The 288,358-nt window shown below is 32.7% G+C and overlaps 5 protein-coding genes and 2 non-coding genes across 19 annotated transcripts; 5 read left to right on the plus strand and 2 right to left on the minus strand.

Annotated features, from left to right (window-relative positions):
* Positions 1 to 790: 790 nt before the first annotated feature.
* On the minus strand, positions 791 to 2,304 carry LOC126776437 (short coiled-coil protein B). Its single transcript, XM_050498956.1, has 2 exons — positions 1,951 to 2,304; positions 791 to 1,627 (listed from the first exon to the last, which is right to left on the minus strand). The coding sequence occupies exons 1-2, from the start codon at positions 2,210 to 2,212 to the stop codon at positions 1,485 to 1,487; spliced, it is 405 nt and encodes a 134-aa protein (XP_050354913.1). The 5' UTR covers positions 2,213 to 2,304; the 3' UTR covers positions 791 to 1,484.
* Positions 2,305 to 2,685: 381 nt separating this feature from the next.
* Positions 2,686 to 5,129, plus strand: LOC126776389 (39S ribosomal protein L19, mitochondrial). Its single transcript, XM_050498882.1, has 6 exons — positions 2,686 to 2,885; positions 3,134 to 3,367; positions 3,529 to 3,671; positions 3,813 to 3,992; positions 4,691 to 4,845; positions 4,951 to 5,129. The coding sequence occupies exons 1-6, from the start codon at positions 2,816 to 2,818 to the stop codon at positions 5,081 to 5,083; spliced, it is 915 nt and encodes a 304-aa protein (XP_050354839.1). The 5' UTR covers positions 2,686 to 2,815; the 3' UTR covers positions 5,084 to 5,129.
* Positions 5,130 to 5,851: 722 nt separating this feature from the next.
* LOC126776305 (klarsicht protein) lies at positions 5,852 to 228,639 on the plus strand. Of its 4 annotated transcripts, XM_050498712.1 has the most exons (25): positions 5,852 to 6,086; positions 61,367 to 61,399; positions 98,533 to 98,887; positions 99,564 to 99,690; positions 100,079 to 100,217; positions 101,531 to 101,734; positions 102,149 to 102,247; positions 103,753 to 103,855; positions 104,376 to 104,506; positions 197,626 to 197,796; positions 199,220 to 199,375; positions 199,644 to 199,818; positions 200,257 to 200,855; positions 200,991 to 201,134; positions 201,506 to 201,730; positions 202,407 to 202,642; positions 203,177 to 203,531; positions 203,620 to 204,423; positions 206,234 to 206,330; positions 223,083 to 223,261; positions 223,617 to 223,768; positions 224,286 to 224,490; positions 224,853 to 225,014; positions 225,385 to 225,482; positions 225,735 to 228,639. In XM_050498712.1, exons 3-25 carry the CDS (start codon positions 98,878 to 98,880, stop codon positions 225,973 to 225,975), a joined length of 4,812 nt encoding a protein of 1,603 aa, XP_050354669.1. In that variant the 5' UTR covers positions 5,852 to 6,086; positions 61,367 to 61,399; positions 98,533 to 98,877; the 3' UTR covers positions 225,976 to 228,639. The 4 variants fall into 4 exon arrangements, with proteins under 4 accessions (XP_050354669.1, XP_050354671.1, XP_050354668.1 ...); XM_050498714.1 differs by lacking the exons at positions 5,852 to 6,086; positions 61,367 to 61,399 and adding an exon at positions 32,541 to 32,556; XM_050498711.1 differs by lacking the exons at positions 5,852 to 6,086; positions 61,367 to 61,399 and adding an exon at positions 44,508 to 44,925.
* Positions 184,240 to 184,378, plus strand: LOC126776632 (U4 spliceosomal RNA). Its single transcript, XR_007669964.1, has one exon. It is a non-coding gene; the product is annotated as a U4 spliceosomal RNA (small nuclear RNA).
* On the plus strand, positions 185,026 to 185,164 carry LOC126776633 (U4 spliceosomal RNA). Its single transcript, XR_007669965.1, has one exon. It is a non-coding gene; the product is annotated as a U4 spliceosomal RNA (small nuclear RNA).
* A 5,680-nt stretch (positions 228,640 to 234,319) lies between the features above and the next one.
* On the plus strand, positions 234,320 to 242,899 carry LOC126776370 (serine-arginine protein 55). Of its 9 annotated transcripts, none has more exons than XM_050498838.1 (11): positions 234,320 to 234,468; positions 235,177 to 235,313; positions 236,126 to 236,196; positions 236,904 to 236,999; positions 237,875 to 237,959; positions 239,807 to 239,880; positions 240,235 to 240,408; positions 240,773 to 240,868; positions 241,122 to 241,157; positions 241,363 to 241,542; positions 242,134 to 242,899. In XM_050498838.1, exons 2-11 carry the CDS (start codon positions 235,188 to 235,190, stop codon positions 242,345 to 242,347), a joined length of 1,152 nt encoding a protein of 383 aa, XP_050354795.1. In that variant the 5' UTR covers positions 234,320 to 234,468; positions 235,177 to 235,187; the 3' UTR covers positions 242,348 to 242,899. The 9 variants fall into 9 exon arrangements, with proteins under 9 accessions (XP_050354795.1, XP_050354802.1, XP_050354798.1 ...); XM_050498841.1 differs by lacking the exon at positions 234,320 to 234,468 and adding an exon at positions 234,710 to 234,852 and having other exon boundaries at positions 237,890 to 237,959; positions 240,776 to 240,868; XM_050498839.1 differs by lacking the exon at positions 234,320 to 234,468 and adding an exon at positions 234,711 to 234,852 and having other exon boundaries at positions 240,776 to 240,868.
* Positions 242,900 to 244,675: 1,776 nt separating this feature from the next.
* LOC126776324 (neurogenic locus protein delta) lies at positions 244,676 to 275,651 on the minus strand. 2 transcript variants are annotated; one of them, XM_050498764.1, is made up of 7 exons: positions 275,349 to 275,651; positions 267,623 to 267,922; positions 257,486 to 257,546; positions 252,619 to 252,876; positions 248,839 to 248,899; positions 247,298 to 248,671; positions 244,676 to 247,137 (listed from the first exon to the last, which is right to left on the minus strand). In XM_050498764.1, the coding sequence occupies exons 1-7, from the start codon at positions 275,394 to 275,396 to the stop codon at positions 247,044 to 247,046; spliced, it is 2,196 nt and encodes a 731-aa protein (XP_050354721.1). In that variant the 5' UTR covers positions 275,397 to 275,651; the 3' UTR covers positions 244,676 to 247,043. The 2 variants fall into 2 exon arrangements, with proteins under 2 accessions (XP_050354721.1, XP_050354722.1); XM_050498765.1 differs by lacking the exons at positions 257,486 to 257,546; positions 267,623 to 267,922; positions 275,349 to 275,651 and adding an exon at positions 253,060 to 253,240.
* Positions 275,652 to 288,358: the final 12,707 nt, after the last annotated feature.

Genomic DNA, 288,358 nt, shown 5'->3' on the forward strand with positions numbered 1-288,358 from the left:
ATTTAAAATGTTTATAGGTTTATACATATATTATATTAACTAACTATGAGCAAATCACTATTGAGTATTGGCAAGGATAAAAATACACGTAATAATAAATAATTCAGTTACAATCGTCATTGTGGTATACATTTCAGTTTGTCAATGGTTTTTACTTGGGTGCCTCAACAACACCTCTACAAAATGAATTACAAAGTATAATTTAAAAATTAAATGCGCGTATTTATTTTCTTTACTCCAATAATGATGCTGTTAAATTGCATTTAAAAAAAAATTACAGTATTGAAGAGAGTAAAATATTATATTCACTAAAATGAGTGATTGCTTCGTCTGGTTTGACAACAGTCTTGCAATAAATGTAAGAAACAGTTAACGCCCATTAAATAAAATTGCGTGAATTACATATATAAAGAAATGAATCACTACAAAATATCTAAAATCGACAGAGGAACATCTATACTGCGTTATACTATATTTTATCTTCTCCAAAAATGATCCCAGTAAATTCCATTAAAAAAAATATATATCTGTATTGAAGACTAAAATATTAAATTCACTAGAATGAGTGAATGTTTTGTCTAGCTTGACAACAAACTTGCAATAAATGTAAAAAAAAGGCTAAACGCCATTAAATAAAATTGCATGAATTATGTATATAAAGAAATGATTTGCAATACAAAATATCTAAAATCGACAAAGGAACATCTATACTGCATTATACTGAGATCAGAAAAATAAAACAGTACATGTTATTGTTAATAAATATATTTAAAAGCTATTAGATTAAACAATGATAGAATTATACATGATTTTTGAGATTTTATTTTAAAAGAGAGCCTTTATATTAAAACAATTTGTGAGTGGAATGTATATTAAAGTGTATCATCATAATATAGAAGAATGTTAATTGGTCTTTAACATTTTTAAGTTATAAATATATCTATCTAATTGATCTATATGATTTTAATACATTGATAAAGGTTTTTTACACTAAAGCATGGTCATATATGTGTTAAAAAAAACTAAAAAATAAATACATAGTGAATATAAATATATTGATACTTAAACAATTATCCTATTTTATACAAATATTCAATTTATTATAGCACTGCTTTTAAAAACAAAGCCTTTTTCAGCACCACACACACAGTAGCTTTTTAATATTGGCAGCATTGTCAAGCTGGTAAGTGCCAAATTTACAAACTAGGTGAGTAACATTGGCCGAGATGAAAAAGGAAAATGTTAGCTTACAGATTCTAAAATTCACTGGTAACTCATTTATTTCTATGTTGAAATGTTCTTTTAGACAATTTTTTTTTATTTATTGGTTTTAGTATCAATTAAAAAAAAGATTGTTAATAAATTATCAAATTAATAATTACTGATCTCAATAACTTTTAAAGTTATTTCATTTAATTCTGTAAGCATTTTCCTTCTCAGTCTTTCTATATACCAAGGCAAATAATTAGTGCCAGATAAATAATTTACTTTTTATGCACATTTGGTGTAGTAGACTGAAATACTGACGATGCTGACATTAAATTTTCTATGTATTGGCCTAAAACCTGGTTTTCTGAACGTAATTTCAAATTTTCTTCTTTCACTGAGTCAACTCTCTGTGACAAATCTGTAAACAATATATAATGGTTTGAATAATATACCAAGGTTATATATTATATCTATTTTTTTAATTCTTCAAAAGATTAGTTCAGAAATCATGCTACACATATGTATTGTTTTAAAACAACCTTTAATTAAAATATTTTTTTTGAAAATAACATATTCATTGCTTACTATTGCAGACACTGAGTGTCAATTAGTGAGGATTACTGTTTTCGAGGACTATTTATTACAATATAAATAGAAATATTAATGGGAAAAAGCAAAAACATTATAGTATTGTTAATGCTTAATGACCGTGACGATGTAAAAAATAAATCAAACAATTACCATCCAATGTATTTTGAAGTTCTAAGACTTGCGATATCAGCCGTGCCTTTTCTTCTTGTTCATCAATTCCAGAGTCTGGTTCAAAACTACCAGGGCCATTTAATCCAGGGCTCGAAGATCCGGTGTAGGAGCTAGGTAGAGAGTCCATAGACCTACCGTGATCCAAGCGATTATTATCGACATCATCCGATATTATTACTTGTGGGTCATCATCAGCTAAAGGGATATTGTCATCATTACACTTTTGCATTAGAGAGGACATTTCTGTGGTTGTTACAGGGCACAACGAGCATAAATTAAGGTCACAGTAATAATCGATAAATGTTTAGATTATTACTTTGACAAGACAAGAAGTAAGAAACTACTTATGTCTTTGACAGATGTCATTGCTTTTTTAGGTTCAGTTTAGTATTCAAATATTTGATTTAAAAATTAAAATATATAAGACTTTTTGGTCGTATATTAGATATCGTGTTGGCAAAATACTAGGCAATTAATGGTAGAAATATTTCATGTTTCCACTCTCTTTGTTTTTACCTTTAGCCCTGTTATATATATTTAATAAAAACAATGATTCTAAAAATTATATATTTTTTTTTTGACTTGTAAAATATCATTAATTAAAAATTGCCATTTTCTATCCAAAGCCAATTCCAGTGTACCAATGATATTATACAGTCATATAGAAAGACAAGTACAAAATAACCTACCTATTTATTTATACCCAACTTCAATTCATTTTGAAATGTCAAAAACATCTTGTCTTAAATCAAAAATGTTTATTTAAGCATTTTATTTTATTGTAACGTGCTAAAAACTATTTTTACTTATCGATACCGTTAAAATTTACACTAAAATAAGCGAAATGTCGCTAGTTATACGGAAGTCGACTATAGTCGATATACTTTGTGCGGCAAAATGGATCGCCAGAAGAGGTTAGCTGTGTTTATAACTCAATTATTAAATGCAAATAGAGTTCTAATTATTTATTTTTACGATTCCCTGTTTTACATGGATAAGATATAACATTTATTTGATTCAGAAAAGAAGTTAAAAAGTAAAAATAAATTATCCAATACTAGTACTTAAGGAATGAATTATATTTGTTTTTATATTGTAATCTGTATATCTTTTAATATAATTGTAGCAATAAATGCCTATAGTCACGGTTCTTCAATTACAGATTGTCGAGTTTTATCATCAGTGCCAGAAAAGGCAGAAATTGTTGAAGAAGTAAAAGAAAGAGTGCCAGGACGCAAGCTCCGTACTCATAATCCTCTACTTGAATACAGACATGTTTATCCAGAATTTCTTCCGGATCCTAATCCGAAATGGAGAAACAGCCTTCGTGAAAAAATGGAACGAGCAGATATGTTAAAGAGAAGAAGTCAGATTGATATACCAGAATTTTATGTTGGTAAGTATGCCACTCGATTATTGTACACTTGCAATTAAAATCAATATTGTAGTGTTTCTATTTAAATCAGTCATATAAAACTTTGAATATTAAATCAATACGTGTGTTCTATTCTGATACCAGCAAATTAAATTTATTTATATATATAATTAAATTACCAGGTTCAATATTGGCTGTGACTATATCAGATCCACATGCTCAGGGTAAAACAAATCGCTTTGTGGGCATATGCATTGATCGTAAAGGCAGTGGTCTCAGAGCTGAATTTATATTGAGAAATATTATTGATCATCAGGGGATTGAGGTAAGCTAAACTATTTAACTATAGTTTTAATTTTCTTTTTTTTAATTTGCAGATTTATTAGTAGCTGTTTTTTTATATATTATAAATAGGTTATCTTCTGTAATTTAAAAAATATTAAAAGGTTTTAATGTTATATTTTAGGTTAGATATGAGTTGTATGATCCAACTATTCAATCAATACAAGTACTTAGATTGGAGAAACGGCTTGATGATAAATTGTATTATTTGAGAGATGCTTTGCCCGAGTATTGCACATTTCCATTAGATATGGACCCAGAGATTCTTCCTGAAGGTACACCTGTGCCTCTTAACCCTGTCCAGGTGAATAGTTAATAATGTTAAGTAATTTTAAGTTTTTTAATGTGAAAATTAAATATATTTTAAGCATGAGGAAATAAAATTAATACTGTTGTATGTACAGTTTAATGTAGTCTTTTATACTACAATTTTACTTATGGATAAAATTCACTTATTATTTTTCAGTTGAAAAATAAACTATATATTTTTTAACCTTTCAAATAACATTAATTTGATTTCCTTTGCATAATAAATATCTACTATAAAAATTATGATATTTTTTTAATGTTCATATTAATAATATGAAGATTACAACTTAATCATATCATCATATTCAGCCCACATTAATCCACTGCTGGACATAGGCCTCCTCACAGGCGCGCCAGTTCTCCCAGTCTTGTGCTAGTCGCATCCATTGAGCACCCGCCATCTTCCTAAAATCGTCTGACCATCGGGCGGGTGGTCTGCCCACTGGCCTTTTTGCTTCTCTAGGCCACCACTCCGTGACGACTTTAGTCCACCTTCTGTCTTCTCGTCTGGCCAAGTGTCCAGCCCATCTCCACTTTAACCTCGTGATACGCTTCCCAATATCTTCGACTTTCGTCTTTCGTCGGATTTCTGCGTTTGGTACACGATCAACGAGGGAGATGCCTAGCATAGCACGCTCCATCACCCTTAACTTAATCATATATTTATTTAAAACTTACTTACTGTTTATATAGGTAAAATTAAAACCAAAACCTTGGCTTGAGCGTTGGGAAAGACAAGAATTAAAAGGAGTCTCAAATATTGAAGAGCACTTGAAAGAAAAAGACAGAGTTCGAAGAGAACTGAGAAAGGAACCGTGGGAGAAATATGATTTGATGAAACAGTACAGGTATTATATAATTATTAGTTTTTTTTCCAGTATGGAACACACCTTTTGTATACGCAAAAAGATGTTTGTGCTGGCTGCTAATAATAAAAATGTGTTTTGTTATAGGAAAACAATTCCAGCAGAAGATCAGTCTGAAATTTGGAACGAAGTCTATAACCAGTTGCAACAAATGAAAGTCTCTCGTAAAAAGATGTCAAGAAAACGTCCACTTGCCACGCCCAAAACTCAACTTGCATAACTTACTTGAAATAAATTTATTAAATTAGTCTATACATAGTAATACTTTATTTTATTTACCCAAGTGTGATAAGTTTCATTCTAATTTGATATCAACTGTATTGTAACATTCTTTAATAATGTACTATTGATTATCATCATTTATAAATGATAAAGTTAAATAGAGGTATACAAGCAATACAGTAACAGCCTGTTAATGTCCCACTGCTGGGCTAAGGCCTCATCCCCCGTTTTGAGGAGAAGGTTTAGAGCTTATTCCACCACGCTGCTCCAATGCGGGTTGGTAGAATACACATGTGACAATTTCAATGAAATTAGACACATGCAGGTTTCCTCACGATGTTTTCCTTCACCGTCAAGCACGAGATGAATTATAAACACAAATTAAGCACATGAAAAGTCAGTGGTGCTTGCCCGGGTTTGAACCCACGATCATCACAAGAAATACAAAAGTTTTATATTACATTACATCCATAGATTCTTTGAATATAAAAAAAATTCAGAGTATTGTCGATAGATGGCAGTAGGATTTAACTTACAATATATGTTAGCTTAGAATTAACAGATGATAAAGTAAAATGTATACAGATACTAAAACGTTCTTATAACTGTTTATACGAAACGACTTATCGTGACCATATTATTAATGAAATTGCTAACTAGGAAACAATTTACTAACCGTTTTGATGCATACCTATTTTTTTTATAAAGCATTATATTGTATAAAGCATTATTTCTTTCTTTACTCTTATACAGAAAAAATATCGTTGTATATAAAGTGACCCTAAAAGTGCAATCTATTCGTGCGGTACGGGCGGTTCACGAAATAATTTGATTTCATTTAATTTAAATAAATGTTAACTTAATATAGTGTATTTGTAAGAGACTATACTCGTATAAACGTAATTGATAGTGTATGTTTTGTTAAGTTCCTAATGTTTATAGTTTACTGTATAAGTTTTCGTGGTGGAATTTGTATTGCATTGCACTACACCTGTCGCCGGGTAAGTACTTGTTTTATTGCAATTCTGAATAAATATTAAGCTCAAGCTAACTTTATATATACTTCTGCTATAGTAGTAATACTGTTCTTTTTCATTCTTTATGTAATGTTTGTTTTATCATCTATCTTTTGTAGTTTACACAACAAATGGGTTGCATATAATAAATTGCAAGTGCATTTTGTCCAACCTTGATTTATTGATTTGCGTGTATACAAATGAGTATTTACTATGAATCGGTTTCTGTTTGCCTTCTTTGTTTGTTCAATGTCTTAATTTCCAATTGATGAATATATGATAAAGTATTTCTATGTAAACTGCAGATCTTCCTTAAATTTAGTAATGAAAGAAGTTGTTGTGTTCTTGAATTGAAAGCGTATTATTATCTACTTATTTAGAAGCAATGATAAAAATATTAACTTGTAGTAATAAGTTCCTCTTTATCTTGGTCTTATTTACAATAACAAACAAAAAATGATAAGTTAGTTATATAAAGTTATTTATTTAACATTGCATTATATGAAGGCTTGAATTGATACAATATGATGGTGTCACAATTTTTATGCACCTCAAGATTAAATTTCAGGAATAAATTGTTGTTTTCTAACATAGTTTAAAAACTTTTTTTAGATTCTAGAGTTTTGAATATTCAAACCTATTTTGTTAGAGGTCATTGGGTTGTAGGGTTAATTTTAGGACACGACATCCATAGAATTTAAATGAAATGTCTGGTAAGGTTGGTTATTATATTTAATTGTTTTTATTGTTAAATGTGCCTTTGTTTGTATTATTAATCAGAGCAAGGATAGCAGTTTTTTTTTTTATAAAAATGAATCACAAATGTTTGATTAGTTAACAGCTATTTTTAATACACATATAAGATTTATTTTGAGAGATTTGCAATTTTTTTAATACTTCGGCTGCACAACAATTATACTCTGAGACAAAATGTTTCTGTAAATAACAAAAAATAATTTGTTCATTTCGTTCATCGACATTCTCTGAAGTCTGTATATAACATTGTTTTTATATTAGTATTAACTGTAATTGAATAATTAGAATATTATGCTCCTTACCTAGTCATATATAAATACATAGGTAATTATATTTTAGAATGATTCAGAAATATTAACTAGAATTCTTAAAATGTTTTGTGGTCGTCAAGAGTAGAATTAATTTTTATATATATTAGTATCAAGAAAATGTGCTATAGTCACAAATTGCCCCGTAACTTTCAACTATGATAACCCATGATCCGGGATTAGTTTCTTCTAATTGTGCTATGTAAATAAAAAAAACAAGGAAAATATTATGAGGATAATGAACGTGGGTAGCGTGTCATATAAAATGCTTTAAAATTATTATATGCTGTGACATTAAAACGACCATTTCTTAAATGATTTAATTATGTTTCAAATTTTGATGTAAGACATTTATTAAAAGACTAAGACTTTACTGAATGACTTTGTTGTCTATCAAAATGAGGTTAGAAATGTCATCCGTTAGTTTAGGGTCTTAGTTTGTGTCTTTTAGCTAACCTATGCTTAACGCAGTAAGTTAACCGAAATAGAATCACGTGTAGAAAGGTTGTTGGCCGATAATCTTCCTAGCGCCAATAACCAACAACATTACGATGTTTTAATTCCCTCGTGGAACAACACTTGCATGCCATTATACTAATTTGCATAACAACCCACCATTCTATATCAATGAAATTGAGTCGGATTTTTTGTAATTGATACGAACACTTGTCTTGAAACAAGTTTTTAATTAGTTATAGGCAATGTGATTCACGAATTGAATTGACTAGTAACAAACCCTCTTTCCTTCAAGAAGCCGAGATGGCCCAGTGGTAAGAACGCGTGAATCTTAACCGATGATCGTAGGTTCAAACCCGGGCAAGCACCACTGAATTTTTATGTGCTTAATTTGTGATTGTCATCTCGTGCTTGACGGTGAAGGAAAACATCGTGAGGAAACCTGCATGTGTCTAATTTAACTGAAATTTTGCCACATGTGTATTACACCAACCCGCATTGGAGCAGCATGGTGGAATAAGCTATAAACCTTCTCCTTAAAAAGGGAGAGGAGGCCTTAGCCCAGCAGTGGGACATAGTCTGTTACTGTACTGTTATTGTAAACCCTCTTTTTGATAAGCGTAAGTTTCATGATTAAGCAAATCCTACCTTATGGGTTACGATGAATTTATAATTTTCGCGATGAGCCATAAAAGTTAAAGAAAAAACGTCTGCAAATTAAATTAATCTAATTTGTTGCGAAAAAATACATGTGTATTATTACTTTAAAATTAAATTATTAATGTTATTGTTATTTTAAAACAAAGCTAAGAAAAAAAACGAATATATCGTCGTAAAATGTTTATCTTATGTGCTCAACCTATCAGCGCGTGCTTTATCTAGCTTTCGAAACCGGATGACAATAAAACAAGCGCGAGATTGAGTGATGTTAGTAAAATATAAAGTTTCTTTGGCGTCAGTTAAAGTTAACGAGAAGTAATAGCTGTTCTTTCAATAACCAATTTTAAATATACATTAATATAAAAATATTACAACACTCTTCGAGAAACGTATTCGCGTTACCATAATTTTTAAATTTCTGCCTATATTTTATTTTTAAATGCATACATTTATAAAAATTAAGATGATGAAGATGACTATAAAAACTAAATTGACAACCTGTGAATGTTACAAACATTAAAAAAATATGGAGCTTTATCCTCATATCCTTTATATGTTTAAGTGTTACATTTCTCATAATGATATATGCAGGGGTTTTAACATATGTAAGGGTACCGCTGGTTTTTTAGTGGGTATTCCGATGTTCGGGGCGCACTCGGCGCCTTGGACACCGGCGAGTCCCACATACCCTCCCACTGTTCCCGTGGGGGAAACGCGTAATGCGTTTTTCCAGCGTTAAAAAAAGGGGTTTTAACATATAATGAGGAGATTAATATTTAAAAAATAGGCGTTGCTACCCTAGACTTGAAATCTAGCGATATTTGCTCTGGATCAACGTGTCTCAATGATGCATTTCGGCTCATTATTAATAAGTACGAAAATATGTCATTCAGTAATGACTCACACCGCAGTAGAATTCTGGTGGTATATTTTTTATGTGTAAGTAAAAATAAGCTACCAAAGCCATATTATGATTAAACTATAAGAGTCGATACTATATACATACGTTATTACTATTATTAATATTGATATTAGCTCTTGAATAGATGTGTTATATTTAGCACATTTCATAAGGATTACGAAATTACAACTCGAATATAAAATACGGAAGCTTGTATATGAAGTCACTCCTCGATCCTCTGTTAATTCTGTTATCGATTGATCTAAAAATAAGAAACCGAAGACGTTTCTTCAAGTATTTTATTTATAGAAAAACTTTGTATATATTACGTTCAGATGTTGTAGAATATTTTATTTTACTGTTAATCTATTAGATGCTGTGTTCATTTTTTCTAATATCTAAAAGTATTACTCTTAGTACTAAAATCGACAAAGTTCAGTTTCGTCTTAAATTATATGTCGTATATATAAAATAAGCTTTTAGCCGAGAGTATTAAAACGAATTTCTTTTACTGTTGTTGATTCTAAAACCTCAATCAGTGATAAGAAAATGGTTTAATATTCAGTTGCAAAATTTGACCCGCACATACATAAAATATAGTAAAAAAGGTCTATGACTTGTTATTATGGCTGTTATACAAACATTGCCTAAATTTTACTATCTTAAACCACATTTTATATCTCTATTATCACATTTAGATAACTATGCAAAGTGTAAACATAGTTGGGCCTGATATCATTATAGTTATGATGTATGTGCAAAGAACCGTACCGTTTATGAAGGATTGTCACGTAACGTAAACTCATATATTATTTGAGTCCTGGTATTTTTTTATGAACACAATTCAAACATTTATGCTTTGAAGCATTCTTTCATTGATATGAAAGTATTTTACATCAGACCAATCTAAGGTAATAGTAACTTCTTATTTAACAAAGAAACTAATACGCTTTCATTAAGAAAACCTTTTGAAGCTTAAAAAAGGTTTTAAAAAAATATAAATGCTTAATGAAATTGTCGCAATTTTGTTTGATTTTTTATTTGAAATACGTAAAATCCGATCTGTTAGTCCAATTATTTTATGCTATTTTATTATTATAGGTATTTATCATAGAGTATAAATACACAATAGGCACTTATGCCTTTATACTGTGTAAGAACGAAATATTAGTGCATGAAATTAGATTTAAGTTTTTATAATATCTTATCGTTTCTCGAAGGGTAAGTTCCTATCATTTCGTTACGGAAAGACATAAAATCAGCATCAACGGTTATTTATTACTGCTAACAGTAACGGTCCCGTCGCTAATTGCTACACGTCGAGTGTTATAATAAGCAATATAATAGGTAAAATAATGTATGAACGCTATATAAGTTTGATAGACCGTATATGTATGTAACGTAAAATTAATAGTCATCGCTGTTGCAACCAAAACAAAGAAATAAGCAAGTAATTATGATAAAGAATGCGTGTTAAACAAAAGGTTCATCTCTGTTCAATCAATAAAACGTTGACTCATGTTAGCTGTAAAGGGCTATTGCTGTAATTGCTGCACGCAATGTCGTGTGGGGTCTTAGACTCCGCTTCGTCTTCATTGCCTGTGATGTCTTCATACTTATTGCTTCCCATTGATCGATGTTAATCTATTGACGTTATGTGAAATATATAGTTTTGCTTCTGTTATGAAATATTGATGAATTCTCTATTCTTGTCTACATTTATCAAAGTACGAAATGATTTATTTATATTTTTGTTTGCTTTTAGTTTGTTTATATGGTACTCTAACTTCTATGGGTACCACGTAATATTTGAGTATAACAGGCATTTTTTTTATGTTGTGTGTTTCATTTTTTTTTAAATATAGAATAGGAAGGCGGACGAGCATATGGGCCACCTAATGGTAAGTGGTCACTAACGGCCATAGACATTGGCATTGTAAGAAATGTTAACCATCTCTTACATCACCAATGCGCCACGAACCTTGGAAACTAAGATGTTGTGTCCCTTGTGCCTGTAATTACACTAGCTCACTCACCCTTCAAACCGGAACACAACAATACCAAGTACTGCTGTTTTGCGGTAGAATATCTGATGAGTGGGTGGTACCTATCCAGACGAGCTTGCACAAAGCTCTACAACCATTAATATAAAAAATATTATACATATAATAATAATAATAATAAATACCTTTATTACATACTACATATATATTTCGTTACGTATATCAATACTAATATATAGGGATGTAAGGGAGCACAACTGTATCTAGTTGTTTCCAGCCAACCTCACCTGCACGTGGTGCATCCTGCCGATTAACAAACGAGGCTCTGGCGACCGACTAATGGCGGTATAACCATTCCATTAAGGCGTAGCTAAATACTGCAGACTGGTGACGGGCAGCAGTGTCATCTGTACGACGAGCTACGCTCTGCGATCACCAACCCGACTGCCCAGCGTGGTGATTACGGGCAAAACCTTTTATGACACACACCTATACGCAACGGCCCCTAGTTCCCGGTCGCTCCGCTGTTCCTGGCCAAGGCGGCGGTCATGGTAAGGGTGGGGCAGGGGGTGCTAAGAATCCACGGGTTACGGTAGGCCGCCAACACCGACTGACCCTGGCTACGTATAACGGATGCACGCTACGGCTCGACGAACAACTGGCACAGCTCGAAGAAGAGCTGAGGAACATAAGGTGGCATATTTTGGGGTTATGTGATATCCGAAGAAAGGGAGAGGATACCATAGCCTTAGAATCAGGTCATCTTATGTACTTCAGAGAGGGAGACCAACCATCCCAAGGTGGCGTCGGGTTCTTGATCCACAAGGCTCTCTCTGACAACATCTTAGAAATCTCCAGTGTGTCGGCAAGGGTAGCGTATCTTGTGATCAGACTCACCAAAAGGTATAGCCTCAAGGTATACGTATATATATAAGGTATAGCCAAGTATACGCACCGACTTCGACACACTCGGATGGTGAAGTGGAAGAAATGTACGAAGACATTTCTAAGGCATTGCACACCACCCAAAAGGCTCACTTCAATGTTGTCATGGGGGACTTCAACGCTAAAGTGGGAGTACATACTAGCAACGAATCGGTAGTAGGACAACACGGATTTGGAAGCAGGAATCATAGGGGGCAAATGCTTGTCAACTTTCTGGAGAAAGAGGGTCTGTTCTAGATGAACTCTTTCTTTAAGAAACAGCCTCAACGGAAGTGGACATGGCGAAGCCCAGACGCTATGATTAGAAACGAGATTGACTTTATTATGACGGACAAGTTTTTGACGTACTCTGTGATCACAAGGTTCAATACCGGAAGTGATCACCGAATTGTACGAGGCACTCTAAATATTGACTACAAGCTCGAGCGCGCCCGTCTAAGGAGGTCTACACTCCGACCAAAAGAAGGACGAAATCCTATCCATCGCAAAACACCGCCAAGAGGACCAAACTTTCGGGAGAGTCTCTAGAGCTAATGCGAAAATGACGTGTAAACCCTACAGTCACTTCGTCAGATCTTAATAAAAAAATATCAAAGCTGGTAAGACGCGACCTCCGAAACTCCAATACAGCGTCTATAAAAGAAGAGATTGAGCAAAATCGGGGGCGAAAGTCTTTGTTCAAAAACTAGGCCATCTGACGAAGCTGACCACTTCAAAGGGAAAAGTCGTCGCCTCTAAGCTCGAGATTCTTAAGGAAGTTCAGGACCTACCCCTTCACAGAAGAGTTGCCAGAAGTAAGCCAAGACGAAATTGTTATGGCTTTGGGGCAGCTTAAAAATGGAAAAGCCCCCGGGGAAGATGGAATTACGACAGAGCTACTAAAGGCAGCTGGAAAACCTTTACTAGCACAGCACCAACGAATATTTAATTCTGTCCTATTCTCGGGAAGAACTCCAAAGGCATGGAGCAAGAGTGTTGTCGTAATGTTCTTCAAAAAGGGAGACAAAACCTTTTTGAAGAACTACAGACCTATTTCCCTCTTGAGCCATGTCTATAAGCTGTTTTCTAGGGTCATCACGAATCGTCTCGCACGTAGACTTGATGAGTTTCAGCCCCCGGAACAGGCCGGATTTCGAAGAGGGTACGGAACCATAGACCACATTTACAGTGCGGCAGATTATACAGAAGACCGAAGAGTATAATCAGCCCCTGTGCTTAGCATTTGTGGACTATGAGAAGGCTTTTGACTCTATTGAGACCTGGTCTGTTCTGGAGTCCTTACAACGGTGCCAAATCGATTGGCGATACATCCAAGTGCTGAAAGGCCTGCATGACGCTGCTGTTATGACCGTCAAAGTACAGAATCAGCAGTCTGACCCTATCCTCTTGCATCGAGGAGTGAGACAAGGGGATGTCATTTCATCGAAATTGTTCACTAATGCATTAGAGGATATGTTCAAGAAGCTGCACTGGGAAGGGCGGGGCATAAACATAAACATACCTTTCGCACTTGAGATTTGCAGACGATATCGTCATCGTGGCAGAAACCGTGCAGGACATGTAATATATGCTGAGCAGCCTGGCTGATTCTTCTTCTCGAATTGGTCTCCGGATGAACTTGGAAAAAACCAAGATAATGTTCAACGAACACGTCAGTCCGGAACCAATAGTTCTTAACGGAGTTCCTCTCGAAGTTGTACAGGAGTATGTGTACCTTGGGCAAACTTTGCAGTTGGGTCGAAACAACTTCGAGGGGGAAGCACGAAGAAGAGTACAGCTGGGCTGGGCAGCGTATAGAAAACTCGGTCAAGTCTTTTCGTCACTAATACCGCAATGCTTGAAGACAAAAGTCTTCAACGAGTGCGTCTTACCGGTTATGACCTACGGAGCCGAGACGTGGACACTGACAGTGCGTTTGGTCCACCATTTTAAGGTCGCTCAGCGAGCTATGGAGAGGGCTATGCTCGGAGTTTCTCTGAAGGATCGAATCCCAAATGTGGTGATCCGACAGAGAACCAAGGTTATCGACATAGCCCAAAGGATTAGCTGAAGTGGCAGTGGGCTGGACACATATGTCGCAGAGCCGACGACCGTTGGAGTAGACGCGTTCTGGAGTGGAGACCACGCCTTGGCAAACGTAGCGTAGGACGCCCTCCAGCTAGGTGGAGTGACGATATACGCAAGGTGACGAAGTGGTTGGAGATTAAGAGCTGAAAATCGAGCTCAGTGGCGTGCCATTGGAGAGACCTATGTCCACCAGTGGACGCGAAAAGGGTGATGATGATGATGATGATGGTCAATACTAAAGTTCCTAAAGATTAATGTTCGTGTTCAATGTAAGAAACAACTTTTAAACGACACATCATTACATTATATATCCTATATATATATATATATATATATATATATTAGATATGTAAGAAGCAAATTTTCAATGGCGCGTTAAATTAATTTACTATAAGATACAAATATGATTAAACTGTACAACGCCCTTTAATAACACTTTCGCAATGAAAATTTCGCAATAATTCTATACAAGAACGTCCCACCATTTGAAATTGAACTTTATCCAAGGGCACGGGAATATGCTGAGCGTGTACAAATTGTTTGTTTGTATATTTGTAATATTGATGTTTATATATACTTGCAACCGCCTTGTTTGTTTACTATTGTTTGAATTGAAAGTTACTTGCTTTGTAAATATTTACATTCAGCATTATATATGTGTTGTAATTTGGATTTGCTTTAAAGCATCAAATTGATAGAACATTATCTGATTTTTTTTACTAATTAATAACCTCGAAAATGATATTACAAAAATCATTATAATTGAAATGATATGTAATTAAATAGAGATATTCATTATATTATAAAACCGTTTTCGTAGTTTTAATAACATTAAGCTTTTGTATGACGTGCCATATTATTTACAAAACTCATGCGTGTCGCGGGTCGCTTGTCGTCGCATGTTTATGTGTTGTTAAATATCGTGACATTAGGGTTCGATTTTTACAGAGGGGTAAAATGTTCCCTAAAGGTGTTTAGGGCGCTATTATTCGACCGTACTTACTCTATGCTTATATAAAGACATCCCACTGCGGATAAAATTACGGTCTTTTTTGTTTTAGTATTTATATTTTTCTTAAATAGTTTTATTTTATTTCGTTTTTATGAAAATGGTATGATTTTATTAAAAATAAGAATATAAACGCGTCAGTGGTCTAAATTTAAAGTTTAGTAGGTTTGGTAGTCTTTACAGTTAGGCATTACAAAAAAGGTCTCCTCATTTATTTGTATAGACAGAAATAGGTTATGAGAGCTTATTTATGGTTACGAATTCATTAGAAACGTTGTAAATAGTAGATAATTTTGGTTGAAACCGCTATTTCTAGGTCTACATATTCTACGTAACATATTTGGAAATAAATAATTTTAATTAGGATAATTTAAAATTTTAAATATAGAAAAAAAATGTTTTATGTAGAACTCAAAATTTAACAAACAATATACTATAACTCGTAATGTTGGTGTTTTTCAACCATTTCGTTCGCAATGTTTCGTTTTGATGTCATCGTAATCTGACATATCTCTCGTTTTTCCGGCTTTCTAGAGAACTCCTTTAAAGGGTCTGCAGGCTATTTCTATGCAAATCATAAGAATCAAGAATGCCAATCTGATCTTCACTTATATGGTATTTTTAAGATTATCATTATAATGTAAAAAATGAATTGAGTGAATTAATATGCACATATTTAGGTATATGTTATAATATAATAATAATTGCGGCCACAGCGGCCAATCTCAGGAGACATTAGCCAATTGTTCAAGACATATTATAGTGCACAAGTGTGTGCTCACACACAGGTGGACTCTCTATTCCCTATCCAACTAGTAACCCGGTAGTAGCCCAGCGATCGGATATTTCCATGCTGTTACTGTAAATTACTTTTTCTAAGACTTGGATTGAGACTGACTACGACTGAAAATAGGAAACCCAAAATGTTTAATTTAAAAAGTAAATGTTTTTTTTTTCCATCACATGAATACTATATATTAGGTCACTCGAAGGTTAAATGTATGTAAATAATGTATAAGCATTCAATGAAATTGATTTAATTGTCGGTATTTGTGTTGTTAAATTAAAGATATTTAAATAATATTTTAAAATTCTGTATACTTATTTTGTTCTGTTTTTTAACAACCTAATGCTTCATTATGTTAATAGGAGTATAAACGTAGCGTATAAAAGTATTCACAATAGATGTTTAGTAGGTAATGACCGTGGCTAGTTTTTATATAGTGTTGAGGTTGAGTTTTGCTTACTATACAAAATCCCTTCACAATTGCTTTTACGAATGCAGAGATTTCTCAATTTTCCAATTAGTCAAGGTGACGTGCGAATCAATTGATACTTCCCATGACGAAACCGAAGACGAAATTCAATATTTGTCCAATTTAGAAACACCGTCAAAATACTGAAGCAGTGAACTATAACTTATAAGTAGATGTTTATACGTATAATAAATATTTAAAGAGATCGTGTCTGCATGTTTAGAACTATTTACAAGAAAGAAAAAAGTAATACGATTTTTAAAATGATATATATAATTTAAATAATAAATCAATAATTTCCTCATTGGTCTAGTTCTTCATTTATAAAGTTCAACTTATTAACTTATTCCTCCTTCCGAGTTCATCCGGTCGTGTCGGTTTGCCGTCCCATCCGACTTACGGACTGATTAGTGAGGGAATAGAGAGTGCGCCCGTTTTTGCGCAAGCGTTTGTACATTATAATATAACCTGCTATGTCTGATGTGTCTTCAAGATTAGCCGTTAGATTGGTTCGGTGAAGAAGATATCATTATTATTAGTGTATTAAGTAATAATAACCAAAAAATATTAGCATAGATTTACAGCGTTTTTAAATATAAAATAATGTTATTTAAATATTATCCTTGTCAGTAAATAGTTGTTAGGTGAAAATCGATCTGTACTTTCATATTTATTATTCAAGTGAACACTGTCACTAATAGGCAACTTGGGTATCAAAAATCAATTATGGTATAATTTTTGAAATATCTAGTTAAGAAAAAAAAGATTAATTTTATTTTATATTTTCTTTTATTATACTGCAATACTTTTTTTCACGTTAAAAACATTGATATAGTTGTAAAATTAAAACAGTTCAATATAGATATAATTATGTCATGCTTAAGCTATTAGGTAATTTCGTATCGTGGACGACACCGCAGGCGACCTCTAGTTTCGTGATTAAGTGGGTTTTTACTTGGAACTTTACAATCGTTTGACGTGCCTCCGCGGGAGCCTCATAAATTTGGTATTTGAAATGTTTATTTTGTAAAATTACGTGACTGTATTCAGATTCAATGTATCACAATTGCGCGATTTCATTTCTAATGTTGCATTGTTTGTAATAAATCAATCGCATTATGCGTGATTATTCAACTACATATAATTAACATGTATCAAAATGTGATATCCTTAACTTTGCTAAATTATAAAAAAAAATGTGAAGGAACGTTTGTGCACCAAAAGCTGTTAATTCTTTATTATATTGAAAAGTGTGATCAATTACAAACTTTGAAAAAAAATCCAATTGAATTACTTTCGCCGATTATACTCTAGGTCAGGATATTTTCTTTTCCGACCGTAATGCTTCTACTTTTAATAAATATTTTTTATCGATATTGTAAGCTTTGCTTTAAAACCCAATTTCAAAGTAGGATCTAACTAACGTTATATGGGCAATGATTTATTAATAAATAACATTTAGTAACAGCCTAATATTTCATAACTGAGTAAATTAGGAGTCGAACTGCGACTTGACAGCAGAAAGTGCGAAATTGTCACAACATGATAGAGAAAGTGGATCGTATTCAATTTATACCTTATTCAAATATCACTAATGATGAACAAGACTGGCCTTCTGTCAATTTATAGGACAAGCTTAGTGAATAGTCTTCCATTCAATATTAATAAACTCTTGATTGTCTTCTTGTGTTTGCGACAGTTTTAGATGCAGTTATTTCTGATTTCAGAGTATCGTTTGGAAATTGAATGCATTTATCGTTTATTTTGGTTTGATTCAGTGAACATTAAATATATTCTAGATGTCTATTTGGAAAATATGTGAAAATATTGGTACTGTTCTTGGGGCTGATTTTTAAAGCTAATGTAGCAGAGACTCAATATTTTTTATGGGTATAACGTTATATTTGATCTCATTTTAAAAAAATAATTGTTTTTTTTTATCATCTCCGAAAGTTGTAGAATTCTCTTTTTAATATAACGTATCTTTACTACTAGCTTTAGTACTATGCACGTTAATTCGTTATCTTAACAAAAACCCCATTAATTTAGGGGTCGAGCGCCCCTTCGAAATAAAGAATCATGAATTATGATAATAAAATTGACCATTTGGACAATTATTCTATTAAATAAATAATTTTCCTATGACACCTATTTACTTTACGTGGTAAAATGTTGGTTGGCTTTTTAACTTTGATGGTTGATCTATAAAAAACCAAAAACGAAAAACTCGTCATCTTGCTTGAATTCTATTGAAAGTTTGTTCAAACGGTTTAAATCATAGCCCATTTAGCAGATGATCGACTAAAATAAATATATGTGATTGACTCGTATGAACGCGGCTTAAGATTATTTTACATAATATCATTATTTATATGTCCATTCGTATGTAACACTTGATTACTTAAGAAATTAGACGTAAAATAAATTGAAGACAGTTGTGTCGGTAAAAACAATGTGCCTCAAAGTAATATAACGCGTTACATTTGTAATTATCTTGTTCGTAGTCACGAATTCTGTATTAGATGGGCACCACGGATCAGAAACTTTTTGGTTTATTATCATCATGAATCACTATGACACGAAGAGCATCACTAGACTTTTTCATCATACCGGGTAACCGGTTTTTGTTAAAAATGGAGACCTGATAAGTACATTTTATTCTTTTTTGATGTGAGTCTCGGCAGCCAGGACTCCAATCAACCAGGACTGCTTGATTGCATAGGAGATATTACAGTGCAGAAGTCACCTCACTCTCATAGTTTGATAGGACGGCAATCTGACACGACCGGAGAAAGTTCAAGTACAGGAATGAGAACACTAGGAACTTCAAAATTTCAGGCTTACCACTGTCAAACTTTTGATAGAAGATCTTTTTGGACCGACCTGAGATTTGTAGCAAAAACTTCTGGACTTCTAAAATATAAATTGTATATTTTAGTACTTGCTGCTATCGGATATTTTTAAGATAAGGCGCTGTCAACTTTTTCTTGTTTTTCCTCATATCAATGGACCCGTTGGTAGCCACATTAAGAGCTGATGATGATCAGTTCGATTCAAAAAGAGTCGACTTAAAAGTGCTTGCAAAAAATTATGATTTCACATAGAACTTTTAATACAAAAATTGAAAATTGAATGTTCCTAAGATAAATGTTTTTTTTTTTTTAAATTATGTACCAAAAAATGATTACTTACAATTTTATTATTTTTAATTTTATTTACAATTCTTAAATTTTTAAAATGGAGGAGTTTTACAACTCCCATTAGAAGGCAATTAACAATTCTTGAGAAAAAAAAAAAATAAATATCATAAGCTTAATCTCAAAGTTAGGAAAAACCGTATATGTTTTATACCGTTATAATTCATCTCGTGCTTAACGGTGAAGGAAAACATCGTGAGGAAACCTGCATGTGTCTAATTTCATTGAAATTCTGCCACATGTGTATTCTACCAACCCGCATTGGAGCAGCGTGGTGGAATAAGCTCCAAACCTACTCCTCAAAAGGGAGAGGAGGCCTTAGCCCAGCAGTGGGACATTAACAGGCTGTTACTGTACTGTAGGAAAAACCGTATATGTTTTTAAATTAATTGATTCGAAAAGTGATACTAATTTCATGAACAGATAAATTGTGTTTGTTTGCTTATCTCGATGATAATATTATTTCTATTTCATATGAGTATGACCAAAACGGGGAATAATTACGTGAAAGTTCTATACGTAAAAATTCTTGTTAGTTTTGGGTTGGTCGCAGACATTATGTGGTTAAATGTTTAAGATAAAATTTATTATATCAAAGTAGATGTAGTTCACAAACACAGTAAAAATGATTGGCACTTAGTGGTCTGGTTATGGGTTTTTTTTTTTTTTTATAGAATAGGAAGGCGGACGACGACTTAGACATTGGCATTGTAAGAAATGTCAACCATCGCTTACATATCCAATGCGCCACCAACCTTGGGAACTAAGATTTTATGTCCCTTGTGCCTGTAATTACACTGGCTCACTCACCCTTCAAACCGGAACACAACAATATCAAGTATTGCTGTTTTGCGGTAGAATATCTGATGTTCTATACTTTTTATACTTTTTATTGATCATGATTATATATGACACTATATATAATAAATACAATAATACGTACAAAGATTGTAGATACGACGTATGGAGCAACTAGTTATTTACACAGTTGTTTATAGTATTGTTGAATTTCAAATCTGAATAATATTTACGTTTATTTTAAGTTGGCCCTCTTTTGTATGGCGAAACAATCGTTAGACAAACGATAGAAAATCGTCCAGCTGTGTACACATGCAAAATATTTGTGTGAGAATATTTATAAGACGTGTATTGGAACATAATGTGGTTTTGATAAGTAGAACTAGAGTAATGTGCTTTTGAATTGATTCGAAAGATAATTAAGACATTAAATTTTATTTACTAATATATAACTATATGTCGGAGCTTATTGTGTATTACTATATATATAAAGTGAATGATTTTTTTCAAAAATATTATTAAGTGATAGAATTATGTTGTTTAAAGTAACATTTACCTCTATTCGACAAGTTCTAGTAATTGCTGATGTTTGCCCAATCTTGAGGTGTTATGTATCGTATTTATATGTAAATTTATAATTAAGCAATTAATTAAAACAAATAGTAACATTGTCAACATTTTCTTTTTATTTATTGGTATAATTAATGCGCATTAAATTATATTTTATATGATTAACCGATTAAATAAACGTTAAATTACTTAGAGATGTATATAATTAAATGGCATAATTAATTAGCTTCAAAACAATAGTACAAAAGTTTTTGTAATTTTTAAATTAATAAGACTATTTGAAATCATGAAAAAAAAATTATGTTTTTGTTGAGTAATTATAATATTTATACAACAATGGTATATTATGATATAAAACTATTATGTAAAAGCGTTAGTATATATATTTTTTTAGCAGTTGAGTACCAAATCCAGTATTTTTCCTAGTTTTGTTCAAACCTAGTATAGAATAAGACTGCTAACTTATTTTATTCGTAGCTAGTTTAACAATCTATAATATATAAGCGAAATACCACTCATCACGAGATCTCCTAAACCATGCGCCCGATTGACTTGAACTTTGTCACTGTTACTCCTTCCCCGACGTAGACGTTCACTAAGAACAGATTTTTCGCAAATCCTATCCAAAATATATTTTTCTTCTTATCTACCCGTGTGAAGCCTATTAGCTAGTTCATATATAAGACTAATAATGACTGGCGGCTTCGCTCGCAGAAAGTTATAAGTGTAAAGGTGAAAATTAAAGGTTGTCAGCGTGAAGTCAAAAATCTTTATTCAATATAGAAGCGTTACACTTACTTATTGATTGTCATAAATCTACCACCGGTTCGGAAATAAAAACCTCAGACCTGAGAAGAACCATTTGTTTAAGCTTGAAGCGTATACAAAAAGTTCAAAGTATCAGCCATACTTAAATATTGTCATTGTCATAGTCTCGGATAATTAAAAGTTGAGGAAGCGCCTTTAAAATAAAAAAATCGCAAATCCGCTTTAATGGGCAGAGGCCTATTATTGAACGAAGTATAAGAATAAGCTTAGAGTCAGAGTATTACCTTTTCTACATATCTTGTGGTATTGTAACGTATTGATAATTATTAATATTTCGCCAAACGCTCCTATCAAGAATCAAAAATAGCACAAAAGTAAACAAATTAGAATCAATAGGAAAATGCTGCTAACTCTTTCTCATGTATAGGGATAAAAAGGGATAATAAGTATTTAACTTCTGCCAAATTCAAAATCGTGTATAACAAATCAGCTGAAATATTACAAGTATTTATGTATATGTAAATGAAAATTGTTAACTTATAAAGAAAGAAGACATAGACTTTTAAGATTTTATCGTGATAATAACTATAGATCCCTATGAAATAAAATAAAAACTTCACGATTTATTTAAATTAAAGAGATAATCACTAAGACTGGCTTTCCCCTTTTAACCTTAACAATCGTGTTTCTAGGATAACATGTTCAGTTTTGCGAAGACTGTTTGGTGTTGAAAGTGGGATTACCTCGTAATTACTATCTACTCGTACATGTAAACTGGTTAAGTTTTAAGTTATTAACAGTATTTCTCACGGATAATATTTCTTTAGTTAGTTCTGTATATTTTTATTTTTTACTAGCTATCCCTTTCTAACAACAACAATAATTACATTGAGGTAAAACGAACAAATATGCATTTTTATTTAATAATAAGAATAACATTTAATTATTATACATATATTCACATTTATATTCTATTCAAGTAAATAAAATATAAGTTGTTGAGAACGAATTTGAATACAGTAAAGTACTTGAGACTATGACAATCTTTACTGTTCGCTAAAGTAAAATTTGAAATCATAATATTATGTTAAACAATATTTATGATCGCTTTCAGATTCAATTAGATCTGTTACAATAATACCTCTCTGAAACATGACTAGGCAGGTACGCTACCTTATTTGTTATAATATTATAATAATAATATTTCTTTGATATATTACAAAATCGTAAGCTTTTAGTGTTAGTAAAGCCTTAGAATCAGTCGAAGTAATGAATAATGTATCTAGTTCACCATTTATCTCGATTCTCATGCTAATTATCCGTATTTACTTGCTTTTAACTGTATCTCCGGTACGTTATACTGAATTAAGTGTATAAAGTAAGAAAAGTTTTACTTTAAATGTATCTTTATCGTAATGGTGTCAATATAACATTATTATAACAACACAAAGACATAACTGTAAGTGAATATTCAATTCGTATAAAAAACCAACTAAGGGACTTCATAAATGAGCATGCTAGAAATAAATTAAAAGTTACCGTTTGCAATCAAGACGATGATGGATATTTCATTACGCCTTAATTTAAAGAAATAGGAGCGAATTCTTGGATGAAATTATTTTTGATGTGTTAAGTTTATTTGAATATTTAAAACAAGAAGCATGCTATACGTAATGAAAACGGGTATTTTTAATTAAAATAATTAGGTTTACTGTAATAGCAAACTTTGCCAGTACTAGTTTAACAAGGTCAATATTGCTGAGGGAGGTGCATGTCGAATCCATGATCAAATGCCGCCTCTAATGATTAAGGAGAGGTACTAAGCTTGCGACTTTGGATAGTGAAAAGTTCCTAACGAAATATAAAAACAATAAATAACAATATATATACTTCTTTAATAATATATCTCTAGTATTATATATTGTTAAATATTAGCTATCTTGAAAATTTACCGTGTTAATAATGGTAATAGTTATGTGATTTTAAATAAATTATACGTTCGAATTATAACACGTTATTATTGTAAGCGATGTTATTATATTGTCGTATAATAAAAATCCTGAATTGTCATAAAATATATAAAGTTCATTTGATTGGTTTATGTTAAAATAGCAATCCCAATAACATGAAATACATATTTAGTAATCCCGACTTCTACAATAAGGTAACAGGCATTGAAACAAGATTATTTAAAGAAAGATCTTAGGACGTGCAAAACTGCATTTGTACGTCCTAAGAGATAGTTCCTGAGCCGACTGCTAACTTAATATGCAATCAGTATACCGGCCTTTACCCATGCAATGATAATATACAATTCTACATGCTGTGGGTATTATTTCGCCTTTAGCTATCGGTCAGTGAGGAATGTGATGCAAATCCCACGGAACGGTTATAATGCATTAAATGTAACCTATTATCAATAGCGAGGTACCAATTTGACTTTTCCACGGCACACTTCTATATTTGCGACTTCCTTTTAGGTCTGTGGGTTGAAAGAAATTATTGTCGTTGATACTTTTACATTTATTTATTATATAATCCTTTTAAACAATAATAATTTAACATAATAGTATATAAATAATGTAAAGTATTATATTTGAAGGAAACAAGTGAATGTCCAAAAGGCGAATCTATGTGTGTATCGAATGCTATATAACAAGATTTATGTTCGTATGGTGAATTACAATTAGGTTTCAATAATTGCTATTGAACTCGGCCTATTATAGCTGTGAATTCGAGCGCGTTAAGCATGCCCTTACCGGCGTATCTAGCGTTTCATGTATCGAATAGCCTTTAATATCACGTGATTTCTATTGGTCATTTATTATGTGTAAAGTACTACTCAGTATATAGCAGATTAAATTTTTGTATATTTTTTTATATGTGTATTACTGTTTAGTTGATAATAATACAATAAAATTATTGTTGCGGAAATGTTATTACTAAAGTGAAACAGAACGCAAATTTTGTAATTATTTATTTTATTGCCTAAATTGTAAAAACCAGTAACCTAATAGTATTCATAAAATGGTGTCCGTTTTAGAATTAACATTTTCTTGGTTTTATTACGTCTGTGTTCTCCCTCCGTTGGTCTGTCTGGCCGACATAACCTCAGTTTATATTACGCCTGTTCAGATAAAAAGTTGAGTTAGGTTCAGTCATCTTGATCGTCGCTACAGCGTGCAGTTATATTTATTAGTGTGCTGTACACCGGTAAAAGCTATACATTCTTGTTAGATCGTGCCAATGGTAATAGTCAATTATACAGCTAAAATGTCAGGTTAGGTAACTGTTATGTATTCGACTGTAATTAGAGTAGTTCCCAGGGATATCGGTCGGCTTGGCACGAACTTAATGGTGAATTTATTTTTAGTATTCATAAACGTAACAGTCAATGTTCCAAAGCTGGGTTAAAACCTTATTTTTTATTAAGTTTTGGAATTTTATATACACGTGGCAGAATATTATTTATCACAGGCAGACTTCTTAACGATATTTTTGATAAATTATAAACACAAAATACGCATATTTAAACACAGTGTTGCTTGCCCGGACTTATGATCTTAGGCTAAGATTGAATTGTTCGCCACGCTGTGCTATTTTGAGGTTTAATCATATATTATTATTATTAAGCTTAAGACAATTTTTTAAGATATTTGTAACGTAAAAATGTTTTTTTGATCTATTATTTCGATTTGCTTTAAGGTGATTTGTGTAACTAATATTAAAGTTTACGGTTGTCATATCAGTTATCTTTATGATAATCTAAGAAAAATGAAACCCGATTTGGAATGAAATTTGTATCCATTACATAACACTTACGCAATATGGGACCTTTTACAAATGAAGAAAGGTATTATGGAGACTAATAAGGCAATTGTGGGACGAACTAGTTTTATAGAGCAGCACAGATTATGTTTTATTTGTAAACAAAAAAGAAACTACTACTGCTACTATATTTCATAGTACGAAGAGGTAAATACAGACAGATACCATAATTTTTAAAAGTATATTTTGACTCAGAAAATACACATAACAATATTTTAGGTTAAATATAGTATAAATAATTAAATATTCGTTTAATTTTGTTATGAAATGTAAGAAACGGTCGCGTCACGTCGCTGGAGTCCTAGAGTCGCTAGAGTTTATCTTAACAGTTTGAGAAAAGATACATAGTAATTTTAATGTTATACTTATAAAATCGTTTCTCCTGACTGGATATCCTCAGAGTCAAAAATATTGAGTCTAGAAAGCTTAAATTTGGAACATTTGTTAATTTTATACCGTAAGCAACCGTTAAGAAGGGATTTTTATAAATTTCTACTTTAATTGTGAAATTCAATTTCGAGTAACTTGGTATGAAGACGGGACAGGCAGCTAGTAGATTAGTTTTATACTTTAATGCAAAATTATAATTAAGTATTAATATAATCTGATTTATGGTGAATTATATTTCAATCGTAGAAAAGGCAGTTTGATATATAATATTTAATATAGCAAGCTTAACAAAAAAAAAGTTCTCATTTAATTGATTTAAATAATTACGCCAGTCCTGGTCTACCAATTACGTGGGTATCGAATGTGGGTGACTGATTTGTGATCAGTTAATGTTTCTAACAGTAATATAACTGGAATTTGATTGGCATTACATTAAATAAGCTGTAACTTTTAATGAAATTTGTTGTCGTTCATTTACGCTAAGTTTGACAGTTTTTGAGACATCTCATAATACGTGTAAAAGCTTTTGTATAATCAACTTACATTTATCTTTCGAGTACCAAAATCTGATGTTTTATACTAATATAAACATTATATAATGTCAATTTCAAATAAGTCAATAAATGAAAAAGAAATTTGGTAAACTGATGATTTTATGAAAACCGAGCAAGTACCATTAAATTTTCATTTGTTTAATTTGTGTTCTTGTTTCAAATCGTGCTCGGCATTGAAGTAAAGTATCGTGAGGAAACCCGCATCGAGCAGCGTAAGGAAATAACCTTCATAACCTCCAAAGCACCGAATTAAATATACAAATCGAATACATATAAAACATACGAAAAACAAGCAAATATATGTAGAATAAAAACACACCTATTAACATAAAATAAAATAAACTAAACACTATTTTGTTATTATAACTAAGTACGTTTTTTAATAAATTCTGCAAGTTTTCTATGACTTTTCTAATATGTATTTTCTTAGTTGTAGCTTGATTACCGATAATATCCGAATGACATCTGGTAATATGTTATATATATATTATCCGATATTGTTTGTGGCGAATTGTGATAAGGGCAATCGATGACAATTTATATTTCATCAAAACATTTCTACTAACTGTATCGGTGGTATCTATGGCGTGTGCAACTTCAAGTTAAATTAATAAAACATCTAAAAGGATCTCCTGAAATATAACAGAGCTCTGGCAACATGCCAGAGCGGTTCGGTCATCTCTTTTATTAGAGTATGGGACTAGTGTAAGAGGAAGGAAAGCAAATTAATCTAATAACTAACGCGCTGATTATGGCGAGTCATGATCTTACGAAATATGTAACTGATTCAAATTGGAAATTGGTGATAATATAATTTAATTAGAAGCCGAGATGGCCTAGTAATTAGAACGCGTGAAGCTTAACCGATGATCGTGGGCTCGAACCCGGGCAAGCACCACTGAATTTTCATGTGCTTAATTTGTGTTTATAATTCATCTCGTGCTTAACGGTGAAGGAAAACCTCGTGAGGAAACCTATTAAACTAAACTATGCTACATGTGTATTCTACCAACCCCGCATTGGAGCAGCGTGGTGGAATAAGCTCTAAACATTCTCCTCAAAAGGGAGAGGAGGCCTTAGCCCAGCAATGGGACATTAACAGGCTGTTACTATAATTTAATTATAATTTGTAAGTATAACTGTTTGATTTAATGGCTCATAGTCGTTACTTTGTTTATATGTCCTTTTTATATAATTTTTTTATATTATACTCAGGGATCCTACTTTTCTCTGTGATATCAAGTCTTATAATTTTATAATGGCTTAAAAATAAATATTTTTAATATCTATAGATATTTTATTTTTGCATATTTGAATGCATAATATAAGAAACCACATTAATTTATTTATCTTTATTTGCTTAATAACATTTAAGTAAAATTACCAAATTTTTTACGATTCTAAAGTGACTCAACAATGAGCTTTCATGCGGATCAACTGTTTCCAATATTATCGAAAGTATCAATGTCATTTTATGCTTTATGGTCAAAACTTTTGTGTTATTTATTCAATATTATTGACCTTTTTTATATATTATATCTATAAGTTAAAGCATGTCTATATATGTATATTATGTTTTAATAACAGTTCCATCTGTAAAATATTTTTGAAATAATGAGACATTTGTTTTAATATTTTATTAATATCATATATATATGTTATTCATTGGCAAAAAATAAATTGAATATATTTTATTCTATTTTACAGTAATCCAATATTACGCAACGCATAGAGATTACAGTGGAAAAGGTGGTATGAAAACAGACGTTAACTTAACCACAAATCTTGTAATAGTATTAGAAGTATTATGGAAGCCCATAAATCATTCAGTTGCCACGAGGACAATACCAGTGGCCTTGTATAACTATACCGAGACAGTTCATTGACCCCACTCGTTCCAAATAAAGACGAAATACCAAGCTCTAAGTAAATACGAAAATAGGATAAACAAGACTCTACTATTTTATTCATACACGGAGTTTCTAATACTCGCGTACGCGTTTGGAATATATAGCTTAATTTGCGAACATTTACTTATCTATTAATAAAGAAGTAAACATTTTGTTAACTTAGGTGTAATTTATCTATATTTATATAAAAATGAAAAGTTTGTACGGTTGCATGCGCTTATTTTAAGAACTACCAGTCCGATGTGCATAGTTATTTTTGCTTCAGATATATGCCGTGTTTTGAAGAAAATGTAGGCTATATCTGCACGCTACAACCTACCTACCTACCAAGAACGACGATATGAATATTGCGAAAACAGCAGTGCTAAAATAACTTCATAACTTACTTGTGACACATTGAAAACGAGTTGCAGTGATACACTGTTTTAAAGCGACCTTTAAATGATTATACTCAGTGTCGCATATCTATTTATTTCACGTGGAATTCGTGTTATGCGGTGAGTTCCGAGTTTGTTGTTACAGAATCGACACATTACTGGTATTTTAGTAAATGAAACAGACATACATATTCCCAATATATGGAAAGACCCCACGGATCACTGAGCACAGTTAGTACTAGCATTTTTCTTAATTACATTTTAAGTATTAGCACTTACTCCGTAATATAGCTAACATACAAATTACAATTTAATAGAAAATTTTATTTATTTTTATAAGTGACAAAAACCACCTGCGTATAAGTAGAACGATGTGTTACAAATTAAAAAAAAAAAAATTCTCACCGACACTTATTACCTGCCTCTTATATTTATCTAATGGGCTAATCCAATTGAATGCAACACAAGGCTTATCGTTCATACAAACAGTAGTATGTCTAATGAATATGAATGGGAAACGTTTCAAGCCGTAGGTGCCCGATTATGATGTAACAGTAAGACACTCGGGGGATTATGGGACAAAGAATAGTCTATACAAAGTAGACATAGCAATGCCTCCCATGGAGAACAAGTAGTTATTTTTATAAAGACATTATAAACATGCTGTTATTAAACTGTTTGGATGTTTATTTAATTTAACATTGATTTATTACTACATATGATTACATGATGATACATATATTTTTTAAGAATATGTTTTTTTAATTTTATTCTCTAAAATGGGCTCTTGCTCGGCAAATCACGCAGTAGAGTTTATAAAATGTTTGCATTAAGTAATTGAAACAAATAAAATTCTTTAAATATAAATGTAAAATGTTACAAAAGGAGATAAATGTTACAAAAGACTGTTTTTTGCTTAAATAGAGGAGATATTTGGGTTGATGACTTGAAGTTGAATAAAGCGGTGTGGAGGTGTACAAGAGTCCATATAAATTAATTAAAATAAATATAACATTTTAAGATTTTCAAATGAAAAATTTGCAAATAAATTGTGATTTAAATTTATTTACATTTTGGAATGTTCTATTTTCGTTAATATGAAATATTGAGGTCTATTTATTACTTCATCGGAATATGAAGTCCAGTGTCGGATAACTTGAGATGTTTTGCGTGGGTGGATAAACATGCAGCCGGCTGCAACAGTTTCTATAGGTATTAGTATACTATTCTCATAATGCCTTTTCCGTTACGTCGGCTTGAGATGACTATGCATTATTATCTTAATTAGTAAAACAATATTTTGAAATGTATCATATAATTAGTTCAATTTTCATGATTGTGAAACTATTGAAATTAATATTCATTTTGAAAGTACTTACTTATTGTTAGTCAAAATTAAAACTACCACCGGTTTTGAAAATAAATTACTTGTCCTGAAAAGAAACGAAAAAAGAAACTACATCTTGTGATTAAATTATCATTTACTAGGGAAATATTGACAAAAGTATTTTTTACCTCGTATGAAAATGCAGATGAGTTGAAGAAAGTTGATAAGTATATTTGCCGTAATCTTTGTAAATAGCAAATATTATTAAACTTGTTCTACACGTGTTGGTAAATTATTTAATGTGTATACACAGACGGACATATTAGAAAAGGTTATCTTAACATAGATTAATAATTAATGAAGTATATATAATAAGCCACAAAAAAAACATCAAATTGTACGTACGGTGTAATACGTTCTGCGCGTGAGCATAAAATGCGCATTAGTTATGATTCAAAGAGCAAATAGGAACTGCAAATGAGCTATTATGTCTCCAGTACAGACAGAAGTTACAAGGTTGAAAATTTTACATTCATTCTTCGAATCACATTTTTTAACTGTTGTGTTCACTCACTATACCTTCGACAATGTCTGGTTGAGAATTGTTATGTAATCGTATACAAAAAATGAGTATTATTTGGTTTTGTTTTTTAGGATTTAATTATCGGATTTAATTAATTTTTTTAACTCGCCTGTCCCTACCTACCTAGTTACGATCATGTACAAGAATATATCATAAGTACATATAATATAATACATAAATATATTTTTTTAAATTACGAGTGTGTGGCTACATAAAGTATTTTTTAATGTTTTTGTATAATTTTAATCTAAGATAGATTAAAACTTGATTTATTAAGCTTATTAAAAGTTTTTTTTTAATGAATGAGCAACATAATATTAATTTAAGAGTCTTACGTATGCGTCTATCAGTCAATGTAAGTACTTAGGATTTTATAGTTTGATAAAACGCCGTACCGTCGATGTTAACTCGACCATTAGACGTTTTCTCGTTTCAATTTGTTCTGTTCAATCACTTATTAGTTCTGTAGTTTATAAATCAAAACAGAGACAAGAGAAATCAATCATTTAAGTGAAAGTACACACATGTTTAGTTAAATACAAAGTGTTAAAATTTGACTTCATTATTTTCTAAAGTGTTATATCTGTTTTTTATTGATTAGATTACGTTTAATCTTTCCATACATTTAATTTGTATTATATGGGCGATGGAGTGAAGTGAGTTACTATTAACGATTGAGTTTTAATCTATTTAATTAAAGTATTCGTCTTATTTCTTATCAATGCAAAGCTTAACCTGTGTAGAGAATTAAATTAAATCTATGGGAGATCAAGTATATCTGCGAAGTAAATACGTATTCTAATAAATAATAAGATACACTGCTCTTTTGGAGAGTAATGACTAGTCATGTATGTTTTGGAATTCTTTCTTGTTTATGTAGGAAAGATATATTAAAATCACGTTTAAATCGATAAACCATGAACTGTATAGTCTAATTAAACTCGAAAAAATGCACAGTTTCTAGACTAAGCTATCTCTCTTCTTATATACATAATTTCAAAGAAATATCTTTTAGCATTAAGAATAATGAAAAATATTATCAAATATTACACGTTTCATTTTATAAAGCCACAACACAAGTACAAAGTTTATTCACTAATTGTTATTAACTATAATAAGGATTAGTAACATGAAGTGGCAATAGGCTGGTCACATATGTCGCAGAATCGACAACCGTTGGAGTAGACGTGTTCTGGAGTGGAGACCACGCCTTGGCAAATTTAACGTAGGACGTTAAGCTAAGTGGAATGACGGTAGCGGTTGGAAATTGAGAGCTGAAGATCGAGCTCAGTTGCGTGCCAATGGAGAGGCTTATGTCCAGCAGTGGACAACATAATTTTGTATATAGTAATTACTCAGAAAATGTTGTTATCATTAAGTTTTGCACTTATAATGCGTAATTCATGAATAGACGTATAAAATTTTTACAACAGACGATATTTTATAAAAAATAGACCCTGAACTATCCAATGGTGGGTATTGAAAGTAATGACGTTCTTGTTTCAATCAAAATGGCATTATGTACTTCTTACTCAACAACTAATGCAATATACTTGTACCTAGTTTATAAAACAGTACCTGATAACATCACAACTAGTAATGCCTCACAATACAAAACCTATTACAGCGATAAGATTGTCCAAGAAAGTGTGGCGAATAATCAAAATTCACTCTCCCGTTGACTGTCAACCCACGCTTATTGTTCGCTTCTTTAACAGTTGAAACTATTTGTTATACAAAACTGTTTTAGTAATATAAATTGTTGAGTAAGATTTTGTGACAAATGTATTAGGTAAGGAGATGTAAACAAACTTGTGGTGTTATCTGTTTTACTCTGAATATTGTGTTGTAATAATTTTTATGTGAATCACATTTGCATTATTTAGTGATTAATTTCTTGATTACTTTTTATGTTTATAAATTATAATGATTAACTAAATGAGCTGTTTATCCAAAAAACTAACAACTAAAAATACAATATTTTTTTACGAGCGTTATATGTAGGTTATATATAACTAATAGCTTTTACCAATTTTCGGTAATGTGCGGAGTCTAGTAAACGCTACATTTATTTACTGGCATCATTTCATTAGTGACCACAATTTAATGTATTTTATCATGTCCTAATATGCCTTCTTTAAAAAAATAACTGGTCCATGTCTTTTTTTATTTATTATTACAAAATTATTGAAATTAGTTATCTACATACACAACTTTCTATATTTGTTTTTTTTTTGTGTTAATGGCATTCGGACGACCAAATGAGTCACCTGATGGTAAGTGGTCAATACCGCCCATAGACATTGGCGAAGTAAGAAATAATAATAAAAAGAATATCTGATGAGTGGGTGGTACCAAACCAGACGGGCCTGCACAAAGCCATGGTGTTAAAAAAAAGGTTATCTGGTGGTAACCAGGTATAATAATAATTATTATTATTGCGTATACTAAATTTAATAAATTAAAACATAGATATATAAACTTTTTTACGACTTTCATGGGAATTATTAAGTAGCTGGCATCTCAGCACGCACAGGCCATCACGTGATGCAGCAAGCGTGTAAAGCAATAGAAGTTACGCATACTTGCAAGATTTTAATTTCGACCTGTTCTTTGGTCGCGGTTGAAGCGCAACGATCTATCTAAATAATCAAAGATTTTAACATTTTTACAATAATTAATTTATATTGTTATATTATGTAATAGTTTCAAGAATGAAATTTATTTTATAGTGTAGGTATAATATCGTTTATCGAAGTATTACGACATTACGTATTTTTCAATGGGAAATGTCAAGACTTCAAGATATTATAATCTGTACTGCCGTTAGTGTTGCGACATTAATGTAGAATGATCGATTTATCTATTAATTGTATCCGTTACCATTAAGAGGATTGTTATATTTCCTTGATTTAGATTAAGACAACTTATACATAACGAAATAATTACGAACTTTTTACTCTGAAATTCCTCTACAGAGATGAAGTTAAAAAGTATAAGCAACATAAATACATAATTATTACAGCGATCACTATTTATTCTTGAATAACTTTTTACAGTCGCATGTGCCAAAATGCAGCTTGCTTGAATAAAATGTGATGAGTAAAAAAAAAAGCATTTGAGATGTCCTTCATATTTTCTGGTACTTATTGGCATTTTGTAAAACGTTTCTTGTAAATAATTTTAAAAACAATTTGACATTTAAGGCTACTTTATTTAGGCATCACTTATTTGGTCAAAAAGTCGTAGGTACCTACACTTGTTGCATTGCTAAAATGTATATGTGTTTATAGACTTTATTTTTTTGTCAAAATGAAATTTACATCTCCAGACATTTTTCGTGTAGCTTTGCAATATATGTAAAGCAATATTTATTGGCGGTTGTAGTGATATTTATTTACATTATTATATACATATGATTCATTGTTGTGTTTTACGTAGTACGCTCTTTTTTCGCATTAATTAAAAGAACGCAAGAACGTATTACAAGTAAAGAAATAATTAATGTGTAGTGTACATTGTTATAAGTTTCCCATTATATTGAAAAAACATTGTTTAATATAGTACATTGCCATTTAAAAATGTATTTTAATATTTATTAATAGTGCACTATAAAATCATAATCTTCATGATTTTTTTTAACCATCACATGTTATGTTCAAAGTAATGTGGAAAATATGTTTAAATAGAAAGCTTTAAATGATGTACTCACACTTATCAACTATAATGTCATATTTACTTGTTTAAAACGTCACTTTCTCAATATGAATGTAGGTACCAAAATAGTAAACAGTTTGAGCGACTGCAAATCGAAAGTTATGATCGATCGGTCATTTCAATAAAAATACATATCTTTGTGATCTTTTGGTTTCTTAACCCAAATAAATGAAATGTGCTTAATATTCTAATATTGTCTTATATTGTCTAATATTGTATGTTTTTAATTGAGATTGTATTACTTTCTTTTGTTGTAAAAAAGGCGTTGAAAAAACTCTCTTGAAACTTCTATTTCTGTTCCGTAAAGAGACAGCAAGTCGTTAACAAGATCCTGTAATTATCGCTCATCTTCGTATTTTAAGTTTCCCTTTTCCTTTGAATCTTGGACTAAAACAGACCAATATATTCAAAGAGAAAACATTAACACAAAAGAGTACATAATATTCTTAATTATTTCATGCTAAATCACTAGTAGTAACTTTACTAATAATAATTAGAAAGAATAAAAAGAAAATGTCTAATAAGACATTCTATTACAATATCCTATTTTAGTATATAGGTTGAGTTAAAGGAAGCGAGCGTCTAGATGATCGCGCTGTTTTTATCGCCGTGGAGGGATAGTGGTTGCTATTTTTTCCTACACTTTTATTCGTTTGACATGTTAAAGAACTCAGTTTGGACACGGAAGCCGAATACTAATTGGTAGCTATAAATCGGAGGAAGTTACCGCATATTCTATTTAAAAATTTATCTTGAAAAGTTTATATCTCAAATGATACATTGGGTTGGGTTAACATTTATTATTTTATTAGTAATCATAATGTTGTGCTTGTTAATTGTTATAACATTAATTTTTGCAATAGCAAAGAAGACCTATGTGGGTCCGTCCATATTTTTATCACTGCACAATATGCACCGATACTATTCTGGGCTACGAATCAGTGTAAGATGACAATAAACAAATATATGAACAATAAATTAATTGAATTTCACAGTTTGATCCACAGAAAGGAAAGGCAAACATAATTTATTACAAGAAATGCGAACGTCAATCAATCGAGCGAAAAAGGAATTGACAGACATTAGCTTCGGCTCATATTACATCAAAGAAATATTTTGTTTTAAACACATTATGCAAGAAAATACAAGTTAACGGCGATCACATTTTATTCAGTCGATGATTTATGTACAAGAATTGTAACGGTTTCGGCGTGAGAACTTAATATTAGAAGGAATTCTTCATTTAAATTGCATTTTAACGATATTTTAAAGCCATAATATATTTTCTGTTGTTTATTAATTGAGCATATCGTTAATGCCAATTCTTGCTTTCTATAACTTTTGTCATCTGTGGTTATATTCATAAAATTTTACTATTAAATTTTTTTAACGTTACTTCTAATGAATGTCCCAAAACAAAGAACAGTTATTTATAGTTTTATATGTGTAGTTCTTCTTTCAATGTTTGATATATTATATAACTAAGTGGAAACCTTAAGGTCTATTGAATTTAAAAGCGGTCAATTATTGATGTGGGCGTCAATGTTGAGAATAAACAGCGACCAATTTATTTTTACGCCCACTTTATACATTCATGTTATATATTCGACGGTCTACTTTTTATAATTTCTAACCATTTACAGCAATAATATATTATTTGCCCAGTCTAAAAATACATAAGCGTAAAATAATATATAGAAGGTTATCCTAATTGGTTATTAAAATTTTAAATCACAGTGAATCATATCCGAAATAGTCACAACGACTATTAAAAAACTAAAAACAAAAACAATACACAACTAAAAATAAAAACAATACATTTGAATAAATATAAAAATATGTAAGTTGTTTTTCTAGTCGTAACGTTTCTATTTGGAAAGCGTGTAAAATGGAATTGCATCTGCCAGAGGGCTTCCTAACGTAACAGTTTTTACTTTTTACAACTCTTGAATGCGTGCTGATGCTTAGGTACCTGTAGATTGTGCTATGTGCCTTTGTAAATTCTTAAAAATAAATGAACGACGTGGACAGCGGCATTAAATAAAATCAATTTAACAAATGATCTATTTCTATATTTTAAGAACGGTAATGACGGCGTCTTGGATTTTAATTAGAGAACATTGACTTAAGTAATCGTAATTTATGTTTTTAAGTAATTTCGTGGTTTCATTCATATTGTTATTAAGTAAAGAAGACTCTTAAAGAAGACTCTTAAAGAAGACTATGTAAGGGTAAATGTTTTTTTAGTTGAAATAAATCCTAAAACCGAAGAGAAAATTTGTAAAATTTCTCTTTAATAGGATAATACTTGTCAGCTGTCAAATCACGGTATGAAAAATTTATACTATTCTTTTTTTTTATTACGATATATATTGATTTTGGTATTTTTTCATACTATTATCACATTGCAATTATTTCGTGGTACAATGTGGAAATCAAAATTCAGAATCCCAGAAAATGTTCTAAAATGTTTTATTGTAAAATAAAAAATATGTTAAGCAAAATTTGTCTGTTATAGGGTATTATAAACTAATGGCTTGAGATGATAAATTGGAAATTCAGCGATCGCCTTTATGTCAAATCCAAATTGACATAAATACATTGTAAACAACAATTGTTCAATAAAAAAGGTTAATATCACCGTTTCTTTTCACATCTTAAGTGTTTCTTTCGAAAACGCTAGTAGATTTTGACATTCAATACGTTAGTGTAATGCTTCTACATGTTGAATAAAGATTTTGACTGTGACATTATGTGTGAGTGATAATATTTTATAAAGAACTTTTATTTTGCAGTCCCAGTGATATCAGATTATGTTTACATGACATTCATTCACATTCAAATTGTGCAACGAGTGATGAATGAATAACATAAGTATCGAAATTTGAGACAAGAGTTTTTAAACGAATTACATAATATCACCACATGCCACAGAAACAATGTATCAACTTTCTAATCCATGGTTGGAATGTATTCTTTATCGCAAGGACAATTGGTAAGAGTAATAGAACTTCTTTTGTACATTCGAGTATTGATTTAGTGGACTTTCGTTTTTGCACGGCTTGATTAATTATACTTCACCCTAAAATGGTTCTAGAATGAAAATGAGATATGCTTAACAAGTTTGTGTTTGAACGAAACAAAACGGAACTTTAAGTGAGATTATGTAGTGTCATTTGTTTTATATAATGTTCTGCTTTGTTTTCGTTTTATCAGTCAATAAGTATACATATATAAGCAGAAATGAAGGAAATGCGATTTTTTATATAATATTACAACGCTAAAATCTAAATTACGTACGAATTATTAAACGGTTCCAAAATTCAAAGACATCGGTAATATGTTATAAATTTTTTTAATAAAACAAAAGCTACATCGTTTTAATTTTTTAGTAGTTTGTTAAAAAATAATCTTAATAGAATTTGTCTTTAAAATAAAGGTTAGGTAAATTAAATAATTATTAAGATAGGTCTTATACAATACAATATATATGTGGTATTTTCTCATGATTTATATAAAATATCGAATCGATAACTATGTTCTCATTTATCTATGCCATACTTCAAGGCGGTTAGCATAAACACGATTCACTAACTGATACTGGTCTCCGATTGTGTCTTAAGGATTAGCATAACATGATATTAATATACAAACACAAGCACGCGGCTTCCATGTTAAATACATTCAGGAATATTACAAATTTCATACTTATTTTTTTAATGAATATTATTAGTTTTCATCCTGTAGTTGCAGCTTGGTCTCAGTGGGTACCACCCACTCATTAATCTTCCGCCAAATGGCAATTCTGTATTGCTGTGTTCCGGTTTGAAGAGTAAGATTGCAAGTGTAATCACAGGCACACGGGATATAAAAGATCCACACACGATTAGAACATCAGTTTATATTTCTTAGAGCTCCATGTCTATCAACGAAGATGTTTAAGACCAGATGGTCAAGTTGTGGCCAGGCTATCCTTCATAAAAAAATGTGAACTGTTTGCAATAGTTATTGTATAAAATATAAGTTCATACCCTTAATTTATCGAAGTCAATTAAAGATATTTATTTTAAATTTGTCAACGATCAATTCAGTTTTAATAAAATAAGCCCCAAAATTTGTACTGAATGGTAGGTAAACAAGTGTTTTATATTTGTCTAAAGTAAACATCGCAGTTTTACTTTTGTGAGCCGGCGCATTGTATAAATTTTCTCGTCTTATTACATATATAAGCGTAGTAAAGAGTAAGATCATATAAGTTAAACGGTGGTAATATACACTTTTAATTAATTCAGAATTGCTATCAATCAACAGCCAATCGTTGTCCACTGCTGAACATAGGCCTCTCCCAAGGTGCGCCAAAGCTCCCTGTCCTCCGCCTTCCGCATCCAGTTGGTGCCCGCCACCTTCTTAAGGTCGTCGGTCCAATTGAATGAATTGAATTGAAAGAATTGAAAAAAAAAGAATTGCTATGGTATTAAGTAAATATGTTTGCCCCTGATCCTCTTTTCCGCAAAATTTTAGACCTACCCTCGAAGGCAAAGTGTGAATAGCTTGAATATAAAAAATAGTTTTTGTTTTGTTTCTCATGCAAAAACATTTTTGCTCTAATCTTTATAATCTGATCAGACAAAATAGTTTCTTATGGCATAGAAAATGATCTTAAGATTTGATTTGTAATAAACTTCCTAAAGTTGACCTACATAATGGCGATAAACATCTGTTCCCATAGTTTTGTCATGTGATAAACAATGAGCAACATTCGATGCGGTTTACGAAACATCATCTTGATTGCGAGACTATTGTAACAAGGTAGTTGCGTTGTCTTTTCGGTGTCGTAAAATTATTATACATTATAAATTAGTTTATAATATTTAACAAACTTTGTAATAACATGACAAACATTCAAAAATACGCGACTTACCGCTGACATATCGCCTTGAGGTCTATATGTACATATATTGTCTGTTACCATTTCTTAATTACTCTTTAGAAAAACATATTGTGAGGTGCGAGAAATGCAAAAATGTAACATTAAAGTTTTAAGACAGTCAATTTATGATCGCACTATAGTATATTCAGTGACATATGTTTTGGCAACATACGATCAAAGAAAAAATATTTATGGCTCGCATAAAAGTTAGTGCACCTGCTATGTAATCGGTTCATGCAGTACCTAAAATTAAATACATGAATAGAAATGAATGTCAAATTTTATGAAGTTTCCTTTTTTCTGAATGTTGTTCAACAAGCTGATTGTATGTTTTTAAAGTCTTATGGAATTTAGTAAAAATGTGCATGTAATTTATGTGAGTTATCCGATTAATGTATTGTTAAAAACATTCATTAAATTCTCTTAATTGAATACTTCTGCATAATAACAGTGCTAAAGGTGACGTGATGCAGCTGTAGTCTCAATATTTTGTCAGTCTAGTTTGAGGTAATTTAGTAAATTCTCTACAACTGTGCTCTACTGTTGAGTCAGCTGTTAATTTTAACCATATATGGTAAGTTTTAATAACCTTAAACTTAATTATTTTATATATTCATAGCATGTCAAAATGCGTTTTTTACAACAAGGTGCAAGCTAGAAATACTCGCAAGCGGCTAATAAAGTTTCTGATGGAATTATTTATTACCGACGTCTGTTGCAGATGCCGCATCTCCTGCAATTAATAGCATCTGCCTATTTAAATTTGCTATATTCGGAACTATTCTAAATGCATTTACTTAGTACCGTTACAAAATTAAAAAAATATACTATACTATCTACTGTAACTTACTGTAAATAATTATTTAATATTTGTTATTTTTTAAAGCAATTAAAAGCCGAGATGATACAGCCTAAATAATAATTGTATTTTGACTGTATCACCATTAAGATTTCATGTATGTAAATCATGTTCGGCGGTGATGGTATATCGCTGTTATTCAAGTACGTATTTAATAATATCAAAATATGAGACATGATATAACTTTCATTACAACAGCGTGATAGGTTAGTTTCGAATTTACTTAAACATTTTAGATGAAATGATAGTATTAAATTTTATCCGTCCAATATTTATTGGGCCTCATAAAATTCGATGTACGGAACCGTTTATTGCCTTCACATGAGTAGTTTAACGGTGTCGAACATCACGATACAGCTATTTGTTGCCGTTCAAGCAGCTATTGTTTTGATAATATGCTGTTGTATGCGCCGTGTATGGTAAGGATTTTTTCAGGTGATGTATTTTAAGAACCCATCGGTTTTACCAATCACACGCGAGATGATGTTTGATATGTTTTTGTATTTTGTTTCGTTTTATAGAGAATAGGGTTATGTATTTTGAAGATTTTAATATATATTAACTAATGCTATAAATGCAAACGTGAGTTTGTTATTTTCTGTTTGTTACGCTTTTACACCTTAACCACTCAATACATCATTATAAAGCAATCCCTCGCATCTACACGTAGACGAAGCCGCGGACGAAAACTAGTTTTCAGTATATTTATAAATACTCATTTTGAGCGCATGTTTTTTTACTGTATGTATAAACACATATAATATTCTACGTATATAAGTAGAGGCCAAGTTATCGTTGTCTTGCATAGCGCAGTGAGATTCAGAGTGATATTTTTTTTTGTAATGTATGCGTAATGCGTTCCCTTGGTTTTGCCGCCTTAAGGCATTGTATGAAGTCGGGATAGTTACAGGATAATTGTAAGGAATATCGTTACTATGCGGTCACTAACCATGTTCAAAAGCTATTCAAGAAATATATTTATAGTTTTGCCGTCAATGTTTTTTTCTTAATAAGTATTTATTTTACAAAGTGATTATAAAGTCTCTTTCCGTTTCTTTTCGGTGTAATCTATATTTCGAAACGGTGACAGTTATAATTACTTCGCTTTAATATGTTTTTACAATCGTTTTAACTAATAAAACATAACATTATGCAAATAAAAGTATAGAATTTATAAATTAAAACTTTGTTAGTTGTAGTTATAAGGATTGAAGATTATTTTATAAGGATTGAAGGTTTTTAAGGATTATTTTATAAGGAAGAAGTCAACATTCAACACTACGGTCCGTACTCGGTAGTACGTACTATTTTTACAAGCTTTTACTTTTAACTAGCGATATTTGTTAAGTACTTTATTTCGATTAAATCTTGCCGGCTGAATTAAAATCACTTCCGCTTTTACTAACGAGTTAAAATTTGTCATGTAGGTTCAATTTCGATGATAATGCATTTTTATGTTCAGAATGACCAGCATAGACACCAAACTTTTTATATAAAACCTTTTTTCAAAAAGTTTATTTTACTAATTATTTTATTTTAGCTGTTCATATTAGAACAAGATATTATGTTGACTACTCATACTATAGTATATAATAATATCTATATAAAGAAAATGTACATTCACCAATAACAAAATAATACTAATAAACATAAGATATAAATGAAATTAGTTCAGAGGAAATTAACAAATAGAAGCATATAATAGTAAAGTATTATACAAATAACATTTTAATATTAATCACAATTAGTTGAATTGTATTTGATTACAAACGATTATTAATTTTCTCTTACACAGCAAGTCATTTTCGGTAATTGTCCAAATTATCATGAGTACATATTCATCTCTCGTAATCATCTTTATTATAAATTCAATAAATCGATTAAGGAATGCAGACGGTCCTGGGTCGATAATACTTGTGATCAAAATTAATTTCAATGTTAAAACATTTCAGTGATAAGCGTTTTGAATATATTAAAACTAGATTTAAAAAAATGTCGACTTAAATTACTGGTTATTCATAATTTAATGTAGATCAATATTCTAATAAATTGCTACGGTACATACATTCTCTTGTATATAAAATTTCACACAAGACTTTTATTGCTCATTACAGTATAGAAATATGGGCATTCTACCTTAACGATTCTCATGACTTAGAATCCAGTTTCCACAGCAATGGGGTCTATTATATGCAAACCCCTTAATTATACTTGTTCTAAGACCGCAACCAGGCTATGGTTGATGTAAATGAAAATCATCTAGTGCTTGGTTTACATTACGGTTCTCCTTGTGTGCGTACTTGCAAACTAACTAGAAATCTTAATAGATGTCGCGAGGTTTTAATGGCTTGATGAGTGTTTGCAAAGACAAATTAAAAAGTGTATTTACTCTGCGATTATTTATTTATAAATAATTGTATTATAAGCAATTTTGAGAAAATTTAAAGCACAAAAAAGAATAATTTAAATTTTAGAAACATTTCAGATATCTAATTTCGCGTTGGTTGTATACGATTTTACATTCTTGCGTCTAATGGAAATTGAATTATTATATAGTGTCAAAGTATATTATTGATTGTAAAAATAAAGCGCACTTTAAAATTCAAAACGGATATAAAAGTTTTGTAAATGATATTAGTTTGCAAGGCTTTCGGTAAAACATTTTTGCATATATTTTCATATATTAAAGAATGTTAGAACATAGTTTCCCATAAACAATGTCAGTTTATGCTCAGCTAGTCACCTGGAACGTTGCATCCCTCCTACCAGGTCTGAGTTAATTTATATGCAGAAGAACTGGTCTTGGAATCGCATCATTACTTTCGATTATATTTTATTAATCTTGATTGGTTATTTTTAGACCAGCAATACGTTTTTATTGTTTCCAATTAATTTCAAAATTTAAGATTACATTCTCAGTTATCCGATTGGAAATACTCGTTATCCAACTATAGACTTAAAAAATATAATACATGAATGGTAAAAATATAACATTTTTTTTAAACAAGCATTATATAATTAAATTCTTTCTCTATGGTTCGTTCATCGTTGAGGAGTTCCTTCCTATGGAGCTAATCCTGATAGAACCAGGTCGTGCTAATCATAGAAATGCATTGTCATCGGAATTCAACCAACATGACAACCGTTCAGTCGTTGGACTAAAAGGAATTGTTCTTATTGAGAATTGCTTGACTTAAACAATTAATAACAACAACAAGAACCAAATAAGAGAATGTAAAAATATAGCTGATACTTATATCATATAACACGTTAGATTGCGTTATCTAAGTTAGTCAGCCTAAAGTTAACGTTTTCACGTGTAGAACTTTAAAAAAAATCTACTAATCAACGTACTATGTCATTGAACCAGCTTACTATTGTATTAATATATCTAGTTTAATGTACCGCCTGCACTCCTCACTTCTCTTCCTAAAACTTTGTCAGTTAACTATAACAATATTCTGACCGGCCAACTTATATTGCGCGTATTGTTCAATGTTGTACGATTTTGTGTTACAAATATATTGATTCAATTTGTTCTAAATTAGCTTTTACTGTTATCGAGTATGACAAATATTCGCCTTAAATTCAGGGTTTCAAAATAATGTATTTGATGCCTATTCTATTATGTATTAATACTTTAAAAAATATTAACCGTGATAATTTTATAATGTTATTGTTATTGGTTATAAAACTATCAAAATATGATTAAGTAATTCATTACTTGTTGGTTTATCTTTTTATTCAAAACTTGATTAATAATATACATAACAATAAATTATACATAACTTAGAAAAGTCTAAATTTTAAATTTAATTATTTATAATTATACAGTGATCGTGGTATTGTATAAGAAGAATGCGCCAAGTGTACTTTAAGTAAAAATAAATATTTCGTCGTTAATAACAATGTGGTTAATTTTGTTATTATGCTATCAGCTGCGGTCAATATCAACAGGATCCATCAATCGATTCGATTAAACCTGCGTAATCATTGCGTACATGCATGATTGCCATTTCTTGAAAGCCTTGCCCAGGTGACTTGTCCATGTATGTAACTGTGAGCTTATTCGCAATTTAGTAATCCTACCGATTTAAATGCACATTCACTTCAGTTGAGTCGTGTTAGAGCGCGGTAGTTTTTAAGTTGTAAGTATAAAAGTTTGAAGTCCACGCCGTTCAGTTAGATGCGTCACATAATCGCGCTCTGTGGCGCCTCAGTTTGCTCGCGCTGCCCGCGCAGCTCACTCGTGAGTTCTACTTCGCGCTGTTATATTTTGTAAATCTCCTATTCGAAACGAATTTGGAACGTTTACGACCGGTAATGTCGGTTTAACAGTCGTTTTTAAACGGCCAGTGCCTTATAGACCGTCCATATTTCGCATTGCGAATCCTAAGGTGACATTACTTCGCACTGTTAAGTTGTTGTCTTAACAGTATCTGAGGAAACGTGTGTTCAGCTCTTCCTGTGCTGTGGAATTTGCAGGTTCAGTGTTCATTAAGTGTTGTGGAATGTGAGCTATGGTTTAGTGCATGTGCTTATTTTTCTGCTAAGTTTAACTGATCACACAACAAGATTGTTTCGGTGATCCATATCTGTTCAGTGGAATACCAATTTTATTATTTCGTGTTACGTGACCCTGGATTTGATATATGGTAAGTAGTTTTATTTTCAAAATTTATAACAAACATTAATATATCAATAGATTAGATTTTTAATGTTTATTATTGTGTATTATTTATTATTGCCATTATAATTAAGTTACTTTTAAAACTTTTTAGTATTTTAATTTGAATATACTAATAACGAAAGCTTTTAAATATTTTAAAACTCGAATGAGTAAATAAAGGTTATCGCGTAGGTATCGTTTGGGCGATTCAATGACAACAAGCGTGACCTAAAACTGCATGAGCGCCAAAATCGTGACAAATGTATGCACCTTTGTGTTTTAACTACTTTTTTGTTTAAATCACATGGTAATGACATTAAATTAAAATACGAAAGAATGTGGTGGTTGTATATCTGTTAAAGCGTCACACTTATTTATTATTATAAGAAACAAGTCGTAAAAGCTTTTGCTAATTTAATTTGATTAATTATCGCTTACAAGAATGATTCGACAGTTTCAATATGCACAAGACTGGGTCAAAGCATTTATTAATTGCGAATCGACGCTTGCAAGTGGGACCGGCATTGTGTGCGAAATGTTCAAAACTGGAACTCGAGATTTCCGTTCACTTTTAAATCTATACTACTGCTTATCTCCGCTTTGAAGGTTATACTAAAACTTTGTTTGTTTGGGTATGAAAAAATAATTATTAAAAAAATAAATCAATAACAATTTGAAATAAGAGTACGGTACAAGTACACGTACCACACGTGTATCTCGTAGGTATAATACTAATGTTTAGTTTTTCTCACTATCTTTATTTTCTGATAAGAAATTTCCAAAAAAATAAGGTAGTAAATGATGAATTAAAAAAAGTAAATGATGAATTTTATTTGCAGACAGTGCATTATGTTTTGTTTGTTATAAGAATAAAAACCGAAGCTCAATTCGGTACTTTTTCTGTTCATTGCAATCTTTGTTGTTTCATTCAGTTAGTACGTTACAAAGTTTTAAGATTTTTTTTTAGGAAATTTCTTATCAGATTTATCAAACAACGTCGTGTCATGTTCTTATAGTTTAATTTAAGATATACAATATGAAAATATTAAAAAAAAGGTAATATGTAACTAATAAAATAGATTATTGCGCGGAATGCAGTGTAGAAATTTGATATTCATCTAAATATATATTTTTATTACATTTGATCAGATTGTTTGGTAATCTAAAACTAGGTAACATTTATCATAGTAATCTCATTAAGTTTATTGACAGGCTTTAAAAGTTGTAATACTAGTTGGTGCACACTACGTCAGATATATTGAAGGTGTGATTTGTAATTTCTTGTCCAATACACATTTACGATTCATATATGTCTTAATAAATGTCGACGAGCCAGTCGGCGTGGTTGGTGGATGCTTGCCTTACATGCCGAAGGTTGTGGGTTCGATTCCCACCCAGGACAGATATTTGTGTGCATGAACACGTCTGTTTGTCCTGAGTCGGTGTAATTATCTATATAAGTATGTATTTACAAAAAAATAATAGTACATGTAGTATATCAGTTGTCTGGTTTCCATAGTACAAGCTCTGTACAAGTTTAATTTGGGATCGGATGGCCGTGTGTGAAAAATGTCCCAGGATAATATTATTATTAAATGTTACTATGTATGAAACAGCTTTAAAATAAATAATATTATTATTACATAGCTATTATGCTAATACGGAAAATATTGTTCGTCTGTGTGCATATGCGTCTGCTGCAATCACAAGATGAGTTTTATTAAAATAATATAAACTTTAACTGTAGCTTTAATATAAAGAATACTTTTATCACTTAGTTCATAGGTATTAAATTATAAGTACATGTGACAGTGTGCACTAGTGTCAACATTAGAACAATTAATTAAAAATATTAGTGAATTGCTAAGAATTAATAATAAGACAAAAATAGTTTCGTAAATAAACAAAAGGGGGTTTATGTTACCCATTTAAAGCGACTTCAACAAAGAGCTTTCAGTAAGTACAGAATAAATTTCTCGGTCTCCCGCGCTTTGCGTCGGCTATTTGTATCCGCACCTTGACCTCTGTCACGATGTTCGCAAAGTATTGTGATCTCTAGTATTAGATTTGCTACAACTTTCCTCCTTGTCTGAACAGAAATGGAAATGATATTATTGAGAACACTCTTACTTGTCAGTTTCGAGTTTACAAACCTAATGGCTTTCATGTTTTATCTGATTTTAAATATTATTTGACGAGCTCGAATGAAGACGTAAAATTTCATTATATGTAAATATGTTGCAATTTTTTAAATTAATAATCATGACATTTGTCACTGTTAAACACTCCAAATAAGCCCTTTATGCCGAGATTATCGCCGTTCGAATGAATGACTAAATATATTTGTTTCATCTACATTTTATATAGATGTTTAAATAATATTAGGTTATGTACTATAGCAGAGAGTTAACATTATTACCCTTTCAACGCGCCTGCCACTAAATCACACTTGTAAGTTGTTTAATGTTCGTTGCGCTTAATAAATTTAATATCTAGAATTGTAATTGTTGTCTAAAGCGAGAATTTTCTCTCTAGATGATATAGTTTATGGAAAGTGAAGGAGACAGCCCTTAAATTACATAAATCGAGCTGTAAATAATAGCCTTCATTTGAGAGCATAATAAATAATGACAATAAAAAAATCAACAATATATATATTTATAATGGAATGCTTTAAAAATTATATAGTTTTGTAGTGGATCTAGAAAAATAAACAAAACAACAATATTCTCTCTAATCTCAACGGTAAAAGACCGCCTAGCGATGTGAGATGTTGATGAGATGAGATGTGCGAATCTGACTGCTTGCACTAATGTGATGTAGTAAACACACTACATAAGTTAGTCGAGGTGTATATTCCTCGACTAACTTATGTATTATGTGGCTTAACTTAACGAAACTCTTAACGAAAAAAATAATATCATCATATATCCAAAGTCAATAAATAGGTTTTTAGCTTAGCCCCTGACTTCTGAATGAAAAAATCGCTTCCATATATTTAAACTGAAAAAATATAATCTTTAATAAAGAAACAAATTAAATTTTTAATAAGCTATCTTCCCATGATAAGCTGCGTGCCTACAGTTTTATAATGAAAAAATATTTTTTCCCATGACATTATTTAGCTTAAATATTCAGGTTAACCGTAACAGTTAAGTTTTACTACCTATTGAATATTCTACCTTCCCTATTTTCGCTGGTTTTTAATGACTTGATTATAAAATATAAACAGTAAATATTTGACGAGCCGGTTGGCGTGGTTGGTAGAACACTTGCCTTTCACGCCGAAGGTTGTGGGTTCGATTCCCACCCAGGACAGACATTTGTGTGCATACATGTCTGTTTGTCCTGAGTCTGGGTGTAATTATCTATATAAGTATGTATTTACAAAAAGAAAAGTAGTATATGTAGTATATCAGTTGTTTGGTTTCCATAGCACAAGCTTTGTACAAGCTTAATTTGGGATCAGATGGCCGTGTGTGAAAAATGTCCCCGGATATTATTATTATTATTAAATCTCAGTCTAAGTCACAATTTCATAGTAAACATTACCTAATCTTACGGCGCCGATAATCAACTTAAGTTACGGATTAATTAAATTAACTTCGAAGAGCGTAGTCTAGTTACTGAATTTGTCGTAACATTTCTTAGAGCGAGACGAAAGATTTCCATATTAATTACTTTATTAAAACGACTTGCGTAATGCAGGATGCCGCGTGTAACAAAACCGACTTCCACTTCCCTGAGCGTCTCTTGTTTAAAATTTTGCTCATAACAACCTTGAATGTTATGTCTACAAGTTTATCTTCGTTTCATATCTGTGATTACTTTAATTTATGCGAATAATAAAAATAATTCTAATTACATATCTTATTACTCGTACTCTATTTATTTTTTTAAATTGTTTAACATTTTTTACGGTCATTTATTTTTATTACTAACGCCATCCGCTTGTCTTAAACTTGAAGTGTTTTAAATCAGTCAGTTTTTTGGTTTTAAATATTATGCATTTGCGTATTTCTATTCGAAAATATCTCTGTCAGGTACATTTAGGTTGTTAAAATCAGCGTCATATACGATGCTGCCTTGCGTCGGCCGAAAGTTCAATAGTCTGAGTCCCTTTTCCGGTATGCGCGTGCGCCCTCCGTGACGGACACACTGCAGTATTCGTCACGATATCCTTTCATCAAAATTGCAATATTGTATCCACGTGAGGTATTTTTTTTGTTTATTACCATATTTTTTATATAAGGACGAAGTATTTTTATAAAATATATATAAATACGAATAGTTTTTAGTGTATGTACTTTTTATTTTTATGATTAGTTTTGCGTCACTTCTACTTTGTCTTCTACAATTGGTTCAATGAAGATTTTTGTTTTAGACAAAACTTAAGATTAATAGAAAGACAATATTTATTCGAAATAATAGATTAGAAGATTAATTACCTGTTTTTAACATTTTTTTTTAATATTCAAAATTTTTGGTAAATATGGTTATTTGTTTTCTTGTTCTTATCGATATACATACATATTTAATTTATTTTTGTTCTTTAAGCTAAAAAGATCTCCTTTAAGTAAAAATTTGCTTCACGGACGTCTTGTCTGCCCTTGGTGTATCTTTATATGATTTTGATTGTTTTTATTTTCACGCAGCATAACAATCAAAGTGTAAGAATTACTAATAATGCTGTAGTATTTTTTTAATTTGTTTAAAAACTTTATTGACCACCACAATATGCAGTTGGAACAAAAGGCGGACTTAGACGAAGGAATTCTCTGCCAGTCAACTTTTAGGCTAAACAGAAATCCTATTATATATTATAAATAAGAAGTATTACTTTATTTAATAAAAAAATTAATACTTGAACTTTGGACTGGATTTTAGTGAGAAATGATATTTGATAATAAAACAGCGAAACCTTTTTTGTCTACCAATATTGTCATATATTATGATAAAAAAATACTGAAATAAGACATTATTACAATACATGTTATATATTTAAAGGTCTTATCAGATGATGCTTTAATTTTTAAAATCTTGTACAGTTGTTGAAACAGCTGACCTTGCCAAAGACAAAAAAAACGAAGTCTAATCATAAATAAGCCAAAAATAAATAAAAACGTGGTCTTTTTTTTGGAACTTTAAAAACGTAATTCCAACAACTTGTAGTAAATTTTTATATCAAAGATTATTATTTTTTTATGTGACCAACAGTACGTGACTAAATCAGATATTAAGTAAAATATATCTCGAATACACCATATGATATTAATATAATTATGAACAAATTTAATTAAATATGAACCATACTTGATATATTAAGAAGTATGTATGAGAGTTACCATATAAGTAGTGCAGCGGACGTCCGCCCATCGCAATAACTATAAACTGATTCATCAGTACGCATGATTATCATATTGATGTATCCGGTTTTTCATTTCATTCTTAAACTTAGAAAAAATCACGTTTGCCTATGGTTTTTGACTCAAGTATCAAAAGCTGCAATGACCTAGTGGCTTACGAAAACACCGTTAAAACCGTTACTGCTCAGAAAATGAATTCTTCATGAGGATTATGTAATTGTTAAAATATATGAAATCGTTAAAGTATATATTAATTTTATTTCAATAATTCATGATCATTTATAAAGAAAACTTGTTGATCCCATCAAATATTTGTTTGTATTTTGAGGTATAAAAAATCATTGAAGTTCAGGAAAGTTCACCAAAGTACTATTTACTGTACTTATCTAAACTGATTTCCACCAACCCGCATTGGAGCAGCCTTCTCCTCAAAAAAAGGAGAGGAGGTCTTAAACCAGCAGTGGGACATTCACAGGCTGTTACTGATGTCCTTCCTTGGGATTCAAGCTTTCTTCATATTATAAAAGCGTAACAAACAGAGAGAAAGAGTTACATTCTTATTTATAATATCAGTTTAGATACAGTAACAGCCTGTTAATGTCCCACTGCTGGGCTAAGGCCTCCTCTCCCTTTCTTGAGGAGAAGGTTTTGGAGCTTATGCCACCACGCTGCTCCAATGCGGCTTGGTGGAATACACATGTGACAGAATTTCAGTGAAATTAGACACGTGCAAGTTTCCTCATAATGTTTTGCTTCAACGTCAATCACGAGATGAATTATAACACAAATTATACACATGAAAATTCAGTGGTGCTTGCCCGGGTTTGAAGCCACGATCATCGGTTAAAGTTTACGCGTTCTTACCACTGGGCCCTCTTACATGCGGGAGAGGCCGCGGGTAAAAACTATTATAAAATATAAAAGAAAGAACACATTTTTAAATAAGATCTAAATTAAACTGTAAATGAAATAGCGTAAATTTTTTTGCGCACAATTTGCATCACACGTCAACTAATGTATTTAAAAACATATATATTGTTTGTGTTAGGAAGCAGATTAATGTACCACCAAATATTAAATGATCATGTTTGCTTATAGACCAGTGCTGGAAGAAATAAATCATTTCTTACACAGCATCTTCTAATGCACCGCCAACAATTCAAGATGTTTTATTCCTTGTGCCTGTAGTTACAATGTCACCCTTCAAACTGGAACCCATCGATACAATAAATTCACTGTATTGAAGTACCTAGACAGGCCGCCCGTCAGAGCGTCTCGGTAGCATGCGCAAGCGATCCCGTGGCGCTCGTCGTTATGAACGAAAGGGTACCGCTGGTTTTTTAGTGGGTATTCCGTTGTTCGGGGCGCACTCGGTGCCTCAGATATCGGCGAGCCCCACATACCCCCCCCCCACTGTTCCCGCGGGGGAAATGCGTAATGCGTTTTACCAACGTAAAAAAAAGCCTGCAAATGATATATCTTGTGGACTTGGTGGTCGTTTTCAAACGATAAGTGAAGTCTATTTCAATTTATGTATTAACCTTTGACTATGTATTATACCTTGCATAGGTATTATTTTAACGTTCAATGCTTTAACCCAGTGGCTTTTGATCGCCTATTATATGTTCACCGATTATTTCAAGATAATGATTGCGCAGGTCACTGTAGATAGGCCGACCACTTTCATTCGTGACTTACGGTTGCTCAGGTAAGTATTGTTAGGCGACGTAATTTCCTTAAGAGGTAATTACTTACCGCTTCCTAGTAATTACTTGTAAGTATAGACTTGGAGAGATTTATTTAAAACTAGGATATGATCTTGTGTTTTATGAGGATTTCTTTAAATATCTTTGTTTTATTGATTCAATGAATTATTTATAAACGCTTTAGAAAAATCAAAATCAAATTAATTACAGGTCTTTTTATCTGAATGAATAAATGAGATTCACCATTTACGACTTCTTAAATTTCTCTTACCCAACAGCAATTATTAGAAGTGTGCGTAATTGGCGCCTATTATTAAATTAACCATTCATTTTATTTAAAAGAAATTATTAACTGTCATCCACTTCTGTTTTTTAAGATTTATAACAATGGTTATTCCTAGTTAGGAAACGAAACGTTGCGTAATAAATGTTTCATGGGATGAATATAATAACATAGTTTGAAACGGATGTCGATGCCTTTGGCGGTAAACTTCTCAATTTAGATGGATTTACTTTATAATAACGATAATTTTTTAGACGTATTATTAATTTTAATGTATTTATGTTGCTTTAGTTGTTTCAAATGATTTATGATGTATGTTTTTTTTAATATCTCGAATCAAAGGCAGTGTGCGGCTTTGTAATCCGATAAATGGGTATCAGATTCTCACCGTAGACCGAGCATAGGACCGCGTTGTGTTTTATACGGATATAGTTAATGAATATGAGTAACTTTAATAATTATATCTTTTTATGTAAAATTAGTTTTCGTCCGTGGCTTCGTCTGCGTGTGAGCGGAGGGGACAGTTAATAAGTATTCGGTGAAAATATCATAATTTGATAACAAAATTTGATGATTCAGTTATTCTAAAACAAACTATATTGTATATTATTTTAAATGTATACGTGTTTTTAAATAGGCTATTAAATGAATTATATCATGTCTCATTTATTTGAGCGTGTTGCTAAAAACTAAACCACACTAAACCATCAATAACACTTGAAACATTTTCACCTCAATATGACATATTCACTTTTCAAACTCCAAGTCAACATTATTACGTTCCACAAACGTGTCATCAAACCACTTCGATTCTAGTGGCATTTACCAGTTAATCTCGAAATGTGTGAAACATCTAATTGTGGACTGTTATTGTGTGAAAGATGCATTAGATGGAGTGTTTGTTTTCCTTGTATTAAGTAAGACTAATGGCGAGTGTGAAAGTATTTATTTGAATTTCTAGTTTTCTTATTTATCTGATTATTATTAACTCACCCGTTGTTTAATTTTATTATTGTTACAAAGCATTATCAAATCATTTTAATTAATATGAGAAGGTCTACCTTGCGTTAATGCGCTGTTACATCATTTGTTTTAATTACCGAAGATCAAAAATATGTAAACGTTCTATTTGATTCAATCGTTTGTAGAATTGGATTTTGTTCTCATTCGCGTTAATTAATCTTCTTAATTTCTTGTCTTACCTTTATATTTTGGTTTTTTATTTGTGGGCTGGTTCTTCAGTTAACGAGCCTCTGAATATTTGTCGATTTTTTAATTTTTGCAGAGGACTTTTTTAGCGAATAATCAATTACAAGTGTTTTCGTGCCTTTGATTTATCTTTTTCATTTTATATTTCCACATTGGGACGAGGGATGTATTTGCTGGAAGAAGTGTTATAATTAGGATGACAATATCACTTTTAAGTTTATATTTAAAATGCAATTGTTACGTTTGTCAACTAAATATCTATAAAAAATTCACCGCTACGTAAAAAAATGTTTAGTATTAAAAGTGAATTAGTTTCAAAGATATCATGTTGTATGCATTTTACTGAAGTGAATTGTATAACGGCACCAGCATTGTCAAAATATGAATCACAATGACATTAAATTCAATTCCCACAGCCGTTACAGTTAATCATACAATGTGCGAAACATTTTATTGGAGATTTTATTGTACTCAAAGTTTAAGAAAAAAATCATCTTGAAAATATTCTGTATTCGAATAGGCTTTTACGAGCATTTTTATGATTTTAAAGGTAATTTTAATTTAAACCTACCAACTCGGAATTTAGTTGCTAACCGTACTCAGTACTAACTCATAATTTCAACATACATATACAATTAAATCTTTATACAGTAACAGCCTGTAAATGTCCCACTGGTATGCTAAGGCCTCCTCTCCCTTTTTGAGAAGAAGATTTAGAGCTTATTCCACCATGCTGCTCCAATGCGGGTTGGTAGAATACACAAGTGACATAATTTCATTGAAATCAGACACATGCAGGTTTGCTCACGATGTTTTCCTTCACCGCTTATGAGAGAATTATAATCACAAATTAAGCACATGAAAATTCGGTGGTGCTTGCTCGGGTTCGAACCCACGATCATCGGTTAAGATTTACGCGTTCTAACCACTAGGCCATCTCGAATCTTTATATCTTATATGAAAATTAAACGAATACTAACTTCAAGCTTTTTAATAATCTATTTAGTTTTGTCCACAATAATAATAATTCATAATATTTATTAACGCGATATCTAAATTTAATTCTGGTAAATGTTAAATGATTTGCCGGTTTTTTAATAGTCAAATACAGGAAGGATGTATTGATTTTATGAAATACTTAATATTATACAATCTTAAATGTTAATTACACTTACATCCGAAAATTGTTATATATTTGATTACTTCATTTATTACTGATAAAATACGTTACGAACACAACGTTCTCTGTGTGGTCTCAGTTCGGCTATAATCATTATTGATACCGTGTATTATAAATTTCCATGTTTCCAATTTTACAATTTTTTATTGATAAAACTAAAGCTCGTCAATAGTAAGCAAATAAAAACAAAAAAAAAAATAGAATAACAAATGTAAAATGGTACTGCACAGTTTTGTTCGGTTAAATAAAATCTATTATAATGGGACCTACTTATAAACACGTTTATAAATATTTCATTAACATAGCTTTAATTGTAATATCATGTTCTATTAAGGTGTCAACGTGGCATTGAAACAAGTTCTACATCTAACAGCAATTATTATTTTAATTTTAAAACCAGTCAAACCTCTTATTTGTTATACTTAGACTCAGTACTACTTACAGTAACAGTAACAGCCTGTTAATGTCCCACTGCTGGGCTAAGGCCTCCTCTCCCTTTTGAGGAGAAGGTTGCGGAGCTTATTCCACCACGCTGCTCCAATGCGGGTTGGTAGAATACACATGTGGCAGAATTTCAATGAAATTAGACACATGCAGGTTTCCTCACGATGTTTTCCTTCACCGTTAAGCACGAGATGAATTATAATCACAAATTAAGCACATGAAAATACAGTGGTGCTTGCCCGGGTTTGAACCCACGATCATCGGATAAGATTCACGCGTTCTAACCACTGAGCCATCTCGGCAGTACTACTTAACATAAGATATAATATGATATTAAGTTTCTTGCCGGTTCTTCGCGGTCGATACACTTCGAACCGTAATGACGATTCAAACGTGCTTTTATGAACCTTGAATGAAGTTTATATACATTTTTTCCTGTTGTTATGTAAAAGATATGACATAAAGCAATACTTACCTCATATTACCGTGTTTATAAATCGCTATGGCTTATAAATTCGGTAATATGAGTTAAAATACTGTGTGCGTGTGTATGAACCATGTGTACGAAAAGTTGCTACATTATCAATTCGATATCGTTATAAAGAGAGATATAGAACGCTAGTTTTATTTTTTTACATATAATCTCACACCTCTAGAGCGATTATTTTTTATATTTTGTAATATTTAAACTTTTCGAGCCAAGTGGCTAGATCCGAGCAAGCGGCACTGAGTTTTCATGAGCTTGATTTTTGTTTTTAATTCATCTTGCGCTTGGCGATATAGAAAATCGCCGTGAGGAAATCTTCATGTGTAGAACGAAATTATGCCATATGTTTATCCAATCCATATTGGAACAGCGTGGTAGTTGGTAAGAGTCCAAAAAAACTCCCGGGGGCAGGCTGAACATGAACAGGCTGCTACTTTACTTTTTTAACTTTTAAATGTTTTATACTAGTAAATTTTGGTCAGCGATTGATTGTTTTTTATTCGAATGATGTAATTGTTATAAAAAGTCTCATTTATATTTCGATTAATCGAGTATCGTGTGTATATCCTGTGAAAAAAAATCTTACATCGAATAACCGAACTCAAGCTTCCAAGAAATTTTAATATCATAACCATAAAATATAAGATTTCATTGGTTGCGTTGCGAAACAGACAGACTATTGAATTAATCTCCTTGTTTTATTATGCGAATTGCTACAGTGATCATTATTATGGATCAAGTGTAACAAACCGGTTTTATCACGCCTGGGAAAGCATGGGAATTTATTAGTGGATAAGGGAAACTTAATGATTTCGATATTTCTTATCATTTATGGTGTCTTTTTATTACATTAAGTTTTTAGTTATATAATCGACTTAATGTTTTATTGAGTTTTATTGTGTTAATGTTTTATTTAATATGTTATTGAGTTAATTTTATTTGTGTGATTATGACAACAAATATAATAAGTATACTAGATCATAATGTCACCGGCACCGAATATTTATACAAGATGAATTAGTTCGACCACACTGATTTAGTTGAACCCAATCAGTTTGATCGAACTGGTCTACCACCAGTTCGATCAAACTGATTGACTTTGTGCAAGCTCGTCCATACGTATATATCCGTACCTCGAAGGTACCACACACTCATCAGATATTCTACCGCAAAACAGCAGTACTTGATATTGTTTTGTTTCGGTTTGAAGGGTGAGTGAGCCAGTGTAACTACAGACACAAGGGACATACATAGTTCCCAAGGTTGGTAGCGCATTGACAATGTAAGCAATGGGTAACATTTCTTACAATGACAATGTCTATGGGCGTTGGTGACCACTTACTATCAGGTGGCCTATTCTATACATATATAAATAAACTGCTCCAAAATATAAATTGGATGATTAGACCCAAACATACCAGAGAGATAAAGTAAAATTGTGTATAATAGAAATTATTGTAAACTGTACTCATGTAACTAAATTTTCGAAATCGAAACGGTTCATATCAAACAGTTGTATTGAATTAATATTTAACAGACACGATAAATAAATTGTTTACGGATTTTGTAGATAAACTAATTTATTACATTGAAACAGGTAGAATTATTTAATGGGATGTTCGTCTGGGTAATAACAACACAATGTTCTCTAGATATGCCGTCAAGCAGCGCTGCTTTGTGTTTTTGATTTCCGGTGTGAAGGATGAGAGCGCCAATGTAATCATGGGCATAAGGGACGCTTGGGAGGGCATTCACAATGAACGCAATGACCTTGACATTAGCAATGTTGGGTAGAGTTCATATTCAAGTGTTGAAATCCTGCTGTAACCAAAGACTTGTGTTTTGTATACTCTTTTATATATTTCGCACAATTATTGTCAACCCTGTGAATTTATAATTTCATTAAGATACTACATTAATTGGAATGTTAGATAACGTGAATAGCAAGGAAATTCGAAATCGTCTTAATTCGGTATAAAATCACGAAGCAATTTAAGGTAAATTGGAATTTTAACTTTGCCAATCAATATTTTAATAAGTAAGAACAATATTCAATACAAGATTATAGAACTGAAAACAATATAGATTTACGAATTTTTACATGGAATATTCAACATTTTATGTAATTATAATACTAATGACATTTCATTGGTGAAGAAGAGTAAGTACTGTATTTATCGCCGTTCTTTTCTGTAGAATATATATTACTTACTGGTTTTAGCTTAACATGACGATTTAAAAGAGCTTATGCCTACTTCAATAATTGTATATTTTTATTGTATTGTAATGTCACATTATTCCTTAGGCCAAATTATAATAATAATAACTTTTGTAATAATTCTGCGAATCAAAATAAATATGTTGAAAATTAAATAAGTCAATTCTTCAGTCAGTCTGCAATTTATAAATGCATAAATATAAAATATCACATTAAGATAGAGATTTATTATGATCCGTTATAGCAAGTACTTGATCACGGGCTTGTTAGTTTATCTAGACTAGATCAGTGCTGGGTTAAGTGAAAAATAATGGTTTTACGAGCTTCGGGCTCGTGATCTTAAGTCACTGATAAGATTATGTTCAAGTGGTTATTTGCAATTTGGGAACGGGAGTGAAAGGGTATTATATGTATTAAAATAATGAACCGGATGAATTGTTCGTTTTCAATTTATTGTATTAATATATGATATCTATAATTTGAAATTGTAGTAATTTCAAAATATTCTACGTTTTTTATATATGTATTGAGTGTTTTATGATCTAAGATTTAGGTATATGTTTAAGCTATTACTAGCTATAGCGAGCGCTTTGCTGGACGTTAATAAATTTAAAAAATAATATGGTCTTGTAAGTATTATGTAAATATATCTCCATACACTAACTCCTTTTGTCATACAGCATAATATGTGAAAAATTAAATTGATATTATTTATTCAGTTTTGTAGTTTGCGGCCATAAATAAGTTTCTTTCCTGTCTTCCTTTTTATTTGAGCACAATACTTTAGATGTATATATACTAAGATTTAACATATATTGATTACTTAATTATTACCAAAAGTAAATAAATTTAAATATTGTTCCATTTCTTATCTTGCACTTATTGTAACTGAGTGTCGAAAAGTCTTTACTTATGAATTCGTTTCGCTCTTAAACAACTTAACATTAAACTCATTCGACATTCTTAAAGTCAAATATTAATAAAAAATATTTTTATACGAACTTTGTTTTTGAAACTGACTTTAACATGAGTAAGGTTTTCTAGTAAAAAAATGTACTTAAACCAATTCGCTGTCCAGTATATTAAATAATAGCGATAGTAGTAATAATAGTTGCTATTAAAAAGTTTTTATGTATTAAAATTTAATTATCTTATATCGCCACATCATCGTTTGTTCAATTCTGTCTTATTCCAACAAAGTATAATTGAAATGTTATAAATTAGCTATTAACTTTTTGCTTTATAACGCGCATGTATACGTTTTATTGATATATTACTGACATACGTTATTAGTCTATATCTAGACGGTATACGGGTCGCCAATCTATGTGAAAGTCGCATTCGATTGAGAGCTTTAGTTGTAAATAATAGAAGTTCGAAATTGGAGAGGAAAATCAGAATATTAGATATAAACCAAACATCTAAATATGTATTAACATAATTGAGGGATATTTATTTAGTTAAATAACAACGGGAACAATCAAACTCCAGGCAGAAACATCGAAAAGGTCGACACTTATATCATTATTATAAGCTTACCGCCTAAGTACATAATGTGGTATGCAATAAATATTAAGTTTTTAAATACTAAATTTGTGTTCATAATTTAAGGTATTTTCCTTCATATTCATAATTCAAAGGGCCCTTTGAGAAGAAGGGTTGGCATTGCAGTGGGACATGTACAGGCTGCTACTTTACTTTACTTTTATTTTCCTAAGGGGACCTAACAAACCTGCGCACCTGTATGAGGTTTAATTTTGATATATGTAAATATCTCAAATATGTGCTGTTACTCGGCCGCGTTTCGTTTATCAAACTTCACACTAACCTTTAGTTTTGTTGACTTGAATGCAGCTTTCATAATCGGTTAAAGAAGATAACCGGGCAGACTTTACTAAACAGTAAACTCCTTTTCCGTGACATGAAAGAAAAATCGCTGTAGAGTGAGAGAGAGAACTCTCTCTCTCTCTCTCAATCTCTAGACTGGTGTGAATATTAAAAATGGCTTTATAATTGAAATGATAAAGTCGTGAAACTCGTAGTTAAGGTGTAGAGAGGAATTGAACAGACTATTAATTATGTAATACTATGCATAATGTAACTTCGAGAAGGAAATCGATCGAAGAATTCGCTTGGGATGGGCAGCATTTGGCAACCTTCGTCAAGTCCTCAAGTCGTCTATACCGCAATGTTTGAAGACGAAAGTCTTCAACCAATGCGTCTTACCTGCCATGACATACGGTGCCGAAACGTGGACACTAACTGCGGGACTAGTCCACAAATTCAAAGTCGCTCAGCGTGCTATGGAGCGAGCTATGCTCGGAGTATCTTTGAAGGATAAGATCAGAAATGAGATTATCCGGAAAAGAACCGGAGTCACCGACATAGCTTGCAAAATTAGCAGGCTGAAGTGGCAGTGGGCTGGTCACGTATGTCGTAGGACCGATGGCCGTTGGAGCAGACGAGTCCTAGAGTGGAGACCGCGAATCGGCAAGCGCAGCATAGGGCGCCCTCCAGCCAGGCGGACTGACGACCTTAAGAAGGTGGCGGGCACCAACTGGATGCGGAAGGCGGAGGACAGGGAGCTTTGGCGCACCTTGGGAGAGGCCTATGTTCAGCAGTGGACAACGATTGGCTGTTGATTGATGCATAATGTAGTACTAAAGTTGGGTGTGAATTAGTGAAGCCAATGCAGTGATGGCAAGCTTGTTTTCGATCACATATGGCCAATATGGCCTGTGTGTAACGTATGTGACGAGAAAGGTTCTAAGTTTTTTCTTATTAACGTACGGGCAACGTTTTCACGTATCGTTTATCGTTAGCCGATAAGCAAGTGTGAAATTATATATTTATTTTGTAGGAACTTATTCGAAACTCGTCGAGGAATTCGAAAGTGATATGTCAAAAGCCGACGTAATTATGTAGATTTCATTCTTTGATGTATGTATCCTTGAGTAAAATTATCATAATTGTTGTGTTGGATTACTATATATTTTTTTTATTGTAATAGCCTAACATGATTTGATATTGAATGAGTACACATTTGATTCACTGTGCGTATACCTATATATTTCAATGTGTTTTTTTTTTACTTCTGGTTATGTCATATATAAAATATCGGTATGAATTGATCCAGTTCTGCGTATTTCCCTCGTCGAAAGATCGGATATTTGTGTTTTTTTTTATTCAACGTAACAAGGTGTCTATATAAATGATTGACAAATTCTCAGGTGCTTAGTATTGAAAAAAAAATTCAATCTTAGTTAAAGCGACGTTAAGTATCATGTTTAATTAAGATGTCGCTTTGGGCGTCATGTCTCGAAACACGAATATTGGAGTTGGCCACCATGTCCATAATTGTATCTTAAAAAATTGAATTTGGATTTATTTGTGATTTGATTGTGTTTTAAATTATGTTTTATTTATTCACATATAAAACCACATAAAAACAAATGCGTTGCGTTATTAAATTGAGTACATTTTTGAATGACAATTATCAATTCTTTACTAATAACATATTTTTATTTATTTCAGGTAACCTTCTTTACATGACGCCTCTACTGTAATGTAAGCTATTTCTTTATAAGGCAATAAATAATAAATAAGTGAATGATAAATGATGTTCCTCATCATGTTCTAACGTAAACAAGGAAATCATTAGATAACAGTGTTCTTGTAATACCTGAAATTCCAAAGATTTCGTAATCACACACGTGGTATTTAAACAAGATAGCGAACTGTCACCGGGTTGGCGAATACCTCCTACATGTATATATGTACATATAAATGTGAATTTATTACTTCAAACCATCGCGCTAGTGTCATATTAGAAAATACACTATCTGCTTTCTTCTAAAGGTTCCGAAATGTTGTGAAATAAAAGATATCCCAATCGACTAAATCTTGAACGCTTAATACAAAATTGATAAGTAAAAAGACAAATATGCGAATAAACAGATTAATAATAAATTAATTTCAAATGTTTTCATCGTATTCCAGTACGTTTCCATCTCATGTAATATTTTCCTGATTTATATTCCGGTAGTACGATGTCGCTATGGTGTCAGGTTTTCATTTGATTCGAATCATGCTTTATGCGATGATGAAGAAAGTGCAGAAATGTTTGCTTTCACTAAAGATGAAAATTTACTCGTTACGATAATTACAAGTTTTCTTTGTGAGACACGGACGGACGTCTCGTCGTGAGATCCCGATAGACATTAAATCATATTATAATATGTTTATTTAATGTTTCCGTTAATAAAAAATATATGCCATTTATTTTATAGGAAGCCAATTTGATATCAAGTATAAATGTTGTTTTAAAGTATGGCATATAGACATTGAATTAGTTAGTATAATATTTATGATTCATTTAAATATAAATCATCGTTAATGTATATTAGTATTAAAAGACTATTAAACTTAAGTTACACGGCGTGTCTCTTTGATTTTGAAGCAAGTTTTAGTAGATCTTATAATTTAGAGCAGTATACTTAAATAGTAATAACGTCTTAACGTGATAATAGAGAACTTACCTTAGAAAACCTCCAAAAATTGCCTCTGTTGCTAAAGTATAAAAAAGTAAAGGAACGTTTTGTGCTAAATGTTATTATATAATACGTAAGTTCGTACACGATAAAACCTAGATATGTATGAATAAGACAATCGCTTTCAGACTAGTTCTGTTTAATATTTAAAATTGTAAACAATAAGAATTGACCCGGAAGTATGCGGCTTCTAAATTGAATAAAGAAGTTTTAATTTGAAATAATGAAGGACTTAGGGATATTACATCATTATAAATTTAATTTAACGTTATCTCGAAAATGAAATCGCAAGTAAAAGGTAATTACGTAATATTAAAATTTTACTAAGCCACTTTAATGTAACGGTTTGACAAAACAGCTTCTCCAGTTAAGCAAGCGCATTTGCATTAGAATATAATCTGCTTATATATAGGATACAGTTACTAAAAATTAAACACATAAGCAATTTTTTTACAATAATTCATTCTAACGTGAATCCGACTAAGTTCGCTATGTTTACATAACGTGTGAAATTTAATTAAAACGTAATAGATAGCGATCTTTGTATCATTATGAGTATATGCTATGTTTGGATGTAACCGACTGCGATGGAGCTAAGTTGAGTGCATTTACGCATCTTAATTTGATTATTATCTTATTTATACACTATTGATTTTTCCTTCACCTCACGATTAAGTTTTCCTTCACCGCAGAGTACGGTATTTTATACCGATAGAATTTTTGAACGTCTAGTACTGTACAGTTCATGTGCTTAATTTGTGATTATAATTCATCTCGTGCTTTACGGTGAAGGAAAACATCGTGAGGAAACCTGCATGTGTCTAATTTCACTGAAGTTCTGCCACATGTGAATTCTACCAACCCGCATTGGAGCAGCGTGGTGGAATAAGCTCCAAACCTTCTCCTCAAAAAGAGGAGAGGAGGCCTTTAGCCCAGCAGTGGGACATTCACAGGCTGTTACGGTTACACTATTGATTAGTGATGACGTCATCATTATATAAGGCGAGTGATACCTTTGATTTTGACGAGCCGGTTGGCGTGGTTGGTAGATCCTTGCCTTTTCACGCCGAAGGTTGTGGGTTCGATTCCCACCCAGGACAGACATTTTTGTGCATGAACATGTCTGTTTGTCCTGAGTCTGGGTGTAATTATCTATATAAGTGTGTATTTACAAAAGAAATGTAGTATATGTAGTATATCAGTTGTCTGGTTTCCATAGCACAAGCTTTGTACAAGCTTAATTTGGGATCAGATGGCCGTGTGTGAAAAATGTCCCCGGATATTATTATTATTATTATACCTGATACAGATTTTTTTGTGATCTTTAAATGTTTTATTATTATATCTTATATATATTTGTACAGTCGTGTTTTATTAACTTATATTGTATTAATTTAAAATGGCAACAGTTAAACTATTTTTTATTTTGTAAGAAGCTATGGTTGTAGATTTATTACTAATTTATTTTTAAATTGTAATTAATCTGAGTAATTTATTATAAATAATTAAATAATCTAGTTTCTTGTACGTGTGGTCGCATTCGTAAGCTAATCTAACATAAGTATCGTCTAACATGATTTATTATGGCGAAAGTGAATCCGGTTCTAAATAATTTTCGCGAGGGTATTGTTCACAGCATGGGATCGTTCATACAACAGATACAATGTTTTCACCTGTCGCTGTACACAATTAACGACCCAGTTACATCCGCATAAAGAGTGTTTTCCCGTTAGCTTTATTATATAAAATTGAAATGGTAATCCTGATCTAGATTTTACTTTCGGTCTCGTATTTTGAATAGGAAGTAAGCATTGAAAGGGTCTAATCGATCTACTTTCGATTTCATTGAAGTTTAATAAGCCGTGTCACATCTATAGCGGTGATATACTAAACTGGAACTGTTATGCTAATATCGTAATGTATATAATATACTTGAATTTATTAGACGTAATGTAATCATAGTTTGATTTAATATTAGAAATTTTTCTTTTTTTTTTAATAATACGCGGACGGCAAATGGGTCATTTGATGGTAAATGGCCACTACCCATAGAGATTGACATTGTTAAAAATATTAACCATTCTTTACATCGCCAATGCGCCACCAATCTTGGAAACTATGATTGATGTGTCTCGCGTTATTACACTGGCTCACTCACTCCTTCAAACCGAAACAAAAGAATATTTAAATACTGCTGTTTTGCGGTAGATTATCTGATGAGTGGGTGGTACCTACCCAAACGAGCCTGCATAAAGCCCTTCCATTAAGTAGGCATTATTCTACACATACTAACCAGTATGTGTAGAATGCACTTCTTGAAAACATTAAAAAAACCTTTTCTTAAGTATTAGTAACTTTTTTTAAAGAATACCAGCTGTCCTATATTTTCTAAATGAATTATTACTATTGGCATGGTCAGTAACCGTTTATGAATATAATAGGATTAAATTAGTTTTGTAAACAAAAAAATGGAGCGCCTTCAAGTGTAACAACTAATTAGATTTCCAATTCTGAAACTTTAATTAAAGTTTTATTTATTAGGTCAGTAACTTTAAGCAGGTACTTTTTTCAGGTGTTGACGATGATTATGCAAAATGTGTTACTCGATTCAATGAAAAACGAAGGAAATTGGAAGTTGTATTATCTCATCTTTTCATACTATATTCAAGGACTATTGTTTTTTTTTCTATAGTATTCTATTTTTTGCTGTTAGTCAAAAAGTTTGGCCACTAATTATTAGTTTTTTTAATTTTATTTATTCTCACCAGAGTTCAGATCTGTTATTCTAATGACTAAAAGTTTTTGTCACTTGTCAGGTTGCTAAGGCGGTGTCGGCGTATGTCGTTGAAATAAATTGGCTTCTTACAAATACATATGCACACGTAAGTGTTTCCTCGACACATTTTCCGAAACGATGAGCACGAATGATAACGAAGTGTCAACAAAGATCCTGTAATCGATACGAGTGATTCATGTGGTATCGTTATAAACAAAGTTTATGTATATGCTTAGACTATAATCAAAACAGTTCGTAATTTTCCCATTATTGTCAGGGGCCTTAACTCTTCTCAAGGAGAAACTTATTCCAGCACGCAAATCACTAAGGGTTTTGGGGATATGAATGTCTTAGAAAATCTTTCATCATCATCACTTTCATCATCATCAAAAACCCGTGTGTGTCAACATGATGATGAAAGTATTGTGTGTTTTACTGCACAAGACACGTTTTAAATATATATTAATTAATTCATTGTCGACCAAGAAAGTAGTTGCGTTACTGTCACCGTACATTTGCAAGCGGCTGCCCATGAGTGTCGGCGGCATCTCTATTTCTTAGGCGCCCATCGGCGTCTTCGACTCGAGACCATAGATTTCAACGTGAGCAACTTATAATTAAAAAAGTCAGTAGTGCTCAACCTCACGGATGTTGTAGACGCCGCTTGGCGTCCTCGACATTGAATGAATTAAGCACATGAAAATGCAGTAATGCTTGCTCTAACTCAATTCTTCGAGTAACTCGGCATTTATTCGGCATCTTCTTATTTCATTATTACACTTTTTTTCCAAATTTAGCTCAATAGTTATATAGCTTAATTATTTAGTATAATCTTACCCTACCATACAATTAAAACGTTTAGAAACTTGAACATTATTGCCAAACTTTCAAGTCAATAAAAACAAACATCGTATTAAAATTAAAGGGATCCATCCGTCACGATTGAAATGTGCGATAAAATACTGAACGGTAGATGTTGCCCATTTACCGTATGAAAGTGAAATTAGCGAGTCAGTCGAATTCGGCTGACCACGCCTCGCCCGCTAATTATTCTGTTGCAAACTTTTTGAGTAGATTACACATTTCCCATGACTTATTTGGCTTGTATATAACTCTAATGATAAATATGTTTAAATTTACCTTATTTTTGAATGAATGAATTATAATATTATTATCGAAAAACTAGAAGTCTTACAATAATATTCGGAATATAAAATGCTAATGATAATACTTTTTTTTTAATATTTATAACGTGTTTCATAAATAAAAAACCATTATGATCAGCATTTAATGCATACATACATTATTTTATTATAAAACAGTAATATTCATGCAAGTAGTATTAATAAAGCTTGGAATGAAATACTTAAAAAAAGTGTACAATAATTATTATCTTGTAAGTAAAACAAAATTAGTAGACTCTTTCTCATTATCTAGATATTTAATGTAATATCAGACCATTGTTTTTTTTCATTACTCATGTATAAGATCCAACTGTGTTTGGTTACGTATTTAATATTTTAAATATTAAAAAAACTGATAACTTAAAATAATATTATATATTATCTTACTAAAATTGTGAATGTTAAAGCATGTATACTTGTTGTAACAACGTAAGACTACATAAATAGCTAAACAAATTCAAATACGATTTTGTATAAAGGCATATTATACTTAGTAAATAATTACAAGATAATTACAGTACAGTACAGTAACAGCCTGTTAATGTCCCACTGCTGGGCTAAGGGCTCCTCTCCATTTTGAGGAGAAGGTTTGGAGCTTATTCCACAACGCGGCTCCAATGCGGGTTGGTGGAATACACATGTGGCAGAATTTCAGTGAAATTAGACACATGAAGGTTTCCTCACGATGTTTTCCTTCACCGTCAAGCACGAGATGAATTATAAACACAAATTAAGCACATGAATATTTAGTGGTGCTTGCCCGGGTTGGAACCCACGATCGGTTAAGATTTACGCGTTCTTACCACTAGGCCATCTCGGCTTCAAGATACAAGATAATTAACATATTTTTAATAATTCTTTGATTAATTTTAAAATAATCATTAGTTATTTACAATATGTACCTAATCACGTACATAGAAAATGTACTCTGTTTTGATGTAGTCGATGTACACGGTCCATAACATCCGGTTATTTTCTGTAATCGCCTTGAGGTTCTACGCATTATTGTAAGCTATGAAGTCGTCGTTAAATATATCATTTGTGGGACCGCCTTTTAACTAATGCTGCTACTCAATACTTTTTATATGTATTATGCAAATATTCATCTATTATATTTTGTTTTTATAATCATTTAAAAATAGTATTTAATAATGTTATAACTAATTATATAATTAACATTTATTTGTATTCTTAATTTTAAAAATTTATATACTTATTCGTTACTGATTATTTAAAATCTATTTATAGCGTAGAATTAAAAATGTATGATCGTGGTTAATACCAGGATAACATATAATGATGCTGATTTAAACAGTTTGAATAATAAATTAGTTGTATACTAGACTTGTGAGTATCGGCTTAAAATTGTGGTCGTTTGTTACCTACATAATGTTTGATATGACTATTTTCATCTGATCGAAAATTTACCGTTAAGTAAATAATTCAACACGAGGTGATCGTGATTATGAAAATTATCTAAGTGATCGAGATGGTTCGGTACTTTGGAAAGTGTTGGGAACTTTCATTATATAGTTAAAAAATGAATTGTATACATTCCTCTGACCCGAAATCTACTTTCTACCAATATAGATAAGAATTAAGGCAATCCAACTAGCAAGTACAATCGAATAGAATTATTAAGATTGGCGGAAGTGGGACAGAGAAGCGAGGTATTCGGAAAGCAATTTAAATTTACAGATGCCTGTACTCCATTCAATGGGGCTATTATTTTACTATATGAAATATTTTTTTCATTTTAAGAGAATTCTGTTTTCAAAATAAATCGAGTAACATGTTCTTACTGCGATACACTATACAATGTAGAATTATGTAATAGTAAAACCCGTCATACGTTGTGCTTGTCTGTGTATGTATACTAATTGTCATGGCAATCGGTTGAACGTTCCAAATTTTTTGTACTAGAACGTCAACTAGCGGTGATTGATGTAAAGTAAATAATATAAAAGCCTTGTGTCAATTTTCGTAAATGGTCAAATGATGTCGAAGTTCATTAAACTCAAACAAATATATATCATCATATAGATGTAGAAAAGTGCATAAAATTTTGCATTTTTAAATTGAATGCGCTCTTTGCGTCATCTGCTTTTATTCCTTGTATTTAAAAAATTATACACGTAATACGATAAGAGTTGAAATGAATATTAATTTTTATTAAAAAACTTAATTCACATAAATTATAAAATAATAATAGGAAGGACCACAGAACCACAATTCATTTGTAACAGCTACCATATTGATCTTACCTACCTCTTTGGACAGAAACATTGAAAGACCTCAGTTACAACATTTCAATTCAAACAAGATTCCTAACTAGTATTTGAAAGCAAACATTCAATACAGTTACAATGTTTAATTATAAAGTTTTGGTTTGAACACCGTTGAACTAAGGCGCTAACCTACATTTCTTATCAACTACAGGCAGTGTTGCAAAAATTGTTCATTATTCTCAAACACCCCACTACCGTGCTCTAAAAAAAACTACTAAAGAGCGTGCCTAAAGCTAGCAATTACAGATTTAAGCTGTGCGTCCTTTACACGTCCCTATAAATACGAGTTAAATTAAAAAAATGTAAAATTTGAAGGACATTTTTTCTATAGTTTTTTTTTAATGTTTTGATCAAATATAACCCTTGAGAATATAATGTAGTTATATGTACATACAATACCGCATTATAGAAGCGTGATTAAATAAGATCTAAACTTTCTTCTCAATAAGAGAAGAGTACTTAGCCCAGCAGCGAGATATTTACAGACTAACTATTTACTTTTACTCCGAGAAATGTTGCAAATTACATTATTACATTGTTTTCAAAATTTCAGCACTCGTGATAGATATAATCATAATTAGTATTATATTTTAATTATATTAGCGATTTTATTAAAACTGGACTCGTTCTAAACATCCGTATCTATGTCGACATAAATGTTTTTGTAATGTCTTAGTTTGGCCTTAGTCGTTTTTTCACGTCCCAGTTTTTAAATAAACTTTTTATAAAGATGTATAAAGACTTTGGAAACGATTTAAATACGAAAAGTAGAAATTTGTTTGATTGTTATATAATAAGACAATTGTTTGATTTTAAAGCTTTCAAAACATTTGGTTCAGGTCGTAAACGTACGTTTTATTCTTGCAATAAAAAAAAACCAAACGTTCTCACGACACTGCGGTTATTCAATTGAGGTATAAATTTAACTTCAATTCAATCGGTCACGGTTGTTTGTGTGTTTTTGCGAGTCTGACGTTACATTTTGTAGAGTTCGTTTAATAGGCGACAATAACAATTTGATATATATTAAAAGAAGTACAAATTATAGTCCATTTCAATCACAGTAGGAGATAAATAAATAACTGACATTGAATTGACATGATACTCGTATCATTGATCGAGATCTTGACTGAACTATGGTATTTATAACGTTTGGACTCTACTACCACTTACCATCAGGTGGAGTAGAGTCATTTGCCCTCCCGGCGAATATAAAAAAAAAAAAATTATTTACATTATGTATTTGTGAAAAAAATGCCGTTTTGAATGAATGGTAAAGTTGTAATCGAAAGTTTAGGAGTAAAATTAAAATGAATAACTAGTTCAGTGGAATAGTGTTCTATTTTAAACAATGATACGAATATGAAACAACGACTGCTTATAGTCCAGTCCACGATATAACAGAGCTAATTGATGATAAATAAAATTTGAAAGATGAAGTAGCAAAGCATTGTTTAACTAATCATCCCCTCACGTACATTTATAGGTTAAATCATAAGTGTTATAACATAAAACGGAGGCTCACTTACTATCACTACTTGTATATAACTATTGCATTACTTTAAGTAATTCTAGTTCTAACTTGTGTACAACGTTTCTATGTATATATAACGTTATAAGCAATTTTTCTGTCGTTAAACTTCTGTTACATGTACAGAGTTGATATCAATAATTATAATGGTGTCTAATAAAACTCATAAAGCCGAGAAGTGTTAATGAGCTACTACACAAAACTGATGTACAAAAGCTATAAATATTTCATCTCAATAATATTTATAAATGCTTCGTACGATAAGGGCACCATCAATCTGAGTAATCCAGCACACCTTACCGTTTATATTGTAGGAAGTATAAAACGTTATTCTATTCTTGTTTCCATTTGATAGTTCAGAGAATGGTTTCGAGAGATTTATTCCTTGACATGTTTTATAGTAGCTGAGCTGTTAACACGCAGGAAAGTTTTATTAATGTTTACTGTTAACGTGTCATTTAACATATATATGAGCTTTTATTTAGTTTCAAGGAAACAAAATAATTGTGTGTAGAAGTAATTAAGTGGAAAATGTTTTTGTATTTTGGTTTATTTCATGAATGAATTTAAAACGTGAAGCTTCATTCATGATCAAGTTAAGGAAAATGCATATTTCGGATACAATTAGTCTCGTGGATATACCTGCAGTGACAAAATCAACATCAAGATTATTACTGTTCTATTTTTGTATTTTTTGACGATAACAATTGTTTCCTGACAAATAAATCTTATATCATTTAACTTAGACTTATACCTTATCTTACAAATAAAATAACCAGCCGTGTAACAATTTTCATATAATTGTCAAATTTAAACATTACTTACTATGGCTTGACACATAATAATAAATTAAATGAATAACTATTACTCAATACTACCTCAAGTATTTCACACAACACTAGTGCCTATTTCACATAACTTCTTCTACACATACAAGTTGTGTTTACGTCAATTGCATGATAAGTAAAGGCAACATTACTAAATATTTATTTTAAAGTAGAAGTACTGGTGGTACCTACTGGTGGTAGGGCTTTGTGCAAGCCCGTCTGGGTAGGTACCACCCACTCATCAGATATTCTACCGCAAAACAGCAATACTTGATATTGTTGTGTTCCGGTTTGAAGGGTGAGTGAGCCAGTGTAATTACAGGCACAAGGGACATAAAATCTTAGTTCCCAAGGTTGGTGGCGCATTGGCTATGTAAGCGATGGTTGACATTTCTTACAATGCCAATGTCTAAGGGCGTTTGGTGACCACTTACCATCAGGTGGCCCATATGCTCGTCCACCTTCCTATTCTATAAAAAAAAAAAGAAGTCACGCTATAGTGTTTTTCGAATACGTTTTACGATACTCGTCATTAAAACTTAGTTTTATGATCCTGTGGCGCCTTAGGATCATTTTTATGTACCACAATTCGTTTTTATCTATATTGTTTATTTCAGCGCATAAATGTATTATCAAATGTTTAAGAAACCAATTTTGAACATTTTTTTAAATATTTAATTACGGATTCAAGTAAGTCAATTACATGATTAAATCAATTAAATTAAAACTTTGATGCCATAAATTTTATTGGCAACTTGAAAGTAATGAATATTTAACAACATACGTCGCCTGTTGCTAAGTTTATATAATAGTAGGCTCACTATAAATTGCGAGCGGTACCGTTTTTGTTTATTGCTGGTTTGTATTAACTAACCTGTCTGTGCGTTAGGAATTTGTTTATAGAAACAGACTAGGCATGTACATTATATTGATATATATTGGACAGTAACGGCCTCGTTGAACTAGTGGCTTGTAAAGCTCTAGATACCGATCAAGTTCAAACCCCAAGTTTAATAAAAAGCAATTGTTCATTAATTGTTTGTTTGTTTGTTAATAAATTTTAGTTCAGTTGTGAATTTTTTAAATGGCAGTGCTTAATAGTTTATATTTCTTATACTGCTAATGTGTATGGGTAAATTGGATATCTGTTCTTGTTGGTAGACCATTTCGTCCGTCTTTCTGCTACAAATAACAAAAATCTCTTACATATAAAGGCATGTAAAATGTATTTCTCTCTTTACAAATTCCTGTTTTTCTCTCTAACTCAACGCTAAATTTTTGCTAGGAGTATTTACGATAAAACTCAAGAGGTCAGAATCGAACCTGCGACTTTCACAATACTGTGCGACTATTATACCGTTAAGTTATAATAGCTTTTACATACATATAACTTTTACTTTTACTTTTTTTGGATCGGAATACGAGATGCATCAACTTTAAAATTGTCGGTTTTTCAAGAAATTGAACACTCCATTAAAACATGTAATATAAAATTTAAAGTTTCTTATTTTTTATTAACGATATAAACGGAGATCGAATGTTTTGCGAACTGTATCAATATCATAATTGATACAGTTTCCTCTTGTTCCCACAGTCGTGACTTGCAAAATATTATTCGTTACGTCAAAGTGCAAAGCGTGACTTCAGGTGTTCGAAATATGATTGATCGTTTGGGCCTGTCACTTAACATTTCCAAAAACTATTTGAATATTGTTTTGCATTGGCTTTTATCGTCATATATATATATATATATATGACGATAAATATTCACCATATTGCTCTATTGAGAGCCTCTATTTCACCTGACATTTGCAGCATTTATCTTTGCCGAAAATTATAAATACATACAAATTAATATCGATGAAATCGATGAAAGAGAAAAGACTACTAATAAGATATTATATATTATATATATATATATATAAAAATAATGAACGTTTGCCTTATCATTGTACAAAACATATCTGTCGCGATTTAATAGCATTTAGTGTTGAATTACCTATTGTAAGTTTTACTTTATATAAAGATAAAAATGCGATGCAATATACGCTATTTTACTTTTATAATGTCTTTAAGAAGGAAATCAGCGGTCTAGTGTTAGGGTTTTGCAGGAAAACATATAACCCGTTAAAAATGAAAAAGCAAGCCTTTTCAATGCAGATAGTTGGAGCTTAATACATATATTTTTTGTTAATTCTGTCTCAAAACTGCAAAAGGAATCACTTAGTGGTCACAAGTATATCGTTTGTTTGCGTTCGCCTTGCGATATTGTCACCAATAGACACCAGAATAGTGGCGATATACGAATTTCATATCCATTTATATAATGCAAATATTTATCTAGCATTCAAAATTGTTTTAACAGTAATATGTAATTTTTAGCAATGATTGAGAGATGTAATGTGTACAGTATAGTAACATCGTCTAAATGTTTCACGTCTGGGCAAAGGCCTTCCTCCTCTTGAGGGAGTTTAGCTTTTTGGAGCATTATTTATTCCGAAACATGTAGTTTTCACAAACTAAGCACATGGAACCTCAGTGGTTCATTTGTTCTAGCTATGCCCGAGGCATTTCGGCTCTAACGGAAACATAACATTATGCAATTGTACCCATATAAATACTTTCTTACAACACAAATATTACTTTAATATAATATTTTATTAGTGTTAATTATAAACGTGAAAGTTACTATGTATATCTATTTCTTTTTTAGCTTGGTGCAACAGCGTATATATTTTTTTAATTCTGTTAAACCTATTTTTGTAATTCTCTAATAATTTTATCAATTATTTCTTTAAAATGGAAAACGTAGAATAATTAAGTCGGAACTGTCGCTAGAAAACAGACCTAAACGCAGTTTGTTTATCTATGCTAATATTATAGGGGAAAGTTTTGCAAGTTTGTTTAAAACCGGTGATGCAGACATGTGATTGTAAATAAGATATATGTCATATGTATGAATGCTTGTTTATAAGGAATTACTTATCAATTTACCTACATTACAATTGTTATTCATTTTGAGAATATTGATTTGATAAAAATCAGTTTTCAAATTATTTGTATTAAGGTATTAGTTAGTAATAAAATTCGATTCGGTTTTAGCATCGTACTTCAGTAGTAGCATCGTACTTTAATTCATAGCTGACAAGTGCATCTATGCACTCCTGCGCAGTCAGTGCAGCGAAAACTAGCCAATCTTTTGAGGACTGTTAAATTCAATTATAAACAATTTATAAGAATGCAACTGAACTATTAATAATTAACACATATAATACAAAAATCAAGCTCATAAAAGCATGGCCGCAAAAGTCTTTTGAGGAAGCAGAAGTGTGTGGTTGAGGAGTTTAACTTCGTAGGATAAGAGGAAGTGGTTCTAGTTCAGCTTCCAAGATTTATTAACCTAAACAAACATTACAAGTTAAATAAAAACTTGTAAAAAAGAAACGAATAAATAGAATATTTTTGTAATATAGTACATTTCAATGGAATTATAATTTAATTAATTCTGCAAGTCTCATTATAATTTTATAAATATCGTATTGTTTACGTTAACTTCCTTTGGCAATATGTTAATATACATGTAAAGAGAAATGTGGAACAAATTATATCATTATCACATTATACATTGTTATATAGTGTTGGTTTTTTAACTTTTCTCATCAGCAGAAATAAACGAGTAGTTGTAATAAAAATGATTGTAAATTAAAATCTTAAACTGAGTCTATGACCATTGTTGCAGGTAGTGTACTTGCGATTACCTTGAACGCGATTAATTTCGATTTCACTAACGAAATTGTTTGATCGATACGCAGCTTTCTTTAAGCTATCAATAACCGGTTTTATCTAATGCATGTTTTTTGTTTACATATGAAATATCCTATGTTATTAATTTTATAATTAAATAGAATTCAAATATTGTAATTCGTAATTAATTATGAAAGTTTAATCGAACAATTTATGCTTTAGCGAAACGGTTTGAGCAAACAATAAAATTGAAGTCGGGAAAATAACTAAATATACTCGTAAAATGGTTATCTACGTCTTTTGTTTTGATTAAAATGTCGAAGAAATAATCGACTTCAGAATTAATATAAATACGATCTGCTATTAGCGGTATTGCTTCGCAGCCTCGGGCCTGGGTTTGATTTACTGTAAGTAATATAACTTAGATATTTAGTTAATTAATCTATGTGAACTTCGTTTCAGCCCTCAATACCTCAACGGTACAGCTTGCTTAATGGTCTGAGAGCCGTAAGTTTGATTATATCTTCTTGGGTTATTATTAGAATCCTAATTGAACTTAGTTAGAGATTCAAAATATATTTTTAATAAACATTTTTTTAACATTAAAATTAAAAAAAACACAACTACACCGATGAATGATTGAACGTATTCATAGTCAGTATCACTCGGCATGTGAAGGGTGCCCCATACACTCAAATCTGTTCATGCATTTAAAAATTATGATGGAATAAAGAAACTAACATACAATGCATACAGTACTGAAAACATTACAAAGGAATATAAAAAGGAATTGTGAGCTCGCTGTTCTTTTGAAGTTATTATTATACAATTAGTGAGTTTATGGATGACACTATACCTTGAGAATCAACTGGTCACTTTTTTATTACATTGAAAATTGTAAGCATTCCGTAGGGTTTGTTCTGGGGGAGATTTTTATTTTTTATCCAAACCGGTGCTTTTTAGCGGTAGCCTTTACTTTTAATATCAATAAGTAGTGTAATGTTTTTATATTTATTAAATAAATTAGAATTTATATATATAAGAGCTTGGGTATTTAAATTTAGGTATTTAAAATAAATTACTTTTCCACGTAGATAGTACATATCCGTGATGTTTGTATTATGTTTACGAGGCGTGCCATGATCTAATACGCCCTCAATACGCTCTTGTGCATAAACTGTAAAATCGAGACGATGGCGATTGTTTCTACTTTATAATATGATACGGTCATTGTTTCTATCCCCTTATATAGATTTTAATCGTTGTATCGCTTTACTTATACTTACACTAGAGAGCTGCTCCGGCTCTAGGAAAAAATACTGATTATCAGTGACATTATTTTAATAGAAACATAATGACAGTATCGAACCAAGCGTTTATTTATTTATGTGTCACTTCAAATATATCATTGCTAATATTTTATAGAGATTAGAATATTTTTTCTGTACGTTTGTTTATAATTATAAATTATATGATAAATTCAAAAAATACTAAACTGATTTTAAAAATTTCAAAAATACTAAACTGATCTTTCACCTGCAGTAAGCTTCATTATGAGCGAGTCATATAGGCTGAATATTATTTTCAAAAAAATTGGAGATCTCTACGAAAATTGCAATAATGTTATCCAATGTATCAAAAATTTACAACTATGGCGGGGCGGGCGTTATATAATCTCAAACAACTGTTACTGTTTATTATTTAGTTTTTTTTAAATCTTAAAGTAGTAACTGTCACTCTAAAAAACATCAATATTTGCTAAACATTTCAGTATATGCGTCCTTTTGTGAAGGCATTTAAGACCATAAGATTCAGCAGTACATTAATTAAATGTATTTGTCTGTTATGGCTCAGCTAGTGATTAGTATTAAGATAACACAGTACTTTTTAAAAATTGACTCCTCGTTAAAGTAATCTTAATAAAAAGTGAGGTTATCTAAGTTAAAACTGTAAAAAAATAGCGTAGAAATAAATAGAAAAAAGCGAAACTTTTATATTATTCAAAAAATACGAGGTACTTACTCAGTATGTTCACTTAAAAACAATACTGTTTTGAAATTCAACTGCTAATAAATACGAAAGTTATATTAAAGTATAGTTTAAGTATGCAAAGGGCAAAACGTTCTCATAATCTTTCAATTTTACTACAATTGCTCAGAATTCAAATTATTTATTGTGCTACGAAAGCGTAGTTCGTTTATCTTTCAATGCACATTAATCTTACGTTTCTAAAATATTAGAATAAATTTATTTTCAACGATTACATACAGACATTATTCGTTAAAATACGTCTTTGTATATTTTCTTTCGATAATTAAGTACTGTAAGTTTATATATTATAATGAGCACGAAGTACCGTTTAATTATACCTTTCATTATATCACGCATACAACACAAAAATCTGTTGTCTTGAGAGTAAGTGTACTTCAGTGGTGTTGTTAGATTATTAAACTCTAAAAAGCACCTATAAAATCATAATCATAGTACAAACTTTTGCCTAACATCACCTATATGTTTGTTTAGATCAAATCTTGCAACTGTATTGAAAATCAATTAACCGATATCGTTTAACATTTGACATTTTTAGTGCTGGCGACAATATTATCTAAAATACTAAATTTTATTTTTTAACTCGAGATGGCTGAATAGTTACAACAATGAATCAAAATATCATGAATAAACTTGATGTGTCGTTAGATTTACTAGATGTGTACTGTATCTCTAATTGGTGTAGCGCGGTGGAGTAAGCCTCAAACAATCTCCACAAAAAGAGATAAGATCTTAAGCCGGTACTGGGACATTTTCAGGCTGTGACATTTGTACTAAATTGAATTAGCCTTAGTACAGCGATCAATTTAGAATGTTTTGAAAAAGGTTTGTTGAGCATTGAGACTTCTCATAGAGATATAAAAGTTCTCTAGCATAATTTGAGAGAATGTGAACTTTAGTGACGGCGGTTACAGTCATCATCGTAAACAGCGAGGTGACAGGTCGACTGCGAAGTCGCCGCGATGGCAGCTGCAACGATTGCAATGAAAGTGCAACCGCTTATGTTAAAAGGTTATTTGGTCAAGCTATTGATGCATTTGCTAGGAAACGCTACGCAATAGGGGATTGTATTGTGGTTCTGTTTATTAGCAACTCGGGTAAATGGCATAGGTGTGTTTCGAAGTTAGAATACCGCAATTTTGTTTCAGTCGTTGTTTGTATCACGGCGAATGCTCTGAGGAATTATTTTCTCTAATTCCTGTTTCCCCCTTCCTTCATAAGTCGACGCGTACTGGCTCTCGATGACACCACCTAACTGTGACATCAATTTTCGATGTCACCGCCTAACTGTGACTGTGAATTCCTTACCAGTTCACGTGTTCCCTTCCTCTCACAACCCGGGTTCCTTCCAACAGGCAGGCAAGGCAGGGGCGGCTAATGCCGAACATTCTTCCCGACTGTACTGGCTGTCGTCGCGTTTGGACTCTACTACCACTTACCATCAGGTGGAGTAGAGTCATTTTCCCTCCCGGCTAATATAAAAAAGTCACTTTATGATGATTATATACTCGTTGTCTATCGTGATTCATTGTATTCAACCTCGGTAGGTGATGAGCCGTGACAAATGCTTCGAGAAATTTTTATTTATATACTATAATTATGGATGGATATATGCAATAGAGAACCTTAATAAAACTTTATTTCATTTCATTTATTAGTATTGACACTAATTGGAATTTATAGATATTTTAGTACCGAATAACACTGTTAGTTGCGTAGAGAGAACTTTTGAAAGCGGCTGATTTGAATGTTTGATAAATGTTTACATTAATTGTTTATTATTAGTATAATTAATGTATTTTTTGTAGTTGGCTGTAAATGTATCAATGCTAGTTTAAGACCTCCTCATTTGAGGCTTTAAGCTTATTCCACCACGTTGCTACAATGCGGTTTGGTAGATATATGGCATGTGTGTGAAACATGCATGTCTTATAATTTCCTGCGCCGACGCACGAGACGAAATAAACAGTCTAAACTTATCAAAACTCAATTTGTGCTCGACGGATTTGAAACAGCAATCTTCGGTTAAGATTCATGTGTTCTAACCATTTCACTATCTTTGTTTTGTATAAAAAATATTGTTAACAATAATTTATTAGCATTCTTAAACGGCACTTAAATATAATCGAATGGTTTGAATAAGTCTTTCGTCGTACATTGAGACCTATTTCACGTGGCGTCGTTGCTAACAGAGCGGGTTCAGCACGTTTTGTTACAAGAGCCGTTAATATATGCTAATGTTAGTTAACGCATGTTACATTTACAAGGTTTCCCAAAATATATCTGACTTGTTTGAATAAATTTGAAAAGTCAGTGGTGCGATTCACTGTTTTAGTAATGCTTGCATGTTTTCTTTTATTTTAGCCTATTGTGCGTGTTAGAAATTGTATTAACTTTTATTATTTAAGTAATTTTATCTACTTTTACCTTTTACTGTACTGAATGTAGCGTTTGTGTTGGCAGCATATGTACAAGGCGTAGACTGAAAAGCAGCCTAGCTGAGACTACGACCTTTTCACCAAATTATGATATTTTTAACTCTTTTTTTATGGTTTTGTACCTTAATTTTTTTGTCTTTGTTTCTTTTTGGTGAATAAAGTTATTTATTATTATTATTATTTATTTTTAATTAGTAGTTTCTTTCAGCCTGCATAATATAACTTGCTGTATTCCTCGAATAAAGCATGAAAGTTACATCGCAATTTATATATTCGTTTCCTAAATTAACGGTTGCAAATATGCAAACTCCTAGTAAGTAGGAAAGAAGTTTACTTTAAGGTTAAAGGTCTAATATTATAAATGCGAAAGTGAGTTTGATTATTTCTTTGTTTGTTACGCTTTTATGTCTAAACTATTCATTTTTCCATTATTAAATTTTGCATGTACTTTATCAGGGGTATAGAAAACGACACGGTAGCTATTATCTCCCCCCTCAAACGCCAGCAAAGCCGCTTGCGGAAACTATTTCATTATAATTAGTATATCTAACGATACAGTTTTTTACCTTTTTATTTCTTTATAATGGCACCCGAGATGAGACGCCACCTAAGGCGTGTGGTCACTCCGCTGTCAACCATTAGATCTATCATATAATTTTCTTGTAACCGTAATTACACTGGTAATAAAAAAGCAATATAATGTATTTATATTATATATAAAAATAATTTAAGTATAACATTGTGTGTTTTTATGGTTTTTATAGACGTTTTTGTAACTCGCTAAGTTGTTGGTATTTCAACCAAGGAAGAAATAAAGACAAATAAATGACTTTGACATTAAATTAATGTGATATCATTAATCGAGACACAAATATAGTAGTTTGAAGTTGTCGGTGAAGTTGTAAGCGAAACTTTAGAAGTAAAAGAAATAGAATAATGATATTTTTTAGAACTGTTTGTAGTGCATAATATAGAAAAGCTATAATGAATAAATACTGGTGGTAGGGCTTTGTGCAAGCCCGTCTGGATAGGTACCACCCACTCATCAGATATTCTACCGCAAAACAGCAGTACCTGTTATTGTTGTGTTCCGGTATAACAAGGGACATAACATCTTAGTTCCCGAGGTTGGTGGCGCATTGGCGATGTAAGCGATGGTTAACATTTATTACAATGTCTATGGACGTTGGTGACCACTTACCATCAGGTGGCCCATATGGAGCGTCCGCCAACCTATACTATAAAAAAAAAAGAAATCGCATGAAATATATAAATCTAAGGTTTGTTTCTCTTTTCTCTCAATAGAGTATATATAAAAAAATACATATGTATTAGATATAAGAAGTGGATATAACATATTTCAACATTTTATCATCTTATAATATCACGATAAATGCATTGCGATTCTTAATCTACTCAAAGGTTTTTTTACAGTCTTTGCGAATAATGCAGATATTTATTTTAAAATTAAAGTCTTAATGATGTGGTAAGCGATTAAAGTAACTTGACAATGACGTGACCTTCGCATTGCAGATTGATGTCGGAACGTGCATTATACGTATAACGTCCGATTGTGTTTAATTGATTTCTCGGAACTTTATTATGGTTTTGTTAAGGGGAAAGAAACGTCAGAATAACTAAAATGCCTTATGCGTAAAGGTATTTCTCACATTTATGGTTTACCAATAAATAAACGAATTAAAAAATGTATACAAATATTTAATCTCAAGTATTAACATATATATATCTACTAAAAGCCTAAAACTATTTTCATAGTTTACAATTTAAAAAATAACGGAACTAAAGACTTTCAAACTTCTAGAGGTAGTTCTAAAATTTCTTCTTTGCTGAGTTTCATACTTCCAAAATGAGTAGTTTGTTTCAGCGATAACGTCTTAGTCAAAATGTACACATGGAGAAAATATACCTATAGTTAAAACGTACGAATGTTTTTAAAGATGAAGTATATTTTTTTCTGAATTCATGAAAGTTTTACATTATATTTAATGCGATTGCGATGTAGAAATGATAAACGATAACATTATCATGATACAGTTATGCATACGTACATTATTAGATATGTTATGTTAATCTATACCTAGAGAAAACCGTTTATCCATTTTAGTTTCGGAGATATGTACAAAATAATTATGCGACAAATATATGTAATCACTTCCAAAAGAATAAGAAAATAATGTAAATAAAGATATGAAATGTTTAAATAGGTAAAGAATGTATATGAAGAAGTCGTTCTGTAATCAGGTATTCTTTTAAGGATTGCTCACAACACTTGCGCATATATTATAAATATATATATTTTAAAAATAAGTCGCCTAAATTTTAGTTCTATCTGAAGATGAAGCGGGTAACTATTTGAAATATATACAAAAAAAACTTAATAAATTCCCGATGTTTAAATTACGTTCGCTTACTTATTTTATATTTTTACAAGTCAATATGAAATATTTCACTTTTAACTAGATCATGTAATATAATCATTATGAAATATAATAATTCAACAGAAAAAACATCGAAATCATGCTTACGTCTTAATTTTCCCATAGAAAGTAAATATTTTTAAACATATACTCGATCTGTCTTTTTTTCTTTATCTGGGAAGTTCATTTATTAATACTAGAAAGTTATACAGGAAACATTTGTTACTCCAATAGCCAAAAGCTTTTTAATTATATTATTGACTTTGAAATATATCTTTACGGTTTTTGTTAAATAACGTTTTAATTTTAATTGTGTTTGACATCTCTCTTCCAACCGATTATTTTTATTTATAGCTCTAAACGATTGTAATAAATTATATATCGTTTTTTTTGTAAGCTATATGCGATTTTAGTAGTTTGCTTAGATTTTGAAATTTGGCATTTTATTAAGGTGTGTGATACAGTTTCAATTAAAAAAAAATTATAACTATTTTAATACGTTACGAACATTTAAATATTTAACATAATATCTATTTTTAAACTAATTGAAGTTCGACTTATACTTACTCTGACGTTACTCTCTAGTTATAACTGACGATTATTTCTATATTCTTAACTTTAAATAATTACTTTGTTTAAAAATATATTTCTCGGGACAGGTCTCCAAATTAAATTAATTAAAAATAATGCTGCGTTCGATGTAGAGTTAAATATTTATTTTATAATAAAATTGCCATTAAAAAAAACCTAGAGGTTAGTACAAGCTGTACAAGTGACAAGGTTTTCAATGCGAAAGACCTTGAGAATAGAACGCTACCTTATGAGGTAATACTGAGATGCAACCTCCGACGGATTAGGTAATCAATGTAACTGATAATGTCGACGATATCATCGTATTTTTTCAATTCCGTACAAGATTCTAAACGTTTATTTTAAATTATTATATCCTTGACTAGAATTCAAAAACTATTAGAAATACAAGCACAAGTCCAACTACATAAGAACTTTTAAAAACATCCTGTTGGAGGTATTTCTTTTTTATGAAAAAGACCATTTTAATTTTGGAACCTCATAAAATATTAATTAAAATAATTTTTCAAATAAAAAAAAAAACGTTTACAATGCTACTAGGTTATAATTATAACCGCTACAGAATTGTAAAAAATAATTCGTTTGACTAAAGAAACGTAGTACATATTATATTATTTAGGTTAGTGTCGACTCACCTTACAAAATCATTGTCAATTGTATTCATCTTTTTCCGTGAGAAAACTGTAAGTTGCAAATACGGAATTAGATCAATCGTACAGTGATATCTTCATTGTATAGAACATGTTCACAAGCATATTGCATTCAACAATGACGTAGCGGATCATTTACATGCTTTCTAATCATACACTAATGAACTTGATAAAGGTGAAAAGATAAAAGTTGTTTGTATTTTATTTTAATGAATTGGAATCTAAATTATAATAACTCATCGGTTTGAGAAATTTTACATGCTTTTAGTGTGTCATTTCAAAATATAATTGTTCGATAATAATATTCACATTTAAGTAGATTGTTTATAATATTTAAATAGAATAATCAGTGGCTTAGTAGCTATTGGTAAAATCGTGTGATATGCTTGTTTAAAAAAAAGCGTCATTATTATACCGTATCAGACAAAGAAAGACCCTAGTTTTTTGAACTGGCCATGTAAAATAAATGTTGCTATTTTAATGAATGAATCTGGACGTGATTTATCCATTTCCGAGATATGTTATCGTAAATAATATAAATCGCCTACTTAGTAAAACGAAAAAAAAATATTGCTGAGACCGCGATGTCAACGTTTGCATTTATCTCGAGGTATTGGACCTCGAGATAAATGCAAACGTTTTAATTATGTTAACGTTATAATAAATGCTTGAATCAATTGCTGAAGAAAAACATATTATTATGAACATACAATAAGTTTACAAATATATAGTTATATGTTTAATATGTATTAGAGTTTAAAGCAACAGTAACAGTAACAGCCTTTTAATGTCTCACTGCTGGGCTAAGGCCTCCTCTCCATTTTGAGGAGAAGGTTTGGAGCTTATTCCACCACGCTGCTCCAATGCGGGTTGGTAGAATACACATGTGGCAGAATTTCAATGAAATTAGACACATGCAGATTTCCTCACGATGTTTTCCTTCACCGTCAAGCACGAGATGAATTATAAACACAAATTAAGCACATGAATATTCAGTGGTGCTTGCCCGGGTTTGAACCTACGATCATCGGTTAAGATTCACGCGTTCTTACCATTGAGCCATCTCGGCTTTAAAGCAAGCCATTGAAAATTTTTGTGTCTCCATGGCAACTTTAAATATATCCTCGTAATGTGTTACGTTAAGCATTATATTATGTATATTGTAACCGCTTCCAAAATGAGGTTCTTACTTAGGTTCACAACCTGTTCAAAATTTGAATTCTCATTAGAATTCATAGCTACGTTCGTAACGGTTCGATAAGTTGGCAAAGAGTAGTGCGAAACAACGGCCAAAAGGTTTTATAGTGTTCTATAGAAATAGAATAAAGCCTGTAAAAATTAATGCATCTTGTTAGTTGTACTTTATATGAATAATCTCCAACACTTTTCAAAGAGAGGTCGTGGGACAGGGGGACAGTTAAAAGGCTTACTTACTATTGTAAAGATAGCAATGATGTAGGCAATTTTCCATGAATTTAGTTATCGCTATTCGCTCTAAATACTTCTTTAAATACAAGTCGCACGTACGACACCTTTTCTTACCGTTTGTTGACTGTGCCAGCGGTATCCGATGTCCTTTATGGGCCGTCCTCATCCGAAGATGCTCACACGCATTGTAACTAAACCTGTTGCAATTCGACACCCACGTCGTTTCAACACTATGTCAACTTAATGTTAGGCGGTACAACTGTCTAACTGTATCTCATTGACTTTTCGTATATTTTGTGGTGTGGAATAAACAGTTAAAATAGTTTTGACACACATCGTGTATAAAGTATAACATATTTTCACTACTTAAATAATTACATAAAGCTATATATCTTTCAGTGTTATATAGCCCATTTGTTGAAAGAAATAAATAGACCACATAATAACTCACGAGAGAATAGTAATATTTAACCTACTCATTTGCGTTGCGGATGTTCTTAGTCAAATTTTAAACTAAGTGTTTCGTATAGGCATACTTTAAGCGTACCAACGCGTAGAAACGATAACTTAAATCTTATAAATTATGCGTTGGACAGTCGTGAATCATGATACCGCGTGGCGGTTATGAAACGACTGCGGTCAGCGGTGATTCATGTGCTAGCCTAGACTTAGTTACCTACTGCGTTCTTACAGCTTTCTCAGCTGCATGTTTACTTAAGAAAGCGACACATGTCGTTTGTTGAACCACTTTTAACATTTTAAACAAACAAAATGATATCAACTTCAAGGAAAAATACGTTTTATTACCTATACTTCAACGCACAGTAAAAACTACTCAGTCTAGAAACATGGTTTGTTTTATAAAGTAGGCATTCGCAAAGGATTGTTCAAAATTTACACTTAGGATGGATGTTAGTTGATGTTTGTTTGGTTGAATTTTACTGCACAAAGTCGGGGCTTGCAGCTAATATGGTATATAAATGTAATGTGCTTCCAATTCTCTATGTATAGTTTTGTTCGCTATTATTAAATTATTTATATATGGGTACTAGTGCGAGTATTATTTTTTGCATGGCAGATGTATCATTACAGAGCAAGCCTGCAAATACCAAACAGGCATTATCAGCGATGAATTGTTGTCTTGAATACTAACTAATGTACATCCGTACGCGTATCGAATATATATGAATGGTTGATGTCCGCTTGTCCCCACTTTTTACTCATCTTTTTGTTTGAATAAGAATACCATTCATTGGCTTTGAAATTGTTGTGCTTTTATAGATTGATTTATTTATTTGTAGTTCAGTTACGTAATTGTCTAGAAAATTTGTTACTGATTTGACAAGATCGTCAATCAATATTTAATCTCATAATTATCTGTTTTTTATTTTATTACCCTTTTCACCAATTTACATAAAACTTTTAAAGGCCGATATTTTTTAATCGAATAACTTTCTCGCGTAAATGTTGTCCGCTAACAAGACTAAAATTAGTCGGAGTTGCGAAAATTATGGAATAATTTATGACTGTAGTGTGTTTACACACAAATACATGCGTGTTTGTACGTTTGTTTGTATGTGCACGAGTACTTTACTGTACAGAAGACAAAGTCCGGGTAATTCTGATTTGCATAAAAAAGTGATTCTGAGCCCCAAACTAATTTCGGATTCGTTAGTCGTCGTCGCGTGTTACAAAGCAATTGACACGCGAATCCTTGCCGAATCGCTCAAATACCGAAGTACTTTGAACTGTACAGATTGGAGCGATGGGTTTTACAATATAATTTATTGTACCGATTACGCTAGAATCAAATTTAAAATGTAATACACATTTCCACGAAGTTTCTATTAATTTACGTATTGTAGTTTTCGTTCGTAATGTGTATCTTTATTTTAACATGCCTTTCAATTACAAGAATAGTAATGGTTATTTTAGTATACGGCAAACAAATAAGGAAATCTTATAGTGATTTTAACTATAGAATGTTAAAAATATGATACAAAATTTTTTGGTCAGTAGCGACTATTATTACATTTATTAGACATTTTATTTATTTACTTTTTATTAAAATAGTGTCTCAAACGAAAAACACGCAGTTTCACAGTGAGACAGTAATAAAATGTAACCGCAGTTTTTTTATCCAATTTAATTTAATGTAATTATAATGCGTTCTATACACCACCATAAAAGTAGTTTATTGGTGTAATAAAATGTAATGTATCTACGAAACTGCTTATTATTTCGTGTCAATGTTTATTTTTGTATGAACTTGCGTGTTGCAACCCTCGAAAATGTTTGAAGATTGATAAAAAAATGGGGTTTACAGTTTTTCCTGTCTTTATTTGTTGTTGACTTTGTTATGCATTCGCTCGAAAAAGGAAGTAATAGAAATTAAAAAAAATAACAATATTTATAGATGTATCGTATATCATGTATTAGTATCGAAATATATTATAACTAGCTTAGTTGAAAATTGAAATTTAGACAATATTATAAATTTTATATAGTATCCAAAAAGTGTTTCGGAAACTTACAGAAAAACGTTGCATTTTAATTAAATGTTGTAATTGCGCTGTTCTTAAATATTTCTTGAGACTGAAAATTCTATGTATTAATTAGATCTTTTAGTCGGATATTGAAACAAAAACCCAAAAATGATTTTCGAAATATATAACTTATTACAGGAAAAGCTTTACTACAAGTAATATATATGTTAAGATAGATAGACAAACATACCTAGCATTTTATAATTATAAGATATTGTTATATTAATGATGAATGAGTCTTAATAGGAACCTATTGTATTATATTTAGATACTAAAATTTATTTGAACAAACGTTTTCGAAGTTTCACATTCGTACTTCTAAACAAATCTCAATAAGACAACAGTAGCACTCCTTTCATCACATTAATAAAACAAGGTGTGGTACTCTCAATATTCCACCCTAACACAATGATATAAAATCCAAATTCGTTAAAAGACGATATAAACAACCTTAAAACACTTTTTCTTCAATAGAGTGGATAGTTTACTCTCTATGCCGAGCCCTTCAAAGTGTTTAATAGACAAATATTACTCTACTACTCTCGCTTTTATTATGACATGTAGAGAAAAGTGAAACCAAAGAGGTTTGTGAACTTGGCCTTTCTTTTCCATGTTTATTGATGGTCAATAGTGTAATTTAGAATAATTGGTTAACGTGTTGTTTCTCGTCTCTTAATTGAGTTACGGTAAAAATAATTTACCTGTATACTGCCTCGTTGGTCTAGTGGCTTGATGTAAGGCCGCAGACCCGGAGGTCCTGGGTTCAATTTCCAGGTTGGGCCAATAAAAAGTTAGTGGGTTTTTCTGTCAGAAAATTCTCAGTAGCAGTAGAGTCTGGAAATTGGAAGTGTGTACACTCCCGTGCCTCGGAAAGCACGTAAAGCCGTTGGTCCTAAGCCTGAACTCTTTCCGGTCGTGTCGGATTGCCGTCCCATTGGATTATAAGAGTGCACTTGTGTTTGCGCACACACTTGTGCACTATAATATCTTCTGCGTAGTTGGCTTGGTTAATCTCTCCGCCATCCATCCGCCAAACATTGCTGTTTTGCTGTGTTCCGGTCTAAAGTGTATGTTAGTGAGTATTCTGAGTATGATTTTGCCTGTGACTATAAGCGAAGTTGAACATTTACCATCACGGGGCCTAATACTCGTATGTTTTCCTAAAATAGATTTAAAAAAAAATCGTTCAATCAAATTAAAACACCATCAATTAAATTACATTACAGTTGAGTTATTTTTCGTAGAATTCATTTATATCTTTATAACTTCTGAATTTCCTAAAAATATAATGGCATTTATTTTTATTTATAAAAACATGCGGCATAGTATTGCCTATCGTAATGGTAAGGGTGACTCTTTGGCTCACAGATAACTACCGGCTACCCGCTCTTGAGTCACATTCGATGTTCTTAATTCTAATCGAAAACTATTTTTTCGATTAGAATTGATGCGAGAAGCGCATTTACCAGGAGTACGATAACTAGTGCCAGTTTATAAAATACTGTCGTCAATTTATTAATTGGTCGTATTCTTTTAATTGGTTAATAGGTACCTGCATATGAAAGTAAGTTTATAACATTTTCACGTAATCCGATATTTATATCCCCATTCACGTACGTAAGTCCCCTTACAACTTACAAGCTCTTTTAATAACATTTCTGTTAACTTTCTACGCGATAATTCGTTGATTGTTATTGCCTAAGTTTTCTTTTTAAATCTTTACATTATGAATTGCGAGATACCTGAATTGTCGCTGCAAGCGATCTTTATAGGAATTTCTCAAAGAAAATATATGGCGGCTTTCTTCGCTATCTGCGACAGTTATCTCTAGCAGGCCGATACAAATGGAACATAATGAGATTTTATCAGAACATAAGAAATCGTCCATGACAAATTGAGACAAGCATTGTTTTATCTACAACATGCGGTTCCGTTATGTCATACATGGCGAAAGTGAACGGAAACATTTTGGAATTGTTGACATTCGGAGATATATTATTTCTCGTTCATCAACAGTAATAATACCCGAGTTACATTGGTAATAACTTTAGTAATTGATATATTAAAACGGGTTTACATCGTATACACAGTGCACTATTATTTCGTATTTATTAAATTCTTTTTAATTTTATTTATTAATGTAACTCAACAGACGTGTTGTTCGAACCTTTGTTTTATCTCGTCTATTTATTTGATTTAAGTTCGCATATCTACTTGAAATTTTATAAAAATCTTAATACATGAAAGTAACTGTTTATTTTATTCTACGCTAATCAATGCTCATGGCTTCGAGGCATACGAAACTTATAAAATAAACTTTGTTTATAACTCAACCACATTATAACTTTTTAACTTTAAAGGAGACTCGCTCAATATTTTTTGATCCCAGATTACGCTGTCGGTTACATAGACAAAAAAAAACTTACGTCGAATTAAGGTCAGTCATTCCTGAGTATTTTTTGATATAAAAAACTTTCGTTTTGTCGGTTTCGATTCGTTTTGCTTTACAAGTGTTGTTTTGTGATCTTGTGATGGTAGGGTGTATTAAAATATTTTACCTATGATAAAGTGATGATTATGAGCTACTGATAACGTGACGGCATGCTCTATATTAATGTTTAAACTTGTTTTGCAATCCACAACAACGATTCTACAAATCTTCTACATTAGGAGTTGATTGAATTTCGTGTTATTCTATTGTAGGGGAACGATAAATCTATATATATATAAAAAGAAACGATAAAAATATGAAACAAAAACTTTTGAGAACATCTGTATAAACGATGCCGCATAGCTGCGTGGTCCTCTGATCTCGTAATTACACCATTGTAACGTGCACCCCTCTAATAGGCGTGGAAGAATATAACCAACCTGTTCTACTTGGAACAATGTTTAAGCTTTGTGGTCCACAGAATCGTCTTCAATGTAAAGAAAATAAACTTTATAACTTGAATTTAAAAAAGGAATAGGATTTCGCTTATGGTATTCATAATAATAATATCATATAGACTAATGAATAAAATATATTATTAATATATTTTCATCATATTTGTTTCTTGAAAAAGGTTTGTTCATCATAGGATACAATACATGTCATTGTATACTAAGTAAAAAGGTAACTGAATGCAATGATAATACAGTAATGCCCATCCTGTTGGGTAGAGGCAATTCTTCTTGTCTACGAAAAAGTAAATTGTCTTATCAAAAAATATGCTGGTTTGCCCCCTGATGAGCAAGTGCCTTCTCTGTTCTTTGGTGAATAGTTGGAGGTTATTATACCACACTTCTCGAGGGCATCGTTGGTAAAAACATATCCTACTATAGACATATTTTATTACACCGCGCGCGCCGAGCGAGATTAAGACGTATTAAATTATGAACACAAATTAAGCAAACGAAAAACAAAGTAGTGCTTGTCCGGATTTAAACCAGTGATCCTCGGTTAAAATCCACGGTCTATCAAGTGGGTTATCTCAGTTTTTCAAAACATATATAAACATTATTTAGTATCTTAAATTCTATAAATAACAATCATAATTCGAAATAAAACAAAGGTGTGCCTAATGGTATCTCTAATCGTATCGATGTCGTTACTAGGAATCGCCGTCAGTTCGTTGCGTTGGGGGTCCACTTTACTTTTTTGTTTATTTTGGTCTTATACCATTACCGGAATTGATAATCGAAAAAGTCTTGGTTTGTTTGTATGAAGATTGTGTTTTTTTAACTGTATAAATGTTTGTATCTTGTTAAAAAAGGTTTTATTTTGAAATGATATTTATAAATGTAACTATATCGCGACTCAAATGAATGTATTTTCACATCCTAAGTATCGCTTTTTTTGTGAGTAATGATCTTGATTAGAAATAATTTCTCGTAAATTAGTTTTAAACATTTCACATTCACTTAGCGGAAGTATCGTGGGAGAACTTCCTAAAATAATATCCTCTTTATACGTAACGAGCGTTTCATCATTAATCAATGTCATTTCAGAACATGAAAGTGACGTACGGACGTACACGTCAACGTTATCTAATAACAGAAAATAATTAAATTATATCAAAGGTTGTGTTAACGAATTTTTATTGTATCATTTTACTAACAGCTGATGTAAATATTTATAAATTATATTTAATCGCTTCATTCGAAGATACAATTAATCAGGTAGTCATATTAGCCCTACAGGCACTGTCCGCTCTTCTAATGTATTTTCAAATGAAGCGACTCAAATAATAATGATCAAACTTTGCTTCGAGAAGTTCATTTGATCGTATAAAATTATATAAAAATTGGTCCTGCGGTCGTAAGAACGTAACAGCTGTTTTTCTACTGTATCAATTATCAATGATCAATGTCTAGTGTTGTCAGACATCGTCAATCTCTGTAATTATATAACATGCATTGTTCGAGATCATTCGCCTTCATAACTATTCTTGTAACTCCCTAACTAAGTTCATATTTTATATGCGAAGAATTCTAATTATTTACATCTTTATTACGAGTATGGACATAACATTGTAATTCATTAAACAAAACTCCTACCTCGTTAAGATAATTGAAAGTTTTATGATTAACAAAAGGCTCTCATACATTTAATTTTGCAAACTTCTATTTAATTTACTTCCAGTAGCGAATCTTCACATTGAATTTCACGTGGGAATAACAACTACGCGAAAATGATTGATGTCTAAACTGAAGCTTCAAATAAAACACGATTAACTTTCGCAGTTTTTGTATTTATCGCTGTTTGGTTTCTATCTAATTATGTATTTAAAGTAACGAATTGAAAAAATTAAAATTTTACTAAGCGAAAGTTTGTTTATCTAATTATCTTCATCGTTTCTTAAATTATTTATTTTTGTCGTATAAAATAGTTTTATTAAACGTTGAGTATCATTATTAACGATACCGAATTGACTTTCGTTATTAATTAATAAATATTCGACGTGTTTCGGGAAGACATGGTTCCCATCTCGATGAAACGAAAGCTTCGAAATCACTTAACCTAGTCTATATGTTTGGTAGTTGATATAATTAATGTAATTTCTTATTAAGCGTTATCAGTTTAGTTCTACTTTTCCATTTACATTTATCAATCATCTAAGTTTCCTCTTTACGAAATATCATAGAGAAGTCAATCCTTATAACAAATTCGTGACATTGTTGCCTAATACGGAACTTTACCATGATTTTAATATCATTTGCATTTACGAGTAGCAAATTGTTTAATTTCTTACGTTCAGTCGCACGTTTGGTTTGTATCGGATTGTTCGTCTCTCGGCGTTCACGTACAACCATTATCTTAACCATAAATTTAAGCTCCAATGAATTTACCGTTAGAAAGAGAAGACAGATTAAATTGTCGTACAATATCTGGCGAGGGTCCATTTTATACATTTTAACCGATCTCAGGATTATTAGAAAGTAAACGCTTGCTTAAACGAAGTACATGCTTTCCATACAGATCACATTGTCATGACCGATGTAAATCGAAGTGGACTACGATCGTTGAAGTAATCTGTGCCTATAAAGTGGGTCAGTTTAATGCTAAATTACCTCGGAGAGATTTACGAGGAATGTGGTTAGCCCAAGGAAATTGATGGTGCACCTGACAACTATTGATAAGATAGACAAATTGCTTTATACTTTGCTAATAGCGTGTAATACACTCAAGTACGTCTTGCTACACACACATAAACCGAGAGTACTTTACGTAGTACGTAAATAAATTATTATTATTTATATAAATATATTGAAGATTTATTATAATTAACTAACTTACCTTTAAATTTTTACATTAATATTTGTAAACATAAAATATGAAGAAACCGCTTCGTGAAGTTATTATTATTATAACACGAACTTACAATACTTATTATTTATATAAAATATTCTTTTTAATGTAAAAATATGAAAAATAATATATTGCCCTAATCTACAAGCCTAACATTTAATACTAAAATGTGACGTTAATTTTCGACTTAACATAAAATAACCCGCATAATTTGCCTGATGAATAAATGATTATATATACCAACGCAGATCTATATCATTATCACCCGTCATTATCAGTTATGAATAACATAATAAACGAAGCTCTACCTGCCCTATGCTACTGTATATTTAAAATCATAAATCTAATTGGTATTTTAAAATTCTTATATAAAATGTAAGTTATATTGTAAAGCCGAGATGGCCCAGTGGTAAGAACGCGTGAATCTTAACCGATGATCGTGGGTTCAAACCGGGCTGGCACCACTGAATTTTCATGTGCTTAATTTGTGATTATAATTCATCTCGTGCTTGACGGTGAAGAAAAACATCGTGAGGAAACCTGTATGTGTCGAATTTTGCTACATGTGTATTCCACCAACCCGTTTTGGAGCAGCGTGGAATAAGCTCCAGAACCTTCTCCTCAAAAAGGGAGAGCCTGTGAATGTCCCACTGCTGGGCAGGCCTTAGCTGTTACTTACTTACTAATATTGTTTGTGTGGTTATCAATTCTTATAAAGTAATTGACAATTTTCATGTTTAAAATATTAACTAATTGATATGTCTAATGTATTGTGTAAAGCTTTTGTGTGATTAGCTAATCCGCGCGTTTTCTCCGACGTTAAAACGTTTCTGCTCTGCTACCGTGAGCCGTAGCGTGATGTCTTAAATAGCCTTTAACCTTTTTAAAAATATTTTTTTATAGAGTGATAGTTTCAGACCTTAAACGCATTAAAAAAATTACTATTTAAATGTAAGTTTGATATAAAGTTTGATTTGTAAAATGACTGATTGAACTCCCAGTACTGCGTGTGGTCGAAATTAGCCAATTGTTATACTATGAAATTTGTCTAATTTCTTTGTGCATATCTAATACCTACCTTTTCGAATGATGAAAATTTATATATAATTGATATAATCAAATTTTTTGTTTATTAATGAAACATTTTTTTACCGAATGCAATGAAATATTTTTTTTTAAGTATTTTCTTATTAGTATTTCTCGTAAGAAGAAGTTTGTCTGTGAAGACTATCTAGATTGTGTTCGTCATGCCTGACACCTCGTGTTTATTATGTGCAGTGAATAAACGCGATAGGCCTCTCGCGTTTTAATAAGTACACAGTTCTAAGTAAAAATATCTTATATTCTGATTTCGAGCCTTCAAATATTTTCCGGGAACGTGACTGGGTTTATAAAATCTGTTTAATGATTTGAGTTTTATCTGTGATGTTATTTAACAGCAAAGCATTTTTCAGAGATATTTTTTTTTAAGATAACTTATGTTTTGTTGGTTTAAAAAGTATTAATATTATATTAAAGTGCAGCATAAGTTTAAGTGTATTACGCATAAGAATTCATGGAATGAGGGCGATATCAAAAATCAATTTTTTTATAAAAAAGATGCATGTATATACAAAGCACATAATTATATAAATTATTTAAAAATAGTATAATAATTTAATTTCTTACAACACAATTATGTTTTTTTTGCCTTTTCAATCTTATTAAGTTGTTTCGCGCGTTACGTATTTATTAAGCTAGAAAACGCAAAAAGATTTTTACTAATTGGATTGATATCCTTAAATATTAAAGATTAATATATATTAAACATTAAGGCTAACGTATTGTGGTAGGTTATATAGTTGTAAACCTACTGATATTATAAACGCGAATGTTTGTGTGGATGGGTATTCGTTACTCTTTCACGCAAGATCTACTTAACGGATTTGGAAGAGAGATAGCTTATATCCTGATATAACACACATGCAACCTGTTAGGTTGCCTACTCCTTTATATGCCCCTAGTACATATATTAAGAATTGTTTATTTATTTTTGTGTTCTACGATAAATATATTATGTATAACTTCAACAATTAAGTTTTATTTTTGTAAATATTCATAATGATGACAAAATATAATGTCCCTCTTAAAACAATTCTTTTGTTCGTATCACGAAGGGAAGCAGGTGCGGTCTGATAGGACCATAATAACAGACGTTACGAGATAGTGGAAATGAGATAAAACAAGTAAATGGATGCTGAATTACGTAACAAGTGTAATAATAATGTATTATTAGTTGAGGTATTAAATCTTGGTGTACACACGAGTTACCGCAGTAATAAGCCTTAATAATAATAAAAATAATATAGAAAAATAAAATTAAATATTGTAATTGTGGTACATTTTTTTAATACAACATTTTTATTAATATTAATCATACATAACGAAGAATACATGTGTTTAATCCCAACAAACATTAAACAAATAATACTGGCATTATTACATAATATTATTACATATATTATACAAATAATTATGGCGTTTTAAAAATAGTTCTGTCATTTTTCGTTAATTTTTATTATCATTACTGTAGGTATGATTAATTATTATTATTTTTTTAAATAAATTTTATATGTACTTTTTAAAATAAATGATATATAATAAAGTTAAATGGCTAATATTTTTATTCAAATGTATTTGTGAAGAATTATGATCCTCTAAATTACGTGAACTGTTATGTATTATATGTAAAAACGTGATCTGCATATTTAATGTCTAATAATTGTAATATTTTTCATTTCTTCAAGTTTTTACAATAGAATGCCCGATAACGTGTGAGTTTTAATTTAAATGAAAAAATAATTAAAAATAGGTTATAAAACCGTGTAGTTATAAAAGCTACTTGTGTAACATAAGTTATGAAAATACTTCCTAATTGGTAATTGTTGAAACTTTAAGTAACGTCACTAACGAGCCTCACTCGATTAAGTACGTATAGCTTATTATTAACAAGTCTTAAAGGCGCACGCTAATTAGGGTAATGTGTAGCACAATATTCAATAAAAAAAGAAATTACATGAAAAAAATAATCTAGTAACCAAATGTTATATAAGAGTTATGTTACGTCAATGAAAGTATTATGAAAATTGTTTAAAACGGTTTTTTGAGAATAAAACGTGAGGTGTCGTGGGACTCCGGTTTTGAACGAAGCTCCTTTCGCTATATATTATATATTTTTATCAAGCAAAATGAAATAAATTAACATCATTTGATAGTTACTTTAAAAAAAAAAAAAATTTAAAATGAAATAAAATAACATATGTAATACAATTTTAAATTATTTAATTAAATATAATTACGTAGATTTATGCTTGTAATCAGACATACTAAATATAGCAAAAGTGTCGTGATGGTCGGTGTATGGTCGAACTCACACTCTTATTTTCGGTCTGGCATTCGCCAAATATCTATAGGGCTATTCTGTAAGAACACACTCTAAACAAATCGCCGAAAACTGTCGTGAAATGTCAGAAAGTGATATGCGTCATTGACCACAGTGATTACAACATTTAAAGAATACACGCATCGAAATAGTTTATCAAACATAAGTCGGTTGTCTACATTTCACGGGTGAGTAACGAATGATTGAATTCTTACAAACTAGTATATTTAATACAGGACGTGATAAGGAACTTCGTTCTAAAGTTATCTTTTTTTTTAATTCGTTTAAGTAATTTTATTTAGTGGTTGATCAATATCGAAATTTGAAAGTTATAAATATATCTTTTACAAGATAAATGTAAAATATGCAGCGATTTCGCGGATTAAACGGTAGTGGACACTATGGTTAAATATTTTATACATTAATATATTAACAAATTATTCATTTATTAAAATCCAGGGCTTTAATTTTAAGGATACAAAAAGTTATTGACCCTGCTTATCGGATAGCTTAAAAGCTAACGCGTCAAAACCTTTAGAAATTTGATTACCGTTTTATCATAACGAAATATCTTGAAAGGAATAGTTTTTATATTTTGTATTTTAAACGTAAACCGATACATATAAATACTGTAATAAAAATAGCTACAGTAACTTGCGACCTTTGCTCGCCATATACCGTGTATCGATGATTTTATTATTTCCATCGTGTGTGTAATGCGTAATGAGTCGTGACACATTCGTCGAGGCTCCACGACGTTATCGGTGTACTTTACCTTAGCAGCAGTTAGATTACCACAAGTACCTAGCAGTTAGATTTTCACAAGTAATGTCATAATTTGTTTGAATGTGTCCGTTTGTCTATCTAACTGAGGCAGAGCCTCGTTGACCTAGAAAGCTGAAACTTTACTTGTTCTACACCACATACATTTATGGGAAAGAAATCGAGGCCGCATTTCTCCGCCGGAAGGGTCGTTATTGCCTATTGTAACCGATATAAACTTCTATCACATATATTTATGCTTATAACTTTGTTATGTTTGTTGGACTTAACTATCTATAATTTCTTATCACCAATCTATTTCAAAAAGAGCCGAGATGGCCCAGCGGTAAGAACGCGTGAATCTTAACCGATGATCGTGGGTTCAAACCCGGGCAAGCACCACTGAATTTTCACGTGCTTAAGTTGTGATTATAATTCATCTCGTGCTGTACGGTGAAGGAAAAAATCGTGAGGAAACCTGCATGTGTCTAATTTCACTGAAATTCTGCCACATGTGTATTCCACCAACCCGCGTTGGAGCAGCGTGGTGGAATAAGCTCCAAACTTTCTCCTCAAAAAGAGGAGAGGAGGCCTTTAGCCCAGCAGTGGGACATTCACAGGCTGTTACAGTACAATCTATTTCAAGAGTTGACAGTTAAAGTTCAAAATATTTAGTAAAATTTCAGTTAAATTGCAATGAATAAATCTTAATTGCTTTAAGCTTAGATAACAACAGATGCCTTAGTAAACCAATTTAAAGTACTACTTAATTCTTTAATGCATAATTTATAAAAGAAACGCTTAGATTATACGCAATGCTTGCTCTAAATTATTCTGTTAACCGTGTAACACTATTAAATTTTAATATTATCTTTGCGCAACCTTAATTTATTAAAAAAAATGACTAAGATGGATGATAACTGTTCTTTATTAAGGACAAAAAAAAGTTCTTAAGCTAAATATTTACTTTTTTTTTTAGGTGATTGATTTTGTTAAAATACGCTATTGCTTGTTACGATATTCGTTTACGTTAACTTTAATAACCACTAAACGGTCCCTCGCACAGTTCGTGTTTCAACTATTTGTCTTATAAATCAGCAAATTGGTGTGAAACTGTATAGAAAATTGCGCCCGGTTGCTTTCCATTCCATTCCCTATTGCCCTTTGTCACGTTCGGTGAAAACAATTGATTTTTGTTGGTGAAAGTACCTTTGCGTGTATTTAGATCTGTGATTGGAGCAATTGATTTTAGTTATTTGCATGTTTGATCCTTACCTTATCGTAAGATACGTGTGGAACAATTTATTTAATTTACGTGTAGCTTAAATCAATGATTTAATGATGATATTATACAACATTTGTAGTTATATAACATTATATTGAATAGAAGAATTATAATTGAATACATTCTTGTTTAAATTAATATCTCTAGCGACTAACGAAGGTCCTCGTGTGCGTGACGCATCGTTATTTAAAACTCGTTGCTCGTTATGGTGGAAGACCGTGGTACTACTTACCGCTAAGGCAAAACAAAGTGTCCTTTACCCATAATTTTAATTGCTATTACTGAGTGAAATAAATCAGAAAATTTTATTTACATTTTAAACGTTTATTCGATAAAATTTGTCATTTATACATATTATGATAGTTGTTACCCTTGAAGATAAACAATTTTTTTTCTTACAGGACCGACTCAACGAAACGCAGCATGCAAACACAGGAGGCAAAGTAAAGGGCAAGAACGCAACATGTGACCACCGACCTATGCACCAAAACAGACAACATAATCTTCAAATTCATGAGTCTTATCTAAAGATTACATGATTAAGAAAACTATTTATTCTACTTTAACTTTAACATAACGAATCTAGTCGCAGTAGTTCTTTTAAAACGAAGCAATTTACATTATTAAGAGCATAAAATATCAAGACTTAGTACAAAGACGAGACAGTACAAAAGACTTACGGGAAAACTAATGTTGATTTGAAATTAAATCGATTGTTTAGAAAGTTCCCGTGGAAACAAGTCAAAATGTCTACAAGTGAGTATTGGAAAATTTACTTTATTCGTTGCCTCTTTCCTTCTTACTCTGTGTGTATCACATTTTCAATCAGCCCACTTAATCAGGAAGTAAAATACGCAAGTATGTAAGCACGCATTGGATGCCCGGATTAGAATTCCAAGACCCCTAGGCACTTTGATATCTGAGGACACCCCCATTCGAAGCAATTACGATAAACTTATATAATTTTTGGCTTGCCGGGCCCATAGGCTAGACTAGGTATTTGCTTTCCGAAATACGGCAGCACAGAATGGAAGTTAAACCGAGGAGCAATCGAAGTGTAAACACGTGGTATTACTATTATAATTCGGTTAAGGACCGACCTCGTCATTTCCATAACCTTAAGGTCGATACGGAAAAAGTTTATACATAATTCGAAGGTCAAAGTATTTATATGACAATACGATATATAATTTTTGTTGTTATTTAATAAAATTTTTATAAATTTTGTTGGTTTATGAAAGTTCCGAAGACACTTTTATTAACATATTATCAACTGTTCATTATTTCTATAATGACGTCGTGTCGTTCATATAATATGCGTCCGCATTACTTACGTAATAATCTGTCAATTATTTTATAAACGAGAGTATTGTCATTATTGTATTTAATGTTAAAATAAAAAAAGTTAACCAATAAAAAATATGTATTTCAGGTTGCGAGAATTCAGCAAGAATTTTGAAGAGCAGCTTTTCGTTGTCTTCACTACGATCTGCGCCTGCGCCACCGAACGGCACCGGCGATCACCTCGAGCGGCCCTACCATAGCCTCACTAAAAAGAGGTTAGTTCGTCTTAGAAATAATGATTCGGACGATATTTAAAAAAGTTATGCCACGGTACGCAATTGATACGTCACAGCTTGATGGAAGATTTATTAAGGTTTTTTAGAGAAAGTGTCAATGATTTTAACATCACAAACGCATAGACCGTTATAAATTTACACTATATAGTTATATAAATTGTTTTAAAAAAATAGATTGACTAAGTTGTTGCACAACTTCACATTATTACATTATTCGATAAAAATATTTCTAATTAATTTTCCCTAACCGCATGAGATTGTGGAACTCATTCTTCGTTGAATCTAGTAATGATCCTTCTTTGTTCAATGTATTATGATTTAAAAAATAAACTAAATTAAAATCGTTTCTATTGTTAAATCGTTACAGGAAAGAGCCATGTCGGGAAGCGTGGCGACGCAGCTGGGGCTCCGCGGCGAGTGGAGGCAGCGCCGGGGACGACCTCTGGCCTCTGCTGCAGCACCATTACGAGTACATCATGGACAACCAGATCATAGACTCTTGCAAGGTTAGAACTGTTGGTGGTTACTAAATATTGAAATATTCTAGAAATAAACGAAGTTTACTCGGTTGAATAGATGGATACGCTTCATAAACTACTATTAAACGCCCAGAAAACATTGTCCTGCCTTTGTATATACATACATATTATGTGTACCAATTGTATTGGCGATCGTTTATGTTTGTGTACTGCAGCGCCATCTAGCCGCGAAATATAACAAAGCTAATTTAATGGTATAAAAACCTTATCCATGAAAAAATATTTTAACTGTATCGACTTGTTCTGTGAATTATGAATTCTTGTGAATCTTATATCAGGGAATTAAAAAGTTATAATGATTGAAAGATATCCGGGCTTTGTAGAGAATTGGCTTAGGTATATTTAATTTTTACTAATTAAAACTCTTGTGGTCTGCTGCATCTTGCTGTACTCCGTTAATGGCTCGTTGGAACTCTCTCAGAGCGAAAAAAAGTGATCTTGCACTCTGCAATCCTCGTTAGTGCGTAAGGCGGCTCGAGTTCCGCTCGGCTGCCATTCTCCTCAGGGCCCTATGAAACTTAACACGCAAGGCTCCCACCCCGCGCATCCACGGCTACGAGGGCACGTCCTACATTTTGAAGAAGGGACGACATCTTTGTCGTCCAGGCCAAGCGGGATTGGTTCTTTTCTGGTCTCGCTCTGCCGTTATTTAGACTATAATGGCCTCATAGAAAGAAGCTGCGAGCCGCCACGCCTTAGGTCTTAGTTAAGCCTTAGTTAGGCCTTTATATCAAAACTAGTATACAAAACTACTGCGGCTTCGCCAAATTTCTTTTCTGTGTAACTGACAAAAAAAGCCGAGTCAAACCCGGGCAAGCACCACTGAATTTTCATGTGCTTAATTTGTGATTATAATTTTTCTCGTGCTTTACGGTGAAGGAAAACATCGTGAGGAAACCGGCATGTGTCTAATTTCACTGAAATTCTGGCACATGTGTATTCCACCAACCCGCACTGGAGCAGCGTGGTGGAATAAGCTCTAAACCTTCTCCTCAAAATGGGACATTCACAGACTGTTACGGTTACGGTGTAACTGACTACATGTATGAAAAATTTCATGATCATCAGTAGAGTATTAAAGACGTAAAGCCGTAACATTTAGCAAAGAAAAAAATCCCTTTCGCGTTAAATTATAATATAAGTTACGATGCCAAGATGGTTTAAACAAGTAAGCATGTCATTTCTGAATATAGTAAAAAATCTTGGACTATGCTTACGATTATTTTACGCCCAAAGTCAAATGCAAACAATAATTAAAATAATGTATTATTTTTTTTCAGGAGGCAAACGGCGAGCTGTTATCCAACAATTCGTCAGTATTGCAAAACGGGCCGCGACTTCTCAACCCCACCTCCGGCTTCAACAGACAGTGGTCTATGAGCCAACTAATATCTGAATTCACCGAACTCTGCCAGTGGTTGACACACGTACAAGAAGAGATATATTCTAGTCCAGAAAACCTATCGAGCAGGAAATTGAGAATGGTAAGCAAATCGTAATGTTGTTTTTTTTTTTATTTCAGCAGCAACTTTTAACGAGTCTACTTGTTTATTAATCTGTTGAAAACTATATATAGAAGTATTTGTAACGCAAAGAGGTTTTTGTTAAGATTTCATATTATTTAGGTACGAATGTATTGATAATATTTTGTACCTATCGGTAAATAATAATGCCGCTATAATAATTTATAAATGAATTTAATCGCGAAATTCGATTATTAGAAGGTGATCATATAAAATATTTGCTGAAATTGTTTTTTTGAACGATACAAAAAAATATATATCCGAAATGCAGTTTCACATAATTAATTATAAATTTAACAATTAATTATAAATTTAACAACTATATATATACACTATTATTTAGAATTAATAAGTATTTTTTTATGACAATTCTAGAGTCGTATGTCGGAGCTTGTGTCGGTGGAGCCTCGACGTGCCAAGTTCATAGAACAAGCCTCCGCTATCCTCGAACGTATACCGGAGGCTGCAGCTGACGTAAGTATCATGTAATAATTACTAAGTTTACTTAAGTTTTTGTATGACAGACGAACGAATAGACCACCTAATGTTAAATTATCATTTTCGTTCAAGTTTCGTTGCGTTCAACTCCTTAGTTATTTTAAATTATTTATGTTTTATATTTTTATTAATTATTAAGGCTTGTACCAAAAACTTTTAAATTATTATGTTTGTATACATCGAAAAGATTAAATATTAGTATTCACATTTCTATCAGAACAAACTGTCTTCTTCACTTCAATTTTTTATCCCACATTACTACTACTATTATGAATGTATTTACTAAACAATTATGTAACTTAACAAAATACCATATAAAATTTTACATTTTCAACTTTAATATTGAAGAACTTGCAGGGATTTTAGTCGTGAAAGACAGGCAGAGTTACTTTTGTATTTATAATATTAGAATAGTTTAATAATAAAATAAACTGGGATGGACGTTCACTGCGACCTTAGTCCAAGGGATTACATCGAGGCTATTATAAAAACAGCTTCACGGAAACTCGGTGTTCTGAACAAGGTGCGGCGTTTTTTCACGCCACAACAACTGTGCCTGTTATACAAAACACAGGTACGGTCTTGCGTTGAATATTGCTCGCACCTTTGGGATGGCTTCGCTAAGTACCTACTGGAGGCCTTGGACCGGTTGCAGCGACGTGCAGTACGCATTATTAACGACGTAAAGGTCACAAACACCCTTGAACCCTTACAATTACGTCGCGAGATAGCAGCACTGAGCGCTTTCTATCGACTGTATCACGGCGAGTGCTCTGAGGAATTATTCTCTCTAATTCCTGCTTCCCCCTTCCTTCTTAAGTCCACGCGAGCTGGTTCTCGATGTCACCGCCTAACTGTGACATCAATTCCATCGCGCACAAAGAAATTTGGCAACTCCTTTCTTTGTCGCACTACCAAAAAATGGAATTCCTTACCAGCTCACGTGTTCCCCTCCTCTTACAACCCGGGTTCCTTCAAACGAGGCGTGAAGAGGCATCTTGCGGGCCGGCAAGGCGGGGACGGCTAGTACAGAACATTCTTCCCGACTGTACTGGCCGTCGTCGCGTTTGGACTCTACTACCACTTACCATCAGGTGGAGTAGAGTCAACAATATATAACATATATATAAAAAAAAAAACTGGGTGCGAACCGTGAGGTTCACACGACTAACTTCTCAGAGAATTAAAAACTATTAAATACATTTTGAACCGATTTAAAAAAATCTTTTTAGTTTTTTTTCTATTTTTACTAAAAACCACATGGACCGATTTTGCTGAAAACTTTTTTCGTTCTTAATTTTGTAATTACGCGTCGACTGAGCCCAATCCCATGTCAATACGTTTTTTTGGTCGCGAGATAATCGAGGCGAAAGATAATTCCAAATGTACATGCGAACATTGCAATTTGATTTTGTGTGTTATTATACTTTTGTATAAAAATGTTAATGTATAGTTAATAGGTATTTATATATATTTAACAGGTAACGTGGCGTGTCGAGCATTTAAACGTAAAGTGGGAAAGTCTACGCTTGCTGCTCAATCCGGAGAAACAGAATGTTGACGGAGACTGTTCTGACACCGTTGGTTAGTGTGCTAGATATATTTTATGACCTTTTTTGCATAAATCCATCTGCTTGACGTTAACTCTATCAGTTTATTTTTTTTGAAAGGTTGGTTTAATCTCACCTTACTCTACTGTTCATATTTCTATATACATATAGGAATACGTCCCATCTGATGTAAAGTAGTCACCGCCCATAGATATCGTTTTTGGAAGAAATATATGATAAAGAACCATTTATTAAAAAATTACTTACTCTTAAAACGGAAACGCAACAATACTATGTATTGTCGCTTGAGAGGTACCACTAAGTAAACGATTGAAGAATGACAAACGAGGAAGGAGTGAGGAACGAGATACGTGGACTTAGATGGGCTGGCTCTATTTTACTGAGCCATAATTTCAAAATCATATTAAGAACTATTGTATTTTTTTTTTATTTGTTCACATTTTCATTATTTACATCGTCACCTCCATAAGTTATACGGAAGGTGTCGCAATGTATCAGTGTGTGAGTACGGTACTGACGCGCGCGCTCCGCAGACTCGGCGCACGAGCTGCGCTGCCTGCGGCGCTGGCTGCACGGCATGGAGGGCCGCCTGCCGCCGCCCGCGCTGGGCGCCGCGCGCGCCGCGCCCTACCCCGAGCTGCTGCGCAAGCTGCGCGAGCACCAGGTACCGCCGCCTCTATATCAGTGACAGTAACAGCCTGTTAATGTCCCACTGCTGGGCTAAGGCCTCCTCTCCCTTTTGAGGAGAAGGTTTGGAGCTTATTCCATTACCCTTCTCCAATGCGGGTCGGTAGAATACACATGTGGCAGAATTTCAATGAAATTAGACACATGCAGGTTTCCTTACGATGTTTTCCTTCACCGTACAGCACGAGATGAATTATAATCACAACTTAAGCACGTGAAAATTCAGTGGTGGTTGCCCGGGTTTGAACCCACGATTGTCGGTTAAGGTTCACGTGTTCTAACCACTAGGCCATCTCGACTCTCACTAGGCCATCTCGATTCTCTATATGCACTATAATATTTTAATCTTCTTTAAAAATACATCTTCAACTTTTTGTTGTCGAGCTCACAGATTTTATTCATTTTAATCATGTGCAATGTTGCCAGTTTCAAAGACAAAACTCGATAATTATTATTTAGCGCTATAAAATCTGAACGATTTTTTTCCTGTGGATCCGTTTTATGTATTCAACTGGAAACAGAAATGCTTCATTATTATTTATTAGTTGGATACATCTGGCATCGCATAAATTCATGCGGTCAATGTAAAGCTACCACGGGGTCCAACTAGAGATTTTACTGAGAAGAACGAGCAAAATACTGTAAACAAATATATATTACATTCAGCCTGAAATGCAACAAGCGCTAAGTCGACCCTTTTTTTTCAAAAATTCAACAAACAGACGCTGACCAATTTCGACCACGGCGACTAGTCTCAAAAGAGACTATCTAATAGCTTCGTGATATTCATTTTCATAATCCAGTGAACGGCAAATCTCACTCAGATTAAAAAGAGTTTAAACACAGGATAAAGGTCTTTACCAGCTTTCTAAAATAAAACTGTCAATTTCCAGAGCTTAATAAATTTAATATTACTCGGGGTTAGATTAGACTAACGAGACAATTATAATAAAAGTAAAAACAAGCTTTTCTTTCTGACTCCGTCAATCAGATATTTAATACTATAGTAAGATCCCGCATGCACATTACTTATTAAGTTTTCTGTATTTTTATAGTTTAGCTAGGCGGACGAGCATGTGAGCCACCTGATGGTAAGCGGTCACCAACGCCCAAACCAAACCAATATTGGCATTGTAAGAAATGTTAACCATCGCTTACATAGCCAATGCGACACCAAACTTGGGAACTAAGATGTTATGTCCCTTGTGCCTGTAATTACGCTGGCTCACTCACCCTTCAAATCGGAACACAACAATACTAAGTACTGCTGTTTTGCGGTAGAATATCTGATGAGTGGGTGGTACCTACCCAGACGAGCTTGCATTAAGCTCTACCACCAGAAGCGAAAATAGAAAATGAAATATATATATATCTATCTTTTAATTATATAATTTCAGTTGATAAGTTGTTACCAATATTCTCTTTTTCTCTCTGATGTCAAGAAATAAATGAATATTTTTTTTAATTTATTTAAAGAAATATTTGGCTTTGTTTGTTTGTCTTGGATAATATAATATATATATGTTGCAAGAAAATATCCAACAATTCACTTAATTGTGTTTCTTTAAGGTTTCATTTAGTTTAAACATATAGTACCATAACTTTGAATTCGATAAAACGATAAATAAAAACTTTAATCAAGGCAATATTTAACCATTGTTGTGGCAAAATTAACGCATTATAATCACACAGTTTAAGTCTTTAGTCTCGTTTGTGTCTTAACCTCTACGTATTTTTATTATTATATAAGGCATCCGACTTTTAGATAGTCTTTATCGTAGATATTAAGGTAACCCTACAGACCCTTTTCACTTTAAACCATAAATTCAAGACACGATTCCGGACGCACAGCATATTCTTAAATTTATTGCTTATAAAAATATGTACCTTACATAATAATAACGAATTTATGACGTAATGTAACGTGGTAAATTAAATAGTATGAAAACTTAGCGGGTTATTTTTTCCGACATACGATGTCCCGTGAACGGGACAGGCCGAGCTCATTATAAACATTCATTATAAACGTAAGCTAAAATATTTGCTTACCAAGTAAAATCGTAGTTCTAACTTCGGGCACGTTTGGGGGGACGGATAGCCATTTTGGCTGTGGTATATAGGCTAATCTTTCTGGAGGGACGTAGTCTCATTCTGTGAATCCATCATGATTCAGAAGGCGAGAATCGGAAATTGACCAATCCTGCTCGGTATTGTTTCGGCCCTACCACAGAACCGACGGGCCCCGAATGATTAAGTTAAGGCAGCCCAGGTTACGGCAGCCGGAATAACCTCGTGCTGGTATAGACGAGTGAGATTACTTACGCTTCTCCGGAGAGTTCTATCGAGCCATGAGCGGAGTACGGCACGGAAAGGGTTGCGGATGCATACATGAAAAAAAAAACGCAACCTTTCCCATCCGTGTCACAGTAACAGTCTGTGAATGTCCCATTGCTGGGCTAAGGTCTTCTCTTCTTTTTTGAGGAAAAGGTTTGGAGCTTATTTCACCACGTTGCTGCAATGCGGGTTGGTGGAATACACATGTGGCAAAATTTCAGTCAAATTAGACACATGCAAATTTCCTCACGATGTTTTCCTTCACCGTCAAGCACGAGATGAATTATAAACAAAAAATAAGTACCGTGTCGACGACGGTAAGCTCAGGGGTTAAGAATCCCACATATCCCAGTTCTCTCACAGGGTCCGGTTACCTTTTAAAGATAGTCCCTGCAAAAAAAACAATCCTTTGTAGCGGTTAGTTAGTTTTGTTTTGATAGGTGCGTTAGTCAGAGTAAAGAACCCGACCGCGGTACCATATAATGTAGCTTTGGATTAAATTTACATACTTAAGTTTTCTGTGTAAATAAATAAAAAAGGTCGTTTGTTACGAACGAGTGCGTTTGTTTTTTTGTTATAAAAGTCGACTATGACGTGAAAAAAACTAGTTTTGTGTTTTTTCTTTTTGATAAAAAAATATGTTAAATTTAATTTCCGCCCAGAGAAGCAGATGGTTTGCAAGTTGTGTATAGTGATTTTAGGGTTCTGTATAAATGATGACTTGCAATTGAAAATGTTTGAATGAAAGGATTATTTTGTTATCGAAGGGTTTCGGAGATATCATTGCTGCCAGGCATTAAGATTGATTGATACGTAAGAATGTGTTTATCACTATCATTTTAAGATAGTACCACTTGTTTATTGTTAAAATTTCTAAAGATATCTTTCTTCTTCATCTGTTCTGATATCTAAAAGCAATCATCAGATATTCTACCGCAAAACAGCAGTACTTGATATTGTTGTGTTCCGGTTCCGGTCAGGCACAGTTGACATAACATCTTAGTTCCCAAGGTTGGTGGCGCATTTACGATGTAAGCGATGGTTGACATTTCTTACAATGCCAATGTCTATGGATGTTGGTGACCACTCACCATCAGGTGGCCCATGGCGATGTAAGCGATGGTTGACATTTCTTACAATGCCAATGTCTATGGGTGTTGGTGACCACTTACCATCAGGTGGCCCATGTGCTCGTCCGCCTTCCAATTCTATAAATAAATAAAAATAAATATATTTTTGTAAAATTGTGTTCTTCTAAAGATATATTAATAGTATCTCAAATATTTTTACATCGTTGTTAAAATATACCATAAAAACAATTAATTTATTTATATAGATATATCTTTCATATATTTTTTTACTTAAATCAACCAGTTGTTGTAACATCTTTTTTTTACACAATAAAAAGTGGCATTACTAAATCTAAATGAATGTATTTAAAAAGAAAGTTGCGGTTTTAAGGAAAATAAAATAAATAAAACAAACTAAAATATATAAATTCAAAGAATACGCACTTTCAACTTTGTCGTGAAATGAACGAAATCAATTTTTGTAATAAAGTGATATTACATATTAATAAACTATCTCAATGCTGCTTAGATTTTCTATAGATTCGTCATTTATCTATTAGCAATAGTGTCTTTAGCAATAGTTAGTATTTATTAATTGATTTAAAAATAATGGGATAAATAATTCTGAATCTGCACTAAGTCCCGCAAGGATCAACTTTGGGTCCATTTCTATTTTTGATATACATAAACGATGCATCTTTATATTTTTTAAATTATATTGTTAAAAGATAAAACTGACTAAATAATGGCTCACTGACATAAAAATAGGTTATCAATAGAACATCACAACTTATTTGTATATTAATTTACCGTTACCCTCCTAAGAAGGGGACCTCATTAGGATAAGTTTTTTTTTAATGCTGATAAAGGTTGCAGTTTTGAATGAGTTTTTATAAATATAACAGCTTACCTATAAATACATGTATATTGCTCCTCAAGTTCTAATTTTCTAAAATCCCTTAGCCTTAGGCACTTGCCTACGTAATAAAGATAACTTCTTCCAGATTTCACCGTCATAGCCTTAGTTACTTCGAGTTAAATCGTGTATTTACTTTTTTATAATAAGCTAAATAAATCATTTCGAATGACGGTTCTTGATGGAAAATTATACGTCTATCTTAATAAAAAGATAAAGCCAACTGCTTATCTGAAATTGACGACTGCTAGTATATGTATCTCATACTGTCTGCTAACGGTATATGTGAGCGTCAGAACAATGTGCATACACCCTAATGAACGTTATAAACAATGATGTAGAGATGCCCTTAATTAGCATCGACTCCGAAGTGAGAGTGCTTTGTTTCTACAAGCTTATCGCGGAATCGCTCTCCTTTGTCCGATTAAATTATTATATTCGCACGTGAATGTTGGAATTACCTTTTCTCGTTGAAGTTTAATTTAATTAAATGAAATGCTTTGTTCTTTTAACTACACTTTACTTAACATGATGATACTGTTAGCTTTATTTTTATTTTTATCCGATTTCTAAAAGCGGGACGGCTATCGACTGTGATCCGATTTTGATGATAATGCTTTTACTGAATAGGTTGTATCTTCAACTGGCTCTGTGCAAGCCTATCTGGGTAGGTACACCCATATATCACTTATCCTACGGTTAAACAGCAATACTTATTCTTGATGTGCTTCGGTTTGAGCCAGTGTAACTACAGGCACAAGAGACTCAACATAATCTTAGTTTCCAAGGTTGGTGGCATTGACAATGTAAAGAATGGTTAATATTTGTTACAGCACAAAAATCTATGGTGACCACTTAAAAACAGGTGGCCCAATTGCAAAAAAAAAAAAATATGTTCACATTATTAGAAAAAAATCGAGTCTAATCATACTTTAGAGTAGAATAAAAGTAGTAACTAATATAACTGCTACTTGTAAACCGATTTGAATTACTGATAATACGTACGTAAGGGTGGAAATAAGGGTAGAAAGCTGGTGGATACGTCACTTATTTCATGTGTATTGTTCGATCATTACAAGTTTCTGTTATTTTTATGTATAAACAATATGTTAAATTATACCGGAAATCTTAGTATGGACTAGATACCATCCAATGTATTCGAGACAAGACCGAACACGGACATGCCGGGGGCACTGCTTAAACAACGTAATGATAATCCAATCAAATTTAATTCAAATTAATTGTCTATTGGCACAATCCTATAATTTATCAACTGGTACTAGTAGGTTTGAATTCGTTAATGATATGAAAGTTTAATTCGATAATTGCGGCTTATAAGTAAAAAAAAATATTTTATCACAAGGCTCTGCACAAGAACTAAAAAATAATAAAAGTATTTCGAAAAAACAAAAAAAAAGCGTTCACGTAATCAAAAATAGAAACTAAACAATTCAATAAGTTATTCTCGTTCAAACGTTCTCCGACTCATTAACTGTTTTCATCATCACTCGATATGACTGAAATCGGCTGATAGTTAGTATGATTGACTAATGGGAAGTGTCTGTTCCGCAAACTTTCTAGTCGATTGGTCGTGCCTCGTGCGGGACGTCAGAATAGACCCCCTCCACTCAATCTGTGTGACATGCCCATCTATTATCTAGACCGTCGGGATCGTTTCCTTAATAATGCCTTAATGCGGTAATATAGGCGTAAGAAAGTGAAACCGTGAAGTCTATAGCAAACTATAGCTTACGATTAGTATATTGCATCAATTTTATGCGTAGTTATCCATACGTATAACAATGTAAAGAGCATGAATCTTCGTATCGAAAAATTAATGTGAATACTATGCTACACATTAAATATGGATACAATAAAATAAAGAGCTGTATGTGCTATCCTAAAGAAGGTTCGGAAATACAATTTTAGATGTGTAGACAATATTATAAATTATATATATTGTATATAGTATTATGCTAGCCTAACTAGCGGCTTCGCCAGCGTGAAATTAAGTTTGTGATGAAAATTCCTGAAAATTGCAATTTATGTATATAATGCCTATTTGAATTATACATATATAATTATTAGTTATATGGCTGAGATGGTCCAGTGGTAAGACCGCGTGAATCTTAACGGATGATCGTGGGTTCAAACCCGGACAAGTGCCATTGAATTTTCATGTGCTTTATTTGTGATTATAATTCATATCGTGCTTGACTGTGAAGGAAAACATCGTGAGGAAACCTGCATGTGTCTAATTTCACTGAATTTCTACCATATGTGTATTCTACAAACCAGCATTGGAGCAGCGTGGTGGAATGAGCTCCAAAACCTTCTCCTCAAAAAGGGAGAGGAGGCCTTAGCCCAGTAGTGGGTCAATCACAGGCTGTTACTAAATTATTAGTTAGATGTGGTAGTCTAAAATGAAAATATTTTGTTTTGGTTTTGGTAACTAGTAAATAGCCACATTAACTTAAAAAGAGGCAGTTAGCCCAAAATCATAGGCAGACATCGATTTTATTTATTTGTATATATTTAAAAACAGATTCAAGGTAGATGCTCACGGCCCACTGGATCGTCTGGCTTCTGGTGCAAATAATAAAATGTTGTAGTGTAAATTATGCATTTCGTTTGTAAATCTAAATTAGCTAAACCCAATTGCTGCAATCTTAACTTCGTGACAAACATAGTTTTCATGCTGGGTCATGCCTTGTGCACTCTACTTTATGCAATTCTCAACTCGTTATTGGCGAGTAGGGTTACCATACAATTTATGTGCCGATGTTAAAAAAAAAACAATATTTACTCCTGATGCAATATTTTAACGTATGCTAGGAGTTAATAAACCTGTACTGACGTTTGACTGACAAATGACATTTGGTGGTCCAATTAGAAAACAATATCAAGTTACAATTACTAATACAAGTTTTTGGAAAATTCTTAATTAATAACAATTATAAGTTATCAATTATAAGTTAATTATAAGTTATCGGGTATGATTATTAAGGTGAGTTAACTATACCATTGTTTTGGTTAAAATTGTTTTTTAAATCTTTATTGAGAGGCAGTATTCAGTCAAATTAATCTCACTTTTGGTGTTATTTTGTCGCATTTTATAGAAATTTGTCATTGCTCGGTTTTATCAAGATCAAATTACCTATTTAACTAATTATATATGTTGTATGCAATTTTGAGCAGAAAAATTTTTTTCTCCTCAAAATTGCATAATTGTTCTTTTCGAAAACTGTCTCTTATGGTTATTATGTTTACTAGGCGAAATAGTTATTGCTTAGAGGGTATTATTTACTATTAACGATTATGCGACTTCTTCTTTCTAATGTCAAATCAATAATGTCAGAAAGAGCGAAATCAGTGACCATAAGAGAATAGCATGTGCTAGTTTTACATTGTTGTATACATTAAATTCACACTTCATTATAGCAAATAGCATTCGTCATTTGTTTTGTATTATCTTCAAAATTAGGTAAATACATTATTCTAAAGTTAATGGTAACTCTACTTACGGGAGGCTTACAAACGACCCGTAAATCATACTGACGTGCGTTATGGAGATTGCGCACGGTGAAATACTGTAATAAACCTTTGTTAACTAGACGTCAAAACTATATAATTTTCCTCGTCGTCTTAGGTCTCCACAGCTTACTGTTAAACTATTTGTGATATACAAATACGAAACGAGTTCGGTCCTTAAAAAGAAATGCCGATAAAAGTAAAAATACCTTTCATAAAAAGTCGTTTAAGTTGAATATTTATACATATATTAAACTTGTAACAGTTCCGTGTTCATGAAATATTTAACACATACATATATTTTTTATAAATGTTTTTTACTTGATTTAAACTTTTTTTTATATAGAATAGGAAGGCGAGCATATGGGCCACCTGATGGTAAGTGGTCACCAACGCCCATAGACATTGGCATTGTAAGAAATGTTAACCATCGCTTACATCACCAATGCATCACCAACCTTGGGACCTAAGATCTTATGTCCCTTGTGCCTGTAAATACACTGGCTCACTCACCCTTCAAACCGGAACACAACAATACCAAGTACTGCTGTTTTGCGGTAGAATATCTGATGAGTGGGTGGTACCTACCCAGACGAACCTTTCATCTTCTGTGAATATCCTACTACATGGAATACTTTTTTGAATCATAATAAATTATTATGTCCATTCCATGTATGCGTGTACGTGTATTCATACATACGTTTTCAGTACCGTTTCATTTTGGTAATTTTAAGTTTTTTTTAGTACATTTATGTATCTGAAAATTAAGCATATTAAAACTATATTAATCTAAGTTTTGTTCACTGATTATAGATATATATATTTTGCTTAATATTACGATGTATCTTATTGTCGTTGTCTATTATGATATTTTTTAATATGAATCATGTATGTGTACTCTAGCGTATTGTACTAATATAAATAAATCATATGCTATTCTGCATGTCCATACCCAACGACTTACCAGTTTCACGGGCACGTTAATCGTATCGCATAAATAAGAATAGCATGCCAATTTATAACAGACCATAACACTATTCGACATTAGCACATTCGGTGGTCTCGTTTCAATAACAATCGTATCAGCATCTATTCTATTCAAGCAGTTACATTGCAATAAATCAAGATTTATACCGGCTCGATTATGTCAAAACGAATGCCTATATCGATTTGGAATCAACGCTTTCCTGTAATTAAAGCATTAATATTAGGCGCGGTTAGCCTTAAGAAAACAAACAACCTACTTGGTAGTCGAGTGATTAATGATATTATCGATGTGTAAGATCTGCCTGTAGTAGCCAGCTTTCGCTCCCGCGGGCTATCGAAGATTTGTACAATAATTATTAACATGAGCGCATGCATGTAATTATTGTTTATTGTAATTGCAATTTGCTTACAAACAACTAATTATATTATAAAACGTATAAGAACGAAGAACACGTTTGCTGATCGTTATCAGTCAATTTATCATATCGCTATGTTATTAAATAGTCGAATATATTGTCATTCCAAATATATAAGGAAGTTTTTTTACAGTTCATAAATTATGAGGCTTTAATATTGAATACTCACGAAAAAATCGTTAAATTTTCAGCAAAATATTAATTTATAAAGTGATTTAAGTATTCTAAAACATGCTAATCGATTACTTTATATGAAACATGATATCAGTTTAAAAGTAAATTGACTATAATGATCTTCGCATTGGTGCCGCCGAGTTCCGCAAGGCACCGTTCAGTCAGATGTAGGTGAGTGGCAGTCAATAATTCTCTCGTGTTGTCGACGTGCGATACTATCTTGCCCTCTGGTTGCCACGATATGAAATGCAGCTGCACGCTCGCGTTTGTTACAATTAGAGTGCTTAATACATTATTACTCTTCTATCGTCTTTAATGCGAAAATAATTTGATTATCTCCTGATAGGTTATTCATTTTTAAAAGGATATCTATTCATGATGTATATACCCTTGTTAATTTGTTGCAAAGATTTTCAAAATAATACAATATATACGAGGAAAGCTCTTAAAAGTCCGTAGAGTGGAAGGGAGGGGGTAGGCATAAGGATACTTACTTCGTGCCATAGCAATTGAGAACACATTGTAATGATATATACTAACTTTTAAACCTATGACGTCATTCATATACGAGTAATAATTCAACAAACGAGTCGATATGGAAGAAAATTGTAATGATGGAGAAAATTGAATCGATATTCAATTCACTATGATAATGTTTCGACTATGCAATGAAAATCCTCCCCAATCACAATCAATGAAGTTGTTGCCTTTTATGGAACTTACTGCCCTGATAATAAGTTTACTAGTGGCATGGTATATTTAAACAAGGTAAAGAATCGAATGGAGACACACTCAGCTCTGGACGACTGATAAATGCAAGACATCGTGCAAGTGCAGAGAGTGCTCAAGCCGCATAAAAATTATAAGTCTCAATATTTTTCGAGCTATGTGATGACGACATCTATTTTGGAGCGGATTGTAACTGTGGCAAGATATAGGCTTACTTTGAGCCTGAGTCAAAATAACAGTCTATATAATAACACAAAAAGGATACATTACGCTCAAGCAAAATTAAGGTGTCAGAATCTGCCAAAAAGGTGGATATAATTTTGTGTAAAAAGAAATAATTAAAAACTCCGCCATTCTGCGGACTTTCTGAATTCGTACAGTTTAGTATTTGCTTTACATTAACGCCTTTATATTACTTTTATTTAAATATGTTTTTTAATCTTGTATTAATATGTCTTAATTCATGTTGTATTTTAATTAATATATACAAATAATAGTATACATATATAGCATTTGGCATTCATATAATATGCATATATTATTAGGCTATAACGAAGAAATATTAGGTTGTAGCTGCTATGTAAAGCTGACAATGAGTCGCTATCGTATTTGTCTACACCGCATAACTGAAGTCTCTGTATTTTGTAAATAATTACATTTTTAATTTGCCCCGAGCTACAAAAATTATCTTTTCGCAAATTTAGAAAGCACCGTGAAAGCGGTTCTGGTACTGGTATGCACTATTCGATAACGTAATATGGCAAAATTCGCCAACAATACTCGCTTGCGTTGCCGAGGGCGATGCTATAAAGTCGGGCGTAGAACTGACGATGGAATTTATTGTGGCAAATGTGCAGACCACCACGAATGGTACAGTTGTTCAAGTTACACATGATGAAAACGATATGTCTGCGGATTCATTGCACGAGATTCTTCAAATCGAATTACTCTCTTCCTTGTGTCTGTGGGAAGATTTTGAAATGGCTGAATATTTTAATAGTGGCTTATTTTTAATAGGCTTTCATTTAACTTCATCAATTTAAACAAGTTTAATTAAATCAATTTCACCGAAACGATTGGTCTGAAATTTTATACATATCGATGCTTGTGACATACAAACTGGTGTACTAAAATGTACTTGTTTTTAGTTTTGTATAGCAACTTATTTTCTTCTAACCCCCTAACTAAGCTTTGAGACTTTTGCGTGAAATGTCGTTTAAGTACTGTTTTATTTTAAATAAATGCACGGCCAGTCTGTTGTCATTTATTATTCAATTTCCTCCAGTTAATGTATTCGGTTTCTACTTATCGAAGTATTATATCCGAATACATGTTTGTTAGAAACGAACCCCACTCTGCGCTTCAATTATCGCCGCAGCGGTCGTATCTTCATCCCATCTCGGCAGCGGGTGAAGGGTCACCTTGCCTATACGCTACCCGTCACACGTTGCCCTTTGCAGTTTACTTGCGAACACTCGCTTTTCGCTTACAATTTAAACTTTCACTTAATAACAATATTTGCCTAGGAGCTATACTTCACTCAAATCTAATTTCTCTTTTGATGCTTTTCAATCTGATAATTACTTCTCGCTGCTGAATTTGAACCAATCAAGTTTTACTTTGTATCAACTCGGTGTTTAAACTTCATATAGCCAATTATGCATTGATTTAGGACAACTTGTTCATCATATATCTTGTTTAGAAATGACGTTTGAAGAAATTGCTTCTTTAAACGGCGTGCGTCGGTATAATTACTGTTTTTGTCAGTCACTTTAATATGTATAATAGCTGTTTATTCATATTTATTTTTTATAAAAATGTATCAAAACAGATAGATAAAAAATTGTTATAAGACATTGTTTTCAATTTCAATATTTTATTTTCTCTTTAAATTATAGGAAATGAAAGCTCAATTAAACTTTAACTCGCTGTCTATCATATCGTAAACATGCTGATAGTATCACACGACCGCATATCCTTATTAATTAACATTTTACGTAATATCGTAAATTGCAACACAAAGCATTATTTTAAGATATTTTAACCAATCTTAGTAAAGAAAATAATGAAAATAGAATTCACAGTGCATTCGTCAATGCAACATAAGCCAATACATTTAAACGAAACAGAACATTCAGTTAAGTTAAAGCCAGTAGCAATTTATCTCAACGATCAAACTCTAATTAAGAATTCACCTCTTGTAGTTCCGACTGCGGTTAATTTATTGAGACCATTGAAAAAGATGTCGTTCGTTTAAGTTAATACAGCTTATAATTTGAATAAGACTTTTACACCTCTCCTTTTTAAAGTAAATTGTTATAGATTTCTATAATTCCCTCAGTTTTTAAATCATAAACACGGTTCATTTCGATTTTATTTCATTAGATGCAGTATTATATTTCGTTTTATGTTTGAACATTTTCACATTAATATTAAATTCAAAGACATACTTATATAAATGGAGGGAAATGTTAACTTATTGTAATAATCCGATAAGAATTTAAACGTATTAACGTATTTTGCTGAAAGGGTGTTCGATGCGAGTGTTATCGTATAGAATATCGATTTCTCCAACGAATTGTTTATTCAGTGGCCCCTTCCTAACCTAATAAAATAACGTTTGTACATTACCATGACAACGATAATAATATCGAGAAAAAAAAAATCGATTTTACTGCCATTATGTATGTGATTCGACACGGTAAATGCAGGTCATGTGATAAATATCTCTATTCAGATTTAGTAGGCCATAACATAGCACTAGTAAATGGCTGAAACAATTGAATAGTGAATTACCATATAAATGTCACGTTCTGATTATTATTGCAGTCATAATTAATTTAATCATATATTTTATTTGTGGTATAGATTAAAGTTATGGGTATTTTTGCATAAAACATTTCTCTCGTCCATTTGTTAGTAAATACCATATGATATCGGTTTTAATATTTCAAACACGTATTTAGTCCTCTTATCTCTTGTTCGCATTATCACTATTGGTCATAAATCGAACGTGGCTTTCGTGTTGCTATCGTGATCTGTATTAGTAAGAGAATAATTCAAAGCACAGGCCTCGGTCGTTACGTAATAACCGCACGCGCTCCCGGAAAGTTCGCGTAATAACAGGGCAAGCTTTAATTGACGTATAATTGCAAGTGTGGACGCGGACCAGTCTTGATGGCTTGTAGCGGCCGACAAAAATTATAAAATGTATAATATAATCGTCAATGATTAACCTAGATAAAACTAGCTATTAGAGATTATTTTATATTATTATATGTTGTATATATTTACATTGTCACGTCGTGTTTAAATTTAACACTTTCAGATTTTCTTTTGTCTGCTTTTGTATGGTTCGGATGTGCTTCCTAAAGGTGGTTACCGAATTTTGAGATGAAATAAGATAAAGCAGCTACACTTCTCTCAGCACCAGTGGCAGTTCCATTCTGAAATTTATTTAAAAAACGAATCTTGATCACTTTCAAAATTCAATTAATTTCAAATTTCAAAAAATGTTTAGGTGCGCCAAAAATCGTGGTAAGTCAAAGCGAAGTTGTGCCATATTTCAGCTCGAAGTTCATATCACCTTTCAGAAGTTTATCTAATTTTATAATAATAAATAGCTTATTACGAACGAGAAAATAGCTCCTTCAAAACTGTACTTACTCATTTAATTTTCTCCTGATTTTATCTATCCGGACATTTGATTTAATAAAATCTAGATTCTAGCAGCGCCCTAAATTGTTTTGACTGCCTCTTTACAATCTCGTTTCGCAGTCGACCATTACAATCAAACGATTATTTCTCTTAGTTACTTGTTTTGCTACTGAGAGTTTTCGTTTTCCTTGAGAGAATAACAGCTTATTGTAAATTGCTATAATTTGCACGCACTGCTCTTGAACTGTGTGGGTTTTATTTTTGTTTCTTGCAAACAAGGAAATATTTCGTATTACGTATATAGTTTGTTGTAGCTTAGCTTCGGAACGAATAGCTCTTTGTTTATTTTTCTGTATTTATATTAATTGTTATTGGTGATCTTAGGCGTTACTAGAATTTATTGTTTACTAATATGGATTAAATTGTTGATAAGATGTGTGTAAACTAAAGAAAATTGTTATCATTATTTTCCTTCAAAGGAACGTAAAACACATAAATTACACGAACGTAAACAATTAAATGGACGATTTAATTGTTTATTAAACATACTTAAATTACTGTTTAAAAGATATTTATACATATATCTTTATAAAATCTTGGATTGAAATATTCAAGTTTTTATAAATGATAAGTCTAGTATTGGTAAATAATATGCTTAAGGTTTTGTTGTTATTGCAATAAATGGATAAGACGTATTTAATCTAATTTCTGGGTTGTTACTTTCTATCCTATCGTATTCAAATCCATAGTATTTTTTTAAATTGCCAATAACAATATCCCTTCGCGTCTATTTACAAGGTTAAACCCTTTATAATCTAAGCATCCGTTGTGTAAGTCATTGTGTGAGCATCCTGTTCCTCCTTCATTAATTTACATTTACGACTTATTACTTGTCGATTGACGACAATAGGTTCCGGTATTAATTTTACCGACCCTTGGGACCTTTAGGATTATGCGCGAATTGCGTTTAATAATAAAATTATAATAAAAGGAAAGTTGTAGCCTCTAAAACGTTTAATGGGCAATTACCTCCTCTCCTATTTATAAGAATTATATAGGAGGACGTAATCATCATCAAGTATCACTCAAAGGCTTTTGTCTGGATTTGAACATATGACCGTTTAAGATTTACGAGTCCTATCCACTGGGCTTATATTGCTTATAAATTTGTATTCAATATTAAATAAATTTCTAAAACGTAATTAAATGCTAGGCTTTTATTATTTTGACCTGGATTCGATTGACCGACTGTTATTCTGTAGGCAATTTTCCGTTACAATCATTACACCGTGATGGAATCACGCATATGTCACCCGGTTCTACATCGTTGCTTTCGAGCTGTACCGTTATAATAAAAGCTTTGAAACTAATAATATCTAGTCATAGTGTGTACTGGGTCTTACGATTACTCCTTAATAGCTGGTAGGTAATCATAAGCGTATAATAGAATTAAATAGCTTATTATTTAAGATACCTGATAAATTATCTTAAATGATAAGAGCAATTATTTCAAAGTCATAAACGAGTCTGCGACACAAACAGCGCCATTTATGATTTGATGGTTTTTGGATCGGTTCCCCATGTAACTATTTTATATTTTTTCGAACCTTATTTTTGTTCTTGTAAATCTTTTTGCTGTCTTTGTGAGTATATTATTTACAGACCTCTCGGAAGAAATATTTATAATCTAATATTTCATTTGTTTCCAATAGTTATCTAGAAAATACTATCTTATTATACCTGAATATTAAAAACTAGATTAGATTGAAAAATCGATTCTGGAAATGTTTTTCGAATAATAAAGAAGTGGAACGAATGAAATGCCTATAAGCTATTTGTTTTTGTTTTTTTTAAATGCACATTACAATGTCTGAAACTAGAAACCAGCCAGATAGTATTGTATTGTTCAACAGCCGTAAAAGTACTATTTACTCTAAGAGAAGCTATTCAATACCATATTTGTCGATTCGAAATCTATGCAAAATGGTGTTTATAGAAAATTTGCATTGACTCGACTTATCACATTTAGACGATTTGTGGTATAGACCGGGTCTATTTGAAAGGCTATTTGCTTTCTTCACAATACCCATTGGTCTGATCTTTACTGCTTTTATCGTCATCTTGTCTACTTATCATCGGATACGAGGCACGTTGATCTTAATTTACTAAACTATCAATGTAAATGATCTTAATGCTTCGTTCTAATGATTTGATGACAGTATAGAAATACGCGTATAGCTAATAAGTTTGTTTTGTAGTTTTTTCCTTTCATATAAGTATTATTTGTCATTTTTAAATAATTCTACTTAAATCTAAGCAGGTTAATAAATAATAAGGTTAAAATTTTATAGGAATGAAATGATTCAAGTCTTAAAAGTCGTTTAAATATTGTTTTATTTGCAATATGTTTTGTATGTATTGACTATTATTACTTTTCGTTTATAATTACGTCGTTTTATCGGTTGATTTAATATTAGCTTTTAACTAATATAAATTATTTAGCTGTTCCCTGGAACTCCACTCGCATGACGATTTACTGTTATCGTAGATCCTTAATTTAATTTATTAATATACCTATGTCCTTATCCAGATCTCAAGTTGTCTCTATATAAAATTTTATTACAAACGGTTGTGCGTTTAAGTCGTGACTCTGTCACTCAGTTACCTCACAAACTGACTGACAGTTACTATCTCATGAAGAAGTAATACTTGTAAACTTGTAACTCAATCAGAATAACGATTGATAGTTGGTATACTACAATATCGTCACGAATCTGAACAACGTGACGCGTCTACGTTAAATATGTAATCGTTAAATTGATTTATTTTCAAACAAGGAAACTAAATGTTTCGGATATGAAAATTTGACTAATATTAATTGAATTGCTAATATTTAAGACAAGATATGATTGCTGAATATATGTAGATGAGTGTTTAGTTTCAATTGATGTAGAACGAAAAACAGATACACTTGTGACGTATTTATACAAACGTATGTATTATTGTATCAAGATGATTTTTGGGCGTAGCATTATCTTGAACTAATTGGTATTATGTGTTCGTTGTGATTATTACAATTTAGTTAATATATTATATCTGAATCGTTGCTGAACGTATATATACTTGCATTTATATTTTCTACATCAAATGTAAACTGAGCGTCTAGTATTTATAAATACAATATTTATTTAAATAAGTGTAGTGTTCAACGAAACGATCGGCCAATTCAAACTAATTTTAACAACGTTAAGATATCAATTACAGCTAGTTTGTAACTATGGACTATAAACTACTGTATATATGTATACATAACTTATGTCTAAAATGGGTGAGGTCTTATAAATAAGATAACTGGAGAAACGTTTTAATTCCAGTATTTAAACTTAATTTGTTTAACAGCACACTAATAGTATCATATTGGTGCTTAAATAAGATAGCGAGGAAAATGTAGGGCTCTCTTACACAATATTGTTGTTTCCTCGTTATTAATGATACCTTAATTCGGCACGGTTGTTATAAACGCATGGGTAATGCTTTATGCAAGTATTCCGCGTTCAGTGATAGTTTAATGATTTGCCACGCCTTTGCTTTCCACCTGCTTGGAGTTCCTGATGCGGTGTTCTCTCTCGGTCTCTATTAATAATATTTGGTTTCATTTATTCGTATATTCAGTTGTATTTTGCAATATTTATATGATAATTCTCAATATTAAAATAAGCAGTTATTTTCAACATAAACAATTGTACTATTGTGAATATTGTGACATTCGATGAGGAATTTACAAGCTGTAAGCGAAGTTTCGCACATACTCGATGGTTTGGTACATTGTAATAACATGAATAACAAACCATTTGGTTCACAAAGCAATAATGACAAAAACTAACGTTTATTATTGTCCTTCATGGTGTCGTTATCTATTTCTACCTTATATATTATATTAGCATTAACCGCGGCGGTGTTGCCAGTGAAAAAAATAATATAAAATCACATTTATTTTATTTTTTGTACTAAAAAGAAAGATTATGGAATGAATCGATTGGATGAAGTAGAAAATTATGGAGCAAGATCTTCCCTTAAACAATATTGAGAATATTGCAAACAAAGTTGAAAAGTCGGCAGAAAAAATCGATATGACAATTAGCAGTAAGCTCAAATCGTGTTTTAAATTTGTTTACTCAACTTTTTAGCTACACACAAGCGAAGGATATAAAATCTGCAATGTCTTTTTGAGTTACCAATAATAAAATATAAAGATTTGAAATTTGAAGGTAGATGCGGTATGAATGAATTTTGAGATGTTTTGACTATGTTGGGCGCGCTGCACTTAGTCATTTCTTTTAACACGCCAAAACAAAATATACACTGTTTTTGGTACGGACAATGGGGTAAATTACACTAATTACTTGTTTAATTTTCCGCGTGTATGGCCTCAACGGGTACTGCTGGTCAATAATTAAATTATAAATGCACTAAAATCACACTTGTTTATTTGGATTAAGTTGTTGTGGACTTCGTGTTTTTATAACATTAATGCAGACACTGTTAAGTCGATTTAAGCAGAACAAATACAATTTTTTTTGAAGCGCACATTCATTTTTAGAAGAATAGGCTTAGTGTTAACTAGCCAATTGTTAGGAAGTACTTGTATAGAATGTTTGTATGAAGCTAAGCACATTCTAAGAAGCAATTTACAAGGTAAAAGAGATACGCAATTTGCTAGCTAGTACACAAAGCTTCGTATATAACCTCCGTGAACCTCACGACCGTGGAACTGCCAACCGTTGCGTTTGCCAACCGAAAACGTGACGTTCGAATACATGAACTTGTTAAATATATTTCGATAATTTTCTTAGCTTGAAACAAAATATTCAATGCAGTTTTAAGAAAAACAAATGTTGGACTTAATTGTTATTAATTTAATGGTAGCTATTGTATTATAAATTAATTTATCTTAATGTATTTTATATTGTCATATTGCATAACGCGACAATTCTGTAGTTTGATTTGCAATTCTATTTGTGATTTCGACAGGAGAAACTAACTAAACACGGAATTAAACCCGTCTCGGGGTTCAATAAATAACATATAAGATAATAATTCATATCGACCGAGGTGTTGCGTGATGGATGACTATTCCACGCCTCGGCTTTGAGTCCGACATGGCAGGAATATCATGTAAATAATCTTATCATGGCTATTTTTTGGATATATTATATGCATGTATAATTTTTATTTTAATGTTTACCTTAGCGTGGGTATCGTAACATACGTTTGTGTTACTTAAGTTTACTAATAAGTTTATAGTAAAATATAGTTACAAAAAGCCGAGATGGCCCTGTGGTAAGAACGCGTGAATCTTAACCGATGATCGTGGGTTCAAACCCGGGCAAGCACCACTGAATTTTCATGTGCTTAATTTGTGATTATAATTCATCTCGTGCTTTACGGTGAAGGAAAACATCGTGAGGAAACCTGCATGTGTCTAATTTCACTGAAGTTCTGCCACATGTGAATTCTACCAACCCGCATTGGAGCAGCGTGGTGGAATAAGCTCCAAACCTTCTCCTCAAAAAGAGGAGAGGAGGCCTTTAGCCCAGCAGTGGGACATTCACAGGCTGTTACGGTTACGGTATAGTTACTTTAAACAGCACTATCATTTACTGTGATCAATCGTAAACAAAGCCAGATAGTGTAAATGTGTTGTTGTATAATACAGTATGCTAGGGACAAAGGAATACATACATATAAATATATTGCAAACATATTTCTTATATATAATAAGTGCCGTATAAAGCGTTTTGGTAATATGTCATATAGCAATAAATAGAACATGTGACACAATATGAGATTACCTTTGCCATATATTAATACTACTGTTAATAATCCATACTATTATTATATATGCGAAAGTAACTTTTTTGTCTATTACTCTTTCAAGGCTAAACTACTAAACTAATTTTGGTAAAATTTGGTATGAAGCAAGCTTAACCCCTAAGACAAACATAAGCTGCTTTTTTTAATCTAACGCCCGCCGCTCTCCCCGTATATAGTATTTAATATGATAAAAAGTAATTAAGTTCGAATAAAATCAAAACTCACAGCAGAACACGATCGTGAAATGTTAGAAAGTAACATGCGACATTTGTTGTAATTATTATAATATTAAAACCGATCGATTGATGCGTGTCAACGTAAGTCGGTTTTCAATATTTCACGAGTGAGATACAAAGTGAGTGCTTATAGAATTGCACTGCTGTAATCGGAAGTATGTAATAAAGTTAAGTGAAGAAAAAAATCTAGTAAGTCGGGATGGCCTAGTGGCTAGAACGCGTGAATCTTAACCGATGATCGTGGGTTCAAACCGGGCAAGCACCACTGAATTATCATGTGCTTAATTTGTATTTGTGCTTATAATTCATCTCGTGCTTGACGGTGAAGAAAAATATCATGAGGAAACCTGCATGGGTCTAATTTCATTGAAATTATGCCACATGTGTATTCTACCAACCCGCATTGGAGCAGCGTGGTGGAATAAGCTCCAAACCTTCTCCTCAAAAGGGAGAGGAGGCATTCGCCCAGCAGTGGGACGCTAACAGGCTGTTACTGTACTGCGCTGTAGAAAAAAAATCTTATCGACCATCTAGTGTGCCGTACTTGTAATCTGTTTAAACAAATAAAATTGAGCGATATTATCTCGTAAATTAGAAAATAATGACTTTCATTCTTTGTTGCAGGTACGTTATGTAACATGACCCACTATTATGAAATTGGGGTAAGTTTTATTTATAGTTTTGATGTTTTTACTTGACTCCAGAAGAGTACTAGTCAATTGCGCTGACAATCGTGTTTCGAACACTTATCTAACGAAGGTATTATCCAAAATAGATTTATTACGGAGTCAAGCCATCGGGCTTTAACTTTTAAAATAATGTTTGAGTTTATTTTGCGTGTCGGTTTTGGTACAAGAACATTACATTACAATATTTTCATTCTAACTGGAGTTAAATATAGTATTTTCATATTAAATTTTCTATTATTTAAATTTTTATCTTTGACCTAAAAATTTATTTTATTATATAATACTAAGCCGTGAACCAATCGTTTCGACTAAAGTTGTTATGGGTAAAATTATAATTAAAGAACAATGAGCATATTGTGACCGGTCGTTATTGTTGTATGGTCTTTATTCCTCTCGATATTTATAAGATAAGATAACACTATTTTACTGTAATAACGTCATTGTTGCGACATAAGTTGTTTTGTTGCATAATTCAGATTAAGACCTTTATCGTTTGTCACAATCTCATCTGGATTTTTGTAATCTTTTTAGTTGTCATGTTCCGAGAACTGTTGGAGATTTTCCATGAATCGAATTTATATTAGAACAATAGTACAATGGATAATCGTTTTGTACCTTTTGTATAACTTTATTATATTGCATTTTTGTAACAATGTTCAACTTTAGTAGTATTTTTTTTATTAGTTGTCTTGTTTTAAAATATAAAATAAACAGGTAATTAATAACAGTCACAACTTGATTACAAAAACATTATATATATATACATATTTATAACAATGTAGATAATTTTAATAGAATCTGCGATAATCATTGAACAAACAAGGGACGTAAAGATATACTTATAACGACGAGTTTCCGACTCCGCAGAGTCATTACATACGTCCAGAGCAAAGGTTTTCGTTTTTTTATTACAATTTCGATGATAATTTTAAACACATTGTGTCAAAAAAACACAAATATATGTACGGCTTGTACTGAATACACAAAAATATAAAAATTAAATATATTATTTTTATATAATTTTGATTATACGATTTATATAAATTGCATCAATGTTATCAAAGTCAAATACTTTGCAATCAATTTGATCATGTAACATTACCAAACATGTTTGCAAGAAGTTACTTGAATAAAGTACATTTAAATTTTTATTTCTGATAGCAATTATTTTACTAACTTATTTTTTTGTACCTAAATAGTTTTTGCTAATACAGATAAATAACACGTATGGCGCACAGATTAGTATGCACCAGATGCTATTACATGCATGAATACTTTATGCATATGTTTGTGCATTAAGCATAGATAATTTAATATATTGTACATATGCCATCACTCTTATGCACGCATGCAACGTTTAGCACCTTGAAATATTGGAAATATCAACAAAAAACTGTGAACGTTTTGTAAACGTATATTTAAATTTTACTTCCGAATGGAATTGCTTTTAAGAGAGAAAGTAGCATTGTAAATTTTAGGTATGTATTATTACTTAACGCTAAATATCCTGTTAATACACCGCGGACGTCGAACAGAAGCTATCGGGGTTACTAAGCTTCATGTAAACGGAAACTCGAACGATCCACACACAAAGTCACAAATCCTGCATTAACGGTTGCACCTGTGTTTATCCGCGAGGTTTACCGCCGGACGTATAATGTAATTAGGGTTCTAATACAAGAAATCTTTACGTTTTGCCTCCATACGGAAGTTTTGACATTTGATTTTAAAACTCATTCCGTTACATTATATACATAAGATAAAACAAATCATTGAATTATTTGTTAACATTATGAACGATTTTCTATGTATCCTTAAATAGTTATTATTGCAATCAAAAATCGGCTAGTTGAGCATTGTTTTTTTTTAACTTGTGAAATGTGTTTCAAAATGTTGTTCTGTGTTAGGGTGAATGCGTTCTTTGTAATCGCTATAGCCCTATCGCCTGCACCACCATACTCTAACGTCACGAGTGATCGACGACGCGTCGTTCCGTGACGCCCCGTGACACCGCATTGATCCGATCCGTCCAAATGCACACGTTTTGTCTTCCGACAACATCCAGGAACCGTTACATTATGTGCAAGTGTCTTCTTATCTGCTTTGAATGTTCAAATCAAATGTGACTGTCATTTTCATTTACATAACGCTCGTGCTGAATAAAAAGCCATTAGCAAAAAATATATATTTGTGAATGTGTTTTCAACTTAGTGAAAGCATTACCTAATATACATATTACCTTTTTCGAACTTTTTAAGGTTACTCCTAATGCTGAAACTACAAATATATGTATATAATATATTTTGCTTTGTAGTCTATATTATACCAGTAAGTAACAATAATAATTTTAATAACCATTTCGAAACCTCTGAAGTAAAGATTATTGATGTTTATCCACGAAATGCAGTTTTAATTAAGTTATCTATTAATATGGTAAGATAATCTTTTCTATATCGTGTTCTTGCATCAGAACACCCACGTTATGCACGGTTCGTTGAATCCACGAGGAATTACGCGACACCGCCTCGAGGAGAATGGATTTCCTATGGTGTCTTGCATTGTGATCGACCTTAAGTAAATCTATTGAAGTTTAAAACGGAAATTGTAGAAAGAGAAAATTACTTTAAGCTTCCCAAATCAAACTAAAGCTATTGTTACGAAGGGAAGCTATTAATACACATGCAGATATAATTCTGAAACCTTAGTGTCGCCTTAATATTTTATTTATGATATTCATATTGTTAAAACACTCCTCACTGTTACGTATAATTATGTAAAGCGAACTAATCTAGTAGTAAAGTAACTTAATTGCGTTCGTCGCCCCCATCTAAAAACGTCGACAGGATGTTGTTTCCCAAGTAATGAGTTGCCGAACACGAAAATATTTTGTATGATTAATATTCTTCTATCATAGGTAATAGTGCACCGTCATTATAGCACGTGGGTGAACATGAAGGCGGTGCTGCGTTGCATGATGCGTCTCATGTAAATAAACCCCGCGGTTTCGGCGTATTCGTTTATCTATGATAAAATTAGTTAAATTATTAGGTTTGTATTCAAACGTCGAATGTACGTAGCGTCTCACACTGATAAAAATACGATTTCATTGGCAGCTGGCACTAGGAGTCAATGCTTTTGGCGTTGATGTAATTTTTATTTTGAATAAATTATTTTTTACGTATTGGCAAATATCCAGAAATACTTGTGAATTAGGTAAGATAGGTTAAAATATTCGTAAAGAATGAATGAAAATCGTTATGAGAATGGTAACAAATATAGGCAGAAATAAACATACAAACATTACAAATGGTTTAACCTACATCAGTATACTGCTCCAGCCGAAACTTTACAGCAGCAGTTATAACTGTACAATCCAACCAATCTGCTAACGATAATAAAGCTTTAACGCCAAGTGCAAATACGCCAAGAATCTTCTACGGTTTCTTGGTTTATCTCTTATATATTCCACCAATGGGTTTAACAATTGATACCACATATTCCGTAAAAGCAATCTCCAATACCGTTGGCACATCAACCGTCAAGCAAGACGGAAGTGCGCCTACGCAACGCGATCAAAACCGGGAAGCGAAGAGTAATTGTAACTCGATATAAATGAAGAGATAAAACCGATTGCACTGTTTAAGGAAGGATAGTTATTTTGCGTTACTATAATGGGCTTGATACAAATAATCGAAATGTGATCGACGGGCCACTCGGATGTTTCTGCATTGTCTTGAAGCTATCACATCCACTACAGCTTTTTTGTCGTTTGTCATTTGTTTTAATGCAACAAAACCTATCGTGGTTTATAAACCCTTTGACGTTTCCCACATTGCTCGAATTCAGAAACTATCAACGGCATACTGTGATCTTACACCCTACGATATAGTTTTTTTATCAATTTTGAATCCATTTACTTATTATTATTTTTTTTATATATATAAGTTGGCGCTTGCCTAGAAGATGCCTATTCACTCTTGACTTAAAGGTACCTATATTGTACCCTACTGGTGGTAGGGCTTTGTGCAAGCTCGTCCGGGTAGGTACCACCCACTCATTAGATATTCTACCGCAAAACAGCAGTACTTGGTATTGTTGTGTTCCGGTTTGAAGGGTGAGTGAGCCAGTGTAATTACAGGCACAAGGGACATAAAATCATAGTTCCCAAGGTTGGTGGCGCATTGGATATGTAAGCGATGGTTGACATTTCTTACAATGCCAATGTCTAAGGGCGTTGGTGACCACTTACCATCAGGTGGTCCATATGCTCGTCCGCCCTCCTATTCTATAAAAAAAAAAAAAAAGGTGGTGGGGAAAACGGAGGTCGGGAGCTTATTCCAGATCTTATTATTGTATTTTGCCGGCGATATTTTATTCTCAGTGCTTAGGTGTGATTTATTCCCATTATCATTAAATATATATATATACATTGGTATAAATTTAGACTAGAGAATTACTTATTATATAGAGCCTATAACTATTACTAAGCTATATAATATTATGGCATTTAGGTATTGTATGATTATTTGATTACTCTTCCCGAACAAACAAAACGTTTTTTTTTTTTTTATATAATATTAATCCTTTTCATTATCTTTTAACGAGTTTATAATATAGATACTTATTTAAATTATTTCCATTTTGCCGTTTCTTAACTTTATACTCGTATGTATGAAGTAAATTATAATTGTAAATCCTGAGTTATATTCAAATTATAAACGGTAAATACAAACTAGTATCTCACTAATTAACGAACTTAATTAATTTAATAATTACGAAGGTAATTGAAATGGCTTGTTATATAGAATACGAGTTCACATCTAGCGTTAGTCGTTTATCTTTCAGATTTTCGTCCGTTAAAGAAAATATCGCGTGTTGCTGTTTTTCAGATTAAATTTTATGACGTGAAGCATTATGGTTTATTGGGACTGAATTCCTTTTATTTAACAGGAGAATGAGACTAGCAAAGATCATTGTGAGTTGCTGCTTGCTTACTAATTTTTTTTTTTTTTTTATATTCGCCGGGAGGGCAAATGACTCTACTCCACCTGTTGGTAAGTGGTAGTAGAGTCCAAACGCGACGACGGCCAGTACAGACGGGAAAAACGTTCTGCACTAGCCGCCTTCGCCTTGCCGGCCCGCAAGATGCCTCTTCTTAATTGGCGAATATTAAACATGCTTCTCCACAATCGACATCAAATCTTTAAAGGAATAGTAATGTAAGTAATAGTTCAACGCGTTGTACGAAGGGACAAGTGAAAGTTCGTCCATCTTTCCTAAATAAGTTCAACACTTCGTGACTCTCGATCCAGATACGTCTCAAGCATCAATCTTTTCAACGAAGTGTTTTGCTCTCATTGTTGGAAAGTACATGACTTTGAATGTCGTGTAAGTATTATGTTGGGTTATTTTCTTAACGCAAAACTACATTGCGTTGTGTGTACCATTCGACTATTGTTCCGAGATGTTACGGAGAGATACATCTGACCTTTGTTTCAATGAAGGCATATAATTTCATATTGTTTTGTAATGCTCATTAAATATGAATAGTAAAACAAAGATTATCAGATTTTCTTTTTTAAATCGAAAGATGCTGTTATATTAAACGAAAAACAATGCACCGAAGACGAAACTGTAGGGTGATTTCAATCATCATTATAATGGTTACAGCTGAAAGACGTCCACTGCAGGACGAAGGCTTCCTCCGAGTACATTCATTTTCACGCTTCGTTTTTATAGACAAAACATAATTACTATGTGAGTTTAGATAAAAACGTCTTAAATGAGTATGTGATGATTTTATATATGTAACTGATGAGTTTCTACCGATGCATTTCGGTAGAATTCCAATTGGAAGCCGGTGGTAATTTCACGTTAAATTACTACGAAATACAGATAATTAATTATAAACATCATTATTCAGGAAGGAACATTAATTACGGTACAAATGGTATTAAAACTGAACATATATATTGATATGTTAAAAGTTCGTCTTTACTTAGTTTTAATAGTCCATATTACATAATCTTTACACTGGAAAATCAATATCATGGTATTTATCAAATTATGTTAGAAGCTTAAGAAGAAGTACATAATAAGAAAATACACAATTAACACAATACATATTATCTTCAAGGAAATATGTAATGTAAAATTACAAGAAATTCTGTATGGATGAAAACATTTCAAGTTGTACTTATCCAATCAACTGTTAATATGGATTAAGTTTTATATGAAAGAGACCTTCGCATTGACGTTCAATTTACATTCCGCTGCAATTTCTTTAATTATATTAGACGAATGACTTTTACTTAATTTTTTATTTCTTTGAAAAATATTAAACAATCTTTAACAATTTTCTAATGTGTATTACCAACACGCATAAAAGCAAAATTATCTTTGTCTTTGATTATTTTGTTACTTCCTATATTCACGTTATAGAGAAAGTTGACTGACATCCACGAACCAATTACGAGTATGTTTTTCTTTGTTTCTTTGTCATTTCCTCGAGCGACATGAATCTTACGTAATGTTTTGTTTTCACTATCGTTAAAACTATTATTCATCTTACATTTAAAATATCTATACTTAACACGACCTTGTTTAAAACTTTCCGATTTTCGACTTTTTAGCGATATGTTTGTGGATTGTTGTTATACATAAAATGTTTAACTGTGATGGTACTTAAAGAACAACCAATAGTATTCCTAAAGCTATACTAAAAACGATTTCAAAATTTAATGTTACCCATATTAAATTGTGAAATCTATTGTCAATGAAAATTATATTCGATTGCTAAAACCTTTTTCGGAAGAGACAACGACATTATTTCTTACGACACAAATTTATTTCGAAACTTGCAAATTGATATTTACTTTTGATTTATTCTCTTCAAACTTTTTAGAATTAAAAAACTTTTCAATTTATTTAATATATAATTATAATTTATTTATTTTTATGAAGCGGGCAAGATTAAGCGTTTAAAAGAGCTAATAAATAATTGATGAAATGACTACTTACTCATTATATTATACGGTTATTGTGCCACTTGTCAGTATCCTAAAAGTTAATGAGTTTAACTTTGTTTGATTATATACTAATTTTATATAAGTGATAATATGATTATTTACAAACGAATAAAATAATATATACCGTTAATATAATTATCGATTGTATGAAATAAGTCTATTGTATTAAAATTATTTTATTAAATCATTTTTATACAAATTTATTATGCAAACTGACCTACATTAAAAAAATATTAACAATATGATGTTGTCGAAAAGTAGGTACCGGAACGTCATATTTGATACGCGATTTGATCGATCTCAGATCTTTTAAGATAGTACCTGAAATGAGGTCGGTGAAGTACGGTGGGCCACTTAGCAACCTTTCGTTTAATTGTAAATCTTTTGGTGTTGTATTAAGTCGTGATAAAATTATTCCGATCACTGTACATTACGTATAACAACATTATTTCGAAGTGCGAAACGTTTAATAGGTGTATAGTTATACAGAATTGGAAACGTAGATTGATGTTGATTGACAAATACAGTATAGATCGAGAAACACCATGATTTCGTAATATATAATTATTTTTTAATTTTTACATATGGTAAGATTTTACGCAGGCTTAAGGTATCGCCCAGTCACCAGTTATTCTATTGCCAAAAAACGATACTGCTGTAACTCATTTCATCGTCTGCGTTCGTAAATAAATTTAAAAGAATTCTAGAAATTTTATAACTTCCTGATAAAACGCGTAGACCTTTCTACATAGACACATTCATTAGTCATTATTTTTCAAATTAACTTCGGATCATATCCGATGTAACGGTAAGTGAGCCATTGTAATTACATCGTAACAAGCTTAGAAGCATAATTATAATGTAAAGAATGACAGCTTATAATGCTAAATTGTAAGGCCAGAGTTCACCACTAACCATCAAGTGTCCCATCTACCCGTCTGCTTACTATTATCTACTACTATTCATAAAAAAATATACATAAATTTGAAATAGAATGTCAATAATGTGCATAACCGTTCGCGTCGTTGTGTTTTTGTGGCGCAGTGTGACCTTCAATTAATAGCAATATCAAGTAACAAGAATAGAAGTCTAAATAAGTGATTCAAACATTCAACTTGAACAGAAAAAGTCCTGCTAAATACACAAAAAAATACTAACGTTCCGTTTCACTCTGACTAATGCTCGGAAACTATTCACGTCGCTGTAAATTTTATCCTGCGATAAGACGACCACAATGTGTGAATAGTTGCCATCTCTTTCAGACGTTGCGTATTTTCGATTGGTGAGGGAGATGGAAAGGTAGGGCGTCCGCGTGGCCGTTGATGTTCGGTTCGAAACGAAACGGAACAGTTTGCAAGTCGCCGGCTCCATGCATGGCCGACTAACGCAGACAGTCTGTTGCGCTCAATTTTTGAATTTATTTTAACTTTTTAAACTATTTTAATATCAAGTCCTAATCGAACAGTGCCTTATTAATGGATGTGTTTTATGTGCATGGAGTAATTAACTTTAAAAACTGAATGTTAATGAAGATACAAGTGTGTGATTTTCGTAGCATCTTTCGTTGTGTCCTTTTGGGTATATATTGTTGCAATTAACTGCAAGTCTTCTTACTTATTCTTATGCTTTGTTGAGTGAATTATGTTGGTGTACGCTTTGCACCGTATATTGGCACGAGCCCTTAATAATAATAGTGCACAAAACCAGTTTGCGAGTGCGGTCATTCGTTTGTGGTTATCCTGAGAATATATGCGGGCGGCTTTCTTATAAGTTAAATCAAAAGAATCTGTATAAACTTCAAATACAATTTCCATTTTTTATATGATTCAATTTATTTATAAATTTGATAAGTGTCTTTGTTATCATATTAATCTTTGCAAGTGTATGACAATCTTTGTTTATCGACATATTTGACTTTGGTCGTCATTTCTTCTAATATTTTTTTTATTTTTAAATCTGTCAATCTCACTAGTAGCTCGACTGATTCACCTTGACCGTTTCTGCTATTAATGCAGTCAGCAACTTTCAGTTGCGAGGTTAATCGAATCCTTCTTGCACCTCGAGTTGTTTTAAACACAATTATTGTAATTTAATTATAGTTATATATAGCTTTATTACTAACTATTACCATTTTATTTGCTGCTACAATAAAACAAACCGTCTGATATATTTAATGCAGTCTTACATCAATATATTCTACTTTTTATATCGGCAGCATTTATATGTTCGCTTCTGTATTAAGAGCGTAACTTGGCGCCACTTAAGTGACAATGCCACTTCTTTTAATTGACTTAGAACCGTTTTATTTGTACTTCAACGCCATACATAGTTACATAAAACGCGATAGTCGTCCATCCTCTTCGCTGATCACTTTAAAAACGTTTCGACGAGAATTCGCTCATGTTTTCTCGCCACTTGTTGCACGCTTGGTTTCATTTTATAAACGTGACTTCATTGCTCACTTTTTATACTTGATATTAGCACGAATTCTCTTATCTAACATAAACTTGCAATTGTGTTTTGAATTGCCCAATTCTAATATGGCGATTGGAATATTTTTTTATGTTACATCGATTTAATTCCTCTTTCAAAACAACACGATACTTCTAATAATCAATGAAATAAAAACGACTAAATGTACCGTACCAGTCACAGATGCAATATAATAAAATATTTAATGTGAAACATTTAAAAGTGGGCGTTTTCGTGTAATACAGGGTCATTTTTCCTTGAACTTGGTTTGAAAATAATATTTCCTAAACCAGTCATTTTAGCGAGTCATTTAATAATTCAACTAAGCGAATAGCAAAAACTTTAGGTTTCTCAAACGCATATACTACACTTTTTGTCATAATTTAATTTAATATTTCTTATATTTACAAGTAACTATTATAGTTAATGTTGGAATTTATATTACAAATATTATAAATTCCAACCGTCTAGTTACCCGCATATCTCGTCCTTTTTTAAAACCGGACCAATAAAAATATAAAAAGGGAATGTCCTATTGCTTCAAAGCGTCTCAGTGAAATTGGATTCTAATAAGTTTTTTTTTCTATAATTTCTTTGCATGTTTTATATGCTCGTTTAACTTTAAATAATATATCAAAAGGACGCAAATGAAAGTTAATATTCAAAAGGTCAACGATCGAAGATAATTTAGTGATATTGAAGTGCTCTTAAACGTTAGAATAAAAAAAGTACAAAACAAACAACGACATATATTTTTATAAATTGGATATTGATTTGTGTATAAATAAACTAATAGTCGGAATTGAAGCAAGCCACAAGTTCTTACGTTACGGAATTATCAACATATTTCTACGTTATATGAGATGATACAAATAACTAGGTAAGTAATAAAATATGAATATATATTTATTTCCTTAATTTCATTGCATGTTTTATGTATTACTAAATTCCGGCCGGGGCATACTCTCGCGTGAGGGGCAGGTGTTAGATACCCTATGTCCTTTTCTCTATCCCTGACAACTATGTATACAAAAAAAAAAAGATCAGTCGAGTAGTTTAGACGTGAAAGCGTAACAATAAAGCAAACAAAAAAACAAATTCACTTTCTCATAAATTAAATTAGTAAGGATTATTATTATGCAATAGATATTAGTTATAGTTTATTATATATTTTTATCATTATACATTGATCGTTTTGTTCCGTTAAGTTTTAATTTTAAACGTATAGTCTGTAGTTATCTTTTATATCGTTAACATTTTATGATGTTCTCACACAAGTAGTTGCTCGGTAACTATGTCAAAATTCAAAACAATATTACTTTACCAACTGCCGCTTACTTCACTGACGATAATTGACCATTACAAATTAACGAGATGAATCAGCGGCACAGTTAAAAGCTGTTATTAAAAAAAAAAAGATCACAACAGCTATTGTAATATATATGGTGTATAAGACGTTTTGAATAAAAGTAACACGTGACCTAAACTAAGATTTTTACCCTTCAAATGCCTATATCATAAAGAATGTTTATTATTATTATAGACCAATTAATTTTCTAGTCGATTATTTAGGTCAACTAGCCTATTACGATTTACGAGAATGAATTTTGTTAGAAAAAATATTTGTGATTATTATTGCGTTCAATTATTAAAACGGATTTAATTGAGATTCACTGTTAATTATATAAGAAATTGTATTATGTAATAAGTATATTATAAAAGGACTTCATATATCTTTATATAATTTTCTTTAAAAGCATACATAATTTGTGATAGCGATAGTGCAAAATAGCATCCAGACGCATATTTAGATGCGCATGCGCAGGTTTCAGCGAGTCCGGATGTAGTTACGATCTCTATACGCTCTAATTATGACGCTCACTTCACATTTACTAGTGCTGAAAATACCTTTAATTTTATTTAAATTTGTATAAAGTATTTGAACATTGTTTTTTCACTAAATAAAATGATTTTATTTTTTGTAATTATTATTAGTAAATCATCAATAGATCTAAAATTATGTATAATCATGTACCGGTGAATTTTATTAAGAGAAAATAGAACTAGTTATGTAATTTAACAAGTAACGACATATGGTTTTAATTTTATTTATACTCATACCAAATTTGAGTTTTGTTAATATTTCAATAATTCTAGAATTATCTATTAACATTTGATTCCACGATAAAGTATGTGATCATTTTTTAGCGGTTTCTTTACGCCTACAGTATGTATCGAACACAAAAAAAAAAACAATGTTTTACTCGAGCAATACTTTCGATGTTTATGTATTTTCGCCAAACATACTATATCTATTACACATTTTTCTGATATTTTTTCGTAGTGGTTATATGTATTAAGAACAATCTAGAAATCCAAGTAAAGTGTAACGTCGATAAATAACAAATTTTTGTTAAACTTTCATTCAATCAACCATTCTATTGTAAGTGAATTGAAGGTATTTTGTCCCTTTGCTCACTAGTCACGTTCTAACTAGCCAACCATGCAAAAGGTCGTATCGTATTTTTTTTCTATTTATAAAGAAAATTTTCAATAAAATTCGATTTGTCGGTTTGCAAACTAAAAAGCGTATAACAATGGCCCCCGAAAGTAGAATCGGGCGAAATGTAATCTAAGATTACCGTTAACGTTGCAGTCGCTTGATATCCGGACTAGGTCATTTTTTGTTGTAAATGTATTCGCCTCGGATCATTTTGAATTTCTTTATACTTTCAGCAAATTATTTATCTGATATAATGGTCATCGGAGTCATTATGATATTGTTATCCGAAAATTATGAAGATATTTAATAACATCGCTTAAAAATTATTACGTAACTCGTTCTGTTTTTGAATTCAAATAAAATTGATTGGCCAATTCACGGATTAATCTTGTTTATGTACTTTTGAATTATAAAATTTGATGACGTTATATATATATAAAATCGAACATTATAATTAGTGCTTCATTTTATTATGAATTATGGCTTTGAGTTGTCATAATCTGACACTGAGGATATTGCTTTTTACATATTTCTTAGTCGAGTAGATTTTAGAATATTTTTCTAATTTTATATAAATCTATCGGTTCGATATTACAGGCCCATGGTTTAGAAACATGAGTTTTCAAACCCTTCGCCGAAGTCGATCAGACTTGTCAACTATTTTTATCTTGTCCGTCTCGTAGTTACATAAATATATCCTATCGATGCCACGGTTAATATGAGACCAGTGACAACTTAATAGTTTCCTCTTTTTACTGAACTACTCCGGCCATGTTTCCTGCTAGAGCAAATTGATTTTCTAATTTGAGCGTTGAATATAAATTTATAATTGCCACTCATTTGTTTTGTCTTACACTAATAATACTATATATTCGTTTTATTTTATCGTATAAGCAATCGTAATAGAAAATTTGATCTTAACATCGTCGTCCGGTTGACTAATCAGTTCGCCATCATGTATCATCAAAGTTATCATATTTGCTTATCTAGTTAGATGATTGTATATAATCTGTCGCTGAGAGCGATATACAATGGTATGCCTCTTGATTTAATAAAGCAATATGCTGGAGAAACCGCGGTAAAGTGTTAGGGGGCAACGTTGCTCAGTCATTATTTTGTTAACGATTTGAGTGAAACTTGGAAATTTCAATAAAATTACCGGTTATGGATCCATGGTATGGTCTTGTAACCGATCGTAATACAACACTGTGTGTGTGGGAAAAGAATGTAACTTGCAGTATTGTTTTTCTTTTTCGAAAAATATGTTCTTGTAACTTTGAGGCTATTACGATTTATGAGAAAGATGCTACAGACAATTAAGATTGCTTTCAATAGTATGTGCAAGTTTTAAGAAATGTCTTAAGAATAATTTAAATAATATGCTGTAATGTATTTTAATACTAATTTTTTTTTAATTTTATTTATATTTGTTTTATATTAGAAGAGTAGTAGTAGTAGTGAATATAACTCAACAATATTGACAAACGAGTACGAGTTACGAGTACTTACGAGTTCTGCTGTGACACACACGTGACACTTCCACTTCATGCTTTAATGTCAATTATTGTTCAACAATATACACAATTAGGGACGGCTGAGTACGGGAAAATGCAATATAAAATGCATTTTACACCATATTATTTTGTCCTATTGATATCAAAACTGTTGGTATCTCTCCTCGGTAAGACGTAATTTTACGTCACAAGATTAATTTGTAAACTCATGACATCACTATGACTGCCTCGTTGCTCTATTGTAAGAATCCTACATATCCCGGTCCCTCTAATGGATCGGTACCTTTCTCAAGGTATTCATTGCGTAAAAAAAAGTTATATAAAGCTGCAGATCGCGATTCAAGACAGGTTTAATTTTTAAGATTGGACCAATTTGTTTTCGTGTCAGTTTGCCGATTATGATGTTAAAAGAATTTTGAGTACTCTTGCGATCGCGCGCACACTTCCCACTTGTGCCCTATATACTTATCGGTTGACTTGTGTCGCTTGAAAATGGTTGCCGTTACTGAAACAATCAAGAGGACATCATTATTCAGTGTTGAGTATTTCTGAAGGGTTTGCAAATATTTAGTGAAACATTTGGATCAATTTAATTATAAATAAATATCCGCCGCACGCAATAGCAACGCAAAACCTATGTATTATATTGATGGTATTCTTCATTGCTCTGACAACACACGCAATTTCTCTCGATAACTCCAGAAGATTTGCGAAACATAATGTGTACCTGCGCGAGCCTGCAGCTATTTGCGTGACTAACAACGGTCTTTTTGAAATATTGAAATACATGGTGGTCGGTTACATTAGATAGCCATGATATAATGTTAAATTTATTTATTATATAAAATCTATAACATGAAGGGATTTCGTAGGAATAATTATTAAAGTCAGGGTAATACATTTGTCGTAGTCTTGTGTCGAATCATAAGCAAAATATATCTTACTTAATATGTCCTGTCGTGGGTCAAGACACTCATAGTTTCAATCTCTCGATCCACGCAAATCACGTTGCGTTACATTTAAATAGGTTTGATTAATACTTAACAATATGTTGATTTCCAAAGCTAATAACGTATCTAAAAACATTCGCGTCGCTTAAAATCATAACGCAATGCACTTACAGCGTTAAGATTTGAAAGTGAGATGTAGGCTTAACGATCATCATTGTGGCGCAAGTGAGAGTAATTATACGAAGGAACTAGCGTGAATTACAGCTATCTATAAATCAATGGAAACCATAAATAAATCAGAGTCCTTGTTAAACGTAAGTCTCCGTAGACCATTAAAATAACCGTGTGATTCCTAAACTCATAACGTCGACAATATTATTTTCGTTTTATAAATTGTTTTTATCGTGACTTTATCGTATAATCCTTAGATTTACTTGCTTTGTTGACTCTCTTATCTATGATTTTGGTTGTTTATTTTCCATATTACGTCGTATTACATAAGTACGTTTTTTGCTCATTCGATTTTATATGTACGATAAGTAAATGTTAGAACTTTAAATGCCACCTGAACATATGAAATACCGTTAAACATGATTATTCCTTTGTTTTCAGTAACCTTTATTTAATTTAAGCCTCACATCTAATTAGCTTTTATCCGATATCATTTCAATGGGTAAGTCTCTCAGAGCGATCCATTCAACCGCATGTAATTAGACACTTAGTGTTCTTCATTCTCAATGCATCGTTATTGTGCGGTCTGACTTGTGTAGGTTGTATTTGAGTTATAATAAATACCGTTAATCCGATTGTCTCGCGTGACAGTCGATGCTAGTCAGTATTTAATGATAATAGTTATATGGTCATAGACTTTGTACTAAATTGTTCCATTTTCAAAAGCCTAGATCTGATTGTATCTGTAGCAAGCATGATCGATTTGTTATTGAATTAAATATTTCGAAAATAGCTTGACTATAAGTATTATCTAAAATTGAGATATAGCCAATAGTATTATTTATTATTTTGAAACGTTAATTAAAAGCCACCGCTGTTAGAGGAATGTGGTTTTTACCTAATTAACTCGGTACAGACAAGGTGAGAATAATATCAACTAAAATTATAATTTCGTAAACTTTTACAATTATTTTGCCTTATTTCTATGAATGGAAGTTATTAAGGTCAAGCTGTCAGGTGGGTATATTAATAATTTACGTTTCACAATAGTCAAGTCAAACAAAACATAGTTAGTTGATATGAAGCAAGAGAAGACGAAAGACGCCGACAACCGAATGACGCCTTCTATTCAACCACAAGTAAAAGCGATATTTAGTAATCCGATCTCATGACGCCCTGTTATCTAATGAGTATTTTGTAATTCTAACTAATAATAGGCTTGTTTATCTTTATGATGAACTCCAGTTGTATCTACCTTAAATATAAAGTTCCATCTTTGAATACAGTTAATAAGAGCTATTCTGCAAGAACAAACTCGAATCTCACAGCACGGCCGTGATTGGTCAGAAAGTGACATGCGACTTTGACGATAATAATTATTACATTTAAAGAATATTCTCATCAAAATAGCGGATCATCGTATGTTGGTTTGTATTATTTCACGTGTGAGATACGTAGTGACTTTTCAGAACAGTAACGTTACTGTAATTTTAGGAACTTGACTCTTTAAGTGTCTATTGTAAATTTAATTCAATTATTATCAGAGGCACTCGATTGTAAGTTAGATAACGATTATTTTAATACTAGTTTTCGCCTGCGGTATCGCCCACGTGTGTGGAGTGGAAGGTAGTTTCCTATATCCTTTTCTGTACATCTGATGCATAACTTGCATGAGAGTTGATATGATTTGATGATGATGAATTGAGTTGAGAAGTGAAGCGTAACAAACAAATAAACTTACTTTCGCATTTATAAGATAAGTAAGGATAGCTCTTTGATATATTCTCTGAACTTATAAAATATCTCCTCATTTTTTGATCCTTTAATATTAAATACCTTATCATAGACAATAATAATAAGATTCACTAAGATAGATTAGTTGATGTCACTAGTAAAATGTAAAAGTTTTTTAGTTGCAATATATGATGTCATTCAGCTGTTTTGATTATCAAACTTAATATTTTTATCGCTCAGATGATAAAAGTCGCTAATCAAAATTGAGTTGTTATACGTATGTTCGTTTTCGATAACATTTGCGTGTCTCGTGACATGTAAGCAATATATACTTTCTTCGTTATTTACCTTTGGCGTTTTATTTATTTCTTTTTGACATCTTTTTTTCTTATATTGTCTATTAACTGCCGGTTTCGTTTACATAAAATAATAAATAAAAATATGTTACAATTTAAAAATAACTCACTCGTTTACCTTTTTAGATCTGTTTGTTTTTTCTCCTCGATACTTCTTCGTTTCTGTGCCTCATGTCTCACGGAGGCGTGAGAATGATGATAAGTCGGTAACGAGATAGCCTGCAGCCATTGTTTACTTACTTGATGCCGGTATACAGATTATACGGATAAACTTTTTTCAACTATGACATTATTATACTGACTTATATAAAAGTATAGTTTTTTTATATTTTTAAATCAATATATTCTTTTATAAGCTTCATCTATCATAATTTATCTTTTAGGATGCATTGAAATGTAAAGATACCATCGTATGGAGTGTAAATAGATTCTGCTGAGAATAAACCGACAAAAAAACTCGGTTTTATTTAATGTGGAATTAAAAATTAAACTTTGTCATACTTTTATATATATTTTTTATATTCTTCATACCTACAATGTCAGTTTATGTTCGTACGATTTATTATTATATTATTATGTGTGATAATGCTCAATTTCCAATTTCACAAATCTCTGTCTTCCTAAACCGAATGTACATTTTATTACCAGCATTAACATAAAATTTAACTCGTAACGCATAAAGGAGAGACCACATAGCCCTAGAAACAAAGTAACCCAAACAACTGAAACGGCATCTGTAAACAGAAGGCGGCGGAAGCGGGCGGGACACGTGTTCGATTCCCAGCGTCCCCTTCCCTTTGCTCATTAACTTGTAAACTAAATACGGAACGGACTTTATTCTGGAGCGGTTCGTGATTAAATTGATTTGTTTATGAACGTGACTTGTAATATTAAGATTTAGAGTTTGTCAAATAAATTAACAATTTTAAATTTGGAATTATCTCATAAAATTATTTTCAAAATAAAATTTCACAATATATTCAGACTACTTTGTAGACAGCGATGACGTCGAGGAATGCAAACATTGGCGAACACTACATATGAGTATTTGTTCAAATAATGTGTATTCATTGTAATCACTTCATATTTATTTATAGTTTTTTTTTCATATGAACATTAAATACATAGTACCGACTTTTCATTTTCCATAATTTCGTTTGATATTTAATCTTTAATGAGCATTAAATATTCACATTTTGTAACTTCTTTCATTTTCAAAATTAACCTTTGATGTTGAGGAAATATCCAGTTAATGATATATTTCCCTTTTATATGTTTTTTAATAAGGACAGTCCTCTGCGTAGGATATTCCTATCTGTGGTTATGAATAATAATAATTGCGTCACTATTACAAGTTCCATCCTCGTATCGTCTGTTAAATACTTAATACATTTATTGATTCATATTTTATTGGTGACACTAATAGTCGAATTCTGGTTGCCTACCAGAAGTTGCCATGTTCCGGTATGAAAAGTAGAGTACCGGTAAAGTTCGTGTAAATTATAGGCAGTAGAGTTATGACGGAAGCTATCCTATGGCTAGCATAGCTAGCTAGCAAAATGTCTCCCCAATCATATTAATTATATAAACGAAAGCGAAAGTGTAAGGATGATTTAATATTTTTTAACCTTTACGCAAAAACTAATAAACGAATTGAGATGAAATTTGAAATAGATATAACTTATATCCTGACTTAACACACGCTACCTAACATCGTAGCCGCGGGCGAAAGTTAGTAAGTCTATAGAACAATGTATATTGTCCCATTGACTTGTATCTCGCTTTCTTATTATCGTTAAAAATAAATGTTAAGCAAATATAACAGTTTTTAAATAGCAACCAAGTTGCCACCCAAGTCATTTATTATATATATATAAATGATAAGACTTTTCCAACTAAATAAGTAATTTAAGCGACAACTTGTTTGTCGATATAAGAACCGACACAGTGATAGCACTTTTACTTACACATTAATTTATGTATTCAAATTCTAATATGTTTTATAGCATTGATGTAGTTTTTGTTAAATTATTATCTACAATTATATTATAGATGGGTAAATATATTATTTAATTTAGACAATTCACGTAAAAACACTGGGTTTTTACGTCAATCCCAAAACAATTTTTAATAACTAAAGTGGATTCCTTTGTACAATTCAGCAATTGTAAATACTGAAATGTGTCGTCGTTTGAAAGAAAGCGACCACGCATAAATTACTAATTCTTATGAATGAACAAAAGTCACGCAACGTGCTTGTTTCCTTCAAAATATATTTTATCAGAAATAATAAATATGAACGAAGTATATGTAAAAAAGTATATTTATCGTTCAAGCCAAAATATACGTTTAAGATACGGTCCAACGGTTCGAAAATACTACGAAATTAATAATACATTTAGGTAATAATTAATTTTTACATTACAAATATATATACTTGAATTGACTAACAACCGTAAAATTTAAAGGCTATTAAATAATATTTGAAAGTAACCTTTAGTGTTTATTTGTGAGCAAAAATGGCGTTAATTCGAAAACCAAGGTCATATAATTGGTTCCGCTGTCTCTCGTCTCAATAACATTTGTTAGGATGACGCTGTTTAGTTTGATTAAAAATTTGCGAAATGGTTTATTGTATAATTAATTATAACATTAATAACCTATTTATTTTTGTACATATTGATATTATTTAGTTGTATGTTAATGTCTCATGAAAGCCGAGATGGTCTAGTGGTTAGAACGCGTGAATCTTAACCGATGATCGTGGGTTCAAACCCGGGCAAGTACCAGCGAGTTTTCATGTGCTTAATTTGGGATTTTAATTCATCTCGTGCATGACGGTAAAGGAAAACATCGTGAGGAAAAACCTGCATGTGACTAATTTCATTGAAATTATGTCACATGTGTATTTTACCAATCCGCATTAGAGCAGCGTGGTGGAATAAGCTCTAAACCTTCTCCTCAAAAAGGGAGAGGAGGCCTTAACCCAGCAGTGGGATATTAATAGGATGCTACTACTGTACTGTTTGTCATTACTATTTTAAAACAATTCATTAATTCTTTTTTTCTTTCATTTATTGAAGAAAGTTATACGTATAAATTATACACTACGAATATAAGGGGCGTCTACTAATCCGGCAAACTGTTCTAGTTTTATATATGTAATTAAATGTACTCGTCATGTGTGTGAAACAGACATGTCTTATGCAGATGTGATACGACCGCGGGTCACACTATACAACTAGTTTATATATAATCCTTATATTATCTTAATTTAATGAATGTATTAAAATTCTTTATTATGATAATAATAATTATAAATTAGCAAACTATTTGTGATTTTACTATTATTTAAGTAAGATTTAATTTATCGGTATAAAATATTGTAGAACCAGTTGTTGTGATAATTAATTTGAAATTTTGATTTGGCTTACGATTACTATGGGCTGATAGATTATATCCGATGTATGAGTCACAATTTATTATAACGTTTTGGCAACCAGAATATCATTAGGCTTTCGCACGATAGCTCATTACTTATTATAGAAATAAATTAAACATTGGTTTATTCCACCAGGTCAGATTAAAACAAACGATTGCGTAACATCTTCAATGGAACAACGTGTATCGCCAATCAATTTGGCGTTTTTCTTGGCATGGTTAGTGTTTCACGTGTCGGCCATTTTGGTCACTGGTCATTCACCCCTGTCGTAAATCAATTCAAACTAGATCTGAGCCCGAGGCTTCGTTTGCATTGTAATTGTTGCTCGGAGTTAACAGAACGATTGCAAAAAAATACTAATCTCAACTGTCCGAAACTGAAGGATCATCGCATTGTGTTTTTTTTATCGACCGAAAAACGTTCTCAGAAAAATAATTTTCGTCGGCTTATTTAATCAAAGCAATTATCAAAACAACTTGTTTTTGTAGATGATCTAATTTTATAAAAATTAAACGTGAAATATAACTATTAGGTAATCTATGAATATGTAAGTAAAATACCAGTTCCATTATAATATTTTTCATATTAAAAAGTATTTTTTTGTTCATGAATAATAAAAAATACGTTGCTATCTAGATTGTATTATTTCAAAAGTGGATAAATTATTTTATACATTGTCAGTTTGATATTTTTGTATCGATGTGTCCTTGGCGACGATGGGAAGCATTACAAAATACATAATGTGCACTTCATACGTGACTCTGACGCGTTTTTTTGTCCTGTGGGTTCAAGGTTTCGGATATTGATAAAATCAAATGTACAAAATATAAAACTGATTAGGTTTTTCCTTGAATCGAAGTAATCAATTTTGTCCTAATAAGAATAACTTACAAAATTCTATATATAATACACTGGCCTCCAAAAAAATCGACCCACCTACATTTTTTGTAAAAAAGCTATCGTATGGTTTTAAACTACCACATATTTATATTTTTAAGATTGATAATGAAAAAATGCAATTGTAGGATTGTACAAAAACAGAAATAGTGCGCAAAAAATAGGTTTTTAGGTAAATATGTGACAAAACACGAAAACACAAAATTTTACGCAATTTTATTTTTTTGTGTACAAAACGATTATGCCGTTTGTTTTTAAATTTGGGTGCCTAAATCTTACTTTAATAGGGAGTGTTTCCTCCTCTTGACCTAATCACTGCCTGCATACGCCTATTAAGTGACCTGATTAGCTTTTTAATGTCTTCCTGTGGGGTCCGTTGCCATTCTTCAGTTAGGGCAGCTTCCAGTTGATTCAGGGTTTCTGGAATTGGATTTCGTGCTCGAACCGTACGTTTTAGCTGGTCCCAGAGGTGCTCTATCGGGTTTAAGTCCGGACTATTGGCTGGCCACTGCATAACTGGAATTTCGACTTCCCTGAAATAGTCTTTAACAATTCTAGCGACGTGAGGTCGTGCGTTGTCGTGCATAAGTTGGAAATTATCCCCAATATATCCAGCGTAAGGCATCACATGAGGCTTCAGAATGTCCGTTATGTAAGTTTCAGCATTAACAGCACGATTACGGAAAAAAATCAGCTCTGTGCGTCCCGTCAAAGAAATACCTCCCCAAAACATTGTAGAGCCTCCACCAAATCGGACTGTTTCTCGAATGCAACACTGAGAGTAGCGTTCTCCTGGCCTTCGCATGACGTTACGTCGTCCATCAGAGCCTACTAGAGACATTCGGCTTTCATCACTGAACAATACTGTCTCCCATTGGTCCAGTGTCCAATCGACGTGCTGCCTAGCAAATTGTAGTCTTGCTTGTCGATGGGATGCTGTGAGTTTTGGCCCTGTTGCTGGCTTGTGAGGGTTTAAGTTTTGCTCACGAAGTCTTCTTCTTACAGTATTTTCACTCACAGACACTCCAACACTTTCTCGGAGTCTACCTTGAACGTCAACAGCCGAAAGATGTCGGTTTCTTAAAGACGTCAAACCAATAAAACGGCCATCGGTCGGGTTCGTGACACGCCCCCTGCCAGATCCTGGTCTCCGGCGATACTCCCCAGTCTCCAAGTAGCGTTTGTACACTCTTCGCACCGCTGAACGACTTAATTTTAGTGTTCTAGCCACATTTCGCTAACTTAACCCCTCATGAATAAGAGCTACGACTTGAGCAGCTTCTGCTTCAGTAGTATCCATTTTTTATGTTTAAACTTATTAAAATTATTGTTTCAACAAAGTTTCATACACTTAATCAACAATAAACATCGAACCGAGATGACTCCGCGTTAAGAACTGGAAATAAACTAACCATGCACTTTGTGCACAAAGTAACGTTTTCTTATCAATACTTTAAAAATATTCCAAATATCCTCAATAACACTTACAACTCCTCCAAATCAATATCAAGTGGGTAATAAAATGTTAAATGTATGTCCCATAAGTAAAACAATTCACCTAGGTCGTCGCATAGTTAAGATAACAACTTTGTAAGTAAAAAAATACGGGTGGGTCGATTTTTTTGGCGGCCAGTGTATATAAAACACAATAATTTACATTTATGAACAGACTCGTAACACGTAACACGTTATCAGGGAAACATGCTGTAAGTTAATACTGTCACTGCAATTATTGATAATGATAATTTATAATTGAACCAAAAGATCTTTTTTTTTTGAGTTCGAAAGAAGTGGAGCCTAACAATGTTTTACACAGGTGAACTGATCGAACGATATAACAAAATCGTTTATGATCTTACCAAACTTTTGTGGACTGACTGATGAAAATATCATCAGCGAAAATTAAAAGAATCTAGTACTTATTTGCCACGAATTCATCAACGCTAGCTTCTTAAACGTGTGTCTGTTATATATCATAATATTAATTAATTAGTCATCAACGAAATGTAGTTTTACATCAACGTAACCTATAAAAAACGTGCTTGGTGTAATTGTTGTTAATTCAAATTACTGTGACTAAGGCGTGATTAACATCAATAATCCAAACGACGCTTTTTGGGGTTCGTAACTCACTAAAAAACTGTATTATAATCAATCGAAATAAACATACCTAGATTATTTCATAAGTTTATTATATAAGCGATTTTAATTAACTTGATATATATACTTAGTGTGGAAAGATTCACATTTGCTTATAAAACGTGTTTATCTGTAATATGTGACCTTACCATTCAGGTGTGCACGTTTTAATGGACCCCATGAAACCGCCTTGCTTATTTACAATGGTGATAGCGACATCTGAATAGAAATAGGCCATAAAACCAGGTTCCATTAAATAAGTAAGGAGTCAACGACCGCTTGTCCTATATAAGGGCCTGCACCCTCTAAAAATCACGTAATAATTGTTCTTCGTCATTAACAGTTGTTAACTATTATTGGAAGAACAAATAGGGGCGCGGAGTAGACGTTACCGGTTCCGGTGTGGGAATGAATTTAAACTTGAAATCTTTATTTTGTGTAATTGAAAATTTAAGTGCGTCTTTACATATAAATAGTAGCCAAGCGATGTAAATGTCGCAGGTTCGATCCTGACCTTTAGGCTATAATAGCCCACTCGTAACACGTAAATAGAAATATTTGTAATTTCTTTTAAAACCAGGCATTGCATTGCATATATTCTTTAAAAAAATGTTTTTAGGGGGTGTTATTTAAACAATGACATGTCTTCTGTTTTTAAATGTCAAATCAATGGTGAGGTAGAGACATCGGTGTTTAACTAAACACCCTTAAAACAATGTTTACGAAGTTGATATTTAAAGAATATGTTTTTTTTTTATTTGAAGAACACCAGAATTTTTTTATTTGTAGTTATTCTTTTATATTTTTAGTAATTTTTTTTATTTATAGTTTATTTGATGTGTTTAATTAATTTACTAAATTACCCAGGACCATTATAAATGAATGCGTTGAAACGTTTACTTCTTTATTTATTTGCTTTACTTCATGTGTTTATTACACGCACAGTAATTAATGATAAACTCATCCAGAGTTCCATTTCATATGTAATATTGACGATGTAAATCATTCGTAAAACCTACTTTTTTATCCTGACCTAATTTTTATAATACATAATAAAATAACCTAAATTCGCCGCAATAAAACAACCTCGAATAGCAGCAATGAAACATAAAATTCCTTTTGTTGCGTGTGTATTGTGGCTTAAAAAATATTCACGAAGAGGCGTGGCCAACCCTTGACACACGTGCTGTCAGCAGGTGCGGTTTTGCTAGTTTTGACACGATGCGAGAAATACGTAACGAAAAATGTGGCATTAATAAGGAATGACTTCTTGGTATCAGCATTCTACTTACAAAATGAGAAAGTCAAATTAATATTTATTGATATTTCAAATAATATAATAGAATTGATATTTATTAAAAAGATTTCAATGATAAATGTTCATTAAAATAATTTTAGGTATTATTTGTATTGATGTGTTAATTAGATTATACTCTCATTGATTACTTTAATTTTAAACATGTAATAATGTAATATTGTTAATTTTTACTGTTCTCAGGATTTAATGTATAGAAATACGTTAATAAAACTTTATTACAGAAAAATTGATCAAACAAAGCCAATGATGTGAATGATCGTTTAGCAGTATCAGAGTTAATTTATCTTGGATGAGCATTTCAATAACTGGTGGATAGACTAGAAGGTCAACAACCACAGTGAAAATGTACTCAGCGCGATTCAGATATGTCACAAAATTGTACAGCGCCATCTATTGACAAACCTTTATAGTATATCTCTATATTTCTTAATATTTTATAGTTAAACTATTAGAATATAGACCTGGTCCAGTTTGCAATTCATAAATAGAAATGAACTGCATCTCTGGAACTTTAAGACAAAATTGTATTCACTTATATAAGTGTATTAACATAATGCTCTTTCCAAGCTCTTGCGAGACAAATTGGTTCAACTATTCTATTTACGTTTTCATTTTATTAGTGAAATAGGGTACTTCCCAATTCGTCTACTCATTCACGCGTTCGCTCACGTTTAAATACATCCTGCAACACCCACAATAAACATAAATCCTTGTAATCTAGTTATGAATGGCCACCAGTTTGCCTGTATTATATATGACTATAATTAGTAAATCTGTACAAAAACAGAACTACATTAACACTATAAATTCTTCTTTTCGAACCCATCTCACATGTCCCATATACAATATTAGTTTATAAAAAATGAATAAAATATATCTTTAGATATTATAGTATAAAATACAACATAATGGAGTAACTTATTAACTGACAGCAATACCATAAAACTACGAAGAGAATATAATCGTTAGATTAATCGTTATTTTTTAAAGAATTGAAAAATAAGATATTTAAAGTTAAGGAACAAACTTTGAATATGGACGAGTCACAATTTATATTGATTTATTATTTTATTAATATATTATTGAAAGCTTTCATAAACAAAGTAGCGAGATGATATGAAAACAGAAACTTGTATTTGAAGTGAAAATTTAATATCTCCGAGGACTCATCAGAGATAGTCACGACGTGAAAAATTACTTTACCAAGCAATTACCTAATGAAGCCTAGGTCGCCTAACACTTGCGTGCCTTGCAGCTATAAATAAACGCACCTAGCCCTTCTAACTTTACATGAACCTGGGTCATTCACCCTGACCTTACAAACGTCGACACTTGAACTTTTTAAAGACTTCATCAAATAAACTATATCAATTAATAGTAAATATCTGAAAAAAGCTATTATAGCTCTTATGTGTTAGAAAATAAGGTGGACCATATAAGATGTTCGAAACAAAAAACCCTTAAATCTTAATACGCAGACCGTTACAAGTAATTAGAAAGCTCTAAGAAGCTCTTTGTTCTTGACGGTATAATTAAGAGGTTTAGCTTTTCTCATTCGTCACTAAAAGAATGGCAGAACAAGATTTATTATGAACCTTAAATCCTTCGTAATAAAAACAGCAATTTCAACCTATGTAGAACATTACGTAGTTTATATTTTTACTATTATGCACATTAATATATATATATAAATATATATATATATATATATATATATACACAAATAATATCAACATTGTGTCAATAAAATTTGTTGTACCTGCCCTGATGACGCACCATAACTCTCGAGGTTCGAAATAGTTTACCCAGTGCTATTCCGAATTTCTTACTTTGTGCAAACCTGCCAGGGTACATGTACACACGTAACAAATATTTCGTACGTCATTCATACATCGTAAGGACGTAAAATCGGATGGAGCATCTTAATTCAATAGTTTGCGACATATTGATAGCGAATATCTAAAAGCGATGTTGATCACTCATCATCATGTAAACAGTTTGACATTTGCCTTTCAATATTATTTAAAAAAAAAGAAATGAAAAATAAAAAATGTTCATGATCATTTACAATGTTTTATATTCAGCGTATTCTGCAATTTCTAAGCTTTAAGTTAGACTGCTTTCTATGAGAACGTAAAATCTTGCGTAGTTCGTGTGTGTAATTATGCTAGATGAAAAATTTCGTATTAGGTAAACGAGTCGCTTATTATAAAGTCAAACTGAATGAATCCTTTCTATTCAGCCTTTCTCTAAGTTATTTTTTAAAATAAAATAATTTATCATGTTTTCTTATTTATACACATCTGATTTTAATCCAGTTTTGAAAGAGATTATTTCTTGTGTTTTCCTATATACATGTAAATTTTTAATCACATCAAAGGATATTTTTAAATATTTCCGCGTGGTGCAACTCTTGACGACGTCCGTTAGTGACGCCTCCCAAAAGGAAGTCTTAATGGGCGTAGTGTTTCCTTTCTAGGAATGAGCATACCTTTAGAATTTGTAAAAATAAAATCTTTCTAGTTATATTCAGTTGACAGTTTCTCATTCGGTTGACAGTTTCGGAAGTGTTAAAAGAAACATTTGTTGATCGGAGGTCTGCGCCATTTTTTCTTTTTACATTATATTCATATAAAAATATAATTTAATACTTTTTTTTAATGATCATAAACTCGAATCGTTTAATTTTATGATTATTGTGTGAATGGTAACTAATGACTGATTAAAATAATTTTATTTTAATCTTTTTAAACAATTTCAATTAATGAAAAATGTCTAACTTTATTGTGTTTACAATATTAAATAATATAAAGAATAGTCTTCTGGATAGCTAAATTTAAATTGTAATACTCTGTACCTGAATACAGCCCGTAGACCGTAGCCGTGTTACATTTGCAATAAAATCGTAGAATTGCACTTGATAATAATAACTGACCCGTTTTCCGTAGATACCGGATGCTTTCTGTAGACTGCATCTATTTTCGGTTCCTCTTACTCATTGTGAGGTATTCGTAATTCGTTACGACTCGCATTGTTAGATAATTGGCGGTTTTTGTTATTATTATTCACAGCCATTACGACTGACGCGAGTTGAATATTAAACAGTCGGTATACTTTTCATAAATGGTTGTTTTGAATGTCATGATTTGGGGAATGTTTGTTTTATTTACTTCATTCTTTAATTTAAACGACGTTCCTACGTTCATAGAATATATTTAAGTCGAAAATAATATCGTTTTTGAAACGAAAATTCACAATTGGTTAAAATATCCAAATATGTAATTATTACCATTAGATTTTGTAATTAAAACAAAACATTATTTGATAATCAGATATAATGAAAACAGATGTTATATGTTGCTTACTTTAGTATATTATTATATTAAATTTATATATATATATATATATATATATATATATATATGCAACTTTGTTCAGTTCTATGTAAAGCATGCATACGTGACTGTACTCATGCAATAAAAACAAAATACACCTAACAGTTATCTGACGATATAACGTCAACATTTGATCGCTTACGCTTACCTATGACTGAGGTAACATAGTACTGTGTTATTATGACATAAGACAGTATTAATATACACTGTGAGTACAGAAGCTTTTTTGGTCACTGTTGTATATTCTGTGAAATTTTCTTAAGATGCAGAAATACTGAAGTTTATAGAATAAAATGGAAGTTATTTTATTGTGAAACGAACACGCAAAAATCAACTCGTTTAATATATTTATTTAAAGTCAAAGTGCACAAATATGAATCTCAGATTTAAAGATAGATGTATTATTTTTAATGAGTTATTTAATATTTTCTTTATGGAATTTAATACTTACTCTTTAAAATATAATTATTGAAATTTTATATAAATCCCTAACAAATTATTTTTGCGTTAATTTTGTAAAAGAAATTTTTCTTTTATTTACTTTATTGTCGTAATTATTATTGACTGTCAATTTTTCGCGGAAGAGAGTAAAGGATATTTTTTTCATTTAACTGGTGTTCTAATATGTAATAAAATAATCATTAGAGATTAACATTATACACTAAATCTCGCTGTAAAAAAACATCGGTTGACAAGCAGAGGAGGCAAAAAGTACTAAAAAAAATATTTACGCCTAGTGAAGTAATAGCTCGTACAGTTCATACTTTTTAACGTTATGTTCTGTCCCACGCCTCCAGTATCACATATTAAATGCGACTACATTTTTATGAACCCAGCGATAAAAAGTTACTTGTTGTAACAGTAATACTTTCCACGAAATCAATATAATATTCTACAAATCCATCATAAACTTTATGGAACACGCTAATATTATCATATCGGCTGTTATCAGAATATCAGTGCTTCAACACGTCCTGATAATGTCACGATGTCTACGGAACAGCTTTCTACGCGTCTAGTCATATTATAAATAAATAACAAAACTGGATCTTTTTCGATAAGAAAAGCAATTTCATGTTAATATCGCCTTTAAAATACTAATAAATAAAAACTAAAAGTTAATACAATCTGTTGTAAACCTACTTTATCACCTATTTTGTATTGCTAAAAAAACGATTAATAAGTAAATTAAAAATATATTTAAGATGTTATAAGACAAAACACAGAATCAATTTCTAGGAAGCCTAAAACTACGAAATTCGAAAAAAAAATACCAATAGTCATGGCCATCGGTTGAGCGTTATAGTGTTGATGTATCGCAGCGCAATCTAGCAGCGAGTGACAACTATGTAGATACTATAATAATATCTATATGAAAAAAATCATATATAGTATGAGCCCACTTTCATGGTAATCGGTCAAACGGTGTCAAAGTCTATTAATCTCAAACATAAAAGTTTACTAAATTCCAATGGGTTAACATTTTAAATGTTACAAAACATTGCGATAAATAAATAAAATATTTTGGATAATATGTATTGCTTGCTACACATTATAAGCGTGAAGTTGTCATGAGCTGTGGGAGAGATGACATCTGGCGATATTGTCAACGCTTTGATATTATTATTTGTTACCAAATAACGTCACTCTATTTTAGGTTATGACGTATTCAAATGCGTTACGAGAATTGTTATTATGTGTTTATTATATTATTGTATATAATAATATGAAATGAGCAATTATTTTATATATGTAAATTATATTTCATATATTTCGGAAACGACATTAACGATTTAGCTTAAGTTGTGTATTTAGGTAAGGTTTCACTTTTTAAGTACATCTATATATGCTAGAGTCAGGAAAGCTCGTTGCAGTACTTTTTCTTTAAAAACATAACTTTTCTAATGATTTCTTTTTTTGTTTACAGGTAAGAGAGACATTTTGAACACTACGAAATGGGTAAAATATTTTTCTTACTTTATTACATTTTCAGTGTCAAATATTAGAAAAGAAAATAAAACATAATTCTAGTTCCTATATAGCAATAAAATGTTATTTAATTTGAATGCCATAAAGCGATGATTTTGCAGATAATATTCTAAGTTTCATAGAGACATATTTAGCCTTGTCTTCTCACTTACTGATTTAAAGACTTAATAGCTGTTAATCGTCTGCTTGCGTTCGGTGAAATCAACTGTAGAATTGATGCATTCTTTTAAATTAATTAAATTACAAACTAATTTATTTTCATGTAATGACAACATAAACAATCTACAACGAGTAATTTTTATTAACTTTCAAAGAATAATTGCGTGCTTACATTTAGAAGCCAACAAACAAGGTAATACGATATTTTTTGAATGTATATTCATTGTGTTGTGCTCGGCCATGTTAGAAAGTTATGCTTCCCGATTAATTTGCTATAACAATGTTGAAAAGAAGAAAATTATAAGTTTTATAGAGAAATATTTATCTTTCGCTTACAAAGTTTCAATAACCTAACGACAATATTAATAATTTTCAATTAGCGACATACCCGATCAGATAGTGGCTATCCACACAGCGGTACATTAATATTTTATTCTACGAGCTATCGAGATTAGCTCCCAGCGATAATCGGGAAAAGTGTCCATTCAAAATGTTATTTACAATTTTGTTGTCATTCTCTAATTACACATTAATTTCAATCGTGGATTTCATAATCATAACATTAGCCTAACCACCATATTCAACCGAATTGTATGAAGTGAAAGTGTTATACAATACATTGCTCACGTGTGATATAGGAATATATATATTTTTGTACATTAACGATTTAAAGTAACGTTTATTAGTTGATGTGTTATTTCTTTAGTACCTCATTAGGTATAAATAACTACTAACTATTTTTAGTGAAATATTTTTCCATTTAAATAATGCACGGGTTGTCAGTGCCTTTGTGTATTTTTTCTATTATTTTTGATACTTTAGTTTTAATGTGCTTAGATGTTCTATAAAACATAACATAACAAAATAAATTTTGAAATTTTTAATGAGTATTTAAAATACAAGGACTCTAGATCTTGTTATATTTCGTTGCCTGTAGGCTTAATATTTATGCACAAAATTTTACTTTTTGTACACTTTCTGGTGACTAGTTATTTAGAGTTAAATAAATTAAAAAATAACTTTCAAATAAAAGATTTATACTACACTTATGAACGAAGTCGTTGCATGTAATACACTCGTTTCTTTTTAATTAGTAAAATTGAACACTTAATGAGGTTTCGAATGAAACCGGATGTTGTAAAAGTTTGTTATTTGAACGTAAAATCGACTTTAATTCTCCAACATACTTGCCAAATGATTAAGTTTAAATTCGCGAAATAAAATAAAAGTATTACGCTGATTATAGTATAATACGTAAGGATTACACCTTAACATTTAATTTTGATTGTATAAGCTATATTAGACATAAGTTTATTTGAAAAATGTTGTAATAGACGCCGGACACGGCCACGGCCAAGATAAAATTTATTTCGGGAAAATATCACGTATAGATCGGGTGTGAACAACGTAAGTCACTTGTAAGTTGTAGGAATTCTCTCACGCAGTTTAGTTGACCTAAATCTTATTATTTCATAACATGTGCCGATACTAAAATAAATCTAATTTCAATAAACAATCATCGTGTGGGTGGTAATTACTGTGATTTCTGCACACGATTCATTTATTATTTTTAAATAAATATCTGTATATACGTTTGATTTGATGACGTAGTGGATAGAATACGACGACCTTATCCGAAATTAGCGGGTTCAAATCCGGACAAGCACTGTTTCATATATTAATAAGCACCCTCATGAAAAAAGCTCTTCATGACGCAGAGTAGAATTTGTCCAGCAGTGGTATATTCAACTACAGGCTGTTTGTGTATATACTAGCCACTAAACTGTTACACGACACATGCTCTTAATATCCTGTTTTTTAATTGTTACTGAAATTTAATTAAAAATTAACACCCAACGTACCGAATTACATACATACATTGTTGTTACTGTTTTTTGTTACGATCGAATTCGAACTTTAAATCTCGAATACTAAGTCTTAAAATTCGTACAATGATATCACGCTAAGATGACGCTTTGTACTGAATGTTTTGGCCTTGAGTTTTGAGAAATGATTATACAAATATTAAAAACGATGATCATCGAGGCCTTTATGAATATGGTACGGTTAGATTATAGCTCCGAATGAAGTGATATAATATACTCAATATTTAAAAAAAATACAAAAGATAACTTCGATATATTTATAAATTTATAAAGTACACTTTTACTTTGCACGGTTTAACGGATTTTGCGCAAATCTTATATAAATACGTTTTTCTTATTATCTACCCGTGCGAAAAAGGGACGATTAGCTAGTTAATCCATAAATGGATCTTATTCCACCATGCTGCTTTACAGCCGACTGCGCGTTCGTGGATACATACCTCGATAAAATAACGAGTAGGTTCTCTGACCAGTACACAAAACCCTATCACCATAGCGATCGTAACTGAACAAAGGTGATACGATTTTATATAATATGTATATATAATCATCTAAATCAATTGTACATTCACTTTTATAAATAAATACACATACGTTATGATTGAAACACACAAAACTTACATAATACATTTCATAGAACACAATCGTTTACTTGTGTCGGACAATATCGGCACGGTTAAGTAGGACGGTCTATAAATTGTGCGCGTGAGTTGTCTAAGCTCTAAGGGGCTCAAGGTCGCTGGAAATGTTCCAGAAAATTATTATTTTTTTTAATCTAGTTAAATCTCCACACACTCGGTTTTATTAGGTATGGCGTCAAGTGGTTGAATCAGTTATTTTAGTAACTCCGCCGACGAACTCAGTTAGTCACTGCATTGTTATCTCCATGATGCGTACAATTGTACGTAAATTATTTCCTTTGTTCTATTTGCTCGTTTCCCACGTTTTTGATATTGGTTCTGTAATTCAATTTTGTAATAAGGATTCAAATTAATTTTGTATAGTCACTCACGGGTCGTTTTTATAAAAACTCGGTTTATTGGTGGTAGGGCTTTTCGCAAGTTCGTCTGGGTAGTTAATACCCACTCATCAGATATTCTACCGCAAAACAGCAGTACTTGGTATTGTTGTATTCCGGTTTGAAGGGTAAGTGAGCCAGTGTAATTACAGGCACAAGGGACATAACATCTTAGTTCCCAAGGTACATTTTTTACAATGCCAATGTCTATGAGCGTTGGTGACCACTTATCATCAAGTGGCCCATATGCTCGTTCACCTACAAATATAAAGATAATTACTCTTCGAAACACGACAAATAAGTTTATATGTATAGGTGACACCGACTTTCCTACTCAAAAAGAAATCCAAAATCATCAATCGTAGTCCCGATACGAATTAATATAAATATTTAATCTCCATAATAGCATTTTAAATGTGACCTTGATGTCACACGAAAGTGAAATCTGCCATCAATTCCTACAGCATAATGACGAAGGTTGTATATAAAAGCATCTTTCTCGATACTATATAATAAACTGCTTTCTTTATTGATGACAATTTAATAGCCGAAGACTAAACAATTAGTAAGCATACGATGTACGTCATCATGTCCCTTGCTCTCTTTCGAGCATACGACGTTTATGCCTTGATGCTATTAAACAATATCAATACTGGTTTCTGGCTATACTTAACGAAACTAGCTTGTTCGACACCTTTACACCAGTAGCTATAGATTTAGGAATAATTCTCTGATTTAAATTTTACCTCACCCTGTGAAGGTTAGATACGTGTTGAAAGACACTATGCACAATTAAAGGACAACTGGAAAAGAAAGTTCAAGTCAGAACTGCGATAAAGTTGTAGGTTTACGAGACATTTGATAATAGGACAAAAGCGACATGGTCCAACCGTGACTGCGCAATCAAAATAAGTCTTTAACTGAACACTAAGTGCTAAAGTTTACCATTAGTGTTTATGACTACGATTTTAGTAATAACTATAATTGTACTGTACTGCACTTGTATTGTTCATTGCGAGACTTTTACCTACGTTTTATATACCTTGTTAAAATTTTTATTTAGCGTCTGGCGACTTGATATGAAGTAAGTGTTCGGTTCAAATAGTGTGACGTAACTTGTCAGTTCCGACACATTACTGCTTTTCTGTCACGATTTTATAACTCTTGAGTACAAAAAGGTAAATAGCATACATTAGTATGCAAATGATTAACTTTGAGATCTAACTATAACAATTACATCATATTCAACATTCGAAACAATAAAACAATGTCTTTATTATTTCCGCACGTACAGTAAATGATGTGATTGAACTCTGACCTTCATTCAATCAAATGTCATGATATCTCGTTAAACGTGAGTAATTGAAAAATTGTAACCGTCATCTTTTCATACATAACCCATATTGTCATATGGAGTAGTTACTTTCTCTCCGATATCTGGCGTCGGTTGACTTATAAGCTGATTGATTGTTAATACCTTGTCTAAAATGATTGATTGATTGATTTCCGTTGTCTTATAATCTGTAATCATCTTTAAACATATTTTTTTTGGCATCGTCTCATTATGTAATTGATGTAAATTGAATTTTTGAAGACGATTCTTTACTTTAACTATTTGTACATCTGATATATACCAACATACGTATTGGTTCATTGATTATGAAACCTTTTACAATTAATTATATAACGATATGACTTCACATATATCTTTGAAAAATACAACTCACATCTATTAATCTTTTAATTTAACTTAACCTTAGTGTATGTTTGATTTGAAATGCATCCTATTTCTAAAAAAATAAACATTTAAATAATTATAATATTATAATCGTAAGCTTTTTTTTTAATGTAGACTTAGTTTTGCTTATAACTTTCGTCTAAACTATCTTATAATAAAGTGTATCGCGTTGGTATTCGGTGCGTGGTTTATTATACTGAATTTCCATTACAAGTTTAAAGCCGTGTCTCCGACAAGCGACAATAATACCTAAAGGATTTATTGCGTGAAAGTTTTAGTTACGAAAGTTACACTAACGACACATTTTTAAAATACAACGCAAATATAATCAATACTAAAAGTATATTTTGAGTTGACCTTTAGTACGGTTATGTTTAAACTATCAGACGTCTGTACGAATGAAATGTTATTTAACTAATTAAATATTGGGAAAATGCACCCGCAGTAAGTGGTATACAGAATATTAACATGTAGTGTAGTATAAGAATTAAATAGAGTAAGTAGTTGAAGGGTTATTTTAAATTTAAATAAATCAAGAATTATAACTTTGAGTTAATAGTTAAAACCTACCTAAAATTCGTCGGTGAAAAGTAATTGTATTTCAGTTAAGCGTACTTCGACGAGCCGGTTAGCGTAGTTGGTAGATACTTGCCTTTCACGCCGAAGGTTGTGGGTTCGATTCCCACCCAGGACAAACATTTGTGTGCATGAACATGTCTGTTTGTCCTGAGTCTAGGTGTAATTACCTTTTAGTATCTTTCTACAAAAGCAAAGTAGTATATGTAGTATATGAGTTGTCTGGTTTCCATAGTACAAGCACTGCTTAATTTGGGATCAGATGGCCGTGTGTGAATAATGTCTCAGGATATTATTATTATTACTGAAATGATGATAAATATTATTAAATTTTAGTAACTTAATTCTAAGTGTAATCAATATGCAGATCATATATCATATCATACATATTTCTAACGAACACTTAATTAACATACGATAGAACATCAAACAAAAGATCGTGATAAAATCCAATTTCATTAGTTTAAAACAACGATTCTATCTAGGCGTGGGACTTAAAGATACGAAATCGGCGGCGTCACCGTGAAAGCCTCAGTGAAAACCTTTGAAGATTACCGCATTGTTATTGATGTTTAAGGTCTCTGATGATGATGCGTAGGCGCATATTTGTACAAGTTATTTGTTTATACATAAATAAATGCTTACATTTATGTTAATGATTGTTTAATAATATAAGAAAACAATTACTTTTTTATTAAAACATTATTTAACGGAAAATTCAAACTACGTTAACAGTCTTAAAACGTCGTTGTGATTAAACGGTTTTATAAGAAATGATTACGATCAATTCATACTGTGTTCGTATTAAAGAATTATTTGCGCTGTTTCACACTAGGCCGAGACTTAACCTTCAAATCAATGGCATTTCTAAAATATAAATACGTTTAAAACCTTAATACCCTCGAATTAAAGCTTATAAATTGCTGAATAATTGCCCGATCTTTTATCTCGGGCTTGCGTGATCAAAGAACAACGATCTCTTTGTGTAACCGCTAGAGGTCGCGACAAAAAAATGGCCGCGATTTTTTTACCTTCGTGTAATATTTAATAATAGAACTAGGCTATTTATTTTTATGTTCAATAATATTTTAATGTATAAAAAATCATATTTCGCTATATAAATGAAATCGTTATCGATTGTGCTTAACAAAAAAGCTTGCTTGGTTTTTGTTGCCGCTATAAATGTATTTTATTTCTCATTTGCATTTAAAGTGTTATAAATTAAAAGCGTATGATTCACAAATGTTTTCACTTACTTACTAATTATTGCAAAAATGACCGATAAATGGCATAGGTACCCAAAGACTTTTAAAGAGATTTGACAAAACATGACAAAATCGCTGAAATATTACTCATTAACGTGTCCTTAAAATGCCCAATTTATTAAATCTATAAAAAAACTAGTAGTATACAAACGACGGATTCCATGATGAGGTGCCAATAATAATTGTAGGTTTCATTGGTCTCTTCAATTTTGAAGGACAGCTGCTTCGGAAGGATTTTTTATCTCAGTTTTTCAAGGTGCAGTGGCACCTGCAAAAGCGGATGCATACATTCTGACTTTATATTACATCATTAACTTGATTCTTATCTCGTAGAAAATAAGATATATTTTGCGTTGTGTACATTCAAGGTTTCAATTCTAGCAGCTTTTTTGTGGTTTTTAACTTCAAGCTGAGAATCAGATTTTTTTGAGTTTTTTTATATATATTTCTTATTCACCCGCTAAATATAATAAAATATTTATATATAGTCTGGAAATCGGATTTACACTATATTTACATCTACTTATTATTAAGAAACGTTACCTTCAATACAATCGATAAAAATACATATATTTACTTGGAGGCACATAGTACTATATCTGAAGTATTTTATAGTTGGCATATAGCTTTGAAAGTGACTAGGAATTGTATTGATTGGTTAAACATTAATACTCCTACTAGGCAGAGAATAATATAAAAATTATACGTGGACGAGTTAATATCTCATAATAATTACAGGTCAAAAAGTTAAGTCTTACTGGTGGTAGCGCTTTGTGCAAGCTCGTCTGGGTAGGTACCACCCACTCATCAGATATTTTACCGCAAAATAGCAGTACTCGGTATTGTTGTGTTCCGGTTTGAAGGGTGGGTGAGCCAGTGTAATTACAGGCACAAGGACATAACATCTTAGTTCCCAAGGTTGGTGGCTCATTGGTGATGTAAGCGATGGTTAACATTTCTTACAATACCAATATTCGTTTGGTTTGGGCGTTGGTGACCGCGTACTATCAGGTGGCCCATATACTCGTCCTCCTACCGATAATATAAAAAAAGTCTACTTACACGAAGAAAAAAAATGACGGAAAATGCCATCCCCATACGTATTGGTGGTGGGGATTAATTTGTTTACTATAATATGTTATTATTTTTACCTTTATTCCTAAGTATATTGTTTTATTGAAAGACCGTTCTGACAAGGGGTTAGACCTACATATTTTTAAATTACTGAAATAAACTATATTTTTTATTTATACTTATTATTTACCTTGGTATATATCGGTATGGCTCCGAATATACTAATAAGGTAAATAATAAGAAAAAATAGGAGGCGCATTCCACGCGTTCGTCTAGTTGATTTGGTTGAATAAAATCATAAAATATATAGGCATTTTATGCATACGTATAAAATGCTTTTTATTAATACATAAATATATATAGGCTAACTACAAATCCAACATATGTTTAGTTATGGAATATTTTTTCTGATTTATATGAAATAAAAGCGATTCTTCAGTATACTACAACCACGGTTGCTGGTCTGAGTATCATCAGAGCCGACATCAAGTCATCATCGCTATTCTCATTGTGAGGAAAATATATTTTTATATAGTTTTCTCATAATCATTGTATGCTGACACAGAAAAAAAATCTTTAATAAAAAGTATTATATTACTTGAGTAAGATAGGATAACGTCAAATGTTGTGGTAAAAAATGCTAAAATAATATTTATTTCAATTTTCATAATAACACAATTATTTTCACAACGAAAGATATTTTAAATTACTTGAAAATATTTTTAATTTAATAAATTTTCAGAAAAAGTTTCAATATGTAAACTGCATTGATAATTGTGGTTATTGTTGCTCCCTGGCGGTCATGGTGCTCGCAGAAACTGAAAATTTCTATGAGCCAGAGGGATGTAGCACGTGTGACACTATGAACGAACCCGATTGTGTTATATTTACACGAAATATTTATTTAAATAAACCGGTACGAATTTATATTCATTGTCAAAATTACACGATAAGTTGAAACTGTATTTTTGTTAACGTAGAAAACGCAAGGAAAATATAATTTGGAATTGACATTACAAATATTTTCTATGAATTACAAAATAAATATGTTTTATAAAACTTTGCATAATCAATTACTTACCTAGTTTTATTGTTTTTATTGTTATCTGTGTGATTTTTTTGTGCCACTTTTCTGTGCCTTCAAATTTTCCATCATAATAAATCTTTTATTCGCAGATTCACTATCTCGAAACAATCATGTAACATTTTTACGTTCGCTTGAATAAGTATTAAATGAAAAGGCGGTAGTTAATATTTTTTTCTTACACAATAAATAATTTGCGACGTGAACCGCGGGTTACGAACTAACATTGTAATATAATCATAACTATATTCGTTAGTTGAAAGTTTTATTGACCAATGATTTTGTAAATGAGATAATCATCTTAAGATAAAATTCGCTATTGTTCAGTTAAGAAAATTTTTGTACGAATTCAAAAACAAATTTAAAAGTTACTTTACTAACGTGTTTAGTGAAAAGTAACTAAGTTCGAAATATGTTTAACACAATAAAGACTATAATAATCAAGAAAATAAAGACATATTCGTGTTTGTTACTTTTAAATTAAATAACTTGGTTTAACTAAATAACCGTATAAAAAGAATGCAGTACAACTTCAAAAAGATAAAGAAAAGAAAAGTTTTATTTTAATTATTGATACACTCTACATTTTCAACTTAGATAAAACTCCAGAGAAAGTCATAGGTACCAAGTTGTTCGAGAGTGCGGTATCGTCTCTGCACTTGACAGTGACAAGTTTTTGTAACGTCCGTATATGCACAAGAAATGCTGTAGCTATCGCCGCCGCAGGAACACATTATCACCCATAAACATCGAACGGCTAACAAACCGTCGAGATAACGGAGATGCTTACTTATAGGAAACATTTAGCACTTTAAATATTGTGGTTATCATGACTATGATCTTTTTATAGTAATTATTATCCAACATCAATTAGTTATATTATAATTTATTTTATTACAATTATAATAATTTAACAAATAACATTCAACTTTTCCCCGTTTGTAATTGTGATAGGAGTGGACTACTTAAAAAAAACAATAATTAGACGGGTTGAAATTGAAATTAAGATGAGCTGTATATGAGCGTCGACACTTGGAAAAGCCGTGCCTTTTTTATTGCTGGAAAATCGCGTTACGCGTTTCCGCCACAGGAACAGTGGGAGGGTACTTGGGGCTCGCCGGTGTCCAAGGCGCCGAGTGTGCCCCGAACGTCGGAATGCCCACTAAAAAACCCTTTCCGTCTTAGTGAGGAGTGCCACGGGATCGCTTTCGCTTGCTACCGTGACGCTCTGACGAGAAAAGCCGTGCCCTGCATCAAGTAACGCGATTACGTCTTAAAAAATTTTAGTGCAAACATTTGTATTATTGATTGTGTTTCTTATCATAATATTATATTTTGACTAACACATGAATTTTGAATAAAAAAAAAAACTAATTTATATTTTAATTAATGTCTACCAAAAGTCGAGGCTAGTAAAGGTAGTCTTATTAAATAAATATTTTTTAATATGTTTTCTATGTCCTTTATACCTTTTTAAAGCATTCATACGATTTATACTCTATAAATTTTTTACAGTTATTATAATAGTGAATAATTAATGATATAGTTAAGGATATAATAGAATGCTCGTAATACTTTATTGTGTAATATACCAATAAATGCTATTAAATACTGCGTTACGACGATTTACATTCATATTGTATTGTATAATTGTTGATTGCATAATAGCTAATTATAAGTTATTTGAACAACTGTCAACTTAAATGAATATTTAAGATGAAATCGCAGAGATAAAATTCGATCAATGTTTCTTTTTTTTTACTGTGAAAGTCAACGCAAACTGGTTTTATTGTGCGAAGAAATGCATATTGATTTTTTGAATTCTGTAATTTAATAGCATCGATAAGTTTTAAAGTTCAAGTATGTGTAACAGAATCTGAAGGAACTTGTTCGATCACATAAAAAAATTTAGTTCGGTTACACCGTAAAGATTAACTTGGCCGGAGCACTTTTAAGCGCGTCTTTCACTTTTTTATCGTAAAGTTTTGACACTGGATACTTCTCGTTCAATGGGTCTGTTCTTTATGCGCAAACCACAAAATAAATCAATAATTTTACTTACTAAGTACAAGTTATTTTTTATATTGGATACTAAAAACGTACTAGAAATTATCCTTTTTTCTTTTAGTAAAATCACATTTGCGCGTGTGCTCTCTTATTTAAACACAAAAGCGACAAAAACGCCTTGGTTGAATACCATCACGAACAAATGATCATACTTTAAGATGATGTAACCTATTTACCGTGAGCATTTTGTTTTTTCCATTTGCAACACTATAGCGACGTCAACGACCTGCTAGTAACAGTAAAAAGTGTTACCCTTTATTTTAATGAAGCGTAAATCCGACACAGGTGTGCAAACTTTTTTTGTGCATCTGATATAGTTGATGATGATGTACTTTCGGTCGAATTCGGCTAGCATAGCATAGCATTCGCAGCATTTCTTATCGGAGACTATAGCTTTGTATTGACGACATTGGCTCTGAATCTAGGAGATCGGGATCTGCGGGTTTGATATATTTAAAAAAAAACTTGATTTCAATAATTTTAATTGATACAAAATACAAATGTGTACATACGTATGTGTGGATGTATGTGGACGGCTCGACAAGTTAGACTGACAGTTGAATGTGTTTACGTGACACATATGTGATTGCAGATCGCACTATATATAACGAAACTTTGAAGTGTATGTCAAAATATGGTAAAAACTTAATTTCGAAATTCGAAGGACGCGGGAAAACGACTGATACGTTAAAAATGCCATTGTTTGGTAAAGCGTTCTGATTATGTAAGGTAATTATTATCATTATTTTTAACTGTTATTTGGTAACAGTTAAGTTTTTCCATTAAGTGAATTTTTTTTTATTTAATTGAATTTTATGCAATGATTTGTATTCACGTGAGAGATTTCATACTGATTTTGTTAGAAAAAGTATACACTTACGAGCATAACAATAAAATTATAACAGCAATCTGACATTTAGCAAAATATTTTCACACTTTTGATTTTAGAATAGAATAAATTAACTATGTTTACATATTAGGTAAATTATATTATTAAATATCCTCAATGGATATATTTATTTTATAAATTTATATTTTCTTGTACAAATAAATAAATAATATCGATAATGAATACCATTAATATAATGTTGAATGTTGTTGCAGGTAATGTAACCGATGCGTATCTCCTCCATTTTGAGTAAGCAGTCACTTGTTATAGTAATAGTATATATCAATTATATTAATACTGGCATTTATAAACATTCCAATGGAATATACTACGTCATTTACATTTTCGATAGGACTACCACGACCTGTCAAACCGTTACTCGTTAAGCTCTGAAGCATGCACTATGCATTTACTAAGGAGAAATATGTGTGATCAAAAATAAACTACATTTTTTTTGATAAATCCTATCTAATGCCAGGCATCCGTTGTAATGCTTCTTTCCACTCTAATCGAGCTCCACTGATTGAACGTTGTAGCACAATTCTAGAAATCTCAAAGCACCTGCCAAAAACTCAGTCGGAAATACGATGCGTATATGCATAAAAACGAATAAAAACACGCTTTCCTTTTTAGTCGATTGGTAAAAACAGGGGTTATGAATAATATGATTTCAATCAATCTATTTTTATACTTTATTCTCTTCGAAATTAAAAGCAAAAAATCCACTAATAGAAAACTAGGGGACTCGTAATTTCTTTCTCTAAACGCCCCGCTCAAATGAATGGTTTTCTATTATATTTAATTTTTAATATCTGTTTTGATGGTCAAAGCAATGGGTTGTGAAAAATTGACTGTCGGTACATATGTATAATCCTAAATGACGTGACCAATTCATAAGAGCTTGCAAATCATTAGTTAATAGTAATGAAAATTTTAGGGGTTCTATGATTAATGCGTATTGACCCCAAACATTAGTACGGCTATACAAAGTATCGATTTGTTGTTCACAATAGATGTATAATATTACTAACAGTAATGATGTTTGAGGGTTACTTACTTACATTTTTTAAATGTACCTATATGAAGTTTTTCAATAATAATTAGCGCTAAAGTCATAAAACCATGTGAGTAATTAAAAACATTTTGACATTGATTATATCTCGAGATAGAATACCGCGTTATCTTTTTTCTTTCCTAAAATGTTTCGGCTGACGATAATCTCAATTCCCACACACTGAACAAATCTGAGGTATTTAGCTTATTTTTTGTGCTAGATTAAAGGAAACACGATTAAAGTACCACTTGACTTACTTATTTCACGATTCACTTTTATTTTATAAAAAATAATTCCGATCTTTTATGTCCATTAAATTTTGTATGTGAAATTTTCTTAGGAGTATTTTTTTCACTTGTTATTTTTTGAATAAAAAAAAAAATACATGTAATTACATATGTATAGATAATTACTAAGCAAGAACTTTAAACAGAAATTTGAAAAGCTTCTTAATAATTACTTAAGAAAAATTTCAGTTGATATGCACAATTAAGTATCCGTTAAGGCTATAAAACGTTTGTATAATAAAAGCCTTCAGAGAGTAAATTAAGTCGTTCGTTCGTTGACACAAACATCTGATAGCAATCTTCAGTTGTTCAAGTTAACCTAATTAGATTAGCTTAGGTGGTGAATGTTATGTCTGTATACAATGTACATTACAACACGCATAGTCTATTCCAAGCAGGAGGATTAGAGATAAACAAACCATAGATTTACATGTTCCATACGATTTGCAATAGCTTTGATATATAGTGCACTACAAATAGTTCTTGATCTTAAAGGTATATTAATACAAAATGTTCCACTTAACTTATACTTTAATTTTAGTTCCAAAGTTCTCACAGCAACTGAAAAACGTTATTTTTTTTTCACAAATCCATAACGAATACAAAGAGTATATTAGATCTCGATCATGTCATATATATATGTCTATTTGTTTTTATATATTTTAATCTTCCCACTATTGTAATATTTGGAATATATATTTTAATAGATTTTTCTAGAACACGTCGGATGCAAAAGGGCGATTTCTCATAAAATCTGCATTTCATTTTCACACCAAAGACTAAATTAACTTGTAAACATGAATATATTTTGTTATTCAAACTCGAAAAGATTAATTAATCGATACACATCGGAGAATATTTATCTGTATCGGTTATTTATGCAATTTCGTTTAATAACCTGAATCGACTTAATTTAGTAACGCTTTCACCTACGGAATAACTTATTTTTATTCGTTTATTATTTTAATTCGTTGTCATTGTAGTAAAGAAAGTGGGTGCTCTATAGCTATGACAAAGAACTATTAATCGTCACGGACCATTGAATATGTTTTATTATAAGCGTAAAAAATATGTATTGTTAATGTATAACATTTATATATAATTACTTCGAAGTAACCCAATCTAAGGTATGATATTAAATCGATAAGCGAAGTCTTTTTTACTGTTATTATGTAAGAGTCAAAAATTAATGTATACTATAAATATACTTCATATTTGTATGATATATTATTGGTGATAGATAAGAGTTCTGTTCCATAAAATAACTAGGTACTAAAAACTAATAACTTACACACATTGTTATTGATGAGTGAGTTTAATTACAGGTGTAAAGGAACATAATAAATTATTTTTTTATCATTCCATTGGTAGCAGCGCATGCGCAATGTAACCGCTAATGACTTTTATAATGTCAACTTATTTGTGGATTGGTGATTTATCTAGTTTTGTATTTCCATAATTGAATTTGTTAAGAAGATATAACAAAAATTAACACGACGTTAACGACGAAATTAACACAAATGCTATAATATTGTGGAATGCCATAATTTATTGTTCGAATGGCTTCTAGAAACGTGATATAATTACTGAAAGTATAGCTTTTACAAACTTAAATTACTGGTTCCGCCCCACGTACATCGAGTATTCATTGTATTCGATCCATCTGTCCGTCCATACTTCAAAGCGTAATGTACAGCAGATGTCGTTCCGATGATGTTTGTTTAACGCGTAATTTAGCCTCGGGCTCAAATAACTCGATGCCATATAATCAATTACATCCCATTAAGTTCAAACTGAACGACAAATCGATTGGACTCTTGATTATAGTTCAATATTTTGATTGAAGCTCAATCCAACCAATAACAATAATTCGAAATCTATCAAATGGAAAGGAATTACGAATAAAAATAAGTACAAATAATTATCTATAAAACATTGTAACGTTAATATTATAAATGAAAAAGTGATCTTGTTTGTTTGTTACGCTTTCAAGTCTTAACTACTGAACCGATTGTCATTCAATTATGGATACATGTTATCAGGGATACAGAAAAAAACATAGGTTACGTAATCTAACAACCTACACAATGTGAACGATACCGCGGGCCGGAAACTAGTTACGAATAAATGAAGAATTATTGATTGAAATAAATTCTATATAGTGTAACTTTATTAAACGAATGATTGAATAAGTAGACTGCATAAAGTAAGCTTATATTATAACCAATATTCGTTTCACACTTTCTCTCGTGTTATGTCACTTCACACTCTTAGATCTGAACTTTGATGCTTTTAAGATACATCATGGGAACGCCTTACAAAGAGATCTCGATTCAGATTTTGATACACGCTAATTGAATATTTACGTCACATTCTGTCCGTACGTTAAAATAATTATAGGTTTCTTTACTTTCGAGTTCCGTTTCACGTACCGTTACAGATAGGTTATTATTGTCTTTGGGGATTTAACTTGTATTTTAAATTAACGCGAACGTTCAAAAATAATTGTGTGACGATTTTCTTGCACACGTTGTAAGTCGTTGAGCTTAAAATTATTTCTTTCAATAAAAAATTAAAATTCTTTCTCTTAATATTTTAATCATTTATTGCATTCCGCAATGCCTTCTTAGTTTATAAAAATGATAGAACATAAACCGTGCAGAGCAGAAAAGTAAAAGCTTTAACTTAGTATAATTATGTTATATTATAAACATTATTTAATTTAAATTAAATATTAATAATAATAAAATATATTGCCGTAAAAAACAAATGTTACAATAGGAAAAATATATGTCTTTATTAATTATTTAAGCAATTAAACTTAATACATAAAAATATTTTTCTAAAATTATTTAATTTCAATTCGAATTGGTTTGGCATAAAGAGTATCCGCAAATAAAACATGGTCCCTTCTAATAGAGGAGAGCTTTGACCGGTAATTGAGTGTTAGTAAACGGCTCATGAATGACCTCCTGCTGCGCAAAGGCCCCATCTCAGTTTGAGTAAAACTTGGAGATTATTCCACCGCTCTAATGCGGTATGGTGTATATTAATGTGGCGGAACTTTATGTGAGTCAGGTAAGGTTTTTAAAGTTGTTCTCCTTTAGCGGTGAACACGAGATGTATTATAAACACAAATGAAAGACATGTAAACCCGAGTTTTAGTCGGATTCGAAACCGCGATCTTTGGTTGAAATCCACGAGATCTATCTACTGCGTCCCCTGGGTTCGGCATTTGATGTTTTTTTTTTACACGTGACACGTGTTAAAAATGAAATAAAAATATCAAATCTTTTTACATTAGCATAAGCAGAGGCAAAAAAAATGATACAGATTAGATTATATAAAAATATTATTGATTTCTTTAATGACATACCTACTTCATTATTTGGGTTAAATTAATTAAATAAATATATTTTTTGTAACGTGTGTAATGTGTTACGAATTTAACGTATAAACATTTTTTCCATTAATGTTTGAATTAGTATTAGAAAAGTTTATAAAAAGCGACTGTTTTTTAAAAGTATAAACATTGTTCATTAGATACGGGTATAAAGGGCGGATGTAATCGATGGGGGTTCATTTTTATGGCTAAGATGTGTGCTGTAAAAGATGCTGCTTTTTTTTTTAAATACATAGGATTAATTTTATTGTATCCATATATTATATAGGCTTTGACTTTTTTATGCTGGTGCCACACTGCAGTTATAAATTTATGAATACATTATTGTACATTAACTAACAATGTAACATTTAGGTACTAAAGTAAACTACGTAACAAATGTTAGACCAGCTGTTCCGCGCGGTTTCTCCGCGTTAAAGGTTCCCGCCTCGCCTACATGGACCGAAGTGTGACGTTAAATAGCCTAAAAAATTATATCTACTTCTAGTAATAGAGATTAGCGAGTTCAGACAAACTCTTCAGCTTTATTGTATTAAGTTCAAATCATTTAAAACTCTGATGAAAATTTATAACTGTTGTTAAAGATTTTTTAAATATCAGTTTGGATCCTCTTTTCAAAAAAGGTCCAAAGTTAAATTAATAACATTTATGAAAAAAAATACCGAACAAATATTCAATAATGTTGTATAACTACAATATGGCATCATCAGAACGCAAAGCTTAAACCATGAAAAATTTATAGCTAAAATCAAATGAACCTTTGTAACGCAATAAGATAGCATTATATTATATTTGACTGGGCTTCGAGTATTTCGGCAATTAAAGTATATGAATTTGTTAGTTATTCTCTCAAACTGTTGTATATAATAAACGTAAAAAGCGTAAAATAAAAAACATACAAGATTAATTCTTAATTTGATCATTTTATAACGACTTCAAGCTATCTCTTTTTTAATTTTCTCTCCTTGTTTTTTTTTTAAACAGAAAACGTATCTTGTTTCGCTAGATGTTTGGGGTTAATAAAAGTGCGGGTGGGTTTACATTCATATATGTATACCTTTTACTATATTCTAACAAGCATCTGCTTAGCTATTATATAAATTATATATATATATATATATATACATATGAATGAGGTACGAATGAGGTATTTTTTGCAAGAATAGAAGTGAGATGAGCATTAGTGTACATTAGAAAATTTATTTTACTTAAACTTAACACTTAGGTGTAATGTAAATGTGCAGTGTAATATAAAATGTGATTATAACATCACATTCAACGCACGTACTTATATGTACATAATAAATTAGTAAGAAACGTTACGTTACGAATACATTCGATATAATGAGTAGATAGTCATCTCTCGAGTTATGTTTAGTCCGTTTTGTTGAATTTCAATACAAATTTATGTTTTCCAGTAAAACATAAAATCATGCTGAGCTCAGTGAGTCAGTTTCAGATAGTAAATACCGCGAAACCGTAATGAGTAACTACAAAAACTGTTCCTGCTGGAACACAGCAGTTAAACGCGAGCTACGATGCATTGCTCGATTCGATACGCTCCGACGGACAAAGCTTTTGTATAAGAAACACGAGCAATTTACTCTTACAGAGATAAGTGCGAAAAAAGACATAATTATTTGTTGACTTTATTTTCGGTTTTTCAAATAAATGAACAATAAATCGGTACTATTGTTTAAATGATTCTATAAAAATTCTTATCATCATTGCTTTCCAATTTCTATTCTCTTTTTAAATTCACTTGTTTTGTGTATAACACCTTATCGAAAGAGTGATCTTTGTGAGATCGTAGAGGTCAAACAGTTGTTAACATTTAGTTAGACAACACTAAGATGTAAACGATTTTGCAACATGATACTAAATGTACGTATGCATTTAAACTTTTTGAAATTTATAGTTTGGTGTGATGTCCAAATTATTAATTATTTATTAAAATTCATTAAATGCCAATGAATTTAACTATTACTAAATTAATAATTTTATCACAATTTTTTATTTACTTTCAAAAGTGCCAAATTGTCTAGACCTCTTTGTCTATTTTCAAATTGTATTTTATGTTTATACGATGAAAACAAAAAAATATTATATATTTATAATATTTAAAAGTGATATTGATATTTTACCTAGATCATCATCCATGCTTGCCCGTATACGATATAATTAAGGTCGGCGACATAGGATTTTATATTCTGACTATGTGACATCAATCCTCCTCAGAGTTTTCTTAGTGGAATGGTGGAACCATACAGCTACTTGAAGTGCTCAATACCAATTATATTGATGGATGCGCTTAACAAACATTGTGTTAGTCGCCTATTCCACCACCCAATTTGAATGGTGGTCTAATTCTTCTCTGCCGGAACCAAACAGTTAGTTCAATTTTTATTGTATATTTTAATTAGATATGGTTAGGAACGTGATTTAAAGCGTTTAATTTCCGGGCAACATAATTCATAAATCGATAACAATATATAAGTAAATTTCTGTTCCAATGTTTCTCTGAAGATTTATCGATACGACAATAATCGATTTCCTCGATGTCCCGAGCTATAAATCGAACCTGTCGTTTTATGTCGCAAATTGTATGTTCTCTTATATTCATACTTAATATAAATACCCGATATATCTTTAAATAGCTATTTCGTACTGCATGTCAATTTATTATGTGGATGTTAGGTAGTAAGTAATTTGTATTTCAAACAACAATAAAGGTTTGGCTCTAAAATTTTACTGATGTGTTTCTTTTTTCATTTTCGTGAAACATTGTATGTACGTATATTCACAAAACCGAAATATTTTTTAAGTATCAACATATTAACTCCGTTATTTTAAGAAATTAAAACAGTAAGTATAGTTATGTACAGTTTTACCTCAAATATATGTACATATATATACATTGTTTCGTCAAAGTCGTTGCACAGATCGTATGCATGCAAGTGGAAAAAATATGTACGTGACTTTACCTTTTAGTGTGTGTTTGTTAATTCTGGCAAGTGAACTTTAAAGCAGTTCAACCCAATCGAGTTAGTTGAGATTTTGCATACACTTTTGATGCTGTTGATAATATGTAATGTAGATGTTAAAATTTTTTTACTAGAATAAATAGAAGCTTCTTCCTAAAAATGTTTATTTAACTTGATAAGCTAAGTAAATTCATGTATGAAAGTGTTTGGAGCGAATTTCTTTACTAATATCATGAATGATAGTGATTTTGTCCAATCAAAATAATTAGGAAACAAGTAATTTATAAACTAAACAAGATACAACCTTCTATGCAACTATATTATTTCGAAGTTTGCGTGTGATATTGATACTTGAAATATATTTTCTTATATATTTTTTCTGGTTTGTTCAGTTTTATTAGAAACAACTTTATTATTACCATTAATGTAATCATACGAACAGCCTTTGTTTATAAAAATGATTTCAAAAATATTTACAGCCTAATGTTCTCTTTGCGGTCACAGCATCATTTAAATCGAGTTTCGGTAGTTTCTTTTTAAGTAGAGGTTAAGAGAAACATAGAATTGCTCAACGGATTGGCCAATTTGCGTCGATTAACCTAAACCCCGTTTTGCTACATGGCCCTAAATCACTCGAATTTTACTCTACTCTTGTAATTTGTAACTTTCACTTTTATGCAGGCATAAACGAACTTTATGGATGAAGTATACATCTCTCATTAACTTCATGCAATTACTGTTCAGTGTTGATTTTACACGGTATAAATGCATGTCTTGCTAATAACTAACGTTTACATGAAATGCCGATGTTATACAAACAAAAGTTATTAGTATTTTCAATATGGCGATGAAAGACATTAAAATAGTATTTCCAGTATATTTTAATAGAAATGTTTTGAAGGTAATGTATATGCTTTATTTTTGGCCTATTCTTTAAAGTTTGATGTTATTATAAATATACTGATATGTGTACGAAACATATAAAAAAAACAGATAGTAAACGAGAACAATTGCCTCTCGTCGTTGTAGTCAAACGACATGTATGAAACGAAAGTGACAAACACTATGAAGAAATAAATCACCATGTGACGTTAAGGAAGACATTTATAGGTAATGCAAAACGGTGAAATCTTGCTTAACAAACGGTACACCTGTCGGGAGAAGAAAGGTCGTAAGATCAACTAGAAAATCGTGTAAAAAGAATTGCCATAGAGCCGTTTAGCTTTTAATAAGATCCTATGTATACAATACTATGCAACAATCAGGAATCTTCGTATATCAATGTACACATTTAATTAAACGTTATATAAAATGTCTTTATAATTCTAGTCATAATAATTTAAAATGTTACAATTAATGTATTTACGTAATTAATTTAAAAAAAAAACCAGAAAATCGTTATGTAATATATTACGTAGCCTAAGATATTATAATAAATGTATTCAATGTTTTCTTCTTTTAAAATTGTAACCTAAGATTGATTGTCTGTTGATGTGTCTATTACAGACAAAAAAGCATTATTGATGGCTAAGCATCCAACATCCATAGACGTGAAAGTGTTGAGGGTAACAACTTCAAAATATTTAACGCAGTAACTTTGATGTGTGGTTTGATAGGTTGGTTACATTAAGGAGAAGTCAATGTTGAGGTAAACTTGGCTTTTTTTTATTTTAGCTTCTTCACTCGTATCTGTTTTAGTTATTTAGTCTAGACTTTTGTTCAACTGCTGAGGAAATGTTCTCTCTCTCTCTACGTTAAGAAAAGTTTCGGAGCTTATTTATCCAAGTTTTCCGATGAGTTTTTGTATTGTAAAATATGTAATACATGTAAGTTTACTCGCGATACTTTTATACTACGAGTAATTAAACTCGTAAAACGAATCAATGTTTACCCGGATTTGAACCCGATATGTTCGCATACGATACATATTTTCCATCCAGTCACTGAATCATCCAGTTATACATAGTATTATATAATTTAATCACATTTATATAATTATTATTATTTAGTTAATCACAGTTAGCTGGGAAAGAACAGTTATTCAAAGTAATTATTAATATAATACGAGCAGCCAAAAATGAAAGCTTTTGTGTCGAAAGCAACAATAACATAGTTTACGTTGACAATGCAGGCTGCATTTCGCAATCCGTTCTCTTAACGAACCACTTGGTTTATGCTCTGCCGCCAGTTCCTCGTGTAATGCACTTGGCCTTAATTCGCTACACTAGATACGATAGATCCTATTTTACACCAGTTCATTGACCGTTCAATTTTTTATCGTCTATTTTATCACTTAAAAATGCCGATAAAGTTACACTCTACTCGATTTCTTATATCATTTAGGTTAACCTAATTCTTAACTTACCTTACTTACCATTTCAATTTTATATTTTATTGTAACATATCGAATGTTATAAAAATATTATATAAAAACTTTACTTGAAATGTGACTTAATAATTTTTCCGTTTAGTGTAAAAAAAAAAAACATACAATATTTTAGTGAATTTTTAAATATTATAAAATCCAATCTTCAATTTTCTAAACTGTTTTATAAACGCCGTATTTATATATTAGTAAATAGACGAATGTTAGATCCAATAAAGTACAGAGACAGAATGCTAATTAAATACAACCGATGTCGTACATCACAATTAGTATGTTAAAGAGTTGCTAGTCATTAAAATAAATAAGATATAATCTTGCGTTAATTATAAGTCGTTGCACGTCGCATTATAATATATTATAAAGATGTAACTTTCTTTATAAAATTATGGTCTCGCCAAACTTGGCGTTTTGTAATAAACCCGTATACGGTGAATAAACAACATAAGAGATTATATCTCCCGTGAAATGTGACCGAACGCGTGGAATATCAATGAATGCGAACTCCGGTTCTTGACAATATTGTTGGGGGGCATTCTTGATCTCACTATCGAGCACGTGCTCCATTAACAACGTCAACATCCTTTCTAATTAGATGAAGGCAGATGAATTAATTAAATAATTATACCCACGTACATAAGACATACGTGAATAATATCGATTAGTGACCTACCCGCCATCTTTGATTGACAAGTAAACAAATTATTGAGTGTAAATTGTGTTGTTAGTTATATATTTGATTCGTGTTTATAATTATGATATAGTATAAAATAATACTTATTTAATTAGTAATTTGATTATGTTTGTTTGATATAATTGTGCGAATAATTATAAATTATTTGTGAAAATAAAACGGCAGAAACAAAGTAAGTAATAGAATAAGATAGGTGTGTTTTCTAGTGAGTTGTTAGAACACGTGTACCGATCATGGGGTTCAAGACCCATTGTGTTTTCATGTGATTAATTTGTGTTTATATTTGGTCTCTTTTGCTCGGCTGTGAAGAAAATCATCGTGAGGAAACATGCATGGGTCGAATAAAATTCTAACATATATGTATGCAACGACGCGCATTTAATTGTAAGAGCGTGTTAGATAAACTTATCCTCAATAGAAAAGGAGAGACAGTCATTTTAGTTCCACTTTGTTATTAGAAAAACTACAAAATGTTAAGCTATTTATCTATAATTATTCTGCCTAACTATTTGGTATGCATTGAAAAGACACATTGAATAAAATATGAAGCAGTTTTATTTATACACAGAATTACAAATAAACTTCCAAGTTCGGTATCAATTCTACAATTAATATTAATCGTATCAATTACATTTGATATACTTTCTTTTTAAATTTAATGAATAACAGGTGTTGTATTTAATCTGGAATACATAAATTACAATTTATGAATATTAATATGAATTGATAAGTAAATGCGATAATATTATTTGCAACTAATTCGACACAAGTTATAACAGTATAATTAATATCGTTGTAAAATAGGTCAATGGCATCTGAACGGACAGCCAGAAATACGTTCATGAAATTAATAGATTTCTATGAGTCATATTTTGTCGGTGATCTCATGCGGTAACAAGAAATGTGCGATGTTTAAATTGTTAACAACTTCACTTTTAAATACTTCCTCCTTTGTAAGGTCTACAAGTATCAAATTGTTTTTTTTTTTTAATACGATTTGAATAATAAATGTAACGATTTTTTTTATTTCAAACAACAAACAATAAATTTGATCTGATAAATGAACTTTTCCGTACTGGAAACAAATGCTTTTTACTAGGTGGCAAAAATGGCTTTAATTGTGGAAAAAATATATTGCGTCATGTTACTCGATAATCGTGCCCTCAGTCATTGGGGCCATTAATCATCTTAAGATTTTGAAAATATTCGTGTTCAAGAACTACAAACCTGTTGGCAACCTAATGGTAATGAATGCTATAAGCAAGACTATTGAGATTATGTGTTTTGTATATCCGTCTTATCCTGTAAACATGATAGCAAAGTTGACTTTGCATATAATTTCTATTTAACATTACTTACAATCTGTCATGTAATAAATTGTTTTACATTAAAATTAGCTAAAATATTATTTTGGTCAAAGATGTATAATAAATTCTGATATAGTTCTGATTAGATTGATGTTAAATACAATTAGCAATTCTATTGAGTGCGTGAGTGATTTATAATACTTTATTATAACTTTATTTATGAATAGATAAGGAAATTTCTCAACGCTCAAATCTCGTTCGACCGACAGTAGCACTTAATGTTACTCTCACTACATTTTCTGTTAATAACCGACTTTCATTTTAAGCACTAGCATAAAAATATGTAGATTCTCGCTAACGATGTAAAATTCAATTTATTTTAAAATAATATATATATTATTGTTTTTACTTGTATGGTAATAATTATTATTTATTATTTTATTTACATTAGTGCGAAGACAATGTAATTGTAGTTTTTGATGTTTAGGATTTTTTTTTAAATATTCTATAATAATGGAAAAAAAACAGCGATATTATGATTGATTAGAATTAATAAAACTCTAAACATTTTAAAATTAATTTTACGGTTTTTTGACGCAAATTATTTGTTCACGCCTGTTTGGAAATTAATATTTTTTTATATTGATATTTATGACTTTATTTTCAAAGCGTATTAATTAAAACTTACGATTGATGACTTAGTCTTTCAATCAAGCACGTGGGACGTTACTATGCCGTTCGCGAGGATCGTAAATGCATTAGTAAATAATGTGGGTGTAGGATGATTGGACGTAATTTTACTTTTAGACGAGGTGAATAACCCGCTTTATGTTGTTTGTAACTAAATGCTAATGATCTCAATCTGGGAAGCTTCAGTCTTCATAGCTTTGTCAATTTTTAATTCAACCTCTTTTGTTATACTGTGACCTAATTTCGTTTATTTTTTTATTATGTTAAAATGACAGTATTCACAGACTTTAATGTTTTAATTATAGTAAAGTTATATTGTTTTTAAGAATTAAAAAAAATATATATTTACTTGACGAATCTCTTAATTTTAAATGGGCGTTTCTTATATACAAGTTTAATTATCGTATCTCGGAAGCATCTCTAACCATTTGGCTCGCATTGTGTATTAAAATAAAGGTTTTGCGTTTTAGTTATGTGAATCTTCTTCTTTCTGTATTTATTGAAAAAGCGCAATTAAAACACAAAAACAAAAGAAAAGAACATTATAGAAAAATACTACAATTGAACGAAGCTCGGTCACCCAAGTTCTAAACTATTAATTCGTATTTTAACTTGAAATATTTTCCAATAGTTAAAAATATGTATAAATATGTATAGCTACAGTTACGCTACAGCTACTAGTCCCTAGACCGTACACGTAAATCGCCAGCGACAAAATATATCTGAAATGATTAAAAGTACATGTTATATGATTATTCATTTCGTCCAATCTCTGTCTACGAAGCTACATTAAAAAAAATAATCATGAGAAAAAAATATCTTGTCCGGTATTTGAGTTATTAGTTTGAATCATTTATTTCATTAAATTTAATTATATATTGTTCGAGAGACTTCAAGGTCCAATTACATATCTGTTATATACATCACAGTAATTACAATAAATTATACTCTTAATTCTTTATTCACCACTCTAGCATAAATCTACGAGATTAATTTTGTAAGCAAATTGCAGTTTCCCTTCAAATACATTTGAAGGTCTCTGGTTGCATTAGTCTCTTATAAGATGATTTTATGATTATAACTTTGAAATTCTAGCTTCAATTCGGACACTGATTGTTCTTGTTAAATTTTCATTTTTTTTATATTATTTGCAATTACCGCCTTTGTAAAGTAAGTAAGTAACAGCCTGTAAATGTCCCACTGCTGGGCTAAGGCCTCCTCTCCCTTTTTGAGGAGAAGGTTTGGAGCTAATTCCACCACGCTGCTCCAATGCGGGTTGGTGGAATACACATGTGGCAGAATTTCGATGAAATTAGACACATGCAGGTTTCCTTACCATGTTTTCCTTCACCGAAAAGCACGGGATGAATTATAAACAGAATTAATTTCTGTCACAATAAAAAATTCAGAGGTGCTTGCCCGGGTTTGAACCCACGTTCATCGGTTAAAATTCACGCGTTCTTACCACTAGGCCATCACGACTTTTAAAAAAAAAAATCTTTAAAACTGTTTCAATAAAACCAAATGCTATAACTTTATATTTTTCTATAATGGTTGTATATTTTTATTTATTCCCATTTTCGACCGCAACAAGTTTTCTTCACCCATCAATTTTGCAATCTGCAGATGTTACCGACCGCAATAATCATAATTGTCGGTTGTATAATGCCTACTTTGGTTAGATCATCGTGTTTTGCATTTCACGAATGCTCTCCATCATTACTTCATTATCACTGTCATTTTTCTGCCCATCATTTCTTTAAATAGGTGATAACGTAATTAGTATTCTGACAAAATGATCAATCATTTGTGTTTTTCGTTTTTGTTATTTTTTATGTATGTTATGAAAATGTGTCGATAGTGTAATTCGTAGTTAACAATTTTTTAATAACATATATAACGAAAATTGCAAAATAACGTTTTGATTTCAAGGTAAATTTAATATTTATTACAGAAACAAATTGTCTACTTTCAAAACGTAATTTAATGCAAGTGCACACATTCATAATGAATGCTTTGTTTGAAGTATTTACTTCAAATCAACCAACAGTAACAACATTATTTCCGAGTTCTTATTAAACAAAGCAATACTGTTCAGTACGTTGTATTTACTTAAATATAACGCATTGTTTGAATAACGAATACCAATGCACCTGGCTTTGTGCAACGAACGTGTTCTCGATAGTGATTTTGGATATACACTGTGTGCTATGGTAAGATTTATAAGCGTGACTAAACCAACGGTGGAATCGGAAATGGGTGTAGGGCTTGTGGACAATAGTTAGTTTAGTAAAGGTGCTTGAACCCTTAGCTGGAAGTTAACAATAACATTGCTTTCGATTACACTCCGCAATCGTGTACACAAACTCTTATACGACCTTAATATTTATAAATATGGAATTTCGCCAATTCAAACCTATGTTCAGCTATCTCATAATGTCTCTATTTTGTTACAGGTAATGTATCCAATTGATTGAAGTGTGCTCAGATCACTTATCGGTAATGTTTTCATATTTTTTCTTGTCTTACATTTTATTTTTCTTATACAAATAATTTGTAAAATATGTACTATAAAGATAACATGCTGTGAATTTTATTACGGGAAGAATAGAGACGATATTGCGCTCGACCTTTATGACGTTTAAACCTTTCCCATTTAAAACGGAATGTTTTGAAATTATACATTTTTCAAAAGGAAATTGTATATATTTTAATTTATGAAATGCCCATAGACATATTTGTCTCACTTCAATACTTATTTTTTAAAGGGTGCATAAAGCGTACAGCTGCACTAAATTAAATAAACTTCAAGTGCTTCAATCGATTAGGGGCGCTGATTACAGTTACGGTGTAAAAGAGCTTGGACTATTAATAACAACATCAAGTTTTATTAAATAATTTATAATTTTGAAGTGTTAAGTTCTTTCAAGAGTCTAGATGGCCCAGTGCTTAGAACATTTAATTTAACCCGAAAACAACCTCTTTTAATTATGTGTGCAGTTTTCAATTTTCATTTGCTTAATTTGTGTTTATAATAATTAAATGTTGCGTTAAAGGAAATCATCGCAAGGGAAACTGTATGTATTGATTGAAATTCTGTCACATGTAATTCTACTAATCCGCATTGGAGCAACAAATTGGTGGAATAAGCTCCAAAGTCCAAACCTTCTTAAGAGGAGAAGTCTTTGCCCAAGATAGGGCCCGGCCTTAAGTAATTTTGGCGCGATGAGGATATAATAACAAGATCTGATTGAATACAACGTTTCTACATGTAACGTTTTAAAATACAATGTTTCTAGTGTTAAGTTTTACATGTTTTAAAAGAGTATTGAGTTGCGTGCGTTATAATTATTCTTTTATGTAAAGTTATTTCATAAAATGTAATTTCTTCCATACATAAAGAGGCCAAACAAATTTAATTGAACGACTGGAATTGAGATCAATTCTAATAACAGCAAATGGCGTACCAGCCATTTGAACTACATATTAGAATGCGAATAATTCATAATCTCGAAACGACTTCGTGTTATTAATTTGACCAATCAACATCGATACGCATCTGTACGTGCAGTTCCATAGTAACAATATTTCACAAGTATGATTGACTAGATTACATTATGACCATCCAGATTCAATTATGTTTTTAATTTAAAATCGTATCACAAATAATAAATAAGATATTACACTTTTCTACGTCTTTATAAATAGCTGTTTGATCAAAGGCATGACAGGTTTATACTCAAATTCGAGTCTGTTGTGGAAAAACGTTTTATTTAAAATATAAATCGAGAATGAACTACGGTAAAATTTAACTGCTATGTATCGGAATATATATCGGTAGTAAGAAAAGTTTTAAAATCCACGTCAAAAACTTTTCAAGAAAATAAAATACTGACTTTGTATGTGAATATAAATCGCTTCGAAAAAAAACTTAATTATTGAATGTTTTGGTTAATATTTTTTTTCTTAAATTATTCAAATGCTAGATGCATTTGAATAATTTAAGTAATCCTTTTGTCATGTTATGAGTTTTAAAGCGATCTTCAATAATTGGAGTATCATATCACTACGATCGTCAATTTCACGCAACTATTTCGTCATGACTCATCTCGCAGTGCTTGTTTCGATCACCTTACGTCAATATTACATTCTATCTATTCGCTAATGGTGAATTATATTGCAGCGATTCGCTTTGCTAGGTTTCGCAAAGGTTTAAAGCGCTCTTTTGCTTAGTGCAATAATAATTGACAAACCCCAGTTTATAACCTTGTCATTTTTATTAATATATATCAAACCAATCAATTAATTAATACTAACTTGTCGTATGAGTGCAAATTTTAATTAATAGTAATGCAAAATATTAAATACTTTTATTCCTATTTCATTCACATTGTTTATGTCATAGATGCTTCATAATGTTTTAAATTATAGGCCACAACAAAATATTGTCTCGCTAAAAGAAGGCGCAAACTTTTTGAACTTACTGCCTGTAGTGTCCCTATTCTGTATTGTGTTGCTTTATAAAAGCAGTTTCGTATTTTCTCGATAGATGTCGCTACGGTCTAGTTGCATCGCGCTATCGTTTGGTTCACTTCGTTCGTATAAAACATCCGTGCTCTGAGTACTTAGTTAACTTTGCGCAGAGGCAATATCGTAACCAATGAGGTTAATCCGAGGTGCGATTATTGCTAGTTGAAAACTTTACCAATACCCCGCCGTGTGGTCGTGAAATACCGACCGCTATGGCAATTTTTGAACGGCCGTTAAGGCCTAATAAAACCTAACTCCCCCACGAAGGCAACAAACCTTAGGAAATATACTCGTGTATAAAAGAAAAGTAACAGCCTGTGAATGTCCCATTGGTGGGCTAAGGCCTCCTCTCCTTTTTCGAGGAGATGGTTTGGAGCTTATTGAAGAACGCTGCTCCAATGCGGGGTGGTATATATTCAAAGTCAATAAAAAAAGTCATCTAGATTTTACGACCTCAAATGCAAATTGCAAACTTATATTTATATTGCATATAAAAAAAACCATCTCGTCTCATTATTTTATCCTGAAACAAGAAAAAAAGATGTATACTAATAAGTAAGATGTTTTTTGTAATGCCTTACTAAAAAGAATAGTATAAATAAAACTTATTTCAGAAGATGCGGTGCGTTTAGGAAAAAGTTTTATAATATAAGAAGCTGCTTAATAATAATTGTCTCCCAAAGACCAAATGCTTTTTTAAATTACTAAGCCGACAATTGTTAACCTGAAAATTAATTTACGTTCAGTTTGACTCAAGTCCGCACTGTGTTGCTGATTAAAGGTAGTTTAATTATTTCTCGATAGATGTCGCTACGGTCTAGTTACATCGCGCTATCGTTTGGTTCACTTCGTTTGTATATACACATCCGTGCTCTGAGGACTAAGATAACTTTGCGCAGAGGCAATATCGTAACCAATGAGGTTAATCCGAGGTGCGATTATTGCTAGTTGAAAACTTTACCAATACCCCGCCGTGTGGTCGTGAAATACCGACCGCTATGGCAATTTTTGAACGGCCGTTAAGGCCTAATAAAACTTATTAAAATTCCATATATTTGAAGCTAAATCGTCAGCCGAAGATTATTAACCTGGTAAAAAAAATTCAATGTTATTAATTAACCGATTTTAAATATGTGTTCTCTTTAAATAAACATAATTACACGGTCAGCAGGCCGATTCCAATAGTGTCATTATAGTAAATCTGCGCTAATTTAAGCCGATTGCTCTTAAAGTTGTACAGTTAGCATCACAGTGTCACCTATGTTGACAGACCTTACTCGATTTTAGTCCTTAAGATTATTATGTTATAAAGTATAATATTTTGTCAGGTGGCGCAGCACTTGGGGCTGTGGGAAACAGAAATGAGGGTTTGACGTATTTATGTTGCTATTGCGGTTGTCTTCTAACCTACACGTTGAACATTGGATAACTGTTTATTACGTTCCTTTTTGATTGACTTGAACGATTTAAATTGTTATTGCCTGTGACTTGAATAATATTGCTGAAGTCGTATACAACTAGTAAATGGGTAATAAATTAAAATTTATTATAAAAATAATTTATGTTTTCCTATACGCTCAAAGTGTTCATAAACAATAATTTACCTTATTATCTGAATTAATATATGTACAAATATTATATATGAAATCCATTTTATATTAGAAATTACATTCACAAATGATATAGGTTAAATTTGCAACATCAGGTGCGTTTGTTGTTTTCAAAATGAACAGCATAATATTATAGTAGCATAATGCAAGAGTATAAAATTAAATTCCGACCCTAAATGAGACGTAAACTGCGCATGTCGTACCAAATATGGATAAAGCAAGTCGGTCATGACACGAACGAACGCTGCGAACATCTGTCATGACTGCACAGTGATCAGATCTTGAAAGACGAACTTGACGATTGCTTTATGTATCTTATGTTATCGATTATCTTGATAAGGAATGTATGTCGTATGTATGTATGTACGCATGTATGCACGTACATACATACATACAGGTTGTTCTATTGTTTGATAAAAGATGACGTGATATCTATGATACTTTATATTAGGGGTTTTTTGAATCGCTATGAGCTAGATTGTCGGTACGGGTTTTTAATAGATTATGTCGTGTATATGTAGATTATGTTGTATATCAAAACGATAATGATAACGTAATATTATTTATACACAAAAATTAATCGTTCAGTTGACTACCTCAATGGCAATGCTATTTTCAGGCATCGAAGGTATCGTTATACACGGATACTATGGCATCTGCTGCAGCAACAACATGCTTACATTAATTTAACTTAATGTACTTATTTATTTTGATAACTTATTGGTGACTATCAACAGTTTTAAATGACAAGGTTACGTTATAGTAGTTTTGCAAAATATGAAACGACATAACATATTGGTAGCCCTTATATAATGTGATATCTTTTGTTTTAATCCAAATCAAAATAAACTTTATCCAAGTAGGTTTTGAAATGCACTTTTGAAACGTCATCGTACGTCATCGTAGGATTGAATTTGATGTAAAGCTATACCGAGAAGAACAGGCAAAGAACTCGGTAGTTATTCTTTTACCTCAATCAAATAATACAATGTTATAATTATATATAGAAAATCAACGAATAATAACTCTAAGCTCTTATATGTATAATCCATTTGATCTGCTACACTATCATATGCTTTACTTATTAATATATTTTTTAAATAATTTATTGGTACAACTACCAATAAATTATTATGTGTTGTTAAATATTTATTTATTTGTACCTATTCCAAATGGGTTCGTAATAATCGATGGTTCTAATATATCAACAGATGACATCAGCTTCATCATCGGTCACGAATTTCATGTTTGTCGTATTCAATTCTTGATTCGTTTATAATTGCAGATATTTTATATGTACACAGTTCCTAATCCTAATATGAAAGGGTAAAAAACGGTTTTTTCCAAGTTAATAACTAGGCTTTCGACGACTTTCTCTGCTGTTAATTATTGAATATTTTTTTGTAGATATAAGATTTTACTTTTTCTTATCGTTTTTCTATTAGTCTAAATGTGAAACTCAATGCAAAATTCGTATATCATATGACCTGTTACTTCTCATTATCAACAGCTCTGCGAGCTCAAATTTTATAGAATGCATATTTAGCTACTTGTTCAAACTAAAAAAATATTTTGGTTGAAATACATCAATCAATAAGTTCTCTTCAATAAACTTGTTTAATGTTATAACTGAATATTTATGTCGGTATATTTATTTAAGATACCCGCCTGAACCTTAAGGGTACTTGTTGATAGCGGTACAAGCCTGCATAAACGAAAATAAATAATGTTAAAGCTATTTTCAACTGAATACATAATGGTTTAACGATTTAGAAAAATGGTTACGTTACACTTTAAGTTTATAGCGCAATGATAATATCTACTCATAAAATAACTGTAGTGGTAACCAAAGACAATCGAAGGAATCGTTATGACCTTCAAGAATTTCAATACTAAATAACCTTGCATTGTGAATTTAATTTATTATCAACAAAGCCAAAGAAAATCGTTTATCCATACAAAAGCTGCTGAGCTGTTGTAACCAGTTTATCTTGTTACAGATAAATTATAACTTTTTATCTCATAATGGATTTATTGCAGTTCGCATACCGTGGCGGATTAACGGTAAATTGATAAGTTCCGATACCATAATGCAGGTAAAGTTACTGGGAAAATGTATTAATGCGAATAGGTATGCTGTTCAGCATTTGTCCCGCCTTTTGTGGTGACATAACCCATATTATAACGGTCATCTTGACGGAGGCACTCATTAATCATTACTCTGTAAGAACTATATTTGTATAGGACAACATTTCCACATTATGCTGTAGTCGTATTTATTCTAAAATCTAAAATACTAATGTAACCTAGCAAATATATGCATGCAAAGATTCGTTCAGTGTGAACGAGAAAACGTTTTAAAATTGCAATTTAAGACCACCGAGGTGGAGTAGGTAGCCTTGGCTGTTCCAATTACTAAGTATTCTAAATAACTTTAACCAGCGGAGCAACGAAGCCATTTTTTGTTTGGCTTCCTCAATTTGCTAACAAAGAAATATCCTAAAGTACCTGTATACATCTTGTACAAAACCGTTCACTTTTGGCATCGCGGTTTTAATAATTTATATGATTGACTCTTTTATATTTTAAATATGCAACCTGATACCGTTAAATTAGGGTTATATGTTAAACCTGAAAGGCTTCACTTATCATACTCGTCTAATTATAAGAAAAAAGTGGTTAGCCTTCTTTAATATAACTTTATCCACTTTTTATCTGTTAATGGTTTAATGACCAATGTTATAATTCAGAAACTTACAAATAATATGGTTCATATATCAGTACTTAATGAATCGCTTTATCGTAGACGAGTGCCATGCGAGTGTATAGACTCCCTAAGGAAAGTTCCAAGTTTTTGTCGAGCATCTCATTAAGTATCTGTTGTCGCTCAGCCGTGCTCACGCTTATGGGAATCGCAATCAATTCACACAACCGGTCACGTTGGACCGGTCGCTTTGTATTGCGTTTTTATATTATGTTTTTGTTACATTTAATACGATCATGTGTAACGCCGTCCTTATTAACGCAAACGTTATCATTTGCTACTTTACTAGTCTAATTGTGCACGTAATTACCGGTTTGTATATTTAAATCGCCTTCATAGAATTATCTTATTGATCTTTTATTTATTCTGTCTTTCGTTTAATTAATTAACGTATTCGAAACGCACACATGTTACTCGATCTTCGTAAAACCGGTCTTCTAACATTAGTGTGTCATTTTTTGCAAAACATTCTCTTGTACCGCTTTTACACATTCAAGAAACAGGGTTAACTATACATTTGTTCATAACCCGAGATGCTTATGATTTATACCGCCAGTGACCGCACAATGCCTCTAACATTTGTTGGAAGCGGGTACTGACCATTCGTCTATTCTCGTCATCGTATTCGGCTAATTCCGGCGATGGCGGACGATGACTTCCACGGCATTCGCTGGCGCCGGACCTTGATTTCATATTGACATCTGATTTGCAACTTTATCGCATCGCAGGATATTCCCTAGGAAACGACGTGTTTTACTTCCGCATGTGTAACACTAAATACTACGGATGATGCGAATACAAAATCGAAATTACCGTGTAAAAAATAACAATAGATCACTTACTTTTAAATTATTTTTTTTTCCACCTATACAGTTGCTACAAATACCTATTAAAAATTACCTATTTAATTTTTGCGATTTATAAATTATAAACAATTTATATTTAAGTCAAAGAATAATTATATTAATTTACCGGTACTCAATAATACCGGTATTCAATAATAAGAAAATTTTAAGTGAACTTACTAATGTATGAACCTCTTAAGCTTGTAATGAAGTTTTCGGATTCAATTTTATTAGACAACTAATTTATTAACCATCAAAAATTGATGCTAGTATACATTATAATTTATCCAGTCTCTCAAGATATCTTCTTTATTTACAAGGTTATTGTAGTATAATAAAAAATATATAGAAAGTGTTCGCGTAACAGACGATATATAAAAGACACTGATCGATGCAATTATACGCCCGGACACTTCTAGATTACATTGCATAAATCAACTCACGTGTATTTATCGATAATTATTATCATTAACCGTTTAAAAATTAGAATTAAATTACACAAAAAAAAGTGTCGTATCCGCTTTTCTAAATGTGCATGCATGTATTTAGAACGTATATGTTTGATATTTTCTGTAATCGTTTGTAAGTCATTAAAATAATTTATCTGTGGTCTGCGAATGAATGTAAAATTTGAGTTAACAATTCAAAATTATCCGTTATTTAATTAAAATAAACATTACTTATTAAGAGAATAATATTGTAACATGACCAGTGACTAATATCAAAGTTTGTCTATTTTGGACGTCTTAAGCCGATTAAATTCGGCCGCGACCGGAACTTTGACACAAAACAATACTTAAATATCATTACCGCCGTCAATTACCAATGAAACACGTCTTTAAGCGTCACGTAATAGGATAAATAAAGGCAGCGATTACAAAATAACAATTGTTCTCAGAACGAACTGGCACGAGCCCTGTCTTCAACCAGCAATGGCTAGTAATGATGCCAATTACAACGTCTAATACTAGGAATTAAAGATTTCGTAAACTGTAGTCAGATATAATGAACTGAAAGCTGTTGTTAACACATCTTCAGAGTATGTTATGAATCGAATGCAATAACAATAAGTAAAAATTAAAAAAATAAAATAATTAAATGGGGTTTTTTAGCGTTTTGTAGCCCATGTACGTAGCATACCACATGATCATCAGTGTTTCTATCGCCTAACAACAATATTAATATTGCTGTAATTTAACTTGAAGGATAATTCAGCCAGTGTAATTACATGAACAAGGAACATAACATCTTTAGTCTCATCGTTGGTGGCGTATTAACGGTGTTAGAAATGATTAATTTATCTTACAGTGCAAATATCTACAGGCGGTGGTGACTCCTTAACAACAAACCGGTGGCCCATTTGCCATTCGGCTATATTATTTTAATGAGAAATTATAACTAAAAAGTCGCACAAAAACTTTATTAAGAAAGTAACGGTAATAGAATAGATAACAAAAGTTTTGTTGTATTGTAATATAATGATGATTTTGCTAAATGAAACGACAAGCAATACACCTATTGATATGCCAATATTATCAAAGAAACAAATGAAAAATTTTTGAATATAGGATGTGTATTTTGTGGCAAAAATTTATCGTCCAATTTTAGAAACTTACAGACATTGAACCATCGACACAATACAAATCTCTTACAATACAATCGTGACTTGAACAGGGATTCTTATTAGCTTCCAGCTTGCATAACCTTGATATACATGGTCACGAACATGTGCGTGGAGTACAGATTCACTAGGAATCTTAAAGTGATAGTAATAAAGACGATAACACAATAACATCACAAACACAAACATTGCTTGCATCTATCAACTATCAACAAGGAAAAGCGTTCAAAACATTTAGGGCGCTATCCACGAACCACGAACTATCAATTTGTAGGCACAAAAAAGTTACTTCGTAGGTTCGTTGAAAAATAGCTTTTAAAACGAATGACATAAAGTCTACTAAATGCAATTACGAATTATAAATATGAAATCGTTTCCAATAAAAAATTCAACGTTATTTATTAACAACCAAAGTGATAATATAACCTAGAATAGAATTATTTCCGTTTTTGTTATTGCATTAAAATTTAAAGACGTCGTTTAAAACAAAAGTAACGATTCTTAAAATAAACTTAAAAATCAAAGCTTTAAATCTTTATTGGTGTATATAAAATCATAGATACTAAAACCTGGCAGATTGTCCTGTATGTGTCGGTGGAATGGTAGAGATTTATATGTGTTGTAGCGCCATTTAGCGGTGACTTATAACAAATTACATATTATAAAAATCTAAAAAAATACATACATTTATGTACCACATTTTATGGTAATCGGTCAAACGGTGTCGGCTCAAAGAGATATACCAACAAAATACATTTCAAGTTTTCATTTGTTTTTTCTTAAAAGTCGAGATCTTAAAGGATAACTGGAACGTAATGCTAAGTTTTATTCAAATAATATTACGCTTCTTAATACCTATTTAAGTTAATATTATAGAATTATGCGTATCAGATCCTCTACATTGCGAGATAATTTTGCGGAACTTAATCATTAATGTTAGTTAAATGAACAGTTACCATACGATGGTGTCGCGCATTAATATGGAGATGGCAGTTTACATCATGATGTACAGTAATAACTGTTACTAGATGAGAATGTATTAAATTATTATAATCTTAACTATTATTTCCGCATTCATCATCATCCTTTCAATAATTTGTATTGAGTGACACTAACTTTATTATATAAAAAATTAAAATTAATAGACCGACATTATACACACTCAAGCGGTATTCTTAATATTTCATCTTGGGTAATAAACTCCAGGTTCAAAAGTTGAATGGTATTTGGACCTTCTATAATTTAGAAATTACAAATTCGCTTCTGAACTTAGACTTATTATACCTACTCTTAGCGCACAAGTTTTAACACTTGGAAAAGCTAGACGGACGCGGTTGCGGCTGCGCTCAGAAAAAAGTTGTGCCGTTTACAGCGCGACGTGTATGTAATCTCAAACACGTATATAAAACATTCACACGTATATATAAAAATCGAACTTTAAACGGATCGTTTGAATCAGTTTAAATAGTGCGGAATGCAGTGCACAATAATCGATAAAATTAAAAATGAGTATCAGAGCGCAATACAATTATAATAATGTCCTCCAGACCGATTTCGGCCACGGCGGCCAATCTCAAGAGAGATTAGCCAACTACGCAGGAGATATTATAGTGCACAAGTGTGTGCGCAAACACAGGTACACTCTATTTCCTAACTCTCATAATCCGATGGGACGGCAATCCGACACGACCGTTAAGAGTTCAGGCGCAGGACCAACGACTTTACGTGCTTTCCGAAACACGGGTGTATACACACTTCCAACTTCCAGACTCCGGGCTGCTACTGCGAATTTTCTGATACAAAAAACCAAATAACTTTTTATTGGTCCGACCTGGGAATTGAACCCAGGACCTCCGGCTGCAGACCCGGAGGTCCTGGGTTCAAGCCACTAGATCAACGAGGCAGTATAAATATTTACATTACGAAACAAAGATCCTCCAAAACGGCTTATAATTTGGTTGATCGTTTGCAGTCACTGAGTCTGATTATTGTCTATTTACCATATACATATAGTGATCCCTTATAAAAACATTGCAAATAATCTTTAGATAAAGCATCAAGTGCGATTTATACAGTAGAAAATGGTACAGCGGAAATGTATTTAATATCGTTTGTTCTTCACGGCCATAAATTGGCATATCACGAATTCTATCTCGATTTAAATGCCGTAGCGACATCGTTAAATAGTTAACAACATCCGACCTTGACTTCGCACCTCTTGGTATTTAAACTTGTAATGGTGTTGCATCGTGTGTGGCGACTCGCGGGTTATGTTTGTGTTTCTCAGCACCACAGAAAAACTATTACCGTTCTATTAGACCTAATTACCCAGCTATGTTAAGTTAAACATTAAACGGACAGGAGTATAACAATAATGTCCTCCGGACCGATTTCGGCCACGGCTATGAATGTGCACTCTCTATTCCCTTACGTTCAAAAGCCGATGGGACGGTATTCCGACTCGACCGGAAAGAGTTCAGGCGCAGGAACAACGGCTTGACGTGCTTTCGGAGGCACGGGAATGTACATACTTCCAACTTCTAGACTCCGAGTTGCTACTGAGAATTTTCAACAGAAAAACTCAATAACTCTTTATTGGCCCGACCTGGGAATCGAACCCAGAACCTCCGGGTCTGCGGCCTTACATCTAGCCACTAGACCAAAGAGGCAGTAATACTGTATATATATATATATATATATAATGTTGATTATTAATATGTTTCCATACTTTAATATCATAATAATAAGATATTATTAACGGTATTATGAATTTATTTAAAAATCTCATTGCGCAAACCGTTTGTGCTTTTTTATACGGTCTTTGACCTCAAATAACACACAAAATCTTTATATCTTCTTCTAAATTGTGTTCAAAAAGTAAATACTCTTCTCTCTTATAGTTCCGCATTAAAATATATTAATTTTGTATTTATTGATGTATTTTGTTTATTAACAACGAACCAATACATCATTATTATTTTAAATTCCAAAAAATAGTGTCTCGAATTGAAAAATAATTAATTATATTTTCTAAAACATTTTATTTGGCTGAAGTGTCATATCTTTTTAAGAAATCAAGGCACATTGACGTTCGTTATCAAAAATGCCTTGATAAAATAGCGTACAAACGCCGTGATTACAAAATAATGGTCAACTTTCACTTCAACGTGGAACAATTACGCCAATTGTCGAGATTATCTGAGTTTAAGTCCAATATAATAGTTATTATTTTAATAACTGGGTATATTAACTCAGTAACGATAACTTTTAGTTCGATTTGCTATCATATCATTGATTAATTTGCCTATTCCAGTATTTCTAGTACGCAAAGCGGCAACATATTTCATTAAACGATTAATACCAAATGAAACAATACAAAACGAGTTGGAAATTCAGTATTTGATAATTCAATTATTTTATTAATAAAAAAGTACAATATCGATTTCACACATGAGTAAAACTACTACAAATATAATTAATTTATTTATTAACGTTTAGTTCACTTGATAGTTCCCAAGGGAAACTCAAATATATTTTATTTAATCCAATGTCATTGTGAACAAAGCCGCGTCTTTTATATATTTGTGATGCGCTTAGGTCAACAAACCATCGATTCAATTCAGCTCCGTGTATTATTATCGACTACCAACAAGGTCACTGATAACAACTGGTTACATAACATTTTATTGTCGATGATGAAACTATGATTACAATAAGATTGGCCACAGAATGCTCTCGCCACAACAATAGATACCGAGATGAGTATGATTTTATCATAGTTCAATCAAATACCAATAAAGTTGGAGTTGAAAGCTTTTATGATATGTATTAAAAAATAAATGGATTTCTTGTATATTGTAGTAGATACAAATGGCTTAAAGCAAAATACAACTAGACAAAATCTAATTTTTAAACAGATATACTTAGCATTTATTTATGTAAAAGATATAAAAGATTAAATACCAAGGAAGATGTAAATCTCAACCGATGATTCAGTTTGGTAAGAACTACTGCTTTTCATGTTCTCAATTTGTGTTTATACTTCTATTGCTTGGTGGCGAAGGAGAACATCGGAAATCCTGCATTGGGGAGATGCGTGGCTGAATAAGCTCCAAACCATCTCCTCAAGAAGAAAGTGAAAGAGAGAAAGTGAAAAAATAAATCTGTCTGGATGTATTTGTGCTCTTTCGTTATCAATTGTTAAACGTACAATTCATTACTATGTATAATTTAACTTATTTCAATAAAATTAAACAAGTATCTATTTATTAATCAAAAAATACAAATACTGCTATGTATATGTTCGGCGCATTGTTTGTTGCTGTGGTAAAAAACAAATTATAAAGCGAAGAATTATACATCAAAAAAATTAAAACACAATTATGTTTCTATCATTATTAACTTAACTACTGTCGCGCCAATTATATGACTGTACTTTATAAATAAAGCAATTTACTACCAAAACTTGTATAGACAACAAATGAAAACAAACACACAAGAACCGATCATTGTTTGTTTTTACAGTCCACAGTATAAGTCTGGATTAACGAACAGAAATATTGTTTTTACATACAAAAAACATATACAATAATGATTTCATACGACAGTTATAATATCATATTAAAATGAGATCGCTTAAATTACGACTGATAATAAATTGATGTAAGTTTTGAAAAAGATGATATTCATTTAATAGGTGTTTGTTTTATAATATCTTTATTATATATCTATCTTTAGTTGGGGGGGGGGTACCCAGAATCATAAGCATAAATCTAGTTCTAGTTATAAATAAAATATTTTTATTTTTTATATTTTCCTACAATTATTTATTCTTGTAGTGAGTCAAACACTTAATTGCTTGGTTTATCAATAAGTTTTTCTGTTCATAAATTCTTAGTAGAGCAGCACGCAGATTAGACGTCAGCATAGCGCACAGTTCCGTGCCAATGAAAGCACGTAAAGACATTGATCCTGCGCCTGAACTCTCCGGTCCTATCGGAATTCCGTCCCGTTTTAAAATTCCTTCAATAAAATATTATAGGCATTTAAAAAATCAACTGCACTATAATAACTTCTGCTCAGTTAGTTGACTGATTCCCCGTCACATTCCCGTCGCGGCGAGAATCGTTCAGGAAGGCATCAATATTGCTGAACGTGTTAAATATACCTATACTGATTTTAATTTATTGTGACGTGCAGAAATCATTATAAAATATGTTTAATTTAATTCTAGCCTTTCTTTTTATGGCCATTTAAACGAATACATCTTCTGATTTTGATAAGTTTGTTATTAACCTTAACATAAAGAAAATGACTGTAGGTGTTGGAAATTTACTAACTTTTTATGATATTGTTATCGTTTTCTCGTAAAACGTAAACGTTGTAATAGTTCGTTTTATTATTTTTATAAATGCTTTACGTATTTCTAAGCATGTACTTTTAGATAAGAATACATTGACCAGCCTACATACAGCCAGCCAATCATTATAGTTGCGCTGATAACAATTTTACCCCGTTGTAGGGCTCTGGGTAAGTCCGCCTGGATGGGTACCTAGTCATCGATTATTCTACCGCAGAACACAATTGTCTTACTTTTTATCTTATAATTTATTGCTCCGGTTTGAAGAGGTTAACATTTTAGATCCCATGGTTAGTGACGTATTAATGGGGTTAGGAGGGATTCATACTTCACTTCTTGCAGTGCTAGTGTCTACAGGCAAAGTAGAACTGTGAACGTGACCCATTTATTTATCTGCCTTTCTAAATAAATTATAAAAGTAAACAATGGTATTTCATACATAATGTACTTTTTACAGTTCAGGGACATATGGGATGTGGGTCTTACTGTCTGCATGTAGGGAGAACCTTATGAACGTGTATCATGTGATTGCAGTATGATTTTAATATCTGTTACGATGAGTAATCCGTGTATATCTGACTTGTATCAACAACTTTCTCTTATTTCAAGTTCTTTTCTATTTGTATTTACTTTGACGAATTACGTGTGATCGCGTAATAAAGTGAACAATTTGATAACCCACAACCTATGTGCTTGACTCGTTCGCCTTCACCGCTTCTGAGAAGATACTTTCAATTCGTTCAAATCATTCGTTTTCTCAAATGTAATCGAAATAGAAATAGCTGCCAACGATCTCAATAAATGTAATTTAGACAGCAATCAATGCGTTTATCTGTATTGACGGTAATTTGTATAAATGTATAGCGGTTATGTTGATTCGAATCTATGTTACGGTCCATCTCATTATAGAAACGATTTGGTAAATGTCGACATTTTATCGACATGTATTTTTATCGATTAATTCAAGCGCGAAATTGAATGACTCTTTAATGTTACAAAAATATTCAGTGTTGTTACATTGTTTCATTATGTGCCAAATAAATTTGAAGTAATCGATTACTCATATCTAAGCTTCCTTATATTTTAAATTTTACTTTTTAAGTAGCGTTAGGACTTTAAATGGGGCATATTTGCGGCAAAACTATCTTTTGGTCTGAGTGTGGAAGTTGAACCAATATTATGACTGAATTGATACCGATAGGTTAAAATTTAAATATTACAAAAAAAACTACTTTACATATACATACGTGTTCAATAAATAAAAAATTAACGCGAAGTTTTTTTTCAGGTATTGCAAAGGGACGTGGAATGCCACGGTCGAATCGTGAGCTCCGTGGTGCGGTTGTGCGGCGGCGGAGACGTCGCTCGAGCCCTAGAGAGACGCTGGCATCTGCTTTACCTGCGAGCTATAGAGTGGCAGTGCCATCTCGAAGCCTGTCTCGCAAAGACCGATAACCAGGTGAAAATTAATGCATATTTTTTTATGAACTGTTATAAACCATCGAGCAGCCTTTTTTGTCTAGCTTATAAGTTCGCAGATCCCAAGGTCTTAGGTCCAATCAACTGATCGGACTATAAGGAATTATTGGACTTCTTCTATCGCGAAATTCTTATTATGATCCTGAAGTTTGGACGTTGACAGCACCGCAAAAACAAGTTAAGTCGTTGTTTCCGTGTCTGAAGTCTCCACCCCTTCGGATTAACTGAGAGAATAGAGAATGCGCTTTATTATCATCATCATCATCATCATCAATCATTAAAAAGTATGACACATTTAAAGTTGGAACCATCGAATAATGCAACAATCGTTACATTACATTTTTACTTTCAACCGACCGCAAGAATGAAGAAAGTGAGCTTGACAAAAAGAAACCTATTTATCAAATAATTGCTCAACACTGCAGTCGCTAAAGCAGTAAATGCAATTGAATAAAATATATAATGTATTGCAATTATTATCATCTAAAAATGAACACTAACTCGGCACCATTTCAATACACCTTTTCTTGTCATATGAACTATGTCTAGACACAAATAATTAATTTCGCAATGAAATCTTACATAAACGTATTTAATTCAAAGCAAAGTAATTGTATTTAAAGAAAAAAAAAACTTTCAAATATGAAGTCTAATAACGTACTTGTTATGCCGTTTAATACAAAAAATACTCCCTAAGTATTTTCCTCAATTCGAAGCGTTGCTCATTTTGTGAGTTTCGCACGAAATACAACAATAGCGCAATCAAACACCCGCTGTGCTGATTGAAAATATGACCCTCAGCCATGACACCACTCTCATAGATCACATTAGTAAAAAAGGGGTTGTCGGCTCAAACATCAACTTGAAATTAAATTACAGGGTTAACTCACGCTAATGTTCTTATAAATATATCTATAATGCCATGAGGGATACGTGTTGTGATTTGTGGTCGCTTGGAAACGTTTGACCTAATTCAATGAAGTTTGTTCTATGATAGTTGTGACTTATATTCTTTGAGGGTAATAAATCTTGATTGAGTTTTGAATGACTTTTATTGACTATAAATTTTATAATAAAACCCCATGTATCAATTCTATACAAAAATAAATATAATTATAATAAACGTAAATTATTTATGTAAATTTTATAATGTCTGTTGCGTGTGGTCAAAATTCATTTAGTTTTTGACCAAATTCAACTGTTCGGATAATATTTCCATTCCATTCTTTTTATATTATTTACCTTAAAATATATTTAATTAGATAATTGTCTATGTTCATGTTCACATGTTTACATAAAGATAATTTATATACGTTCATAATTTGCATGTAATGAAAAAAAAACGACATTTTCGATTCCTTAAAACAACTTTTTTTTTTAAATTGATACGGTTTTTTTTTCAGAATTACGCACCAGTTGATGTGGCGAGCGATAGTGACGACGAGCCAGCCTTGAAGCAACCGAGACTTAGCAGACGCGGCTCGCCACGGAGACAGCGCACACCGGTCAATGCGAGGCACAGGGACAGCTCAGAGGACAGCAGACAATCTGCCTCAGAGGTAAAACATTTTCATAATAAAAATGTTCATATGAAATGTCAAGTCAAATGCACCAATGATTTATTAAAAACATTGCAATTTTATCCAATAAAAATGCAATTTTTTTTAGTGGCATATATATATCACATGAATTAAATTGCAACAGGTATTCAAACAATTTTAACTTACTATACTGCGAGTTCATGAATACAGTCGGTACTTTCCACATTTAGACCGTTTGAGTATCGTATCAATATTGTAATGACATCTATATTTTTATTAATTTCAGGAGGAACAAGAATATGCTATAACGTACACGTGGCGTGGTTTCGGTTCGGATTGCGAGTCGGAGTTTGTCCGGGAAAGGGAGATCACGATGGCCGACGCGCGCGTGCCGTCCGTCGAAAACGTCGACACACGACAAACCGACCAAACAGTACCAGCGGCTACAGACCAAATCGATGGTAAAATACAACTGTATAATTTCATTAACAAGTACATCTTTTTGTCTCATACACTTTTTAAAAGATTTAAACTTATTATTATTGTAACTTTGTATTAAGAGATATCGTGTACGGTATAACTCTGAAAGTTCTCGAAACCAATCATTCGTTTCCTTAACTTTCATCTGTAATGACTCTTGTAACAATACCCTTTCATATATTTGCATAAACGTTAATGGTAATCAATAGACGTACATGAATGACACAAACTTAACTTTCCTTTTCTCACATGAGAAAATATAACACGTCTCTTCTCCAACTCATTTGAATTGAAAACAATTACTTGTTTATTCTATAAGTGATGGCATTCACTAAGAGGGGTGCCTTGTTTACTAACAAATGAATAACAAAGGAATTAAGACATTGCGGGGCACGATGTTCATTTATTTTATATTACAGGTATCAATGCACGCGAATGCCATATCGTTGAAGAAATTCCAAAAGAAATGAAAACTCCACCGACCGTTATTAAGCGAAAAAAACCCGTAGATACCTCAAAATTTAACCAATCGGATAGGAAATCGAAAAATTGTGCCACATTCTATTTCAGACATCACGACACGGACTCAGATAGACAGATGATAGAAACCGACGAGAAATCACAAGAGGAATCTTCAGAGGAAGAATGGACTTACGTCGATGGCCCCAAAATTGGCAACGAAGATTCCACAGATATTATGACTTCCTCAGTCGAAATTCAATGTGAACTACCAATCGATGAAAGCAAAGTTCCGTCACCAAAGCCTAAATTAGAATCGTCAACACCTGATCTTATTCGTGTCGATCAAACCTCCAGATGTAAGGATATCGAAAGACTAGTGATCCAAGCTGAGGAATTAGTACAGAAACAGGCGCAACAGCAATTAGCGAAAAAGAAAGGGACGAGAAATCTAAAACCACTCGCATTCGAGGAGGAAGGAAAATCTGTAAGTCGAGCAAAAATGTCGAGAATTAAGGAATGGTTGAATCAGAGTTCGGACGGCAAAAGTGATAATCAGGTACGTAAAAAAAACTATTTTAATTTATAATGCCTTTCATTTCGTTTAAATGTGTTTTTCATCTACAACTTTAAATTTAATCAAGCGGTATTCAATAAATACTTGTTTATTATATAAAACCATTTGATATTCCAGGGTACAGAAAGTTACGACGCATCAGGCGAATACACAACGGAAAGCGAAGTTGACACTTCATTAACATCCGAGGAGAGAAATATTCATTCGTCAATGGACATGAGCACGTCTACTTGTACTGTCACGCCGACCCATCACGCTAAGGTAAATTTATACACTATGTTTAATCAAGCTTTGCTGTATGTGGATCTATGTCAATTTGTTAATATAACTTATGTGCTATGATGTCATAATATGTAACTTTCGGTGTTGGCAATTTGATTGATAATACACATTCAAATTGTTTTTCACTTTTATTATATAAGATTGTTTCTATATATTATGCACTATTTTAAAACAATATTCGTAATAACTGTACATTAATAATAAAATTAAAGCTGCAACGTGATCTTACAAGACCTTCGCTCGCTCATTTTCATTTACAATCAAAGTCTTTTGCGAATATCTGTTTAGCTTTAACACGCATTTATACACTACACATGTTCGTGCTAAACGGCCAAGGTGACTAACCCTAGGTTCAACTACGTAAGAAGCGCAACAACAACAGCGCCAGGCCGTGGTCGGTGTCGTGCCTGTCGCAACTGAACGGCGCGGGGAACTCCCTCGCGAACACGCCCACTAACGACACGATGCACAACATGTCGATATCCGAATCAGCACTAAACACACTGGCTTCGCCGCAAAGGGTAACCCCCGGGAACTCGAGCTCTAAATTGAGAGGAAGTTCTACTACTGTTCAGGTATTAAAAATGATCTTATTGTAGTGCTTAGTTTATTATTTACTTCATTGTCAATAGTTACGGCATTGAAAAAATATTTCGACCTCGGTAACCTACCGACTGTAAATAACGTATCGTTAAAAAGTGACATCTTTATATCACTATCATAATAATATGGAAATTAGTTATTTGCTCTTGTTAAATGCTTACATTAAGAAGTTTAATATTGTTCCGTGCGGCTATATATCGTTATTTATGCGTTTTGCATAGTTTAGATATTTTGACATACTTATATCCGTAACAGCCTGTGAATGTCCCACTACTGGGCTAAAGGCTCTCCTGTTTTTGAGGAGAAGGTTTGGAGCTTATTCATCCACCACGCTGCTCCAATGCGGATGTGTGGAATACACATGTGGCAAAATTTCAGTGAAATTAGACACATGCAGGTTTTCTTACGATGTTTTCCTTCACCGTAAAGCATGAGATGAATTATAATCACAAATTAAGCACATGAAAATTCATTGGTGCTTGCCCGGGCTTGAACCCACGATCATCGGTTAAGATTCACGCGTTCTTACCACTGGGCCATCTCGGCTATACTTATATCATAAGGTAAAAAAAATACTGTTTTAATTTCGCCAAAAAATGATTATATGAATATATGTTATACGTGCTAACATCTATCTTATTACATCAGGGTCACGTTTCAAGCACAAATACAATGACGGAGGCGTGCACGTCATGCGTCGAAGCCAACGACAAACAATGTTGGCTAAGAAGAAAACGACTGAAGTTAAGACGCCATAACAATAATACTGCTCGAAGAGAACGATTGGTCAAATCGCTGTCATTTTGTGGAAGATTGAGTCCAGAAATCGAAGACAAGAATGAAAGGAGCGCTGCTAGCGATCCGGCTACTAGTAGAAAAAATAGGTACGATACTTCGTTTACGAGATATCAGAATATTAATTAGTATCGCGAGCTTACATCCAAACCGATGCTCCAATGAAACGATGTGTTTATGTATCGAAGAATATTTCACTTCATGCATGGCATTTCTTTAATAGTATCTAAAGTATCTTTTAAGTTAAGTTGTAGTTGTGTTTGTGTAGTGCATAGGAAGATTTTTATTATAAACATAAATATATGTTTTTTTAAACAGCATCATGTACAACAATAATAAGCAAAACATTGTAAAAACTTTATGGTTCAGTTGTTACGAAGAACTGAAACTTTTAAAGTCTCATCATATAATCTCTTATAATATTGAAATAAATGACACGAATTGCATTTTCACAATTTCAGAAATGACTTTTTATAAGTCACCTTGTTATGATAATATCAAAGCTGCCTTATCATGCACGTATTTATCTAATAATCTTTTATGACTGATCGAGTTAATAACTAAATCATTAAGGTCTTAGATATTCGTACGACTATTTTGATAATAAAATTTTCTCTTCCCAGATTTGACACTACCTCAACTTCAGGCAACGACAGCGACGAGCCCTTAGCCACAATAGCAAACCTGCGCAGAAGCATCGAAAAAACACACATTTCAACGAAAGAACAAGATAGTGCCATTCCAGAACAAAACGAAGCGGAAACAATGACTCCCAGCTTTAAATTAGGACCAGAAGGTGGATCAGTAAGGCCAAGGCTTACTAGGAGTATGGAGAGAGAACGAACATTTTTATCAGTGAGCTTAGGTGATCCCAGCCAAATGTGGGACTTGTGTGTAGATAAAGACTCAGACAAAAGCGTGACGGCTGGTACTGAAGAACACAGTTCGTTTTCGGAACAGGCTTGGGACTTCTATCAGGTAATATATAATTGTATATTTTAAAATTTAACGTTGTTATCCCTTACTTTTTTCATTTTTTTAAATGTTTATTTTTTGTTGTTAACAGGAAAAATACAACTCGGAGCCGTATTCTGAAGCACCCGATTCAGACGCAGCTCGACGCCTACTTGAATTCGGAGACGATTATAGAGCCTTCCTAGACTCTCAATCCGATTGTTGCTCAAGTCTATCTGCTCAACCTGAGAATGACCAAAGCCCAAGCGGAACCCGTCGACGTAGACCACCTTCAGATATGTCAAGAGAAAGGAGCTTGCCGCGTTATAAGCGACCGACAAGAACTTCTCCAGTCGAAACTCCATCCCGAAAACCCAAAAAGTCAATGTCGAGTGCGGAACGCAAAAAGTTCCTACAGGATAGTCTAGAAAGATCCAGAAACAACACCAGCATTGAGAGCAACGACGGTGTACGACGCCGCAAACCCTCAGAAAGCGAGAGGAAGAACAGCAAACGCTCCCCCGAATTCGACCTCCTAAACATCCAAGCGCTCAGCCGCAGACGTCACAGCTCAAACCTAACGAGCGACGAGGTGAACAGCTCGCTCGAGTACACCGAAGTAAACAACCGACCGGACATACTGGACTCGTTAAACCGGCGACGTAAGGAGAAGGACGGGGAGTCAGAGCTGCAAAAGATCGTACTGTCGGAGCTGCGACGACGATCGACGGAGAGCGCGGACTCGGAGCGGGAGTCGTCGTCGCCGAAGCACAGCCGGCGGAACTGGGGGGACTCGGACTCGGAGTCGGAAGAGGTGAAGTCGCTCGTGCGGCGCTCGAGCACGCAGCTGGAGGCGGCCGAGGCGCTACTGGCGCGCCAGGACTCCTCGCCGGACCTGCTGCGCGCGTTCGACTACGTAAGAACACAATTCGATACCGATTACAGTAGCAGCTGCAGCGACACGGACGACTGGCAGTCGTGCGTGACGGTCCGCCGGCCCGCCTGCATGCGTGCGCGCTTGTGTCTCGCCGTCACCGCCTTCTCGATCTTAGTCATAGTTTACATACACATTCAATGACATCTGGCTTGGGCTTGTGTGATATTTATTCTCATGTATGTAAGTATTCGTATTAGGTATGCTGCGATTGTCAGATTGCGAATTAAAGTTCACGTCGCGCAGTCGTACGCTATAGCTTCGTAAATATATATATACGCGAAGTTTAAAAAGAACTTTAGTCACTAAAAGAAACTTTAATATTAATTTACGTTAAAATTACCTAATAAACATATTATATGCTTATACATTAAGCTTTATAGTCAAAAAATATACATTCCATGTTACTTGTAATTTAAGAAATTTATGTAGGTACAAATATAAGCATTTGAAAATAATATTTATAAAGATAGTCTGACAAACGCAACTATGTTACATATAACTATATATTACTGCTATAAGCTGTGACACCTGTCGATTGTCCTCTATTTACAGCTAAACCTTCCTATAGTTTATGTGGGAGTATTTAATACAACCTGTTTGGCACGGTTTTACTGCTATTTTTATAATGTATTTAATTAAATTAGTCAGTGATTAGCAAGTTAAAACGATGTCCCATTCAAATCACATATTATTTATTTTCTTATGTTTTTAAGTTTTGTTCGTTTGAATTTACATACTAACATGCGTTTGTGTGTTGTGTGGTTCTTACTAACAGCTTGTTTTGTTTTATTATTTTTCCATTGTATATGATTCTATTCCTATATGGGTGGCAATAATTCGGTGCTAGAGCAAATATAACTTTTAGATATATTCACGTAATATATTTATTATCTATGAAAGTTAACGGTGCAAGTTCGGGCGGCTTAATTTATAACTCGGTGTAACCAGTGCTTTAAAATCGACTGACATTTGAAAAAAACGTCGAAATGACAAATGTCACAATTGACATTTGCATCACAGTTCAGAAACTGAAAGAGCCAAGTTACTTAAATTATTTTATTTATAATCTACATTTAATCAAGAAACGTGATTTCCTGTGATTGCGCGATAAACTTTAAGGATAATGAACTGGTTAATTTGGTTGTGTAATTTATTACATAAATTAAGTACTGTCTCGCATAATATTAGTTTATACGAATATGTGATTTGACTGAACTCCGCAATATCTCAAATGTAGATTTTGTAAATGTATTAACAATATGTTGACTAGGGCTAGGTTGTTAATTGATTTATTTACAAAATGTAAAAAGTTAAAGTGATTTTGTATAAATGTTTACAATAATAAATGTTTCAATTTGCAAATCAAAATGGAGTTTCAGTCAATTAACACCCATCTCTATCAACATTTACTTAAATTACAAGAAAATTAGAAAAAAATATGTTGAGTTTTAATCGTCTAGTAAGCATTTGGGCTTTCTTCAACTTGCTTTTCTTAACTGTATTTGGTCTTAAATTCTTTATGCTTTGGCACTGTAACTGAAATATTTAAGAAGATAATTGCAAATAATTTAACATATTAAATATTGCATGGATTGTAAATCGAATTGTTTTTTTGCATGATCAATGATTAGCTAAATACATTGTGTGCTATTTCCACGATAATATAAAGAGTTTTTTTTAGTATAAAGTAAGTGCATAATTGGGGGTTGTTTGTCTTATGACCTATGCTTTTTCGATTTTTAAATTCGTAAAACTTCTGGTTAGCAAATTGAATTTTTATTCTACGCAGACGGAGGTTGTAACACGTTGCCGTGAAAACATCAATCTTTTGGAAGTGGCCCTCACTGATGGGACTCTGTCACCGGCCTTACAGAGAGATGTCAAAGGTTTGTATTTATTGTTAACTATAAAAAAGAGGCACAGATAAAAAAAAAACATTCATAGGCTTTAGCCTAAACTACTATGAACTTTAAAAAAAATGTATATAAATACTTTTTAAATCGCGTGCTTTTCGAAGTGACTTATTTTTGGATTTTTTTTTTTCAATAAAGCGTAATTGCGTTAACCCGTAACAGTGAGTTCGTCGATGTATCTGGTTACTCGCATAAAATGCGATCGGCCGGTGGTCGCGCTGCGGTTTCCTTACATGGTTTGCCTTGTGACCGGTTCCGAACGACTAGACGAAGATAATCATTATTATCATAATTTAACAGTATATTAATAACATCATAATGTTAAGCTAATTTTAAAAATATATTTAAAAGAAATATATGAAAAAATAAAATTTAGTGTATATATATGACAGATTAATACTAAAGTAATTGCAACAAGAGATTCTATCTTAATCTGTTTTTGTTGTTGTCTTGAACAAGAAACGCTAAAAACACGTGTTAATTGTACATCTGAACTACGTAAGTATAACAATCTCGTCCACGATCAAGGCGACGATTCATTTTGAGTTTCAGAACTGGTTCGCCTCGGTTCAGTTTAGTCGACGTAATTTAATATCGACCGAATTTATGGCAGCCCTTTAATAACAGTAGCTGAGTATTTTATTACGCTTTTATATGACTTCTAAAAGACTGGTTTTGTTTCGTTTATAATAAATACGTTCTGATTTTTTTCAAATACCTATAATGTTTATTTCTCGAAGAAGGATTAATTATCGTCCGAAAAATCACGACCAATTCAGTGTTTTTTTTTATTTTATTTTATTTAGATGTGTTCTTGTTTATGTATCTTGTTATTTATTGTCGGTTTCGTGTATTGTATTATACGTTAAATCTTATATAGATATTGTTAGATTTACAAATCGTCGCCTCTTATAATCATATTCTGCATAACTAAACTGAAATAATAGAACATTTAGAAATATACTAAAGTTATCTTCTGACTGTCAGCTTTAAAGTTTATTACAAAAAAAAAAACATGGCTACTATTTGTATCCAGGAAGCGGCGATATGGCGCGCGATCACGCCTTGCCGTTTAGTTCGCCGGCGTCTATTTTTGCCCGCGAAAGCGGAACGGTCCTCTAACGAAAGTGAGGACGTCCGAGTCATTTCGCAATCAGTGTTTGCCATATGTTAGTTATCTTGACTTTGCTCGTCTTTAAAAAACTAAACCTACCCACTTAAATATTTATAAGCATCAGTAAATTCATACAGAAATTATATTAATTTCAAAACTATTTAATAGATTTAAATCATTTTATTCTAACTATATTTTATATATTTGTTATTCATATTTTTATCTTCCTAGAAGCTATTTTTAATACATAACATATTAAAATAAGATAAATTTTAGAGATTATACTACGGAAAGAAGTAACATTATTCAAGGAACGTGCTCTTAAAAGGTTTTAGTTTCTAAGTGGCCCATCACTTGAAAGCATTCAAGGCGAATAAGTACAGACACAAATAGTAACTCCGAATATACACATAGCAGTTCATAAATAACTTAACCGCGTATCACTGCCGTCTAGCAACTTGTTCCGTCTACTAGATTTCATGAAATAGATCACAAGGGAATATAATATTAAATAAAACATTAAGTCATATTACAGTTGAAAATGTTACAATGAGTTAGATTACTTAATTAGAATCGTCATAAATGACGCAAAAAAAATTTAAACTATTACGAAAATCACTTAGCTATTACATAATATACAATAGCAAATTTTCCTTTTATCAAATGACATTTAAGAACTAAATCTTATTGATATTGGGCAATATTTTACTAAATCATTAGATCATGATAAAACGTGACATCATGCAGTCTAGAGTTCTAAACGTAAAGTAAACATTAGGCACCTCATTATGCACCAATACAGTGTTGCTCAGTAATAATTTGATAGTTCTGCTATATACTTGGTAAATGAAAATTGTCGTGACAATGAAGCTAATAATTCTGATTCGGAATTCTACCAGCCCCAAACGAAAATGTAAGGTTTATTTTTAATAATATGCGATGTAATAACATATATACATATTTTTTATGTTATCTGTGCAAGGAACTATTTGTCAATTGTACGATTATTTTCAAAATCTTGTTTGGTAGTCTTTTTGTTTAAGATCAATTATTCTAAACGACGATGGATTGACAAGTTGATTGGTTACATTATCTAAAGTTACTTAATGAACTATACCTCGAAGTCTTTCGATAATTAGTTTTAAATATGGCTTAATTGTTTAGAATGTGGACTAAACATTACTTCGTCTGCTACAAGGCAGGTTAATTACTTCACAGATGCTATTGAATCATCGCCCATTGAATTTACTTTTTATCGATAAAGTCTATAGTCGTGATGGCATTTTTATTTATAAACCTTACAGTTGTGAAGTGAATGACACCTTCTCGATAACTCATTCATGCTCAGTGTTCTTATTTTGTATTTTGTAATTTATTCTCAACTAAATCAATACGTTGTTATATAATTTATCAATCATCTATTTATACCGATTTAGTTTTTTACAAAGAAAGAAAATTAGTTTATCCGTGTACTGAAAAGAATAAAATTTAAAGTTTTATTGATTGTAGACTCACTAGCAGCAAAAATATATAACGATCACATTATAATAACAGATAATTATTAACAAAAATGTTTAAAAAATAGAAACATGTTTCATATTTCGTCGTATAAATGCAAAAGTTTTAGTATTAAAAACAATTATATAGTACCCGTAAATAACACAGATTAATTCGTTTTAATTTTTTTTTTCTTTTTTTAAATTAAATATATTGCATAATAATATGTAAATAATCGATTTGTTCTGTTTCTTATTATAAATCGATGTATAAAGAAATCTTACTTTCAAAGTACATATATTGTATAAGTAATTGTTGTTAATAAAACTGTAAAGAACATTTAAAGCAGAACGCTTGGCCTTCACTTTCCAATAAAAATATGAAAACGTTTGCTTATTACACGTTGAGAGAAAAACGTTTCTCTGAACGGTTTTAATAAGGTATTATTATTCGTTGAGTGCAATTTAAAAACAACCTTCGTTGGTAATTGTAAGCGATACCGAGATGTAAATTGTAACCGTGCACTTGCAAAAAGTGCATTTAGGTTTGTACATTTTCAAGGATTTTCAATGTTACAAAAACTGCGTTGGTTTTTATTTTATTTAGCAGTTTTTTTTTTGTTAATTACAAAAAACGGTTTATTTATTGTCAGATTTTGACTTTTAAAAGAGTAAATTATTTGAACATACACTAGTAAAGATGTTTCATCAGGAAACTTAAATCTATTGTATTGTTTAAATTATTCTTCGAAATTAATAATTTTGTTTTACCTTAAATAGTTTGTGCTTTAATTATCCTGTTTTATTGAATATAATGGGTATACTTTAAACTAAACGAGGTCAGTGTTATAGAATTATTAATAAGTATTTTGGAAGTATATATATAAGTACTATACTAAGTACTACAATTCTTTATTTAGGTTAAATTTTTACAAGAACCTTCTTGAATAATTTAAATATAAACAAGAATATACATAGCTTGAACGAATATTTTTTAATTATATATAAAGATGGTCTCCGCTTAGTACGTGTTGTATATCGTCCGATATTTTTAAATTAGAAACAATCACGCGACCTTCGTAATCGGTATTCGTACAGAATATTTTAGACGAACCATTACACTGTTTTCCCGGAATTTAGGAATAAAAAAAAACGTTTGACTATTTCTAGAATCTCTTGGGAGTTTGACTTTTAATTCAATAGTCAATGTTATAATCCTGAATTTCGTCAAATAATTATTACAAGCGACGTCTACGCAAAGAGACTAATAGGATGCTTTATTTTTGATGAAAAATTAATTATACCTTGAACGCTGTTAAATTAGTCAGACTAACAAATGAGCCATCTAAGGGAAAGCGGTCCTTTAGTTAGAATCTAAGATGAATCCGTCTCGAAAGATAGTTGAATGAGTGATAATTATATCCCTTGTACCTGTAATTTAGACTTACTCACCCTTTAAACTGGAACACAATATATGAATACAAAGTATTGCTGTTTGGCGGTAGAATTTTATTAGTAAGGGGTATCCACCCAGTGTCTGACAACTAACAAATTAAATTACAAATGTATATTGAGATAAATGTGTAGGTTTCCTTGAACTTTGTTAACATACATAAAAATAGTTGAAATTCGCTCGTTTTAGTTATGATTTCGTGTCGTACACGATATCATCAACATTAACAGTGCAGCGCTTTAATGGCTGTATTGTTTCTATTTGATTTATGATAATCGGTGTATAGTTTGGGTGCAGTCGCTTTAAGCGCTGATAATTCTGACTCGAACGAAAAGGTGAAGTACATAATATACCACAGTAGATCAGCTGTAAACGTCGCGGACGGCAGACGTGCCGCGCGCTAATGTTACAACATTAATCGCGTGTGAATCGTGTACGAGTTTATTATTTGTGGTAACTTTAATATTCGTACGTCAAACTTTTGCTGCTGTTAACGAATCTTCACAAGTGCAATTTACATTGAGCTCACTTTTCTCAAAGAAACTAGATGCGCATGAGTTCACACTTTCGCTTCAATAGTTATTTGCAATTTCATTGCAATTGTGCCCTAATTTATTACTATAACGTAATATGAAGTTGATTTCGTAATTATAAAATGATTTCAGGGAATGTCGAACGTTTGTCAAAATATTAACACAAACGCGACCTTCGCGAGTAACAAACTCTAGGCTATCGTTCACGATAACGCACTGGCTATGAAATAATTTTATTTCGTGACATCTTTGTTATTCCAAAAGTATTATTCGTTTAGTGTTTTTTGAATTAGCTCATTAATTATAATTTAAATAATAAAGATTATCGTTATCTATAAGCATCCGGGAACGTGTTCGTAAATATTTTTATTAAAATCTATTTTATTGTATGACTTGTGACATCAGGATTGTTTTGTAAACAATAGGGTCCGTGCCGTAGTTCAATAACCGTCACCCATATTACGAAAAATATTGTACAGTTTAAACTGCTACAAATTACATATGTATAAATTACATCTGTTTTAACTGTAAAAAAACAGCTAACGTTTTAAAATAGCTGTCAGATTATGAATAATTAAAAATCTTCTAATTTCATAACGTTAGTCGAATAACTGGTTTGTTATGAATATTTTGAAGAATTACATCATTAAACCAGATCTCGTATTTTCTCTTTATTATAATAAATTAAGATGAAAGTCGGAATGCCGGATAATTTCTACCAGTAACGAATAAATAAATATTGAAAAACTGTTTAGTTACTAACACGTAAAGTTCTAAACCTATACTACCTAAATACATTCAAAGGTAACTCTCTAACATTGATCATGTAAGCTGAATAAAGAAAAATTATAGTTTCAAGTAGAAGTAAAAATCCTTTACATAGTCTTGGAATTGTTTAAATTAAATTAAGTGTATTATTCATATTTTAACCGCAAATTTAATCACGATTTCCTCACGTGAAAGTAAAGATTTAAAGACTGCCACGATTTTAATTTTTTTTTTCATGTTGAAGTTCTTTATTTTATATCTTAAATGGTTGTGGTTTATTTAAAATTCCTAACAAGCATAGAGGTTATTGCAAGGTCTTATAAATGCGTATTACACAAATGCCACATAATGATTTTAACAGTATACGAACTATAATTTTAAAATTGCAAGTGCATTTTTAAAATTGAATATTTTTTTCGAATCACACAATAGATATATAATTTGACTAACATAAATATTAAAGTTAAGTTTATACAAAATAGATATTAAAAACTGGTTTTATAACATTGTATAGCATTGACTATACCCTGATATCTAGTTAGTCTTGACATGATCAGTGAGATCATGGCCGATGTTAGGATCGATACAAAAACTCGCATGTACCAATTAAGGTGACCTCTTGTTATGGTAACTTACATAAGTCGAACAATATCATAGCAGTTAAAATTAGTCATCTACGATTAATCTCTTTTTTTTTAATATAATTCTTATAGAATAGATGTAGCGTAAACGCTCGGTTTTTTTATTGTATTTCATTTATAACAGTGCATTCGATATTCAATTTAATGACGTCTTTAAGAAATATCTCGTTCAATCCAGTTTTCGTAAACAAGTTTACAAAAACAACGCTTGAAAATGTTAATTTCGTTAAAATACGGGACTTTTTTCGTATAAGAAATTCACCTTAATTAGACTTCGGAATCTGAAACAAAATTAAATACTAAGGCAACTACAACGTTCATTCTGAATTCAATTATTAATGATAATCAGAATACCATAATTGCAACGTCACGTGATAATCTAAATCCCCTATAATTCTTGGTTAGTCGTTGATCTATAATTAATCAAATCAATGGAATTACTATTCTTAATGCTACCCTTCGACTAAAGGAAAGTAGACATTCAGGATTCGCAAAAACACATGAGGTTAAGTTTCACCATACGCCACTCGATAAGCCCAAAGCCTGTTTTGCATGTAATGTAACGGTCCTTTTTAAAATATTTGGACCGGAAATGATGTAATGCGAATCGAGCTTTATAAACTGTATTTATCGTTATAAACGTCGTGCAGCTTTTCTTCATAGTAAATAAGGTCTTATATTATTTGTTGACATATTTGAATTAAAATTATTCCGATGTGAGCAATTCCACAGAAACGTCCTTTTTAAAAGGTTTTTATTAAAAGCTTCACATGACTCAAATCTCGCAAGTGAATTTTAAACCAGTTCCATTCAACTGAGCTTTTTGCAAACTTTTTGGAGATGGTCAAACGCAGTATACTTAATATTGTAATTTGATCAAGCTCAAAGCTCGGTATAAAAATGTTTGTATTTTTATTATAGATTGTCAATTATTACGTGATTACGATTACGTGAACAATATTTAAGAGGACTATTGTTTTGCTTTTGAAACAAATGCTATCGTTTCCTGACTCCAAGCTGTTGCGATTAATCAGTGTATTGTTGCTTGACTCGAGATTAATTCGTCGATTAATTGAGTTTGTCAGGTTGTAACGGTTATCCGACCGGCTATTCTAGTTCATCTCGTGTACCGCTATCTCTCTCGGATAGTTCTTTTGCATTGTATGAACTGTTTTCTATTTAGAAATCAACTAAAACTAGCTAAATTCCATTAAGCATAACTTATGTGTGTTGACTTTAATCAACGATTTATTAATTAATAGTTTGTACAAAGACTGAAAATGTATGTGTACATAAAGTTGATAAGTTATGTTGTATTAGATATATTTAAAGATTGTATATCAAATATTTGTGTTTAGAAAAATATTAGCGTTATGCCTTTATGATAACTCGTGATAAGAATATGAAATATCTTCACTATTGTGATGCAACCGTCACGCAATAGCATTCAATTTTCTTTAGTCGTGGACAAAATTGATAATCATAAGCGTCTGTCAATAAAACTCTCCCACGCATAACCGCTATTTCTTATATAATTATACTTATTCGTAAATATACGACCATTGTCTAAGGTGAAGCATCGCTTTCTCGACTGTGTGAAACTGCATGTAAAAATATTTGTTTTACTAGGAATGTATGAAACGAATTTTAAACTTTTTCATGGATATTTTCACTTTGGTGAATTTATTGTTTTTTACGTGTTGTTTTTACGCTAGTTGCGCTCAAAATATTCTGCCAATTTATTTTTTCCGGCTGTCACAACTAAATTACATTGTGCCGAATTGTCAAAAATCCATAAATTACAAGTCATTCTTTTGATGTATTTTGTTTTTTTACGAAGTTTTGAGAATGATTTTCCTAATTTAAGTTAACTTTTTAAGATTTTATGCTTCGCTTATTTCAAGCATGTTAACTTCATAGTTATTTATTTAAGGCTTATCTATCTCTTCTTTGTGCTGGAATATAAAATATTTACTAACTAAGATAACGGATTATATATAACTTAATTACAGAAAAGTGAGCTCAATATAAATACAAAGTATTATGAATACAAAAATGGAAACTATAATTTAAAAATTCCAATATTTTAATAACAGTGTAAAAATATATCACTTGTTCAAATATGTCCAAAATGAGTCTAACAATTGCTACGAGTAATAACAATAATGAGGAAATAGGTAAGTGTTTCAAGTCATTTTTCTTTACTTTAATTGCAATTAAAATTTTAATAAGCCATTGCGCGCAAAGTCAAAATCTCAAAATCTCCCCAAGTTCAAAGGCTCAAGTGAAGTGGTAGACAATTGTAGGCCTTTAAACTTAACTTAGTATTATAAGTTGCAAGAAAGCATTTTGTACATAACTTGATTTATTTTATTCAAACCATAAATGCAGTTTAAAATGTCATCTTTTATGAATATATATAATAAATGCTTTTGCCATAATTCTATCCAAATCCTAAATAATATAATAAATGCAATAGTAAGTTTGTTTGTTTGTAAGTTTGTAAACTAACGTAACTAGATAGTTCAGACGTAAAAGCGTAACAAACAAACTTACTATTGCATAGTTAGATTAACTATTATCATGATATTTTGTATACATTTTGTCAGGATTACAGAAAAGCTTACTTAACACCTACCCTTCTCTCACATGGGCAAAGCTGCGGACGGAAAGTAATTTTTTTTATAATATAGGTTGGCGGACGAGCTGCATATATTATGGCCACCTGATGGTAAGTGGTCTCCAACGCCCATAGACATTGACATTGTAAGAAATGTTAACTCTCGCTTACATCGCCAATGCGCCACCAACCTTGGGAACTAAGATGTCCCTTGTGCCTGTAATTACACTGGCTCACTCACTTCAAACCGAAACACAACAATAACAAGTACTGCTGTTTTACGGTAGTAAGTATGCTGTTTACGGAATATCTGATGAATGGGTGGTACATACCCAGACGGGCTTGTACAAAGCCCTACCACCAGTGCAGTTGTATTATATTTTTCTTTTGAACATTAAATTTGTGGCTATAAACGATTAGTCCGCTCACTGTATAACCCGCCACTTTACTCAACACTTGTTCAGTTTCCGATATCCTAACATTTGTTCCTTACATTAAGGTCCATAATATATACTATTAATTGCACTGTCACAGTTTCATGATATTTCTAAAGCAAATATACGGCTTTGTAAATGGTGTACTTGACCGTCGTCGCGCCTACAACAACACCTACGCTCTTCATTATTAGCATCGAAGGTTTCTCTTGTTACTTTGTTAATAGCTCAGCTTGCATTGAGTCTTCATTCCTAATGAACATTCATTATGTACTCGCTCTATGTATACATTTAGTTATTGAGGGAGATTATGTTTACTGAGGGCGTTAGTATATAATGCTAATGCATTAACCTTTTTGCTTTAACCGATCTCGGATAAAAATCTTTAGGAAAATAACAGTATAGAATCTGGTCTGTATATAAAGTAAATAATAAAAAAAAAGGCCTGAATTTCTCTCTATGTATTCATGTAAGTGTAATAAAAAATAACTTTCGCCTAGTGGTCGAATATCGACCATAATTATTATTGAAATTTTGGGGAAAACATAGATGAATTTGAATGTTTTAAATAAACTTTTTAATGTAAATGTAAAATAAAATTTTACATTTTTTTCTACTCTTATTTCCAAAGTTTTTTTTAATGATATCGACATTACAATTTCAGCACAAAATCTCATTTAGGCCTGTCCAGATTGATCCATACCATATGGCATAGAAACTATGTGACCCAATGGGTCGTCTCGGCTCTTCCCTAAATGTATTTCAGATAAACGATAATGAAACAAAGTAAAATAGAATACCATTAACATATTCGTAATGCATACTCACCCACGCGTTTGCTTTTGAACGTCTTAGTAATACAACTTAGCTAAATAAAGCTTGCGTTTGTGATCAACCCAAGCTATTTTAGTATTCTAACAAGAAAATGCATCTCTGAAAGGCAATTTCGATATATTTAAAGAGTTAAACTCTAAACAAGATTTTACTTGCATCTCCGCTTGGATATTCATATATGGACGTATTTATTTATGCCAGAAAACATAATAATCAAAATCTCAAGATATTTACAAATCAATCTCGTTAATAACTCGTGCAGTATTTATTACAAATTTTTTTTCTGTGTCGATATTAATATTTATTAGATGTAGTATTAACATTTTATTTAATGTATGGGCAATAATTTACTTTATTTTAATACATAGAAGTACGTGTATTGTGTCTCTTAATTACTCATTGTTAAATTAAATTATTTTTTAACATTACCATGATATAAAAAGTGGCCAAAATTTTAGCATTTACCTATTGTATGTCCTAATTTAAACTCTTGGGGAATTTTGATTTAAAAAACTGTTAAAAATATTTTTGCATACGTTAAAACCATATTATACGACATACGTATATCGCTGATTTGTAAGACGTAAGTATGTAAGTGATTGTAATAATATGAGTAAGTAACATAGCTTTGAATAATCGATTAGGAAGTATTAAAGCGAATATATTCTGAAGATGATCGCGTCGTTTTCATTGAGCTTTCAAAAGTAGGTCGAGAGAGAATCGACTTTTTCTCGGTGACCATTATCTGGCAATCATGTTGCAATTGCACAAATGCATTCTCTTACGCAACCAGTGGCAGATACATTCGTGCCAACAGATTGTGATACGTCAATTTGTTCATGCAAATGACCTTGTCCACAACTAGAACAGTGGCTTATAACAGAACTCCGGAGATTACATTGTACCGGATGATTGGTACCTACTGCCTACTATTATTCATAACGCAGATGATAAAAGTATACATTTAGGTTTAAATAAAATTTTCGATTCCATTCAAAAATTTTTTTACAATTATTCTTAGCTCTGGCATCATTTGTACTTAAATTACAGCTTATATAACACCGTACGTTATAATTATTATAGTAGTTATATCATCATGATTACCGCTAGAAACAGTATTGCGGCGAACGAAATGTTAGTAATTATTAGTATATATTTAGATTAAGTACTTACATTAAATGTTAATATAAAAGTATACCTGACTATTCATTTAATGGTGCTTTCTAATAAAAAATCCTCAATTTTAGCAAAATTTCTCTGTTTCAAATAATAGCTGATGTAAAAGGTAATTTTAGATAATATTATGATAATAATAGGAATTCGCTGTTATTATATCGTTCAGATTGATTCGACACCGTAATAAGCTTACGTGATTAAATTACTTACGTAATTCATTATTTTACTCACGTGAGCAGTTCCTGCATCATTTTTGGTATGAAACGCTTCACTAATCGCTTGCATAGCGGAATTTTAGAGGTGAATGACTGCACCGGTGTTGCATGTCATCAGTCTGATAACTAAATCAATTTTTGCAATGGCAATTAAAATTTAATTGTCGCGAAAGCCAGTATTGGAGAATAAGGTTAAACGTATCTTATCAGGTTCACGAGTATTTGGGTTTATTGAATAAAGTGAAATGTCGTTTGGTTATTTTCATTGCGATAACCTATTCTATCATATTTAATTTTACAATTAGTTACCCGACCCGGCTTCGCACGGGTAGAATAAGGGAATAGAACGTTTAAATTGTAGGACAAACAGACAACGAAAAATATCTTGTCAGAACAACCCACCACAGTTTTATTGCCATCGGAATGGTACAGGAAAGCATAGAGGCAAACATACAAATATTCATTTTCATTATATAGATAATAAATAAATGATATCATTTGCTAGTTTTGTCTATTATTCGAACTATGTTTTGTTTCGTTTAAAACAGCCTTGTAATTTATTGACCTTATTGATTTGTATGAAACTAAAAATAATCTCTTTCATAACGAGGTCACCTTGCATTCGACACTGACTACCTGTTTGGTGTATTGCAATGCATATTATTTACAATTTCAGAACGTCATTTGCTTAAGAACGAAGGTCTATTTTCAAACGTATTGCACTAATAAATTGTTTCTAAACTAACGTTAGTTTTCCGTCTGTGACAATCTAATTGCAGTTGTCTGAGATAGTTTTAAATCAATTTATACCTTACTTTGCTAGCAATAAGTGCGCTTGTTGCTATTATGAACGCTTACAGTAAAATTTTCCGACATCGTTTAGGATGTTTATGCCAAATCGATATAGTCTCTATGTGGTTGAAATAGAGGTTTCATCAAGAACAAAGAACTGTTTTAATATTGCTGCAGTTCTGACCTTGCCGCCTCGTCGACTCCCGCGCACGATCGAGTTGACACTGTCATAATGGATCGGAATTATTTCCCGCCTTACCCAGGTACAGTGTTCGTGTAGTGCTAATAATATAAACAGTGTAAAATTTGACGTGAAAAAATAGTAATTACGTTTATTGTTGAAATGAAATATGAACGTGAGTTGTCTTATAATTAATTTTTACGATGCATTAAACTATATTATATATTATGTTAAATATTCTGTTTAAAAATGCTAATTCGAAGTGTTTTTCAATATGTAAAGTTTTCCAGACGGAATTTTCTCTCCATACATATTCGACGTCATTCACTTACCGTTGAGCATATAACACCTTATACAATTTGTTTGCTTTCACCACTTATATGCTGAGGATGTGACGTAACGAACTGAACATACCTCTCCATTACTTGAAAATATTTGCATCTGAGCGTATCAAACTCATATTGATGTAAACTTAACGCCAACATTAGCATGCTTATACATATTGCATATGCTTATTGATAATTTTTTATAAGCTTATTTATAAAATAATATATATTTTATTAAATTCAACTATCATAATCAAAAAGTAATAATATAATATTGTTATATGTTATACTTATATATAATTATAACATTTATAAGTAACATAAATTATTATATTATCGCCGGTTTAATAACGAAAACGTCTATTCATTCGTGGCGTATTACGTAAATAGGTTAAAAGTCATGTATTGCAAAGATCTGTACGTCATTAAAATTCGTATGAATAGCAAAAGGCTCTATAGAGGCCATCGAAAACAAATTTTTCGTCGATTTGTTAATTTTGCATTTCACAAAAACTGTTGGATATATTTAAATATAAAATAGAATAATGTGACCAAAATTTTGTGACTGTTAAATGTTTAACATCATAGCGAAATCACTGTTTATAAGAATTAAATATTTTAACAATGAGAAACAGTTAAAAACGATAATCTAATTAATAACTTCCATGACCAATGTATCAAACTATGTCCTAACTTACTGGTATATAACCAATTTGCAAATTATCCACTCAACAGGGAGTACTAGGTCATTGAATTCGACGACTCGTCGGCCACGGAACACAAATTGGTTTCCTGCGGAACGCAATTTGTTGGAACGCATTATTCACCAAATCGATCCTCGAAACAATTGACGTTGTATATAACCATTTAGTTAATATGTCTAATAACTAAAGCTATGGCTTTGCGTCATTGATTCAGACAATGAGTCCTATGGTCGCTTATCAATATGACAACTTGTGCACATTTATTTAGTAACGGAGTTTACTAAATAAGAGACCTTTAAATCTTTCTATTTTCTTATTCGTTTTCCTGTCGAAAGCGGATTTAGAAATCGATCATTGCAAGCTTTTCGTTTAAACTCGTAAACTTGTGAAGTGTTTGAAGTATTTGTAGATAATGTGAAATTTTCTTAAGTACTTGGATAGATCATAATATGTTACAATATAAAACATCGTCAAACTTAATGAATGAAGAAACGAATGAAGGTTATATTAAAAAAAAACTATCCTTAACTGTATATCATGAAATGCTTCAAACGTTTAGCATTTAGCAAAATCTTTAGTACAAAATGTTGAACATTTTCATTTTTATTTAAATAAATTACTAGAAAAAATATTCTTATAAAAGATAATCTGCTCGGCGAATGCAAAAGTTTTTCATAAAGTCATCAGTTCGTTGACATCTAGCATCAATTCGTTAGTTTATCGTGCATTACAGACAAGTTCATGGACCTATCATTTAGTGCGCTTGTTATAAACGCGTTCACATGAAAATATCTTTTGTCACCCTTATTTATGATCTCTTAACAGACTAACTGAAATATCTCTGTTTAGTTAGTTTTGTCTTCTCTCGTCTTGAAATAGCTATAAAAATTGATTGCGTGGTACAATCTTACTGAAACTACGAAGTCGGTTGGCGTGGTTGGTAGATTACCTTTCACGCCGATGGTTGTGGGTTCGATTTCCACCCAGGACATACATTTGTGTTCATGAACATGTCTTTTTGTCCTGAGTCTGGGGATAATTATCTATGTAAGTATGTATTTACAAAGGAAAAGTAATATATCAGTTGTCTGGTTTCCATAGTACAAGCTCTGCATAATTTGGGATCAGATGGCCGTGTGTGAATAATGTCCCAGGATATTTATTATTATTATTATAATTAACAAGTTATTCAAATTTACAACATTTATAAAACAGATGTATCGTTTCTATAATGTACAATAAAAGTATAATCTCATAATCGCTAAGCTATCTCATATGTATGTTATATGTGTACAAAATTGCTTTAATCAAAGTCCGCTGCGTAATTACCATCTTCCTACTTCTGAGAAGCTAATAGCATATCGTCGTATCGGCTATTAAATTTAATTTTATTTAATATTCAGTTAATTAATGCTAATATATCTTCTCATTTTTCTTAATTTACGTTTTTATTCCTTTTTATATATTTTTATTACAGTATATATAATTTACGAATAAATAAATACTAATATTTTTATTGGGATGTTTCAATTTCATTGATTAAGTCGCTTCCAGCGATCTTTTTTTTCGTCGCGATGTCCTTATATAACTCAAGAACCCGTTAGGCAAGCTATAATATTTCATGATGTTTTTAATGTCTACAAATACGGATTTCTTTTTAACACTCGTCACTTCGAGTTTTTTACGCTGAACATACCAGCGCGTTGAACTTTGTTCACATTTTTTTATTGTCCCATTTTCTTTTAAATCATAAATTTTATTTTAAATTGCTTCCAATCTCATTTCACAATTGGGAGCATTATTTGTGTCTCTTTGAATCCTGTTTTTATTTCTAGTAACTGATCTTTTTAATGACATTCTATTAAATCTCTACAAATTTTATGCACTTTAATCAAACAGCTGGTTTAAAAAGTAAATAAAACAATGTATCGCCGTATATTTCTGTATTCTCATTACATTACCACTTACATTTTTTTAATTTAAAAAATGAAACTAAAATTTAACTAAGTAAGATTAGGTAATCATGTCGAATAACAACATTCGCAATCTGGACATGTTTAAATGTTGATTAAAATTGACAGCGGTGTTATAATGGGCTATTTAATTAAACTTTCGAAACTGGTAAAGACACAATAATCTACATATGTACATATATTAAAACTTAGCATTTTTGTTTTTTTTTTTTTTTTAACTTGAGTAAAAACTTCTTTAATAATGCTATATAATAGATATCTTTCTTTATAATGTAGTATCTCCCATTTTAAAAGTATACTTAAATCAGAATATAAATAAAATTGTTTTTCCGTTATAGGACTTGCGTTTAAACATAATCAAGGTGTACCGTTAAAAATACTTTGTTTACATTCAGCATGTGCCTGGCATATACTCTGGCACTATGTAGGTCGCCTGCACTGGCAATATTTGAGCTATGCGAGTTAGTGGGTTAATGTATGTATCATTGCAAGTTGGTTTTGTGCCAGAACAAAGGTACTTATAGAGTTATTGCCTTTGCGTTGTAAAAAATATTTGGCTAAATAAAAGGCTTATGTCAAGGGTGTTTCGAAATTTTCGTTTTGTTCTCCGTTTAAACTTTACATATTTAAAGAATAGCTTATTTTATATATTCTTTAATAAAATATGAGGTTACCGTAAGAAGTCTAATATTATTTTTTAAATTACATACTTGAGTTGAGACTAACTTCTCACCTTGAAGTTAAATTGTCGGGGAATGTAAACAAGGCATAGAAATATTTGAAGCAAAATAATATAATAAATTTATGTATATATATGCGTAAGTATGCGTGTGTGACTAACGCGTGGAAAGTATATAAATATTTAAGGTTTAGATACCTTAGAACTCGTATTATTTCGCATGCACGCGTTCGTTAAATACCAGCATCTGAACATCTCCATTTGAATCTAAGTAATGTATTTGTATGGACGGCTATTTCTGTACGGCCTTTGTGTGAGACTTGACGCCTTCAATGTTCAAATATGGATTTCAATAGCTCTACATATTTATGAATAGCGAACTATTTGTTTCAAATGTCAAATACGACCCATTGAAAAGTTAGTAGACCAAACATTGAAAGACCTATTGATTTTGTCAATTCCAGTTTGCAACATAATACAAATAACTTGAACACATTACTTAATGTTATTTTATCAAAACGCTTTTGGTTTTAACAAATTACTTGCTTATCAAAATGTTAACATTTGCATAATGATCTACTGTTTAACCAGGCTAGGGGCTTCTACATACGAGTTACAAACAATTAAAAATGTTCACATTGCGACTTAAATAATTTATTTAAGAAATAATGTCATAAAAATGATAATTCAAATGTTACCAAATTTAAGACATTCGTATCAGCATATAATGATAGTAAACATTTTATTATTTTTCAAAATTTCAAGCGTGTAATGTTTCGTCCACAGCTGTGTCAGCACGATGGTCAGCTCTCCGCGCGGCCGCAATTCGACGTGGAAGCGCGAGACGTCTGCGTCGCGAGATCGCCGCGTTGAGAGAAACTCTTGACGACATATGCGAGCCTGGTGACTGCGCTCCTCAGCCGCATACTAGAGCTCAACTGCATAGAAGGATCGAGGAGCTTAAGGTAGGAATTTAGCTTATTTTTGATTAATATCAAATCAAATGACATATAGGTTTTATGTATGTTCACATACATTTTTTTCTTAAAAAGCCGATAATGTTATTCAAAGATATACAAACTTAAACTACCAAAAAATCTTTTAAGTATTTTTCCATCCCAAAAAAAACAAATGTCTGTCAATATTTAGATTATGTATCAATTAAAGTATCGTTATATATCATAATATTAGGTCAACTAAAAGATTTTCTTATCTTCGAACTACATATATATATGGTTAAAATACGTTCTTATGTTATGAGCAAAGCTTGAACGACAAAATATTGATTGAAAATTGTAACGAGATGTTTCTTTCCGACAGGAGCGTCTTTCCCGCCTCTTAGAATGCAAGGTGTCAATGCTGAAGCTGACGGTCTCCGTGAGACGCGCGCTCGGCGAAATGGAATCGGATGATAGCGGTCTGACCGGAGATCTGACAGCATTACTGGCCGCTTGGGATGACGCTCATCAACGGTAATTATTTACCTACGTTTCTACTATTATATTATCCTTTAACTTGTGTTTATAATTCAACTCCTGCCTGGCAAAGAAAAACATTATGAAATTACAAATAAACAGTGGAATATTTACAGGCCGTTACTTTAAACCGGGTTTATTTTACGTAAATTTTATTTAATATTAGAATTAAAACTAATTGCCTTTCGTGTTCCACTTCAATTGAGGACACCAATTATATAATTTGGTGTCACTAATTGGCTACTATTCGTTTGGAAAGTAGGTAAGGTAGGTTTAGGCTGTACTTTTGACTATAACACTTCTGCTATTAAATCTTTTTACAACCACTTACAATCGTAAATACTATATTTAGTCGACGAAGGGGTCTTATCAGATCAAGGAAATTACCTACTTTCGAAGCCAGGAAACAAGACTTGTAGCCGTTAAGTTTATTTGTTAGATATTAGTTACGAATCGGTTAATGATCCGTATTTATTTTATCTAAATAGTAATCCCATGTCCTTATTTCTATCAGCACATCTAACGAGCTACTCTCACTGGAGAAGGCGGTTTGTGCGTGGGCGGAATGGGAAAGCGCATTGCGAGAATTGCAAGGCGCTTTAAGGGGTGACCTCGCAACTCTTCAAGCGCTTCGTGATCGCGGTGCAGCGTTGGCGGACCACGCCGAGCTCGCCGCGCACGTCAGACAGCTCGCCGTATCGCTCCTCGATAAGAAAAAGGTATTAACCCAGTCTTATTTAACATAGATACAAGTAAATTGTTTTAACTTGGAAATAATACTAGGTTTTCATATTCATTTATTTAAATAAAGTTTATGCGAAGTTTCGAAGTTGAGAAAAAATATAATATAAATATTATATCTTGTAAACATTAACAATAAGAGTATTGTGCAAGGCCGTCTGGGTAAGTTACACCCATAAGTTTTTTCAACAACAACATTCTGTTATTGAAGTGGATTTTATATACTGTGACATCACGTGGCCCACTTGATTGTATACCTTTCAAATATACTTAAATAAAAATATCTCTTAATGGTATATAAAGTCCGGTAATGTCTCTTTATCCGTAAAATGTATTGCAGGGCGGTTCGACGTGCGACTCGCTGTCCGACTCGGGCATATCGGACGGCGACAGCGAGGGCGCGAGCGGGCGCGCGCGGCGGCTCGGCGCGCTGCGCGAGCTGGCGCGCCGCCTGCAGGCCGCGCTCGCGCCCAACTCGCCCGCGCACCGCGCCATCGCCAAGGTGCGTCTCACACTGACTGCTGCTTATTGAACGAGCTGTTTTTGTTGCTCCACGTGTTACCTGTCTCGAAACCAGAATCCTTTGGAATGAGTTTTTTATAAAACTAAAATAATATTCAACGAATACATAGTTGTGTCCTCATTTTGAAATCTCATAATCGTTTCTGTTTGATTATTAGTGCATCACAAAGGAATTGATTGTTATTATATTATTATATTTTCCTTTAGTTAAACAAAATGTTTTTATTCTAAAAAATAAATTGTACTGGACTATACACAAAAACTCTATCCAGAGGAAATTTGATATATAATATTCTTTTTGTATACAATTTGTCAAAATAAAACTTCAAAGTAACTTAATGTTTTTTTAGCGCATGGAGCAAACTGAGAATGAAGTCAAAACCTTACAAGAATCCTGCCGCGCTTTGGTCGAGCAGAGTATCCCTGATTTGAAAATCGACGAAGTGTCGTAAGTTTGAACCGATGAATAATTTATTACATTTTAAAAGACTATGTATCAAATATCAAGATTATGTAATCATTAGGTAACACTATAAAATTTACGATCAAGTTTTAACTAAATTAATGAATCTGTAACATTTAAAATTATTTAGAAAATTAATACGCATATCTTATTTACCTTTCGAAAAAAAAAAACGTTTTTAAATATCGAATTATTGTAAGTTGTAAGATATGTATTGATTTGTGTTTTTTTGTCTAGACGCGACCACGCTATTGCTATTTCGAAAAATAAAACTGGAGCTGGTGATCCTGATTACAATCCTAGAAGTGGCTGGGTGTGGCGCGTCCTTCGCTCATCTATCCCCATACAGCTGTGCCTCGTCGCGTTACTCCTGGCAGCCTGGTTGGTGGAGCGGCCGAGGTGTTGCGACGCTTTGAACTCACTTGCACAAACATTAACACCACAACTGCGTTACGTACGCGGACCGCCGCCGGTCTGAATGCACTTTTATAAATGTGTCAATGTGTCAAGTAAAGACAGCTGTCAGAGTGGCATGTGTCAAAATGACATGAGTTTTGCCACGCATAAAAGGAGATATTTTTTTTAATATCCAAATGACAATTTACCTAGTATTATGCTACTGGCATATGTATTTTAGTCACAGAATGTGACGAGTTGCAATTGCAATAATTTTTACTTAGCTAGTTTTAGCTAATGAACAAACTGGAAACTTGGCTATCATCGTTGAATGGAAAAGTAGATGATATCTAGTTTCGCCGAAATGTCTTAACTGTGGTATGACAACACAAGACATTGGCCGGCTGTTTTATACATTGTTAAAAAATTAAACGGAGAAATATAAATATATTTCTATTGAATAATAATTACTCCGTTAATTTAAAATAAGAATAAGGCCTGGTATATTTGCCGGAAGGACGATTTGTTGTAACAATTGAATTAGCTTCTTAGCTTGAATTAAATAAATAAGCGAAACAGTAGTAACTACAGTGTGAGTCTTACTTTTAGGTTGTGACACCAAGAACATCCAATATTAGTGTTGTACTAATGTTATTTTAATATTATCGATTAATACTTTTTTTTATTAGATTCGATTGTGTGGTTGTTTTTGTTATTAGAATTTGATTATTCGATAACGGTTCAGGGCGTAACGATAATAATGTATTTTGTGGCTAACGTAACATGACAGATAAAATAGTATGACATTATTGAATTAAATAATGAAAGAAAAGAGTATTCTTATTTGTGTGAAACGTGGTTTGACGTAAGTTTCATGGAGAAATATTGAAAGAAAGAGAATATGACATATATACACTCTAAAGAGTAGTTAAAGTTAATGTCTGCATTTTATTAGAACCATACTTAACATTAGGAACCATAAATTGCTCACAGCAAGAGTTCAAATAAATTAAAGTGTTCGAAAAACAATCGTCTGTATCAGATGAAGTTCAAATTAGCTAACATTAGTAATAATTTACTAACACATACGTTTATAAGTTTGTATGTAAGTATACCTATTTTAGTACAAGTAATGAATAGGTTACTTAAGTTAGGTGTGTGACATGTGCGCTGAGAGTGACTTATTTTCAAGTACCTTTCATATTTTAATCGACTAGTAACATCGATTCTATCGATAATTTCTCATTGCCATCAATAAACGGTGTGTACTATATTTTTTTAATGAAACTATTATACATTTCTTACAAGTGGTTTCTATACATACATAATTAAATATTATGTTCAATAAGAAATTATAGTACCCTTAGAAAAACTTTGTAATAATGTTACCTTTTACATAATTTTATATAATTTATTTTCTATTTGAAACAATAGACAAAAATTCTAAATATATGTATATGAAAATAAATAAATTATAATATTACTTTCCTAATATATATTTGTGGCCTTATCTAATGTATATATTATATTTTAAGACTGATAAGATTATGTATGACATTACTTCTTACAAGTTATTTATCACTACAATGTTTTTGGATATTTTATTTATATAATTTTATATTATATTTATATTTTTTAAATAAATGACATTAATTTTTAAAACAATTCAAAAAAATTGCAAGAGTTGCCATAGCAAAAGGCTTCTTATTAATAATATTTTTGAAACATAAAATTAGAACAATACATTTAAAAAGGGGTTTTAACTTCGGCGTATTTTTTAAAGCTGGAGATATTTGGTTTATTAATTGCTATGTCAATTCTGTGCAATATTTTCAAGTTACTTCTATTTATAACTTTAAAGACTATATATAATCAAGCAATTGATCTATTTCTTCGAATCTATACTATTTTTGGATTTGTTAAATTGTATTAAAAATAATCTATATTTCAATCTTTTAATTCAGATATGCATGTTATGTTTTAATTATCTGTATTAGGATTTCTTCTATTTTAAGTATGTGCATGATACCTATGCGGTAAAATTAATGGATAAAATATTTTTTATTATTAATATTAGTAGTATTAGTAGATAGCTAATATTTTAGAATTAATTTTGCCGTCTTTTAAATTAATGCAACAAAAATTAAAATAATAGCAACACCGTATTAATATAAGTTCTCCCGCCAAATAAACTAAATTCAAACACTCGAATATTTAAGGTGAAACTTCTTACTTTAATTTTGATCTTTTTTACGGATTACAAAGAAAAAAAAGGTCAAGTTAAAAAAGTTTCTAATTATGTCTAAAATCCATATTATATGCTATTAAATCAAATGAAATCAATATAATAATTATTTTTATAAACTTTAAATAAAATACAATTTTAAAATATATCAATTAAAAATAAATGTAGATTACATTAAATTGTTAGAAAATTGTGTGAAGGCATTATTCTTCTGTATCTTTATAATATTTGAGTAACGTGTTTCCCACATAAAGTTTTTTTATAAAACACAAAAAAAGTTTGGGAAACTAACTTTCAATTACTATAATTAATGTTATAAATATGCGTCTACATCGTGTCATATTTCTATAACTTTTCTAATTTAGTTTTGTATAAGTTAATGTACGAGACATGCTATTGTTGCATTTAAATTTTTGTTTTAAAGGAAGGGAGCATAATATAGGTTGCATAACATCGTGTTGGCTTTATGAATTGGAAATAAAAAATGTTTTTTTTTTTAAATAGAGTTTTCATTTTATTTACTCTGAACCGAATAGGTTAAATGATGGACTTACATGGTAATACCAATAGCGACGTAAATTATTAGTCATTATTTTTATTACAAGTGGCCAAAACATATTTGACTTCACCCTTCCACTTTGACGCTCTGGCTTTTGATAATTATCCATCAGAGTTGGGAACAAATACAGTTTTCACTGGACATCGTGTAAGAATTGTAATATCATTCAACAGACACAGAATTAAAAACAAAGCAAAACAAAACAGTCTTTAAAAAAATCAAACACTTCTTGCACTAGTAACGCAAGAAGTAAAACGCCAGCGTATACGGACAACGCTCCGCTAAAGGTGCGTACAGACTGGTGAAACGTAACATGCCGTAACCGTAACAGCCTGTGAATGTCCCACTGCTGGGCTAAAGGCCTCCTCTCCTCTTTTTGAGGAGAAGGTTTGGAGCTTATTCCACCACGCTGCTCCAATGCGGGTTGGTAGAATTCACATGTGGCAGAATTTCAGTGAAATTAGACACATGCAGGTTTCCTCACGATGTTTTCCTTCACCGTAAAGCACGAGATGAAACGTAACATGAAATGTATCATTCTACCTTTTATTACATGTTCGCTGGTAGCGTGGACGCGTTGATCGCGGTCTTAATACCGATACGAATGCATACGCATTCAATACGAACTTCCCGTGTACGTCTGTTTCACATTGCCTACCAAAGGGTAGGCAACGAACACAAAAATGTTCGTTCGAAAAACCAACAAATCAAAGATCGCTCCGCGCGCGACTTGAAATGCTCGTAGCGTGCGCATGAAATGTACAGTTCGCGTGCAAGGCGTCCATACTATGAGAATTTGGTACGATATAGTTGTGTGTGTATTGAGTGTTACATTGCTCTAATGTGGACAGCAAATTCTTTCATTTCATGTTATGTTGCGTAAGTCTGTTCGCACGGTATTGATGAGATCTATCATCTAAGACGTCTCTTTTCAAACTAGAACAACAATACAAAGTATTGATGCTTAGGGATAGAATAAATATTGAGTTGACGATTTATACCGGTGGTAACGGTATCGTCCTTTGAGCTTGCATAATGCCTAATGTGTGTCTACTACTATAACATCCTCTTTTTGAAGCGAAACTTGAACGAAAATAAATGTTAATGCAACGATTCCATATAATACTTTATCCATTCCATATAATATTATTTGCCACGCATAATCTCGGGGTGGACCGTCGTGCCGGTTGGTGACCGGTAGGTGGGGTCCCGGCGGCCACTTCCGGGGGGGGTTCGGGGGCCCTTCCGTCCGGCGGGTCAGTGTATTTTTCCTTTTGGCAACCACTTGGGGAAACACGCCTCCACACTTTGCCCATCCCTATCGTGGCAATACATCGCTCGCTTCACGTCTCTTTTCCATTTCATTTTTCCCAAATGGCGCAACAAAACAGAAATAACGGTCGTACAGCGGTGCACACCCCCACCATACCCTCGCTGTTTGAGGTCGAGTTCTCTAACATCCGAGGACTCCACACTAACCTCAACGTTGTCCACCACCATCTCGAGACAACACGGCCAGCAATGTTGTTTCTGACGGAGACACAAATACTCCGTCCTGCCGATACCAGCTACCTTAATTATCCCGGCTACACGCTTGAAGAATCCTTCAAAGCGAAAGCCGGAGTATGCTTGTTCGTCAGGACGGATGTTTGCTGTCACCGACTGCGCTGCTTGGAGGACCCCTCCTTCTCCATGTTGGTGGTACGTGTGGACCTAGTTCGTCAGAGCCGAGTCTACGTGTGCCTCTACAGATCCCACAATGGTGACTTGGAGACAAGCCGATTATTTGACCATCTTAGTCGGGTGGCAGATGCTGCGCAAGAGCAATTTCCTAACGCGGAATTGGTGTTTTTGGGGGATTTTAATACTCACCACGAATCCTGGTTTAAATCCCTCAAAACTGACCATGCTGGAAGGACTGCTCATGCTTTTGCTCTCACACATGACTTGACCCAACTGGTTGATCAGCCCACCAGGATCCCAGACATTGATGGGCAAGCACCTTCTCTACTGGACCTTCTGCTGACTTCTCACCCGGTGGAATATCAGGTTGTGGTTCAGGCTCCTCTTGACTCTTCGGATCACAGCCTTATTTCTACCAGAGTGCTACAGGCCAAGCTGCCGCCACTAGCGGAATGCAAACGTCGCGTTTGGCACTATAAGTCGGCGGATTGGGACGGTATGCGCGATTACTATGCGTCGGTCCCTTGGAAGGAACGTTGCTTCAGTGGGAATGACCCGACAGCTAGTGCCGCTGCTGTTGCTGGCGAGATCATGCTGGGAATGGAATACTACATTCCTAGTTCAGATCTCGTCAGTAGGAGTACGCGTAACCGTTGGTTCACTCGTGAATGTGCCGATGCTGTATCATCTAAGCAGGCGGCATATCGCAAGTGGATCAACGGCTGCATTAGCGGGGCATCTAACATTGACTCACTGAAAGCAAACTATAATAAAAATTCCAAGCCCTGTAGAAAGGAATATACGAGAGCGGATGCACAGCGCATTGTACAGATTGGTCATGACCTTGTTTCGCATCCTAGGGGCTCCCGTAGCTTCTGGCGTCTGACCAAGTCTGTGCAAAACAATTTCTGCCAACCTTCGCTGCCACCGCTCAGAAATCCGGACGGATCGCTAGCTCACAGTCCGCAAGAGCAAGCTGATCTCCTGGCTAAACTCTTTGCCGACAATTCCGTCATCGATGATTGTAGTGCACTGCCACCTACAATACCTGCATGTGGTCATACGATGCCTGACATTAAAATCAGGCAACGTGATGTGCGTGCGGAGCTGCAATCACTTGATGTACGGAAAGCTAGCGGTCCCGATGGAATACCAGCCGTAGTGCTGAAGAAGTGCGCAGCGGAGCTGTCTCCTGTGTTAACGCGCCTGTTCCAACTTTCTCTCTCTTCGGGAAGTGTGCCGGAGGCTTGGAGAAGAGCTAATGTGCAAGCGGTTCCCAAAAAAGGGGATCGGTCTGACCCGGCAAATTATCGGCCAATAGCTATCACCTCAGTACTTTGTAAGGTGATGGAACGGATTTTAAACAACCAACTGATCCATTACCTAGAAGATCACTGGTGGTAGAGCTTTGTGCAAGCTCGTCTGGGTAGGTACCACCCACTCATCAGATATTCTACCGCAAAACAGCAATACTTGATATTGTTGTGTTCCGGTTTGAAGGGTGAGTGAGCCAGTGTAATTACAGGCACAAGGGACATAAAATCTTAGTTCCCAAGGTTGGTGGCGCATTGGATATGTAAGCGATGGTTGACATTTCTTACAATGCCAATGTCTAAGAGCGTTGGTGACCACTTACAATCAGGTGGCCCATATGCTCGTCCGCCTTCCTTTTCTATAAAAAAAAAAAAAAAAAAAAAAAAAAAAAAAAAAAAAAAAAAAAAAAAAAAAAAAAAAAAGTCTAATTAATGATCGTCAGTACGGGACGGAACTCGATAGGACGTTAGAGCTCATCGCCAAATGGGGCTCTGATAATATTGTTGAGTTTAATGCCAAGAAAACACAGGTATGCGCTCTCACGGCGAAAAAGTCAACATTTTCCCCTCTTCCCTCCCTCTGTGGTACTCTGCTGGTGATGCAAAGCAAAATCGCCATGCTGGGGATTGACGTTCGCTGCGACCTTAGTCCAAGGGATTACATCGAGGCTGTTATTAAAACAGCTTCACGGAAACTCGGAGTTCTGAACAAGGTGCGGCGCTTTTTCACGCCACAACAACTGCGCCTGCTGTACAAAACACAGGTACGGTCTTGCGTGGAATATTGCTCGCACCTTTGGGATGGCTCCGCTAAGTACCTACTTGAGGCCTTGGACCGGTTGCAGCGACGTGCCGTACGCATTATTGGCGACGTAAAGGTCACAAACACCCTTGAACCTTTACAATTGCGTTGTGAGATAGCAGCACTGAGCGCTTTCTATCGACTGTATCACGGCGAGTGCTCTGAGGAATTATTCTCTCTAATTCCTGCTTCCCCCTTCCTTCTTAAGTCCACGCGAGCTGGTTCTCGATGTCACCACCTAACTGTGACATCAATTCCATCGCGAACAAAGAAATTTGGCAACTCCTTTCTTTGTCGCACTTCCAAAAAATGGAATTCCTTACCAGCTCACGTGTTCCCCTCCTCTTACAACCCGGGTTCCTTCAAACGAGGCGTGAAGAGGCATCTTGCGGGCCGGCAAGGCGAAGGCGGCTAGTGCAGAACGTTTTTCCCGTCTGTTCTGGCCGTCGTCGCGTTTGGACTCTACTACCACTTACCATCAGGTGGAGTAGAGTCATTTGCCCTCCCGGCGAATATAAAAAAAAAAAATACGGACGCAGCAATGTCACTAATATCTTGGAAGTAAATTTTAACAACTTGTGTTTTCCTATATTGGCTTTATTTACGAGTACATAGAAGATATGTAATCTGTTGGATTACCTAATTAATAAATATATGGGAATGAGAATGGTCTTAAAATTTATTATTGTAGAAGGCATTTCGTGTGTCGAACAAATAAAGGCTTTATTACGCCGCTGAATTCATGTGTATTCTACTGTATTATGTACTGTGATTTCTCTAGCTTTAAGTTTAAATATATTTGCCTTCTCTGCGCCATACGTCCCACGTCATCCGTAGACCCATAATGAAACCATTACAATTTGATACATATAAATATTTATTAAATTACTTACAAATATGAAGGAAAAGTATCTTTCAGTGATTTTCTGATATTTTTATTATTACATAATAAAACTTGACAATGTTTAAATACATATTTAATTGTCTCAATTATTTCCACAATAATATTTTAATTATTAGTTTACATGTATAAAATCATTGGGTTATCCATTTTATTTTCTTTCCAATTTTTGTGCATGTCATAGTAAATCTATCTTTGTAAAAAAATGTATTAACTCGTTTATATTGATTTTTACAATTTCAATGTTTGTTTGTTGTGTATTTATTAATATTTTTAAGTAATGGAATTGCTATGAAATCACTATTAATATTTTAATATTTTTATCAAAATATTGATAGTGTATATTTACCCTTCGATTTAAAAATTGATTAATACTACCAACTACGTTATTTATTGTGCCGCGTACTTAGCATTGCCATATGGAGGGTGATCACCCGAAAGGCGGGTAATTTCAAATGATTTTATGCGAGTTGATATTGGATGTAGGTATGTTAATTGGCAACCTATATTATGACTAAAACTGATAGTGATTGTGTCTTTTTGTAACACAATAAAACTGCCAATTATAAAAAGTATTATTTACTGTGTGAGAAGATATAGCGAGATGGACTTTTTTTTAATATGAGCCACGTACGAGGTGCAACGTTTGATGTCATTCAAGGTCATTTTATTTAAAATTAGGTACAATGAATATTTCCTTTTTTGTTTAAACACCCTGAATCCCTTAAAAATAAGTTTTACTAGTAACCTGAAACCAGCTGCTGGTTGGAAGGCAAAGCCGGGTATTTTGAAAATACATATATAGGTTGTATGGCGTCAATAATGGGTAAACGAATAAGTTTAATCTGGCAACACCGAGTAGAATATCACGTTTTCCTTGTTATTACCAACTTAAGAAAAATGACCTGGGTACCAATCCTACCATTGTATAACGCCATATCCGCTAGGAACGTAGCTTGTTAGCTTACAGCGTCTGAGTACACGTGTTATTAAATTATATAATAGCCCAGTTTTATTTACAAGTGATTAAAATTGTTACATTAGGAATAAGTATCTTGAACTTAATATAAAGGTAAGTTTATTTTAATTAGTTACAACTATAACTAAATCTTAAGTGATGCTCTCGTCGCCATATTGTTATAGATTCAGTTATTCAATTATTGGTGGAACTTCGTTTTATAAGTAAAATATTTAATTTTTTTCATTGACGCTAATTCAACTAAAGTACATTTTCCTATAATTATGTAAAATTGCGTAGCCTCGACTTGTATTCATTTTTGCCGACCACATGGTGCATAATGGTGTCTGCCTTTTTCTTCCGTGCCGCCATTCCGTTTCGTCTGTACATGTTTAATATAATTAAAATTATCATGTACATAAGTGTATAGAATTCGCTAATTACAACTCAAAAGTAGTCAGAAATATAGATTATTCGTTTGTGTTAACATTTTAGGCGGTAAGATACTTCATTTATTCTCAAATAGGCCTATTTCAATTCGCTCAATATGTGCTCATATTGGAACTTTCTAGTAATTATGTAATTTGAATTTATAAAATCTATTTTTGAATTTATAAGTTTACATATTCGCGTAATTTACGCGTTAACTTGTTGTTAAATTGATGATGTATTATGTACATTTAACAAATTTGAGGTTATAAATTAAAAATTAAACTTGAACGAATTAGTTTATTTCTGTGAAGAACTTGTAAACAATTCATTCATTCATTTAAGCGTCTAATTTGTGGATCGTGTCATTTAAATTGCTTATTTATTTTACAGCGTCATAGATCATGGTGGGATCACGTGTCTATGTTGGCGGTCTGCCCTTTGGTGTACGGGAAAGAGATTTAGAAAAATTCTTTAAAGGATTTGGAAGGATCAAAGACATTCTTATCAAGAACGGTTATGGATTTGTGGTACGGAATCGATAATTGAATTTCTAAAAATAAGTATCCAAATATTTGACTTCAAATCTAAATAATGAAACCTAATAATTTTTATAAATTCATTAACAATTTTCCTACTTTATTAAATTTCAATCAATGTTAGGTACACTATATACATATTGAACTTTCTAAATATCATCTACGAGTATTAGATAGGAACTATTATGAACACGACTGTCTTTATCATGAAGACTAATGAGTACAAGTGGCACATGGTTATTAATTTAAATTATGTTACATGAAATATATCATGTGGAAATTGTGTACACAAGATTCAGAATGGTTCAAATTTATTGTTTTGTTAGGCCCATTGCCCTTCCAGGGCACTTGTGGCCACACAAGTGGCCACCACTGCCCATAGACATTTGTGACATAAGAAATATAAAACATTCCTTACATTTCCAATGCACCATCAACCTTAGGCTGAAAAAGTTTTTTATGTCTCTGGTGCCTGTAGTTACACTGGCTCACTTACCCTTCAAACCGAAATATAAAAATACTATGTATTGCTGTTAAGCGATAGATATCTGATGAGTGGGTGGTACCTACCCAGGAGGGCTTGCACAGTCTTACCACCGAGTACAGAAAATCAGTTAACTATTCAGATTTTTATTTAATATATAATGTTGAATGTAATTTAATTTTGTTTTATTGTCATCAAAATTTATCAATAGTATAAATTTCTAAATTTTTGAATGAATCCACACAAAGCATAGTTAGATATATTTTATTTATCCTTATGGTCTGATGAAGTCCATGTATTTATTTTTATACATTTTTAGGAATTTGAAGATTATAGAGATGCAGATGATGCTGTCTATGAATTAAATGGAAAAGAACTCCTAGGAGAAAGGTAAGACAGGTTTACCTAAATTTGTTTTGTTAAATTATAGTTATATCATTATTTCATAACCTGCAAAGTAACTAATAAAATAAATTATTAAATTTAATCAATATATATTATAAATTGATTAATGTAATACATTCAGAAATAAGCATTTATGAAAATTCAACTTTCAAAGAAACACAGTGCTATGGTAATGAATATTCTTCAAACATTTATTGTGGAGCTGGCTAGTAATAGTAGTATATAGCTGGCTAGTAGTATAGTAGCTTAAACTTGGAAAAATTCAGTATGAATGAATATGTCATGTAAAAATAAAAGTTTTGGCTGTACAATTATGAGGGGCAATATAACTAATATTGATATTTCTCGCATAAATTGAAGTATATTCAGAAAATATTATTTATATGTACATATTTTTAAACATTAGAGATGAACTAAAATTTTGACTATTTACATTTTCTTTATACTTAAATTTGTTTATCAATGATCATAAGAAGTCTTATCATATGACTGAATCATTTTCATTTTGCTGTAACAGTTGCTCATTATTTTATATCTTTTGTATCGTTGATCACCATTGCAGTTGATTCTTGCAATTGTACCGTTCAATCTGATGAATTAAGCAGAGTGTGTTCGGAGTGCGAGCGCTGGACGGTATTGGGAGGTGGTACAAGCGTGAACGGAAGGGCGAGCTAATAGACGGTGTGCTACAGGGTGGTGGTGGAGCCGGCGAGGGGCATCGACCGCAGCGCAGACCGCTACCGTCGCGACCGCTACTACGAACGAGACCGCGGCCGGTCGCGATACGAGTGAGTGGTTGTGTTGTAGGGTATCGGTGGAGCGGGCGCGTGGCGTGCCTCGCGGCTCCCGCCGTCACGACGTCACGACGGCCGCAGGGGCGACTACAGCCGTCTGTATCCGCGCCCCGACATACTTAATACATTCATTAGTGATCTATCTAACAATAATAATAACAATAACTAAAAGGGCCATCTTTTGCTCAGTTCATCCTTCGCCCATAGACACTGGTACTACAAGAAGTATATAACTTCTTGCACCTTCAAATGGCCTTTAACCATGGCATTTAGGATGCTATGTCTCTTGTGGCTATAATTAGACTGGCTCACCTAAAATTGGAAGAGAAATATCGAGTCTCGAACTCATCCAAACAATCCTTCCCAATGACATTCCAAAATCATAGCAAGTTAATGTCGTGATTTTTTGTAAATATAATTATTTATTTTTCTATATTCAAATTCATTATCAATGGTAAATATATCATGAATTTGATCATGATTATTAAAAAATGTATAATACGACTCTTCAGTAAATGCTGTCAATATCTGTTATGCAATTTATATAAAGCTTACATCATTTTTTGATAATCATATTTTTGATTTATTTCCATTTTTTTTTAAAGAAAGTTGATAGTGGTAAATATTTTAAGAGCATTAGCATTATGTTGTTAGTTGTAGTTTCTTAAGAAAATTATATAAAAAGACTTAATACTAAAATATAAATTAAAAAAAAACATGATTTCATGGAAATTATAATACAATTTCAACCCTTTCGATACATAATTTATTACTCTATTAATATTTCACCTCAATTTGACATAATTACATTAGTTGCATTGAAATAAAAATATTTCAATAAAACTAATTTAGTCAATTTCTTTCTTCAGTGACTACAATTACAGATACGGCCCGCCGACGCGCACGGAGTATCGACTTATCGTCGAAAATCTGTCTAGCCGCATTAGCTGGCAGGTAAGAGACTGAGCAGAATGGAAAGTCCATCATCATTCCATCACAATCACTCAGGGTTTGGAGCTACACGGTCATGAGGGCTGGGCGTTCACTACCAGGGTCGTTGGTCACTTGTGTTCTAAGGATGCGGCAATTTCAATACAAGAGCAACAACATCTTACTCAAATGTGACAACAATGAACAAGCAATGAAGTAAATGAAAACCATAACGGAAGATGGCATCACACATGAGGAGATAATTTGGATATTTGGATGGCTTCAAGATGGGACAAATGACCATGTAAGAAGACAATTGACATTTATGAATTTACTATACTAAGGAAGACATGTAAGATTCTGAAATCCAAAGATGATGAACCAGACAGTTGGATACCGAGATTAACTCTTGCTTTTCATAAACTCAAAAACATAATCAATAATTTTTCAATAAGTAGCTTCACATTATTCTTTATATTTTAACTTATCTTATAAATATATTAAATACATATGAAAGTAAACTTATACACCTGTAATACATTACGAGCTTATAGATGGTTTTTAAATAACGACAGAAGGTGGCGTTTCGTGCCCTGAGCCCTTCCCCGATGTAGCCCGTGTGAGATGTGGTCTGAAGCGATGTTAGGAGGGTATCGGTCTGCGGCGCCCCAGGGGACGGTCGGGACGATCTCGCGATGACGCCCTGTCCCGCTCCAGCCGCCGGCCCGTCAAGGTAAAGTCGACAGGGGGGCACTACTGGAGCCGCTCTCGCTATGTGCAATCCCATTTTAATTCATATCTCACATTTTTATATTTAAGTTTATGCTCCCAATAGAAACCAGCTGTCAAAGTGGTTGATGTTGTGGAAGCATTCATTTTTTTATATATTTCTTTTATTTCGGTGCCTAGACAGTTTTTCGTGGCCGGTGCTACCTGTATGGTGTCATAGCTTATTGGAATGGTCTTAGAGATGGAGTTTACATGAGGGATGGTACACTTTGAAGATGGTTATTTGTGACAATTCCCGCTTGAATTATTCATTACTGAAATTTGAGGCCTAGGACTGGATGTGGATAAGAGGCGGAATTTACAAATGGAATAGACATTTAAATTGGAACTTTGGAAAATAATATGTATGTGATAAAAATGCGTGGCCTGTTATTTGAATTCATTAAGGATTTTCTCTAATGGATGACATCACGAAATCGATACTAAAACATGCAAATCACGATGACGATGTACGAAAAGGACAAGGATTTCGAACTTGTTGCATTAAAAAAAAAATCAAATTATAAATAAAAGACGAGCAGCAATAAAAGCAAGGAAATTACATTAGAAAAAGTATGAAGCAATACTATCTGGGGATAAAAATGGATTTTATTAATTGATTAGATTGCGGTTGATACGGAATTCTTTAGAAATATGAAATGGAAACCCAATCTTGGAATCGGTTTTCTAATTTGCTACAATGGCAACTGCGAAGTTTCGTATTTGGTATGTTTTCAAAGACGTCGCTGGAGCAACCCTAAGGTGACGTGGCGCGGATTAGCTGTCTCACACTGCAAGCTGTTTTTTTTTATAAGAAATGATAACCAGTCGGTTGACCGTCTACGAAATATCTGTATAGGCACTATTCATGTTTATTTTTTGTTTTGAAAGGTCTGATTCATTCGGTAGCACATACATTATAAATATTCGTAGGGTGTTCACCACACCTTTTCTATATTCGCCATTTTCATGATGATATCGTATTTTTACCATCTTTCGGGGCTGAAAACCTTGATGATATTATTTTATCTGATGAAGGCTTTTAAGAAAAGTTTATTGTAAGCTCGTAACAATTAAAACTGAAAAGTTTTGTTGGTTTACAGGACTTGAAGGATTATATGCGCCAAGCCGGCGAAGTAACTTACGCAGATGCGCATAAGCAACACAGAAATGAAGGGTATATAATGCTTTTATTTTCTTTAATTTTAACTACTTTTAAATTTATTAACCTTATAAGTTACCAATATTAGAGAGGTTAATTACATAAAAGTACTTTACTTTATTCTTTATTGTACACCACAAAGAGAAAAATACAAAACATGTATACTGCCTGTATATATAAATCTACAATTATGGCGACCTTATCGCTACATATCTATCTAAGTAAAGTAATAAACAAAAAAAAGAAAAACACAGACGGCCGTCATTTTCAATTTCATTTCGTCACTTTTACCACTGGTTATAGAGATCACCAGAATTGACAGTCACTACAAAATATGAGTATATTTCATTCATATGGTAACGATTACAGCGTGGTCGAGTTCGCGACTCACTCCGACATGCGCGCGGCAATGGAGAAGTTGGACGGCACGGAACTGAATGGGCGTCGCGTCCGGCTCGTGGAGGACCGACGCTCGTCGCGCCGCCGCACGCGCTCGTCGTCCAGCCGCTCGCGCTCGCGCAGTCGGGAGAGACGCCGCTCCAGGTACCACAACAAATAATAATCAATACAATTTTTTTTAATGTAAATATTATATTTTGTTTAACAGATTTATTTGCACTGTTTTCGTACTAACTGAAGAATATTTAGAACTGAATAGTGATGACTTTACCAATTACTTTTAAATCTGATTTTAACGAACACACGGCATTGCGCGTTTTCTTTTCTCAGTTAATAATAGAGACTGCTAAAAAATATTTATTTTTGTTTTTTTTGTGATGATACTATACATTTTACCATCTTTCGGGGCTGAATACCTGTGAATGATTATCTACATACTGAGATTTTTTTAATCGTTTTTCACGATAAATTATAATCGTGAAATACACTAATACGAGACCGATTGCAGTAGATCTCGTTCCCGCCGATCGTCCCGCTCGCGCTCCAAGTCTCGCCCGAAGAGCAAGAGTCCCGAAGCCAAGTCCCGGTCGAGATCCAGATCTAAGTGAGTTTGAAATTAATAATATTTAATTTTGTTAATAATTCGCCTAATAAGTGATCTTAGTCATTCGTGTATATACATATGACGAACATGTATTACTACAAAGCCTTTAAAATTTAAAATATTATTATTTTTTCACGACTTATTAAAAAGTTGCTTGCATGAGTTAATACATTATTTTTATAATATCTCGCAAATTAAATTTTTATTAAACATTGCATGATTTAAAGAATTAACCTAGTATTCATTTGGCTAGGTGTGTTATTTCATGTGCTGAGCAAAATTTAAAATCGTAAGTATTTAGTCATAGTACATACTCTATGTATTTTAGTGTTGTATGCAGTGTAGTGTAGTTACAAATTCAACGTCGACTCGTGCATTTGCGACTGAACTGTAGTACAAATATAAATTAAGAATTGTCTTCATTCGATGTATAGAAATTAGTAGCTAAAGATTAAATGCCCGTTCCTACCGTTTGTCGTACGCGACTCGCATAGGGATCGCAGCCGTTCGAGATCAGCTTCCCGTAAGTCCGAGCGTCGGTCAGAGTCCCGCCAGTCCCGCGAACGCTCCGTCTCCCACAAATCACCCGACCGCAACGGAAGAACGTCGCCGTCCCGCTCAAAGTCAAAGTCAAAGTCCAAGTCCAAGTCCCGCTCGCCGAAACATGACTCCAAGTAAGTTTGTGCTTTCAATCTGGTCTGACAGTTGTGTGATGTAGAGAGTTTATAATTTCATCGATATAATTATTGTAATGTTTTTGAAACAAACTTGTTTCATGATATAGTTTTGTCGTTTTTATCTATATATAATTATATTATATTAACTGAAATATAAACTCTCTTCAAATATCTTAGCATTATTGTCAGATAGTACTGAAGTGATGATCCAGGCTATTGGAATTGATTGCAACATTAAAATAATATGAATTTGTAACTAATTGATGGCACAATTTATTACATATATTAACTCTTATCAAATTTTCCTGCATCATTTGAAGAGAGACTACTGTCAAAGCCAGGTGAGAAGTAGTTGATGGTTGAGTACAGTAGTAACATCACTCGTTTTCTGTTGCTTTTTGTGCTTTATTATTTAAATCTATTTTTTTTCTCGCTCTATACATTTTGTTATTTCAATATTATAAAAAAAAATATATATAGTAATATACTTTTAAGAATTTAAATTAAAATGGAAAGTTACTATTTTGTAAAGTTATATTCCTTCAACTGTAAATGTCATATCAAATTAATATTACTTTTTTCCTCTAGGGAGAGATCTCGCTCCCGCAGCAAGGACGCAGCTTCACCGAAACGTGAGGAGGAACGCCGCGAAAGCAAGTCCCGCTCTCGCTCTCGATCTCGGTCGGCGTCCCGCGAGCGCTCCATGTCCCGCGACCGGTCCCGCTCGGCCTCCCCGCGACCGAATGGTGACGCGCCCGAAGAACGTGCCAGCGCTGAACGCTCTCCGCGCAGCGGCGAATAAGACTAGATTTAAGACTTCTAATTATATTTCATACATATGTGTAGTTTGTGATCTCGTGACTTAATTTCCTTTTCGACGGTCCTTTTGATGGCTTCGGTCCTAAATTGAACGGTGACGCGTTGTCCTCGCGATTTGATCTAAATAATGTTTTTATAAAAGGTCACGGATAGATTATGGAAATGTCATTGTGGGCTAGTGAATGTTGTTGTAAAATGCACATTGTAGGCAGTAAGTGATTGAGAAATATTTAATTTACTGATATTTTACTGCTTATAAATACTTTAAAATATCCTAATTTAGTTTTTAATTTTATGAGATGTGCAATTCTAATTCCTAAACAGTAAAGTTTGTGAATGAGGAGATATTTTAATAAGTGATTTTAATTAAAATCTTTCTAAAATTGACAAATTGCTACTGAGAAATAGTACATTTATTTGCCTTTTATATAGGTAATTAAAATTAATTGTCATTGACAACCTTATTAAAATAGGTTAAGGTATTTTGTAAATACTGTATTGTTTATAAGGCACCAAAAAATAAATAAGGTTTTAAATATTTGTTGGTCTTATTTTCTAATGTACACATTTCACCTTAATGAAAGAGCTACCTGTGCTTTTCCCGCTTCTCTAGACACCTACACGTTACCTTTCCCAATAAATGGAAATTTAATCCTTTTTCATACGGGATCATATTTTCGATGTCGCCCTCTCCATATGAGCGACTGAGTCAGTTCTGTAGTACGATGAACGAGATGTGACGTCCCAACTAAGATGCTTCTGAAGTGGAAGGAGTATATTATTACGTTTCTTAAAATATATAGACAACATTGGTGTGATCTATTAACATCTCTTTTTAGATTTTCTACAACTAATCAATTTTAAAGTACACAAGTAATATCCTCTCACCGCTAACTGAGTGAAATAGGTACAGAGTTTTAATTAAAAGCAATATTTTTTTACTTTAATAAATATTTCCAAAGCACAGCTTTTTACCGCTCATTCTGGTCAAAATAATCTATGAATGAATACATTGCAAAAATAATTAACCTAGATAACGTTGCCGTCGTTAACGCGTTAAATCCTATGAGATTTTGAAACGCTGAAACTTTAGTACTAACCTTATGTATGTTACACATCAATAGAAATTATAGTTCAGATCTGTATAAATCGATTTTACTTGTCAATAAAAATCATACGGGACAGCTTTAAGCGTTTGAATTTTGTATGCAAACTAAATTTATTACTCAAATCAGCGTCTGGAACTTATGATCGAATTGAAACAAACCTAAAAACGAAAAAGTTTATTATGTCCATGTCCATTTACATCACGCAAAGTACGTAAAAATATAGAAGTAACAGTAACAGCCTGTGAATGTTGCACTGCTAGGCTAAGGCCTCCTCTCCCTTTTTGAGGAGAGCTTATTTGCTACGCTGCTTCAATGCGGGTTGGCACAATACACATGTGACAGAATTTCAGTGAAATTAGACACATGCAGGTTTCCTCACGATGTTTTCCTTCACCGTATAGCACGAGATGAATTATAAACACAAATTAAGCACATGAAAATTCAGTGGTGCTTGCCCGGGCTTGAACCCAAGATCTTAACCCAAGGCTTTTTAGAAGTAGGGTCCTTATTAAATAATTTGTTTACGGTACTAGGCGGTTAGGCGCCATTTTAATCATTGTGGCTTCTAACTACGACAGAACTGAAAAAACTTACTTTATATTTTTATTTGTTATTTAATTTTTAAAAATAATGGCAACACAACGTTTAAAGTTTTGCTTTATCGAGCGTTTTTAGGTAAGTTGAATATGTTACATGACTCGCAATAATTAGCTAACCTATTTTATTTCTTTATCTATAGTAATTCATTCAACTAACTCTAATTACATTTTTTATTATTCGCGGAAGTTTTAGGCCCCTAATAATGATAAAAATAATTAATTAAATATAATGGTTCTACAAGTGAAAGCTATTATGTAAATATCATCATTTACTTTCAGGAACAGAACAATTAAAAAATAGAATATCTTACTTAAAAAAGTCTAATTGTTTCACAATATGGTCATAAATAGGCCACGTTTCAGAGTTTCAGCAATGTTTTTATTGTGAAATAATTTTTATTGCTGGAATCGTAGCGTAATCGTAAATATCAAGAGGCATAAGATGAACGAACAGACGCCAGCAGTCAAATTTATTTTCTAAATTAAATCAAACTTGAACCCTATCACGACTTATTATGCACATATTATTCCTGAAATATTTTCGACGATTCTGTTATATTTGAAACAGTTTTTAATAAAATAATAGGTATAAAATGAAATTCCTTTTTAATCTTTTGTAAACAATTGTTTATTAACATTTTATTTCTCCTTGTATCGCTGCACATAATAATACACATACGTCACATACACTCGCTGACAAATATATCACCGAAATAGCATTACAATGACTTTAATTGTGATAGGATCTATCTATGGAATTATTTGTTACACTTGTCCACATACGATTGCTTTCATTTTTCTTTTAACTGAGAAAAGAATTGTGAATATACTAAAAGTACATAAGAAAGAAAATTAACTATATTTATGTCATTTTTAACGAAGAAAATACATACGAGTAATCAAGATAATCACTTTATTAGCATGCAAAATAAAAATAGAAAAATAGCAAGTTTTTTTTTTTAAAAGGTAAGTTCACTTATTAGGAATGGAATGATTCGAATTAATTGGCTTTCAGTATACTCACACTTAACTATAAATGCATACATGATTCTCATAGTGTCCAAAATTAAACCAAGAAGACAATTTAGCTTCAGTCAATTGTAAACTGTGTTCAAAAAATAAACAATGATTTTTCATTTATAGAGAAAGTAATAAACAATAATAGCAATTATATTTTTAATAAATAAATTAAAAATACTGTCATTTTATTGTTTCGGAACGTATTATTAAGGCGTATATAATTAAAAATTAAAAAAAAAAATCAAAAAGAAAAATGAAAGTACATCAACTGTGATACCGTTTAAGTACGCTAGATATGACAATGTTACTTTTTCGTAATGTTTCCTATTTTCACATAATTTATTATTACATTTTGTCATCTTACAAAATTAAATACAAGAACATTATTATTGATCATCAGTCTATTCATAGTTTGATATAATTTTACAATTTTGTCGATTTAACCCTCATTAAATCTATCGAGTACAAAAGGCAACATAAGAGGTAACGTCTATTACTTATAGAATAATATCTACAATACGTTTACTAAGACGGTAATTTAACATAAATTATTTCACAGACGAACCGTCGACGGCCGCTCGCACATTCATTACACGAATATGCGAGGGGTCGTGAACGATACATAAACAACTCGTATGTATGTATTAAAATAAATAAGTTAAAACAACCTGTGATATCGCGTCCTATGTTGCCTAATGACACTTATATTGTCACAGTACTCTTACGATAGTAATGGAGAATATACTTACTTGACTAAACCTTAATAGTTTTTTTTATACACAATGACTTAGGTTATTACTTACTTAGGACATTTGTTTCTTATAAGTACTCAAATTATTTTAACCTATGGACTAATTACGTGCGCTGTGTTAATTACTGTGAGATGCGAGTGCGATTTCTACGACCTCCACGCTGTGACGTGAAGGGGGAAAAAATGGCGCTCGGATCGAGGAACAACGTTTAATCTACATTCCAGATACGAAACATGTGAAATCGGTGTAAAAATCTATGTCGATTTTCAAGAAAACCTGAACAAGATTTTTTTTTAAATGTTTAATTAACAATCATAATCATAGGAACAATGACAATAATTAGTCAATCACAAAAAATCAATGTAAAAACAGAACGCATATTTTGCGTTTTATATAAATTATTCTAAAATCTTATATAACGCACGGTTTGGTTTATATACTGGTGCGAGTCTAAAAAAGGGGACAGAGGGGCGTGAACTACACAGAAACTATACTGAACACCGACTCGTGCGCACGGAGACAACAGATTCATTGGCACAGAATATATTATAGTATTACATTATATTAAATGTCGGAATAAACGGATATTAATTAACGATGAAAACTCGCATGTAAACTGTGCTCTATTTTCATAATGATCGTAATAATAATTTAAAAACGGAAATATTGTAAAAAAATATCAAAATAAAATAAACGAATAGTTCGAAAGCAGCTAGTTAACATGCGATGTGTTTGATTAGTCTGCGCTTGGAGCCGGTGCTCAGTACGGAGCCTGTGGGCGGTCCACGCGGCGGACCGAGACCGCGAGAGCCGCTTCACCGTTACCTACAGAGATCGCAGACAGTGGACCGTGGTCCACTACCCCACAGCAAGCGCGGTCCTCACCCAACCGAACACGCACGTGATGATCACGACCCAACTCGATCCACGAACAGCTTAGACATCGAAACGTTACGAGGGTTACGGCGTATCGGGCGACGCTTGCCGATAAAGGGTGGAAATAGCGATCCGAACCGCCGATACTATTTACAGGGCGTACGGATCGCGCTCAAATAAATATATCCGAATACTTACAACTAGCCGTCTATACAGGAGTCACTTTACACTTTACGCTATATGTACACGCGGCGCACAGCCTAGTTCGCACGAGCGTCCGATGTGAATAAATAAGTTAATGTTCATTGCCGCATTGGTTAGCACTACACTTGCGTGGCGAACGTGGGCGGCAGGCAGTGGTCGTCTAACACGTACACCCCTCCGCCTTCTAGCGCTCGCTTCACTAGTGACGTATCGCTGTAACAAAAGAAAAACATGTTTAATCTTTGACAATAATGTAAGATTACATTGGGGACAATTGGTTTTTGTAAAATTGTTTAATTATTTTATCCATCTACAATTAAAAATGTTAAATTCAATCCGGTTACAAAAGCTGTGATAGAGAATTGGTACTGACCTATTAGCGCAATACGCCGAGTCCGCGGAGAGCCGCGACAGCCGCGGGTCCAGCGCCGCCAGCAGCCGCGCGGCGCTCTCCGTGTTGAGCGTCTTGCGCTTGCACTCCTCGGCCGCCGCGTTGTGCGCGTTCTGGCACTCGGGCACGGGCCCCTCGCACTTGCCCCACGTGTTCCGGATGACGCGCCCGCCGCCGCCCGCGTTGGCCGCGTTCTGCGCTCTCGCCTCTGCGTCCGCGGCGTTCTGCGCTCGCTTCCTCCTCCTCCGCACGCACGCGACGGCCACGGCGGCCGCTAGTGCTGCCGCCGGCACCACGGCCGACAGCGCCGCGATCAGCGCCACGTGTCGCCCCGACAAGCTCTCCTCTTCGGGCGTTTCGTCGCCGACTCGTCTCAGGTGTCCGCCCGCCGGTTTCGAGGCCGCGAAATCGGCTAATGATACTGTGCAAGACTTTCCTCCCCAGCCTTGTGGACAGTTGCAATGGTAGCCGTCGACACGATCTCGGCAAGTTCCGCCGTTCCTGCAGGGGGAGGAGGCGCACTCGTCGACGTCGATGCTGCAGTCCTTTCCTGCGAAACCAGGTCGACAACGGCACTCATAGTCGTTGTCCAAAACGTGACACTCCCCTCCGTTCGCGCAGGGTTTCGCTAGGCAGAAGTCCACGCGAGTTTCGCACCTCGGACCTAGGAATCCAGGCGCACATTGACATCTCTGTCCGTTCACTAAATCCACGCAGGTTCCTCCGTGTTCGCAAATTATACCCGCGCAGTCGTCGATGTCGATTTCGCATCGGTTTCCCCTAAAACCTGGTTTACAGCTGCACCGAAAGCCATCTCCGGCACGTGCGCAAGTTGCTCCATTTCGGCAGGGATTAGCAGCGCAGGGGTCAGCTTCGACAGCGCAATCGACTCCCGCATAGCCCGGAGGACACAAACATACAAAGCCGGAGGGTCGTGGTTCACATGTGCCACCGTTTCGACAAGGTTGGTCTGCGCAAGTCAGTCTTCTCGTTTCGCAGCGAGCTCCTTCGTAGCCTGATGGACAAGCGCAAGATAATTCTCCGCTCTCGTCTGGAACGCAGGCGCCTCCATTTTGACAAGGTCGGACTAAGCAGGAGTGGAGTGATTTTTCGCAATCGGGACCCGTGTACTCAGGTGGACAGACACAGGTGTAACTCCCTTGCCCGGTGTTGTGGCAAGTACCACCGTTTCTACAGGGTCGATGATTCGTACAGTAATTTAGATCTTGGTTACAGAATAGACCACCCCAGCCTTCCTCGCATATGCAGTCCCACGGCTTAGAACAGGTACCGTGCACGCATCCCGGATGCCGCTCGCACTGGTCGCAGAGCTCGCCCACCCAGCCCGAATGACAACTGAAATTAAACAAAAACAAACGTCAGTAAATTATACAACGTGATAACAAGCGACTAAATAGCGTAATATGCCTTTCTTAGCAACGAACAATGAATGAGGAGGATGAATGATTTAGAGCCGGGAGAACGTTAAGCGTTTAGCACAAAGGTGCGAAGTAGATACTCACATGCATTCGTCGGGCTTGAGGCAGTGGCCGTGCTCCGCATCGCAGCCGGGCAGGCATCTCGCTGCAACAAAGGAATAGATTCGTTAGCGCATCACAAAGACTAAATGTACACAATGGAACGCTAGCGGTGGTACTTCGAAGCAAAAACGGTCGATAATTCCTCAGTGGTACGCAGTTTCACGTATTAGCTTTGGAATCTATGAAGAATCGCAAAGGACACGGTAACAAAGAGAGAGGTTCGTTAGCGTCCCGAGTCGGGGGCGAGGTCACGCGCACTGATCATTTATCTTTAACTATATCCGAAGCGAGATTCCATACAAACTTTATTACTCAAATTAATTTTCTTATATGCATACCTAAAACCCAGTTCCAGCTTAAAGCCAGTCTTTCGAATCGCTTTATTTCATAATGGCATAATATTGGATTCTAAGCATTTATATTTTATTCGGACGTGATGTATTACGAACGTAATATGTGCGCATCGTTAACCGTGTGATTTACGTGTTATACTCGGCGAACCTTACCCTGTTCTGGCTTTACTATGTAATGAAAATGTAATGGAATAATCTTGACTGTACGTGTGCATTGCGGTTTAAGTACAGAAGAAGGTATTAATAACAAAAAGAAAAGAAGTAATGGCACAGTGAGCGTTGTAAAAAAATAGTGTTTTGAAATGAGAAGTGCGGTGCGGCGTCGTATCGGTCGGGTGCGCATGGGCAAGTTATCGGAGCGAATACAAAGGGGGCAGATAGCGCGGGGAGTCTAACCGTCATTCGACCGTTACTAGTCCCCTAACTCACTAGAAAAATACTAAGACGGCGCCATTTTGTTCGCCACATAACCTATCCTAATGCATATTTAAGTCTGGCTTTGGTGTTCTAAATTGAACGAGGAAACAGTTCTGGTCGGCTATATCTCTGGATTTCCGAGCTCAGTGGCGGAGATATAATAAAGGAGATTAGTCCGCCCGCCGCTCCCTAGACCGTAATATAGGTTTAAACTCAGCCGGGCTAACACAAAGCCCTCCGAACTCTCTCAAAGCGTTCGCAAATCCGCTTACGAATCACTCAGCTAAATTGGTAAAGTTATTTAATATTTATTCTCCATGGCATATCACGGTGGTTGTAGATGAAATTGAAAATATAATTTACTTTCACGGAATGCTGTATTTACTTTTGCTAGTTGAATTCTCCTATTTTTAAACATTAAATGGGTATTTATAATGTTAAAAATTAATAGTATTATGATGCATTGATAATAAAAACGATGTCGGCATCAAGAGTCATCTAAGATTTTCGAGTAGCTGTAACTTAAATAATAATTGAACTATCCACTACAAATGCTACTCGAGTTCTCTTATCGTAACCCTTGAATGGTAGGTAAATCGGGAGTCATAAAAATTACACTTCAAAAAAGTATTAGGTTAAGTGTGTACGAGAGCTGGTTTATAGATGTTTACCGCTCCCCTAGCTATTAATTATTATCAATGAATACGAACCGTATCGATTTCTAATGGTAAGGCACGCCGCACTGCGACTAGCCAATGCTATACAAAATAAGAAATAACTTTGGCCTTTACGAGGTCAGGTAACGACAAAAAGCGTCCTTCTCCAAGGAAGATGCACACGTGTTCAGAATCGAGCAAATATTTAACTTTTCAGACATCTGTTTCTAGTCGAAGCGGAAATTAGGTGCGCGTGGGATTGGATTTGCGACTCCACACAGAAGGTAATATTCGTGAGAACTCAACTCTCGCTAACAATTAGGCGAAATTAAGCGGCCGTAAAGGGGTTCGCTGGCGATGTTTACCCTATCATTAAGAAGGAGAGCTGGACGATCGAGATAATGCCGTCGGGACATGCAAATAAGTTTTCTGGATGTTAGGCTTTCCCAGAAAACGAGATACCGTTCGGCAGATGTGAGGCAAGTTTCATGACACGGTCAAGTACAATGTTTATTTCGATTGGAGTTTGGTTCTCGTTTAAAGGTGTTTTCGACCCGGTTCGCGGCGTCTGTATTGCGGCCCGTGGAGCAATGTGTGCGTGTGCAAGCGTAGAGCGATGTTTTCATTTCATTATGGCCGCTTCACTCGCTTTTACATTTTCGTAATCACCGATGTACTCATGTACTATGGACGAGGTTCATTCGTCTTTCATTGTATTTCATATGTAACTAAAACATTTTAAGAGAAAGTAAAATATTATTAAAGTTTCTCTCACGCCAAGTTAAGAAATTTCTCGCCCATCATAAATAGTTGGCATATTTCTCGACCGCAACTGTTTACTTTTACCAGAAAATTGTGATTTCGTGGTTATCCCGTCGCGTGGTTGTCCTAGGATCGAATGGCTAGCGGGCGGACAGCCCTGGTGTGCGAGCGAGATGCCGCGCTACGCGAAGCAAGGTGCAGTGTCTCTCTCTCGCGCGTTTTTTTACGGCGCCGGAGTGTGGGAACGCGGCGGCAGGTGGGGCTGCCGAGATTGCGACGCGACATCCGCCCGCCACAATGCATCTTGAGACGAACCGCTTTGTTTTACAATACAAGACGCGATGTGTTTAACATACGTCAGAACGTCGTAATGACGTTTGAAACGTTTAGATTTTTTATTGACAGCCATCCGCTTGATCGCTATTCATTAGAATTGCAAATCAATCGCTGTTTTGCTCTGCGGAACTGGGAAAAGTGGGTGCAATGTAATCAACGAGTCTAATCTCTTTAACGCCGACTTTCTTTGTAAATTACACTTATTGATAAGATCAAAAAGTTCAGTTTTTTAATAAATTAATATTTGGAAATATATTGAAAACGTTCCTATGAGAGTGATAATAAAAAGGGTATAAGCATTGATGTATGTCGCTAATAAGACGGCGGGCGGTGTTTTCTCTTGCTTTTGTTTACAAATCCGGCAGCATTCAAAGACCACACTTGATCGGTCGCACGCTCGCCGTTAAACATGTGACAATAGTTTTAAGTATTTTCATTTAAATATCTATTTTTATTAAATCGATAACTTAAAAGTAAGCTAAATCAAAGTGATAAGTTTTTTTTAATTATTTATCATCTCGATCCGACTTTGAATTGAACGAACGAAACATTAATGTTAGTGATTTAGTTTATGCCGCGCAATAAATTTTAATGATGGATGAAGATACATATCTAGAATTAAATATTTGAATCAACGATCCGACGATTATAAAACGAATTTAAGGAATTAATTATAATATAACAAGATGAGAAAAATTTAACATTAAAACAATAACTTTTAAAAAATGTAATGAACTTGTTAACAGCTGAAATATTATTAATATCTATTAAAAGGAAGCGACGTCTCCATGCGGTCATTTTTAGGTTTTTGAACTCAAGAATTTAGTTGAAGAACTCACTATGAAAGGTCATTAACATTACTAAAGTAGAAATTTATAAAGAAAGTAATGTTTGTTTCAATAATGTAGGCAACTTAATTATTTACTATGTATAATTATAATGTAAAATATTTTACATTAATAACATTCTAGGATGGTATAGTTTCGGATTATGGGAGGTTGCGAACCTCCCTTGACCTCGATGACTCAGTATTGAGGTTAGAAAGCATTACATGTGCCACGTGAAAGGTCATGTTTAAATTAGGTTTATGAGAGGATGTTCGACCGAATTTGTCATCGTAACCCATTAATGAGGAAGACTGAAATTAGGAATGCTATTTTAATAATCATTTACATGCGCTACGCACATCAACTGTTTGACAGATGTTACCGTATAAACGTATTATGAAATCAACTTACGTTTCGAGCAGTAATCCCCGGTCCATCCGGTCTTGCAAACGATTTCACCAGAAGGAGAACAGGTGTAGTGTCCAAAGGCATCGTCTCTTGGTCTGCAGAGAACTTCACACCCTGGTCCGTAGTAGTGCGCCGCACAAGTAACCCGGTAGGATAGTTTTAGATGTGCTCCGCCTACATTGCCCCACCGCTGTTCCTCCTCTATCCATGGCCCTCCAACGTCAGCTATGCTCTGCTTTGTCATCCGCGCAATGAGTGAATCTGAAATAACAAAATATTTTAACATACGATTTCCAACTCTATATAAACGCGGGAAGATACACATTCGTCTAATGCAACCGCAGAATGAGATCGAAATCTTATAAGGATAACGACACGGCTTAATTCGATAAAGAAAAAGTAATTTGTTTATCAGCGTGGGAAAGGGTATGGAAGCAAATTGACCTGTTACTGTGGGCCGTTTGACGCCCGCATTCAAACGCGAGATTTCATTGTTCCCAAGCGTGATTCACTATTTTGGTTCGTTGGCGCCTGTTTGATTGATTAAGAGTTTTAACCACATTCTTGCTTCGTGTAACTCGTTACTTTAACTATTTACAGCTAATAAGCGCTATATATGGTATAAGCGTCGGAAAAAAATGGTAACGAGAGCAAGGAAGGCTCAACTCGCATAACTGCCCACAAAAACTGTTCCGCGCAAACTACCCGCACTGATTAAAAAAATAAACTGCCAATCCATTCATCAAAGCGATGTGAGTTGTGAGACGGAGGCGCGCTGGGAAACCTTAGCGTCGACCAGTTCCTTTATTTATCTCTCTTCGTGTATGCCCACTTTTTCTCTTTTTGCTACGCTCGACGTTACATTCCTAAGCCGGTAATCCCGACAGCAGATAAAATTAAACCAGACGCGAAACAAAATTAAAAGGTATATAAAAACGATCGATCCCGACTAATTTCGTGGCGTATGGCATTCGACAGCATAGGATTGTTCTTCGGTATTGTGTGGTCGGTTATGTTTCAGCGATAAAGAGTATCGAGTAATGAGACTGCATTAATCTCCAATCAGGTTATTCTTCTTTTGTTTAAAATCAAAATTTATAAAGTAGTCCCAACATTACTTTAATGTTTTTTTTTTTAATAAAAAGTTAAGGTATGATAAAAAAAGTTTTTACTCGATGATTCTTACGCAATTCTTTATGACCTGTAATAACTGACGAAGAATCGCAATGCGAAGCCGGAATACCTCAGTGTATACAATTGGACGTAAGCTTACACCGATCGTATCTGTGCAATAAATCTAGAAGATAAAACACGTACCTACACTCGGAGCTCGCCCAACGAAAATATAATAAATATCAATAAATTCAATCCGCGATCGATTCGAATAGAAAACGTAAATCGTGTTATTGGATAGATTTTAGCGCGTGAACTCGCCATGCCTTTTATCGACATATCGTACGAACGTGATCGACAATCGAAATAAAAGAAAGAAAATAATATCTAATATACAACAACATTATAAATCTTTGTGTGGTAATTTTAAAGGATGGTGTAATATGATACGTTCGTTACAAAGAAGCGTTATTAAAGCGAAGTGCAGAGTTCGGAGGGAATTAGAAAAATGATGTGTGGGAACGGAGTCGGAGCGGCGTGCAATTTAGTTCGAATGTGCGCAGAGAATTATGGCAACCGTGCACTTGGCTCAGGTGCGCTAGGGTTGCAACCCGACTGATATATGAGCTTTTAGACAACGTATGATAGTATATTTTATAAAATTAAGTTTAAATATTAACCATTATATATTAAAAAAATGCATATATGAAAACTTTTCATCCTTACATTATAGCCAACCCAGACAGCTGTAATTTGTAGAAAAATTGCACATCGCTTTTTGCCTTCTACGTACAATAAAGAAGTTAAAAGATTTCATTCGATGTTGCGGAGCCGGTACAAATTACACTAATCATCCCAAATTATTGTCGAAACGATATTAAATGAAGGTGTATCCTATTGCGTCTATTAATGTAGTTCCAATTTACAAATAAATAACACATTTAAAGCAGAACGGGGCAACAACACCGGTACGTGCTGTTCTGACGTCTCATAACCCGTAATTACGTGCCCAGAGGTCACACAAATAAAATAAGAATAAATTCACCGATACAAACAAAAGAAAGCGAAATAACAGATAATTTGACTTGAGCTCGATATCAGAGGCGGACGCCGTCGATTTGGTATATTTTAAATGCGATTTTAGGGAAGACAGGGGATGGGATCACGCGAACCGGCTTCCGTTGATCGCCGATCAATCAATAAGGCCACCGGATGCTCGTTCTAGTTCATTATATAGGTTGTGGATTGACAACTAGTACTCGATCTGGTTCGGTGATGGTCTAATTGCTGGGAGCTCGCGTCCAACATGAATGAAAACGAAATCGCCATGTTTTTGTCCCGTTTTACAGGCGAATCATTGACAGTTGTCTCGATTTCTCGTTTTAGACACCTGCCTAACCGGCCGACACGTTGCCGCTGGCGCTGTGGGAAACGGCATCTCATCAATGGACCGTGTACACAAACGACTCACTTCTTTTGTTTATAAAACTGTCCACTTCTAATATGCTCGACGTGTATTTGAATTCGAGTGCGCGCTTGTCGTCGCGCCCTGCACTGGATAAACAGTCGGACAATTTCGTGTCAGTATTTGACGGTTTAAAGCTCTTGGGTAATTTGATAACTAACAACCAAAATACTGAATTATAAAACTATTTAAAAAAGAAGAATTACTCTATTGTTCATTAAAAAAAAAAAGTATAATAAACAACAAACAAGCGTTTTTGTTAACACAGAAGTTTTCGTGACGTATTTATTCTATTAAAATTATTTTTGCATAAATTATGAATTCAAACTAAAATGTTTATTGTATTTTTTTAAGGAAAAAGAGCTGTCACATAACAGTATCATAATCGGATTTCGTTTGTAATATTAGACAGCGGCCCCGCGGCTGTTTAGGTACTCCGCGCCAGACCAGACACGTAATTGCCTTACGTATCTGTTATCACTACTCTCTTTTCACACGCTCCTATTCTTGTTCAAACAATACGTAGGTGTAAATCGAGACAGTGCAATAATCGTAAACGGAGTGGCGACTCGATAAACAAAACGCACGGGGTGAGACATTGTTGCTCACCTATTATCCGGAGCATGTGCTTAGCATCTGTCGACAACGCTTCCCGGTGAGCCAACGCCTGTTACATCATAAATTGAACCTTCCGGACCATCTTCCGTGATTTTTTATCCAGTCAAGCCATACGACGACGAAAGATGAAGTGTAAACTAAATTTTATTTCCTCGGAGGCAAGTTTTTAGCATTATGTAAACAATACGTTAGGCCGTTAGTGCATTCCAGGTGCAACCCCGATTGCCTCGGGCGGCGCACAAAAGATTTCGGTGAAGGAGCGAGCGACGTCAGAATTGCAAGCGAACCAGTCCATTGTTGGGCGGGTATTTGTTTAGTACAAGAATCCCTTTCTACGACCCCGTAAGCCATCAGCTCATTGTTGCATTCGTACTTATCTGTGATATATTGCATTCATGCATGTTTTGTGTAGCTATTATTCGCGTTTCTTGGACTTTTTCTCCGCCGTATCCTAAGATGCATATGGGTATTGCGGTAACCAAACAACAGATTTCATTTTGAATGCAGCTGTATCATATTAAAAAAAACTGAATGTGATTTAATTAAACATTAGTCCAATGGGTCGATAGTGAGTGAACACAAACGGCGTGCATGTAACCTGTTATTATGGTTGATTAGATTTCTGTTGGTAACATTTCTCGGTAGTGCGTCGGCGCCGCCCATCGCTCCCGCGCCGTATTAAAAATATACCCGTCCTCTTAAGCTATCCACTTCGAACGCTAATGATTTTCGGTAAACCGGCCCGTAACACTCCTCCATATCTATAAATCTCTTTTAAGTAAATCACCCACAGTTTTTGTTACCCGGTCAGGAGTAGTAATTATGTCGGTCAGAGTGCAGCGGGATGAAAAACTAATTAAGAAATGGGCGTCACCAGTCAGTTTTCGCGTTCGCTATTTTTGTGTTTTTAAAATATCGAATCAGACAGAGCCGTTCGCTGTTATTTTGTTTTATTTAGTGCTTTTGATTTATTAATTTATCTATGTCGCTATCTATGAATACACGCAGCGAATTATTTTGATGTATTTATGTTTGTGCGGTAACAACTCATTGGGAATCGTTTTTTCGGTCACGTCATGTCGCATGTAAGCCATAAAATTATGGATTCTTTATTGGGCGTTTAAACTCCGCTTGGGAAGTCAAACGCAATAAGCCAAACTTTAAAATCAATTCTATCGTATACACATTATTTTAGATGATTGTTATTTGAATCTATTTGGCATATGGCAAACATTCGTGTTATTTTTTAGATAGCAGCATTACGTGAGGATAAATATTCGTTATCGTCTAATCCTCCAATAAGCAATGAATAATTTCGTCTAGGTATCGGTCATCGTCCATCGGAATATATTAGAACATTTCTACTAAATTTTCGTCCTACAGAAGGCTGAGTTTATTAGAATACGACGAGCATTGCGAAGCGACTCACGCGCGCAGCCGCGTGCTTTGAACACCAATCGTCCACACCATGGGAACATTTTTGTCTTCCACGATATGATAATATAAGCATTCAAATATACATACTGTCCGTTAAATGCACGATAAACACCCAGAATTACAGTGAAATCTGAATGTGAGCGAGTCGTGACAAACGTGATATGAATTATACAAAAACTCCAAAGTTTTCATGACACTTTTTATCGTAATCGCCAAAAATTTACGAAATTGACTTACCGTCAGATCTCGACGTCTCGTTCGTATCGTGCCACGCTTCGACTATAAGCGAGAAGGTTCCCTGAAAAAAAAAGAATACAATTATAACAAAATAAAAATCGAGTTAGCTATAAATGGAAAGTTTATTAAACGACTATAAAGTTAAAGGTACATTCTTCACTTAAAAGTTCAACCAGTACGCGTTGGTGTCGTTCGTCTCACAATGAGATAACCCAAGATATCCTACCATCTTAAGCTGAGACCTTTAAAATGGGTGCGGCGTTCGAGCATTTCAAATATTTCCTTTACTTTACGACGTCGTTCAGTATGGCGGATGAGTGTAAATTAACAACATGATAGACAGGTGAACCAAGGAGCAGATGGTTGAATTGTTATAATACGAGCTAAAAATACAACTAGCGCAATAAGGCGAATGCTGGAGTACTTAACGCCCAATATGGAATATTGTAATGTTACCGTCGCTTCGAAAAAAAAAAATGTTAACGGGTGCGTATCAGATAGTAAGCTATTGACATTTGTCGGTGTTTACATAAGGAGGCGAAACGGCAGTCGAAAATCGATTATCAGTGATAAGACGTGGAGTCAACAGCTTGTAGGCGCCCGTCAACTTTATCAATGGCTTTTATGACGATTCGGATTTCGTTCATGCAAAAATGTGTAAAATTGTTGCGCTTTATGAAATTTCTCTCATCACTCCCGTGGAACCGGTTGTTAATACAATAAAAAAGGGAGGCGTCATTCCGATACAGCGAACACATACGATATATAATAGTTGCACTATAAAATTTTAATTACAGTTGACTTAGGAATTTTGAACTAGAATTATTTATAAGCAATGATAGTTCTAATCGTGAAATTATCTTTTTAATTAAAAAAAACTAGTTGTAATCAATTCAAAAATATTTAAATTTAATTAACTTATAATTGGGGTATGTTAATATTGTGCTCCCACAAAGTAACCGAGTAATTCAAGTTCCATTAAGTTGAGTTTTTTAGGTTTAATCAGATTCAATGATTAGTGTCCCAATTTAATTTAGAATGATAATGCGTTGCGTGACACGTTTTGATAATATTTAGTAATAGCAAAGAAATTTATGAAAAAAAAAACGGGTCACTCAATATCAATACGGTAATCGGACGGCGATGACCGATGACGGTAAATGACGTTTCAAATCCTCAAAAACAGTCGAAGCCCGTGACCAAATGTAATCAAATACATACACGTCACAAGTCGTCTGCAGCTGCGCCTAACGGATGTAAAGGGTCACCATTTTAATTTCTTCATAAGATCACCACACGAACTCTTAAGGAGTGATTCAGATCTGACAGATGTCCCCCATTGTCAATTAGCTTGATGAATGAAAACATAATTTACATCAGCGAGAACTAACAATGAGCTATTTGCATAGGAACTGATATGAGCCTCTCTAACGAACAATAATCATTGTCGGATGGTGGAAATCAATAGTAGAAATCCAGTTTCCCAACGCACATCACACGGCTGTATACGGTAAAAATGCACTGGTTTTTGCATTGGTTTTAGACGCAGTCGGGCAATTAAAGCTTTCAATACAAAGTTTTGACGAATTTATAATAAGCGAGCATCGTTTAATATATCGACAACACAAGCGGACGTGTTATCGAACATTACTGAATACCAAACAGGCGACCCGATTGTACAACTAAACGAATTTGAACCTTAACCACGACAAGTATCTTTCGTCAATGTAACGTCAATTTAGCGTAAACTGTTCTCTGTCTTTATAAGGAGCGAGGGCACGGTTGTCGAAATAAATTAATATGATTTGTTTGCATGATCAAATATGGTGGGTCGTAGTATACGGCGTATTGATTTGTTAATCGAGTATGGAGAGCGCATTTCGGTCAGCTGTAGTCGGGCGTAAGTATATGCCGGTTCCCACGACAGTGACTCTCGAGGCAGCCCATAAAAAGCGGACGACGACGTAAGCGTACGTGTACAGGTAGCCTTTATAAACGTGCCGAGCCGGTGATACCGTATACTTATAATACTTGCACGGGCTTGTCTACTGGTGGAAACCTCCTCGCTAGTGTATAATCAACTTTATTTATAAAATCCTACTTGGCATTCAAACGTTTCGATTTCATTTGTTTGCATTGTTCTAAATTTTCGTATATCGGTCATTGACAATTTTAATTATCTGACATTTAATATAATAAAATAACATTTACAGTTTTCGATATCGTGAGATAGTACCGTATCGTGGATCATAAACAATCCCTTTGAATGCGATGCGTTAAATTGTATTACTGGCTCAAACGAATGCAATAGAATGATACCGTGGTCTGAAAGCCGGGAAATTATTTGATAATCGTTTTATGAGGGTGCTTAAAGAGGAGACTTCCATATCAGAGCCTGTTTCGTTATTAATTAAAGACCCCGAAATGTAAGGATACGTGGGAAAGGAATCGTATTTTTACGTTTTGTTTGTAAACTCCATCTGTTTGGGATGTTTTACAACTCTTGGACAAAAGGTATAATCAGGTGACCGCTACTTTCGCGCATCTTTCATGCACGTGTTTCGGTCGCCATTGTTTGTATAACTTATTTATTGTTTTGTTTCCCTTTGTTCAATGAAAGCGCGTGAAGCTGCAACAGATGGTATGTATTTGCTTTGCTATTACTTATTATTTATTCCAAAAAAATAAAATAAAAAAACTTTTTTTTTAATAGAATTTAGAATTTTTGTACATCGAACAGTTTAAAATATAATAATAAATACCTATTAGATTAATACATATTTTCGTCCAATAGCTGAATCGAAATAATAAAACATAAAAAAAGACCACGAGCTTGTTACAACATGAGAAAATATCTAGTTATTCGGAACACAAATAGCCGGGCAAGTGGAAGAGTCGTGATTTCATATTTCACACTTCACTAGTGTGGTAACATCGCTTCGGACAGGTTTTTAACATTTAACTACATCCCGAGTAGAATTAGACTCGGATTTTTCAAGCCTTTGAAATAAGGTTTGATATGCAACGTAATCTTTATATTCAGACAAAATTGTTGGAGCGTTTGTTAATACAGGAAGATTAGATTTTTAAAACCGTACGTCAAATTAAAATATATGCAAATTTCAATGTCTGCTCAATATAGAACTTGAAGCGTGAAGTATTAAAGCGATTCGAACTTGTATAATCCAAATTATTAATGCTTTTAATTAATTATATCTCTTTCTATTTTGGTATTGCCATTACTCAGATCATTGACCCGATGATTCACAATACAAATTGGACCTTTAAATTAAATAAGTGTACATGCTACGTAACATAAACATCGTATTTGATACCGTGTGAATGAGAGATTTCGTGTACAAATATTCTCGTACAAAAAATATCCAGGTCGACATTTTATTGGCGACAGTACACATGCATTCGGTTAGAATGCTAAGCAGTTTCGTGGTAAACACGAATAACTATGGCGAGCGGTATTAAGCCTATACATATGTTATACTGATAAATTGTAAATACCATTACATTCACGTTGTGTTTATTTTTCGAGATACTTCGTCAAGTGGTCGGATCATACCTGTTGGTATATTGGACCGTCTGTTACAGCGCATATAGACAAAAGACGTCAAAGCGAGCGACCTCGCGGTCTATGTGAACTTATGACGTTCCAAATTTAAATTGTTAAGAGAGAAATTTTTGTTTGCTCTCAGAAATGGTATTGACTAATGGAAGCGTTAATGATAAAGAGAACAGTTTCATGATTGGTTGATAGGATTTTTGGTATTCTTTCAGAACGTGATTTGTAGTACTATAATATTTTAGTTGCTCATTTAAAAGAAAAAAAAAAAACACTTCACTGAATCAAATTTTGATCAAGACATTTTGAATTAGAAATATTTATCGTATGCTATAAAACATAAAATATATTATTATGTCGGTTTAATAACATTATTTTTTATACCTGACCAAGAATTCAAGCCCACAATTCAGTTAAAAAAGGCAGGCTTAACATTTTCACACTAATATAATACTAATATAATTTGAGTTCATAATTAAAATGATTAAGAAACTTAAACTGACCGATTTAAGTACTAGTCAGAGAAACATCAAAATTATTATCATGGTGGCTATAAAGCGCCAGTGTTGCCACAAATACTTGGGAAAGGTAAACATAGAGGTGACCATCGTAAAGAAATTAACCGAGATTCATTATGAAAGGATTAATTACCGCTGTCTGCTTTACTGGGAAGCATTAAAAAGTTGAAAAACGGGTCGTAAATTTAACGAAACGTTATACTTTATATCTGTGACGATTAGGAACGTACCTAGGAAACATTAAGACAGACGTAACAACATTTTCGACGCTAACGACTATACGGAGGTCGTATACACGAAATAAGTCGGACATTTACAATTTATTGCCCTCAATTACAATCATCGCGAAAAAAGCGACTTCAAGAACGGAATTCTGGACTTTTGAATCTGGACGAAGTGAAAAAAAAAACAGACTTTAATTTCACATGGCATCACCGGCATTCGGCAGACGGACCGTACTCAGGACTCGAGGAATTCCAAAAATGAAAATGTCGGCCATAAACAACGGAATGATTTGAATGAAACATAATTAAAAAAATAAAAGCGGACTTAACAAATTTCGGGTGATGCCCGCTCCGGCCCCCGCTCCGCAGTGATCGACGATAAGCTCTGAGAAGGGTGAAGCGATGAAACCTAAGCCACGTTGAAAAACAAATCTCGTGATCAGTTCATCCGGATTTCTTTCGAGGATGACGCGCGATGCCGTTCAAATACAAGTTTCAACATGATTCTTATACGATACGTATCTCGATTTTTTTACCTAATCCACTTTGCATACCTATGCTAGCGATGAAATAAAATTAAACGACACCGATGAGTAAGATTCTTGTAATAGATGTAACTAGGATATTAGCCCGTTTATATTCTCTACACGGCAGACGCTGTGGAAATAAACTGAAAATTGTTTAAATATACAAAAGCTCAACGCGAACGATAACCGTAATCTTCACTTGCATCAACAACGGTCTCGCGGCTTTCCCAGATTGTTCCTCTTTGAATCCGCAATAAGAAGATTTTGCTCGTCATCGTATCTGCTTATAATCGGTCATTCTGATTCGCGGGTTCTCGCGGAGGTTCCCAGACTACGATCGGCCTTTGACACGTCTATAAATTCGACGAAGTACGTACGAAGCACGTAAGTACCGCGCCTCCTCCCATACTAAATAATGGCAGCGGTTTATTCGCGCAGTTGCGGATACGAGTAGAGCATGTGAGTCGCTCGCGCTGCGACTCAGTATTCCTAGAAATATCGCGCGTGTGATGAATAAAGACTGGAACGCAAGGAATTTCATCATTGCAGATTTAAAGGCTCTTCGAGCCCTAGCTTTACGTGAGAACGGGCCGGGAGTCGAGACGCCCGACTTCAAGTCATAAAATGGAACACATATTTTTATTTAAAACCATAAGCGATTTAAGACTGTTGCAATCATCTTGACCTTTTCGATTAGAGCGTAATTAACAGCGTCCTTGTCATGTGTACATTTGTCATATAAAAGAAAAAATATACTATAAATCGAATTCATAGAACCAAATTTATTAGCCGTAAATGTTCAAGGCGTAGTAAAATGTCAGAAATTGACCGTAAACTAGCGGATGATTTGAAAAAGGAGTATTTTCTTAGGAGCTCGCCTCAAATGAACCATAATAATAAGACCGGTAAACTTTATTGTCTATTCATTCTCTTGATGAGATTATTTTCTTTATCTATCCTATGACTAATCATTATTTACGATCTTGGAATTTCGTTTCCCGTTTAAATGCCTTGTTATTTTAGCACCCGTGGAACACTTCAAGTGGTCATTAGTTCACGTTTAATTGTACGATAGTTTGTTTAGGCGAATTTGTGTAAAATCCAGTATGCTCGTTAATTGACAGGTTGCTGCATACCTGTTCAGTGGCTTCGAACAATGCAACCTGCGAAGTAATTATACACGCTCCGATTATTAAAATTTGAAAGTTATGAAATGGTTAATCAAGACATAGCGTATACGCAATCCTGTATTCGTCCCTCGAATCAAACTACTCTTACGAGGAATTTCATTTCGCAATTCCTTTTTTTTTTAAAGCTTTAATTGCTATTCGACGAAAAGGAGAGAGATAAAAGACGGTGTAAAGAGGGAACACGATCGACTGAGGCATTCCATAGCTTCGGTAGATTATTAAAAGAAGCGGATGTAGGGGTAAGTATTTTAAGAGGATCCCGGCGCGAGCGGATCGAGATAAAGGAAATTATTAAGAGCACTCTTGGATAAAAACGCCGTAAGCGGAAGTTTCTGAAGTTCGCGTACATAGCCAACGACATATCGTGTTACGCTATGAAATTATTAAGTAATAATTTACGATCCGTGCGAAGGTTTGCGTTTTTCTGATTTTTTTTAAACATTTAGACTTATGTAACGCCCGCATCGTGAATCGAATAACAATGCCGGACGCGTTACTCGATTATAATTCGATCGTAATTATGGACGATTTGTGGCGCCTACGGCCGTGTTTGGTTTTCAAATTCATGCCTGTATAAGATTTTACGAGCCGTATGTATTGATTGTTAATTACTTTCTAATCAGACAAAGTCTATGGTTGGCGAAGTTCACACGTGACAACCGTTTTCAGTTGATTCTTGTGTCGTGCGCTACTGTGCTATTGTTTTGAGATTCGAATCAAACGTGACGTAATTGTAACGTTAATTTCTCAGAAACAATATACCGTATGTTAAGCTTTTCGCACATAATAAAGATATGTCGACACTGTCTACGGAGATGCTACTTTCATTTAAATTTTTACTATTATTCAGAGCGTGAAACTATTGACGAAACATGCAAAATAACTAACAATCTCTAGAATTAGTTACGCTGTTGCTTAGTCTACTTGCTCCACAATAAAGAATCGCGTTTCTTCATATTATGACATACATAGATGCATTAATAAGGCACTCAACTTGCGATTGATGACCTTTATATAATCAAATTCAAAATCTCATTATTTCCAGACATTAAGCAGTGCACTTTGCTATGACAATTGCAGCAATTGCATTTGTTATGAAACAATAATAAAAAAAAGTTATTGGCGGATGTACGTCAATAAAAAAATCTGAAAACGTTGCCAACGAAAAAGACATTAAAATATGAACATAACTGCCTGCCTCTTTGCTTTAATTAACCTTAATTAACTTAGAGCACGCTAGTTCTTGTCAGCGTCTCACGGTAAAAAATGATAAAGCCCGCGATGTTGCCGGCTACCTGACATTAATTCCTTCCGGTGATAGTATTGCCAGTAAATAAAATATATTTGTCGCCGAAGCAATGGTAATTTAAAAACATTTTGAAAAATATATACATATAACAATAATAATTTATATTTCCTGCTAAGCTTTTTTTTATTGGAACTGGATTGAGTTAGTGTTGTTTATTAACATTAAAAGTTATATAGATAATAAGTAAAGGTGAACCTCACTCTCGTTCCGGCATGGAACGCGAGTGTAACATTTCATGTTTTTGTAGGCTCTATGTGGGTCGACCTTCGTAAGCTTTGTGGGAAAGTGACTTGCCAAAACGATTTCGTTCCCAGGGACATTACGAGAAATATTTATTGATCATTCAATAAATAACCGATACTTAAAATAATTTGACTGCAATTAACTTGTTATTGATCGGTTTTATCTAACTACAATGAAATGTAGACGATTTTTCGAGATAAGACATAACAATGGCGTCGATTAGTAACATCTAACGCAATACGGATCTATGTTTAATCCATAAAAAGTATAGTTCACGGTCATTTCTGAGTAAATGAGGCGTTGCTTGTATAGCGCATGCGCGGAAATACTGTTTGGCATTTTCGTTCTATCTTTATCGCATTACAGTGTCTTCTCACTCTTGCAAAGGAAAAAGACCACATTTGTAGCAGGTGCTTTTTAAAATGTTATGTTTAATTCTATAGTTTTTTTTGCATCAAAACGTCGCCGTAACGGTTATTGAGTGACAACGAATGAATGAACCCGTTCATGCTCAGGGTTTACACCCTGTAAAATATAAAAGTACCAGACATAATTCTTAAAGTTTTTAAAATTAAATTCTACAAATATAAACTTTTTGCGTGTACGTGCTATATTTGTTTTATTCCGTCACATCCGGACCGGTTAACGGGTCTCAATATAAAACATGTGATTTACAAACAAATTGTTTAAAAGTAAAATAAATGAAACCCATACTGAGGCGAGCTTGAATACAAATGAGATTTCTTCTCGAGTGAGCCATCTCTAAGCGTTACATGATGAATAGGTTCTATGGGTCGTTAACTCGAGCGCCGCTTTACTTGTAATTTTACTGCTCGATGTTGTCAGTAATATTAATATTACTCGTGACCTATTATCGGGCAGGTCAGATCTCTATGCGGGCCATAGAATCATTTATTTCATGGGGATCAAGATAAAGACACAGCTCACGGTGGCGACAAAATCGACTACTCCAAGATTTGTAATACGAGCGCGACCAGTACTATTCCACCGTTCGCGGGATCGTCACGGCATCATGTTTCAAAATATTGTGGTGCTACTGGCACGCTGTACACATGCCAATAAATCGATTTAAAAAAAGTAATAACAAAGACTGCTATAACATTTCTTTTAAAAATTTAATACAATTTTAGATAATCTTTACACGATCGAGCGAAATTTTTCCTAAATGGAATAAATTCGCTCGATCGTGTAAAGATTGTCTTACTCGATACATTTATTCATATGAATGATATGGCCTTAATGATTGTCATGTAACACGCGCTTCTGTGATGACCTCATTGCGAAAAAAGAGCTAATAACTGTAGGGCTGATTATTTAATTTAAATGTGGCGCACCCAAATATAACAACTCGTAAAGGTCACGACTTCGTATTATAGCATGAATATCCTCGTTTATGGAGCAGCATATGGAGGGACAGATGGGAGATGTTTTCACGTCGAATTCCTATCAAATAAGATAAAAGGCATATGGTATGATTTCCACAGCTCTCGCTCAGCTTAACCTGTCACGGAAACCCGATAGAGGATTATTTCGCGTCACTTTCGCTCAATTGATCGTATGTCACAATGTCTGACAACAGAGAACTCTACGTGAAATTAAACAGGAAGTTTCAATTTAACGCCAATTCATATGGAATGATACTGGCATAAGAGGAACCGGACGCGTATCCACGGTCAAAAAAAAAGTTTTAAATTTCGTCTAAGGCCTCTCGCTCTTCCTACCTGCCTAGTTAACAAATGTCACGTTTTTCTCCAGATGGTCTAACTTGTGCAAGCGGCTTGGGAGTTTGTTTGATCAAACATTACGAGACGGTAAGATATTTGAAGCGAGCCGCTAAATAAAATGCAAATAGTACTCCATGCTCCGAATGTCCGTTCGAAAACATAGTGTAAACTGAAGACAATTCAACCTAACAGATAGGCGCAGCTGAGATACGATTAGGATTATCCTTGAAATTGCGGTTTCAGAGCGATCTGTAAATAAATAACAGGTGATTTAAAAATCTGATCACGATCCTGGCCAGCCTCTGTGTTCTAATAGCATTATCATGAGAACGAACCTTAATGGAGATCAACAGAGTGCGTCTAATAAGAGCAGCTAACTCGTACAAAAGTCCGACTTCATAATTAATTAAAAATGAACTATTGAACGATGTAATCGGCCCACGCGGACGCTCGTTAAAACCATCGAGTATTCTTATCGTCATCGCTTCTGTCATATTTGAATATTGAATCCCGTAATTTCTTTCTACTATTATTTACTAACCGAGATGCCTACAACTCACCTTCGCGTGGATTATTGGAATTTGTTAGTAACATCGAATGGATTTGATTTATGGAAGCACGGTTGATACTTAATGTTTCTTTAATGATATATTGATTTTTACTCTGAATACAAAATGAATACAAGGTTTTTATTTACGATATATCGATCAACGCAAATGTCTGATTTAATGCGTCGAATGAGAAATGATTTTTGGTTGGCTATTAATCAATGTATCACGTTGGATGGGAGTAAAATTTAACACTTACCGGCCACGTGAAGTCGAACGGGAAGACGATGGGGTTAGTGAATCCTTCCACGTTAAGATTCGGCACATCCAATGAGTTTCCTCCGAGTACCGGAGTAGTGATGTCACCGAATGTACACGGTGATGTCGTGTCGATGTTAGCTTGATATATTTTGAGGCACACTCGGAATTTAGTCCTGCACGGCGCCAAACAAGGCGCGTCACTACTTGAGGAACCATCACAGCACTGCCCACTATTTAACCTACCCAATGAGTTCGTAAAACTTTTTATCCTAAGTTCGAAGGAACCAGACGTCAGCACCTGAAATTAAAGAAAACACAATTTTAAGTTCTGCCTTTAAGGATCTTCATCTGAACAATTTATCTCTAATGTGACAATACAAAAACAATGTAAAAGTTTCAACGCTCGCTAAGATGTTGATGGTTTGCACAACTGTCCGAGACATTGATCTCGTTGAGATATTAACGGTTTTACTGGACAGCTATATGGGTCGTTTAAAATTGGGGTTGGCTGCTCACGTGGGGCGCTAGGCGACACCCCTAGCGCGATTCGAATTTCGAATGTCGTTTCATTATGACTTATTTTCAACTCGTTATCAAAATGTCAAATTTTCAAACCCCCAGCTTTGTTTTAAACGATATTTTTTGTTGTCATTGTTATGAAGTATCCATTTAGCGTTGACAGACACGTAGACGTCGAAAAAAGCTGAATAGTTCGACAACTTTTTTTCTTTTATATGAATAATAATAGCGCACTGCCCTCTAGGGTAGCAACCCTTGCATTAATGAAAGAATGCGCAGTTGGCCGCGATGCATGTGGGATTAACTAGTTTCAGCTCTAAGTAATGCGTTAGGGAATAGTAGTATATTTATAAATAAGACCACCTTGCTTATGTGTAACTCACTTATAATGTGTATCAATTATAACGCATTTTTTATCAGGAATCGTATTTCCTTATATATTATGTCTTAACTTTAAATTCGAAAGTAGACGTCCGATGGAAGTAATTATAAGGCATCGGAAGGAAGTGGTGAGCTTTAAAGCGAACATGTCTCAGCGAATCATTATTATACAGTTTAGCTATAAAGAAGTGAATGAGATTGGTAAAACTTTGAACGTACGTTTTCATTCATGCAGGTGAGTTTTTTACATAAGACGTTGCGTTCTCTCGGTCTAAATCATTCATGTTGTTTTACGAGCAGCGCTATTTTATTATGTGTCTATAATAAAATGCCGGTATATAAGTTTATAATTAAAATTCTTATTTATGACTGTTTATACTGCGCCAACGTAATATTTAAAACAGCCTATGTATAATCATTTATCTCTTTCACAGGTAATTAGTATATAAATATACTATGAGATAAGCAAAGTAATTATAAAGCTTAAGTAATACTTGATAATAAATAATCTTATTACCCCCGAACAATAACGCTTTCCCACGCACACTAAACTTCATATCTGAACTTGTCAAAAGTTAACAAAAAAAAAATCAAAATAAGGAACAATGAACTATTCAAATGATGTCTTATCTAGCGACGGTAGGTCTGTAGATTTTAAAATTTAACCACAATTTAAACAAAGAACAGTGAAAAAAGACACCAGATTTCAACCAACTTCCTGCCAAGTTGATAGGGGTTGTTTCTGAACGCGCAAAACATCTCCCCTCTCATTTTAAATAAGAACTAAAGACCGGGACAGTGAATTAACATCCACGTGGTAAACGCCAGGTAGGAGCGGAACATAAAAAAGTGCACAAAAAAACTTACGATCACTCTAAACATCCCCTTTTTTATCAGAGTTGATGTATTGTTTATCAGAGTTATAGTAGCATCGGCTGTAGCTTACTGGTTATCAATAAATTAATTTGTGATTTAAAAAATAAAAGAAAAATAAACTATCCGATAAAAGCTGGCAACATTTATGAATGATTGAATGAAACTTGATTAAAACCTCTGAAGAATGTTTTGTGTTGTTGTGTGCGGTCTACGTTAAGCCCGAGGCGCAACACAGATTAACAATTAAATAATACTTACCGACTACCGAATAAGTTATATTTTATAATGTCTTCGGGCGATTTAACGCGTTGAACGTTTGTGATGTTGTTTGAATATAGCTTTAAATAATAATAGTTGTCAACTATTAACCTATATAAAATGCGCTTAGGTCATATATTTGGAATATGAAAGTTAACATTCTTAAATATAGAATCGATTTATATATTTACAAATTACAAATATAAATTGAGTAATAAATCGAAGTATGTTTGTAACTAATTTATTAAGCGTACATTTAATGCATTCGACGTTAGAATCGTGAACATCAATATTGTTTTTTTTTCTCAGCTTTGAATGGAAAGTAACACTGGCATGTAACATTAATTGCGCCGGCGCGGGCTTCAACAAAATCCAAATTGATTTTGAGCACCTAATCGTCGACCTCGCAACAACATCTCAGTTAATATATCGCTTTACATTAATTCAAATAATTTTAATTGCAGCGCAATATGCCCGTAATATACAACATTATTTAAAACGAATTGTTATTACTAAGCGTCTTGGCTAGATCGAATTTGTTTTTAAATAAGGTATGTTTTCTTTTACATAAAATAAAGATAATTTGTTACATCCAGTTAAGGGGCTATAATGCGAACAGCATTGTATGTTAGCCAGAGTAAACACTCGTTCCAGTCGGCAGGTTGAGCGTTGTCTATAAATAGCACAAATAATGAAACACAGGGGAATGTTTTTCATCTCGACCGTTATACACACGCGAAATGTGTTAAAATAAACACCCAAACAGTCTTTTAATAGCGCGACGATGTGGCCAGTGCATCAAATTCGCAATTGGAAATTTAAATTTGGAATCGTCGCTCAGTATGATTTTTTTTTCATGTTTATATTCTATCTTACACATGTCGTAAAGTAAGCGGTTTATTAATAAGTTAACGTCTCGACCTTTCTAAAAACGTAATGTTGTCATGTAATAGCATTGCTAATTGATGACTTTTAAGAAAGTGACATTATACGTAGGGAGAAGAGATTATGTGACAAAAGGCATACAGTTTCAAAGAGCGCCTTGGCGCAGAAAATAAAAGGACACACGTCTTAAAGCGAACAAAACGTTCAGAAATTCGACGTTTGCGCGACAAAAGTTGCAATCTCTTTGTCCGACTGTTAATTCCTGGCAGCTGCAGCGGAATAAAAGAAAAAAATCAATGTAACATTGGAACTCTAAATTAGCGGGGAATCATGGGTACGAGTAATAGGTACGCGCTCGGTAGATTGTCTAGAACTTATATGGAAAGCGAATAATAAGACATTTTGCGGTTATTTAAGCATTGCACAAGGGAATTGAGATTTCGTGCATCGATGTACGTTATGATCGGATGAGAGTGAATTCGTGTTCTCTTATCTTAAACCAGATCTTGCTTGGATTGTTACTGGGATTATACGTGTGAATCTTTTTACCGCGATATACAGCGGAACGAAACTTATTAAAATACTTTCGTGCGTACTATATATACTATATAGTAAAGAATTTTAACAAGTTAGAAAAACACTAATAAGATTAAAAAAAAAAATAAACACAATGTAATCGTATACGTAATGATGTCTGGAAACCTTTACGTCAATTGCTTGCAGTTAGGTGAAATTACTTTTAATGCACTCGCTATCATACTGCAGAACGTAATTTGTTGAACGTTATGAAACGTAAGTAGTATTGGCTAAATTTACAATTTATGTCATTTAGGAAACAAATCGCGTGTACTCCATACATTACATTAAGTCTATCGACTGACTTAATAATAGCAACTGCTTCTGCAAATTTAATTTTAATGGTGGCGTTTGACAAAATTGTTTTAGAGTTCGGTTTTAAAAGCAGCTACTTAACGAACTATAAATGGTTGTATTTCTTAAATTTTTGTTTGCTCATAACTGTCGTCCCCTGGCCTTTCTAGCACCTACGTTATAAACGACTCATCTCTTAGCGGTTGAAGCAATGCGCAGAAGTTGCTGGCATTTGACACGATTACCCAATTCGAAATTGAATAATTTTCACAGTCTGCTAAACAATAGGAGTTTACGTAACTTAACCGTTATTCATATGTCACGAAATGTGTACAGATAAAAAAGATTTTATAAAAAATGTTATTACAGAAAATATTTATATGATTACGATTCATTGTTAGTGGCGATCCTTGTTTATTTCGAGGTACGAGCTAAGCTATGCGTGTGTTTATAAATAATGCATAATATTGACTTCCCCAAGCATCCAGTTCGGCGACATTGCGTAATCTGATCAATGATCCTGTCCGCCATGTTGTTTTTTTTTTCGCGCTCTGAGATCGGGAATCAATTAAACGTCCGGTCGGGATCGAAGGGAGAAAGAAATTAAATTATTTTAAATACGGTTGTAATGAAAGAGATAATGCTCGTTAAGAATACAATAGAGCGTGACTCCCGCTTGATAGGCATAATGAATTCGTCATTTGTCAATGTACGTTTGACAGATGTTAAGATTAAGCAGTTTAATTTTAAAAATAGAACTACATAGCATTTTCAATCTTAGGATTGTTATTTTAAAGTAACGGGGAATTAGTAATAAAATAAATAAAAATTAGCGTTAAATAATTTTATAATAATTTTAGTCTTTATATAATGCATAGTTTACAATCGAACAATTATAAACTCTCATCATAAATGAGACGAAATATAAAGTTTCTCATAGTTAAGACGTTAAAAACCAACGATTACACGGATTTCGTACGAGTTCTCTCATAATTGAGTCGGTTCTCATAGAACAAAACCGCTTCGGACAATGGACGAAATTATAACAGGGTTAAATACCTTCACATACTTATATGCTTATTGTGGCTAACATGACATATGACGATTAATTATTATTGTATTGTTGTGAAAACGTTAGGGAAGAAATTACTGGATTTGAGGCGTACCAGCCTATTAAGGTAATATTCGGTAACTACTGGGAAGTGGAGTGAAACTATTGAAACATCTCGCTTTGTTAATATTTTGTTGCCGCGGGATACTTAAAGTTGTATTCAACTTGTCATTTATATTTATTTTTTGCGAACTACAGCAATTATTTCGCAGATGACTTGACATTTGGGAGACGTGTATACACGCTCAAGTACTTTCATTTTGTTTCTAACCTGTAAGAAACCAAATAACTGTAAAATATTTATTCCGTTTAGGGCAATAAATATACCAATTAACCGAATTATTTTACTGAATGTGATAACTAACTCGTCCCAAAAACGAACTCTGGTAGTCAATGTGGTCAGTTCGAATTCGTGTGCATAAGTAAATTATGAAAAAAAAGCAGATGTTAGGGTTCTTTAAGAGTAGCCATTAATGTCGCACCTGCTTGCAATGTGGGCCGAGCGACCACATACACACTTCAAGAATATCACGTTAAGAAATATAACCGATTATATCACGAACCGTACGCAACCGATACCTACTACCCAGCAGCGTTTCGTACGAGCTGACATGCTGTGTCCTAGATAACCGGCAAGTAGCCGAACAATCTCGATATTAATACGGCAATGTCGCAAACATAAAAATAATGTTGTTCTGTATGCCGGACCGTAATGCACTAACACGAATGCTATATTATGTATTATTTAAAATTATACCTTAACTGTTTTATGCGTATTAAAATGTTAAATTATACAAGTTAAAAGTTACAACCTTGATAGAATAATTGGGGATGCGAACGAACTTAGCCTTCGCTGAATTATTTATAATAAATGGAAATTGAGATTATTCGGTTGCGGTTTTTGGGCAGACGTGTTTCCGATGCCGCTTCCGATCGAGTGGAGCGATCACGCGATCACAAGACGGCCGGATAAGTTTATTACTATGCACGTGAAAAAAAAAAAAGAAAAATGCGAACATCGATTCCTGCGGATGTATCGAGATCACAAGAATCGAGTTGATCGATCTGGACAATTACATCAATGCATCGCCGCACAGGACAAACCTGTTGGTAGTGTGTACTTTTTACTAACAAAACAAGCGCGCTTCATTCATAATGCATTTTCGTACTTAAATTGGACACTTTGTATACCTATCTATATTCCATTAACAAATCTAAGAAGAACTATCTAATTTTATTTTACTTTTAGATGTTAAACTTGACACATGTGATACTAAATTTGTATGGAATGTAAATAATTTCAAGAGTTTTCGTTTATTACCGTTTGAGCTTTATCGCTTTATTTTGACGAAGATCTTAAACAAAAAATCGAGTCTCTTTTAGTAACAGTTTACACAAAAAGCGTTACAAATTGAATTACAAACTACAAATGTTTTTATCGTTGTCAATAATAGGTACCTTAAGGTTTTAATGAATATTGACGCCTGAAGACAGATAATTGCACGTTTACATTACATAAAAAAAATATAAAACAGTTAAGGGCAGCGGAAAGTGCACGAAAATCACACGATAATTCAAGATCAGTACTAAGAACACCGGTTACACGGACAAGTTTAATATCGTATATGTATTAATAAAACGTAGTTGTGTTGGTAATAATAACGGTGCTTATGCGAACATATTAATAAATAAATAGTCGTTGTATGCGCGCGCGCATGGGGTATAGATCCCTCAGCGAATTGTTATTGGACACCAGTTAATGCGGGAGAAGTCAACGCATTCAGAAAAATTATTACAAGGGATCGTTCGAGCTAGTTTTTAGCTTCAAATCGATTTAAAATTACATTTTCTTAGATTTGTATCATGCAACAGGCGTTTTACCAACCTACTTTGTAGGTAATAAAGATGTATATTTTGTACGATAGTTTATCAGTGTACTGTATAACAGTGTTACTTGTTAAACTTAGTAAAATTGATAGACTTTAAAACTGTTTTAAATAGTTTTATGTCCTGTTGTTCCGTAATTATGTTGATAAGATTAATTTACATAATTAAAAGTTTATGTTGCATTCATTTTAACGCATAATTCGAATTGTATTTTTAATATCTATCATGTGCTTTCCTAGCAAAATACGGTATGATGAATAACTTCGAATGTTACAACCCTTAACGTTGCGTGGCGACAACCTTGACCGTTTATAGGCCACTGACCTTCCAATATTCGAATATATCGTACAAATCTTTATTTGAATTTAAAAATATATTTATGATTTTAATAAATAATTAACCACTGATTAAATTTTTACGTTAAAGTAGACCAAACTACTAACCCTGCCCGAAATATCACGCCTTGAGTTTAAAGACTTAACTCGTCTGCTGTAGCTATTCCCGTCCATGCATGTATCGCAGATTAGTCCTTTTTGGAATCGACTTCATCGCGAAGCCTCGGTATGCATCTAATTTTAAACGAAGAGGCTCGCGACCTAGCTGACCCCGCGCCGGCCGTATTAAAACCTGAACTTTCTTTATAACTATGTACAAACTATGTTTGCTCGGTAAACCTATCGAACACACACAACCGCCTCTTCGGACTGGCTCGGGCCCGGTCACGACTCGCGGGCCTAACCTACACCCTCTCCTATCCAGGACGATCTAGGGGCCTCGAGAGCCGGCACACTCGTGGGAAAGTGTCCGTCGTGACGGTGCGGCCTCCGTTGCAAATCTACCACCGACGTAAGTTCGATTTGCAATTGTCTCGATTACACTGATTCGAAACGTAAACAAACAGGGATTCGCGGTTTTGAGTGTCGATGTCGGTCAGTACCTGGGGCAGAAACCCTAGCAGGGCGATCAGCACCGTGGGGGCGCGCATATTGGCGCGTCCACTACCGGCGCCTGAGCATATACGGGATCCGAAGCCCGTCAGCAATCGACGGTGGAAGAGTAATCCATCACACGCACATGTCTGCACTGAGTTTCACTGCAAGTCACACAACACTAGACTTAAGAGGTGTCACTGGTCGCGCTCATCGGCTTCGGGAACCGGTCGCGGTGTATCGTGCACTACGTTCGAAACGCGCGCGTGCGGCCGGCTTGTAGCAGCCGTAGTGACATGTATTCGCGGCGGTGCGTGACGGCGGACTGAGGCTGAGGGCGGGTGGAAGCCGCGGTGCGGGCAAGGCACACCTGGCGACGACGCGGCGCCGCTAGATGGCGCTGCGAGGCGCATCTGCCGCTCTGTTCTCCCCGCGTGCCTCGTCCCGCAAGCCCTCAACCAGAAAATACACGGAAAACAGCCGACCGTCTTTTGCTAAACGTCTTGGACACGTGCTCGTAGTAAAACCCGTATAAAAACTTATTAAGAGAATCTCTATGCAATTACTTATTGAGCAAATATTTTGGTTTGTGTTGTAATCGTTTATTATGAATATAAATCAATCACATTCAATTTTAATAACTTAAGCAAAATATATATTTTGGTTTCTAACATTTCGATGTTATTTAATTGTTGGACGTCATTTCTAAATACTAATTAAAAAAAATTGTTATGGTTTTTGTATAACTAGATAAGTATTTGTTATGTCTATTGACTGAATAAACCTAAAGAATATAAATATAATTTTATAAAACTGCGACAAGATAGGAAGGTTAAAGTATATTTGAATTTTGAAACCTATATTAAAATGTAGGAATGTTTTAATATAGATTGTTCTTGCCTCAGACCGATACAATAATTTTAATAAAAACAAAATAGTTAAATTTGCGATACGATATTCTAAAGTACGTATCATGTTTTATTAATTATTTAACCATACTACCTAGCTTTTGTTAGTTTTAAAATTTTGATAAATAGAATCAAATTTTAATTTTATTATATTTCGATTAATTACAGATTGCGTGACCGGCGAGGTTCACGACTCACGTATGCAAATTTTTAAATCTTCACAAATCGCAGCTGCTCTTGCGATGCGTTTCGGAGTGATAAACATATTCATAAAGGGTGATTACAGGTTTTTTTTTTTAAATAGACCCCGGGGTAATTCAAATGTGGTAGCATTGATTGATTCTAACGTGCTTCCATAGATTACAAAATAAGCGTTTTTTTTTAAATCAAATTGCTTTGTATTAACTTCTACTTAAACAAGTTAAATTCGTATTTTCTGTATATTATTATTTATCGCAGATGAGTAAGCACTTATTTTAAACTATTAATATTAACTGATTATTTACCTAATTTTAAAATGAGTAACTTTTGCCAATAAACTACAGATATAAGTGTATATATAAATATAGATACAAATGTATTTTTTTGCAATGGGTAATTAAATTAGCTGTATTATTTTTAATGTTTGTCATAGAGCTAATATCATTCTGCCAAACCGCGACAGTTTTATTGGTCGTTTAGGCCACGCCTACACTTTGTAGGTAAAACGCGGTGTACAATAATGCATTGACTTTTCTATTGTGTACGGTAGGCTAATAGTTGATAAGTAACATTGATAAAAATCTTTATAACTCATAAAATTTAAGGAATGCATAATAGCACAAATGTCTTCCTATTTTTCATATCAGTTATAGTTCACATTATGTTGAATGTTAATATATTATATAATTATGTGAAGAAGAATCTTGCTTAAGCGAGTTAAACTTAATTTTTAATGAGATATATGTGGCTTAAGACAGAAATATTTACTGCGGTCATAAAACTCATCATTATGCCTTCAACTCCAAGCCTACTTGTTCATTAATATTTGATTAAAACGAGTTCATTTGTCATAATTCAAATGTCGATAGTGCAAAAAGACAAAATTAAGTTGCCTTAATAATAACGGGAATTCCAATACTAATAATAATTAAACACGCAACAGGTAAAACGGTTTTAATAGAATTTATTTCATGTAAAGTCTAAAGAAAAAACTAGTTTAAGGCTGTTATATTAGACCACACCTTATACTGCGTTCAATGACCAGCTATAATTTTTTTTTTAATTTGAATTGACGTTTTCATAAAATCATGAGTTTATTATTATATAATTAATTGAACAATAGTCGTGGTTGGAATTTCAGAATATTAGTCAACATAAAAAAGTAAAAAAAAAACTCAATTATATTTAATAACAAAATTAATTAAATTTAATAAGTACTCACCTAATTATTTCCTTAATTGGCACCGAGCTTATGATTTAATTCCTAATATTTTAAGTTATTTTATTATAACTATAAACGAATGTTCCCGCTGTTCGTTGAGATTTGTCGATTCCCGCCATTTTTATCTAATCCAGTGCTAATTATGTTATATTGCTTATAAGGAAATATTGATCAACAGATATAGATAATAAATTCGTTATTACGAAGACAAGGTGTATTTTAACGTTACTAACTAATGGAGTAGGATTACAAACGATTAAATTTTAATCATGCAAATAGGTAGATGTAAAAACGCTTGATGATAATAATTTGACTTTAGAAGTTAATAAAATAATATTAAACAAGAAAAATGCTAAACTATTAATGATTTTATCGATTAAATTATGTTGGAAATAATATGATCTCTGCTCTGCTATGAGTTATTTATATGCTATGAGCTCTGTTCTGCGGTTCACTAACGTTCAATTTCGGATTATACCGGCAAGATACAATTTGCCATATTGATTGATCTCATGTTTTTAACTGCTTCTTAGGTAGCCTGTAGTATTTTATTCCTCAATAAACGGTCGAGCAAAATGTTTCATTCAAATCAGACGCATGCTATAGTACAAACTCTTTAGACTCCAGCTTATAATATAAAGTTAGTCAAATGGAGTTATTTTTATTAACTTTTCTATGATTTTTAAAAATTATAATCGGTAGAAATATTTTGATATTTAAGTTTGTTATTGTTCGACACATATCATATTATACATATCATATATATTATACTGTTGTTAATATTATAGTATCTTAATGCAATAAATACAAAATCGGCGATTTTTTAAAATTATAAAATGTACGTGCATGCATAAATTTTATAACAAATCCGTACATAGTATATAAATCTTTATATATATAAGGAAGGAAGGACTTTAAATTTGCGAAATAATAGTTCAGGAAACTACGTTGTATTAGTTGATTTGTCTATTTATTAAACCGAACCGATTACTAATTTTATGTACATTACTAAAAGATTTTGTGTTATTCTTTTTGCATGTACATAGTACAGTAGAAAAATGAATTTCCACAATTTTTCCTCACAGTAATTCATCGTGTACGTTAACGAGGTCAGGTTTTTCGTGCACAATAAGTGATGAAACAAAGAACTCCACCCACCACGCCCGCTGCCCCTGACACAATAGGAGTAACCTTCCTTTTGATTCATTCAATTCATTTGTTTTATATAATACGGTATCTAATTAGTTTCTTTTTTAAAAGTAAAAGTTCTTGGGAGTGATGTACCTACTGATAAATAACGTGTATTTTCCCTTTAATATGACAGTGAGCTTGCTTTCTGAAATTATTAACAGCACCTTTGCAATTGTTTGTCTCTAGATTGCTTCTAACATTGAATACCGACCTGACAAAAAGAGACGAGAAATTGACGGAGGAAACACCAAAATAGTTTGGAATATAGTGTCACTCGAATTTGAAGAAAATGGTTGTAGTTTTTGACTGGTTCTGAGTTTTTATGTAAACATTGTGCTGTTGAATCATAGATAGAATTCTTCTGAGGTAAAATAAAGAGGTGACATAGTTTAGTAAGAATTCTTATAAACAAGGCTTAAAGTGACTAAAATGATTGTAATTGTTTGTTCTTCTGTTTTTTTTTTTACTTAATAAAATATGCTTGGCAAATGCGTTGGGAAGAGAGTGAACCATATTATATTGGTCTATTATGTTGGATTCTTCATACTAAAGCACCTGTCTGTGATAGCCGTCTTCAGCACGGATCACAGCCTAAAGACTTATAATGGGATACGTCCAGTGTAACATTGTTGAAGGAGAACCTTATCGTGCCCCCTTTAGTCATTAACGTATGAATAGAATAGACGTGATGCCTCTCGCCCCATAAGTGGAGATATTTTTTTTAATGCATGAAACGACTTTAAAATCGAAGTTTGAGAGTGGTGTGTACACTTACTAAACTTTATTCCGATAGATCATATTAAGAATTTAACTTAGCTTAGCAAAAAAAAGCAGTAGGCACCTAACAGAGAAAAGAGACTTCAAAGGTACATTGTTAGAAGAATATAATCTTATGTCTCAAAACTTTATCAATAAAGTCATAAAAATTACTGGTTTTTTAAAAAGACATTACATTGTAAGCAATTTATTAATAAATGCGTTTAATGTATTTTAAGCTAATTTGAATCTTGTTCGTTGTATCTTGATCTGTATTGGAGAAAATTCTAATAGGATTTTAAAAATACCAATAACAGCCACATACATTTTGCATATCATAACTTAATTGTTTCCATAAATCTAAATATTGTCAAACAATATTTTTATTTATAAGAATTCGGTTCGACTTGTTAATAAAACACTAGTCTCGCAGAATGTGACCCCTTATAGATGAAGACTGTCGTAGTAATCTGTATCAGGAATAAGCTCCAAACGGCCCAAAAAATGGTTTATCAGTATTTCTTGCTTATTTAATTTTATTTAATCGTAATTCGAAGTGAAGGTACTCAAGTTAATCATAATACTGTCAATGTCATAGTGACTGATAATGAAATTTGACATTTAAGTAGCTCAGGATCTGAATATAGGCATATTAATTATGCAATTAACAAAGAAAAAACCGGACGGAATCGCCAGGAATAGCTAGGTTAATATATTCTTTAAAATAAATATTAGTCATCTGAGTAAAATGCTTGAGAACAGATGAAATCAGCAGGATGTCCGGCATTACATGGCCTAGGCTTCTTTATGTACCTGCAACTATACAATTAAAACAATTATGCATTTCATTCATAATCATGTTATAAGAAGATCCTTTATCAAGTTGGATGCTGTTTTATTCAAGGCCGTTTTATTAATGATTCTCATAAGATAAATAATTCGTGATTTGTTATATGCAGTTAATAACAACATGTTTCTACGTCGGAAATATTTTGTATTCTAATCAAGATAACAAAATAGCAGAAGTTAAATAAATAAATAAAAAGTATAATTGTTGACAAAATAAAAGGATATGTCGTTCATTCTGCTGAGACAATATTAGTAGCTTTAACAATATATTTTCAGCTCGGCTTCAAAAACTTCCACAGTGATATTTTATCTACTCTTAAGGCACTGCCCAGGTTCTGCCCTATTCTGTACGAGCGTCAAAGTTTCTTTAGAGGCTGGTCTGGATTTATATATAAAGCTACAGTTTTTTTGAATATGCTTAATTCACAATTTACCAATGAAAATATATATGTATGATTTTCTAACCTCACGCTATGACCCAAGTGGAGAGCAGAAACGTTTGACGGGGTTAAAACAGCGCGGAGCAGTTCAACGAATTAGCTGGTTGCTAATATATTAAGAATTTTCAGGTATTTATTGAATTAAAATGTGAATGCCTTTAACTCTTATCTCGTTTAAACATTGCTTATTTAATTATTTACATACATACATATGTAAAGATATAATTGTAATATTTCTTTAATGTTTGATAAGTTTGCATTGATACTGGCATTTAAGTTTTGTGTGATATGTGTGATGTGATGTGTGTGTGTGTGTAATAATTAAAAAATTTAGAAATGACATTTAAAAAAATATTCTTTAGTAAAAAAGTAATAAGGAATTGTAAGGAAAAACGGAATAATAAACTTTAAATGTCGTTTCTTTGGATACAGAGCAACCTTAAGTTTATTTATTTCTAATAAATATAAATAAACTGTAAATGATTTTCTTAGTAGCCAGTATTGCCAGTATTGCACTGCTTCATATTACCATTTTCCACGTATATTATTTGATAAGCATATTACTTCAAAGCGTATGTTTCCTTAAAAATCAATTAGATATAAAGTTATGTCAATTATATATGACAAAAACTTGTGAGGCGGTTTTTTATTAAGTATCGTCTGAATGGGCGTGTTCTATACGGACAGCAGGAGTTTCCCCGACTAGATTTTATTTGTCACGATGTTACATTAAATTGGATAACAATATATCGTAATTTTTTATGTTTTACATTCCATTTTTTCTGATTTTTATTTAACTTAAATAGGTAAGCAGAGTGACAAATGGGTTAGCTGGTGTAAATATAGAAATATTGACCATACCATCTATCGTCAACGAAAGCCTAACTCTTCAAACCGGAACATAACAATAGGTACTAAGTATTGCTGATTGGCGATAGAATAATTATGTGATGAGTTCTACCACCAAGTGAAATGTTTTTGGTTACCTGTTATGTCATGATGTTTTTTCGACATTTGTAGGTAATTTTGGGCTAAATTTTAAATGTAATCACACATTTATTATCAAAATCACAAATACTCTTTAATAAAATTCGAAGTCAATTAGTTTAATTATCTATTAAAAGACACCTAACGCTATTAAACTCGGAACGATCTCCACGCACCAGGTCGACTATCTCTATGGCACTATAACTAAACATTCGAAATACTCAACATTGTATATAAATATAATCGACCAAGTTATCTCCTTGGTTAAGTCGTGTTTTCAGATGCATATTGGTTCAAGAATGCCGTTACGCAACGCTCACCGGTCTTAGTTATTTGAATTTATTAAACGTAACCACTTGATATGAAGTTATGAACAACATTTAGCTTGTATGTAATACCAGTACATAACTGTGACGCGAATGCCACTGAAACTGGACACTTGTTTCATTCAAACATTTTTTGGCAAAAGCTGGTTTTGTAACGTTAATTTTCTTATTAAAGTATCTCGAATGGAATGTGATCTTAAAATTATATCGGTTACCTTTGGCAATGTTGCCTTTATTGTCTCGATAATTGCCATTATTTTTAAATGATTGCTTAAATATTTCAACCTTAAAAATAATCCGAAGGTAAGGGCTCTCCATTCTGACCTCTATATTGTTGCATCTACCGACTGCTTAATTTAAAAATAACGTGATAAATTTTAACGAAATGAAAAACGCTCCTAATTTTATTACATTCCATTGTTTTCCATAAAATAATAAATACACTCAATAAGTTTTAGTGCCGTCAGTGTGTGTATATATGAATATTTAGCAACCATTTTTTTGAGCTTAACAGCTCTGTCTTAGAGCCGAGATGGTCCAGTGACATCACTGAACCTAAATGATGTCTGTGGAATCTAGTCAGAGTAAGCACCACCATTTTTATATATACTTTTGAAGGAAGGACTTTAAATTTGCGAAATAATAGTTCAGGAAACTACGTTGTATTAGTTGATTTGTCTATTTATTAAACCGAACCGATTACTAATTTTATGTACATTACTAAAAGATTTTGTGTTATTCTTTTTGCATGTACATAGTACAGTAGAAAAATGAATTTCCACAATTTTTCCTCACAGTAATTCATCGTGTACGTTAACGAGGTCAGGTTTTTCGTGCACAATAAGTGATGAAACAAAGAACTCCACCCACCACGCCCGCTGCCCCTGACACAATAGGAGTAACCTTCCTTTTGATTCATTCAATTCATTTGTTTTATATAATACGGTATCTAATTAGTTTCTTTTTTAAAAGTAAAAGTTCTTGGGAGTGATGTACCTACTGATAAATAACGTGTATTTTCCCTTTAATATGACAGTGAGCTTGCTTTCTGAAATTATTAACAGCACCTTTGCAATTGTTTGTCTCTAGATTGCTTCTAACATTGAATACCGACCTGACAAAAAGAGACGAGAAATTGACGGAGGAAACACCAAAATAGTTTGGAATATAGTGTCACTCGAATTTGAAGAAAATGGTTGTAGTTTTTGACTGGTTCTGAGTTTTTATGTAAACATTGTGCTGTTGAATCATAGATAGAATTCTTCTGAGGTAAAATAAAGAGGTGACATAGTTTAGTAAGAATTCTTATAAACAAGGCTTAAAGTGACTAAAATGATTGTAATTGTTTGTTCTTCTGTTTTTTTTTTTACTTAATAAAATATGCTTGGCAAATGCGTTGGGAAGAGAGTGAACCATATTATATTGGTCTATTATGTTGGATTCTTCATACTAAAGCACCTGTCTGTGATAGCCGTCTTCAGCACGGATCACAGCCTAAAGACTTATAATGGGATACGTCCAGTGTAACATTGTTGAAGGAGAACCTTATCGTGCCCCCTTTAGTCATTAACGTATGAATAGAATAGACGTGATGCCTCTCGCCCCATAAGTGGAGATATTTTTTTTAATGCATGAAACGACTTTAAAATCGAAGTTTGAGAGTGGTGTGTACACTTACTAAACTTTATTCCGATAGATCATATTAAGAATTTAACTTAGCTTAGCAAAAAAAAGCAGTAGGCACCTAACAGAGAAAAGAGACTTCAAAGGTACATTGTTAGAAGAATATAATCTTATGTCTCAAAACTTTATCAATAAAGTCATAAAAATTACTGGTTTTTTAAAAAGACATTACATTGTAAGCAATTTATTAATAAATGCGTTTAATGTATTTTAAGCTAATTTGAATCTTGTTCGTTGTATCTTGATCTGTATTGGAGAAAATTCTAATAGGATTTTAAAAATACCAATAACAGCCACATACATTTTGCATATCATAACTTAATTGTTTCCATAAATCTAAATATTGTCAAACAATATTTTTATTTATAAGAATTCGGTTCGACTTGTTAATAAAACACTAGTCTCGCAGAATGTGACCCCTTATAGATGAAGACTGTCGTAGTAATCTGTATCAGGAATAAGCTCCAAACGGCCCAAAAAATGGTTTATCAGTATTTCTTGCTTATTTAATTTTATTTAATCGTAATTCGAAGTGAAGGTACTCAAGTTAATCATAATACTGTCAATGTCATAGTGACTGATAATGAAATTTGACATTTAAGTAGCTCAGGATCTGAATATAGGCATATTAATTATGCAATTAACAAAGAAAAAACCGGACGGAATCGCCAGGAATAGCTAGGTTAATATATTCTTTAAAATAAATATTAGTCATCTGAGTAAAATGCTTGAGAACAGATGAAATCAGCAGGATGTCCGGCATTACATGGCCTAGGCTTCTTTATGTACCTGCAACTATACAATTAAAACAATTATGCATTTCATTCATAATCATGTTATAAGAAGATCCTTTATCAAGTTGGATGCTGTTTTATTCAAGGCCGTTTTATTAATGATTCTCATAAGATAAATAATTCGTGATTTGTTATATGCAGTTAATAACAACATGTTTCTACGTCGGAAATATTTTGTATTCTAATCAAGATAACAAAATAGCAGAAGTTAAATAAATAAATAAAAAGTATAATTGTTGACAAAATAAAAGGATATGTCGTTCATTCTGCTGAGACAATATTAGTAGCTTTAACAATATATTTTCAGCTCGGCTTCAAAAACTTCCACAGTGATATTTTATCTACTCTTAAGGCACTGCCCAGGTTCTGCCCTATTCTGTACGAGCGTCAAAGTTTCTTTAGAGGCTGGTCTGGATTTATATATAAAGCTACAGTTTTTTTGAATATGCTTAATTCACAATTTACCAATGAAAATATATATGTATGATTTTCTAACCTCACGCTATGACCCAAGTGGAGAGCAGAAACGTTTGACGGGGTTAAAACAGCGCGGAGCAGTTCAACGAATTAGCTGGTTGCTAATATATTAAGAATTTTCAGGTATTTATTGAATTAAAATGTGAATGCCTTTAACTCTTATCTCGTTTAAACATTGCTTATTTAATTATTTACATACATACATATGTAAAGATATAATTGTAATATTTCTTTAATGTTTGATAAGTTTGCATTGATACTGGCATTTAAGTTTTGTGTGATATGTGTGATGTGATGTGTGTGTGTGTGTAATAATTAAAAAATTTAGAAATGACATTTAAAAAAATATTCTTTAGTAAAAAAGTAATAAGGAATTGTAAGGAAAAACGGAATAATAAACTTTAAATGTCGTTTCTTTGGATACAGAGCAACCTTAAGTTTATTTATTTCTAATAAATATAAATAAACTGTAAATGATTTTCTTAGTAGCCAGTATTGCCAGTATTGCACTGCTTCATATTACCATTTTCCACGTATATTATTTGATAAGCATATTACTTCAAAGCGTATGTTTCCTTAAAAATCAATTAGATATAAAGTTATGTCAATTATATATGACAAAAACTTGTGAGGCGGTTTTTTATTAAGTATCGTCTGAATGGGCGTGTTCTATACGGACAGCAGGAGTTTCCCCGACTAGATTTTATTTGTCACGATGTTACATTAAATTGGATAACAATATATCGTAATTTTTTATGTTTTACATTCCATTTTTTCTGATTTTTATTTAACTTAAATAGGTAAGCAGAGTGACAAATGGGTTAGCTGGTGTAAATATAGAAATATTGACCATACCATCTATCGTCAACGAAAGCCTAACTCTTCAAACCGGAACATAACAATAGGTACTAAGTATTGCTGATTGGCGATAGAATAATTATGTGATGAGTTCTACCACCAAGTGAAATGTTTTTGGTTACCTGTTATGTCATGATGTTTTTTCGACATTTGTAGGTAATTTTGGGCTAAATTTTAAATGTAATCACACATTTATTATCAAAATCACAAATACTCTTTAATAAAATTCGAAGTCAATTAGTTTAATTATCTATTAAAAGACACCTAACGCTATTAAACTCGGAACGATCTCCACGCACCAGGTCGACTATCTCTATGGCACTATAACTAAACATTCGAAATACTCAACATTGTATATAAATATAATCGACCAAGTTATCTCCTTGGTTAAGTCGTGTTTTCAGATGCATATTGGTTCAAGAATGCCGTTACGCAACGCTCACCGGTCTTAGTTATTTGAATTTATTAAACGTAACCACTTGATATGAAGTTATGAACAACATTTAGCTTGTATGTAATACCAGTACATAACTGTGACGCGAATGCCACTGAAACTGGACACTTGTTTCATTCAAACATTTTTTGGCAAAAGCTGGTTTTGTAACGTTAATTTTCTTATTAAAGTATCTCGAATGGAATGTGATCTTAAAATTATATCGGTTACCTTTGGCAATGTTGCCTTTATTGTCTCGATAATTGCCATTATTTTTAAATGATTGCTTAAATATTTCAACCTTAAAAATAATCCGAAGGTAAGGGCTCTCCATTCTGACCTCTATATTGTTGCATCTACCGACTGCTTAATTTAAAAATAACGTGATAAATTTTAACGAAATGAAAAACGCTCCTAATTTTATTACATTCCATTGTTTTCCATAAAATAATAAATACACTCAATAAGTTTTAGTGCCGTCAGTGTGTGTATATATGAATATTTAGCAACCATTTTTTTGAGCTTAACAGCTCTGTCTTAGAGCCGAGATGGTCCAGTGACATCACTGAACCTAAATGATGTCTGTGGAATCTAGTCAGAGTAAGCACCACCATTTTTATATATACTTATTCAGTGTGTTTTAATTAATTTCAATTTTTAAGGATCAGATAGAAGCCAGTAGAGGAGAGGATGTTTTTGTCCAGCTGCCCACAGCTGTCCCAACATTTATGAACTGTTAGGGAGAATGGTTCGTCTTTGCATCGTAATTTTAATGACAAAGAAACACCTCGAGCAATTAGTTATGAAAACCATTCATTACTTAGTTTGTAACAAACAGCTACGTTGTTATAATGAACATCAATAAGGAAGTCTAATTAGAAAGGTGCGTAAAATATGCAATATTGATTTATAACTTATGTAAGTGAATTTAATATATTTTCAACTTTATATTTAAAATATTGTTATATGAATAAAAATGGGAATCTTCATGATGTTATATAGACAAAGTACGTTATAATTACGTAAATTGTAAATTATAAAAAAAATATTACAGAAAATGAACAGATTCTTAAAATCGTCGAACTGGAAAAGAATAGAACAGAAAAGCACCTTTTTATTTCTAAAAATATTTATTGAAGAATAGACAGATCTATGTGTATAAATTTGTCAGAAATAATCAAAATATTTTTTTTACCATAATGTAAAAAATTCCAAATATACCTTCAGCATTTTATTAATCTATTTACCAAAGAGCTTACCCAATTATTAATATACACAAAAGCAATTGAACAATTATATATTGATGACATATAATTTAATTAACTTTGTAACGGCTCACTTCACTTTAAAGTTGTGTATTCCCATGCATTAAATGTTATTTATTTACGCTGTTAGTAAATAATATACCTACAAATAAGGACTAGGTACATATTGGCTAAGTCGTTTTAGGTCAAACGACTAACAAGGTAGGTTTAAATGCTCATCTTGTGATTATGTCCGTCATACGTTTGAATTCCATGCAAACGTACAGTTTTTATCATTATTCTATGCTAATATTATAGGACTATCAAGTTCTGTGGACAATTTGTTTCTCGTCTAGTGGCTCTTGAACTGCGACACTTGAATTTTATATCCATCTTTATTATGTATATTTATTTAAGTGAATTCGATAAAACGTAAACCATTAAGAATTGATAACAGAAACTCAGTGGCCTGACTGTGATTGAAAGGCCGGTGATGGAAGAATATGTGGTGATTGTTAAAGGAATATAAAGGTGCATTACCTAGTAATTGTTGATTAGATTCAATGAAAATCCTGGCTGTCAGCTCACAAATCAGCGAGTTGGCAATATGAGTGATCAATTTATTAACAGGAAACATTCTGAGGAAACT

The sequence above is a fragment of the Nymphalis io genome, chromosome 20 (genome assembly GCF_905147045.1).
Source record: "Nymphalis io chromosome 20, ilAglIoxx1.1, whole genome shotgun sequence".
Taxonomy (NCBI): domain Eukaryota; kingdom Metazoa; phylum Arthropoda; class Insecta; order Lepidoptera; family Nymphalidae; genus Nymphalis; species Nymphalis io.

Excerpts from the sequence above, each read along its gene's own strand:
- LOC126776437 (XM_050498956.1), bottom strand. The coding sequence starts at position 2,212 with ATGTCCTCTCTAATGCAAAAGTGTAATGATGACAATATCCCTTTAGCT. Across the intron at positions 1,628-1,950 it reads ACTTCAAAATACATTGGATG|ATTTGTCACAGAGAGTTGAC; the intron begins GTAATTGTTTGA and ends TATTGTTTACAG.
- LOC126776389 (XM_050498882.1), top strand. The coding sequence starts at position 2,816 with ATGTCGCTAGTTATACGGAAGTCGACTATAGTCGATATACTTTGTGCG. Across the intron at positions 3,368-3,528 it reads TATACCAGAATTTTATGTTG|GTTCAATATTGGCTGTGACT; the intron begins GTAAGTATGCCA and ends TTAAATTACCAG. Across the intron at positions 3,672-3,812 it reads TTGATCATCAGGGGATTGAG|GTTAGATATGAGTTGTATGA; the intron begins GTAAGCTAAACT and ends GTTATATTTTAG.
- LOC126776305 (XM_050498712.1), top strand. Across the intron at positions 103,856-104,375 it reads AGACTGTTCTGACACCGTTG|ACTCGGCGCACGAGCTGCGC; the intron begins GTTAGTGTGCTA and ends CGCGCTCCGCAG. Across the intron at positions 202,643-203,176 it reads GCTACTAGTAGAAAAAATAG|ATTTGACACTACCTCAACTT; the intron begins GTACGATACTTC and ends TTCTCTTCCCAG.
- LOC126776370 (XM_050498838.1), top strand. The coding sequence starts at position 235,188 with ATGGTGGGATCACGTGTCTATGTTGGCGGTCTGCCCTTTGGTGTACGG. Across the intron at positions 236,197-236,903 it reads AAAGAACTCCTAGGAGAAAG|GGTGGTGGTGGAGCCGGCGA; the intron begins GTAAGACAGGTT and ends GGTGTGCTACAG. Across the intron at positions 237,000-237,874 it reads CGCGGCCGGTCGCGATACGA|TGACTACAATTACAGATACG; the intron begins GTGAGTGGTTGT and ends TTCTTTCTTCAG.
- LOC126776324 (XM_050498764.1), bottom strand. The coding sequence starts at position 275,396 with ATGCGCGCCCCCACGGTGCTGATCGCCCTGCTAGGGTTTCTGCCCCAG. Across the intron at positions 257,547-267,622 it reads CGTTCGACTTCACGTGGCCG|GGAACCTTCTCGCTTATAGT; the intron begins GTAAGTGTTAAA and ends TTTTTTTTTCAG. Across the intron at positions 247,138-247,297 it reads TCGGCGTATTGCGCTAATAG|CGATACGTCACTAGTGAAGC; the intron begins GTCAGTACCAAT and ends CTTTTGTTACAG.